General features: G+C 37.7%; 4 protein-coding genes and 1 long non-coding RNA gene across 11 annotated transcripts; 3 read left to right on the plus strand and 2 right to left on the minus strand.

Annotated features, from left to right (window-relative positions):
- Window positions 1-1,942: 1,942 nt before the first annotated feature.
- Window positions 1,943-2,870, minus strand: LOC102227806 (C-C motif chemokine 20-like). The gene is made up of 4 exons (XM_005808794.3): window positions 2,743-2,870; window positions 2,541-2,655; window positions 2,348-2,458; window positions 1,943-2,258 (listed from the first exon to the last, which is right to left on the minus strand). The coding sequence occupies exons 1-3, from the start codon at window positions 2,801-2,803 to the stop codon at window positions 2,353-2,355; spliced, it is 282 nt and encodes a 93-aa protein (XP_005808851.1). The 5' UTR covers window positions 2,804-2,870; the 3' UTR covers window positions 1,943-2,258; window positions 2,348-2,352.
- Window positions 2,871-15,994: 13,124 nt separating this feature from the next.
- On the plus strand, window positions 15,995-128,658 carry wdfy3 (WD repeat and FYVE domain containing 3). 5 transcript variants are annotated; one of them, XM_023344144.1, is made up of 67 exons: window positions 15,995-16,218; window positions 43,052-43,262; window positions 44,380-44,503; window positions 45,978-46,087; window positions 48,626-48,847; window positions 49,958-50,150; window positions 51,349-51,535; window positions 51,949-52,115; window positions 53,759-54,238; window positions 54,757-54,867; window positions 57,208-57,401; window positions 59,824-60,095; window positions 60,823-61,020; window positions 61,944-62,027; window positions 63,570-63,759; window positions 63,833-64,047; window positions 66,197-66,309; window positions 67,950-68,187; window positions 72,859-72,959; window positions 75,562-75,780; window positions 78,521-78,705; window positions 80,968-81,199; window positions 81,306-81,466; window positions 82,137-82,248; window positions 82,341-82,531; window positions 83,916-84,068; window positions 84,780-84,853; window positions 84,968-85,129; window positions 85,611-85,705; window positions 85,813-85,933; window positions 86,835-87,052; window positions 88,260-88,456; window positions 89,102-89,236; window positions 90,297-90,476; window positions 91,309-91,542; window positions 91,630-91,729; window positions 93,427-93,587; window positions 94,999-95,228; window positions 95,622-95,731; window positions 95,868-96,050; window positions 96,850-97,007; window positions 97,083-97,160; window positions 97,488-97,718; window positions 100,281-100,449; window positions 101,168-101,331; window positions 106,862-107,010; window positions 108,212-108,332; window positions 108,981-109,066; window positions 109,474-109,554; window positions 109,773-109,827; window positions 109,917-110,036; window positions 110,119-110,236; window positions 110,947-111,053; window positions 111,816-111,969; window positions 112,056-112,147; window positions 115,348-115,560; window positions 115,643-115,784; window positions 117,805-117,959; window positions 118,567-118,725; window positions 119,655-119,834; window positions 121,187-121,369; window positions 121,457-121,550; window positions 122,142-122,273; window positions 122,870-123,103; window positions 123,186-123,297; window positions 124,399-124,596; window positions 125,390-128,658. In XM_023344144.1, the coding sequence occupies exons 2-67, from the start codon at window positions 43,083-43,085 to the stop codon at window positions 125,511-125,513; spliced, it is 10,641 nt and encodes a 3,546-aa protein (XP_023199912.1). In that variant the 5' UTR covers window positions 15,995-16,218; window positions 43,052-43,082; the 3' UTR covers window positions 125,514-128,658. The 5 variants fall into 5 exon arrangements, with proteins under 5 accessions (XP_023199912.1, XP_023199909.1, XP_023199911.1 ...); XM_023344141.1 differs by lacking the exon at window positions 15,995-16,218 and adding an exon at window positions 25,747-26,047; XM_023344143.1 differs by lacking the exon at window positions 15,995-16,218 and adding an exon at window positions 25,747-26,047 and having other exon boundaries at window positions 88,260-88,450.
- A 2,319-nt stretch (window positions 128,659-130,977) lies between these two features.
- On the plus strand, window positions 130,978-155,217 carry LOC102230574 (phosphatidate cytidylyltransferase 1-like). Of its 3 annotated transcripts, none has more exons than XM_023343453.1 (14): window positions 130,978-131,332; window positions 138,308-138,465; window positions 141,241-141,337; window positions 141,553-141,650; window positions 144,306-144,445; window positions 144,913-144,971; window positions 146,928-147,010; window positions 147,226-147,313; window positions 148,970-149,038; window positions 150,329-150,481; window positions 150,568-150,687; window positions 152,586-152,689; window positions 153,402-153,576; window positions 153,678-155,217. In XM_023343453.1, exons 1-13 carry the CDS (start codon window positions 131,264-131,266, stop codon window positions 153,535-153,537), a joined length of 1,374 nt encoding a protein of 457 aa, XP_023199221.1. In that variant the 5' UTR covers window positions 130,978-131,263; the 3' UTR covers window positions 153,538-153,576; window positions 153,678-155,217. The 3 variants fall into 3 exon arrangements, with proteins under 3 accessions (XP_023199221.1, XP_023199222.1, XP_005808862.1); XM_023343454.1 differs by having other exon boundaries at window positions 153,801-155,217; XM_005808805.2 differs by having other exon boundaries at window positions 153,402-155,217.
- Window positions 155,218-159,354: 4,137 nt separating this feature from the next.
- tmem175 (transmembrane protein 175) lies at window positions 159,355-165,954 on the minus strand. The gene is made up of 10 exons (XM_005808792.3): window positions 165,668-165,954; window positions 164,014-164,052; window positions 163,805-163,902; window positions 163,679-163,730; window positions 163,551-163,586; window positions 163,397-163,480; window positions 162,973-163,137; window positions 161,682-161,760; window positions 161,475-161,610; window positions 159,355-160,399 (listed from the first exon to the last, which is right to left on the minus strand). The coding sequence occupies exons 1-10, from the start codon at window positions 165,866-165,868 to the stop codon at window positions 159,727-159,729; spliced, it is 1,563 nt and encodes a 520-aa protein (XP_005808849.3). The 5' UTR covers window positions 165,869-165,954; the 3' UTR covers window positions 159,355-159,726.
- Window positions 165,955-199,606: 33,652 nt separating this feature from the next.
- Window positions 199,607-199,938, plus strand: LOC111610305. The gene is made up of 3 exons (XR_002753579.1): window positions 199,607-199,645; window positions 199,733-199,789; window positions 199,871-199,938. It is a non-coding gene; the product is annotated as an uncharacterized LOC111610305 (long non-coding RNA).
- Window positions 199,939-231,968: the final 32,030 nt, after the last annotated feature.

A 231,968-nucleotide genomic window follows, 5' to 3' on the forward strand; every position in this document is an offset into this window, starting at 1 on the left:
ATGCTATAAATTGTAAAAATATGAAATGCTGTTAATATAAAAAGCAACTTAAGAGCAGTCCTTGCAAAGATTTAAAAAAATGCAGATATGTATATGTAAATATATGTACAGCAAGTGTGCCACAGTGCAGTTGTGCAAAATCGGACTGATTAGTGCAGAACAATGATTTAGCTTTTATTGTAAAGTGAGATGGCATGTGGCAGGAAGGATTTTCTGTATGTAATTAGTTGGTCTCTCTAAATTCTCGCTAGGTGTGAGTGTGTGTGTGTGTGTGTGCATGGTTGTTTGTCCTGTATGTCTCTGTGTTGCCCTGTGACAGACTGACGACCTGTCCAGGGTGAACCCCGCCTCTCGCCCGGAACGTAGCTGGCGATGGGCACCAGCGACCCTCCCGACCCCAATAGGGACAAAGGGTGAACAGAAAATGGATGGATGGATGGATGGATGGATTTGTTGGTTTAAGAGCAACTTTGCAAGCTGCAATACAAAAAAACAAAATCTTTCCAATAAATTTTTGGTCTAGCTTCGCGTGAAAATATCTTATTACACTTATAATGAGACAAAACTCACAAGTAACTTTTCATCAAGATATCAGAGCTTGTTTGAAGTAAATAATTCCTTAATATCAATGAAAAAGTTCCACTGGCAGATTATTTTACTTGTAACATGGGAAATATGTCACCATCTCATATTTATTCAAAATTAAATATTCAGAAAATGACCAAGTACAGAGTTTACTGAAGTGGCAGCATGATAGATTTATTGTTTGTTTGGATTATTTCTCATAATTCTATCAGATTTAAGTCAGAAATTAATCTCTGAACTGAGTGTTTATCTTTTGGGTCAAAGTCTTCCTGCAGAATCTGGTTTTGAATCTGCACAGATTGAAACTTTGATATTTGCTTTAAGACAGTGGTCCCCAACCACTGGGCCGCGGACCAATTGGTACCGGGCCGTGCAAGAAATAATAAACTACTTCCAGGTGTTTTATTTTGAAAATCCTAAACCGGAGTTTACCGGTTACGTCTTGCGCGTCAAAATTGAGCCAACTTTCTCCGCAGCAAAATTGCGCAGGGCTGACCGGTCCTTGGGGACTGCTGATCATTTCAGTTCTTTAATTAACTAATTCAAACTCAGACAAAAAGTACAGCTTGATATAAAATATTGTGAAATCTGTTTATAAATCAAACAAAGTGTTTGTTTTGTAATCAGCTGCTCTCTTTTATTTTGATATTTTTGAAACGAGTTACTTTAGTTCGGCTGTTTCCTGTTTTATTTCTTTTTTGTCAGCGATTTATTGATTTATTTGCCTCAGTTGCTGGAACTTTATTGTGTTTGTCATTTATTTTAGTAAAAATATATCTTTTTATGTCTTTATTTTGGAAGTACCTGGTTTAACTTTATGTATTCATTTGTTCATGTACAAGTTGTTAAATTCAGCCTTTTTATTGTTGTTGTTTGTAGAGGATATCTAATGTTTTTAGATTAAAGTGCCTTTGTTCTATTTTATTTTATTTGGTACTCTTTTTCTTTTAATTTTATTCATGTATCATTTAAAAGTTTTGATATTGTTTTAAAAGGAAATTATAAAAAGACATTTTTAAATATTTTTAATTATTTCTTTAATTGACTGTTTCCAGTTTTATTCCTTTTCTTTTATATCACTAATTTTATTATGTATTTATTTTAGTGCAATATTTATTCAGGCTGTGTTTTATAATGTTCTTTGCTAAAATTGTAATTTTTAATTTTTTTAAGTTTGAGTTTTGTCTTTTAAATCAATCATTATTCATTTCCATTGTATTGTACTGTTGTTTAAGAATTTCATTTGCTTTGTTTTTTTATTTATTCATTTATTTACTTTCTCATTTCATTTGTATTAAAGAATCACGAGTTGTGTAGAGGAAGTCAAGACTTGTAAAAAACATCACAGCAACCAAAATGTACAAAATTATATAAAACAGTTTATTTAAACTCTGTACAATAAAATAATCACATTTTGTCACAACAAACCGTCCTGCAGCATACAGTACAGTGATAAACGTTTCTGCTTCCGTCGTTACAGTTCAGGCAAGTTCAGGCAGTTTTTCTGTTTCTGTACAACATGTCAGAAATTCAACAGAAAGAAAACAAACAAAAAAGAGGAAACAAAAGTCTGTCACCATAAATTAGAACTAACATGTGCAGAACCAAAACAACTTGTGAGTAACTTCACGAGTTTGATGTTTTCAGGAGTTTTTCCGTCTTTTCTCCATGTTCTGTAACCAAAGGAGAGCAGAAAGTAAGAAAATGCATTTCAAATAACTTCAATAAATCAAAAGAAAACGAGAGAGATAAGTCGTTTTACCTGTTCTAGTGTTGAGAGTGTCTCCTGTCCACAGTCTTGATGAGGTTTTTCACCCACTGGTTTCCTTCAGGGGGGACGACACACAGCTTCATGCCTTTCTTATTCATAAACCTGCAAAAACCAGATGGATAAATGTCATTAAAATCCAGCAGAACTTTAATAAAATAACAGGTAAATCTGAGCAGACACTCACACAGTGGCGCTGATGTCACAACCCGACCCGGCAACCTGAAGCTTGTAGCTCACAATGTTTTTAGGAATCAGACGTTTTTCACTGACGCTCAAGCAGCAATCCATCACAATCTGGGCTGCAGGAATACAAAAATAACAACAAATTAATGCTTTTCAATGAGAAAATGCAGGCAGATTTAAGAAAATTGTAATTTTTCTCTTACCTGTTGCAACCTGGAAGCAGATGATACCCAGGAAGAGCAGAGCTGAAACTTTGGAGGCCATTTCTCTGGAGCGTTTTCTCTTTTTCGGAGAGTTTCTTCAGGAGAAAGCTGCTGCTGCTGCTGTGACAAGACAAGTGAGCTGCAGGTGAATTTATACAGGTGCAAGAGAAAGTGAAAGTTTAAACAGTCCTCATTGACTGAAAGTGTGGACTTTTGGCAACAGATTTGGACAAGCTCAGACACGTTTAAAAAAAAATCCCCTAAAATAGGTTTTTACATGCAGCTCAGATAACATGCAACAATCTGCTCAACCGTGCAGTAGCTGCTGATTTGGATGAAGACATGAGAAACAATTAAATTAAACAAACTCGTAAATAATGTGCATTTAACTGAGATCGATGAAGCAAATTCATGAAGGAATCCTGCATGTAGAATAAATAGAAGCAGAAATCAGTTTCCAAAAATATTTTTAAAAATGCATATAAATCATTCATTTTTGCTAAAAAGCATGCATTTTCTGTTTATATGATGTGAAAACAGAATAAAATATTCCTCTTTCATATTTTCTGTATTTATTGGTTTGTTCTCCTGTACAGTTTCCAAACTGTGGCTCCAGCCATCTACTGCCCTTAAAAGTCATTTTCTGCAACCCTTAACCACAAAAAAGTAAAATTGCACAAACTTGGTTTTCCAGCTCAATGTTTGAGTTTTAAAACATTTATAAAATAAAATTATCTTATAAGGAAACCTTTACTGCCTTTCAAGAATTATGCTAATCTTCTAAAATGCTCATCTTATATCAACCATGTTTTGCATATCAGTTCAATTTTATAGTCAATAGCAACCCAAATATTCAGTGATTTTTACTCAAGTGCAGATTTTGATGCACCCATTTTGTAAACTTAGTTAAATAAAGATGTTTTTTGAAGAATGAACGTTCACATTATTGGGGGTCTTTGAGGATAAATCAGCTAGAAAATATAACAGGTTTTTGTATTCCTATAGGCAAAAAAGGAGGAGTAAATATCTGCCAAAAAAACTCAAATATTTTGTGATTAAACTCAGAAATCTTCCACAAAAAATGTCGATATTTCTGAGCTCCAAAAGTAAAAAAAAAAAAGTAAGAAAAAACGGAGAAATTTCGAGATTAAGATCAGATATTCTATAGAAAAAAAACATAAAAATTTTCTATGCAACTAAAATTTTAACTTTGCAAATATAAAAACTCATTTTTTTTTAATCTCAGGAATTTTCAAGAAAAATAACTGGCCTTTTTCTGAACTTGTAAAGTAAAAAATGTTCATTTGCGAAATTTTCGACTTAGCTCAGAATGTCCACGTTTTTTTCTGGAATATCGCTGAGATTAATCTCAAAATTTGGCGGAAATTTGCTTCTCCTCTTTTTCTATTTACAATGACCCTAATGCGCCTTAGTAAACCATTACGTCGCACACCTTCCACTTGTTGTGGCGGCGATGAACTGAAATTAATCAGAAGAAGAAGAAGAAGAGTTCTGCGACTTGGGTTGATGCTACCGCTAACTAGCTGCTGATACCCTAGCTAGCTGGGTAGCTAGCTAAGTAGCTTTGTTGCGTCTGTTATGGGTAAGAACAAATTTGTCATCAATTGGTTGGACGAATTTCGTACATTTCTGTGGAAATATGAATAAAGGTCTTAAATTACATTTATAATGATCCTAAAAAAATGTTACGTTTTAAATTTCAGTTGTTGAAACCCCAGTCAAGTTTACTTCCGGAAAATTTGCGCATGCGCACAACGCAAAAAGAGGATTCCTCTCATTTCCTTCGGAGGAAATGAAATCTGGATTATGTCCTGGCTGTGATTGATAGGGAACGCATACTGAGTTCATTGTATGCTTGGAGCTATTGGGAAAGCGGCAGTTATCAGAGCATTTCTCAGGAAGGGTTGCAAAAGATCGATCTCGTTCTCACCATTATCTTAGCAGAAAATTTCCCCACATTCTTCTTATTGAAACCTCCTTTGTTGACGGCGAGGTCGGGGATTTCTCCTGTTGGGTAAACAACTGGCACCTCTCCAGTTTTTTGTGACAGTGGCTTGTTTTAAGCGTTTTTACACAAGGTTGGGCGTGCATCCGTGCAGATTATCATCTGGGAGTGGGGAGACAGTTGATCGACGGGAGAGGCACTTTCCCGACACGACCAGATATTCTGCCAGCAGTGATGCAACTTTTCAAAAGGCTGTGAGCTGGAATGCAGACATGAAATTATCTGCCTCTTATTTAGTTGTCTTAGTTCATTAAATGCTAAAACTGCTTCAACTGACAAAGATAATTAAAAGGAAAAAGAAAAAACCTAAATTTTGTTTTATCTAATATGAGAAATCGCCCAAATGCAAAACAAAACAGTTTATTCAGTTGATATGTCACTTAAAATAGCAATAAAACTTCTATTTTTGTAGATTTTTCATATAATAAGCCATGAATCGTTTTGGGTTTTTTCCCTCAAATTTATATGTTTGCATGTTCTGCCTTGTAAAAGAAACGCGAATGGAAAAACACTGGACTGTTTTATTATGTGGGTCAACTCTTAGTCAAGCATCATTCTCAACATCCACCAGCAAATTACTCTGCAAAACCACAAACTAGACCAATTATTTTTGGTCTAGTGCAAATATCTTTGCACACTTGAAATAAGAGAAAACTAACTTACAAATAACTTTCAGCATAATATTATTGCCTATTTTAAGCAAATTATTTCATAATTTTGACTTTAAAAAGTACTGTTTAACTGGCACTGGCAAATGAAAATAATTCATTTTCCTCGTCTCATATTTAATAATCTGCCAGTTGAAACAGGACATTTTCATCAATATTAAGGAATTATTGACTTAAACAAGCTCCTGTGTCTTGGTGGAAAGTTACTTGTAAGTTAGATTTATCTGATTTCCAGTGTACTAAGATATTTACACTAGAAAATAGACTAAAATACTTGGTAACGGTGTGTTTTTGAAGTGTTTTGTGGGTTTAAATCCTGGCTTGAGCTTGTCAGTGTGTATTTTCTGCCTGATTTTTCTGCAGATGCTCCAGTTTCCTCCTACGCTCTGCAAAGAATGCAAGCTGCTTCACTGATCCTGCAGGGATTAGGGAGTCTAAAGAATGAATGGATGAGTTGAAACACGTGCATTATTACTCATAGTCTGTTTCTCTTTAAAATAACATAAGCTGTATAAATCCTGCTGTTCTTCTTGTCACTTTTAGACATGGAACAAGTAATTTAACCTCCTTATTCACCACAAGATATGAAGTCCTGCCAAGACAGGAAATATTCTACAAAATAAACAGCAAAAGTCACAACAACCTTTTTTCTTAATGTACTATAAACTCAAAATCTGAGGGAAAAAAAATCCTCTGTTTTAATATTGGTTTCACTGCAAAAACACAAAATCTTACCAAGTAATTTTCTCTAGTTCTTAATGCAAATATCTTATTTCACTTGAAATAAGATAAAACTAACTTACAGTTAACTTTTCAGCAAGAAATAAGGAGAACAACAAGGAGCTTGTTTTATGCCAATATTCATGAAAACTTGCAACTTCCATTTTGAGATTATTTCACTTATAACAAGATACTTTTCCCGTATTAAAAGTGAAATAATTTGCCAGTAGTACTTGTACTTTTTCACAGATATTAAGCAATTATTGCCTAAAACAAGCTCCTACAGTTTGCAGAAAAGTTACTTATATGTTAGTTTTGTCTTATTTCAAGTATAATAAGACATTTGCGTTAGGAACTAGAGAAAAATACTTGCATTTTGCAGCCCTGTGAAGGATTTTGTGCAGCCTCTGATCTCAATTCACACGTAGGTGGTTGATAGAGATGGACACTTTTTCATCTTGTAAAGCTTTTTTTTTTTTTTTACAGATAAATCACATCTTTTTAAAAAACTACAGATTCCCATTTATTAACAAAGTTTCTGTAGTTTTTAGATTTGGAGTAACTAGAACCACAAGCATCGACCTGCTTTTACTCAAACCCCAAATAAAGAAAACAACCAACTCCAAAAAGGTAGAAACTGTGCCTGTCTGATGATAACATAATTGTGCAAAACACATTTACATTTTTTTTTCCCATCACATGAGTCACACAATCAACAACCGGATGTTTCTACTGGCGGAAACGAGAGGAAGTGTTAGGAAGATGATGGCAATGCATGTTTTTTAATGATTTATTGTGCGAGAAAACTTATTCATGTGTTTAATCATGATTATTATTTAATGGAAACAAAAGCAATTGCAAAATTGTGTTTTTTCAACATTAGTGGAATATTAATAAAGTTTTGCACTCATTTGTAATGGAAATGCAGCGACTTGCCTGCAGTTTTTGTTAGTTTATATTAAACATTTTCATTTTCTTCCTTAAACTAGGAACATTTCCATATAACTTTATATTTTGATCCGTCTTATGCAAATATTAAATTATTGATGTTTTGATCAGTTAGTACTTGAGTTTCTTTTTACCAAATACTTTTTTTTCTCTTACTTCAGTAATTTCTTGTAATAATTGTACAATTATGACTTTTTTTCCTCAGATTTCTGACTTTAATCTCAAAATTCAGACTTTTTTTCTTAAAATTCTGATTTTACTCTCAAAATTATGACTTTAATTTTAAAATTATGACTTTTTTTCTCAGAATTTTGTCTTTAATCTCTAATTACTTTCACTTGAATGACGTCGTTGCAGCAGATCCGCTCTATTAGACAAGTTAAACCTGCAACTTCACATTACTCGGCAGTTTCTTCTTCTTCGTGTTAACGTTTATGAATATTGAGATATTCTGTATATGTAGGACAGAGTGGTACCTTGGAATCGCTTCAACATTCCTTCAGAAATGTTAATTTATACGTTTCCACAGAGAAGCGTTGTACTGACATCAGATCCAGGTCTTAACCTGCCTGTAACATATTATTAACTCTGATTACGTTCAGCACCATTGTGATGATTTGCAAGATGAAGAGGTGGGAGGGCAGGCGGATGGGATTTATGCCAACGTTAGGGGTTACATTTAAATTCATATCACTTATTTTATATCTCATATACCACAGTTTATGATGTCACATTTCTGACATCATGCAGTCTTTTTTTGAAATCTGAATCCAGCTCTTAACATTGTGTAGATTTCTGCTTAATGGGGCGTATCGATGTGAAGCTGCATGTCTTGAAGCAAATCTAACCGTGTGATGGGTCGGAGCAGGTTCTGAAACTTAAAGCTCTGCCAGAGTTCCTGTCCTTGGCTCAACTCCCAGCAAAACTGTTTGGAAAGCGCAAGTTGTGATTCAATTTCCCCCAAAGTACATTCAGACAGAAGTTTATCTAAGTACAGATCTCATCGGTTTGACAGCTTTAAGAAAAACGTAATACGACGACATTTACCGCTGTTGCATGACTGTAAACATGGATTGTCACGAAATTTTTCTGGATGACAAATTGACCCAGAAGTTATTGCGATAAACGATAATATTGTAGTTTTGAGACAATTTTTTGGTGTCAAAGTACAAAAAAAAAACATTCATAAAGATCAATAGATGTTAAATTCTGGTGAACATTTAACAGCAACATTTGAAATATTCTAAATAAATAAACAGAAAAAACTAAAAAAGTTTATTATAGAGTCTCTTTAAACTAAATTATCCTTCAAAAACAGGCTAGTTGAGACCAAAGAACCAAACTGAAGACTTTTATCATCCAGTTTTTGGTAGAAAGAGAGAAAAACAATAAATCATGCAAATTGAAATCATTGAACTGGCTCTAATTGATGATGCGACTTATTGATTTATTGTGCTTACTACTTCATGCAAAAAACTGTTAGTTTTGTTTTATTTCAAGTAAGCCATTTGCATTTGAAGATAGAAGCCTAATGTATGTAAATAATTAATTTAAAAAGCACAATTTCACTTATAACAAGGCATTTAATAATTGAAATAATTAAGTATAATATTATTTGCATCAATACTAAACAATTGTTGATCTAATATCTGGTGGAAAGTTACTTGTAAGTTAGTTTTGTCTTATTTGAAGTGTACTAAGATAACTGCATTAGAAACTAGTCCACAAATACTTGGTGAAATTGTTTTTGCAGTGTAATTTGCTGGTTGAATGGTAACTGTCCAGAGGTGATTAAACCTGGTGTTGCACCAAGAGTTGACCCACTTAGCAAAACGATGCAGAAATCATGATAATCCTCTGTGCATCCTGTTTGACATGAGCTGCCATTTGGTTTGATAAATCAGTTCAGCTTAAGCTAGCAGAACAATAGACACCTTTGTGTCAACTTAGAGTAAAAAAAAAGATGCACAATCATCTATTTTCCTTTAATTTCCCGCTTACACCCTGAAGAAAACCTCCTCCTCCTCTGGCACCGTCCACCCACAGTTTGTGGAGTTCCCACGTGATTTTCAGAAAACAGAGACTTTAAGGTTAAGGTTTCCGCTAAAATAAAACTAATTTTCCTGCCAGAAAACGTGGTGGATGTAATAAATATTAGCTTTGAGAATTCACAGTTCAGGAAAACCGAGACCAGAGGAATGCAGACAGTTTTGATTTTGCGGCTAGGGGGCGACGGGAAACGGAAAACGACTCCCATCGATGTGTTCACCGCTGAAGCTTTAATGGACTGCTGGTTGCTGAACAGTGAAAAGTCATTTATTTTACTACCGGACATGTTTGGATTGGGTCAAACACGGTCCATCTGGGGCCTCTTCATGCTTTCCCTTTCTGTTTTTAGTCAGAATAACACTGCAAAAAATTTTTTTAAATCTTACCACTTAAGAAATAAAACAAATAAATAAGACAAAACTAACTCATAAGTGACTTTTTAGCGATATTTAGCAGCCTGTTTTAGGTCAATAATTCTTTAATATTGATGAATATTAAACTGGTTCCATTTGCAGATTAGTTCACTTATAACAAAATGTTTTCCCCATATTGCAGGTGAAATAATCTACCAGTGAAACTTGTTTTATTCCCCATCAATTTAAAGGAACTATTTACTAAAAACAAGCTTCTATGTCTTGCTGGAAAATAACTTCTAAGTTATTTTTGTCTTATTTCAGGGGGATTAATATATTTTCACTGCAAAGTAGGGAAAAAATAAACACTAAGAAGAGTTTTATCTCAACAATACAGCAAAAAAGAGAAGTAAACTGCACCCAGAAACCATAAACTAATATCAGTTAGATTGCATGAGTTTAAGTTTTAAAATGTATCATTGCACTTACCAAGTATCTTTTAATCTAGTTTATAGCCCAAATATTTTAGTAAGCTTGAAATAAGACAGGAAGTTATTTACAAGTAACTTTTCAGCAAGATAGGAGCTTTGTAAAGTAAATAATTCCTTAATATTGACGGAAAAGTACAAGCTAAAGGTGAAATAATCTGGCAGTGGATTCATCTTTAATGGATATTCTCCCTCCTGATTGGTGGATCTTTGCAGCTCCTCCAGAGTCATTCATAAACTATTAGCTCTGCACTACGTATAATGTCCACGTCTTCAGCAAACTGGTCAGACATGAACTCCCAAATTAACTTTTTCTTATCTAATTTTTTTGGCGAGAACAAGCAAGTTCTCTTACGTTATCAGTGTTTTTGAGTTGCAGAGTGAGCTCTGAGCCGCAGCGATGAAATCCAAACAGAAGCCTCTTTTCATCTTGCAGACAGGATCTTTTTCACATTTCAGATTTCCTAACATCTGGCTCAGAGTGAAAGTAGATTACATCTTGTGCTACCCATCAGCGAAGCAGTTATGAAAACATACAAGAAGAAGTTGAACTGTGATGGACAAACTGACATTCATTCAGTTGAACTCTAAACGTTCAACTTTTCTGCAGCTGCAGAAACAAAATTATTACTTTTTTTCCTCAGACTTTTCTGAATTTTCCTTCTCAGAATTTTGACATTTTTCTCAAAATTCTGACTTTTAACTTAAAGTGATCTAAAAGTAACTTTTCAGTCAGATAAAAAGTTTGTTTTAAGTCAATAATTTCTTAATTAAAAGCTACTAGTTCCACTGGCAGATTTTTTTTCACTTAAAACAGGAAAAATGCCTAGTTATACGTTAAATAATCTGCCATCGGAACTAGTAGGTTTTCATCAATTAGAGAATTTCTTACTAAAAACAAGGTTATATGTCTTGATAAAAAGTAACTTATAAGTTAGTTTTGTCTTATTTCTTCCAGTGTAGTAAGATATTTGCACAAGAAATGAGACCAAAAATCCTTGGTCAGATTTTGTGTTTTTGCAGTTTTCTGGTATATTTGTACTGAAACATAAGGGAGTGTTTCACCTACATGACTGTTTTCTGCAAACACAAACCGTTTTTGTTAGCATCATTTTATGATTTACCAGTAAATGAAAGTTAGAGGATTAACCCTTTAAATTAATCACAGCATCATTTTATTATTTACCAGTAAATGAAAGTTAGAGGATTAACCCTTTAAATTAATCACAGCATCATTTTATTATTTACCAGTAAATGAAAGTTAGAGGATTAACCCTTTAAATTAATCACAGCATCATTTTATTATTTACCAGTAAATGAAAGTTAGAGGAACGCTGCAGAAAGATAAAACGGGAGCCAAAGTTTCGTTTCTGTCTTTGCTTTTCATAGTTGCACCAGCGTGTTTACGCTTCTTGTTCAAACTTGCTTAGAGGAGGTTTGAAATGCTGCCAGAGATATTTGATGTCGTTTACTGGAGCATTATTGTTCTTTTTGTTTAGATAATCGCAGACTCTGTGGGAATTTTCCACCAACCACCAGCTGAATAGTTGGCGGTTGGTTGAAGCCGGCCACCCATCCTGCAGGCTGCGGTTGGTTTGGTATCGGTGCTGGGAATACGCCGCCTCAGGGATGCTGGTTCTGGCACGTGTGGCGCTGCTCTCACTTCCAGCCTGTTTTATTTCCTCAGTGTTTGGCTTTAAGGCTCAAAGAGGATGAAGAGATCTACACAATGTGACAGGTGCTTTACAGCCGATCTGGTTTGAGCAGGGTCAGTGCAGGAGGGAGATTATGGGAAAGGATGTGGGCCACAGAATGAAAAAAATGTACTTCAATCTCAGAATTTTAACTTTAATATCAGAATTCAAACTTTAATCTCATTATATTTTTCTTCTACTATTGGCAATAATTTTCCTCCGTACAGACAGCTCTGCATCCATTTTCTTTCTCATACAAAGAGACTTGTTGTAAATCTACTCGGTTCTAATAAACTCTGAATCTAAACGACCAAACCGTCTGATTGTTCATGAGACCAGAGGAAAATAATAATTACTTTATCTGAGCTCTGAAAGAGACAGAATGTCAAATCAGTTCCCCTGACATCATGACTTCACAAATTAGACAAAGCTTTCTAGATTCAGATGTCAACTCTAAAAATGTTTGGATGGTTAAATAGACTTTAATCAATTAAATGATTGATGACATGCGCAGGAAGGCATTGAGCCGTTCGAATGATTTAAAACATGCAGGCCTTGGAGGGGCTTCATTGTGTGTTTTCCAGGCACATGATTTAATTTCAGAGCAAAATCAAAATGCTGTCATGTACACCAAATATAACTTACTATTTTTTTTTAACTCCTTGAAATCGGGTTCCTGTTTTAACTTTTTAACAACGTTTTTTCCAGTGTTTCACTGACAAGTAGCTCCTATAAAGAGATCAGCTGTGTTTGCTAATTGCTGCTGGCTAGTCTGAAGGAGCTGTGTGGCAGAAGCTTAGAAGCTTAGAAACTGCAGTTCCAAGGAGGAGCTGTGTCCTTGTAGGCGGAGCTAGGTCCAACCAGGAGTTTTGCTCAGCTGAATGGTTGCCATGGAGATTAAAGGATTTCTCAAACATTCATGAAAGAATCAAAGCAACACGCCAGGTTTGTTTGTGATGAGGGGAATAACTTTAGCTAAAATGTCAATGTAACATGATCCTGCCCCTTTAATACTGAAACTTTGGAGCAAGTTAATCCAGAACATTGAGTTAAGGTGTAAAAACAATAAATAGAAGTGTGATAAAACACACAGACATATTTAAAGGATTAACAGAAACCAGGCTGAACATTGAGCCCTGAGGAGCTGCTGACAGCTGAACAACAGGTGAGTGACAGCTGGGAACCAAACCCAGGTGTGAACATCAGGTAACATAAAAGGTTAAAGAGTCAATTAAACAATAAACATGTTGCTATTGGATTCTACTGGAACAAGCAGCATTGATTTGGATCTTATGTAAATGGATAAAAATTGGACTCGCTTGCCCTTTTTGAGAAAACATGATGTTTGACGTGAACCGACGCTACATAAACACTGAATGTCCTCAGGTGAATGGAGATAAAGCTGTTGTCAAATAATATAAAACAGGAATGCTCCAGAAAAAAAACACACAAAAAAAACAGGACAAACGAGGAAAACCAAATGCACCTGGAATACCAACCGGAATTAAGAAGCAGCAGAAGAAAATGAAACCTGACATGTGGTTAGTGGCCAAACTATTTACTGCTCATCACGTTTTTATTATTTCACAGAAAAAAAATGTTAAATTTGAGTTTGAAATGTTAAGCATTTGTTAGGAAAAACTCAGAAATTTTTAAGTTAATCTAAAAAATTTTCTAAAAAAAAAAAGCATTTTCTGAGTTTCAAATGTTAAAAGATTTTCACTTCTGAAACTAGGAATTTTTTATTTTAAATCTCAAAATTTCTGAGTTTTTTTAGAACATTTTTGACTTCTCAAACTCATAAATGTCCAAGTTTCTTTCTAGAAAATTTCTTAGATTAAGCTAAAAAATTCAGAGGTTTTTTTTTAAGCTAACTTTTATAGAGCTCAGAACTTATTTTGTTTATTTCAGGAACATTTCTGAGTTTTTTAGGGTGGAAATTTACTTCTTTTTTTTTTTTTATCCCACAGTGACCTTAACACGCCTTTGCACATTTGCTTTTGTAATGCCAAATTAAGTATTTCTTTAAATGTAGGGTAGTGGCTAACAAAATGTTTGAGCTTGTTAAAGCCGTAGAGTATTACATTATTTTAACACCAACTGCTTTGATCACGTTGAAATTCAGGTAAGATATGAACTGCCATTTTTTTTTATTGCCTAATAACAACAGGATTTCACACCCAGGGATTTTTTTTTCTTTATTCATTTGCCAAGCCTTAAAACCACAGAAAGATTTAAACTTTGATTATAGGGCCCAGTGGAAAGATATGAACAAAAGATTTAACTGAAACGACTCAGCATTTCCACTAGGATGGGCAGTAAATCTACACAAAAATAAGATGAAAAATAGTCAAACTATTGACAAATATTGCATTTTTATCACTTACACATCCTTAACTATTCTAATAAGAATAAAAAAAAATACCGTCGGTAACAGTAACTTAAGAAATCACCTCAGGCATGACATCAACGCATTAAATCACAACCTGGGTTAATGTGGTATGTGGTTTCCACTACTGAGGAAACAACAACCCGCACAGCAGCGGAGATTTCTATTATCAAGGGAGAAATGGCGACACCTGGCGGTCATTTACTGTAATGTCAGAATATTCTCATGTTAAATGGCTCCTGGAATAAAGAGCTGGACCACAGCACCACCTGGCGGCCAAAGTATGTTTCACAAAAATAACTTACTTCAAATATGAAATTAAAGCTAAGTAGTCTAAGTCAATATACACTTTGTTAGCTTTTATTGTTCATATAAACACAAGAAGACGTGAAGTATACTGCTAGCTCCTTTAAATTTAGATTAACTGTAAATGTGCCGTTTTACCAGTTAATATTTGTCCTCAACCACTGTTTTGCTGAATTTAATTTCCAATGTATTTGAATGTACCATGTACATTATTTTTTCTGTAAAATACTTAGATTTTTTGAATACTTCCTTGATTTACATAATTCATTAGTAGTAAATAAATAGAAAAACTTCTAAGTATAGCTAAAAAAAAATATTGTGACAATGCTCAGACAATTATATGGATTCATTACACATCACGTAAAATATTTCAAGTCCTTATTTCTTGTACGTCATTAGTATTTTACCTAGTTTTAGCTTTGTAGCTAACATTAGCTTTAATATGGGTTTTTATTATGACTCAGATAACTAAAACCCAGAATTCAGCATCTCAAATATTAGAATATTGTGGAAAAGTGAGTTATTGCAAACTCATGGTGTCACTCCCTACTCAGCTAATTAACTCTAAACACTTGAAAAGGTTTTCTGAGCCTCTCAGTGGTCTTCACTCTGGGTCAGCAGGATTTAATCAAGGAGAGGAAGCCACATAATTAAAGAAGCTGGTTGTTCACAGAGTGCTGCATCCAAGCATATTCATAGAAGATTCAGTGGAAGGAAAAAGTGTAAAGTTTACATTTTACTTCGATATCAAGGTCAGTCAGTCTGGAGGAAGAGTGAAGAGGACCAGCATCCATGTTGCTTGAAGTTCATTGTGAAGTTTCCACAAGCTGCTTTTCCACTAATGTGCAAATTGAAACAAAATTAATTTGCTTAATGGAAACACACCATTGTCAAAATTTGTGTTGCTAATAGTAGCTAACACTGCAAAAATTATAAAAGCCTGTTGTTTTTGTTTTAAAACCAGTAATATGGAGTGCTTTACTCAGGTGTGATGACAAGAGTCTGGTAGTAACTAGTTACATTTACTCATTTGCATTTACTTTAGTAACTTTTTAGGAAAAAAATTACATGTAGAGTATTTTACTACTCCCTACTTTTACTTGAGTAACTTTATTATGAAGTATCTCTACTATTACTTGAGTAAAATTTCTGGATTTTCTACTCACTGAATGAAAAACAAACATGTCTTGATCAAAACTTCAACAGACTCAGACACACCTGCAGTTTTTATTAAAGTTTCAGAAGATTCTTATTGAAAGAAACTGATTTGGAAAAAAAGTTATTTTCCCTGATTTTATTTTTTGTTACTTAAATTAATTATTGTCATTTTGGTCCTTAACATGCCAGAATTTCTTTACGTTTTCAGTCTACAATGATTTAAAGTTTGATTATTACTGAGCGGATTACCTTTTTTTTTTTTTTAAATTGCAAAAAACATTCAAAATGTGGACACCACTGCACTGGTGTAGGCCCTAAGAAAAGGAGTAAGAATATATTTTTTAGATCTGTGCCCTTTAATGCAAGTCATTGAGTGCTTTTCCTAGGAGAATCCAACAGATGTCAGCTTTGTGTTGCAGATGTGGCTCCCCTCTCCACGCTGGCGGTGTCAGGAGGAGGATGCTGTTTGGAGGAAACTCGGCGCTGGGACCTAATCGCAACCGGGACGAGCTCCGCTTTATTTGGATGTTGAGGAAAAAATGGCCACCGGTAGAAGGAAGGAGAGGAAGCGCTCAGCGCTGTTAGGTTTGCGCATCGTCTGAGACATATGGATGCACACATTGGAGGTTATCGTCAACGTTCCCACCGAAGTACTTCGCCTCAGAGGCCGCTCACTGGTGAGTAGGACGGCGGATACGCTCAGGTCTCTGGAGCGGCTAGTTAGCATCGCCAGCTAGCCGCTTAGCACAGTTAGCATATACAGGAATGTTCATCACGTCAGTTAACGGCACCAGCAACGGTGCAGCCGCTGTTAGCGTCACAATAACACCATCAAAAACGAGATTAAGAACTCAATTGTCGCACTATAAAGTATAGTTTTAATATATATCTTTATAATTTGTTATTTTCAAAGCAATTCATTTGAAGACGTCACGGTTTAGTTTGACAGTTGTCGCTCAGATGCTGCGATGCTAGTGCGATCAGCTGGTTAGCTTCTTTGAGCTAACATGTTTCAACTGGAGGCGTTTCGGTGATCAACTGCAGGTCTGCAGCTGGGTTTTAACCCCGAGCTGCTGGGGCTGGCTGAAGGAAAATGGGCTGCTTTGGAAAAAAAAACCCCACAAGGACACCGACAAGATAACCTTGACAGACCACGAGAATGATTCAGTGTTAACACATTTTTATTCGTCAACATTAGTAAATCATGGTTGGGGAACAAAATCCTTAACCATCGATGGCTTTTGACTGTATATTCTAGATATTTTGCATATTCTGGGTGGTTATATCGGCCAGATTTGTTGTATTCTTGTACGCCAAAGGTGCAGATTTAGAATAACCTGTGGTTGCTTCTGGTCAGCGTTTTGTTTGTGGGTTTAGGGCCGACCTGGATGTCTGCACACCAGTTAATTAACCTACATCTTTATCTCTGCCTTGTATAAGGTATGTCAAAGCAAACGATTTAACTCATATTGGCATTAAAACAACAAAATTATATAAATATTGTGGGTATATTTTAACAGAATATCTACATCTGAAATTTTGCTGCAATTTATTTAGAAATGGTGACCCAAATGCACGATCTGTTTAGAGTACATGTCAGTCGAATGTCTTGTGTAGGTTTGAATCCATATTTCTTACTTTTAAACAAAGCAACAGAGAATATTCTGTCTTTAGGCAAAATTATTTCTGCTAGTTTTATTTTTAACACTAAGTATTTTAGTTGCATTTTAAAGTTTCCCAATTTTTAAAGGAATCCAGATCTTGATAAGTTGTCTTCTCATGCGTCCTGTCAGTTGATTTTTGGTGTACAGGTAGTTGGAAAGTTTAACATTAGCGGCTACTCCATTACAAATGTGCATAATATTTGTCTTTTTTCCGCTAATGTTGAAAGAAACACAATTTCGCAAATGCGGTGTTTCCTTTGAACGAGAAGTGCAATTAAAACACACGTGAATAAGTTTGTTCACACAATAAATGATTATAAAACATGCTGATCCATGACCCACCAACTACTTTCTGCTGTCGTCTTCTTTGTTGCTAGTGGCAACACGTGGTGACTCATGTGATACGTAAAATGTTTTCATTGCAGTTTTGTGAAATAAACTAATTTTAATCAATTGTAAAAAAAACAAAAAAAAACCCACCTCATCCTAGCGGCGAAAGGTTTTATTGAAAAAGTTGGGGGGGTTTTCAAAATTTGACAGTCTCCATTAAGCAGATTTATTCTCGAAATGTAAACTTGTACAGTCATGTGGTCAATGGAAATGTGGCTAGAGTTATATAGTTGTCTCCAGGCATATGTTGCAAGTAGAAATTAAGAAAATTGTTGTGGTTGTGTTTACATTTTTGTTGGTAATTCTCAAATCTGCAACCCATCCATCTGTCTGTCCATTGTCTGTACCCACTTATCCGTGCATGGCTGGATGTGCTTATCTCCAGTGGTCATTGGGCGAGACGCAGGGTACTTCTGAGCAGATTTCCAGTCCAACACAGGGCAACACAGCCAGTCATACCTTACAACAATTTAGAGAGACCAATCAACCTCACAGACTGTGTTCCCATTACAAATATGGGCAAATCTTTGTCAATATTCTGCTAATGTGAAAAAAAACACAATTTTGCAATTGAGTTGTTTCCATGAAATTAAAATCAAATGTGTACAAGATTGTTCACTAAATCATTAAAAATGATGTAAGCGGGGGATGTAAACAGTTTCAGCCATGGCTCTAGCTCTCATCTGTCCGCCATCAGAGGAGACGTCGGCGTCTTATTTAGCTTATGGAGCAACAAACCCCTCATACTTTAAAGCGGCTATGTAAGCAGCATTTTGGGGAGATTGTAGTCGGTCATTTTATAGAAGAGTGAGGGATTCAACACGTTTGAATGAGACACAACTTTTTATGAACTGTGTGATTCTGTAAGAGCTCTGGTGAAGCCAGAAACAAAAACAAGCCATCATCCTCCTACCACTTTCTGTTGTTTTCTTTGTCGTTTTCGCCAGTTCGGCTGTTGATCATATGACTCCGGTGATTCGAAGAAAGTGTTTCTATTCTAGTTTTGCAACATATATCTTTCAATATTTCTGAAAACCCTTTTTTATAAAAGACATTAGTTTTTTCAAAATTGGCATTTTTTCATTAAGCAAATTTATTTTCGTAATTTCAGTTTACATAATTCTACGGTTAATGGAAATGCAGTCATGTTTATGGAGTACCTGGAAAGAAATGTGCAACCCTCAATCACAAATAAAAAGCTTCAAAATTGTAGCTGCAGCCAGTGATTGTAATTAACAATCAATTGATTGGTGGTAGTAATATCTTCTGTGCTTTTACAATCTTCTTAATGCTCTTTGCAGTTATTTGTACCTTCATGGTATAAATGAATAACTTTAAGGCTTCTGCATAGCAGGAAAGAATGAAAATTATTTGGATTTCCCAGATCCCTACTTGAGTCTAACCTCAGGTGCATAAGATCAGAATGCCAGCCTTCGCAATGTTAGAACGTGTTCAACAAAGTTGACCGCAAAGTAGAGAAGCTGCCTAGCTTGTAGATCCACTTTTATTTAACTGCTTTGACTTGACCCAGTTTTCCCAGGATTCAGCTGTCTCTCAGACCCCCCATGTTTAACCTAGAATGCTTTTACAGAAATCAGACTCCATCTACAAATTGTCCTCACTTAGTGGATGAAAAACAACCCTAATCATCACACCTTCACCATCATGCTGGACAGATTTTACCAGATGTTTGCACTTATTTCTTCTAAACATACTTCTGTGCAGTAGAAACAAAAATCATGCCTCTTGCTCATTACGATTCAGCTGTGGAAACCTAAGTCATGTTATTTTTATAAAAAGGAAGTCTTCTCCTTATTCTCAATTTATAAAGCAAGCCACACTTGTTCAGTCCTTTTCTTATTGTACTGTGATGACCTTTAGCATGGGGCATTTAACATGCTAAATGAAACCTTTAATATCTGAAATGGAGCTCTTGGGATTTTCTTTCATTTCTCTAAGCATTGAACTGTCTGACTTTGAGGTGGATTTTCTGGAAATTCACTCCTTGGAAGATCAGTAACAGCTTAAATTGAAGAAACTCAATGTTTTAGCTGTTTTGCAGTTTTCTTGAACTTTGTTTCAGTTTTGTGATGCATAGAAACTTACCACTCAGAAAAAATCTGTCATTCAAATGATGTTAAAACCAAATATGGAAAGGTTGTAAATACTTTTGGGCTTAATTGTAAATATATTTTTGCTGCTGGTGCATTACTTTCGCCCTGAAACAACATATTGATAACCATGACAAATTTAGATTTTTAAAATTATAGATTTAACTGATGATAAAAATCATGTGTTTGTTTCTCTTAGGTTTAGAATAGGATTTGTCATTTCTAAAACTTTTTAATATAACCCTTTACCCAAAAATCTTGTGTAGAAAATACCTCACACCTTGTTAATTTTCAGTCTGTTGCTCACACAGAAATAACGGTTTTTGTATGACATAAATTAGGTTTAAAGGCCTTATCAGTGTCATTTTCCTCCAGCTGCAAGCCTTAATAGCAATAGGCATAAAATATGCACACAAGCTGATCCTGTTTCACTAAAGTTTCTTCAGGATAAAGTCTGCAGATGTGGCTAAAAGAAGAATCTCTGTAGCCACCAGAAAAATGCAATGAAGCAGCACTTTTCCACCTTTCTTGGCCACAGATAATCATTAGAGTCAAATCTAATATAAAAACCAAATTATCTGAAGTGGCGGTTAATGTTGAGCATTTAGATGGATTTGCACGTTGCTCTCGATGCTAAACAGTGTTTCTGTCTGGTTGTAACTTTATCTTGAAATTGAGTTTATTTCTGCACAGAGAGCTGTGTGTGAAAGGACAGCAGAGTCACTGTGTGCTGGTACTGGAAGCAAGAGGCTCTGATTTCATGAACTTTGTTTTTCCTGTTTTAGTACTTTTATAGCTCCATCCTTGAAAGTGAGTGATGAAGTGAACTAACCCCTATTGACTCTGAAGTATCATATGAGGATTTCTGATGTGGTACAGATGCACAGATCTGAATGTTTTGGTTTATTTACTGTTTTTGAAGGCTTTGAAATACCAATACTAATTTCATCTAACACATGTCTTTAAAAATTGTATTGTTATATAAAGGACAGCATCTAAATTATTCCTCGCCCCCCACTCCCTCGATTCTTGACTTATACCTACCACAAGATTTGCTGTCTTCCTATTAGATTAGCTCTATCCAAAGTAAAGGCACTGCTTCCATTGTTTACATCCTTCAGGGTTTCCTCATGAAAACTTGCTAAGCCCAGTGATTGGGATGGTAAGGCAGTTATCCAGCAGCCCATCGTGTTTTTAAGCTAAGAAATGTTTAAAGTTGACAAGAAATTTGAAAACATGAGTAGGTAATTATTTGCTATTGGAAGACATGATTAACAATGCCTAAACAACTATAAAGTCTTAAAAAGCAAACGCAAAAAAATAGATAATTCTTTTGACATGACTACTTTATTCACTAAAGTAGTTGGCATACAGACTAGTAACAACAGGCTGTGGTGAATAAAAAAGGACACCTAACCTTAGTATCCCTATGTGTTCAAATACTGACTTTACGTTTCACCAAAGAGACTCTGGTGTCACTGTTACTGGTGCTTGATGGGGGTGCAAGTACAGGCTGGTCACCCGCCAGGCTTAAAATACAGTCATGAGTTTTACTTCTGAAACAGGAAAAGCTTGGTGACCAGTCAGGCTTATAATCCACCTAAGCCTGGTGGAGGTGCAAGAAAAGCCTGGTAGCCCGCCAGGCTTTTACTACACTTATTGCACCCCAATAACAACCTTGTGGCTTGCTAGGCTTTTACTACACTTATAAGCTTTAGACCCCAAGTGAAGCTTGGTGGCCCGCCAGGCTTATAATACACTGGGGGGACCCTTAACTGAATTTACCACTTCTGGCTTCTTCTGGTGCAGAATTATGATGCATGTCACATGTTAATGAGATAAAATGTGACATGACTTCATATGTTTGAAGACTATTGGATATGTATCTGATTTAATACTGCAAATGGAAGTGGCAGCAATTAGATTTTTGGATGAAAAGACTGGATTTTTGCTATCCGGACTTCCCTAAAATAAGTCAGACATAGGTTGCATTTGCAGTGGGTAACAGTTTAATAGGATAAAACAAGAAGAACTGTCCTGTACTGCGTGCAGAGCTGCAGACATGTCTCAGCATGTCGTAGAAAATACCACTTCATTTTAATGAGCACACTGAAGGTTGTTGGTAGCCTTCATTGCTCAGAATCGGTTGTATGTTGTAGTTTTTGATTGATAGGTCGCATGTCAAGACTGATCCAGCAGTTTAATTTCCTTTCATTGTGTCTGACAGACTGTTTTTAATAGGAAAAGCTCAAGACCTTCACAAATTGAATGTGAGCATACGGTAGCTTTAGCCTTGACTTCTTCCATTCTTCTGCTTTTCTCCCACTCGGCTTTCATTGCTAGCAGGCTTTGTAACTTGAAACTCCTGTCAGTAGTTGAGTCTGCTTTCCTCTGCAGGGCTAAAACAAGGGTTGCCTTGACATAAATGCATATCATTCATCTGAATTTGATGTTTTGGTTCATTTTATCACATAAACTGTGTCTTATTTTAGGTAGATTTAGCAGTTAATTTAATAGGTGTTGACTGTTAATGAGCTGTGTTGCGGTTTTCTAATAGCTTGTCAGTTTGATTGTAGCCCAAATTTAGGCAAATATTACTCTGTAGTGCCCTTTAAAACTGTTTGTATATTCTTATGAGTATTAAAATATATTCTGATAATTTACCATGTGTTTATTGTATGTCTTCCCCAGCTTTGATGTTTGGTAGCTGTGGATTTTATCAGAATATTTGCATTTCACTGGCCTGGAACTAACAGTTGCTTTGTTGTCTGATCCCGATGCTGAAACAGGTTCAACAGAAACAGGGTTACTTTCTGGGTTAACTAATCCCAACAAAGAAGATCTTATTTACATGTGGTGATAATCTGGTTTATCATCTTGGTAAGTCATGTAAAAAAGGTTGGGGTGGAATGAAGTGGACAAACTAGAGTGAAACATCTGAAAGGAAACTTGTGATAACTTGAGATAACGGCCATATATCCGTCATTTTCCACTGCAAATATCATTTATTATCAATGTTATTAAGACATGATGGAGACTTTTAGAAATAATCATAACTCTATGTATCAAAAAGCTCTAAAGAGAAAAGGGAGAAATCGGGAAATTAGACTCCATATGTTGTCTCTTACTATAAATTGCATTTCATTCAGTTTTACTTGAATGTAAATAGAAACATTTTAGTAACTGCACCTATATGAAAGAATGAAAGCAAATCTTCTGACCTGATATTACATCTTATCCCTGTGATTTCCTCTTTGTGCTGCAGCTCTTTGGATTTTGTGCTTTGTTAGCCTGTTATTGATTCGGTGAAACTATGAAGCTACATGTAAATCTTGCGGATAATGCAGGACAAGACTGGCGCTAATTCACCTCTCAGAGAACAAAGAGCACTTCCTTTTGGACCAAGTGAAATGCTTTACAAAGAGGATGACGAAGTGAAAAACAATAAACAATAATATTGTTGCTTTGAGACCATTTTCAAGTAGTAAGATGGTAATGGCATAATAATGCAAGAAACATTCTCAAATATTAATAAACTATAAATTCTAATGAACATTTAACACAGGAACTGGACGACATTTTAGATATGCAAAATAAATAAACAAAATAACACGAAACATCTAATAAATTCAGTTAAGTCTCTGTAAACAAAATTGTTGATAAATCATACAAACAGATATTATTGAGCTGTTTTTAATTTATCTTGTGATTAATTGATTTATTGTTAATTGCGACAGGCCTAAACGTATCTTTATCAGTCCAAGAAGTAAAACTGGGCCTATGTTATTAACTGATGTTTATTTCCATCTTGTTGCTCTGTGTGTACTTCTTGAGGGAACACACGTGATGTTTGTGTGGTATATGGTATACATATACATCATTTCCCAGAGCGAAAACCCCAAAAGGGTTAATAAGGTCTGTCTGTCTCATCTAGTCTCATCTCTCATCTTATGTGCTTTTAAACTTATTTTGCAGAATTATTTTAGGAACCACAGGACGTTTGTTTATAATTAAACTGAATAATTTCAGGTTTTTTTCATTCTCAGAAGGAACCAAAAGTGCTGAGGATAACAGGAAGTCAGTTTACTGCTAAACAGACGTTGCCAAGTACACAGTTATGTCTTATTTAGCTATTGTGCGCCATTTATTGTGCTGTTTAAATTCAAGGATAATTTATCCATTTTAAAGCATTCGGGAATTTCAATACAAATTATTGTTTTTTTTTATAAATAATGGGTTTATGGTTCTGCGTTTTATTGGGCGGTGTTTTGAGGCTGGATGTCGGCTTTGGGGTTATTCTATAGACTCTAGTGAAAGCAGGGTAATGGTTTGCTGTTTTATTGGACAGATGGAAAATGAAATATTCCAGCTTTGTTTATTGCTGTAATTTATTTTGATGTGTTTTTCATAAACTCTAACGCATAGCCACATTGAGTCATAATATAAAATGCCCTGCATGCTCATATAAACATTTATAATGCAGTTCCAGTTCACACAATGAGCCCAGTTTTAGGCAGATATTGCGACAAATAACATTCTGGTTGCTAAGGATCCCTTAAGGCTGTATAAGGCAACAGCTTTTTCTCTCGCTGCAGTTAAAGCCTCTGAGACTGGTTGGTGTTTTATTTTATTGTTTACTTTTTAAATCTTCAGCTGTATATTCAAGTTTGTGTGTTTTGTTATGAGAATGTGTTGCAGGCTTCATTCGGCGCGGCGCAGGATGTTTTTTCCCTGCTAGACTGATTTTATACACCTCAGTGTGCATCTGGAAACCATATTCCTGAGTCTCCTTCCTCATAAATATGTGAGCAAATTTCAACCTTCAGTAAAAAATAAATCCAGGAGCTCTGGGTGGCTCAGTTAGCAGAGCACATTCACCATGTGAAGAGGTTATAGTCCTCGATACCGTTGTCCTGGGTTTGATTCCCACTTTCTGCATGATCTCCATCTATTTACTGTTCATCAAAGGCCACTGGTGCCAAAAGATAAAAATAAAAACTCAAATAGCAGAGTTTTAAAAGGGATCATTCTCGTTAGGCCTGTCGCAAAATGCAATGAATCAATTAATATCATAATAAATTAAGATTAGGTAGTGGGATTTCTCTTTTGTGACCAAAGCAAACTCCTGCGTTTGTTTTGGTTGTATTTACCCAGAATGCCTTGTATTTACCCAGTGTGCTTCCTGTTGGGGTCTGTGTAGCATTCACATATCCATTCAAACAGTGCCAGAGTTCACTTCAACCAAACAGACCAGTGTTCACTTTTTGATCTGAATTAGAGTTTGATGCGGTTTGTTTTCTTCCATAGTTCTTGTTGCAGCGCCACCACAGGCAAGGAGGGGAATGGGTTTTTTTTCAATTAGTTTGGATTTTCTTACAAACGGCAATGTTAAAGCAAACCAACAAACCTACTAGAGTTTGAGTAAAGCAGACTAAACAGGTCTGATTTTTTTTTAATCCAACTTTACAAATTTTCCAAACAAACAAAAAAACGCAAGAATCTATCTCTAACAGGAGAAATAGCAAAAAAGAGAAATTCTACAATCTACAATTACATTTGTGAAGACGGACGTTGCGCTCAGTGTCTTCTTCAGAGGTTTTTGGATGTTTCCTTACATAGTTCTTGGTGCAGCGCCACAACAGGCGAGGAGGGGAACAGGTTTTTCAATTGGTTTGTATCGTTTGACAAAGTGCAGTGTTAAAGTGAACTGACAAACAAACAAACTGTAGTTCTGTTTAAGCAGATTAAACAAGACTGGTGTAAATACACCCTAAAGTGTTTTTTTTATATACAACTTTACACATTTACTTGAACTTTTGACAATTTTTTTACAAGTTAACTTTAATTCCTTGAACCATAATGTCAGTGGTTTTAATTTTTTAATTTTGCTCATTTCTGGGAGTCGTGCGTCTCCTCCTCCTGACGAAATGGTTCATTCCTCTCTGTTATGGCTGTAGTGTTCGCCACACTCCACCCTCCTCTCTCTCTCTCTCTGAAGCTCTGTACACTCCACCCGGTGTCAGGGGGGGATCAGCTGTGCCAGTCCCGGCAGACCACACACACACACACGCACACACACAGTACGCTTAGTGGAAAACAAAGCCTCTAGCACTGCCAGTTGAAGACGATCCCTGCCTCCGCGCTCTGTGCATCCGTACGTAGCATGTGCTGTTCTGATGCTGCCAAGACGGAAAGGCATGACTCCGCCATCGCCTGGGCTTTTCGGAAAGGGACGTTTTCACAGGGGCACGAGCGGCTGATTTCTGCCTTTTGATGGGATATTTTTGTTTCTTCTGATGGTGAAGAGTTGAAATGCTGGCAGAGCGCAGAGAGAACAGCAGGTAGGAGAAATCAGAGCCGGGTGCTAAGCTTGTCTCCGTGACGACTCTTAGTTTGTTTACTCACTTCACCGATATAGAAACACACCAGTTTACAGGTTATTGATCATCACAGCCCTTATTTTCTGTTGTTTTAATCTCTGAGGATTAGGTCTGTCGCAATAAGCAATAAATAAATCAATTAATGGTACGATAAATTAAAATGAGCTTAATAATTTCCAGTTGCACAAATTTTTTTCTCTTTTCTCTCTTTCTACGAGAAACAGGATGAGAAAAATCCTCAGTCTGCTGCTTTGGTCTCAACTTGTAATTATTTTGTTTTCATAGGCTTCATAATCCAATTTATGAGTTGTTTCTGTTGTTTTGATTATTTATTTTGGATGTATAAAATGTCTTCCAGTTCCTGTGTTAAATGTTTATTTGAATTTAAAGTTTATTAATATTTGAGAATGTATTCTTGCATTATTGTGCCATTACCATTATATTACCTAAAATGGTCTCAAAACAACAAGATTATAGTTTAATGTAATAACTTCTGGGACAATTTATTGTCCAGCAAAATGTGTTATCATGACAAAAGTATTGAGGAGTCTCTGGAATATATGTTTGGCAAACTGCACAGATGTCTCTGTTGCCACCATTTGCTAAATAGATGCAGATAAATCCCTCATTAGATCCAAATAACAAATGTAATGTAAAAAGACAGAAGAATATTACATAATATTTATCTCAGTTAATACTTAAAGCATCAGGGCTCATAAAACGGTCGTAGACAGCAAAAATATTCTAAAAATATCGCAAAAAACTAAAAGCTCCTTCATATTTAGAAGTTATAATAATAAATACTTTACAATGTGACTGGAAATTCAAAAATAAACGAATATTTAAGGCACATAGTGACATTTTCAATATGCTGAGGGAATTATTGACTAACTTTTGATAAAGGCAGCTCATTCTTTTGCTAGATTAACATCCAGACAATAGCCAATGCCTCACAATGGTTGCTATGGGAACCTATTGTTAAACCATCAATGTTTTGTCATTTTAGTTAATGCACATGGAACAAAACACAATGCGTGTAGTATTTTTGGTATTTGTTAGACTGGAAGTAGTATTAACATCTTAACGCATGAGCAGATCAGGCTTCTTAAAGATAAGTAATTGATAGAAATCGGTACACCGGTATGAGAAAAGTTAAATTCCTGGAAGGTTAATCAATATTTTTATTTTGCCCATTGGAAAGAGTACAAACAATCTTCTCCATGCTTTTTTTTTCTTGCATTTTAGAACTTTTTTTTCCCCAAATTGTTTATTTTACGTTGTTTTATGGATTTTTTAGATACCTGTCTCTGTTTTTGTTGATTTAAATCAGCATCTGCCAAGAGTATTCACTGTTTTGGGCTTAACTGTAAAATTAAAGCAAAATCAAAACTAAATCTGTTGTTGTTCTTAGTAAAGAAAAGAATAATTGAGAACTTTATTCCAGTCAAAGCGTCACCGATGCTTCTGTAAATAAGTATACTTCACTTTATCCATGAATCTAGCAAATATTACTATAAAGGAAAGCAATAGCTGCATGTTAATAGTAAAATGAATGGCAGATATAACTCAAGTCTTCTAGGACGTCCTCACACCTCTGTGCTTCCTCTAACCTAACGTTAAACACTTTGCAGAGGTGGCAGATACACTCACTTAGGAAAAACTTTCACACTGAGGCTATTATTATAGCAAATGAACCGATTTGCCATGGTGTGTTCACAGACTAGAGGAAAAAACATTATTTGCATCTTCACAGTGGAGCTACTTTAACATCGGCCAACTGGTCACCTACCAAATGATCAGAATATTTCTTACACAAATTAATCAAATCCTGCAGTGGATTTTTCTAATGTTTCCAGCACAGACAGTTTCTCTCTTTGAAACCAAACATACCAGCATTTGTGTGGGGGGTTGGCGTGAAATCAGCACTCTGCCAGCATGGTCTTTTAGTTTCTCTGAATTAGCATTTTGTTGGGAAAGTTTGTGTTTTATCTCGCTCCTGTCAAATCCCCCCCATTCCTTTTCTCTTTCTCCTCCACCTTCCCCTGCAAACTGTCAGACAAGAGGCTGACATTACGTCACTTTCTCCAGAGGAACAACCACACAGGCTTTTGAAGAGCTGGGCCTTTCCAGGGCATTGGCTGCCTTCATCTCCCAGGAGTTACTGTTAACTCTTCAAGACGTTCATTGAAGCTGGCGTTCGCTTAAAGAGAGTGCTTTAAAAAAATAAAAAAAAGACGGGAAGACCCAGGAAACAGGCACAGATTCCCACTGCAAGGGAGTTGACATTCCATTGATGCCACCAACTCGTTTTCTTTGCTCCAGCCAAGACAAAAACATTTTCTGATGCAGTTTTTTCTGTTAGGAGCCCTGGATGTGCCTGTAACATACAATTAGTTGTGACAAATGCACTTACTTTTTGCACTATGATGGTGATTCTTTGAACAATGAAGGTAACATCATTAAAGATGCTGTCTTTATCGTCCTTGTCATTTCAGCTTTCCTTGAGATTCATCAATATTCAGTGTGCCGTCTGCCTCTGTAGGTCAGGTCCTAGACATTGATTAAAATTTCTTTTCTATTACATCTAATAGATGCACAATAACACATTTTGCTGGACGATAAATGGTCACAGAAGTTATTGCGATAAACGATAATATTGTTGTTTTAAGACCATTTTCAAGTAATATAATTGTTATGAAATAATAATGCAAGAAGACATTATTAAAGATCAATAAACTTTAAATTCTAATGAACACTAAGCACTGGAACTGGAAGACATTTTAAATATCCAAAATAAACAAACAAGACATCAGAAACAGCAAATAAAATGAATTATGGAATCTCTGTAAACAAATAAAGGAGCTAGCTGAGACCAAAACACCAGACTGAAGACTGAAGACTCTCTCTAGAAAGAGAGAAAATAGAATAAAAATAAATCATGCTATTGGAAATTGAGTGTGTTTTATTTATCATGCAATTAATTGATTTATTGCTTATGGCAACAGGCCTAGTCGTTTGACCTAACTTGGAGTTTTCGATCGGTTGCACACATACTGTAAGAGTCTGTGTGTTCAGTTCACCAAACAGGAAGATTGGTGACATAGAGCCTGAAGTCTGGGCCACTTATACATATAACTAAAAACACAGAGGAAGAAATATCAGTAAATGTAAAAACGTCAAAATTACACTTATGAGACCAATTTTTGTATTTGTAAATGTATTATGAATGTACTTCCTCTTTAAACTTCTGCTTTTTTAATACAGTCAGATTGTCACGATAAATTTTACTGGATGATAAATATTCACAGAAATAGTTGTGATAAATGATAATATTGTTTTTGAGACCATTTTAAAGTAATAGATTGATAATAGCATCATAATGCAAATTCGCCCTAGCAAAGATGAATAAAATTTGATTTTGTACAAAACACAACAATAAATACAACGGAAATAAAAACCACACATAACCCAAACCATAAACAAAATAAATTATAAAGTCTCAGTAAACAAAATCTTAAAATTAAAATAATTTAAAGCATTATTCAGATGCTTTAAGTTTAGCATCTGAATAATTGCTTAATTGTACCTGCAGCGCCATCCACTGTTTAACATAAGAACTATAATGGTTGTAAAGCTAAAATATGGAGAATTTTAATGAAAACTTGTTTGCAACTGGTAATTTGCTACTCTAGTGGATTAAAAGAAATTGCAGAAAGTGGAACAAGAAATATCGGTAAATGTAAAAACGTCAAAATTATGCTTATGAGACCAATTTTTGTATTTGAAATGTATTATGAATGTACTTCCTCTTTAAACTCTTCTGCTTTTTTAAGTCAAAAATACAGATGTTCTGCTACTAGCTGCAACTCCTGTAACTGAGAGAAAGTTGGGCATTTGCCAAGTAGAGAGGTATAGTAGTAAAGAGGTGTTCTTTGGGTACAATGTTAGAGAACTTTAGGGTTTTTTTTTTTTTTAACCTTTTATTAACTTGTGGAACTCTATATTAAAACTCTGCTGACTCTCTGGCCATCCCATGTATGAAAATCTAGCTCCACAGCTGCCAGTGTTGGGTGGAGAAATTGGTATCCTGTAAGGAATTTAAATTGCTTGTGCTTGCAGTTTATTCTCTGCAGCCATTTTGCACCAGGAGATAAGAGAGACTCGCATCTCTGTGAAGAAATTAGCTGTGCTCAGTTGCCAAAGGTGTGGGTAGGTTGCTTTATACTAAAATGGAAAACAGGCTGATTATGTGATGGGAAAACTAGATTTGATAATGAAGATATTTTAGGAGGCTGGAAAAATTAACTTAGCAAGGAGCAAATTTAGCATCTTGTTGTGTGGCTGCAAAGCGTTTTCATTTATGTTACTCTTAACAACTCTTATGAAGCCCAAGTGGCATCATGTGACTGCAGACACTAATTTAATTATTTTTTATTGTACTTTGCTAATTTGTATCAGCTTTGTTCAAAAAGAAGTACAATGACGGATTCCTCATTTTTTTCCATCTGGAGTTTAAATTTGGTCTCAATATTTTGTAGCATTTATTGCAATAATGATAAAAAGTGATAAAATATCTTTTGGTATCAGACTGTATGGCTTTGACCTCACAGCACTTCAGTCAAAGCAGCACAAACACAAATGCTTCTCTTCATGAAATGCACATTTTCAGCAACAAGGCAATTCAAAGTGCCTTTCATAAATAAATGGAAAATAAAATGACAAACAAGCAGAACTTTATATTGCAGTGACAAAGTAAGAGAAAACTTACTTTGGGTTTGAGATTTTAGCCTTGAGTTTACGGAACTCTGTGTTTCAGCAGTTTTGGTTTGTTTCAGATTAGTGGAGCATAAAAACCGAATGCTGCTTCTCCCTATTTGGTTCTGATTCTGTGGATTTAAAGTAGACTTTAACCAGAACACCAGCGTAATCTGAAAGGTTGACACAACAACAAGAGATCTAAATTATTCAGTGATTTATAAAGTAAGGAAAGTGTTTCAGAGCCTTTTATCTGAGACTACAGGGGGCCAGTGAAATTTCCTCTGATCCTTCGGTGTTTGGTTCCCATGTGGACTGTCATATTGTGTCAGCTGCTTTTATTTAATCATTTGTGTGTTTGGCTGGTAACTTTGTGGTCTGGTTACTGTGTAGCATCAGATCATTAATCAGCGAGGTTTGCGTTTGACTTGATTTTGCTCCAGTTTTTTTTTTAGAAGGCGCAGCCAAGCGGTGGCATTGTTCTGAACTTAAACAGATTCAAAATCAATTTTTCTGTGGAGCAATTGCTGCTTTTGTCCCACTGTTAGAAAAACTGCAATGCCAATAATATTTGTAAATATTGCAATTCTCAAAGATCAATAAACTTCAAATTCAAATGAACATTGAACACTGGAACTGGAAAACATTTTAAATATCCAAATTAAATAAACAACAGAAACAATAAATACATTTAGTTTTATTGTCTCTTTAAGCAAAATTATCCTTACAAAAACAAAGCTAGCTGAGACCAAAGGAGCAGATTGAAGACTTTTTCATCCATTTTTTGGTAGAAAGGGAGAATAAAAAATAAATCTTGAAAATGGAAATTATTGAGCCTGTTTTAATTTAACATGAAACTGATTAATTATTTATTGCGAAAGGCCTAAACTATTATTCGAAACCTTAATTTATCACATTATAACCTGTTCTATAAGTCTTCTAAACCCACCACCATCTTTCTGGTAAAATGTCTATTTCTGTTCTACCAGAACCAGAGAAGGAAGTCTGCAGGACTCGGGTTGCTGTAGGTGGAGTGAGCGCTAATCCTTCATATGTCACTGCCTTCCCTTTTGTTGGTTTTTCCAGCTCAGCCTTATGCTGAAGTCGTATGACATGTGTTTGGCCCAGTTTGCGGTCCGGTTCCTCGCTGTGCTCCGGCTCCGCCGTTCTCTCTGCACTCGTATCTGCTTCACTGGCTCTCCGTTACATGGGCTCCTCGCAGCAAAGCCAACAGTCAGCATTGTTCAGGAATAAATGCTGGCTTTGATGTGCTTCAGGGATACATTACAGGACAGAAATAGATGAGCTGTTTCAGCATAAACATGTAACAATAAGGGGAAACTCATGTAATGTTTTTGTAATATAATTGACCTCAACCCATTTGTGGTTATTTGCTCTAAATAAATAACAATAGTCATCAATTAATCGATTGTTTGACGATTATTCGGTTAATTGGATAAGAAACTTGGCACATTCTGCAGATTTGTCATGTAATCCTTTTTATACAACATTAGAAACACATTAAAAGATGCAAATAAACAAACATTTTTTTTCCTTTTAAATGAAAAAATAAATACTTTATTGCCTGAAATGCAATAACAGTATTCCTTCAGTGAACACTTGTAGCAAAAGATGCATCTGTTGATTATTTTTGGATCAACCAATTAATATTTAGATAGCAAATGGTGATGAATAGATTTTATTTTTACAGCATTTAAACCAGGTGAAGCTAAAACTATGCTACTCGAGGAGTTCTAGTTAGAAAATATCTACAAATAATGTCTTTTTTTACCCTTAAATGCAAAATATTTGTAGTTTTTATAATTTTTTTTCTTACTGATCTGAATATGTTGTGTAAATACTCCAGTTAACATATTAAATTATTTAAATAATTGTCAACGATTACAATTCATTCTACTAATCCAATTAATCATATTAGCCCTATTTACATGTCCGATGTTTAATTTTTAAAACTTTGTAACAAATTTGCCATTGACTTGGTGCCTCATTTTTACTTCCTTTTCCTTTTGTCCTCAGTAAACCTCAATTATATTCTGGTTACAGCTGTTCTGATAACCATTTCTTATTTAATTTTTGAGGTTTATTATTTTACAAAATTGCCATGAATGCTGAGAAATATTCAGATCATTGGAGCAACACTTTGGCTAATCTTTACACCAATTTGACAATTCTAGAATAGTTTCTTATTGCAGTTTGACCTGATCCAAGCTGATCCGACTGACGGTTTCATAACGTTTCCTACATCATAGAGTGATGACTTGGGGCTCGTCGGGCCGGATATATTTAAACCACTTCTGCTTTTGGTTCCTTCATTTCTGATGTCCTGCGAGTTTTTCTTCTTGCCTGGAAGCTGTTCAACAGGACACGACCCGAGTTTCTATCTGAGCTGGCGGCTAAAGTCTGGACTTTAGTGCTGATGCTACTAAAGCCACTTCTTGATCACTTTGCTGGCTCAGACAAACGCACTGTACACCAGCAGCTTTTCCCCACAAGCCCCACAGACTTTCTGCTATCTGACTAGTTGAAGTTGAAAATGCCAAAAATCCAGTAGAGAGCTAATGTGGATTTGTGATTAGAACTAGCATGTTATTAGGAGTAAAATAGAAATAAACAGTGATTTGTGTCATAGTAGGAAGAGGAAGGACAGTCGCTGTAGAGGAACTGATTGGTGCGGCCCACAACCTGAGAGAAAATCTGCAGAGATCACCGTGTTCTTCCTTGTTTACGCTGCTAAAACATAAAGTTTTACCAAGTAGTTTTGGTCTAGCTTCTAGTGAAAATAACTCGATACACTTGAAATAAGACAAAACTAACTTAAAAGTAACTTTTCAGTTACAAGATATAGGAGCTTGTTTGATATCAATAATTTCTTTAAATTTACGAAAAAGTACTAATTCCATTGGCAGATTATATCACTTTTAAATAAATAAAACAAAATGCCAATTATATTCTGGTTACAGCAGTTCTCAATGTCATTTCAATCTGGAGAGACTCACACAGAGAAGAAAATAGCAGTTAAAAAGATTTAATGGTACAATTTCTTTGGCGCTCGGACCCGGCAGAAGACCGTGAGCCGAGGATCGCCGTGAGCAGGCGGTCTGCTCGGCGAGCTCGGGATAGTCTTCCCCCCGGGACCGAAACTGGTGGTGGAGCGGAGCTTGGAGAGGAAGAGCACAAGGGATCCTGGAGGACGACCCTCATGGTGAAGGTGGAGAAGGGGAGGAGGTGGGTCGAAGCACGGCTGACGAGCAGGAAGACCCCAGGGTAGCTTGGACTTTTGAAGGTGTCTTTGGACGACGATTGGCTGGAGCGGCGTGAAGCTCCGGTCCGGATTGGCTGCGGTCGGGCGTAGTGATTAGATGATGTGGTGAAGCTGGTCGAGTCTCCCAGTTTGAATTTTCGCCAAGGCTCCATTTCAATCTGGAGAGACTCACACAGAGAAGAAAATAGCAGTTAAAAAGATTTAATGGTACAATTTCTTTGGCGCTCGGACCCGGCAGAAGACCGTGAGCCGAGGATCGCCGTGAGCAGGCGGTCTGCTCGGCGAGCTCGGGATAGTCTTCCCCCCAAAAGAGGGAGCCGGGCCGAGGCCTGGCTGGCCTGCAGTCGGATGACTGATAGGCGCACCACGTTGGTTGGGGCCTGCAGTCTGACGAGACTGATAGGCGTCGGTTGGGCCTGCAGTCTGACGAGACTGATAGGCGTCGGTTGGGCCTGCAGTCTGACGAGACTGATAGGCGTCGGTTGGGCCTGCAGTCTGACGAGACTGATAGGCGTCGGTTGGGCCTGCAGTCTGACGAGACTGATAGGCGTCGGTTGGGCCTGCAGTCTGACGAGACTGATAGGCGTCGGTTGGGCCTGCAGTCTGACGAGACTGATAGGCGTCGGTTGGGCCTGCAGTCTGACAAGACTGATAGGCGTCGGTCGGGGCCTGCAGTCGACGAGACTGATAGGCGACGGTAGGGCCTGCAGTCGACGAGACTGATAGGCGACGGTAGGGCCTGCAGCTTGGCGAGACTGATAGGCGTCGGTCGGGCCTGCAATCTGACGGGACTGATAGGCGTCGGTAGGGCCTGCAGTCTGACGGGACTGATAGGCGTCGGTAGGGCCTGCAGTCTGACGGGACTGATAGGCGTCGGTAGGGCCTGCAGTCTGACGGGACTGATAGGCGTCGGTAGGGCCTGCAGTCTGACGAGACTGATAGGCGTCGGTAGTGCCTGCAGTCTGCCGAAACTGATAGGCGTCAGTCGGGCCTGCAGCCTGACGAGACTGATAGGCGTGGGTCGGTCGGGGCCTGCAGTCTGCCGAACTGATAGGCGTCAGTCAGGGCCTGCAGTCTGACGAGACTGATAGGCGATAGGGCCTGCACGCTGGCGGGACTGATGGCGAAGCAGCGTGAGGCCAAGCCGGCAGGGCTGAGGGCCTGTTGGGCCCTGCTAGCCTCCCTAGGTGTGAAATAAATGTTAGAGGTGACTGTAGCGGCCTCTCGGAATGGACAGCCAGATGCAGGGAGTTCCGAACGGGTGCAGCTTAATCTTGACCTTTCTTGTCAGGCACCGTGAAAACTGTAGCATAAATAAAGGATACATAATGTATAAATAAACATAAATGTTCACAAAACACAATTGCACACATTCCTACCTCATTCTGCTTTCCAAGAGCGCTATTTTACAAATTTTCTTTTTCTTCAGGCTCTAACGCTGACTCTGCGTGGTTAGCGAAACAGGAAGTGCCTAACACAAAATACGCAAAGAAGAAATCTACCGCTCTTCAAAATAAAGCACAAATCAACCACTAAGTGTCACTGTGGGACCAATGAACAAAAAGAAGAATTTCACCATTTAGTAGCTATTTACGGTGACTAGGGCTCCACCACCAGTTATTTGGAGAGATGCTCACCTGCAGACATTGCATGTGGAGCTTCGAGCACAGCTGAAAGATTTGGTAGGATATAGGATGAGAAGGCCGGGGATGACCAGCGGCCGAGCTGAAGGAGAGAAGCTGAAGGGACGCCTGACGATGGCGATGAGGCAACGCCTATTCTAAAAGAATGGCCCGAGAAGTGGCAAGGGGGAGGATCTCAGCTGAGATCAGTCTGAGGTGGCAGATGAAACGGGCAGCGGTTGTAGTGGTCAGGGAAGAATTTAGTATCGAGTTAGATAGTCTCTAACTGATTGAATACTTTAGATGCAGTGTGAACTCACTCCGTAACTGAAATCCATAGAAGGCTAGGAGGAAAGCGCATGAGTGGAGCTCTGATGTAGGGGACGAAGGCGCCGGATTGGTGTGCAGTGATGAGATTCCCAAGTGATGGGAATGAGATGGGTTTCCAGCTATCAGGATTAGAGGAGCTATGCTTAGAAATCCCTTGAGAAGAAATTCACAGCGGGGTTCGACTAGACTAGACGACCAGACTAGACTAGATGATGTGGTAGGTTGCTAAAGCTTAGCGTGAAAGTTGCTTCCAGCGAGCAGACTGCGGATGTAGGAAAGAACTGAAGAAGGGAAGCTGTAGGAATGCTTTGCACGGAGGCAGATGTGGGAGTTACAACTGGACCTGGAGGGGCAGACTGGCTGCCTGTGATCTGCTGTAATATGATTAAGTTGTACGGATATACGAATCCTGCTTAACTAATTGATTAATTAATGCAACTACGGATGAATGCATGGATGTAATTCTCGAAATCCTGGACTGTTTTTATCTTATGCTGGGGGCAATGAGACGAAGTTGGATCGCTAAATAATAATAGGGGCCTGTAAATCCCCCAAAAGCTCTTTAGAGAACGCAAGGAAAAGGGTAGAACAAGTCAGGATTCCTACTGCGCGGTAGACTAGAGCACGTACACGAGACCGAGAGTCAACGTCGGGCCGGAGTTTAGTTTCCTGCCAATGAGGATCGCCATACGTCCTGCTCCAACGGCTGGTAGCGACCGACAGAAAGGGATTACCGAGACGCTTTTAGGTAATCGGCCACATAACGGGGAAGTTAGATCTTCGTAAGCCGTATTGCCAGCGACGGTCCGGCTTGGTGGTAAGCAGTCGGATTATCGGGGAACGGGAGGCTTGTTTTAAACGAGCGAGCTTTGTGGTCGGCTACGACTAGCTCCAGCGGTAATTACTGACCATTCATTTACCAGAAGAACGTTGGCTGGTTTTATCCCGTCGCGTGAATCGAACTGACGGCTGTACAGATGACGCTGACCACCTAGCGCGCATGGCTGCGTACCAACTGTGTGTGTGCCTCCTTGATATGGGTCGGAACCAATGGATGACGAGGAAAGAAAGCTGTCAGAGCGAGCGGCGTTGTGAACTATGAATCACTTGAGAGAGGACTTGTGAAGTTTGTATCGCTGTGCAGGTGAAGCTAACTGTTCGAGGGTGGAGGTTAAGATTGACGACTGGAAAGTACGCAGATGAGATCCGGTCTGGCTGCGATGAAGCTGCAAAATTAGAGAGCCTACGAGCGGCTTCTGATGATCAGACTACTCGGGGTGCGACATTGGCCCGACTGGGGGGGAAGGAGAACCATCCTCCCCGCATTGTGCACCAGGAGCGGCCCCGTGATTGATGGTGCTGCTAAGGTGTGTGTGCGTGACTGTTTCTCCCCGTGTATGTCGGCTGCCTGGGTGGCTTGTGTTCCTGATTGCTCGACTGAGATCGTCAAGCCATCTACGGTCAATGGCTGGGATTGCGGTTGTTGTGGATGCTGGACCTACTAATGAAGCCATTCGTGTGTTCCTGCAGCATTGTTACGTTTCCACCTGGTTCACCAGATGATAAGCGCGGATCTAGGTAGGCTGCGTCTCTGCTCTCGGGTAATCTACCTGCTGGGTCCATAGTTAAGGTATTTTCTCTTTCAGACACCTGATGACTGCACCATTTTGGAGCTGCAGCGCTCGGACGCTCTGCCATCTGTGTGGATGGGCTGCTTGCATGGATCTGGAGTAGAATGGGGCAGCACGGCTTTTTTTTTTTTTTTTTTACAGAAAGAGAAATTGTAAATAAAAGATTGCCCATAACTCCGTTTGTTTTCAGGTGCGTTTTATATGGAACTTTAGGCGGATCCCCTCTACTAGTCATGAAAAGCTTTAAGAAAATGGTGCTGCGATTAGGAGACCAGCGGCAGCTGGGGCGGAGGCCAGAATGAGCTGAAATGCAAACCGGAACTACTGACAGAATTTGGAGCGATCTTAGCAACAGAGGGAAGAGAGGGCTACGGCGGCCTGAGCGGGGAACTAACGGAACCAGCTAGTCGCGACCCTGGAAATGCCAAGACTGACCGGCGATAGGAGGCGTGGTAAACATGAGTTAAAGGCACTGGTACGCTGACAGAGACTAAAGCGAAGGGAGAATGAACGAGTCAGGAGCAGGTACGTCTTACCTAGACGACGCCCAATGGGCGCAGATGAAGCTGCGGGTTGATGAGGCTGACAAGCCAGCTGCGAGCCGAGATAGGTGGAGGTGGGCGTAGCGGTCTAATGCGACGTCCTCTCGGAGGTGAACTGGGAGAGACGATCGGGCAACGGATCGAGTCCATGGTGGGACGAGCAGGAAGAGCCGACGTGCGTCGGTGCAGCGATGGCGGATCGTGGAGACAACCAGCGCTTGCTGCGGGGGACAGCGCCAATGAGCCGCAGCAGCCTATGGTGAGCCGGAGCGGGGAACCGGGCAGATAGCGGAGGACTGCGACGTCAACGAGGGGAGGACGGAAAATTCCGCTCGTCGTCGCAGATGGAGGCCGAAGGAAGGCGTGATGAGGGCGGTTCGATTGGTGAGGAGTAGCGGGGAGTCGACAGGAGCGCAGCCGGTCGGTGAGGGATACTCCCTGGATCTGGGCGGACGGAAGGCAGCTGAAACTTGTTGACTGAATGTCGGAGAGGTAGGAGAAGTGTTCACGTAGGTTCGAAGCACGGCTGACGAGCAGGAAGACCCCAGGGTAGCTTGGACTTTTGAAGGTGTCTTTGGACGACGATTGGCTGGAGCGGCGTGAAGCTCCGGTCCGGATTGGCTGCGGTCGGGCGTAGTGATTAGATGATGTGGTGAAGCTGGTCGAGTCTCCCAGTTTGAATTTTCGCCAAGGCTCCATTTCTAATTTAATTTTTATGGTTTATTATTTTACAAGATGGCCATAAATGCTGAGAAAATATTCAGATCTTTGGAGCAACACTTTGGCTAATCTTTACACCAATTTGACAATTCCAGAATAGTTTCTTATTGCAGTTTGACCTTATCTCTCCAAACCAGGGGTCTCAAACTCCAGTCCTCGAGGGCCGCGGTCCTGCAGCTTTTAGATGTGCCTCTGCTGCACCACCTGACTAGAATAATTAGGTCATTAGCAAGGCTGGGAGAACTGATCTACACAAGGAGGAGGTAATTAAGCCGTTTCATTCCAGTGTTTTGTACCTGTGGCACGTCTAAAAACTGTAGGTCTGCGGCCCTCAAGGACTGGAGTTTGAGACCCCTGCTCCAAATTGATCCAAAAGATGGTTTCATAGCGATTCCTACATTCTTGAGTGATGGGGCTTATGTTATTGATTAATAATCTAAGCAAATATATTCCTTAATATTTGCCAATATTAAGCAATTATTAACTCTAAACATTTCTTGCTGAAAAGTTACTGGTAAGTTAGTTTTGTCTTTTTTCAAGACATCTAAGTTATTTGTACTAGAAACTAGAGGAGAATACATAAGACTTCGTGTTTTTGCAGTTTACAAATAAATAGACAAAATAAATTAAAAATAATAACACAGATTATTCATGATACATTTCCATCTCTATTCTGGAAATGAAAGCATGCACAATAATGGCTACCTGTTTCTTCAGCAGCACAGCTTCTATTATCAGGAGTGGAAATTCGATTCTTTTCCCTGGTGATTAATTTGTGAATCAGTTCACACCCACCGTAGTTTCACGTAGGAGCTCACAAGAGATTTTTCTTTTCCCAAGAAAAGTCTCTACAGACCAGTGTTGTTAAGAATTTCATAAAATACCAAAGAAGATACTTGGAATTTTTGTCTAATGATCAGAAGAAAATAATAAAAGTGTGGCAATATTTTTGTTGTCTTAACTTGTGCAAAGCGGTAAGCAGGTGAAAATGTTTTCTAAAAACATTTTTAAGATTGTTGAGGCGATGCTTTTCTGAAACCTAAATGAAAAAAATAATTTCCCTCTTTAGCGCTAACTGCAACTAAACCCTGCAGAAGCATCTGCAATAATTAAATCAATACAGCATTTTCATTACAGAACAGTACATTCTCACAGTTATTATTAAACATTTTAAATGAAATTTGATCAAAAATCTGTTTTATACTCTTCAACGTATAGCAAAGCTATCATGCCATACAGTTTAGAAGAGCTGCCTCTCCAGGCCTGATACTGATAACATGACTTTAATCTCCATCTGCTCCAGGCAGGGTTATAACCTTACTTTGAAAGCCTACACTTTTATTGCTGGACTTGTTTTAGTTCCTTATCTCAGACAGGCAGAGCTGCGGGTTAGTAAGGGCCGAACGCTGTGCTACGCTGCTTCCAGACACCCGCTGTATTGTAAATGTCAAATCCTTCGCCTTTCAGGTCTTCTCTGCTTTGATTTTTTCCCCCCATCATGTGTGTAAAATGTGTCTGAGACCAACACAGCATCCAGCCCTGTCTCTGGTTATTTTCTGATGAAATCTTTGGCCAAGCTACAGATAAAAGCCACAAAGCTGTGATGTGACTCAACGGAGTGACTCACAACACGATTACAGCAGTATTTGTTGTTCCTTTCATTTCTGGCTTTTTGGTCTTACGTTGAGTAAACACAGTTAAGAGATGTTTAAATGTTAATTTGTTTCCAGATCCCGCAGTTCTGACGTGATTGTTGAGAGCTTGCTTTGTAAAAAAAAAAAAAAAATTGTTCTCCATTTGGAATAAAACGGCAGCAAATGGCGACTGTTGCATTGTGTAGCGGTTGGTTGGAGTTCATGCAGAGGGCAGCACTGAGGTTTTGCTAAAATGACTTTCTGAAGTCCTTAGTCTGGAGTAATGTTGTTACCGTCACAGATGCTAGATTTGTGCCAGCCAGCTGTCGGATGACTTCATGATGTCGCTCTCTGTGTTCCTGCATGACGGCATTTAGAGCAGGCATGTCCCAAGAGTTCAGCTTAAATATGAGAATAGAGTCTGAAACCACTAAGAGTTGATGAAAATGGAAATTTGTGAAAGCATAAAAGAAAGATTTTTACAGATTAATGAAAAACAATATATATATATTTTAGGTACAACAGTAAGTATTTTTCTTTAAATAACTTGTCTCTGCTTTCATTAAATGCAAAACACAGAAGCCAAACAGTTAAAGATATAAAAATGATTAAATAAAATCCTCTGGTAACCTGAGTGGAGATAATTATAAGGGCTGCTCATCAATTTAAAGCTTCATTTTCCAGCTTTCATTACCTTGCTTATGTTGACAGTAAAAGCATTTTCTCCTACAAAATAACTTGATGAAAGAGTGGGCATATGAAGAGGAAAATATTATATTTTTCAAGGTTAGACTCTTCCTTCATTTCCTTACATTATTATTCTGCTGTTTCTGGTTTTATTATTGGATGTTTATGTACTCTATTTAGGCTCAACGAGTGTCTCCTAGCAACCAGCTCAAATAGTCTTGAGAGATGCTGGCAAGTGGAACAAATGGCTAAATGTACTGATTCTCAACTGTTCTCTGGGGAACAAGAGCTCAAAATTAATAACAGCGATGTTTGTTTACTTGTTCCTATTGTGTCAGAAAAAACAGACCATAAACTGACAGTATGATCATCATGCATAATAATAACATGTTTATTTTGGGGTAATAAGTTATTGTTTTGACATATTTGTTGCTGTCGTAAACCACAAAAAGTGTTATTAAACTATTTTTGTTTTGTTTTTAATAAACTAACAGAATTTTGTATAATCAAAATAAGCGCAGACATACGGACGACATTCTTCTTTTATGTAGTGATATATTTATTGCAGACATGTCACCCCCTATAGGCCAGGAATGGTTATTACAACTGTTTATACATTTTTCCAATATGAAATGGATTAACACTGGAGTGAATTTAAGTAGTAGTTTTGTTAGTTGATCCCTTATGACAGGGGAGACCAAAATGTGGCCCGGTGGCCATTTATGACCCTCGGAATGATTTTGCATGGTCACTGATTGGAATTCATGAATGGTTTTAATTTCACTGGCAATTTAAGAGATTGAGCAAACATTTTTGAATAAAGAGTTGTTCATGTTTTTTGTTGTTGCTGAGAATACTGTATGACAATTGATGCTACATTTCAGAAATGATTTGCCTTTCGTGTACTGCGGCAGATATAACATGTATTATAGATCTGTTGTCTACAAAAGTCATCATCAATAGCAATAGATAACACATCAGAAAGACTATTCAATATATAGAATATTCACTAGATTGGAAGCAGGACTATAGCACATCCTGGGGGATGTAGGCATCAACTCACTCACTCACTCTTTGGTTACCTAGCAACAACTTGTTGTGTAACTTGCGCAGCAGCAATTTAAGGTTTTGCTACCATGACTCAAAACTGCTTAAAAAAAAAACAACAACATCGTGGAGTAAAAACTGTGGATAAAACTGTAAATGTCATGCCACCAGTTTAGTAATATTTCAGATACTTAAAACAAAAGTTGAATCAATAATTATTGATATTGACTGATATGAAACATTTATCTCGTCCAGCCCTACATTATAATCTACAAAATACGAAACATTTGTTTCCTATTACAGACAAATGTTTGTAATACGAAACATTTGTTTCATATTTTGTACTTTCCTCAGACTTTTTAGATTCTTAAATATCCTTGCATAAGAAAGGACATAGTTTAATGTAGACATGCAGATGTATCTTTATTAACGTTGGTATTGGTCGACGTTAGTCGTTTTTTTAACATTACCAGTATTGGGCCGATATTGAAAATTATTATTTTCATCTTGTTGCAGTATTTGTCATCTAAAGAACAAAATCGGGGTTAATTGTGTTTCTACTTTGATCGCTAGCTGTGGCATTTGCTGTTTTGGAATGAAAACCAGTTTTTCTTATTTTGACTTACAAAAGTTTGATGTTTTCATGATAGATTTGTCACATTAACCCGAGTATAAGTCACTGCCTCAGAGTTAAATCCGTTTTCTTCTCCGCAGGGCTGCCTTTGCCCTGACAAAGCCGCTCAAGATGAACATGGTGAAAAGGATCATGGGGCGGCCGCGGCAGGAGGAGTGCAGCCCGCAGGACAACGCGCTCGGCCTGATGCACCTGCGGCGCCTCTTCTCCGAGCTGTGCCACCCTCCTCGTCACATGACCCAGAAGGAGCAGGAGGAGAAGCTCTATATGATGCTTCCTGTGTTTAACAGGGTAAGTCGCTCCAAACCAAGGCGGCTCAATACAGATCGTCTCCGTTACATTTGTTCTTCGGAAAGAGAGTAGTCAGAACACCTACCAAATTAAAAAAATAAATTACATTATTCTCACCTTTTCCCATTTCTGACAGTATCAGCAGAGCTATAAATTAGAGGTCCACTTAAAGAGAATTTCAGAACATAGCACCTCTTTTTATTATGATTTACAAAGAATAAATTAACTTTCTTAAGCTGTGAGTGTTGGACATTTGACACATTTGCAAGAGTTAAAAAAATTTTTTGTCTTTTTTTTACAAGAGAAAAACAATAAATCATGCAAATGGAAATTACTGATCTGATTTTAATTTATCATGTGATTAATTGATTTATTGTTTATTGTGACATGCCTATGTATAAACTGAATTTAATTAACTAAAATGTTCTAATTTGTATTTTTTTAAATATCACTTGTATCTGTTGAGTCTTGTATGTCAAACTACATGTCACAATTCATAAATAAGAATAGAAAAACATGGCAGCGGTCTTGAATTTAAATAATACAGAAAGCTGGGCTAGAACTACAGAACAACACCTGGTGCTTGGCATTAGCATTATGTTCATCTTTTTTTGCCCGTTGTACCACAGTGAGCCAGAAGAGGTTTAAATTTGTGTTTTTTTCCATATAAAAACTGAGAACATAATGATGGCTGCTTTTCAAACTCTCCTGCCTGCTGTAGTTATAAAACAATCCTCCATTTTTGTTCTGCATGCAGCCTGGTTGAGTGTCCTCGACAGACTGAAGAGCAACACTAAGACTTGTCAGCTAATTATCCAGCATTGGCAGCGATTCAAGCACTGGTGGTGTAATTTAATGTCAGATTTCAGAAGCACTCCCTGTGTAGCAGGCCCACTTTCCTGTCAGATTTACTGGAGAAATAAACACGAGGAGGAGGCTTTGTTAACAGTAGTGCAGTTTTATCTTCAGAACAAAGGGAAAATATACACCTTTATGTTTTCTAACACACATTTGTCATGTTCCTTAAGCTGTAAATGTGAGGAATCTGTTAATAAATGATCATATCTGTTTCCTTACTTTAAGCAGCTAAACAAAATCTGCTCTGTTTTCTCTGGAGGTTTTTGGGAATGCTCCGCCCAGCAGCATGATGGAGAAGTTCTCCGACCTGCTGCAGTTCACCACCCAGGTGTCCCGACTCATGGTGACCGAGATCAGACGCAGAGCCTCCAACAAATCCACAGGTGAGCTGGGCATTTATTGTCTCTTTCTTTAAGAATTTTGATTATCATTGTTACAATAAACTGCAATTAAACCGTCCTAAACTGTTGGAATTTTAATTTTACTGTTAATGCAGTTACTTTATGCAGATTAGTGATACAAATCCACTTCTTTTTATGACTGAAGAAGCATTTTGACAGGGTTAAGGTTGTTGAGTTTTTCATTATAGCTTGGTTTTATTTCGTTGGGTTTTAATTCATTAGTTATAATTACTTTTTAGAGCGTGTTTGCTAGTTTTTCTTATTAAAATATTGCTTAGTTTCAGGTTAGTTGGGTGAAGAATACTCAACAGGAGATACCATTTTCAAAAAATATATTCAATTATTGTTGAACAACCAACTGACTGTAGTTTTATCCCAACATTTGCTGCCACCATTTTGCAGACTCGAACCCAATATTTGGTTATTTTGGTCTTAAACATTATTTAAGGTGGTGTTAGAACGGTCTAAATTTGACTTTGTGACACACAGAAGCACAAAGTATTCTGAAAGGAAAACAACCGGACTTCGCTGTCCCATCGGGAAGCTTCTGGAGTCCTCCAGGGCACAAAGCTTGGTCCTGTGACTTTGGGTTTAATATGACCAGTTTCACTGCAAAAACACAAAATCTTGCCAAGTAATTTTGGTCTAGTTTCTAGTGCAAATAACTTATTACACTTGAAACAAGACAAAGCTAACTTATGAGTAACTTTTCAGCAAGAAATAGGAGCTTGTTTTAAGTCAATACTTCCTTAATACTGATGAAAAATTAATAGTTACGTTGGCAGATTATTTCACTTATAACATGGGGAAAATGTCATATTATAAGTGAAGTAATCAGCCAGTGGAACTAGTACTTTTTGTCATTATTAAGGAATTATTTACTTTAAACAAGCTCCTATATCTTGCTGAAAACATAATTGTGAGTTAGTTTTGTCTCATTTCAGGTGTACTAAGATATTTGCACTAGAAACTACATCAGAATACTTGGTAAGATTTTGTGTTTATGTAGTGTACGATTGGTTTGCGTTTCAGGAAGCGGTGATCCAAACTGCAGTTTTCCTGCAAAGTTAGTTACATACTCCTTGCAGGCCTTTTCTCTGCCAGCAGGGAACATTTATAATTTCCCCAGCTGGTCTTTGTAGCTTGAGTCACGAGTTGAGTCGTAATGTCACATGAGTCAGCAGCTCTCGGTCTTCATCTGATGGGTTTTTCTGGCCTAGGAATGAGCAGCTTAAGTTTGGCTACTGGATTTTAGCCTGAATGTCTAAAGAGAGTTCACTGGTAACAGTTTTGGTTTGACAAACCAAGGAGCCTCATGTGTGCTCTTTCCCACGTCACATCCTCCATTATGATTTATCCACTCTGTCTGCTCATTGTTCCGGCGGCCATCTGCCTGCAACAGTGTGCCGTCACCATCCATCTGTTTGACCTCACGGCCGTGTGTTTCCTCCTGCAGAAGCCGCCAGTCGAGCCATAGTCCAGTTCCTGGAGGTGAACCAGAGCGAGGAAGCGAGTCGTGGCTGGATGCTGCTGACCACCATCAACCTGCTGGCCTCCTCTGGACAGGTCAGTAAAGAGACTGCTGAGCCAAATCCATCAGAACATCTGCAGACTGTTCTTTTATTGCAGGAAGGTTTTATGTGCCACTGCCTACCAAAGTATTAACACATTTTCGAAATTTTCATGTGTTGAGCCGCAAATTTCTCCATGTGTTTTTTTATCAGGATCTGACATTAATTCAGACTAAACTATTACTGTTTTTTGTCAGTAACTTGTATTTGTTAAACACCGGAATAATGACAGAGAATATGTTTGACATTTTTTATTTAATATTTTCTTATAAGACTGGTATGATTATTTGTATTAATCGTGATTAATTGAATATTGAAATATTACATTTATCACTTCATGTTATAGAAAGACAGTTAACCGTCTTGATACACTATCAATCCAATTCAATCAATCAAGTTTATTTAATTGAGCCTTGAATTCATAAAATACAAAATTACTAAGTTATAAAGAAAACACCATACAGTCAACAATTGAACAGACATATTTTGATTAGTGCATCACCAAATTCATCCACATCAAATATGTTGGTCAGTATTTCATTTATTATGATTGGTTCAAACGCAGTTCAAAACGAGTGGGATTTTAGCCTTGATTTAAAGGAACTCAGTGTTTTGGTTGTTTTGCATTTTTCTAGAAGTTCTAAGCTTTTTAAAGGGGACATAGCAGCAAATCAACGTTTTGAACTTTACATCATGTTATGATGTTATCCTTCCCCTCCCCCGTTGGCTCCTTCAGACTAGCCAGCAGCAATTAGCAAACACCTTATCAGCTGAGCTCATTAGGGGAGCTACTTGTCAATGAAACATTAATAACAACATTTTTAAAGGGTTAATAGAGGAGTCATGTTGTGAAGACTTCCTGGAGGTGGAGTTTCAGGAAGAGCAGGAGTTTTTAAAGAGACAGAGGCCTAATTTAACGGCGTTAAATTACAAAGTCAAATTTATTTTAAGTCATATTTGATATATGTAGTAGTTCCATAACCTGTGACGATAAAATAGTTACTTAAATGTTGTTTAAAATGTCACTACGTGCCTGGAAAATGAATCGTTAACTTGCATGCCTGGTGTTTTAGACAGTCTTTGTCTTTGTGTCTCAGACAGAACACCAAGGCTCTCCCAGCCTCTGTAAACCTGAAGTCACCTTGCTTACTTTTACAAGCCCCCGCTGTATTTTTCGCTTTGCTTGGTTTAATAGGATGCCATTCAGACAGAGCTCAGCCTCTTTGTGTCTCTTCCTCTTGACAAGCCTCGACTCTTCCACCATATTTCCTTCACAGCCTCCTTGTGTCACTTTTACTCACACTTTCAATAACGTCTGCGTGGTGTTCACCGTGACTCTTCGGGCTGCGGCAGCCGTCAATCCTTCCGTTTTGGCCTGTAAACACTCACACACACTTCACCTGTTACAGCTGAGGATCCATTCCTCGTGTTATCCTGACTCTCCTTCACCAATCGTTGTTTTATTCCTCCATTTTTCTTCTCCCTCCTGCTGTCCTTCATTGATCAGAAACGGTGCGTTTCAGAGCGGTGGAGAAAATACTGCGGTCATTTCTCTCCGCCTTTATTTGTCTCTGTATGTGTGATAATTATCATAAATTAGAAAGTGTGTGATTTAGTCACTGTGAGCTTTATTTTCAGTAAGTGTGTGGGAGGCTGTTTCATTATCTGAATCATTCGCCGGAGTGAGCACAGTTCTCTGGTTCGCCATCATAACACCAACTGTAAAGTGCACACATTGAAACACACACTTTCAGGCCATCATGGCTGCTCTCGCTTTTGTTTTCGTCACAGCAACTCGGCCAAGAATCCACAACAGAATAACAATTTATCAGCGTCATGCTAAAAATAAAAATGTTTTAGTCTTTATTTTTAGCAACCTCCTGCTTTAGTGTGGAAGCTCAGTACTGGTCAGTTTTAAATAATTTTCTTCTCATAATTTGCTGTGATAAACCTTTATTTTGTTCCAATAAACAGCATCAACCAGCAGGATGTTGCATGGCAGGAAGTAATAGAATTGAAATTCTTTTTTTATAAAGTGCCTTGAGAAAAAATGTTTTGTGATAATAAACAGAATAAATAAATTGTATAAATGAACTGAATTATATCTGATTATATGTTTATTTTTGTAAATATTAAGTTATTTTGTATATGTTTTACTTTTTTTATAGTAAAAAAATTAAATGCTAATGTTGAAGTTTAAAGTAGGACTGATATGATTAATCAGATTAATCGTGATGAATCGATTACTGAAATAATCGTCAACTAATTGATTGTTAACTGGCGTATATAAAGGCCATTTGGTGAAATTAACAATATATTCAGAGCAATAATTAAGTCAAAGTTGTACAAAAAATATAAAAGAAACCATCTTTGTCTGTAAATATGTTTTTGCCAAAACTCCTCCAATGACCTAGGATTGGCTTCCCCAGCTAAGCTATGGTGTCCACATTAACCACTCAGCTCTGATTTAGGAGCCGCTTTCCTTTTTTAATTAACATTCACTAAATCTCTGTCCTTCGTCTGCCCCCAACAGAAAACAGTGGACTGCATGACAACCATGTCCGTACCCTCCACCCTGGTCAAATGCCTCTACCTGTTCTTTGACCTGCCCCATATGGCCGAAGCCCCAGTGGGCCCCACCCCGCAGCCGCCACAACCCCCACCCAACCAGGAGAAGACTCCGAGCCAGGCCCACACTCAGCCGGAGCTGCCGCTGGCCGACCGTCGAGCGCTGCTCCAGAAAGTCTTTGTCCAGGTAGAAAAAATAAATGGTTCTTTCAGCTTTACACTCTGTTCATTGTGCTGTAGGACAGCAGTCACACCAGTCACATTTAGTCCGCTTTAGTCCAACTCCAGACTGTTTATCTTGAAAGTCCGGTTTGTTTGGGGAGATGTGAATGTGCAGTCAAACTGATGAGGACCAAACCTACACCTACAAACTTCTCTCAGTTCGACTGAAGTGAACTCTGGTGCCGGTGCCGATGAAATGTAAATGGATAAATAGCTCATGAACTAAAGACAAAAGAGAAATACTACAACTGCTGAAATCTGACACTAGTCCAGTCTTGTTTACAGTTCAAGAAGAAGGAAGTTGCGCTCAGTGTTTTCTTCAGCGAGTTTTGTGTCGTTTCCTTCAGTGGTCCCCATAAGTTAGTTTATAGTCCAGTAGACTTGGTTTAATTGGGGACCAAAGTGGCAACATTTGTTACATTTTCAGCTGCTGCGTTTCTCTTTCACAGTGCAGTGCTTAAAACGAACAAAACCCTTAAAAAAACTGTTGTCTTCCTTACCTGTGGGGGCGCTGCACCAAGGAGCATTGAAAGAAACAACCAAAAAGCTATGAAGAAGACACTGAACGCAACTCCCTTCTTCTTGACATGGAAATAAAAATGAAGTGGTGTCAGATTTTAGTGGTTGTAGAACTTCTCTACACAAGCCATTTTTCACGCTAGTGCAAGAGTCTCGTGTTTGTTTTGGTTGTGTTTACCCAGAATGCCCTGCACTGTAGTCCACTTCCTGCTTTTAGAGCGGTCTCTGGTTTGCTTGGTGTTCACAAATGCACCAAAGTTCACTTCAACCGAACTGAGACCAAGGTTTGTATGAGGACCAGAGTTCACTCTTTTGTTCCACATCAAAGTTCGATTAGCATTCACACGTCCGCAAACAAACCAGATTAAACAGCTGGTGTGAACACATCCTAAACATGGCAAATCATTTTGATTGTAGAAAAATAACATGGGGTATATCAACACTGGTGTAGACTTTTAACCCAATCAGTGATCCCAGCTGCAGGAAGAAAGTGCTTCGACACTTTTTTCATGATGCAAGACGCTCATTTTCATTTTGCTCCATTTTACAATCACAGATCCTGGTGAAGCTGTGCACCTTTGTGTCTCCGGCGGAGGAGCTGGCCCAGAAGGATGACCTGCAGCTGCTGTTCAGTGCCATCACCTCTTGGTGTCCTCCTCACAACCTGCCCTGGAGGAGGAGCGCAGGCGAGGTGCTCACCACCATCTCCCGACATGGACTCAGCGTCAACGTGGTCAAATACATCCACGGTACGACATTCATGTTTGATCCAATGGAGCGTGTGTGTTGTAGGACCATTATCAGTTCACACAATGTCAGCACTGTTACAGTAAAACTTTATTAAATGTGTTCAAAACAAAATCCTTTGCAAAAAAAAGTGCACAAAAATGTAAATATTAACCAAATAAATCAGCATCAAAATAATAGAACAATGTGAATAGAATATACAGAAAAGCATAACTTAAAGCTCAAAATATTTATTGTATATCTGACAAGAATTATAGGAAACCTATAAAGAAAAATTCACATTTTGCACATTTTTATGCTTTTCTACTGCTTCTAAAAACAGCCCATTGTTTAAATAAACACCCAACTGCTTTTGGCAATACGTTTATGTCTTTTGATGTCTGGAAAATGAGCTCAGACCCTTTACCTAGCAACCCCAGCAAAGCCCAGCCCAGTTATCTAGCAACCCAAGCTGAGCTTCAGCACGTTTGGTCAACTTGTACAGTGGCTGCTGGAAAACACAAGTATTTTTTTTTTTAATTACCATCCAGAAGCTACTTGCTGCATTCTTTTTTGTTGTGCAGGAGGCTCCACTTCTTCTTTTCAAAGATGTACGGTTGTATAATTGCTCATCTGTTTGCAGCCATTTTCATATTTGAGTGTAAATGTTGAGTTGGGGGGCCTAGCCAGCAGCAGCTTTTTGGGATTTAAAGTGACAAGAGGCCCTCAAACATTTTCCGTCTGAACTCGCTAGACTAAAATCTCATTATCTATGAATAATTTTGTGCAAAAATATACTGAACATGTTTTGAATATCCCATAGTCCTATCCTAATCTGTTCAAGGAAGTTTAATGGGACACATTTAATGATTAAAGCTGAGCTAGAAGCCAAACTGAATAGTTTGGTTTAGTTTAATAAAGTTTTTCTCTGCTCCAAAAGTGACAGTCATAATAAAACAGTCAGTTTTAGCGACTTCGTGGGACGAAAGGCCTGCAGGATAAAAGCGAATCCCTTGAAAAGGTCGACAGGGCTGAACTTTTCACATTCGGACGTCTCCAGCTTTTTTTTGTCCTTCATGAAAAGTTTAACCTTTTCCCACACGAAGGCAGGTGGGAACCAGCAGAGAGTTCCTGTCCTGCAAGTAAACCCACGATGAAAGTGAGCAGGACATGGTTTTAATAACTTCCATGTTTTCTCCTCCATCTCTTTCCTCTTTCCAGAGAAGGAATGTCTGTCCACATGTGTCCAGAACATGCAGCAGTCGGACGACCTCTCCCCGCTGGAGATCGTGGAGATGTTCGCCGGCCTCTCCTGCTTCCTCAAAGACTCCAGCGACGTTTCGCAGACGCTGCTGGACGACTTCAGGATGTGCCAGGGTTACGCCTTCCTCTGCGACCTCATGCTCAGGTGCAACCGAGAGCGCCATGCTTTATTTTTTTTATTCATCTGGTTGTCAACAGAACAACCAGAAATATCTAAAAATAAATGCCAACTAGGGCTGGACAATACAGTTGAAAAACGTAACACAGTGTAAGTGTTTCATCAATAATTATCTTTATTGATAATTGTCAATTAGTTTTTTGTTTCAAATATCTGAAGTACTGCCAAATTGGTAGCGTGATCCATCCTGTTTTATCCACAGTTTTCTCTTCACGCCGTTGTTTATTTTTAAGTAGCGGATCGGAGTCCAGTAGATATTTTTTATATTGAATACTGAATATTCTGAGATGTAATACCTAATAATATTGATCATGTGTCTATCACCGTATATATTACTGATTTATTCTCCGGCCCTAATACAAACTATTTCCTGTTTCCAGACTGGAACAGGCTAAGGAGGATGAGTCTAAAGACGCGCTGAAGGACCTGGTCAACCTGGTCACCTGTCTGTGCACATACGGGGTGACGGAGCTGAAACCTGCTGGTCTCACCACCGGCGCCCCCTTCCTGCTGCCAGGGTTCGTTCTCCCACAACCATCTGGGAAAGGTACGGTGCTGGAACTAGCAAAGCTTTCAAAATATTCTTAATATTCTGCCCTTTCAATAGACAAATTTGGGTTTTTGGTTATAACCTCAATAATGAACAACTTTGTAATTACCGCCTTCAAATTGGGCCTCTGTCTCTTTCAGGACGTCATCACAACATGGCTCCTCTATTAACCCTTTAACAACGTTTTTACCAGCGTTTCACTGACAAGTAGCTCTTATGAGTTCAGCTGTTCCACCAGATGTTTGCTAATTGCTGCTGGCTAGTTTGAAGGAGCTGGATGGAAAAGCTGCAGGGGAGAGCTGCTCTGTAATTACAGAAGCTCGACATCATGGAAACTGCTCCTTCATCTTTTCCATTTGTTTAAATGGAGAGATGTTCTTGCAGTCGGGTGTTAGACTTGCCAACTGTTTAGTTAGCTTAAAGCTCCAAACTTGAAAAAGTTTTTTGTTTTTCCCTCCTGCTCTTATCTCGCAGCCTGATCTTAATCTGGGAGATGACTTTGATGCTTGGCTGATCCCAGGAAGCTCAACCTGTTTGACAGACGCTGTGCTGCTCGTCTCGCGGCTGGAGACGCGCCCCTCCAAACATCCTGAATACAAATGAGAACCTCTGAACTGCTTCCCCATGACCTTTAGTTGCTGAGCGTTTTTGGTCCGTTTTACAGAAAAGGCTTCAGGTTCTGCAAAGCTTTTAATGAGGGATAAAACTTTCATTCCCAACAGTTGATCAGTTTTATATGTTTGCTTTAACATTCACTAAAAACCCCAGAGTGGAGCATGAAAGCCTGTTTTAGCTCTACAGCATGAAATCACGCACACACGATCTCCCCCCAATCTCCCTGCTGGAGGACAAAAAGCTGCTCGCTGATCATGGCTAGCATTGGTTCTAGCTGATAAGTTATCAATAACCCGCTAAATTTAAATTTCTATGTGTGATATATAAAAGAAAAGACCCAGTGATTTGCTACTGATTGCCAACACAATGACAACTAGATAACAAGTTCAAGAAAAAGTTTTATTCAAGAAAAAAATAACAAGGGAGAGAGATGTAGTTCAGTCATGCTAGCTTGACTTTGACAAAAGGAACATGTAGATGTGCTGTGGATTCGGTCTGTTTCCACCGCTGTGGTAGATTAGCTTCTATCTTTTTTGTTGATTCTTTTTCATTCTTTGTTTTCTTCTTTTTTTGCTTTTATTTTTTGTTTTGTTCTTTCTTCCTTTGCTGCTTTCCTCCCTTCTTTCTGTTTTTTTTCTTTCTTTTAGTTGTTTCTTTTGTTTGCTTAATTCATTTTTTGTTTCTGTTTTGTTCGTTCTTTGTTTGTTTTTAATCTTTGCTTTTTTCTTATGTTTTGTTAGTTTGTTTTTTTGCTGATTGGTTTGTTCTCTTTTTTCCTTTCTTTCTTTCCTTGCTTCTTTTTTTTACTCTCTCTCTCTTAGTCTCTCTTCTCAACCTTCATGTCTTTCTGTGTAACATCTCAAAGAGTCTCCATCATCACTCATGTGTTTCTCTTAGTGAGGCGTGTGCTTTATTTCAGCGTTTGCTCGTTGTTGCTTCCAGTTAATATTTTTACCCCAAACAGATAAAAAAATTTTTCTTCAGCTCTTATCTCTATTTATATGTTGTTCTTGTCCCTCCTTCAGGTCACACAGTTCGGAACATCCAGGCCTTTTCGGTGCTGCAGAACGCCTTCCTGAGGGCCAAAACCAGCCGCCTGGCCTGCATGCTGCTGGACGCCATCGGGAACATCTACGCCGCTGAGCCGGCCAACTACTTCATCCTGGAGTCGCAGCACACGTTGTCGCAGTTCGCCGAGCGCGTGGCTAAGCTGCCTGAGGTTCAGACCAAGTACTTTGAGTTGCTGGAGTTTGTGGTGTTCAGTCTGAACTACGTGCCGTGTAAGGAGCTGTTCAGCGTGTGCATGCTGCTGAAGTCCAGCACGTCGCTCTCCTGCAGCATCACCGCCGTCAGAACGCTGCTGAAGCTGGCCAGGCACGACCCCGTGTTCAGCGACGTGCTGCGGGAGGTCGGCCTGCTGGAAGTCATGGTCAACCTGCTGCACAAGTACGCCGCCTTGCTCAAAGACCCGACGTCACAACAGCAGCCGCAAAACAACGACCAAGGTGAGAAAAATTCACTGCAAAAACACAAAACCTTAACAAGGAATTTTGGTCTAGTTCTTGTGCAAATATCTTACTTCACTTAAAATAAGACAAATTTATCTAATAAGTAACGTTTTAGTCAATATCTTCTTAATATCGATGAAAAACTGTTAGTTACATTGGCAGATTATTCTACTTATGGGAAAAAGTGTAATAAAAGAAATATTTTACCTTTTGCATTAATATTAAGAAATTTTTGACTTAAAACAAGCTCCTATATCTTTCTGAAAAGTTACTTGTAAGTTAGTTTTGTATATATTTGCAGTAGAAACTAGAGCAAAAATACTTGGTAATATTTTGTGTTTTTGCAGTGCAGCTGCCTCCCGTAACAAAGAGTGAATTTTAATAGTATTTTGTGACGTAAACAGTAATAATGAATTATCAATGTTAACATGAATAATTACCTTTCCAGATGATGCTTTGACTGTGTAGATAATTTAATGGTCTTTGTTGTCTTGTTGCTTTCTTTCTGCACTCAGCTGACTGTAAGAACAACCCGATAGCAGAGGAGCAGAAGCTGCTGGCCTGGCTGGTGATGGAGACTCTGACGGTGCTGCTGCAGGGCTCCAACACCACCAGCACCAACGCAGGTAAACACACTCACACACTGCAGGCTGCACATGCAGGGTGATTTCACAGAGAGAGGGTGAAATCTCCACTAACAGTCAGACACAAAGAGAACAAAGCTGCAGGTTGGAGGGTTTAAATCAGGCCAGCAGGACGTGTGACCCAAAGCAGGTCGGCTACAGATTCAGGGAAAAGTTCACAGAATCAGACTCGGATCAGGAGAACCGGGATTCCTCTGTAGGTGGTCAGCGTCCGTCCGTCCGTCCACTCTTCCATTAGCATGTCCATCCTTCCATCAACCATTCCTTTCTCTAGTTAGTTTTCCTTTTTTTCTCTCTTTTGTTAATTTCTTTCTTTCTTTGTCTCATTTGTTTTTTTTCATTCTCTCTGTTTGTTCATTTGTTCCTTTCTCTCTCTGTTCATTTCTTTCTTTCTTTTTCTTCTTTTGTTCATTTCTCTTTTTGTTCATTCATTTATTTCTCTAATTATTTGTTCATTTCTTTTTCTGTTCCTTTCTTTTCATTAATTTATTTCTCTTCAATTGTTCGTTTCTTTCCTTCTTTGTTCATTTGTTTGTTTCGTACTCTTCATTCACTTCATTTATTTCTCTTTCCTTTTTTCTTTCTTTCTTTCTTTTTTCTCTCTTTCTATTAACATGAGTAATTAGCAGGAGCTCTGCTCTCTCATAATTACATTCTAGGTTATCATGGTTTGTTTGTGTTTGCATCTTTGGCTCAGTCTGATAAACTCTCTAACTGTTGTGTTTAATTAACCCTGCAAATAATCTCCCATTTGTTTATTTTCCCTCATCCACCACAGAACAGTTCTGTTCAGCTTGTCGTTAATTTTCTATCAGACCACGAATGTCTCAGCTTTAACCTCCCAACAAACCCTGATAACTGAGATCAGAAAAGATTTTTCTACAATCTGTTAAATCTGAAGAGCTGGTTTCACTCACACCTCCTGTTTGCATAGGGGTGTGTGTGTGTGTGTTTGTGTGTTTGTGACTCAGTCTGCTGGAGCAACTGGGTGAGTCACCAGAATAACCATCCTGCAGCTCTGCTCTCTGTGACCTGGATGGTGACTGTTTGTCGTCGTTAGAGGAACTCATGACGTGGGAGAGCTCTTCACTCTGATTACACTGCATTACGCACCTGGAGCGGTTAGCTGCCACTCTGACGTGACGGAGAATTGAAACAAGTGTTTGATACTTGAATAGACGAAAGAAAAATCAAGGAGCTCGCCGTAGGATAGTCAGAAAAAGAAGAGGTGTTGAGTTTGGGTTAAAAAAATCATAATAATCTGATTTATGCTCATTGAATTTGAGGTGACGTTAACCTCTTTGTTTATTGTAAATATATGAATTAAACCGTATATAATTTTACATTATTTAAAATTAAACTGTCATAAAAATTGATTGAAAATTTGCAATATATATAGATATAGACTTGCTTATTTATTTTAATAAACATCACTGAAGTAAAGCATTGTTGGCATACTAGAAGTGTTACCATTTTTTAGCTAATTTGACATATTCTTTTACAAATTTAGTTTGAACATAAACTAATTCAGAAGCAGCAGCATTGAGCCACCAATGCTGATTTTTAAAGCTGTGTACATTTCAATTTAAACAAATTCAAATTGAGCTAAAAATATTAGCCGTGCTCTGGTTAAGCTAATAACGAGCGGAGGTGTGGACAATATTAATAACAATATACGTATATCGCAATAAATACGTCATCAATATCAATACATAGTAAGTCTGATAGAATATTCAATATATAGATATTCACTGAACTCGATCCAGAACCGCAGAGCATTCTGGGAAATGTAGGCAGAGGAAAAAGCTTTAGCTGCTCAACCTCTAACAGCTAACGAAGCTATGATGGTGGCATCAACTAATTCTCTCACTCTTTGGTTACCTAGCAACAACATGTTGAGCAACTTACTAACTCTTGTGCTTTGGTTACCTAGCAACAACATGTTGAGCAACTTACTAACTCTTGTGCTTTGGTTACCTAGCAACAGTCTTTAGAGTAATTTGTGCAGCAACAGTTTCAGGTTTTGCCTCATAACTGCTTAAAAATTAATAACAACGTTATGAAGTGAAAACTGTGGATAAAACAGGAAATGTCATGCCACCGCCTTGGTATTATTTCAGATATTTAAAACAAAAAGCTAGAGAACAATTATCGATATCAACTGATATGAAACACCAATATTGTAATAAGTGAGCCTCAAAAATAACTTTGTTTTGATCATGTGATGACATCACAGCTGCTAACACTATAGAAAGCAGGTGGATTATACATTTTATTTGCAAGGACTCAGATTTTCAAAAAGAATTTTCCCCTCGTTCTCAGCTCTGTTCAGAGAGTTCGGCGGCGCTCGCTGCGTCCACAACATCGTGAAGTACCGCCAGTGTCGGGAACACGCCCTGCTAATCATCCAGCAGCTCGTGTTGTCGCCCAGCGGCGACGACGACATGGGAACGTTGTTGGGCCTCATGCACTCGGCACCGTCCAGCGAGCTGCAGCTGAAGACCGACATTCTGCGGGTAATAAACACAAACGCTCAACTGTCACCAGAGTTCGGTAGTAACTAGTTACATTTACTCAATTACATTTACTTCAGTAACCTTTTTGAAAAAATGTACTTTTAGGAGGATTTTTATGACGTACTTTTTACTCTTACCTGAGTAATTTTATTATGAAGTATTTTTACTCTTTCTTAAGTAAAACATGTTTTAACCAAAACATTCACCAGAACCAGACACACACCTGGAGTTTCTGTTAAAGTTTCAAGTTTTTTATTGACAGAAATTGATTTGGAGACATTTTCTCTTGCCTGACTTTGTTTGTTACTTATGCAAATTATTGTCATTTTGGTCCTGAAATCTGTATTTTGCTCAATCTAATGATGTAATTTTTAAATATTAAATGATTGATAATTTGATCAGTTACTCAGTACTTGAGTACACTTTTTACCAAATACTTTTTTACTCTTACTTGATTAAAAATAAGTTGAAGTAGAGCTACTTTTACTTGAGCATAATTTTGGGGTACTTTGCTCATCTCTGTCCATCACAAAGCCCTGATTTCAATCTCATAGAAAATATGTTAGTAATTCTTAAACTGATTATTGTAAACAAGACAAAATACAAATCTGACTCAATTACACCAATTCTTTTGGGAGAAATGGGCCAAAATTCAAGCAAAAGTTTGTGAGAAGTTTGTGAAGGAATATCAAAAATGTTTGACCCAAGTCATACACTGCAAAAACACAAAAATCTTACCAACTAATTTTGGTTTAGTTTTTAGTTCTATATCTTAGACTTGAAATGAGACAAAAGTAACTTCAAAGTAACTTTTCAGCAAGATATAGGAGCTTGTTTTAAGTAATTAAATCCTAATAGCGATGAAAAATACTAGTTCTGTTGGCACATTATTTGACTTTAAATATGGGAAAAATATCTTTTCATAAGTTAAATAATTTACTAATGGAACTGGAACTTTTACACCAATATTAAACTTTTATATCTTGCTGGAAAGTTTCTTACAAATTCGTTTTGTCTTATTTCATGTTTACTAAGAAATTTGCACTAGAAACTAAACCAAAATTTATTCTAAAGCAGCGTCTGGTTTCAACTGTTTATCTTCATTCCAGCTTTGATTTTTATGCTGTTTCTTTAATTTAATTACTATACAGCCAGCCAAAAATAAAACCTGCACCTCCAAAAGCTTGTCAGTAAATCCCGGTAAGAACGTTCAGACACGAAAGGGAGTGATCTTAAAAATCAATATGCATTTGTAGCGCTGTACACGGTAATTGCTTTAAAGCAGGATCTCTGAGAGTTAGGCGCACATAAAAGCTGGAACCGTACACACACTTTCACACACTGACAGGATGAGAGGCCGACTCATTTTCTCAGGCATAATTGCATTTTTAAACTCCTTCCCACTGCAGATGAAGTAAATCTCATGCCTTCCCAGGGCTTCGCCTGGATTAACTTGTCAGCATTTTACTTCAATTTCACTAATCATGGATTTTAATTATCACCATAAAAAGAAACTGCACGGAGCTTTAAATATGCCTTTTATTTGTGCACCGTAACTGAGAGAATTCGTATAAATCTTCGGCTCAACCCTGTGAAAGCCCTCATTTCATGTTTTACAGGGGAGAAGAATCTATCAGGGGTTTGTTGCATTAATCTTCCACATTGCATGTGAAATTAATGCCCCACACTCAGACTTTTAATGCACAGCTGCAGCCTGGTGGTGATTTCCCAGTGTGAAGTTAGAGGAAGACGTCTTCAACATCCTGTGATTGGTTTAATAAAACTTTGTGCTGACACTAGCAGGACTTTGTTAATGCAGCAGGAAACAGCTGGCTGGTTTTACTTCTTCTTTGTTACTGGTGATTGCTATTCCTCTCTCTCTGTAGCTTTAGTCAGACATTCAATTCATGGTTGCCATAGGTGACAGTAAACAGAACGAGTTTCACATTTGATTTTTGCACAATTCCTGACTGTATAAACTCTTTGACTGAAATGATTACCGGTAATCGGTGAAATCATGACTAATCGGTTATTTAAATAATTGTCAAATAATTTAATGTTTCATTAATCGTTGGAGTGGTTCTGGAGTGTACATACTCCAAAAAGCCCCCCACAGTTTTCTAAAAAAAACATATTCAAAACAAAAATGCATACATTTTGCATTTAAGATGAAAACCAAACGCTTCAAGTGGCATAGATTTAGCTTCACCTGGTTCAGATTTACTAAAGGAATGCTATGTATGGCATTTTAGGCAATAAACTGTTTGGTTTGCTTGAGTTGCTGTTAACTTTGCAGCGATCCTTCATACTGAGCATGCATGTGGCGACAATGGAGAGGAGAAACTCTCCTTTAACAGGAGGAAACCGTCAGCAGAACCAGAACGCAGTTCAGTATGAGCAGCTGTTTGCTTTGCGTCTTCAGGCTTTGTTGGCCGTGCTGCGTGAGAGTCACCGCACCCGCACGGTGTTCCGCAAAGTGGGCGGCTTCGTGTACATCACCTCCCTCCTGGTGGCCATGGAGCGCTCGCTGTGCCAGCCGCCGCGGCACGGCTGGGAGCGGGTCAACCAGAACCAGGTCTTCGAGCTCCTGCACACCGTGTTCTGCACGCTCACTGCCGCCATGCGCTACGAGCCGGCCAACTCACACTTCTTCCGCACCGAAATCCAGTACGAGAAGTTGGCCGATGCCGTGAGGTAACAAACAACAAACAGCCGGAATATATTTTTACTTTTACAGGACAAAAACACAAAATTTTATCAAGTGGTCTAGTTCCAGGTGTAGGTCTTGTTACAAGTACACTTGAAATAAAACAAAACTAACTTCTCTGCAAGATATAGGAGCTTGTTTTAGTTAATAAGTCCTTAATATTGGTGAAAAAGTACTAGATCTACATAGAGCTAATAGTTCTAATGTTTCAACAGCAACTCTAAGCAGGTGGGGTTTTTGTCTACATTCTCAGTGTTTTGGCTGTTTTGCAGTCTTCTGTAAGTTTGTTCCAGATTTGTGGAAAATAAGAACTAAAAGCTGCTTCTCATGTTTGGTTCTGTTGATACAACAGCAGATCTTTAATGTGTTGTGAATGCCAAGCCATTCAATAATTTATAAACTAACAACAGTATTTTAAAGTCTGTTCTCTGAGCTACAGAGAGCCAGTGGAAGGATTTAAAACTGGGGTTATGTGCTCCATCTTCCTAGTTTTAGTCAGAACGCCAGCAACAGCATTCTGGATTGTCTGTTTTAAGCGAACAATTAAGGCATTATTGACTTAAAACAATCTCATATTTCTTCCTGAAAAGTTACTTCAAGTGTTATAGGATATTTGCGTTAGAAACTAGACCAAAATTACTTGGTAATATTTTGTGTTTTTGCAGTGTGAATCTTATGACTTGATAGTGAGCTTCTCCCTGTTCCCTCCTGCAGGTTGCTGGGTTGTTTCTCTGAAACGAAGAAGCTGGGCCCAACCGGAGTGTTCCCGTCCAACGCTCAGCCCTTCCAGAGGCTGCTGGAGGACGAGGCGTCCTCCGCAGGCTGCGCTGGAGACAGCGTCTGTCCCACGCTCAAGCACTGCAGCAAGCTCTTCATTTACCTCTACAAGATGGCCACCGACTCTTTCGACAGGTGGGCGAACTATGGAAACCCATAAACTACTCAAATAATACAATACCAACACAAACATAGCTAAAGTATCCCTTCTATCATTGGTTTCAAATAAGCAATGAATCAATTAATCTTATGAAAAAATTAAAACAAGCTCAATAATTTCCATTTGCATGATTTGTCGTTTTTCTCTTTTCTCTCTACCAAAAACTGGATGATAAAACTCTTCTGTCTGGTGCTTTGATCTTAACCAGCTCCTTTTTTGAACGACAATTTTATTTTGAGAGTCATTCTAATTCACTATATTTGTTATTTTTGTTGTTTTGTTTATTTATTTTGAATATTAAAATGTCTCCCAGTTCCAGTCCTAAATGTTCACTAAAATTTTAAGTTTATTGATCTTTGTGCTCTTGCATTGTTTTGCCATTAAATGGTTTCAAAACATTGTCGTTTATAAAACAAAAAATATATCATTTGAACTGTTCAGGCTTTGCAGAGGTAAAAAGGATATTTAGTTTCTGATTTAAGTTCACGTCAGCGTGAAGCCGGTCCAGTTTTTCTGTTCTGCTCAGTCGTTCTGCTCTTCTGTTTATTCACCTACCAGAAGCTCATTTGCTGCTGCAATAAGTTGGCAAACTTATCAAGAAACCCAAAGCAGAGCTGAAGCTTTTAAGAAGTCTAATTTTCTGTCCTTTAATCTTCCTCTCTGTCATTTCTACACTCACCTGAAACTCTGTGTTCAGATCTGAGTCCACATTCTCCAAACTGGAGCTTTTCTCAACTAACAACTTCTTTCCTTCTTTTCTCTCTTTCTCCTTTCTTCCTCTAACATTGGTGCTGACTGGCTCATCATCCTCGGTCTGGGCTGCCTGCACGGCTGCACATAAATGTGTGTGTGAATGCGTGCTCCTCTCTGTGTGTGTGTGTCACCTGTTGTCATGCAGTCGTGCAGAGCAGGTGCCTCCATGCCTGACTCATGAAACCTCGCTGCCCTCACCGTGGGGTACGCCTGCACTCGCCAGAAAGAGGTAGCTACAGCTTTCTGCCTTCTTCCTCACCCCTTCCTCTTCATTTCCTGTTTGTTGATGCTAAGAGCAATTTCAGCTGTGCTGCCGGGTTTAAGCCTTTTTCTCCAGTAGTAGGACAGAACTACAGTAAAAGAAACAAAATGTCTATTACATTATACACCGCAAAAACACAAAATCTTACCAAGTGATTTTGGTTTAATTTCTAGTTAAAATATCTTAATAGACTTGAAATAAGACAAAACTAACTTAGAAGTAACTTTTCAGCAAGATATAGGACAGGGGTGTTCAAAGTGCGGCTCGTGGGCCATTTGCTCCCCTCTGAAAGATTTTGTGTGCCCCTGACACTTTTTCATTTTGACAAAACTTCTAACTGTTTTAGGTAAGTTAGAATTACCAAAATTCTGTTTATTCAAAACATAGACATTTTGTTTAAAAAATAAATAGTAAAGTTGGGTGTTTTTATTGTGGTAGCAGATAATAACTGACACACGGTAAAAACTTCCTGTCTCACACTCTCTGCTGACTCTGGCTGCGTCTCCTCAGGCAGGAATTTGCTGCTCTGTAATTTTGTTTTCTTTTTTTCCTAACTGTTTGACGTCACAGCCCTGCAGATTTCCTCCTCTCCACCCCGTTACTCTGGATGAGGTGGTGTGAGAACTGCTGACTCATGTTATACACAGTTTCATCGTTACAAACAGAATTTTAGGCTTTTTAAAATTGTGCTTGGAGTAACTGTTATTTTAAAAGTTTGATGCCTAAATGGAGGATGGATAAAGAAAAATAAATTACAATGCCTTGATGAATTGGTGCAACTTTTGTTACAACCACCATTTTTATTCTATTTTGTTGGGATTTTAGGTGGTTAGCCATACCTTGGTGGGATTAGAGAATAGATACTGAGCCTAAATTACGAGTTTACTATACTTTACAAATTAAAGGGTTTGGTTACACCTTTTTAAGAGACATCTGAGTGTACAAACACACTCCAAAGGATTCTGATTTTTATTTGTAAAACATTTTATTCATGCTAATTCCACTTTGGATTTATACACTACTTTGTGGTGGTGTGTCGTATCTTAAAATTGAAATAAAAATAGAAAGTTTCTATTTCTAATGTGGAAATGTTTTAGTGGGAATGAACAGAATCACATTTGTATATAAAGAAAACACTTGCAGCCTATTTAATGTGGCTCCTGCTCTATTTTGAACTCAAAATAAGTTCACAATAGATATGTTGCTAATTATTCTGGCTTCATTCTTGTTGAATTGAGTTTGACAGAGTAGTCAGACTAAAATATATTTTTTTCATTCTATATTTTCATAATTGTTTTTCCTGCTTTCTTTTCCAAAAAAGAAATTATAAATGAATCAATTCAAATGAAGCTTTTATTAAAGAACCAGTATCCTGTTTCATAGCAGATAAAAAAAATTGAAAAAAAGAAGAAAATTAAATGGCAATTTTGATATTAGTAATAAAAATGTGGAATTAGAGGTGAAGTTTCCTTTAAAGCTTTTAATATCTCGTTTTGTTTCGGCCTCCAGGCACGGTTACTACGGCACGTCGGGTTCTTCCGCCCCGGTCAAAGCCCTGACGGACCTCAAACTCCACCTGGTGAACCCGTCCCACCCTGCCTCCTTCCCATCCTCATCCGACATGGTGGTCATCCACCCTGGGGCCGTTCTGGCCATGTTGGACCTGCTGCCCTCCGTCTCCTCCGAGAGCCAACCCGAGGTGAGAAAACTGACCATACGCACCTGGAGGTTTCCTTCTGCTCCCGACGTTTGACCCCGACCTTCTCCTCCAGCATGCCCTGGACCTCCAGCTCGCCGTTGCCAACATCCTGCAGCTCCTGGTGAACAGCGAGCGGAACCAGCAGGTGTTGTGTGAGGCCTGCCTCCACCAGCGGCTGCTGCAGCGCTGCAGCCAGGCGCTCGGCGATGAAGACCACCCGCTGCACCCGCCGCTGCAGCGGATGTTTGAGAGGCTGGCCTCACAGGCGCTGCAGCCCGTCGCACTCAGGTACCGCCACTGACAACAACTGAATGAAACATTCTGAATCCTGATTTATGGAGTCAAGGTTGTATGCACAGCACATTTCAGGAACGAGTACTTTACGTTGTAAAAACGTCATAAAGTCACCACTTATAAAACAAGCAATGAACCTTACATTTAAAATTACATCAGAAAAATAATTTAGCAAATACACATCAAATATATTAAAGGGACAGTATCTGCCTTCAAAGATGAACCTCCTCCCCTCCTTCAGACTAGCAAGCAGCAATTAGCAAACACCTGGTAGAACTGTGCAGCAGCTGAGCTCATTATAGGAGCTGCTTCTCAGTGTGACTCTGGTAAAAACACTGTTGAAGGACAACTAACAGTAACGTAGTAACTGTGCTATCAAATGTCTCTATGTGGCTGTAAAATATGTAATACTGCCCCTTTAATCAATGTTCCATTGATAATGTTTAAAAAGAAACTCTGGAAGTCTATAAGTTTGTTCCAGATTTGTGAAGCTAAATGCTGCTTCTCCACGTTTGGTTCTGGTTCTGGGGAGGCAGAGCAGAACCAGAACCAGTAGACCTGAGAGGTCTGGAAGGTTGCTATGACAACAGCAGATATTTAAGCCGTGAAGTGATTTATAAACTAACAACATTATTTTAACGTCTATTCTGTGAGCTACAGGGAGCCAGTGGAAGGACGTTAGAACTGGGTGATGTGCTCTATCTTCCTGGTTTTAGTCAGAACACCAGCAGCAGCGTTCTGGATGTGATTGAGTTTTTAGTCAGACCTTTGAAGACACTGTTGCAGTAATCAATGCGACTAAGGACTAAACACATGAGATTCTCTAGATCTTGCTGAGACATTAGTCCTCTAATCCTGGAAATGTTCTTCAGGAACTTTGTAACTGTCTTTATGTGGCTCTGAAGGTTCAGGTCCTTCACAACACCCAGATTTCAGGCCTGATCACTTGTTTCTAGCTCTAATAACTGAAGTTTTGTTCTGACTTTTTTCACAGAGATAAAGAAATGCAATATTGGATCTAATTGAATTTACTATTCTTCATGAATAAATTCATTGCTGTATTTTTATGAAAATATTGTAAGAAGATGTCTGCTGGAATCAGAAGGCATGACAGGTTATGTCTGCGCTGCCAGATTTGATGATGATGAGGGTTAGATATGACTCTCATTTCCTGCTTGACTGGTTAAATAAAATGGGCGGTCATGGCTCAGGGATGATGGGAAGTTATTTCATGAGCACGAGGTCGGTTGTTTTTATATGTAAATATGGCCGTTCTGCTCGGTCTCTCCAGCTTTAATTATGCTGAGTGGGAATAAACATATCTGCTACCCTCTTTTCTCTCACTGTCTCTGTTTTTCTTTCTTTAACTTGTTTCTGTTGCCAGTCTGTCTCCCTGTCTGATATCTTCTGGTCGAGTTCGTTTGTGTCACGAACTCGACGCTGTGACAGTCGAGTGGATGTCAGCAGGCATCCAAGTGTCAAGTGTCAGTTTTGTCTTAAACTGCCGTTACACAAAGATGTTGCTGTAGTAGTTGGAAGATTATCTTCTGATTTGACTCTATTGCTTCAGGGCTTAATTGTAATAAATAGGACCTGCTTGTTATAGTAATTAAAACCACAAAACCTGGGTGCCATTGACTTGCTTAGATGTTAAGAGTGTTGTGTTTGCTTTACTGGTGCAGAATTATCAAATATATTTGTAATTCAGTCCATTTATTGATTGTGTTGACGTTGAAGTCTATCCTGCTCAGTTTTTCTGGGTTTCAGCCATTACTAAGGCTTAGATTTCTGTATTGGATGTGAAAAAAGGGGATTGCTGCATTCTTTATGATAATAGGTAACACCTGGCTTTGATCAACTCTAAAAAGATAATTTGCTGAAAGAATATAAGTTAGTTTGTCTTTTATATATATATATTTTTAAAAACTCAACGGCAGTTCTTGACCAGGTGTAATACATTTTATATACAGACCTCTGTATTGTATCTAATATATATATATATATAATAGAGGTTACTTAAAAGAAGAAATGCAGTAACAATAAAAAAACATGTCAAAAATAGAAAGAATTAGCAGAGTTCTTGTATTTCTCGTTGTTTTCTGGTTGTTGTTTGTTCTGACGTTCTGGTAAATTTCTCCCGCAGGGAATTTTTACGTCTGGGAAACCCTCTGAACTGCGGCGCCTGGGACAAGAAGCTCCTGAAGCAGTACCGGGTCCACAAGCCCAGCTCCCTCGGCTACGACGCAGACATGAGAAGTACTTTTTTTTTCTTCTTCTCTGATATTAATAATCACATTAATTCCGCAAACTGCAATAGACCAGAAGGTTATGCAAACTTTAGAGTCACACACTGAATGCGTTTTGAAAAATGCTTATTTTCCGAGCTTATAGTTGACTATCAAATTACTTTGCATTAAAAGTTGTAATTAATGACACTTAATGCAACTTTACATTTAAAGTGTCAACAAATTTTGCATTAAAACGCACACTATTAATGCAACTTTGCATTAAAAGTTGTAAATAATGCCACTTTTAATGTGTAGCTGCATTAAAAGTGTCATTATTTACCGAATGACACTTCATGACAGGTTGTTATGTCAGTGTTATGCACACCCCTTCAAATAAATAATCGTAAATGCTTAAAATTGACAGGAAATTTGAAGTAAAGCCTGATGGCCCGCCAGGCTGAAAATACACTGAAAGAAAACCTGAAATTAGTTCCAATATTGACACTATTTAGAATTTGGTCGAGTAATAATTTTAATTTTGCATTTTTGTGTCTTGCCACATTCAAATTAAATGAGTATATTAAATATTTTATGTTTTTTTGCGGCCAGCCTGGTAGAAATCCTTCTTGCGCTGCTCATTAAGCCGGTGAATAATCTCTCCGTTTAAATAAAGAGCTGCATGACTCTGATGCGACGGCTTCGGGTTGTTTCCTGCCAACAGCTGGTAGTGTTTGTAATTTTCTGGGCTCCTCAGCAGGTCCTAATTGCTTATTGTGTCTCCTCCCAGCTGATAATGGATATTAAGTCCCTACTAATTACTGCTGCATGCAAACAGCCTCTGGTTGAGCACGCCTTGTTGTCTGGTTTATTAGCTCCTATAAGTCTTCTCTAGTTTTATTCTGTCCTTGTCACAACTGCTGATGCTTAATAAATAATGGATTTTGTTGCCAGTATAAGGTGAAATATTAAACCTTTGTGCAGGAGCCTGTTCTGGCCCCTTTGGGACAGTAAACATCCACGGATGATTTAGGGCTGCTAGTTTACAGCTCCCTGTGGAGCCATTCAGAGCTGACATTAACATGCGTCCTGCCTGATTTAGTCACAGGTGGACAGCTTTTAAGTAGTTATATTCACACCTGGCGTTAGAATCTGTCGTCTGTTGTTGGGTTTTGAAAAATAAGCAGAGTTCAGTGTTTTCGGAATGTTTTATACCCTGAAATCTCCACTGCTTTCAGCTGTATTTCTTCACTCAGCCTCTTGATTAAAGTTTATGAATGAGCAACATGTGCTTATACGTCATGACTGACTTCTCCATTAACAACTTTTCCTCCAATAATTTTCAACTCATAGCTATAATATGATGTCACACTTTGTAACTGACAGTTTTTAAAGAGACAGAGGCCCAATTTCAATTTCAAAATATCTTTTAAGGCATATTTGATATATAGCATTTTTTGATTCTGCAATGAAATGGCACATGATGCTAGTGTTAACTGTTTTCAATGTCAGAAAGATCGCCCAGACATTAACATGTTTCAGAGCTACTGTTCCATTGTTAGGCGATGTTGAAGTGTAATCCCGATAATCTCCTAACCGTGTTGTTGGATCGTCACCTCGGCTCTGCTGGTTGTTTCACCTGAATTGGACATTTACTTTGTGCCGTTCCAGACAGCATGACCATGTCCATGGAGGGCTTCGGCCCCGACAGCGTCTTCACCACGCCGGCTGAGGACAACGGCCAGTACCGCATCAGCCGCAGCCTGGTGCGCTCCGCCGAGGACAGCACCGTGCCCCTCACCCGAGTCAAGTGCCTGGTCTCCATGACGACGCCCCACGACATCCGCCTGCACGGGTCGGCCGTCACGCCGGCGTTCGTGGAGTTTGACACGTCGCTGGAGGGATTTGGGTTAGTCTGCAGGATTTTTACCTGGTTCTCTTCTTTCTTAATGAAGTAATAATAGTAATATATCAGGTTTTTTGCAGGTTTTTGGAGCTGCAGAAAACAGCAAAACTTTAATGTTATCTTCGCCTTATTTTTTCTAAACTTGAAGTTTTCACAAGTTTTAATATTTTATGTTTTAGACCAACACAAATCGGTGCTTAACTTTAAAAATCTGGCCTTTTGAAAGAGTGGCGAGTAGAAAAAAGTCCTCAGAAATAGAGCTGAATCCATTAATCATGATTAAGAGATTATTGAAATAATCGTTATCAGAGTAGTAATTAAGCCAAAACTGAACTGAATATACAGTATATGTGTGTATGTATATATATATATATATATATATATATATATATATATATATATATATATATATATATATATATATATATATATATATATATATGCATTTATGTTAAAAACAGCTCTGCCTAAATATATCTTAGACAAAACTACGCAAGTGATATTTTTCATTTTAGCTTCAGCTGGTTCAAATTTATTAAGTGACAAAATGTGAAAATAATTATGAGTTATTGCTAAAATGTTTTTTTTGCCTCATGACTTTGTAGAATAAATACCAATATTGTCTATAACTAGACCTGTCACAATAATACTTATATACTAGACGATAAATTTTCCCAGAAGTCATCACGATAAACTGTATTATTGTTGTTTTGAGACCATTTTCATATGATATAATGGTAATGGTTTAATAATGCACTTTAAATTCTAATGAATATAAATAAACAATTATGTAGTCTCTGTAAACAAAATTGTCTTTGAATAAAACTAAAACGTTGTATGACTGTATTTTCTCCAGTTTCAGGATAAATTTTAAAGAAATAAAACAGAAAGTAGATTTATTTTGGCTTTGCTTCTTCTATATCAGTGCTTTCTATGCAATATAAACAACTCAAACTAAATTTCCCAAAGTAATTTTAACGTATCACCAAAGTAGGTTTCATTCTCTGTTAATCAGATTTTATTTGGAAATATCTGCGGTTCTCCTCAGAACCCAGGATGTGTGTGTTTTTTTTTTTTAAGGTGCACCAGATGTTGTCCGTTCTTGTTGTGAATCTCTTTATGGATCAGTTTTCCTCACCGGTGACACGCGCCTCGGGGCGCCGCGTTTTTTCTCCCCCTGGTGAAACATGTCGGTGTTTTTTCCCTTCCTCTTCGCAGCACCTGCAGATGTCTCAGCAGGAGGCTGCTATCCGCCTGCAGTTGTGGCGCTCCGCATACAAATAGGCTTATTTTCCGCCTTTTATGTCGTGCCGGCTACCTTTTGCTGCTCCGCGCTGCTGACAGAACGCACCTTCATACCCCCACAAACTCCCCGCGGTGATTGTTAGCGGAAAACATGTTCTTTGGAAAATGACCTTGGCAATTTGCTTCCACATTTGTGCAGACATAGCTGACAAATCCACACACAATATTGAATCCATAAAGGGGTGGCAGAGATTTGAGAACCATTTTTTGATTTCATATAAGTCAGATTGTTTTATTTTACTGAATCAATTTACAATTTAAATCAGTCAACTTACTTTTTAAAATCAATTAGCCTTTTATTTAACTTTTGATTTAAAAGATTAGTTAATTTCAATATTTTTTTTATTGAAATTAGGCAAAAGTCAATACATTTCTACTGAAATTGGGTAAACTTCAGTAAATTGTTACTCAAATTAGGGCATTTAAAAAACACTTACTTTTTGTAAGTGTTCGCGAAAGCTTTTTTACTGTGTTCAATCTATTTGTGTTACTTTTAGCCCTAATTTCAGTATATTTTTAAAAACATTTTTATTATGCTAATTTCATTGTGTTTACTGAAATTAGGTACATTTCTGTAAAGTTTTACTGAATTTAGGGCTAAAAAACTATTTTTTTATTTTATATAGATCAGTTTTTTAATCAATTACATTTTAGCTGTAATTTCTACTAATTTTTTAAATGTACTAATTTAGTTACATGTTTAAATTATGTAAAATTCAGTACTTTTTTGCTTAAATTAGGGCATTTTAAAAAGATATTTTTTGACTTTATAGAGATCTGCTTTTTTACTTTATTCAGCCAATTTACAGTAAGTATTAACCATAATTTCAGTACATTTCCACTAATTCTTTAAACGTTTCAATAAATTTCTACTCATATTATGTAAAATTATTATGATTTAACATCAACCTGCCATTGGGACTAGAGATGAAAATTATCCACCTGACTATAATATCATGTATTTACCTGTCAGTGTTGACAAATACATATTGTCCCATTATTAAAAATAAACTATAACTTATAAAAATTTAATTGTTTTATGAGAATGTCCAGCCACTTCATAAACAAAAATAAAATGCCCTAATTTCAGTAGAAATGGGTAATTTCAGGTTGCAGCACTGATTGGACTGACAAACAAAATGCAGTTGGTGAAGCCAACACAAGCTGCAGCAGATTAAAACTCGTTCATATAAAAATCACTTTACATTCCTGGAACCGTTTGTAAAGTTTGGCTGAACAACATGAAACAGACTTGATGAAAAGGCCGTGTCATGTTCACACCGTTAATTAGCTTTTTCTTCTTCTTTTTTTTATTTGGTGTCAGCGCTCCTGCAGATAATCCAGATCAAACTGCAGCTTAGATTTCCGGAAACCCTGCAGCGATCGCACACCGCCGCAATTCGCCTTTCCTCACTGTCTTTCCTTTTTTACTCGCGGAAACAAAATGGAAATAGAACATGGAGTTTCTTCTGAAAACGCAGCGGTGAGGCGGCGGCGAGGCGGTGGCCCACTTTCAGCGAAAACTCAGGAGGAAACCCACTCACAGCCCCTCCTCCCCCTTCCATCTGTCAACATGAAATATTGATGCTGCTGCCGCTGTTAGGAATCACACACACACACACACACACACACACACACACAAGAATACACACTCATCCAGCCAGGCGAGGAAGATGGTATCGCTGTGGAGGGAGGAAGACTTTTCTTTTTGAAGATTTTTATTTATTTATGTCTTCTTTTTTATTTTTTGCATAATGTCGGTGAGGAAGTCTGCTGGAACGCTCGTTAGCTTGACATGCGAGCAGGCGCTACACACGACCTTGGAAAAGGTCCTGAAAAAAAGTCATAACAAGGAATTGTTAAAACTAAAAATTGGCAGCGGTGTGGATGTGGTCAGGTAGCCAGCCGCGACCTTTGACCCTCCTATCCAGGAGGAAAAACAAGTGAAAGAGAGAGACAGTAATGGGCTCAGAGAGGGTCTCATTAGAGATACAATGGTACCAGTACAAAATCTAAACTGGGAGTTCTGGATCATTCTAAAAACCAGAAAAACAATTTAATAAATAGAACAGAGAGGGAAAAAGACGGAGCTTTCTTACTTCCTACCTTGCTACCTTCCTTCCTTCCTTCCTTTTTATTTAGTAATGCTGAATTGACAAGTTTTCTTGAAACGAGACACTATGGCTTATTTTTTTCGTTTTCATGTCTGTTCTGATTTATTTTTCCAATTTGCATAAAATGCTTCCCAGATGTTTGACTCTTCTCCTCACTGAGGAGAGCCAAACATTTAAACATTTGATGTTTAAATGTTTAAAGTTCCAACTTTGATTTATTCCTCCTTTTTGCACACATGTGGTCTGTTGTCACGTTGTGTTTTTTTTCTGTAGTTATGCAGAAAACAAATGTAACTGAGATGTTTTACTGTCAGTAGCTGCCATCATGGCTGCTTGTTTTGTTCCTGGTTAAATTAAATTAAGTTGCTTCAAACCCATTTAAGAAAAATATAAATCCCACATGAAGTGTGTTCAGTTCTGGAGAAAATGTTACATCCACAATTTACTATGCTATTGGGAAGAAGGTGTAGCATAGCAGGGAGCAATTGGTAGCGCATATAAGAACACGATTGACAGCGCTAAGACCCGCCTCCTCACTCTGGTTAGTTGTTTCTAGTTAGCACTGGGAAAAAGCAGAAAAACAAAATTTCTTTACATTTTTTTCCCCACTGATCATTTGTCTTGACAGAGACAGATGATGCATTTCTTCACACAGTGGGGAAAAAAGAAAAATACTTTAATAAATAAGTAAAAAAAAAAATATATTTTTATGAAAGTTACACACTGCTGCTTTAAACACTCTTTTTTTTCTTTCAGATTTTTATGTTAAATTTTTATTTTCTTGGACCAGTCAGGTGAATAAAGTGAGAGATGTTTCAAAACATAAAATGTTACAATTTTGCTTCCCTCATCCCTTCTGTAATAAAAACTGTAGTAAATTAGGTTATAATATTGAGTTTATTTGTATTGTCTCTATCTCCAAAGTTTGAAAACTTACCTTGAAAATCCTTAAGAAGTGCTTGAATTTCACTGTGGGGAAACCCTATGAACCTTCACCTCCACAGTAAGCACATTCGTCAGAGTAAATACTTTTTGGTTGTTTGAGTTTCTATATGATACTTCAAAGCTTTTCTGTTGGAAAGCACATAAATTATCCTCTTGTTTTTAAGTTTTACGCAGTTTTTCTTGCAGCAGCATCTGTAAGCACGCTGTAAATCTCCTCTGCAGCTCCTCCGTGTTTAAGCTGATAGCGTGTGTTTAGCATGTGCTACAGCTGCATCCTGAGACAGACGGCTCATCAATCTTTCCTCTGCAGGTGTCTGTTTCTGCCCAGCCTGGCGCCCCACAACGCCCCCACCAGCAACGCCACCGCGTCCGGGGTCAACGATGGAGCCGTTCTCAGCGGCATGGGGACGGGTAAGATGGCCGCTTCATACTCGCTCGTCTTTGTAAAAATTGCTGACAATGCTGAGAATGAAATTCAGTCGTCTGGGGCTGGACAGTAAATCAATAACAGAACATATCACGATAGACTCATGATCAATATCAATAGATAATAAAAACAAGATTCATTTGATCAACTCTGTTAGAACTTGTCTTCGGTTTGTTGTTGTCATTAAGCTGCCATTCAAATAATACATAAAGCGAAAGTTGTCCTATCAAAATAAAGGCATCAAACCTAAAACAGGAAGTTTTCTTTTTTTTTTTACCCCTCCAAGGGGTCTTTTGTGGGCTCTAGTGTCCCTTATATAAAAGTAGTCTGACAGGAAAGCGGGAAAGAGAGGGGGGAAGACATGCGGGAAATATCGTCGGGTCCGGGAGTCGAACCCGCGACGGCCACGTCGAGGACTCAAGGCCTCCAAACATGGGTCGCACTGTCCCCTACGCCACCATGGCACGCCCAAACAGGAAGTTAATCGTAGACACAACAGATAAAGCAAAGTAAGGGTGATACATGTTAGAGAGGGACACAAATAAAGAACTCAATTTGGGGTTATTTGCAATATATCTGATAAAATATTCAATGTATAGAATATTCAACGAACTCCGATTCAGAAATGCACAGCATTCTGGGAGATGTAGGCAGAGGAAAGGCACTGACTGCTCATCCTCTCAGCGAGCTAAGTTAGGTAGGTGAAATCAACTGACTCACTCACTCTTTGGTTACCTAGCAACAACCTGCTGGATAGCAAGTAGTTTGAAGTCCCCCCTCCCCGCCCACACCCTCATACTTCAGTTGCCTAGCAACGATCTGCTGAGTAACTGGCGCAGCAACAGTTTCAGGTTTCACCACTTTGCTTCATAACTGCTTAAAAATAAGAAATAACGACGTGAAGTGAAAAATGTGGATAAGAGGAAAGGTCATGATACCAGTTCAGCAGTATTTCAGATATTTTTTATAAAAAAACAAATCAATAATCTTCAATATCAGCTGATATAAAACGCTTATATCTTGATAGGTTTGATATTGTCCAGTTTCCTGATTCAGGTGTGTTGGAGCAGAGATGGATCCAAAGTAGCAGGACTGGAGTTGCAGACAAACCAATGAATATGTGACAGAGTGCTAGGCAATAAAATGATTTTTTGATTTAATCAATTAATTGAATTTTTAGTTTTTAAAGACTAGATTTTTGTGAAACCAGGATTTATTTTCCACCATTGCATTCTTTGGGCTTCCATAGATCAGTGACATCAAATACTGTAGCTACCAGTGACTCAGCATTTTCTGGGTCCATCTTTTCCACTAAGCAGCAGATTCTTCTTTCTTGCATTGATGCGTGAGCAAGTTGCAAAAAAGGAAATGTGGGTTTTCAGGTTTTTAAGTTTTTTTTTTGTTTTAATGTAAAATAATGTTAATTCCTCGTGTTTAAAAATTGTGCCTTGAGGCAGCAGATTTAATTAGTTGTCAGTGCAGTTTCTCTTAATAATAAATCTTTGAGGTGAGTAATATACCATATAAAACAGAAAAGGAATAGTTGGTGCTCATTTTGATGGATATAATCTGTGACGTTATGGATGGATTTCTATTAGATGTCCTTCTTTAATATTTATGAAACACAGAGACTCTTCGTCCTCTCTTACATTACGTTTTCCCTCTCCACTAGTTTCATCTTTCCACCCAGCGTCCTGCTCTATTTATAGACTTTGCTCTTTTCCTCCCTCGTGTTTCTCTGTCGCTCAAATTCTTCTCTCTTCATGTCTTTTTCATTTCTTATCCCGATGTCCAGTCTCTCTCTCTTTTTTATTCCCTACTTTTAGCTTCCCCAAATCCATCTCTTCTCTGTCAGTGACCGACCCCTTCCCAGACCTGTGAATGATGTCATCTAGAAATGGATTCAGAAATAAATCCTGCTCCTCTTAACATCCACGTTTTACCAACTTCCAAAATGTATATGCATAAAATAAATACACTTTTTTCAAGCAAGCAAACGTAGCTTCAAAATGTTATTTGTGGCATCAATACGTATGTGAAGATAAAATATTGTACTACAAGTAGATAAAAATTATTAATAATAATTTGGGGTAATATTGACTAAATGTTTAATCAATGTTTATTTTGCTTAGTTCTTGCTGAAAAGTTCAAATGATTTTTGTGACTTAGACACAGTTGGATTGTTTGGTGAATTAAATAAAATTGTGAGATTGTGACATTTAATACTAAATATTTTCTAATGAATCCATATTTACCGATACTTTCATTGAACAAATGTGAGAAAATAGTAAATAAGGGCAGTTTTTAAAAAAAAATCATTAATTAGAATTTATAGTAATAACAATGAATTGGAATTCTTATACTAAGAAATGTATCACGATAAACGATAAACGACAAACGATATCATAAACGCCCACCTCATACTCTGTAGGCATAAAAGAAGAGCTCAGTTTTACCAAACTTTACAACCGCCACTGCGCTTATTTAAAAAGAAATCTGGAAGAAGTTCATAGCTGTGCCTGTTACCATGACAACATAGTCGTTTTTGTTTATTTTTCCTCACGCGGTTCTTTCCTCCTCCTCCAGGTGAGCGCCTGTTTCCCCCGCCGTCCGGCCTCAGCTACTCCACCTGGTTTTGCGTGGAGCGGTTCAGCGCGGTCCCCCAGGCCCACCAGGTACGGCTGCTGACGGTGGTGCGGCGGGCCACCTCCTCGGAGCAGCACTTCGTCTGCCTGGCCGTGGTTCTGTCCGCCAAGGACCGCTCGCTCACCGTCTCCACCAAGGAAGAGCTGCTGCAGACATACTGTGAGAGCAGCAGGAACCCTGCATTGTGTCTTACATATCACCCAAACACAAACGGATGTTATGGATGGATGTTTGAAATGCTCCGGTTAAAAACAACCAATCAGAACCAGGACTCTCAATCAACCTCATGTACTCACCTCAACTTATTGTTAAAGAAAAACAGTTTATCTGCTGTCATTGGTATCTATGCTAACTAGCCTTAGCATTCACAACAGGCTGGAAGCTGTAGCATAGCAGAAAGCAATAGGTGGCATATAAACAAGCATGATTGACAACGCTAAGACCCACCTCTTGACTCTGATTGGTTGTTACATGTTACCACTGGGAGGAAGCAGAGGAGCATAAAATGTTATGTTTTAATTGACCTTGTCCCTGTAAATGATTGGCCTGTTGCAATATGCAATAAATCAATTAATCACATGATCAATTAAAATTAGTTCAATATTTTCCATTCGCACAATTTATTGGGGCCTGCCATGCAAAGCAATGGCAGGAACCTATTGCTATTCTCCCAATTCTTTATTTTTCATCCGTAACCGTTAATGCGGCTCATACCGCTGGGTGCACACCTACAAATGAGGTATCAAAACGTGCAGAAAATTCACGCCATTGGAGCTATTACTTTTGGTGGGATTTGGGCTTAACGTGGCGACATAATTCGCAAAAAACTACGAAAAAAACCCCATTATAAGTCAATGGGAAAAATCCTAGAAATACCCTATTTTTGAGGATTTTCTGTGTCGTCACAAATTCACCTAGAAATGCCATTCAAATTTCATTTTGTAGATACGTCTGTGATCTCTTCGAAAGTGAAGACGGCTCGTCGATACCAGTTACGGTTTGTCCACAATTTGTCTCTAAGCGACCCAAAGTTTCTCATTTTTCCAAAAATTAGAGTGAGAGCCAGGGCCTTTAGATCTCGGCTAGAGTGAGAAATGGAGAGATTTTTTGAGCCCAAAATAATTTTGAAATCGCCATCACGCCCACAAATATCGCACGATTGGTATCAAAATCGGTCCTGACATTGATACGCCTGTCTGCTCCGGTAAAATGTTTTCGAAATTTATCTAGATCGTACGGTTTTCTGTCACGGTGCTTCAGAGCAAAGTCATGCGACAGGATTTTCTAGGCTGTCTCAGGCTCTTTCACTAACAGTTCACACCTTGGTGAGAAACTTATTTCCCATAGCAACGGAACTCAAGAGGCTATTGGCTGCTGATTAGGACTACAAATACGCATCACTGTAGTTCTAACTATAGTGGAACGCTCAGTTGAAACAGATCAGGACTGAACTGGCCTTTAGAACTACTTGCTGCTATGGGCTGTATATAACTGATTTAACTCAGTAACTGTTACACATGGGATTAGTTTGGAACTTTAAAATTAAGCATAATAATAATTTCAAAATAAAAGCCTTGAATATTTTTTAATCAGATATTTGCTCTGTTGGGCAATATATAACTGATTTAACCCAATGACTGTTATACATGGGATTAGTTTGGCCCTTTGAAATGAAGTTTAACAAAAATTCCAAAATAAAAGCCTTGAATATTTTTACATGACGTAATTGCTCTTTTTGCCTTTATTTGACTTTTTCATCCAAAGCAGTGTTACACATGGTATTAGTTCGGAACTTTAAAATGAAGCATACTGAAAATTTCAAAATAAAAGCCTTGAATATTTTTATATGACGTAATTGCTCTTTTAATCTTTATTTGACTTTTTCATCCAAAGCACTGTTACACATGGTATTAGTTTGGCCTTTTGAAATGAAGCTTAACAAAAATTTCAAAATAAAAGCCTTGAATATTTTTACATCATGTAATTGCTCTTTTTGGCTTTATTTGACTTTTTCGTCCAAAGCACTGATAAACATAGGATTAGTTTGGCGCTTTGAAATGAAGCTTAACAAACATTTCAAAATAAAAGCCTTTAATATTTTTACATCAGCTACTTGTGTTTTGAGCATTATATAACTATTTTAACCCAAGGACTATTACGCATGGGATTAGTTTGGCCCTTTGAAATGAAGTTTAACAAAACTTCCAAAATAAAAGCCTTGACAACATTTTAAATCATACTGAATGGTGCACGTCCACCTTACTTAACGTTCTTGTGATTCTCAGCATGCTATTGATTACGTTGCAGCGTTCTTTAGCATCGATGCCAATTTGTAGCATGACAACGCCGGGCCCAAACCGACGGGCACGCCTTGGCAGGCCCCGGCTAAATTTCTTCCGAAATTTTCTAGTTGTTTTTCTTGTTTTTCTCTTTCTTCCAAAAACTGGATGACAAAAGTCTTCAACCTGATGCTTTGGTCTCAACAAGCCTGTTTTTGAAGGACAGTTGTGTTTACAGAGAATTTATAATTCTTTTTATTTGTTGTTTTATTTATTTTTGTTTACAATATTATCGTTTATCGCAATAAACGATAATATTGTTGACAATATTAATAAGTCATTAATATTGATGTTATTTCACTTATAACAAGACATTTTTGCCAAGTTGTAAGTGAAATAATCTGCCAATGGAGCTAGAACTTTTTCATCCATATTAAAGGATTATTTTGCTTAGTTCTTGCTGAAAAGTTAGTTATAAGTTAGTTTTGCCTTATTTCAAGTAAAAGATGTTTGCACTAGAATACTTAAGATTTTGTGTTTTTGCACTGCAGTCTTGCTGTTTCTTTCTACCTGAGCTTTGTGACTCATTCATGCTGCTTCTCTCTATTTCTCTCTCCAAGCAGCGGACGAGACGAGTGAAGAGGCCTCTTTCTACGAGATCCTGCCGTGCTGCGCCCGTTTCCGCTGTGGAGAGCTGATCGCCGAGGGCCAGTGGCACCACCTGGTGCTCGTCATGAGCAAAGGCATGCTGAAAAACAGCACGGCCACGCTGTACCTGGACGGCCAGCTCATCAGCACCGTCAAGGTAACGGTTACAGACACACTGCCATGCTAAAGATGGAGATTATACGGTTTATTGATCTATGCAGAGAAAATTATTTCTCTGCATAGATCTAAGACTAAGCCTTTCACAATAACAAATTTTGCTAGACGATAAATTATCCCAGAAGTTATTGTGATAAGCGATAATACTGTTGATTTGAGACCATTTTCATAATGCAATAATGCAAAAACATGTTCTAAAAGATAAATAAACTCTAAATTCTAATAAACATTTAACACAAGAACTGGACATTTTAAAATAAAAGAAATAAAAACAAACAAAATTAATTATAAAAGAAAAGACAAAATGATAAATCATGCCAATGGAACTTATTGAGATTGTTTTTAATTTATCATGCGAATAACTGATTTATTGCATATTGTGCCTAGAAGAAACCAGGGTTCTAATAATTTTAAATGGTTTCATTTTAGTTTTATTGTAGTTTTATTTTGTTGTGACATTTTATCTGACTCAGTTGGTTCTATTTAATTTGTGTTTGCTAGTTTCTAATAGTTATTGTTAGTTAAATATTGTTTACTTTCAGTCTAGATTTTATTAGTCGTATGAGTAGGTTTAGCTTTTTCATGATTTGGTTAAGTTTTAGTTTAGGTGCAGAATTATTATAAAGTATTGTGGATATAATACTCTACAGAAGATAACATTTAAAAAAAAATAGATTCAATTATTGTTGAACAACCAACTGACTCGGGTTTTCTTTCATCTTCTGCTCTTCCTGAAACTTTTGTATGTAAAAAGAAAAAAAAGTGATTAATTTCATTTGAATTTTTAATGTATTAAAATCCCTGCACTAAAATATAGTTAATGCAGAAGGATGATTCCCTTCACTTCTGCCCTAATTTATGGAAATAAAGTCGGCTTGAGGGATTTTAGACTTTTTCATTGATTATTCTCTGCAGATGATGTTACTTTATTGCAATTAAGATAGCTGAACAGTAAAAAGTTTAAGAATGAGAGGTTCTTTGTAATAAATCAGGATTTATTTGATCTTTCTCTGGACAGAACACAAAGTTTCTGTCACTAAACAAAAATCCTTTCAGCTAACATTGTAAAACCCCAGTTTTAGCCGATACCGACGTCTTTCTGTTTGGACGCCTTTCTGCTGGCCGTTTTGTGCAGCAGTCAGCAGACTGTGATGTGGTCTGCGGTCAGGGGTGACTTTAGATTTCCCCCCTGAGATTAAACACCACACCACAAGTCACAGCTTCCTGTCTGCAACACCGATAACAGCGGTTTCATTTCCTGCTGAGGTCAACATGCAGGAAACGACAATCCGCTGCTACGTGGCTCAGATTGGTTAAACTCATGTTCTGCATTTCCATTAAAAAGTTGGTTGGGTAAAAAGATTTTTTTACCTTGTCAAAAGAACAGATTGTATGTAAAAATAATGGTTGATTTCCACTATTTTGGTTTAAATATTTAACGAGTTACAGGAAAGATTAGTTTTTTCATTATATATGCAGATATGGACAACAATTTTTACTGTTATAATTTATTTTTGAACTATAAGAGGATGTAAAAAACCCCAGCATTTTTCCTAGTTTTTCCGCCATGAGCCGTTGATTATTTATATTATATATTATACATTATTGTCACATGTAAAAACTGGATTGAACTTTTTTAAACCTTTAACCATCACACCTTAAATCTTCCTATGCCTTTGGCAGATTATTTCACTTATAACATGAGCTAAATGTCCTCTTGTAAGTTAAATAATCTGCCAGGGGAACTGATACCTTTTCATCAAAATTAACAAATTATTGACTCAAAACAAGCTCCTATATCTTGCTGAAAAGTTATTTATAAGTCAGTTTTGTGTTATTTCAAGTGTAGTAAGATATTAGTTTTAGAAACTAGAGCAAAGATACTTGGTAAGATTTTGTGTTTTTGCAGTGGAGGACATCGCTCAAAGCATAGAATTAGACTGAATAGATCTGCGCTCATGAATCGGGCGCATTGTCATAATACCTGATCTAAAAATTTTTTAAGTATTGGATTGGATCAGTGCATTTCTAATTTTCTGACTGCAAAAAGTTAGAATTTTTCTGTTTCCTGCTGGTTTGTCTGAAAATCAAACAGCTGATTTCTCAGAGCATTTCTATAAATAAAACATCTGCCTGTGTGGCAAAAAAGCCTTTGCTCTCTTTCTGTGTAAACTGAACTCATAATTCCTCCTCTTTAAAGTCTCTTATTTTTTTTTTTACCACCGTTTCTTCTACGGTTCAGATTCACTACATCCACAGCACTCCGGGCGGCTCGGGCTCCACCAACCCCCCTGTGGTGAGCACCGTTTACGGGTACATCGGCACGCCGCCCGCGCAGCGCCAGCTGTCCAGCCTGGTGTGGCGTCTGGGTCCTAGTCACTTCCTGGAGGAGGTTTTACCAGCCACCAGTGTGGCCGCCATCTTTGAACTGGGACCAAACTATGTGGGCAGCTTTCAGGCCGTCTACTTGCCCTGTGAGCGAACCCTCAGTGACATCGCCCTTTATTCTAACTCTGCCATCTTTCCTCCCATACAGGTGGTTTTTCTCTTTGCTTTTCACCAACTTTTATTCTTTTATAGGCAGAGACACAAAGACGGAGGTTGTGCCTGCCACTCCGGTGGCTCTGATACCGGAGGAGAAAGTGTCTTTCAGCCTCTATGGACTCTCCGTCTCGACGCTAACTGTGGCTAAAATCAGGAAAGTTTACAACAAACTGGACAGCAAAGCCATTGCCAAGCAGGTGAGAAATACTGAGCTAATATCTCATCTGAATCAAATATGGAGAGCAGAATAAACTAGAAATATTGTTAACTGCAAACGTGCAAACATGACCTGGTCCATCAAACCTCTCTCACTGCAGAGCAGAAGAGGACAGTGGCTGATTTTAAGACCTTTGTTGTGATACATAAGATCAGGGGATAAGATCGACTTCACATAAACATATCGGCCAAACACCAATCCCCCAAAGTGAAGGAAATCTGTGCAACCCCACTCTTGCCATCCTAGCAACTTTCTTGCTATATGTAGCGACATTTGAGACAAAAATATTGGTATTGACTAAAATTGGAATCAGCAGATCAGGCTTTTTAAAGATTGGTAATCGGGGATCAGCCAGAAAACTACAGTCGGTGCACCAAAATGAATAAAAATGTTTGCACTTCAGTTTAACATCATAGTTAAAGTGTGCAACATTTTTTGATCCTTTCTCTGTAACCTGTCGCTTTATGCTGAAGTTGTCACCAAAACCTGAATTGGTGAATAAAACAAAAACGTGACTGTTTATACTGTTTTATTAAAAAGACTGTAATAAACAAACAATGGTTACCCTGGTTGGGGAGCAAGTAAAGCCTGGTGGCCCGCCAGGCTTATCATACACTGAGCAAAACTGAACTGCCTCCTTCCTTCTTCAGCTCGCTGTGTCCTCCCATGAAAACGCCACTCCTGTCAAGCTGATTCATAACGCTGCAGGCCACCTCAACGGGCCCGCTCGTACCGTTGGCGCCATCGTCATCGGATATTTAGGTAAACCAGTTCCTTAAACCAGTTTTCAAAGCTGCTTTCTGTAGCGCTGAATGAGTAAAATTACTTGTCCTCCACTTTTCCTACCCTTTCAGGTGTCCGTACGTTTGTTCCCAAACCTGTCGCCACCAACCTGCAGTACGTTGGCGGCGCCGCGGCCATCCTGGGCCTGGTTGCCATGGCGTCGGATGTGGAGGGGCTCTATGCGGCTGTCAAAGCGTTGGTGTGTGTTGTGAAGAGCAACCCTCTGGCCAGTAAGGAGATGGAGCGCATCAATGGCTACCAGGTGGGTCACCTGACGCCTCAACCAACGATTATCAGTCACAGTAACAGAATTACGGACAAGGTCAAAAGTTTTACAAATGAAGATTTATCCTACGTTTGCATCTACAGTCTTCACGCAAAGTTTATGGTGTGATTTTTTTTTAATTCTGTTTTTTCGTTTTATTGAATTCTTGATTTGCTTCCTATTTTGGAATTGCAAAAAAAAATTCTAATTTGGATTCCTGACACACACAAACTTTTGGCTGGCAGAGGTGTTGTCAGTCACTTGCCACGGCAACGGCTGTTCGCCAGAGTAGAGTTAGCAGAGAGGGCAAAAAATAAATAATTGGAGTGATTTAGTGACTTTTTTACCTCTGCTGTGGCAAAATGTAGCCGCTGTAATTTCCTAAAGTTCAATAAATGACAAAAACTGGACTAATTCATGACAAGCATAAAATAGGATAAAATATTTCATGAAGTATTAAAAAAATTGTCTCCTAGAGTGGGATTTATGCAAAAGAGAAATGTGGTTAGTCCTCTTTTGCGTTACAGAACTGACAAAAATCATATTTTACCTATGAAGCTTTAATTTAAGTCCTATTTTATGTAATTCAGGTAAGAAATAATTGCACTCTGACCGTTTTTGCGACTTTGCTTGTCCAGCATCGGAACAGTCTGATTTCATTGACACAATTCAATGCACAGTAATGGTAACCAAAATTTGTTGTCTGTCACGATAGCAAATTTTTCTGGATGATAAATTGTCCGAGAAGTTATTGTGATAACCGATGATAGTATTGCTTTAATTTCTAGCAAACATTTAACACTGCAACTGGAAGACATTTTAGATATTAAAAGTAAATAAACAAAACAACCAAACTAACAAATAAAATAGTTCCCAGGGTCTCTGTAAACAAAAATGTCCTTCAAAAAAGCGTCTAGTTGAGACTCAAGATTTTATCACCCAATATTTGGTAGGAAGAGAGAAAAACCATAAATCCTGCAAATGGAAATTATCAAGCTTATTTTAATTTATCATTTGATTCATTGGTTTATTGGTTAATGCAACAGGCTCCCTTTGGGTGCACATCACTAGCTATAGTGACTAATCGATTACTAACTCGAGCTACTCTGCTAGACGGGTTACAAAAGTTACCTAAAGTGTTAGTAATGTTGCTTAACGTTAGCTTGAGTAGAGATCTTAGAATAATCTTAGCCATGCCTTGCTTTAGCCAGGCTCATTCTCTTCTTTTGAATTTTTGTTGTGAAATATGTCGCCCCCAGCTGGTATGTCATTGCTATTGCAGCATTTTTGATTGGAATCCATCAGACGGTGAAGACACAAACTTCTTTCAACTTAAAGAACAAATTTAAAGAGTGGATTCATTTTGTTTTCACCTTTTTAGTTGCTAGCTATGCTGCTAAAGAAGAAGCGCTCGCTGCTCAACAGCCACATCCTCCACCTCACCTTCTCTCTGGTGGGAACGGTGGACAGCGGCCATGAAACCTCCATCATTCCCAACTCCACTGCTTTTCAGGACTTACTGTGTGACTTTGAGGTGAGAAGATTTGCTTTAATGAGCTTTTAATTCTTAATTCTTACACTGAAATGTTTTACTCTGCTGATTGTAGGGTGGCAAACGTTTATGGTAACAGACATGGCAAAAATTGTAATATTGTATTTCATTTTTCTTAAAAACGAGTGAATATAATATGACTTTGGTCAAAGTTTGGTCACTATTAAATTAAGTCCAGTGACTTTTTTGGGGGGGGGGTTAGTAAATTACAATGTTGACTTTAGTTGAATAAATTAAATGGATTTATTATAATTTTTTACGTAGCTATAATAAGCACTTGATTTAAATAAATGGAGGGTCTTTGCGGTAAAAATGTCAAAATAATTTACTTGGTTAATTCAAACTCATGTGCCACCTGCATTAGCAACTAACTAAACCATGTTTAATACAAAAAAGCAGATTTTTTTTTTGTATAAATAGATTATGCAACATTTTCTTTGTATAAAAAATATACAAAAATTGTCTCATACAAGATTTTTTTAATAGAAAACATTGTATAAAAAAGCTTTTAATACAAAATGCTTATTTTTTTAGTATAAAAAATAACTAGGTAATTACAACATACTCAGATTCATTAAGTTAACTTAATTTACGCTCACTAAAAACTAAATAGAGCTCACATCTATTTTTTTAAGTAAGGAGTAAGTAAGGACAAGTAACTAGGTTTTACAGTGTTGTCTTTCTGCCCCTCAGGTTTGGCTTCACGCCCCCTACGAACTCCACCTGTCTCTCTTTGAGCATTTTAATGAGCTTCTGACAGAGTCCAGGCAAGAATCAAACATTTAAAAAAATCTCTTCAAATAAAATTCTGCTTTTAACTTTTTTTTTGTTTGTTTACTTTCTTGTGTGAAAATGAAAGAAACTTTGTTTTGCTCAAACAGTGAAGCAGCAAAAAACGCTAAACTGCTGCGGGAGTTTCAGCTGATCCCCAGGTTGCTGCTGACGCTGCGCGACACGTCGCTGTCGCAGCCAACGGTGGCGGCCATCAGCAACGTCCTCAGCCTGCTGCTGCAAGGCTTCCCCAACCCATACGACCTGCTCAGGTGAACACACACACACACACCCTCACACACACACACACTGTTCCTGATTGGCTGTAAGCTAGATGTTAGCTTCTGCAGTAGTGCTTATATGGTTTCCACAGTGCGTATTAATGGATAGTAAAGTATATTTGGTCTTTGAACTATTGAAATCAGTTATAAGTGTTTTTGAAAGGATCTGAAGCAAAAATATGAGTTTCAGGCTTTATGTTTTCTACGTATATAACCAGGTAGCTTCATCAGTTCCCCTGCAGCAGATTTGCTTTGTTACCGTTGAGTTTATCTGAAAATACATCACAATCACGCTGGAAAACAAATTCAAATGATTTTTCATGATCTCATTTTTTACCCCACAAAATTGTGTGTAGATTTGTTCACATTAGATCAGCTTCCTTAATTTATATAGCAGTTCTTTTAAAATATGTAGAATGTGAAGTTACTAGAAAAGAATGAGAAACAGAAAGTTTGTTTTTCTGCCTCCCAGGTTTGGCCAGTTCATCTCCTCGACTCTCCCCACTTTCGCTGTGTGTGAGAAGTTTGTTGTCATGGAAATAAACAACGAGGAGAAGATTGATGGAGGTGATTATTATTGAATTTCTTCCCCTGCAGCATTTCTGTAACGAATGATCTGGAAATAAATGAAGAACCTTTGGATGTGACTTCTGGAAACGTTGTTCTGTTTGCAGGTAACGACGACGATTTTGGCGGCCTCCTGTCAGCCAGTCTGATCTTGCTGAGGAATCGACTTTTGGACAATTTGCTTAAGCTGCTTTTCACTACGAAGGAGAAGTGCACAGTTAACGTCCAGTAAGACACCCTTTTCCTCCTGAATCTGCATGAAGGGAAAGAACATAAATTGCAACAAATAAATTATGGCTGTAACAATTAATGAATCAATTATAGTCGTATAATCATAAGCTAGAGTATACAGATTCACAAAAAGGCAATGTGCTGAAACAATATAACATTCCAAAACATTAATTAAGCCAAAACTATCCTAAAAATTTATACATTGTCTATTTTAGATAAAAAGAGATCTTTGTCTGTTAATATTGTCTACCTAGAACTCCAAGTGGCATCGTTTTAGCTTCGCCTGATTCAAATTTTGCGCAAAATGATCTTCTATTAAGCACCTTTTGTTATGCAATTATTAAACAATTAATTGGGAAAAAATCAACCCTATGCTGTAATGATGTTAACCAGAAAAGGCTGTATTTTCTGGTTAAAGTATTTTTCATCCTTTGCTATAAATGATCAATCGGACACAATCTGCCAATGTAACCAGTACTTTTTAAATCAATATTAATTAATTGTTGACTTAAAACAAGCTCCTTTATCTTGCTGGAAAGTTACATGTAAGTTAGTTTTGTCTAATTTCAGCTGGACTAAGATATTTCCACTAGAAAGTAGACAAAAATTACTAGGCAAGCTTTTGTTTGTCTAGAGTTGTTTTTGAGCCATAAAACATGAAATATGGACCAACATATTAGATGTTTTGATGATGGCATCATGTAATCTTTACCGGTTTTCTCTATTGCTGACTGATGTTTTTTTATTACTTTGTAGTTTTCTGTTTTTTCATGTAAAACACTTTGAACTGCCTTGAAATATGCTACACAAATAAACACTACTGGTTGATTGAACAACTTGTCCAAGAAACACAGAGGTTTGTTCTTTATGGTTTATTTAACTCTCTTTGCTTCTGCAGGGCGTGCGAGGAGTTTGTGCGAACGCTGGGCTTCGATTGGCTGCTGATGTTTATGGAGGAGCATCTGCACTCGACCACGGTGACAGTGGCGCTGCGGATCCTGGTGGTGCTGCTGTCCAACCAGCCCATCCTGAACCGGTTCAGGGAGGGCTTGAGTGGAGGCGGCTGGCTGGACCACACCGACTCCGTCCTGACCAATAAGATCGGCACGGTCCTGGGTGAGCGCAAAGCGCCGTTTCACCGCATGAATCAAACTTCCGACGCAGATCCAAACCTCAGTTTAGTTAAAGTTAGGTGGTTTTGTTGCATGAACATGAACAGGCAGAGGTTTGATGTCTAGCGTAAAACCCTGTATGTTGTAACATGGCTCAGCAGACGACTCTCCGCACTCTGCCAACGCTTTCCGTCGGAGCTGGCCTTCGTTCAGTAAACAGAAAGCTGCTCAGTTTGTGCGCCGCACAGCCAAGGGTTCGTTCTCTTGTTATTCGCCTTCCTGTTCCCCCCCGCTGCAGAAATCATAATTCCTCCTGAGCTCAGTGGTTTTCAACCTACCCTAGTTTCAGAAACCCTCCCAAAATACTTTAAAGGGGCAGTGTTACGTGATTTCCATGCACAGAGTGCCGCTTAACAACACAGTCAATTAACTATGTTACTTTCAGTTGTTATAAAAATGCTATATATATCAAATATTACTTAAAATAAATTTGACATTTTAATTTAACATCTTTAAATTGGGCCTCTGTCTCTTTAAGAAGCTTATGCTCTTTCTGAAGCTCTGCCTTCAGGAAGTAATCTTCTTCTCTTAGCCCTTTAACAACGTTTTTACCAGGGTTACTCTAAGAAACAGTTAAGTAGATGCGCAGTTCCATCAGGTGTTTGCTAATTGCTCATGGCTAGTCTGCAGGAGCCAAGTGGGGGAGTTGCTCTGTGAGTTGCAAGCTCATAAGATTGAAAGCTGCTGCTCGAAGGAGGAGCTTCGTCCTCGAAGGCGGGGCTTGGTCCACCCAGGCGTTTAGCAGCTGAATGGTTGCCATAGAGATTAAATGATTTCTCAGTCATGCAGGAAAGAATCAAAGCAACATTCCATGCTTGTTTTTATTAGGAAATAACATAACATGATGTAAAGCTCAAAAAAGTCGCTTTTACATGATACTGCCCCTTTAAATACCTGAGAATACAAACTAAATCAACTGAGTGATTCACAGGTTGAGAACCATTGGTTCTGCTTTCAGAACTTCCCACTTATACCGAATGTGTGCTGAAAGGAACCCCTTAGTTTCGTTCTGATTTGGAGTTCTAGCCGAAATATTTTAGCTCCTCTGAACCCCAAACCAGGTGCAGAAGTCCAGTTTAGATCTCCCTGCAGGTGCATCAGCCTCCCAGCTTTATTCACTCCTCGTTCTGCTCCCCCACCTTCATCTCTAGGCTTCAACGTCGGCCGCAGTGCCGGTGGACGGTCCACAGTGCGAGAGATCAACAAGGACGCCTGCCATTTCCCAGGTTTCCCTGTTCTGCAGACGCTGCTGCCCAAACACACGAATGTTCCTGAGCTCTACTTCCTGCTTATGGCTCTCTTCCTGCAGCAGCCTGTCACTGAGCTGCCAGACAGCCTGCAGGTACATGTTAGTATGCCCATTTTCTATTACTTTACTCTGATGAGTACTATTAAAAATATTCAAATGAACTAGCCTTTCTAGGGAAAGATAATCCTCCGTTAGCATTCCTAGCTTGACTAGTTTTCTTCTTATATAAAAACGTTTTTCTGTAAAAAAAAAAAAAGCTGCTATTTTGTCAAAGTTATTGCCATAGAAGACATACGAGGAATCAAAATTATGTTTCTTGCTAAAAACCAGAAGCATCACATGACATTGCAATCAAGAAGAACAAATAGTAATAAATAGTAATAAAAAAATACACAACAATAATTTTTAAAAAATCCCTTGTGTTATTTTTGATATTTTGTAATTGAGAACTGGGTTTTTTTGAGCACTTTTTTGCTGTTTTTGTACCAACAATGTTAGCTAAAACTAAAATAATTGTTATAATTAGGAATGCACTAACAGCAATCTTTTCTGTTTTTAAAAAACCTGACCTCCAAATTCAGATTTTTGGCCTGAAAATTCTCTAAATATTGCGACAAATTTCACCTAAATTAATGAAATCAGGGTCAATTTGTCCCTATGTAGGATATACCCTTAATGCTTTTTTTAAATTAAGTGTGTCAGTTTGAGTCTAATTTAAGCCGGTTTGTGTGTTTTCACTCTCAGTTTGACCTGGATTCCATCTGGACGTTCATCTTTGGGATGCCGGCCTCCAGTGGGGCGGTGGTCGGCTCCATCCACAGCGTTTGCAACGAAGCCGCCTTCCTGCTGCTGGCCATGCTGCGCAGCATGCTCAATCTGGTCAGAAATCACATTTTTAATCAGTTTTAAGGAAAGAAGGAAATCGACACAAGTTAAACATCAATCATATTATTACTAAGTAAATGTCATAATGTATAATTTGTCCTGGCCAGATGTCAGGTCTAAATACCTATTAAACAAAACACAGGAAAGACAAGAGAGTTAGATTCTTTGTTTCTCGCGAGGAGAGCAGACAGAGATGTGCTTTCAGTTACAAATCTCCAACCGCTCTGAAAAACACATCTCCCGCTCCTCTATTTTATTGATTTTAGGAATCCTGCCACACGGGGCGCTGCAACTCTATGGGGTGGGGTCAAAGCATTCATCATATGGTTGCAGCGCTAAACAACATTCACTATTCTAGACACATGTTATCTATACTCTAAATCTTTCTTGCTCCAGGCACGGTGTGGAATAAGACACGTTGCATAGCTTCAAAGCAACGGCTTTGTATCACAAAGCAGCACAGAGCAGAGTTTATTGTCAGGCTTGTAAAACTCTGCTGGGAGCAATTAACACCTCTGTCTTGTAGGAAGTCCTGCAGGGCAACAGCTGCTGAGAGTAGCTGTCACCCCTATTTCCCAGGGAAGTCTCAGGATAGAATCAAAGTTATTTAACACACAGAAACATTATCTAAATTTAACTACAAGGCTACATGATACAACAAATATTTGATAATTACTAATAATACAATTTACCTAACACCAGAAAACTTGAATTTACCAAAAAAGGCAAAAACATTTTCAATCAATGTTGTTTGTTCTTGAAATTATGACACTTTTGGGATTAATGTTCCCAATTCAGTTTATAGTTGAGGGCAATTTGTACTTTTCCCAACTCATCCTGGTAAACATGTAAATTTCTTCGTTCTGTCCTCTTTAAAAAACATTTAAAAGCTTTAAATCTGCCTGAATTCTCTTAAGGTTCTTAATAAAACGGCAGAAATTACTCTGCCATCTTTATTTCTTCCCTTGTTTTTCTGAATGGACAGATTTAAGATTTGAAGTGACAACTGCTGAGGCTTGAGTGGATATTTAATATTTGACGCGTTTCCCTGCAGCCCTGGCAGTCTGAGGAAGAAGGCTCCTGGCTCCGGGAGTACCCGGTTACCCTCATGCAGTTCTTCAGGTACCTTTACCACAACGTGGCCGACCTCGCCCCGATGTGGCACAGCCCGGAGTTCCTCTGCGCCCTGGCGGCCACGGTCTTCCCCTTTAACATCAGGCCATACTCCGAGATGGTGAGTGTGTGAAACTCTGCACAGAGAGACACACAGTGAGAGAGACATGACTTGACTGAATTAGGAGTTTCTCTTTTACTGAAGGTTTGAAATCATGTTCTTTAAGTAATCAGATGATCCATCTGGGAGATTAAAAGATTTGAGTCTCTCTTTGAGCTGCAGCTTCAAGATTTCTCAGTGATTCTTAAAGTTTCCCACTAAAAACATATTTAAGTATTGAAATCTTCTTTAATCTGTGGGGTTCCACAGGGTAATACTTGGCTCACTGTTATTTTGGTCTTATGCACTCCCCTAAACTGTTTTTGTTATTTTTTTAAAATTATTTTTCCACTTGAAGTTTTCAATGTAGGTTATTTGTTGTTTCTTTTTACTAGTAGTTTTTCTTTTGCTGATGGCTTTAAATTGTGTTCTTAAGACAATCAGATGATCCGTCTTGGAAATTCAAAGATTCAGTTCTCTCATTGAGGCGTTTTTAAACCAGCAGTTTCGAGATATTTTGATGTTTCTTTAAGTGTCAGAAAAAAAGGGTTAAGAAAAGGTAATATATTAAAGGCTTCTTGAAACTGTGGGGTTCCCCAAGGCATAACAGTTGGTCCACTGTTATTTTGATGTTAAGCTGGTTTTGTTTGTTCTTTTAATGAATTATTATTTTTTTTTCATTTTTGTATCAACAGTATTCAATTTTAAGTTATTTGTCTATGTTTGTTTTGAAAAAGTTGCATCTTAAAATGTAAAAAAACAGGTGAAATTGAGAACTGGTTGAATGAGAGTTGTATTTTTTATCGCAATACAGCTGAATAGACCAATTGTGTCCCTTTTTTTCCACCTTCAGGTGAGCGATTTGGACGACGAAGCCGGTTCTCCCGCCGAAGAGTTCAAGGCCTTCGCCGGGGACACCGGTATGAACCGCAGCCAGTCTGAATACTGCAACGTGGGCTCCAAAACCTCCCTGACGAACCACCCCGCCAAAAAATATGTCTTCGACTTCATGAGGGTCCTGATCATGGACAACATGTGCATGACCCCCGCCAGCAAGCAGACGCCCATCATAGACATGCTGCTGGAGGTACCGGGAGCTGTCTACACATCCGATAATGACCTCCGGTTATAAGTTTGGATTGTCTTCTGATCCTGTTTGTGTTTTAAACTGCAGGCCTCCCCGGATCGCTCCACCAGAACCCAGCAGAAGGAGTTTCAGTCCAGCATCCTGGACGGCGTCATGGAGCATCTTCTGGCTGCAGACGTCCTTCTAGGTCAGAGCAAAGTCTGGAATACTTCCCACACTGCAACAACACAAAATCTCACCAATTAATTTTGGTCTAATTTCAAGTGCATTTTAAAGAAGATAAAACTTAACTTGCAAGTAACATTTCTGCAATAAATAGGAGCTTGTTTTAAGTAAATAATTCCTTAATATTGGTTAAAAAAAACTACTAGAGTCAGTGGCTGATAAATTCACTTATAACATGGGGGAAATAAATTATAAGTGAATTTATCTGCCAATGGAAATAGTACTTTTTAAAATAAAGTTACTTGTAAGTTATCTTTGTCTTATTTCAAGTGTAATTATGTATTTGCACTAGAAGCTACACCAAAAATACTTGGTAAGATTTTGTGTTTTTGCAGTGCAAAGTCCAGTTGTCAGCAGATTTTAACCAGTCAACATTTAGAGTGAGGAAAAGAAGGCATTCTGTTAATTTATCTCCCAATCACAGCTTTATACTCTCAGCTCAGGGATTTAATTATAGGAAATCAACACAATTCAATTAGCAAGAGGCTCCAGAGGGACGTAAGGCGGCGCTGAGCATTCCTCAGCTCTTTATGAGGCTTTATAGATGGACCACAAGCAGCAAATTACACTTTCTAGAAACACACAGCGGCTTCTGCTCCAGTGAATCCTTCATTCACAAAATTGTACCAGGTATTTTTGGTCTAATTTCTGGTGCAAATCTGACTAAACTAACTTACAAGTAACTTTTCAGCTTTTCAGATATAAGAGCTTGTCTTAAGTTAATAATGCCAGGAAGTGTATTAGGTTATAGTCCCAGATTTGGTAAAACATGATAAGTCTGAAAATACAGAAAAGGCACAGCAGCAATGAGCACAATGTGTAGCATTTGTCATCCAGTTTGCATCTCTTTATTTTAAACTTATTTTATACAATTATTTCCCTGAGATCCAATTCCTATATTTCAGTGTCCAGTAACTGAAACATGTCCTTTAAAATGTTCATACATTCAAATAAACCTTTTCATAACATCCAAATCTGTAATATCTTGTACCACATTTTCTCCAATAGAGCTTTAATATCAATGAAACATTGATTATATAAAAAATCTGATTATTATGATGGCATAGTGTGAATTACAGCAGACTCAGCTTGTTCTCAATGTTAACAATTTGCTAAATTGTAATGTTTAAGGACTTCAGAACTTAAATCTTGGTTTTACTTTTAGAAACAAAATAATCTGCAAACCTTAACTTAAATAATTAACCTAAGAAAAATGAACATGCTTTGCAAAAATACTTTTTCTTAACACACTGAACAAAACACATAACATAAGTTTAGAAACATCTGCTAGTATGGGGGAAACCAATCTGTTCCTCAGAAGGACATTCAGAACAACTCAATGAGACACTCAGGCAGGCTGAAGTGTCTCACAGGGCCGATATCGGGTGATATGCCCAATATCACCCGATCAGTATTTGACCGACCACCACTTCTCGATAACGGCCTCCCAGTCTACTGCCGTGGCAGTTCTCACAAACCTAGTGACCCAATGTAGTTTGGAGAGGCACAGAAATTCTTATTTAAAATGTTTATACAACGGAAATTTATGGGAAAATACTAATACGGGAGGACGGCGGGGAAAAAGGGGTAAAAGAAATATAGTTTTCCGGCCAAAACGGGAGACTTGACAGGTATGCTCTTCTGTGCGTCTCCGTCCAGGTGAAGACGCCTCGCTGCCGCTCAGCACCGGCGGCAGTTATCAGATCCTGGTCAACAACGTCTTCTACTTCACCCAGAGAGTCGTGGACAAGCTGTGGCAGGGAATGTTCAACAAGGACTCCAAGCTGGTGGTGGACTTCATCGTGCAGCTGATTGGACAGGTACAGCCAAAACCCGCTCCGTTTTAAATAAATTATTACTTCTATAATGTTACAACGTTTTATACGGACCCGGGCTTGTGAGCTGCCTGAGCTGAATAATTGAATCTTTTTTCCAGTTAAAGGAGCCAGTCCATCTGCAGAATGTGATTAGAGGAGCAGCATGCATGGAGATGGGAACCATATCTGCCAATTTTACCTTGAAATGAGCAAAATTACATTAATGCTGAAGCATTTAGGGGCACTTTGTCAGGCGGTTGGGGATTTTAGTTTCTATATTTATAGATGTAAAGCTCCCTATATATATAGATATATAGTTTACATCTAGTTAGGACTGAAAAATTTGTTGGATTTAATAATATTGTCAATTAATTCAGAAATTCACTACAAAAAAATAAATGCAGATTTAACATTCAGTAAGACACATTTTTCCTCCTGAAACTGCTTGAAGTGAAAGAACATAAACTGCAACAAATAAATTTGAGCTGAAACGATTAATCTGATTAATGATGATGAATTGATTATTGAAATAATCATTAATCGTTAGCTGGAGTGAATAGACTCAAAAATGCTATTTGCTGAGAGAATAACATATTCAAGCAGATATTATTCTGAAAAATATAAACATTTTGCGTTTAAGATAAAATGTATCTGTAAATATGTTCAAACCAGAAATGAATTGGTGTATTTTAAGCTTCACCCAATTTCAAATTGTGTATAAAATCTCTTAAGGACCTTTTGCTATCAAGTTATTGGTTATTAATTGGTTAATTGGTACACTGTACTCATGTTAAGGACTGAGCTTTTCACACGTTGGTGTTAGAATTAGTGTTTAGCTGCAGATGTAACCTTTGCCACAAATGTATTTTTGTGGCAGAGGATACATTGGCACAATAAAGGCAATAAAATATTTATTTTCTTATTTTAAAAGTTAATTTAATTATTTGTTTATTTGCATCTTTTAACGTATTTTTATTATTATACAAAAAAAACTTAATTATTAAATAAAAAATCTGCAGAATGTGCTCATTTTTAATCTGAATGCCTGTTAGAATAATCAATCAAATAAACAATTACTAAAATAATCGTTAGTAGCACACCTATGGACATGGAAAAAAGTTTTAAGTTGAGAAAAAGATAAAAATAGAGCATAACCTTCTGATTGCTGTGCAGTGGATAAGATTAGGAGATGATTTAGAGAAACTGACCCAAGAAGCCATAAAGCGCATCTGAATTTTATAAATTTAACATGGTAGCAGTCAAAAAAATATTTTAGTATTCATATAACAAGAATGTGTTCACAGTTAAACTCTAACCGGGTTGTTGTGTAATCAAAGTACAAACCAATCTTCTTTCTGCAGCTTTATTCCCATTCTGACCGCAGGGTTATAACACGTTTTCCCTCTGGTTCCAGTCCAAGAGGCGGTCCCAGGGTCTCTCTCTCGACACCATCTACCACTGCCTGAACCGGACCGTGCTTTACCAGCTCTGTCGACCCCACAAGACGGTGGCCCAGCAGGTGGCGCTGCTGGACGCCTTGCGTGTCCTGACCGTCAACCGCAATCTGGTGCTGGGGCCCGGAAACCACGACCAGGACTTTGTGGCCTGTCTGGCTCACTGCTTCATCTGCCTGCACAGCGGGAGGTACGGAAACCCACACCTGCAAAAAATACCAGGAGGTTTTTTATTTTTTATTTATTGGTTGTTGTTTTGGGGAAAAAATTAACATAGGACGTTCTCTGATGTGTTTAAGTCTGTATGTGGAGCAAAGATTGTTGAACATATGCAGATTTATGTGAATAATGCTAATGCAGCACCTTTCAAATATTTAAAGATGCAACACATTGGCATGACTAAATTTGATCTGAAACACGTTTTTCTGTTCAAAAAGTTAATTTTAAATTCAGAAATTTGACCTTTTTTCTCAGAATTCTGGCTTTAATATCAGAACTATGACTTTGTAGAATGTATTTAGAATATAAATTTATTTACAGAGAAGTTCTACATTAAACTTTCCCTCCCTGTTTGTGTCTGCAGCAGCGTGGAGGGCTTCGGTCTGGAGGCGGAGGCCAGGATGACCACCTGGCACGTCATGATGCCGGCGGAGAACGAAACCGACTCGACGCACAGCCATGACGTCAGCGAGGGTGAGATACAGAACTCCAATGGAGAGATTTCTCCTTTTAAAAAGATCTAATGAAGACGCACAAAAGTTTTTTAATTGATCTGAAGTTTCTTTCATGGTTTGTCGCATTAGAAATAAAAATTGTTCCTCCTGTGCAGGACGACAGCTGCTGCTGAAGGCCGTGAACCGCGTCTGGACGGAGCTGATGCACAGCAAGCGGCAGATGCTGGAGGACATCTTCAAAGTGTCTCTGCCCTGCAACGACAGAGGACACGTGGACATCAGCACGGCCCGGCCCGCTCTGGAGGAACCGGCCCTGAAGAGCTGGCAGAACCACCTGGGTGAGAGAAAGCACTGCAAAAACACGGCAGACAGAAACACACACTGCAAAAAACACAAAATCCTAACCAGTGTTTTGGCTTAGTTTCTAGAGCAAATGTCCTAGTACACTTGAAATAAGATAAAACTAACTTATAAGTAACTTTAATGAAAAAGAACTAATCCCATTGGTGGATACATTTTCTTATAATACTTTATAAGAGAAATAATCTACCAATGGAAATGGTAGTTTTTTAAAAACAGGAAAGACAGAAGGGAAAAAAGAAGAGAGCAGAAGAAAAGACAAAAGTGAAGGGAGGAAAGAAGAATTAACAGAAGAAGGAAGGAAAGACAGAAAGAATGGAAAAGAGGAAAGAATTAAGGAAGAATAAAAGAAAAAGGAAGGTAAAATGGACAGAGGAATGAAAGATGGAAAAAAATAAAGGACAAAGAAAAGGAGGGGAAAAAAGAATGGACAGAGGAATAAAATAATTAAGAAAGGGAGCAAGGAAAGGAGGAAAGAAAGAAGAACAAATGAAGAAAATAAGGACAAAAGAAGGAATGGAAAGATGGATGTTGGACTCTGGTCTATTAGACCATTAACCCTCGCCCCCAAAAAGCCAATGTAAGAACCGAACGTGGGTGATCCGCTGCTTGAACGTCTGTAGATTTTTAGGATGTATAAAGATTATAATGACAGGAACATAATTTGTGATTTCAGGCTAAATTGTTTCATGTTGACTGTCAGCAGCTTTTTCAAGCTGCTTTTGAAACACTGTAAATCATCACGGATTGTTTTTCATTATTATTTTTCCTTCTCAGCCCACGAGAAAAAGTGCATCAGTCGCGGCGAAGCCGCAGCGCCTGCAGCCCAGTCCAAGCTGTCGCGGGTCAGCAGTGGCTTCGGCCTGTCGAAGCTGACCGGAGTGCGGCGCAACAAGAAGGAGAACAGCCTGAACAAAAACAGTCCGTCTGCACAGGTAGCTTTAAAAAATTAAAAAATAAACATGAAAAGATTTTCCTGAGCTGAAAATGGCTGCTGTTCTGACCAACAGGAAACGTTCCAGTGGATGTTCACCCACATCGCCGTCGTTAGGGACCTCGTCGCTATGCAGTACAAAGAGCATCAAGAGGTACCAAACGCTGCAGAGAAAATGTCCCTCTGGGCTTCCGTAGATCCATGTTTCAGTTACATTCACAGCAACCTTTTTAAAGTGCAGTGTGAATCTGTGACAATACTTGAATTTCATTTAGCTTTGTTTATTTTTGTTTTATTTTTGAGGTCCACATCAAGAAAAAAGCATTTATTGTAAAAACAAATGTATACACTTAACATAATATTACAAAAACATAGCATATAATGAAACAATTGCCACACTGCAAAAACTCTAAATCTTACCAAGTGAAAACTTACCTGGATTATGTTTGAAAAGTTTCCGTCCATCTCTTGTGTCCGGCAGCGACAGCAGAACGCCCTGAAGTACGTGACGGAGGAGTGGGCGGCCATCGAGTACGAGCTGCTGCGCGAGCGCGGCCTCTGGGGGCCGCCCATCGGCTCCCACCTGGACAAGTTCACGCTGGAGATGACAGAAGGGCCGTGCCGCATGAGGAAGAAGATGGTCCGCAACGACATGTTCTACATCCACTACCCATACATCCCTGAGACCGAGACCAACACCAACTCTGCTCAGGTATTCAACTCCACGTCAAGAACAAACACTGGCAAGATCAGTACTGGTTACCAAGATGTCTGTCTTCTTTTTTTTAGCTTTGTTTTCTTTATTTACAATTTCAGCATCATTTCCAGAACAAGATACTGAGCAGATACAATAACAACAAATAGAAAACCCCCACAAATATTCACAGGATGTCCATATATAAATACTACGTAATTTTTTAAAGTCGTAAATTATGAGAGTAAAGTCATAATATTAGCTGAAAAAATGCTAAAATGACAAGAAAAGAGTCTTTTTGATGAGAATAATCAGACTTGTATCTTTGTGTAATCACTTCAAAGTCCTGCTAGTGATAATAGTTTGATGCTGACTTATTAAAAGATTAAGCATTTTTTTATTTGTAAAACTGCTCAGCGTTCTGAAGAAGATGCTCAACGTTCCTCATATTAATTTGTTTTTTAAAATATATTCTTTATTTTGAAACAGTAGCTGCATTTCTGCTATGCTAAGAAAAGAAAAAAAAACATTTGAAGAATAAAGTTATAATATTTCGAGATTAGTCAGATTAGTCGTAGAGTCACAATATTATGAGAATAAAGTCGAAACATCAGAATAAAGTCATTATAATCAGTATTATGAGTTCCCCCACTTTTTCCCATTGCTAACTAGAAACGACCAATCAAAGGCAGGAGGCGGGACTTAGTGCTGTCAATCACAATTCGAAAATGTCCCAAATGCTAAAGCTAGTTAGCATGGCCTCCGATAACTGTGCATAAACAGTTTTCCTGTAAAAGCAAGTTATTTTTCTGTCCTTAACACATTTAGCAATGATTGAGCATGATTGACAGCGCTAAGACCCGCCTCCTGGCTCTGATTGGTTATTTTTGGTACTTTCGGCCAAAAACAGCCCATCATAAACTATCATGACATGGTGACAGTTTTAAAAAATATATTAAACGTATTCTTTATAAAAGTTACATTCTGCAGGTGTAAGGAACAAGAAGAGTTAAAATTTTTGTCTTCAAAAATGCTAAAAAGCATTTTCTAAAAAAGTGTGTTGCATACATATGGTGGATTATTTTTTTGTTTTTTTACATATAGACAGAAATAAAAAGTGTTGCATCACTCATAGCTTTATTACGACAGTCTCAACCTCGTTTCTGTGACCTTTCCAGCCTTTCTGCCCACCTCTGGTGCCCCTCTTCCCCTCAGCTCAGGTACCGTCCTGCCCTCCCTGTCCAGACTAATTACCCACATATCAGTTTTTTTGCCACATGTTTTAAATCTGCAGCTGAAAATAAAAGCAGCATGGCTTTAGCTGGGCTGTGAATTCACTGATTCTGCCAGAATCTTCAAGTATTTACGCACCACGGCTCTCTCTTTCTGCACATTCTTGCATTATTAAAATGTATAAAGTCTTAGTTTATGACATTGACGATTAATGCAATGAGGAATATTGCTGCTTATTTCACTTATATCATGGGAAAAATGTCTTGTTATAAGCAAAATAATCTGCCAATGGAACAAGTATTTTTTTCAATCAATATTAAGGAATTATTGACTTGAAATAAGTTCCTATTTTTTGCTGAAAAGTTACTTGGTAGTTAGTTTTGTCTTAAGATATTTGCACTAGAAATTAGACCAAGAATACTTGGTAAGATTTTGTGTTTCTGCAGTGGAAGAAGTAAATAGTCAACTTTTTGTTGTTTCAATTTAACAATTTGAATGACAAAAAGTACAAATATATTTTATTTCACTTATAACAAGACACTTTCCCATAAGTGAAATAATCTACCAGTGGCTCTAGTAAATAAAGCTCCTATTTCTTGCTGAAAAGTTACTTATAAGTTAGTTTTCTCTTATTTCAAGTGCACTAGGATGTTTACACTAGAAACTAGACAAAAATACTTGGTAAGATTTTGTGTTTTTGCAGTGAAACTGTAAAGTTGACCAGAATTACTCCATGAACACTTTAGATTGGTAAAACCAAGAATTTTTGGTCTAGTTTCTAGTGCAAATATCGTGGTATGATTAAAATAAGACAAAATTAACTGAAAATGAACTTTTCATCGAGATATTAGAGCTTCTTTTAAGTCAATAATTCCTTTAAATTGATTAAAACAGACTGGCAGATTATTTCACTTATAACACCGGAGAAATGTCTTGTTGTAAGTAAAATAATCTGCCAGGGGATCTTGTATTTTTTCAGTCAATATTGAGGAATTGTTAAAACAAGCTCTAATATCTTGCTGAAATGTTAGTTTTGTTTTATTTTAACTGTACTGAGATGTTTGCACTAAAAAACAGACCAAAATACCTGGGAATTTTTTGTTTTTTGGAGTGAATATGTGGATCAGAATTACTTCATAAAAACTTCAGAGAGGGATAAATTAGTACAGGAAGAGCTTTGATTTGTTCCTGATCTAACCCTAAGTCTTTCCAGAACTGCAGGTTCCTCTAACCTGATGCAACGTACATCTGCCGTGGATTAAATCATCACTAACTCCTGCATGTATCTAATGTTTCCACCTTTAAATATGAACGGCTCTCTCAGGTTTGATTTTCGTTCGCCTCCAGAAGCCGCTCCGGTACCGCCGGGCCATCAGCTACGACAGCAAGGAGTACTACATGCGGCTCCTGTCTGGAAACCCGGGGATGTACCAGCACTCCGTGGAGCACAGCACGGAGGGAGAGACGGCGCAGCACGAGCCGGAGCACGGAGAGGACACCATCGCTAGGGTCAAAGGTAACAACCAAGATTTAATACAAGTATGTCATGTTTGACTCGTGATGTGCGGTGAGGCACAGACCTATATAGAAACTATATTTTAGCTTTGATTTTACCTAATTACCTAATTAAAGCTTATAATAATACAGTAGCAAGAAAGATAAAATCTTTAGTAATGTCACATTTTTTTTTATTGAAATGTTTTCTGATTAAAATTGTGTATTATCTTACCCAGTGTTGGGTAGTAACTAGTTACATTCATTCAGTTACAATTACATGAGTAACTTTTTTTTAATAAAACATACTTTTAGGAGTATTTTTTACTACACTTTACTTTTTGCTTTTACTTGAGTAATTTTATTATGAAGAATTTCTACTCTTGAGTAAAATTTCTGGATTCTCTACCCACCGAATGAAAAACAAACATGTTTTAACCAAAATTTCAACAGTTTTTGGTTTTTTTTGACAGAAACTGAATTGAAAAATTATATTTTTCCTGATTTAATTATTTTTTGTTTCTTATATGAGTTATTGTCATTTTGTTCCTTAAAATACCAACATTTCCATTTAACCTTATATTTTGGTCCATCTGATTGTGTAATTTTTAAATATTAAATGTTTGACAATAGATTTTATTTAGTTAGCATCTGTTTTAGCTTCTCATGTGCTTTTTACTTATCCGTATTACTGCCTGTCAGTATGTTAGACTTTATTTTTTGCTCTTTCTGCCCTCCAGGTCTGGTGAAGGCTCCTCTGAAGAGATCTCGCTCCACAGCCGACGGCGCAGACGAGGACAGCCAGGAGCAGCTTCAGGACCAGCTGCTGGAGTCTGGAGGTCCAGAAGAAGAGCAGAGGACTGACAACACATCCCTGCTGCGCCTCCTGGAGGAGGGAGAGAAGGTGGGGGATAATATTTATGATCAATATCTGCTCTGCTATTCTGGTTGCAGAATTTAAGCACTTCCTGTTTTTCTTCTTATTGGATTGTGGAATAAAAGCGCATATTATTGGGGCCTGCCATGCAAAGCAATGGCAGGAACCTATTGCTATTGTCGGAGAAAGTGTTTCTTTATTCTTTATTTTTCTTCCGTAACCGTTAATGCGGCTCATACCGCTGGGTGCACACCTACAAATGAGGTATCAAAACGTGCAGAAAATTCACGCCATTCCAGCTATTACTTCTGGTGGGATTTGGGCTTAACGTGGCGACATAATTCGCAAAAAACTACGAAAAAAACCCCATTATAAGTCAATGGGAAAAATCCTAGAAATACCCTATTTTTGAGGATTTTCTGTGTCGTCACAAATTCACCTAGAAATGCCATTCAAATTTCATTTTGTAGATACGTCTGTGATCTCTTCGAAAGTGAAGACGGCTCGTCGATACCAGTTACGGTTTGTCCACAATTTGCCTCTAAGCGACCCAAAGTTTCTCATTTTTCCTAAAGTTAGAGTGCGTCTCTGGCTGCTTAGAGTGAGAGATGAAGACAACTTTTTCAGCCCAAATCATTTTTGAAATCGCCATCACGCCCACAAATATCGCACGATTAGTATCACAATCGGTCCTGACATTGATACGCCTGTCTGCTCCGGTAAAATGTTTTCGAAATTTATCTAGACCGTACGGTTTTCTGTCACGGTGCTTCAGAGCAAAGTCATGCGACAGGATTTTCTGAGGCTGTCTGAGGCTCTCTCCCATGTATTTGAATAGAATTTCAGATCTGGGCACAACATTTCTTTCTCTCATCACTGTAAATGCTCTGAGTGAGGTACAGATATGAATCTCGGGACTATCGCAGAAGACACATTGAACTGTCATACGCTACAAACGCTTTTCGAATATGTATTACGGTTCCCGAACAGGAAGGATTTGTTTCCAATGCTTCTTTTCAGTAAAACGTGTTTGCTCAAACACACAATTGTGTGTTTGACAGCTCAGAGCTCAGAGCTCACACCCTGCTGAGACCATTATTTGCCATAGCAACGGAACTCAAGAGGCTGTTGGCTGCTGATTTGTACTACAAATACGCATCATTGTAGTTCTATCTATCCTCAGTTGAAACAGATCAGGACTGAGAACTGGCCTTTAGAACTACCTGCTGCTATGGGCTGTATATAACTGATTTAACTCAGTAACTGTTACACATGGGATTAGTTTGGAACTTTAAAATTAAGCATACTGAAAATTTCAAAATAAAAGCCTTGAATATTTTTACATGACGTAATTGCTCTTTTTGGCCGTATATGACTTTTTCATCCAAAGCAATGTTACACATGGGATTAGTTCGGAACTTTGAAAATGGAGCATAATAATAATTTCAAAATAAAAGCCTTGAATATTTTTACATCATGTAATTGCTCTTTTTGGCTTTATTTGACTTTTTCATCCAAAGCACTGTTACACATGGTATTAGTTCAGAACTTTAAAATGAAGCGTAATGAAAATTTCAAAATAAAAGCCTTGAATATTTTTAAATCATGTAATTGCTGTTTTTGGCTTTGTATGACTTTTTCATCCAAAGCACTGTTACACATGGGATTAGTTTGGCCCTCTGAAATGAAGCATACTGAAAATTTCAAAATAAAAGCCTTGAATATTTTTACATGACGTAATTGCTCTTTTTGGCTTTATTTGACTTTTTCATCCAAAGCACTGTTACACGTGGTATTAGTTCAGAACTTTAAAATGAAGCATACTGAAAATTTCAAAATAAAAGCCTTGAATATTTTTACATCATGTAATTGCTCTTTTTGGCTTTATTTGACTTTTTCATCCAAAGCACTGTTACACATGGTATTAGTTTGGCCCTTTGAAATGAAGCATACTGAAAATTTCAAAATAAAAGCCTTGAATATTTTTACATGACGTAATTGCTCTTTTTGGCTTTATTTGACTTTTTCATCCAAAGCACTGTTACACATGGTATTAGTTTGGCCCTTTGAAATGAAGCATACTGAAAATTTCAAAATAAAAGCCTTGAATATTTTTACATGACGTAATTGCTCTTTTTGGCTTTATTTGACTTTTTCATCCAAAGCACTGTTACACGTGGTATTAGTTCGGAACTTTAAAATGAAGCATACTGAACATTTCAAAATAAAAGCCTTGAATATTTTTACATCAGCCACTTGTGTTTTGAGCATTATATAACTATTTTAACCCAAGGACTATTACGCATGGGATTAGTTTGGCCCTTTGAAATGAAGTTTAACAAAACTTCCAAAATAAAAGCCTTGACAACATTTTAAATCGTACCGAATGGTGCACGTCCGCCTCGCTCAACGTTCTTGCGGTTCTCCGCGTGCCACTGATTACGTAGCAGCGTTCTTTGGCGTCGACGCCGATTTGTGGCGTGACGACGCCGGGCCCGAACCCCACGGCCGCGCCTTGGCAGGCCCCGGCTAAATTTCTTCCGAAATTTTCTAGTCTTCTTTATTTTTCTTCCGTGACCGTTAATGCGGCTCATACCGCTGGGTGCACACCTACAAATGAGGTATCAAAACGTGCAGAAAATTCACGCCATTGGAGCTATTACTTTTGGTGGGATTTGGGGTTAACGTGGCGACATAATTCGCAAAAAACTACAAAAAAAACCCCATTATAAGTCAATGGGAAAAATCCTGGAAATACCCTATTTTTGAGGATTTTCTGTGTCGTCACAAATTCACCTAGAAATGCCATTCAAATTTCATTTTGTAGATACGTCTGTGATCTCTTCGAAAGTGAAGACGGCTCGTCGATACCAGTTACGGTTTGTCCACAATTTGCCTCTAAGCGACCCAAACTTTCTCATTTTTCCTAAAATTAGAGTGAGAGCCCATCTCGGCTAGAGTGAGAAATGAAGAGGTTTTTTGAGCCCAAAATAATTTTGAAATCGCCATCACGCCCACAAATATCGCACGATTGGTATCAAAATCGATCCTGACATTGATATGCATGTCTGCTCCGGTAAAATGTTTTCGAAATTTATCTAGACCGTACGGTTTTCTGTCACGGTGCTTCAGAGCAAAGTCATGCGACAGGATTTTCTGAGGCTCTCAGGCTCTTTCACTAACAGTTCACACCTTGGTGTGAAACTTATTTACCATAGCAACGGAACTCAAGAGGCTATTGGCTGCTGATTAGGACTACAAATACGCATCGCTGTAGTTCTATCTATAGTGAAACCCTCAGTTGAAACAGATCAGGACTGAACTGGCCTTTAGAACTACTTGCTGCTATGGGCTGTATATAACTGATTTAACTCAGTAACTGTTACACATGGGATTAGTTTGGAACTTTAAAATTAAGCATATTGAAAATTTCAAAATAAAAGCCTTGAATATTTTTACATCAGGTAATTGCTGTTTTTGGCTTTATATGACTTTTTCATCCAAAGCACTGTTACACATGGGATTAGTTTGGAACTTTAAAATTAAGCATACTGAAAATTTCAAAATAAAAGCCTTGAATATTTTTACATCAGGTAATTGCTGTTTTTGGCTTTATATGACTTTTTCATCCAAAGCACTGTTACAGATGGGATTCGTTCGGAACTTTAAAATGGAGCATAACAAAAATTCCAAAATAAAAGCCTTGAATATTTTTACATCAACTACTTGTGTTTTGAGCATTATATAACAGATTTTATCCAATGACTGTTATTCATGGGATTAGGTTGGCCCTTTGAAATGAAGTTTAACAAAAATTTCAAAATAAAAGCCTTGAATATTTTTACATCATGTAATTGCTCTTTTTGGCTTTATTTGACTTTTTCATCCAAAGCACTGTTACACATGGTATTAGTTCAGAACTTTAAAATGAAGCATACTGAAAATTTCAAAATAAAAGCCTTGAATATTTTTACATGACGTAATTGCTCTTTTTGGCTTTATTTGACTTTTTCATCCAAAGCACTGTTACACATGGGATTAGTTTGGCCCTTTGAAATGAAGCATCCTGCAAATTTCAAAATAAAAGCCTTGAATATTTTTACATGACGTAATTGCTCTTTTTGGCTTTATTTGACTTTTTCATCCAAAGCACTGATAAACATAGGATTAGTTTGGCGCTTTGAAATGAAGCTTAACAAATATTTCAAAATAAAAGCCTTTAATATTTTTACATCAACTACTTGTGTTTTGAGCATTATATAACTATTTTAACCCAAGGACTATTACGCATGGGATTAGTTTGGCCCTTTGAAATGAAGTTTAACAAAACTTCCAAAATAAAAGCCTTGACAACATTTTAAATCATACTGAATGGTGCACGTCCACCTTACTTAACGTTCTTGTGATTCTCAGCATGCTATTGATTACGTTGCAGCGTTCTTTAGCATCGATGCCAATTTGTAGCCTGACAACGCCGGGCCCAAACCGACGGGCACGCCTTGGCAGGCCCCGGCTAAATTTCTTCCGAAATTTTCTAGTGTTGTTGTTGCAGCTTTGTTTATTTAAGGATCCCCATTAGTCTCTGCCACAAATATTAACTCAAGACAAGTTTATTTGTTTTATTTGTTCAAGGTGCTTTAAGTAATTAAAACACAAAGTGATAAAGTTATAAAGAAAACACCGTACAGTCAACAATTGAACAAACATTACATTTTGATGAGTGTCATCACCAAAATCATGACACATCCAGTCTGTTGGTCAGTGTTTCATTGATTGTATTTCAAAAGTAACTCTAAACAGGCGGGTTTTTAGTCTAGATTTAAAGACACTCAGTGTTTCGACTGTTTTGCAGTTTTCTGGAAGTTTGTTCCAGATTTGTGGTGCCTAGAAGCTGAATTACAATAGAATCCTATTCTATTTATTACAATAAATATTGTATATAATAAATATTATTATTTCTTCTATAAGTAATAAATAATTAAAATGCCTTATTTTAAATTATTATGTTGTTTATTAGAATAAAATCACAATTTAACAAACATAAGAAAATCATAATGATTAAATCAAATACCTTAAAGCTAATGTATGAAACGTTTATAAATTAATTTTTTACATGTTGGTTTAATCTGTTTATGAGACATATAATCTAAAAAAATCATCGGCCTATTCCCAGCGCTAACTAGAAACAACCAATCAGAGCCAGTAGGCGGATCTTAGCGCTGTCAATCACTATTCAGTGTGGCACAGCAGATCCTGTTGTGAATGCTAGGCTAGCTTCCTTCTTTATTTTCTTCCATTCTCCTTTCTTTCAATTCTTCCATCCTTTCTTTTCTTCCTTCCTGTTTTTTCCTTCCTGTTTTTTCCTTATTTATTTTTTTTCTGCAGTGTTTTTCTCTGAACTATTTCTTGTTCTCACCAGCACTTCTCAGATCAAACAGTTTCTTTCCTGAACCTTCCACCCTTCTTTCACTGATCCAATTTTTCCCCCTGAACAGTTTTTCTGAGCTCACAGTTTTTATTGATGTGATCTGTTTTCTTCCTGTCCCTTTTCCTCCAGATCCAGCACATGTACCGCTGTGCCAGAGTGCAGGGCCTGGACACCAGCGAGGGTCTGCTGCTGTTCGGGAAGGAGCATTTCTACGTCATCGACGGCTACACCATGACCGTCTCCAGGGAGATCAGGGACATCGACACCCTGCCGCCCAAGTGAGCCGCCATCTCCTCTCTGACCTCTGACCCAGACTTTACTTCCTGACAGAGTGACACGGCAACGCTTTTTATAAATGTATCTTTTCGGGAAGCTAGCTCTTCCTTTCCCTAGTGAGAAACAATTGGAAAAGGAAAAAAGGACATTTGTTTAAGACACTTTATGTTTTTTTTCCTCACATTTAAGAGAATAATAGTAAAAAAAAAACACGTTATTAATATATTGCAAAAACACAAAATCTTACCAAGTATTTTTGGTCCAAAAGCAAGACTAAACTAACTTACAAGTACCTTTTTAAGAGGAAATGTGAGCTTATTATAAATAAATAATTTCTTAATATTGATGAAAAAGTTCTATTTGCATTAGCAGATAATTTTACTTATAACGAGACATTTTTCCCATGTTATAAGTGAAATAAACTTCCAGTGGAACTTGTTATTATTATCAATATTGAGGAATTGTTGACTTAAAATAAGCTTTTATATCTCGCTCAAAAGTTACTTTTAAGTCGGTTTTGTCTCATTTCAAGTGGACTAAGACATTTGCATTATAACCTAGACCAAAAATGCTTGGTTGTTTTCAAACATTTTCCAGCTCTAATGTGACATAAATTCTGCGCATTTTAGGTTAACATGAACAAATTTTTTGTAAGAAAAATATTAAAGGGGATCTATTATAAAAATTCACATCTTGTATGTTTTTCTGCTTCCATTTGGGTCAAAACTGCTTCTAAAATCAGCCACAGCGCTCAAATTGGTGATTTTATGATGTTTTGGTTTTTGTTTTTGTGTAAAAGCAAGAGCTCTCACTTCAACATAAACTGCAGGTTTCTGTCTGGGTCTCATACATTTTTGGTTAAAGCAATTCATCGAAATTACTCACGGTGGGTAAAGTATTCAGAAGTTTTACTCAATTAATACTAACAATAATCCGCAAAAGTATAATAGTAGTAGTAAAAAGTACGATGTAGTAAAACGACTCCAAAAAAATGTAATTTTTAGGACATGTTAGAATAAAATTATAGACATTTACAAACTTTTAACCTGACTTTCAATTATGAATTTATGGAAAATATTTCTTTATTAGTGTTTTACATTTTTATTCTCCCTTTATATTTTTGTGCTGTTTTTGTTGTGTAATTTCATCTAGCTCCTTATGCACCATTTTCTTGATGTAAACTTCATGGTGTTTTGTGTCCAGTTTGCACGAGGCCATTATTCCCAGAGGGGCGCGGCAGGGCCAGAGCCAGCTGAAGAGAACCTGCAGCATCTTTGCTTACGAAGACATCAAGGAGGTTCACAAGCGGCGCTACCTGCTGCAGGTCAGGCCCGCCTTCACAGCACCAACCAAAACCCTCCACACTGCAGTGTTAGCTCATCCTGAGACATTCAGTGTTAGAGGTCTAAGTAAATTGGTTGGCATGTTTTGATTAATATATTTTTGTTTTTGTACTTTAATACCGCTTCTATATTTTTATTAACCACCTAATAAAAGTGATGTTATTGGATCATAAACTGGGCTAAAAGGCTCAAATTTAGAGGAGTTTTCAACAGTTTGGACTACAAGTATGTAACTTCTTAGTTGCCAATTTTTATTATTAGTGATGGTTAGTTTGTTTTTTAAAAAATGTACAAAAATATTTAGAGCAGGAAGCATAAAATCAAAACTAAATATTCATGGGACTGAATATTAATAGATATTATAAACGTATCAATATTCCCACTCCTTATCCACCTACAAAATCTTATATTTATTACACGTATAGACCACACATATAACACATAAATTTGTATTTAATCTGTCAGTCAAGTTTATTTGTATAGAACATTTCAGCAACTACACCTCAATAACACAAAATCCTAAACCAAGTATTTTTGGTCTAGTTAAGGTTTTTGTTAAATATGCTCAAATGTTGGAGGTAGGAGTTTTAGTGTAAAACCTTGTTTTGTTTTGGTTTCTTTCTCTTCAGCCGATGGCGGTGGAAGTTTTCTCAGCCGATGGAAGAAACTACTTGTTGGCTTTCCAGAAGGGCGTTCGCAACAAAGTTTATCAAAGGTACGCAGTTAAAGTGTAAAGGAATAATTAACACTTAAAAAGATGTCAACTAGACTTAAAGGTACTTTAAGAGAGCATGCTGGGTCAGGACTATTGCAATAAGATCAGTTAATCACATGATAAATTAAAATGAGCTCAATAATTTCCATCTGCATTATTTCTTGTTTTTCTCTTTCTATCTTTCTATGAAAAACTAGATGATAAAAGTTTTCAGTCTGCTGCTTTAGTCTCAACAAGCCCTTTCTTTAAGGACAATTTTGTTTACAGAAACTTTATAATTAATTTTATTGGTTGTTTCTGTTTATTTATTTTGGTAATTTAAAACATCTTTCAGTCCCAGTGTAAAATGTTTATTAGAATTTAAAGTTTATTGACATTTGAGAATGTGTTCTTACATTATTTTGCAGGTTCTTGGCGGTTGTGCCGTCGCTGGCTGACAGCTCAGAGTCGGTTTCAGGTCAGAGGCCCAACACCAGCGTCGAACAAGGGTAATTATCTCATAATAATTCATTTGATTTTTTTTACATAAATCACAATCACCTACTCGGGTCTCATGAGCAACATTTCCTCTTGTATCTGTTTCTCTGCACCGATAATAATAATAATAACAACAACAATCATTATTAATAATAGTAATAATAAGAATAATAAAGAATATCAGCCCTTTATTTCAGAGCCACTGAGTTTTTCTCCTCGTCTCCTTCAGGTCTGGACTTCTCAGCACGCTGGTTGGTGAGAAATCAGTCACTCAAAGATGGGAGGTAAGAATCTTTAATTTGGGATTTATAGTCTCCATGCCTGTATGGAAGCCTCCTGAGTGTGTGTTGGTGTGTGTGTGTGTGTGTTCCAGCGAGGCGAGATCAGTAACTTCCAGTACCTGATGCATCTGAACACGCTGGCGGGACGCTCGTACAACGACCTGATGCAGTACCCGGTTTTCCCCTGGATCCTGGCCGACTTCGATGCAGAGGTGAGCGAAGCGTTTCACCTTTAAAAGGAGGTTTGTAGGTTTGGGTCCGGCTTCAGTTTTTGTTGTTTATTTTAATTTGCAGGAGTTGGACCTGAACAACCCAAAGACGTTCCGAAACCTGGCCAAGCCGATGGGCGCCCAGACCGACGACCGGCTCACGCAGTACAAGAAGAGATACAAAGACTGGGAGGATCCCAACGGTGAGACCGCCGAATGACTTCACGCTCAATTCACATTTTTTTCCTGATGTTATTCAAACTGCCCAGTATATCGCCGGGGCACCGCTCCCTGCCATCAAGGACATCTACAGGAAGCGGTGTTTGAAAAGGGCCGGGAAAATCACAAAGGACTCCACTCACCCAGCACACACACTCTTTTCCCTCCTGCCCTCTGGGAGGCGCTACAGAAGCCTACGGACCAGAACCACCAGGCACCGGAACAGCTTCTTCCCCACAGCTGTCACGCTTTTGAACGCCTCCTGACATAAAACATAAACTATAAGGACTGTCCTCCCCTATCCTCTCATACAACAATAACATATGGACTATCCTCACACACACACACATCACGGACTGTTTTCTTCACACACACATACAACCTGTAAATTTTATCTGCCATTATTTATCTATAATCCATTCCCTAACATTCTTGTATATTCTTTATAATCTGTATAATCTGTGCATATAGCTCCCATATTTATATTTATACACAATATCTATATCTCTTGCTACAACCCCTTATAGTCCATACATACATAGTCTGGTACATCTGTAAATAAATATTTATATCTCGTAGAGCACTTCTGGATAGATGCAAACTACATCTTGTTGCTTGTACTTGTGACAGTGCAGTGACAATAAAGTTGAATTCTATTCTATTCTATCTTGTCTTCACTGACTTCTCTGTCCAGGTGAAACCCCAGCGTACCACTACGGGACCCACTACTCCTCCGCCATGATCGTTGCCTCGTATTTGGTCCGGATGGAGCCATTCACGCAGATTTTCCTCAGACTTCAGGTTCGATCCTCAGTTCCAGAACTTTTATTGATTATTACAGCAAACAATACAAAGCTCTGCTTGCCAAAAGGCATAACTAAATAGCTCTGAAGATTAGCGTCATTTCCATAATTTCCCTGTTTGTGTCAGAAATTACACCTCTGCTGAGGCTTTAACTGTCTTATTTAAAAGGTGAGGCAGTGTTTATTAATAAAAAACATATTTAGATGTTTTTTATATCACGAGTTACACAATGTAGATGTATACTTTATATTAACTACTGGAACAGTCACAATTATTTTAAAATATATTGGAAAAAAGTAAACAAAATGTTAATAAAGGAGGGCAGAAGAAATATAAGTAGTAAATTTTACTTTTATTGAATTCTTATTTTACTGTTAGTATTAAACTGATTTCTTTAAAATTAATCATATAAAAATGATTTTCTAAGATAAAACAGCGACTGGCCGATAAATTGTCCCACTAATTATTGTGATAAACTATAAAATTGTTGTTTTGAGACCAGTTTCTAGTAATGTATTGGTAGTAGCATAGTAATGCCAGTTCACTCTCTCACAGGGCAGTTGACTCTAATTTTGTTCAAAACTCTTGCAACTGGTAGACATTTTAAATGTTCGAAATAAAATTTGACAACCAAAAACAATAAAGAAAAGGGAAAGAAAAACAACACACTTGTTTAGGTACTTCTAGGGAAGCGCTAAAAATCCCTTTAAATGTTGAAAAGGTGACCAGGATTTAACCGTGTGTCTCTGTGACCTTCAGGGAGGTCACTTTGACCTTGCAGACAGGATGTTCCACAGCGTCCGGGAGGCGTGGCTCTCCGCCTCCAAACACAACATGGCCGACGTCAAGGAGCTGATCCCAGAGTTCTTCTACCTGCCCGAGTTCCTGCTGAACTCTAATAACTTTGATCTGGGTTGGTGACCAGAGACGATCTGCACCATCGGCTGCTTTCAGATCAGCTGGAAGAGATTTCACTTATTCTGACATTTGTTGCTTCAGGTGCCAAGCAGAACGGCACCAAGCTGGGTGACGTCATCCTCCCACCGTGGGCCAAAGGTGACCCTCGGGAGTTCATCAGAGTCCACAGAGAGGTAGGAGAATTAAAGGGGCAGTAACAAGTAAAATCCGCTTTCTTGAGCTTAACATCATGTTGTTATCACCTGATCAAAAACATACCTGGAGTGTTGCTTTGACTCTTTCATGCCTTTAATCTTGTTGTTGCGCAACACCCCCACCCCTCCCTTTTTTCTCTATTCTCTCACTCTCTACTTCCTCTTCTGAGAGAGGAGATGTGCTACCAGCACTCCGTCTATCGGGTTACTTGAGTTTCCTAAATCTGCTGGGATTTATCCTGTCCAGAACTGAAGTAAACTCTGTTTAAGCTGGCATCGAGAAAAGATGCCAGCTTAAAAGATGTAGTTCGCCTGGTTCCTGACGAACTACATCCAGGTGTCCCAACCTTCTTCCCCCTGTGAATTAGCCAGACTGAGCAGCCTGCAGCCAACTAGTTTCACAGAGCTCACCTGAACCCAGCTGATGAGAGAAGTGCGATTTGAATCCACGTGTTGCGGGGCTGATTGGTCCCCATGCACAGGACAGTCTTTGGCTCTGTGGCCCCGGCTCTTCTTCAGCTGCAGAGTTCTTTGTCCGTCTCGATCTTGGCTCGAAGCTGCCTGGAGGATCCAACCAAAGATTCCTCTTTTGCACCCACCTTTTATAGGGTTTATCCACTCTTTTGGTGCGTTTGCATTGGCTAGCACTGATGCTGTGCTTGTTTAATTGGCTGTCTGCTTAGACAGATGATCTCATATCCATCACTGTTTTACAGACATTATGTCTTGATGTCTGTGCTAATGTCTCAGGGTTGCTCAACCTCCTATGTCCGTTGCCTGCACAACTGTTGCTGAAACGTTTACGTTGTTCAACAACCTGTTTCCAAATAAGGCGCTGATCATCTTTGCTCTCCTGTTAGTTCCCCTTTTTCCCTTAACCTTTCACCTTTCACCTACCATCTACCTCCAACATATCAGTGATGTTTAATTGCAGTTACACCTTTTTATACCATTTCAAGCTCAATGTCAAAATCACATTTATATCACATTTATCACATTTATTTATTTTCTTTAGCTTCTCTGATTTAGCTTTCATTTATAATTTTATAACCATAACTTATTAATTATTCTTATTATAATCTTAATGTGAGTTATTACAGATGTTTTCTGAAAAGAAACCAAGAATAATCTATTATTCTAATTATTTGATACCAAAGTTACAGTTACTTGTTTTACTGTAAGTGTTCCCACAAATGTAAGTGTAAGTATTATTATAAGTAAACCAATATTAATATAAGTATTTTACTTTGAATCTTATCCAATTACTCAAAATGTTTAGACTTTCATTCTTTAAAACGTTCATGCTTTAAAATAAGGAATAGTCTCAGCTATTTTTATAAATCTGCAGGCTGGTAACTTACTTCCTCTTTTTCCAGGAAACCTGCTCTTCCTGTTTCATGTCTCTCTCTGACTGACTATGATTTCTTATGATTAGATAGAAAAAAGGAATAGAATTAAAGCAAAGTTTGCAGGAGACAAAAACAACACACCAGATTTATTTTATTGAAGTTTAAGTCTACTGTTGTCACTTGATGTCACTTAGTGATTCATTTTAAAGATAACTTTATTTATTATTACTGTTAAACTTAAATCTCCAGCATGGGGAAGTGGGATGAGCTCGGGTTTTCTTGACACCCCCTCCACGAGGTCAGACCTTTCACATGCTGGGAGTCCATCCCCCTCCTGCAGTTCGCCGTCCTCATCCCCTGGAAAGAGAAGATGTTCGTCATTGATGTGAAGATGCAGATTCTTCATCCTCAGTTGTCACAAAGGGCTCAGTATAGTCATCAAAACTCCACTTCTCTTGACAATCTCCATGACAACTATTCCACTGTACAAAACACCTGGTTGGACCTAGTTCCTCCTCCGAGCTGCTGTTTCCAACCTTCCGCCTCTCAGATCAGCCCTCCCCGCTCAGTTCCTTCAGACTAGCCAGCAGCAATTAGCAAACACCTGGTGTCACTGCACAGTGAAACGCTGGTAAAAACGTTGTTGAAGGGTTAATGGAGGAGCCCTGTTGTAATAGCTTTCTGAAGCCGGAGGTTTTAAAGAGACAGTGGCCCAATTTGAAGGCGTTAAATCAGGAAGTAAAATTTCTTGTAACTCATATATGTAGGACAGTGGGCCTTGAGGACCAGGGTTGGGAAACACTGATTTACCAGATACCAAAAAGTATCAACTTACTGCTAAAAAAATCATCTAGGTTTTTTTTAAGTGTTGTGGCTGTTTGTAGAAGTAATAGAAACACAAACGTACATATAGGGCCATTTTACAGCATAGTCAAGTAACTATGTTATTTGCAGTTGTTACAAAACTGCTATATATAGCATGTTTTAGGGGTTTCCCTGCTTTAATGTGCCTGATTCAACTGATTGCAGTTCAACAAACGCCTGTTAATCAGTCATCAATTGAAATCAGCTGGACTGAAGCAAGGAAATACCTAAAACATGCAGGGCAGTGAGTCTGGAGGACCAGGGTTGGGAAACATTGTGGTAAATGACCCTTTTAAAGAGCCTCCTGATTGTTGAGTCATGCTGCACCGTTACCTAGCAACCCAAGCAGAGCTCCAACACATATGGTTTGATGGTCTTACTGTCCAGTGGCTGCTGGAAAAGACAAGTGTTGGGGCGTGCTGTGGTGGCGCAGGGGGTTAGCACGCCCCACGTTTGGAGGCCTTAGGCCTCGTCGCGGGTTCGACTCCCGGTCCCAACGACCTTTGCCGCATGTCTTCCCCCTCTCCTCACCCTCCTTCCTGTCTGCCTACTGTCGAAAAAATACGAGCCACTAGCGCCGCAAAAACTCTTCGGAGAAAAGACAAGTGTTTAGTTGTTTACTTACCATTCAGAAACCACTTGCTGCTTTCTTGTTGGTTGCCCAGGAGGCTCCACTTCTGCTTTTCAAAGATGTCCGGTTATACAATTGCACATCTGTTTGCAGACATTTATACGCAAACGTTGAGTTGGGGGGCGTGGCCAGCAGCAGCCTATTTGGATTTGAAATGACAGAGACCCTATAGCAGCTCATTCTAGGCCAAACTAACCAGACTGAAAATCTCATTATCAAAAGATGTTGGGCTGACCAGAACCAACATGTTTTGGTCAGCCCACAGACCGATCCTAAACTGCTCAGGGAAGCCTAATTAATACTTGCTGACGTTTGAGATTTATTTTTTTTCCCAGGCGCTGGAGTGCGACTACGTCTCCGCTCACCTCCATGAGTGGATCGACTTGATCTTCGGCTACAAGCAGCAGGGGCCGCCGGCCGTGGAGGCCGTCAACGTCTTCCACCACCTGTTCTACGAGGGTCAGGTGGACATCTACAACATCAACGACCCGCTGAAGGAGACGGCCACCATCGGCTTCATCAACAACTTCGGACAAATCCCCAAGCAGGTCAGTAACTCGGAAATCTGACTCTGCTTTTTTTTGGGGGAAGCAGAAATCTCATTCTGACTGATTTTTCTTTTTCTTTCAGCTGTTTAAGAAACCTCATCCTCCCAAACGCGTTCGCAGTAAAACCAACGGCGACCTAGCAGCCGTTCCGTCGAACTCCAACAACGACAAAATCTTTTTCCATCATCTGGACAACCTCAGACCTTCTCTTGCTCCTGTCAAAGGTTATCATAACCCCCCCCCACACACACACACACACGTAAAATCTGCTTTAATATTTCCACAAACTTTAAATTCTAGTCAGCATTATTGATCTTGTTTTAATTTATCATGCGATTAATTGATTTATTGTTTATTGCGACAGGCCTAGTTCCATCCTGAACACATCTAAAAACACAGAAATAAACAGAATGAATTTATAAATCAAAATGTTGCCTTTTCTTTCAATTTTTTAGTAATTACTTCTAACTGTGTGTCTTACTTTTGTTGGTTTTTCTAAGAAGCTGATTTTTGTTTAGATTCCTTTATTTATTTAGATTCCCTCATTGTCTGGGTATAAACACTTTTACAGTTGTGTTCGAAATAATAGCAGTGCCTCAACAGCAGCAAGAAAATCACTGGTTTTATTAACATTTCAAACTCTATACCCCAGATAAGTTTCTGGGGGGTAAAATAAAGGTATAGAAAACCAACAAACCCAACAGGACAGCCATGCATACTGTGGATTCTGTGAAATTGAATGATTAACTGAAAAGGGTGTGTTCAAAAAAATAGCAGTGGTGAGTCCAATTAGAGAGGGCATCAATTAGGGAGGGTATTCTGGGAAAAAAGGGTGTTAACAGGTGATCCGTATTTAAGGATCAAGACAACTGGCATGCTGGCTGTGCATTTCTCCTGAAAAAACAATGAAAATGGGTCGTTCCAGACACTGTTCTGAAGATGAGCGTTTCCTAATAAAAAAATTGATTAAAGAAGGGAAAACATACAAAGAGGTGCAGAAAATCATTGGCTGTTCAGCTAAAATGATCTCAAATGCCCTGAAATGGGAGCAAAAAACTGAAAAACGAGGAAGAAAAAGAAAGACAACCCCTCGAATGGACAGAAGAATAGCCAAACTGGCGAAGACTCAGCCAATGATGGGATCCAAGAGGATCAAGCAAGACCTTCAGTTGACAGTGAGTACTGTGACAATCAGAAGACGTCTTACTGAGGTTAACCTTCCAGCAAGAAGCCCCCGCAAAGTCCCACTGCTGAGAAAAAGACATGTGCAGAAGCGTTTACAATTTGCCAAAGAGCACATTGACTGGCCTGAAAAGAAATGGCATAATATCTTGTGGACAGATGAAAGCAAGATTGTTCTTTTTGGGTCTAAGGGTCACAGGCAGTATGTCAGACGCCCTGCAAACACAGAATTCAAGCCACAGTACTCACTGAAGACCATTAAGCATGGTGGTGCAAGCATCATGATATGGGGATGTTTTTCATACTATGGTGTTGGTCCGATTCACCGCATACAAGGGATCATGGATCAGTTCCAGTACATCAGGATCCTGGAAGAGGTCATGCTGCCATATGCTGAGGAGGAAATGCCTTTGAGGTGGACCTTTCAACAGGATAATGACCCCAAACACACCAGCAAGCGAGCAAAAGCATGGTTCCAGATTAACAAGATTCAACTGATGGAGTGGCCAGCACAATCCCCGGACCTTAATCCCATCGAAAACTTGTGGGCTGACATAAAAAGTGCAGTGCATGAGGCAAAACCAAGAAACGCTGAGGAATTGTGGAATACAGTGCAATTATCCTGGGCTGCAATACCTGTGGAACGATGCCAGAAGTTGGTTGACTCCATGCACCACAGATGTGTAGCAGTCATCGGAAACCGTGGTTTTGCAACAAAATATTAGTTTAGGATACTCAGCTAGGTTCACTTATCAAGAATTTCTTTGTTTGTACAGTACATTTTTGAGTTTCCAAGGAAAGATGGCAACACTGCTATTCTTTTGAACATGCCATTTCTTACTTTATTTGAAATATTATTATTATCATTTAAGTTTTGATGACTTTGCGCAATTGTTTTGCTTTGGAATAGAATGTACTGTGTCCCCAATGTATCTGTGTTCATTAAAGTACAATTTCTTTGAAGAATTTTGACATTTACTCATTTTTCTAAAGGCACTGCTATTATTTCGAACACAACTGTATTTGTGGTAAATAAACAGAATTCATGTTTCTCTGGTTCAGAGTTGAAGGAGCCTGTGGGACAGATCGTTTGCACTGATAAAGGCATCCTGGCTGTGGAGCAAAACAAAGTTCTGGTTCCACCCACCTGGAGCAAAACGTTCGCCTGGGGCTACGCCGACCTCAGCTGTCGCTTGGCCAACTACGAGTCCGACAAGGTCAGAGGCTTCTTATACCCTCACAAATTTACAGAGTTTGTTTTAGTATTTAATTATTATCCTTTAATAAGTTATTATCTTTGGACCTGCAAAGGGTCAATGTATAGCTTCAGATCCTCTACTGACGCTGCTAGAAACCACCTGAAATCTGGATCTAGTGATGGATCTGATGCAAAATATTACCAAAATGTTTGTCTAGTTTCTTGTTCAAATATCTTAGTGCCAGAAAGATATAGAAGCTTGTTTTTACTAAATAATTCCTTTATATTTTTGAAAATAATGCTAGTTCCACTCTCAGATTATTTCACTTAGAACAAGACATTTTTCCAGGTGAAGTTGTATTATTTTTTTTTTTTTACAAAATTAAGGAATTATTGATTTAAAACTAGCTTTAAAACAGCTTTTGCTGAAATGTTACTTGTTAGTTAGTTTTGTCTCATTTCAAGTATACTAATATATTTGCACTAGAAACTAGACCAGAATTATTTGGTAATATTTTGTGTTTTTGCAGTGTGTGTACTTCAAGGTGGTAGGACGTTAAGAAACCTTTTTGTGTACAGCCAGTTGCTGTGTTGAGGAGAAATTTCAATGTTCTGACTCGTTTCAGGCCCTGGTAGTGTACGAGTGTCTGTCAGAGTGGGGTCAGATCCTCGGCGCCATCTGCCCCAACCCGAAACTCGTCATCACCGGGGGGACGAGCACCGCCATCTGCGTGTGGGAGACAGGAAGCTCCAAGGAGAAGGCCAAGTCTCTGACGCTCAAACAGGTGAGGCTACGCACACTCACACTCAAGTGACCCAAATACTTTTATGTGAAATGTGATTGTTGTGTTGTTGTTGTTGTCGTTCACACTTCCAAAAATATTCAACTTGTATGTAACTAGTTACATTTACTCAGTTACATTAACTTGAGTAACTTTTTAGGAAAAGTTTACTTTTAGGAGTATTTTTATTATGTTGTACTTTTTACTTTTACTTGAGTCATTTATTATGAAGTATTTCTACTCTTACTTGAGTAAAATTTCTGGATTTTCTACCCACTGAATGAAAAACAAACATGTTTTAACCAAAACTTCACCAGACTCAGACGCACACCTGCAATTTTTATTTAAGTTTTAATGGAAAATTTTTATGGATGTATGTATGTATGTATGGATGGATGGATGGATGTATGTATGTATGGATGGATGTATGTATGTATGTATGTATGGATGGATGGATGTATGTATGTATGGATGGATGGATGGATGTATGGATGGATGGATGGATGGATGGATGGATGGATGGATGGATGTATGGATGGATGGATGTATGTATGTATGTATGGATGGATGGATGGATGTATGGATGGATGGATGGATGGATGGATGGATGGATGGATGGATGGATGGATGGATGGACTGTACATTTTCCTTTCAAATATAGTGACACTTAAATTGATTTTTTCTTGTTTTTATAAATTCAGCTACATAACGATTCCTTATTGTTGTTTATTTTAAGTTAAAAATAATAAAAAGGGACATGCCACGTGACATAAGACGGCTGGTATAGGAATGAGTGCAATTATGGCAAAAAATAAATTAAATAAATCGTATTTGGGTCACGTCAGGCGTAGCCGTCTTCTCTGAATCATCGAGTTGCCGCGGTCAGTAAGGTGAGGTTTGCTCAGAATGAACCTTTTCTCTTTATGTTTCAGGCGTTACTCGGCCACACGGACGCCGTGACCTGTCTGACCGCGTCGTCGGCGTACCGCATCGTCGTCAGCGGCTCCCGGGATCGGACCTGCATCATCTGGGACTTAAACAAGCTCTCCTTCGTCACGCAGCTGCGTGGACACCGCGCGCCCGTCTCCGCACTGTGCATCAACGAGCTAACAGTCAGTCACTTTCTCACTGGATAACCTTTGAATTTCATTTAGGTCAAGGGTGTCCAAAGTGCGGCGCGCAGGCCATATATGGCCCTTGGACAGTTTTTTTGTGGCTTCAGCTGCAGTTCAAGAATAATACAAATTTGTTTCATAATAATTAGAACAAAGTTTATCCAGAGACTCTTACTGAAAAACAGACTCTGCTCTCAGCTTTTATTTGATTTGTTAAACTTGGCTAAATGAAGCAATCATTTTGAAAGAAAGTGACCCGAATCCTGTTCTTATAACTGGAATAAATTTAGATAGAGTCCAGAACAATTTGAAAACTATCATAAATGCTCTTTTAATAAAGCAAACACAAAATCGTTTTTGCTAAAAATTAACAGTAATTACAAAAATAAAATTATATGTTTATTTGCTTGATTCTTGTTGTTTTATTTTTTTGATCTGTGAATACTTCTGACAGGATGATTTTAGCCCACGTGATAAAAAGTTTGGACACCCCTGACTTACTGTAGGTGTTTTCAAGGTTTGGAAAGTGCTTGACATTCAAACTGCTCCATTTCGTAATAAAGTTCTTCCTAACGTTTGCCTCAATTTTGAAAATGTTATTTACAATTGAAACCAAATATTTTTATACGCCTAAAAAAAAAGAGAAATTTTTTTCTCGCTGTCTGAATTTAAATCTGACTAAATTTATCTTATTTTTGGTCAGTTAGAATTACTAAAATTATTCCTATCATGTAGACGCCAGAAAACATTTCTCAGAATTTTCTTGGTAACCTTTTTTGCTTGTTTAAGCATTTAATTTGAGCAGGAAGCTCATTTAGATACCTTAGCAAGATTTGTTTGGATTGTTTCAATGTAATCAATATTTATTAGCCCAAATAATTCCAATGACTTATTGACCTGTGTTAATAAAGTAAAGGTCGGCTTTTCTATTTATATTTAAAGTTATTGAAATTGGGGGATTTGTTTTTGTAAATTGTTTAGCTTACAGACCAGTCAGGTGTATTGAATTTGTGTGAAAAAGACATAAAATTGTGTTGTATTTTAGTTTACTTTGTCCCTGCTATAGATGGAAGGATAGATAGGTAGGTAGATAAGTAGATAGATAAATATCTAGCTAAATAGATAGATGGGAATCTAGTTAATTAGCTGATTAGATATAGCTAGCTAGATAAATAGACAGCTGGCTAATGAGATAGCTGTCTATTTATCTATCTAAATATCTAGACAGCCAGCTTTATTAATCCCTTAGGGAAATTGTTCTTCCCGTCTCCCACTCACAGCACTCTTAGATGTACTTAAAACTGTAAAACTGATAAAGTCGGTGCTAATAAACCGTCCGGTCTCTGCAGGGCGACATCGTCTCCTGCGCGGGAACCTACATCCATGTGTGGAGCATCAACGGCAGCCCCATCGCCAGCGCCAATACCTTCACCGGCCGCAGCCAGCAGATCCTCTGCTGCTGCGTGTCCGAGATGAACGAGTGGGACACGCAGAACGTCATCGTCACCGGACACTCCGACGGAGTCGTCAGGGTAACCAGATCACATCTTTCTGAACGCAGGTTTGTCATCTTTTCAGGAGCTTTACCTTTAACCTTCCGGGTGAAAAATGTCTTGTAGTTTTGGAGAATGGAGTTCCTACAAGTCCCAGAAACCCCTGCGCCAGAGCCAGTGGAGCCCGATGTGTCCGACTGCTGCACAGATGAGAAGATTGGTGAGTTTTGTTTTACATTTTTCAGACTTAAAGTTATTTTAATGGTATTTTTATTTTTTTCCATGTTATAAGTGAAATAGTCAGCCAATGAAACAATTACTTTTTATGAATTTTAAGGAATTATTTACGTAAAACAAGCTCTTATATCTTTTTAAAAGTTATGTATAAGTTAGTTTTGTTTAATTGAAGTGTAATAAGCTATTTGCACCAGGAACTAGTCTAAAATTACTTAAGATTTTGTTTTTGCATTGTGAAGAAGGAAGTTGTGCTCCATGTCTTCTTCTGAGGTTTTTTTGTGTTTTCTTCATTGGTTCTTGGTGCAGCGCCCCCACAGGCGAGGAGGGGAACACGTTTTTCAATGAGTTTGGTTTGTTTGACACAATGCAGCAGCTGGAAATGTAACAAATGTTTCACCTTTAGGCCCCAATCGAACCGAGTCCACTGGACTATCAGGTGTGAAAACACCCGAAAAAACTTTCAGCTGCAACAGAAAGCGATTCTACAAGGCCGTGGCTAAGGCTGAATAAATGTGTTGTGAGGGAGTTATGAACACTTCTGCACTGATGAACCTAAACGTTGTTGTTCTCCCAGAGGGCGCCGAGAGTAACAATGGTGACGATGACAGCAGTGAGTCAGAAGGAGAGGAACCGGCGGCGCTGCGCAACCCTTCGACCGGCGGAGGCAGTGGCAGCCAGCCGGGCAGCGCCGTCCACCGACCCAGAGGTACGCAGCCCGGATCTCTGCTGAACAGCACGACTGAAACAAATCATCAAATTAATCACAGTCGATTGTGACTGGAAAGTTTTACCCAACTCCAAAGTTGTTTTAGTAATATGTCATAATCAACAGTGTCAAAAGCCCCACTTAGGTCCAACAGAACCAGTACTTGGTTGATTTTTTTAGGCAGACCTGTGAACTTATCCAATCATTTTTACCACTCAAAATGCTTTACACTGGAGTCACATTCACAAACACACACACACACACACACACATTTATACACCGATATGCAGATCGGTAGGGGGTTAAGTGCTTTCCCCAACGGCACATTGGCATGTGAGAGGAAGAAGCTGAAATCGAACCTGCATCACAAGAGCCACAGAGAAGACACTGTTGCAGAAATCAATGTGACTAAACATGAACACATGGATGAGTTTCTGAGAATTAGTCCTCTAATCCTGGAAATGTTCTTCAGGTGATGGAAGGCTGACTTTGCAGCTGTCTTTATGTGGCTCTGACGGATAATTTCTGATCTAAAATACTTGTTAGTTATCTCTGTATTTTATGTAACTCCGTCTCTGTTTTGATTCTCCATTCAGGTCCGTCATCTAGAGCTGGAGCGTCTTGGTCGATGGACAGCGGCTCTGACGACTCTCACCGCTGGTCGGACACACTCAGCATCGACGAGAAGGACGGCTTCGTGTTCGTCAACTACTCCGAGGGCCAAACCAAAGGCCCCCTGCCTTTGTCGACTCACCCAGCCCAGACGTCCCTCCCTCAGCCTGTCCATCCGCCGGCCCCCGAGCCGCGGACCTACAACCAGCTCAAAGCAGGTGGGCGACATTTTCCTGGCTCTTTGAGCGTTTTCCAGCATAAAGGCGATTCGGTGAGCATGTTTTGTGTGTGTGGCTGCAGGATACAGATGGGAGCGTCAGCTGGTCTTCCGGAGCAAACTCACCATGCACACAGCGTTCGATCGCAAGGACAACGCCCATCCGGCTGAGATCACCTCCCTCTCCATCTCCAAGTAACAGAGAACATTTTATTTTTGTAAATAAAGACATAAAAAAGTCTTCTTTCAAGAATAAACCATTTAATAACATCTAAAACTTAAATACTAAGCAAACTACTAAAAGTGCTGCTGTTTAACTCTCTCAACGTTTCACTGGTTTAATTAATTTAGACCTTTAATTAATGCAGGTGCTTGAAATCCTGAAAAATCCTTGAATTTTACTAGATGTTTTCAAGGTTTGGAAGTGCTTGATATTAAAGCTGTGCAGTTTTGTAATAAAGTGTAAATATAACATTTGATTAAAAGCCTGAATTTGGAAAACATTGATAGATATTTTTTGCTCCTAATAAAAAGAATGTTTTTATTCTCAGTGTATGAAATTAAATGAAAATAAACTTTTATTGTTTTAGGTCAGTTAGAATTACCAAAATGTTTTATCTTTGCTAAATGACAAAGAACTTGGCAAGAACATTTTTTAAAATTTTTATTGTAAAATTCTTTGTACTATTTTAATTTGAGCAGGAGAGACATTTCAAAACAAACTTTTACTATATTTTATTCCTCCTTATCACTGCTGTAGAATATAGAATATTATCACAAGTCATTATTAATAACAGTAATAAATTGACATAATATAGTGAATTGAAACAGTTTTTTTAGTTAAGTTGTATTGTTTTTATTTCCAAAGTGTGCTGCCTGAAAAGTTTGCTTGAATTATTATTATTTTTTTGCTAAAATATTTTGGTAAAACACACAATCATGTATCAGCCTGAGCAAGCTTCTTTTGTAGTTACTACATGACAGTAATTATTCTCTCTCAAGTCAGAGAAACAAACAAATAAATAAATAAAAAGTTAAATTCACCAACATAGAAACAAAAACACAGCTTTAATATTTTTTTTAATTGTAAGTAGTTTAAATAGTTAGAATAATGTATTCTTGCCTGCGTTCTGAAGGCAACTGCTGACCCAATGTGCCTGATAACTGATAACTGGCTTATATCTATAAAACTACATTCTGTTTTACTAAAGTTATAGTTTGCTTGGATTTTACTGTTTGAAACTGAATGAACCCTGGTGAGAGCGTTTTCCCTCTGCTCCTGCTTCGTCTCTGCAGGGATCACAGTAAGATCCTGGTTGGAGACGGGCGCGGCCGAGTCTTCAGCTGGTCAGTGAGCGACCAGCCCGGCCGCTCGGCGGCTGACCACTGGGTGAAGGACGAGGTGGTGGACAGCTGCTCCGGCTGCACCGTCCGCTTCTCCCTGACGGAGCGACGCCACCACTGCAGGAACTGCGGGCAGCTCTTCTGTCAGCGGTAAGAACCTGAAACCGATCAGCAGTTCCTCTATAATCAATCGATCGTTCACAAAAACACCCTGATCGCTAACATGCACTAGCTATATGATGGTTATATGTATATATATATATATATATAAATTTAACTGATTTATTATTGTAAATAATGTAAATAACATATTTATGTTTGTTGGAGCTGACTGACAAATATTTTGGGACCAAGTGGATTTTGATTTGTTGTCATCTTTTCTGAGTTGCTTTTAAAAATATCTAAAAGCATTAAAAAATAAATAAATATAAAGCAACTCGGAAAATTTAAACTACTTACAATTAAAAAAAATATTAAAGCTGTGTTTTTGTTTCTACGTTGTCATGTGAGACTTCATAATTCATTTTATTTGCCGTTTCTGTTGTTTTGTTTATTTATTTTGAATATTTAAAATGTCTTCTAGATCCAATGTTAAATGCTCAGTAGAATTTTAAGTTTATTGAACTTTGAAAATGTCTTGCATTATTTTGCCATTACTGTTATATGACTTAAAAATATTATAACTTATCACAATAACTTCAGAGACAATTTATCGCCCAGCAAAATCTGTAATTGTGACAGGCCTAAACATTAACCTGCATCTACTCTAGTACCTCTGGTGTACCTCAGGGCTCTATACTTAGTCCTTTGTTATTTTCTCTTTACATGTTCACATACGTGATGAATTACTGTTTGTTTATAAATCATCTGGTTTGTAGAAATTACTAGTAGAACTTTTAGTCAGAAATCTCATTTATTAACATATTATCGGCTTGTTTTGCAGGTGTAGTCGCTTCCAGTCGGAAATTAAAAGGCTGAAGATTTCATCTCCAGTGCGAGTTTGTCAGAACTGCTACTACAACCTTCAGCACGAGCGAAGCGTCGATGACGGCGGCGCCAAAAACTGATAGGTTAACAAACCGCCTGGATCCCTCCATCTGCCCTCCGTGTGACCTGAAACCTCCCAGAATCCCTATCCTCTCAAGCGCCAGAATGTTTGATTTGCACGGAGATCGGAACCGGATCGAAATGAAAATGTGGGAAAGAAACTCAGCCATCACTTTAACTACATGCACTCATCATCCGGAGGGGGAAACATAACCAAGCAGCTAATCTGAATCAATCCCCCACCATTTCCGAAGATACTCCTCCTCCTCCTTCTGTTACCATTAAAAAAAAAAAAAAAGACTTGTTCATAGTGTAAATACGTAACCACGGCCTTTTTAACTCTGCAAACACAAAAATGAAGGTCATCTAGAAAAACAACAGCTTGCTTGTAACTTAGCGATGTGACTAACCACTCCTTGCTTTAAAACAAAACTACAGATTGTGTGTAACCTGCGTCACAAGCCACAGTGAGTACAGAAGACGTACGGAGGGATATGAATGTCAAAACTTTGTTTGTGGGTGGAGTTATGCAAAAATCACCTTTTTTTATATATATAAATATATAAAAATAATTTCCAGATCACGTTGTTGTTTACAAAATGTGAGATCGAACATAAAATCACAATTTTTTTGCCAAATAGTTTTGTTTTTTCACCCTATCATCTGCTCTGTCCTTCGTCGTTTTCAATTTGGAGGTTGCTGTATTTTTTTATCATGGTTGCTGCTGCGCTCTGAAGACTGGATCAGTTCAGATTTTTAAACATATCAGTTTTATTCTTTTTGTTTATACGAGTTCATCCAAAAAGGCGGAGATTTGTTTTAAAATGTGAATTTATTCTCCGACATCCACATTGCAGTCAAAGCAGCTTTTTAGAGGGACACAGAAAAGGGACATCTTTATTTTTACATCTCTCTACACAATCTGTTTCTAATTCTTCTAGCTGCAGCCTAATTTAAGAGAAGACCTTGATTATCCCTCAACAATATCCGTTATATTTACAAAGTTGGGCAAAAACAGCTGAACTGGATTAAAAATGCATTTTTAAATGCCAATTTATGATTTTATGTTTGATTTCGGTGGTGAAATGTTGCCCAGCAGAGATGGTGTGGAAGACTTTAAAGGGACAATAAATGCAGCTAGTGTTTTCTATACAGCCAAAGCTTTTATTTCAGCTCAAATGTCACCAAAAACATGGAAAGTTGCAGCATTTTGACACATTTCCGTAACAAAGGCGCCATTTTTATTCCTCTGATGGTCCGGTTTTTAATCTCCTCAAACTTAAACGACAAAATTTTCGAATTCACGGCTTAGATAAAGTTTTTTTTTATATATATCCCCTATATGTAATTCCTATATAATTTGTACACCCCATATACACATATGTATAGGAAGTACAAATATCTTGGGATCCCTCAGAATTGGCTTAAGAGTTTTGCTCATCCTGCCCACAATGACAATATTGAAAAGCAAAAGTAGTAAGGAATATCTAAGAGAGCCTTTCTGACTGAAGACTGAATGGTGTTTTTAAATAGAAAGGTCATAAAAAAGCTTCATGATGGTTTTTCTGTACAATTTCATCCAATGTCTGCATTGGATTAACAGAATTAAACTAATGTTGCTCTCAGTTACTGTCAACTAAGTGCTTTCCCCCCACATTTTATATTTACTATAGAATTGTTTCATTTAAAATTTTAACAAATTCACCTTGTAGAAATTTATTTATAAAAATATCTCCTTTTTTGTTTGTTTTTCAAAGGGTCTTGAAAAATCTTTTTGTTGTTGGCCAGTGGTGTCCAAACTTTAGACCTGTGGCTGAAACTGATGAACTGCCCACAGATTTCATTGAATTGTAAATGGGAAAAAAAAAAAAAAGTTGAGATTTTTTTTTTTTTATAAACTTTTTTTTTTATTATTCTGTAAAACTATTAAAGATCAAAAAAATGAATTTAGGATTATTACCTTATTAAAAGAAAAACAAAAATGTTTTAATTGATGATGGTTAAAACATTAATTGCTTTTACCATTTTTGATTTGTAGTCAGGGGCCAAACAAAATCATTTCAAGGCCCACAAATGGCCCATGGACCGTGCTTTGGACCCCCCTTGACAAAAGGCAGTTTTTTGGAGCATAAAGATAAATCTAAATCTAAAATAATCTTATCCTGTTTTTAATTTCTTCAGCGATTCTATTAATTTAAATGAAGTTGTTTAATTGCAAAGTTTTAAGTCAAGAACTATCTTCAATTATCCTATCAATTTATTTTTTACTCCTTTTCTTTCCTCTTTTCTCCCATTTATTCCAGCGCTGCTTCATTTGAAGAACTTTCATCCGTTTGGTTTCCATCAACCCTCGTTTTGGTCCTAAAAACACACATACACGCGCCCACAAACACACACACACACACACACACACACACACACACACACACACACACACACACACACTCCTGCTAGCTTTCATCGTTACCGTACTGTAACTTAGTGCAATCATCATCACCGTCTCGCAGAAGAGGCCCAACTTCTTTGCACTTTGTAGAAAAAAAAAGCAAAGAGGAATCATGAGTTTTCACTGATGCAGGTTTACGTTGTCATTTCAGCAGAGGTGCATTTCACTGCAGATTAATGAACTGTACAGAGTATTTATGCAATTATAACTGGTTTTAGATTTTTTTTAATGATTTCAGCAAGTTTTGTTACTTGTTGCATGTTTTATTAACACAGCTGACTTTCTGTGTCAGTGTATTATTGTACATGTTAGGTTTTTTTTTTCTGCTGGATTTCTGCTTTTGTTTTTATCTCTGAGGCATTGCCTGATGAGCGGCCGACTGGTCCCGTTCCCGGCGTCGGGTGGACTTTTGTACTCTTTACGGAAAAAAACTACGGACTAATTACGAAACGAGGAAGGAAAAAAAAAAACTGAAAAAAATCCTGGATTATTTTGGTGGTCTTGTATTAGACTGCGTTACTACAGTATCTGGTGTGCAATCTGTGATAGCTGAATGTTCCTTGTGTCTTTGTGTTCACTACATCCTACGAGAGAAAAATAAAGAAATAGTAGAATAACACCCACGTCAATGTCGACAGAGCAAAATGGTTCAATAATGCAATAGAGCTGGTACTTATTCCTTTTCATTTCAGTTCAATAAATAATTGCTGTTTACCACCGAAGGCTGTCGTCTCTGATTTGGGGAATATTTTCAGGTCTGTTTTGAAATCTGAAATTGATACAAACATACAGAGAGACATTAATCACTGCTGGATCTGGTTTTATTGTTTGCTGCTCATCCAAATGTTAAAAAAATATGTAAAACAACTCTTTAACTTCTCTACTTCTAAGGTTTTTGGGAGTAAAATAGCTTTTAGATTTAGTTGTTACACTTAAACTTTTCAGAAAATTAAGTTTAAGTAAATGCTAAATGAAATGTTTAATTTCTAAAGGGAAATCTAATAATTGGTTGTGTATTGCATGTAAAACTTACATTTTATGCGTTTGCATATTAAATTAATGTATTTCTAAAGGACTTTTTTTTTAAAAGCTTCCTATTTTGTTATTTCAGGTAATTTCTTTTGCAGATTATTTGCTAATTTACCAGTTAGAATAAAATTTTGCTTTCCTGCTATTTCTGCAAAAGTTCTCAAGTTTAAAAACGTTTATATCTTCAGCTTTTAACACAAATTTCAGCAGATGTTCCCCTTAACTTAGTAGCTCCTTTAACAATTTTTGGAACCATTTTCAGCTCAAACTCAGGTTTATTTTGCAAAAATGTTTGAATCTTTTTTTTAATCTTGACAGTTTTGCTAATTTAGCTGATCAACTTGCATGTCTGGTTATACTTTTCTGAGCTTTCTTCTGATTTATTAGGATTAAACAACTGTTTTAAAATTAAAACTGGTGTCAAACGTTTGGCAAAAAATTCCATTGCATCAAACAAATTTGGTAAAACTCTACTGTGCCACATTTTGTCGCTTTGTACTGCTTTTATTTTGAAAAGATGCATGAAAGTTTAAAGGTCAAAAGGTTAACCAGACCCCTCGTCCACCCAATGATTATTTTTAACACTTTTCTTTATGTGTAGTGATGTTTTGCTCACAAACATCATTATCATGACATTGTGAGGTATTTAAATTGATTTGAATTAAACTGATTTGTTGGTTTTGAAGGTGCCGGTCCTGAGAGGAGCAGGTTGGATTTTGGGTCTGTGAGTTTTCAGGTTGTAATCGATGCAAAGTGTGTGTTTGTGTGTTTAATTCGGCCCTCACTGGTTGTTACTGCAGAGAGAAGCAGAGCAGGTTAACCCAGTATGAGCTGAATGGAGGGTGACGCCGCAGCAGAGCAGAATAAAGTTAAAACAATAAATGCAGACTCACACCGGAAGTGAGGTTTGCCGCACTTCAAAATAAAACCAAATGTGAGCCCATTTACGCATTTATGAATTACATCTGAAGACAAAGAAGTAAATGATGCGTGAAAGTATACATACCACATGTAACAATTACTTTTTGCTAATGGTGGAAACGTTTAATGTTCGGTATTTTAAGCTTTCTTTACTGTAAAAAATTATTTAGCTGCAAATCATAATTTAAGAAGTTCCAACTTTAACAAGAGAAAAATCAATTTATGGTGGATAAATTAGAAATGGGGTTATCAAAAGAAATATGTCATCCAAATGTGCTACTAGGTGCACTGAAATAATACCATTCATTCAATGACAAACAAATGTGGCTATTTTATTCATTTATATCTACAACAATGTAAAGTAGATTAAGGGGGAAAAACTGCCAAAAAACTCAGAAATTTTGAGACTAATCTGACATTTTCTATAAAAATCTTTTCAAAAGTCTGACTCTTTGTGAAACTCAGAAATGTCTTTGTTTTTTTGTTGTTTTTTTTTTTTTTTTTAGAAAATTTCTTACATTCCCAAAATGCTAGTCTTTTTCACAAATTTTTAACTTTTTGAGATCAAGATTCCTTGCTTTTTCTTAAAAATTTCAGGAATTTCTTTTAAAAAACTTTTAGAGATAAAACTCAAAGTCTCCAAAAACTTTTTGAGTTTTTATTCTTGCAAATTTTAAACTTTTGGAGCTCAAAAGTTTCCTTATTTTTTCTGATATTTATCAAAAAAATCTTTAAATTTTTTAACTTTTGGAGCTCAGAAATTTCCTAGTAATTTAAAAATGATTATTTTTCCAAATTTCTGAGTTTTGCCTTGCAAATTTTCAACTTCTGGAGCTCAGATTTTTTCTTCTTTGTTCTTGAGAATTTCTGAGTTTTTTTGGTAAAAATTTACTCCCATTTTATCTACAATTGTACTAACACGCCATATAATATATAAATTAATATGTAAGTAAATAAACAAAGTAAAAAAAAAACAACTGAGCTATTCCTTTAGACTTTTGAGGGAAAAATGAAAGAAAACCACGCGTCTGAGAAAAGCTTTTATTTTTGAAAGCCTTCGCCGGAAGTGGTGTCCATGATTTCTCGGACTTCGCAGCAGTAAAAAAGGCAAAGCAGGGACTGCGGTGGTAAACAAACAGGTAGAGCAGCCGTACCTCGTCCCACGGAGCTGCGCTGTCGGCACCGGTTGACTTTCAGGAAACTTGACCTTCTTCTCGGACCGTCTCTGAGGTCGAACTGGCTCTAAAAATCCCGGACTCCGGCTGTTAAAACTCCAAGGCTCGTCCCCGGTCCTCTTCCTCTCTCCCCGCCCTCCCTGCCCTCGGAGTCGGCTTATGTGACACATTAACGTCCCGGGGGCGAGACGAGCGAAACATGACGGAGCTGAGGAAGCGAGGCGCCGGCGGAGGAGACCCCGACACCGCCGAGAACATCAGCGACAAGGTAAGGCGCACCTTTCGGGCATAAGGAGACACCGGTATCACCGTGGATCCTCGCCCTGGAAACCAGTCCGGCTGGTTGTTGCTGGACAGCGGGGTTAGCCAGGCTGGTTAGCTGGTTAATCCAGCTTCAGCCGCAGCTCGGTCACGGATACGGTTCCGATTGGGAGCAGTTCGGGTGGAGGTGATACCTTCACCTATGAGTCTTTATGAGCCGGACTCTTCAATGTCAGGCTGCTGCTGACCAATGTGAAATGTGTCATCCTGAAGTTTATGTCTGGATTAAACACTAAAGGATTCAAAGCACTTCTAAACATTGACTTTGTTGTCTCTAAGTGACTTTGTAACTAATTTTAGCAGACCCTGTTAAGTATTTTATACAGAAATACAGAAAATGCCAACTAGAAATAATTATTCCACCATCATTTTGGCGCCCCTTTTAGCATGGCGCCCACATCCCTCAATATAGTACATACCCACTTTTGTCCTTAGAGTCATCATCCATTTGGAAGATCTGTTTGAGGTCACAAACACCTGTCCAATACAGAAAATGCCAATTAGAAATAATTATTCTGGCATCATTTTGGCACCCCTTCTAGCATGGCGCCCCTATACTTCATATATATATCAGTTTTTTTCTCTCGCCACTAGCAGTGTGCTTAGGGGCATCATCCATTTGGAAGACCTGTTTGAGTGCACAAATACAGAAAATATGCTAATTAGAAATAATTATTATGCCATCATTTTGGCTCCCCTTCTAGCATGAGACCCCCATGCTTCACATATATCCAACTTTTGCCCCATTGGCAGTGTGCTTAGGGGCATCGTCCTTTTAAGAGACCTGTTTGAGGTCACAAACACCTGTCCAATGCAGAAAATGCCAACTAGAAGTAATTATTCCACCATCTTTTTCAGCAACAAGTACAGGCTATGACTCACTGTTGATTTATTTTGCCAAGTGTATTAAATGACCACGTCTGCATTTTAGGAAAAATAATTGGATGTTTGTTGTCCTTTTCACTATTAAAATAAACTAAATTCAAAGCAGAATCCTGGATGAATACTTTGTGTTGCAGTTTACATTTCCCGTTGTAAGATGTTAAATTGTCTGTGTCTTTGTTTTTAAAGGCTGGCATCAGTGAGAATGGCATCCTAACATTGTTCTTTTAAAATGTCTTTCTGTTGTCAACTGCCTGGCAAAACACACTGAAGCCATTCTTGAATCATTCCGAGAGCCATAAATGGCCCCCGGGCCACACTTTAGACACCCCTGGTTTATAAGAGTCATTCTCAGTAGCTGTGTTGCCATTAGAAATATTCACAAAACTTCGTCAATATTCCGCTAATGTCAGAAGAACACAAGTTTCCATCAGACTAGCGGCAAAACTTTCTATCAAAAAACTATTTTTTTTAAAGTACTGTGTTTCCATTTAACAAATATATTTTTGATATCCCAAATTGCACAATTATTAGTGACTGAAGGTAGATGTGAACTAAAACCTTTTGCACAGCAGCAAAATCACCTGCTTTAATAATGGGCCTCTCATGATAACAAATTTTGCTGGATGATAAATTGTCCCAGAAATGATTGCAATAAACAATATGGCCATTTTGAGACAAATTTCAACTTTTATTATAATAATAATAATGACATATTAATGCAAGTACACATTCTCAAATAAAAAAAACTTTAATTTCTGAGAAAAATGATAAATCATGCAAGTGAAAATTATTTAGCCTGTTTTGGTTTGTCATGCTACTAATAATTTATTTTTTATTGCGACTGACCTACTCAATAGGTTTTGTGACTCCTCCTCCTTTAATTACAGTAGAACTCGTATTTCAACTTCTGCAGCGTCAGACTGCTTAGATGTGATGCATGCAGTGGTGTCAGGACTTGCTCTGTTTAGGCTTTGTGGTGCAGCTCATGGTGTTTAAGTTATTACCCTTTCTTGTGAAAGAGCTGCTGAGTAGAGGAAAGAAATGGTGCGATTGGGAGAAAATGAACACGATGGTTTTAATGTGTCTGGAGCTGTTTCTAACTGCTATGAGTCAGCTGGACTCGGCTTGTTTTTGGGGCGTTAAACGATCGCTTTGCTTTAATTCACACCCTGTAGATAAATCCCAGACAGAGCTGGAGAAACGTCTGGGACATCTGCTGCAGACTTTACATGACAGCTGACCTTGGTTGGGTTTCTGCAGACCGGCTGGTTGGTGGCGATTTTCAACATTTTTTAATATCTCTGCAGTCTTCACAAGCTCTGCTTCAGAAACCTTTGTTTTTGTTTTTGACTGAAGTTGGGAGTGTTTATTTTTCCAGGATGGAAATATTAGAGACCAAAAAACTAAAGTGATTTGTAAAATGTGGATTTGTGTGCATAAATGTACATTTCTTTTGGAAACGATGCACATGGTTCACTGACTTTCTGTAGCCATTAACGAGCTTCTGGCAGGATCAGAGCTGGATGTCTGAGTTCAAACCTTTTTTGGCTCTCAGTCAAGTGTAAGACAAAGTCATTTATAGAAGTTAAAAACAGAAAAACAGACATTTAACCACTAGAGACGCACAACAATCAAGTTAATCAAGTAAAGGAACTGATGAAGCAAATAATTATTAAAATGACTAGGAATTAAAAATGACAGAAATCAACAGAGTTTGGTAGTAACTAGTTGCATTCACTCAGTTACATTAATTTGAGTAACGTTTTTGAAAAATTGACTTTTAGGAGTATTTTTACTACTTTTTACTTCTTGCTTTTACTTGAGTAATTTTATTATAAAGTATTTCTGTTCTTATTTGAGTAAAATTTCTGGATTTTCTACCCACTGAATGAAAAACAAACACGTTTTAACCAAAAATTCCCCAGACACACACCTGGAGTTTCTGTTAGAGTTTCAGAAGTTTTTTTATTGAAAGAAACTGATTAAAAAAAAATATTTTGCTGATTTTGTTATTTTCTTTTAATATTCGTGAAAAAGTTCTACTTACACTGGCAGATTATTTCACTTATAACATGGGAAAAATGCCTTGTTATAAGTGAAATAATCTGCCAATAGAATAAGTATATTTTATAATGAATATTAAGAGATTATTGACTTAAAACAAGCTGCTATGTCCTATGCTCCTTAACTTACTCTTAAGTTAGTTTAGTCTTTTTTTAAGTGTGATAAGATATTTGTACTAGAATCTGGACAAAAATACTTGGTAATATTTTGTTTTTGCAGTATAAGTTAGTTACACTGCAAAATATTTCAATATTTGATTAATCACAATTAATCCGATTAATCGTTTCAGGCTTAATAAAACCTTAAAATGCACTGCATCACTGTCACATGACCAGAAATAGATGGCAACAAGATGTAAATAAATATTGTCTGTATGTTTATTATTGGCTTTCTGATTCTATAAGTGTATTTGTTCTAAAACGCTGTTTATTTTTGACTTGATTTACAATGTTTTCATAAATAAAATTAAGCTTGAAAGACGATCCACCCAGGCTGTTGTGATTCTGCTGAACTCGGCTTGAAGTTGAGTCTAAATCAGGCAGACGATGCACAGGGTAAAGCCGTGAATTAAAGAGACAATTGGTGCTTGAACGGCAGCCCACCGTTTCTATTGATCCATCTGTATCAATGAGCATTAAATTCCCACCTGGCTTTGTTCTGCTGCTGAAAGTTTCTTATTGCTTCAGGCTGCAGTTTGTCAGAGGGGGGAAAAAAAAGCAGCGTTGTTGAAAACGGAGATGCTTCTCTGAGGAAGTCGCACTTTCATTCAGGTGTTTGCTTGATTGTTCTTCTTCCCTCCAGGATTAGGAAACTTGTGTAGGCTGTGATTTGATCAGATCGGTCCTTTAAAATCCCAACCGTTGCAGGACAAACAGCATCATGAAGACCACAGCAGACAGATCAGAGAGGAGGTTTAAAACATATTGAGGTTCTAAAATATTATTTTAAAGGGGACCTATTGCGCAAAATTTATATATTTTCCCTAATTTTTGTTCTTCCATTTGTGTTTCTACTGCTTCTAAAACAGCCCAAGTGCTTAAAACAAACAAACAAACAAAAAAAATAGAAGAAAAGCAAAACACCCGACCGGTTTTTGGCAAAAAGTTAAAAAAAAAAGTTTGGTGTCTGCAAAATGAGCAGGTTCAAAAATCTCTGGAATGTAAATCAGCAGGCATTGTGCCATTACCTAGCAAACCCAACAGAGTTCCGCCCGTTACTTAGTAACCGGAGCAGAGCTCCAGCAAGTTTGGTCAGCTGGTTTTACTGCTATACAATGCTGTACAATGACTGCTGGAAAAGACAAGTGTTTTGTTGTCGACTTACCATCCAGAAACCATTTGCCGAATTCTTGTTGGTTTTGCAGGAGGCTCCACTGCTGCTTTTCAAAGATGCACAGTTTTATCTGTTTGCAGCCATTTTCACCTGCGAGTGTTAACATTGAGTCTGTGGGTGTGGCCAACAGCAGCTTATTTGGATTTAAAATGACAAGACTCCCTAAAACTGGGGTGCCCAAAGTCGGTCCTGGAGGGCCGGCATCCTGCATGTTCTAGTTCTCTCCCTGGTAGTACCAACAACCTTTTCAGCATGTCAGTGTTATTTTTAGACCTTCTAACAAGTCATCATTTGATCCAGGTGCGTTAAACCAGGGAGAGAACTAAAACATGCAGGATGCCGGCCCTCGAGGACCGACTTTGGGCACCCCAGCCCTAAAACATCGCATTCTGAAAGGAACAGACTAAAATCTAATTTTCTAAGAATGATTTGTACAAGAAATGTCCGACATTTCTTGTACAACAAGACCCATAGATCTATCCTAACTTGTTTAAGGAAGCATAAAGGTCGCCTCATCTCAGAGCTGGGATCAGTCCATTTCCATATAGAGTGACTAATCTTAGGCTGGTTTGAGAAACAAAAATTCATGTAATCTCTAGATATGCAAAGCTGGCAGGAATGTGGCCAGAGATAGCTAATTACAGATGCATGCCACACCTTTCAGATTTCTGTTTGTATGTAATTATAGAAACGATGCATCATTTTCCTCCCAAACTTTGTGTACAATTTCACGTTAATGAAATGACCTGAAACCATATTTAATATTCTCACTCTTAATTAGAACAATCTCATCTTTTTTATTCATTATTTAAAATATCCTGAAGCGATTTGTTTGCTATTGTCAAAGCTCTAAGCGAGGTTAAAGGTCAATATATCCTCTGCTAGAACAGAGACATTTGTTCTCTTGTCCCAGAGCTGCAGGGACAAAATGACATCATTCAGTTCCTGCAGCTCTGAGAGACATGAAGAGCTGCAGAAAGACGGACGGATGAAGCCTTCCTATGAGTTCTGTCAAAATAATCAATATGCCAATAAAATCAGTACTACAAAAAAATATTATTTAGAGACATTATGCAGTAGATTTGTTTGTTTCAGCAGCTTAGGACACATGCGCATTTTTCTAGTTATTCTAGAAATTATTCTTGCCTATTATGGGATTTTAATTACTCATACCTGCTTGTTTATGTTGCAAAACATCAAAGAATTTTAAATACTTTTAAAGGTTTTATTTGCTTAGCAACTAAAATAACGTCCTCTGTTTGATTTATAATTCAGTTTTGCATGAAAACAAGTCGTTTTTGGAAATCAACCACACTCCACATCTGTCACAATAACAAATTTTGCTGGATGATAAATTATTCCGATAAATGAGATTTTTATTTTGAGACAATTTTTAAGTAATAATAACATAATAATGCAAGAACACATTATCAGTTCTAATGACCATTTAACACTGGAATATGTAATAAAATTCATTATTTTGAATATTACTGAATACCATGACTGGTTCTGGTTAGACTTTGGTTCATCATTGATTGTTTTTCTAAAAACCAAAGCAATCTTTAGTGTTTCTCTGTCAAATTTAGCAAAAATATAGAGTTTTAGAGCAGAACAATCCTCAAAAGATGAAAAGATATACTTCCTATTCCTTTTATTCTGAATTTAAATCCAGTTTCACCTCGTCTGTCTCTATTTTCACACCAACTAGAGTAACCCACACTGCAACCCGACTGCTTTCCCATTTTGTGAGCTAATTACGTCTGTGGACTTAAAGCTCTGTAATTTAACCTTGATGACCCCGTTTAACCACACTTGGCAGCGTTCGAGTGAAAGAGCCCATGAAAGGTAAAAACAAGGATGAGGAGGAACAGCAGAGACTCTCTAGTTAAGAAAGGAAACGCAGGAAGTGCAGCTGGTTCCTTTAGGGGGAAAATCTCCGGCCCACCTCGTTAAGATCAATTAATGGTGTTGCCTCAAGAGCACAATTAACCCTCTTAATCACACATATTAACGCAAATGTGTGTTTAAGTTAATGCAAAAACTTTCAAAATTCAATCAATTTTGAATGTTTTTGCAACGTTTAATATTTTATGAGTGAACGTTGCAAAAAAATGTTTTACAAAATACTAAACGTAAAAAAAAAATCATTGTATAATATGCAACTCTTATTCATATTTTGCATGGTCGGACATCTTGTTTGTGATAAATATCCTTGGAGGCTCCTGTAACTTGGTGCTGCAAACTGAAACTTAAAATAAAAAGTATATTTTTTATTCTTTACTGGTGCAAATCTGGTAATATTTTCATAAGATCTACTTCTCAGTCATACGCTCCTGAGAATATTTGTAAATGGGATAATAGAAGAACATTATGATGAGCTGAAGGTGCAGTGTCTCTGTGGAAAAACTTCTTAAAGAGACAGAGGCTCAATTTCAAGGTGTCAAATTTCTAAGTCATGTGAGGTCTGAGGTTAAAGAGTCAAAAATTGGCAAGAAAAATCTCAGAAATTTTTAGATTAATCTCAGAAACATTTTGGAAGAAACAAGAAAATTTCTGAGCCCCAAAAGTTGAACATTTTCAAGGACAAATTCAGAAGTATTGAGATTAAACTAGGAAATTTTGTTTGTTTTTTTTCTGGCAGGAAGCCGATGGCGACGACAGGCTGGGCCTGTCAGGCGACACTGAGGGAGAATGTGACGTCGACTCCAAAACGGACACTCCAGATGTTCCCGCCTCCACAGCGGACACGGACAACACTCCAGAATGCCTGAACAAAGCTCTGGAGGGGCTTCCACCCAAGTACGTACTCCTCAAACGCAGATATGCATCGAGTTCTGTAACACTGAAGGTTTTCTCGTATGGCTGGACAATAAATCAATAACCATGTATATTTTGATTGAAAAGAGATCAATATCAATAGATAATCAGAGGTAGAGGAAAGACTTTAACTGCTCAACCTCTCACTGCTAGGTAAGCTAGGTTGGTGGAATCAACTAACTCACCCACTTTTTGGTTACCTAGCAACAACCTACTGGGTAACAAGCAGTTTCAAGTTCTGGTTGCTAGGTTACTTGGTAACCTAGCAACCATCTACTGCTAAGCAAGACTTTGCCTCGTATCTGATTAAAGACAATGATGTGGAGTGAAAACTGTGGATAAAACAGAAAAGGTTATGCGACCATTTTGGTAGTATTTTAGATGTTTAAAACAAAAAACAAATCCATAATTGTTGACATTGACTGATATGAAACGCGAATGTTTTCAGCCATATCGTCCAGCCCTATTTTCTTGTGTTTGATGCTTCCTGTTGTCACCATTCTGGGAAGTCACACACAAAGATGGCTGATAACTGGCATTTTTCTTAACCAAACCTCTGCCTCCTTCAGTGCGTGTTCTTTGTCTTTCCTGGAACGTTTTCAAACTGCTGCAGTTGGTTATTTCATATGAAAAGTGGTGGCAGCATTTATCAGAGGGAACTCTGATTAACCAGGCCTGACAGCAGCTAAAGTTAAATTTGCATGAATGTGTTATCTTTAGAGACAACACCAAGTCTCACAGCAAGCAGAAAGAGATCTCAGTTTGCAAGCTGGTCAATAGTCACAGTTGTTTTTGTTTTCACAAAAAAAAGGCCATTTACTGAAAAAACCCAGCATATTCAGAGTAACAAGCCCAAAGTGAAAATATATAAATGTATAAATATTTTACTTTTCAGATAAAAAAAACCCATCTTTGTCTGTAAATGTGTTTTAGCCAACATTCAGATATACTAAAGGAATGCTATGTTATTGCATTGTAGGCAATAAAATATATATTTCCTTAATTAAAAGAGAATTTAATTACTTGTTTATTTATCTTTTAATGTACATCTAATATTGTATAAAAAGGCTTAAGTGGTTAAGTAAAACTTCTGTAGATTCCAGCTTCATATTTTTAAATGCCATTTTAAAAATCCGATCAATCGCCAGAATAACTTATTAATCGAGTACTGAGTAACTGATCAAATTATCAATCATTTAATATTTAAAAATGACATCATCAGATGAACCAAAATATAAATTTAAGTGGAAATTTTGGTATTTTAAGGACAGAAATGACAATAATTCATATAGATAACAAAAAACAGAATCGGGCAAATCAGTTTCTTTCAATTAAAAACGGATGAAACTTTAACAGAAACTGCAGCTCTGTGTCTGGTGAAGATTTGGTTAAAACATGTTTGTTTTTCATTCAGTGGGTAGAAAATCCTGACATTTTACTCAACTTACAGTAGAAATACTTCAAAATAAAATTACTCAGTAAAAGTAAAAAATACAGCGTGGTAAAAATACTCCTAAAAGTACATTTAATTTTGCAAAAGTTACTTAAGTACATGTAATTGATGTACTTAATTACATCAATTAATTAATGTAATTAATTGTAAATTACAATCATTTGTAATTGTAATTACATCAAATTAAAATTTGATGTAATTGATGTACAATTAACTCTGGTTGAATCCAACTAATCTTTTCTTCTTCTTGGTCAGTTACAATCACCAAAATTACTGATATTTGCTAAATGGCAGAAAACTCAACCAAAAAATTTTTTAGAGACTTTTTGTGGCATTTTTGCACATTGTACGCCTTAACACAATTTGTTTGGATTGTTTAATTTTATTAGATATTTATTGTTCCTAATGGCCTGACAATTATGATCATTCAGACGCTTCAGGAGAAGCAGAAATGTCAGTTTGTCCCAGACAAGGAGTTTGTTTAGATTCGCTGGTGCCTGACGGAGATAAACATACGAAGAAAGATACGAGTCTGGCAAGATAAAAGCATAAGGCAGCAGAGATATCGACGCTATCGAGTGGAAAAGTCCTCGACAATGGGCTGTTTTGTTGTACACTGAAGGAGTGGAGGGTGTGACTGCTGGATGACCAGCAGGTCACGGTGCGTAAAGGTTCATCCAGCCAAAGGGCGCCACTGCAGAGAGAGAGAGAGAAGAGCACGAAGGTGGAGTTAGATCAGATTTCAGTGATCGGGACGTCAATGCATTGACATGAAAGATGAATGACGCAGCAGAGGGATGAATGGATTTGGAGGTGAAGACTGCAGGAGAGAGAGAGTTTATGAGAATAGTGAGCACTCAGCAGTGAGAGCGTTTCTCATGATGCAGCAGTTTCTCTTCTCCATTCACGCAGCAGACGGCCGCCTCAGTTTGGCTCCTGTGAGGTCACTTCCTGTGTTTTGATTTGCAGTGAAAGGTGTCGCCTCAGAGCTACAAACATTGCACAGTGTTGTGGAAATATGAAGCTTTTCCCCAGCAAGCACACATTGGAAATGCATTACATTACACAGGGATGTGGAAAAGACAGTTATATATATTATATAACGGTTGGTTTTAACGTCTTATATTTCTTTATCTCGGATGACATTAGTATTTTCTCCACTTCTATTCAAATATTCTGCTAATCACGATCCTCTGTTGAAATGAGAATTTGATGGTTCTTCTGTTGGTCATTGATTTATAATCTTGTGATAAATCTGATATAATTGCCATGAATTTTCTCTAAAGGCTTTTAATTCTTCACAGATGGAGGAACTACTGGATACGAGGACTTCTGTCCATTTGCATGATTTCGGGGTTTTTCCTTATGATCTATTTGGGACCCATCATGCTTATCTTTGTGGTAAGTTGCAGTGAATCACACAGGAGGCATAAAACTTTAATTTAAAAAACCCTCTTGCGGTTGCTGTGTGTATAAGTTGAAAGTTTGGAGTTTGAAGTTAGTAAAAGCTGTTGGAAGGATTTAACATAAACTTTGCCTCTTGAAAAAATAAGAGTTTCAACTTCAATAAACTTTAATTTTCTGTTTTTCGACTCTCCTTTGTGCTTGTTCTCCAGGTCATGAGTGTGCAAATCAAGTGTTTCCAGGAGATAATCACCATCGGCTACAGAGTTTATCATTCCTATGAGCTGCCTTGGTTCAGGACTCTGAGTTGGTGAGGAAAATCGATTAATACGCTAAACAGCAGCTACATCTTATGAACACAAAGTTATGCTGCAGTTTTTCAGTGTGTCTCATGAAATTTCACTTTGTTCTAAATTATTCTTAGAGTAATATTCTCTTAAAAAGGACAAGTTTTCTGCAGTTTATTTTTATATTTGACCAAGGTAGTCAACATATTGTTTTTGTCAGTTACTTTATTATTTATTTTACATTGGCTGTTCTACACCTAATTGCACTGACTGAACAAATTAAAGCTGTTTTTATACATTTGACCAAGCTGGTGAAGCTATTGGTGTATTTAAGTGTGCTGTACTGGTGCAGAGTTATCAAAAATAATTGTAATTCTGTACATTTATGTTTGTCTTTTTAAAAAAAAATCAACATTTTAAGTCACTTCAGCACTGTTTCAGCTGATACTAAACCTCAGGTGTTGGTATTGGAAGTGAAAAAGTGGAACAGTAAATCCCTAGCAACTTTATTCTTGTAATTAAACAAAAACTCTCATAGTCTGTCCCTAATATTTTGTCATACAACTCACAGAAGGAAGGATTTAAATAAAAGCCACTTTTTACACTGCAAAAATAGAAAATCTTACCGAAGTATTTTCAGTCTAGTTTGCAGTGTACATATCCTAGTACATTTAAAATAAGACAAAACTAACTTACAAGTAATGTTTTAGCAAGATAGAGGAGATTATTTTAATTAAATAAGTCTTAAAATACAAATTTCAAGAATTAGAAATAATTCTTAAATTATTTTAAGAATTAAACACTACAAAAACACTAAATCCTACCAAGTACTTTTGTATACATATACTTGAAATGAAACATAACTTACAAGTAACTTCAGGAAGATAAAGGAGCTTTAGAGTCAATATTTCCTTAATATTGATAAATATTTCACTTATAACGAAACTTTTTCTGTTATAAGTGAAATAATCTGATTAAATAATCTTAATTAATTCTTAAGATTAATTGAGTAATTGGATAAAAAAAAATATTGGTAAATCCGGCATATCACCTGTGTTACTATCGAATATCAATATCAGTCAAATTTTTCATTTTTGAGCATCTCTAACAGTTACTTTTCTGTAGTTTAGAAAACTAACCGGTAACAATAATAACTCACTTTCTAAGTTAACCTGAAGAAAAGTTATTAAAAGATCTGAAATTATATTAAATTTAATAATAAAGAGGCAGGCTCACAAATACACTTAGAACAATGTCTATGCTCCAGCTTTTAGTTTATATATTCATCTTCAATCAGTTTATGAGATGAACTCTGACCTCGACGAACAAACCCAAAGGGAGCCAGGGGGAGATACGACCGGTAGACCAGGGGACGAACTAAGAACGGGGGGGAGCAGTACGGGATATTTACGGCGTCGTCCGTCACACTCAGAAACTCATCTACCAGGCATGTACCGCCATGATGATTTCCGCCACCAGTTTGTTGAGACCGGGATGATATAAAATGTGTTGTGCGGTTCGTCCGTAAAGCTACACTTACACTGTAACCATCAACTACTCAGCCGCCCGCCGGGTTCAGTCTATCCGCTCACCTGTATAAATACTCCTGCAGCCTCTTCCCGCCGTTTACTCTGAACCAGCAGCTCCCGAGGAGAAAGGCTGCCGTACCCCAGGCATCGCGTCAGTCATTTAAGGATGTCTATTGGTCCTCCAAAACGATGAAAACGCGGCCGTTATCATCAATCAATAAAATCCCCACGGGCCGAACTTGAAAATTGTACGTTATGCTGCTAACGCTTATCTTTCGTCAACAACTCGGAGGCGGAAGTCAGAGCTCCGCGCAACGCAAATAATGTTCCGGCCGGAACACAGTGCGCTAAATAATAAAACATAAATTAACGAAGCTTCGACGCAGGTAAATTTTTCTTGAGGAATTTTAATAATCGAGGTACTTGAATCATTCCAGGAATCGTTTCAGCCCTAAACAGAAGTGAGAAAAATCTGATCTGGTATGAAAAAAAAATATATTTTGAAGCCACATCATTAAAAATACTCTTAAAATCTCAAATTTGATGTGGGATCAATGCGTTTAACCTTTTCCTGGAGCTGTAATAGTGGAAAATAATTTTCAACTAAAATCTTTCCCCAGTCAGAAATAACTTCAACTACGAGATAAAAATCTCCAACGCAAACATGCTCTAAATTTGACTCTTCTGTCAAATTTAGAGCATGAAATTTTGTTTCCTTTTATAAATCACACAGACGTACTAAACAGGAAATAAATAATGATTCCCAGTCTATTGTTTACTATCTAAGCTAATACAGTATCAATTACAGTTTGTGAGATTTGCATATTTTAGTGTGTGTGTGCAGCATCCCCACCCTGCTGCTGTTGTTGACACTTTGCATACACACCCACACAATGCAAAGATCAGAGCAAAGATCACTGCCATGCTGGAAGTAAATGAACACTTTTTTTTTTTTTACCAAGGCCCCTAGCCACCACACACACACACACACACACACACACACACACACACACACACACACACACACACACACACACACACACACACACACACACACACACTCTCTGTAGCTCAACGTGCAGCAGGTCAAGACAGAAAACCAGTGACCCAAACAACAGCTTAGCGCCAGAACTGTGCTTTCTGCCTCAGGTACTTCCTGATTTGTGTCAACTACTTCTTCTATGGTGAAACGCTCGCGGATTACTTTGGGGCTTTGGTGCGGAGGGAGGAGCCTCTGCAGTTCCTGGCTCGCTATCACCGCTTCATTTCTTTCACTTTGTACCTTGCAGGTGAGTCGCCTTCAGTATCTTGGAATAACAACACATGACCTTTGACCCCTTAGAATCAGATTCCACCCACAAACAGCGTTGGTTTTGTGGATAAAAAAAAAAATCATGTGAGCTCATTCATATCCTCCTTCTACTTTTTTGTTTGGGACTGATTGACCTTTGACCTTTCATCAATATCTTGAAAGCAAAAGCAGCACAAATGAACATTTTTGCTGCACAAATGTAGCAGAGTTTGACACCAATTTTGTCTGATTTGAAGGACAGTTGTTTCAGTTGATAGTGGGTGCGCTGCAGGTTTAAATGAGGCATTGTGTAGTTATTGTAACTTTTATTACGTCAGTGAACATATGAAGTTGTTTAATCCAATGCATGGTTCACACTGCTCCCTACAGCACAGAGCAGACTATTGTTTAATCTACTGTACACTGCTGAGTAAAACTGACAGCATGTTGTTTACTCTTTCACAGGTTTCTGCATGTTTGTGCTGAGTTTAGTGAAGAAACATTACCGCCTGCAGTTTTACATGGTGTGTATCAACAATGTAACCATCTCCTCTGCTTCACTGCGTTGAACCTGATGTCCATCCTCTTTGTTTGTTCTTTGCTTTTCATGACATCAAACTGAGAAGACTTTAATTTGGACTGATTTTACTTATGCACTAGTGAAGTTATTTTGGCCTGTAAGGCATTTAAAGCAGAATACACTACAACAATAATGCAACCTAAACACTGAATTTCTGCAATTAACAGTGGACTGGCATAAAACTAGCTGAATACTTGGCTCTTCTAATGCTATTCTTGGCAGAATTGGTCTTCATTTAATTGGTTTTCTGGCACCACCTGGCTTTTAAACAAAGTCTGCTAATTTTCCGCAGGGTTTAGGTCGGGGTTTTGAAAAGGCCTTTCCTGAAGCTTAATTTTATGAGGAAATATTTATGTTGCAACGTGCAGGATCCTGCTTGCTGACGATGACTACCATTAGCTTTGGCTGTCAAGTTGTCAACATAACGCACTAAATCTTAAATTTACACTTCATACATAGAAGAAAAAGGGATGCAGTTGTCAACAATTAATTGTCAACATAACTAATTAGATGACAAAATTCCAGAGTCAAGAAAAAGTCAAGAAAAAGTTTTAATTAAAAACAAAAGTTAGCGAGAGAGAATGAATTAGGTCATTTATGCTAGCTTGACTATGACGACCTTAGCATGTAGACGTGCTGTAGAATTCGGTGTGTTTCAGTTCAGCTAAAATAATAATAATAATTATAAAAAAGCAACCCACACACAACTCCCTGACAGATTAACAGTGGAGCAGGTGGTTAAATTAGCTCATCAACCACCACTGTGTTATTGTCTGAACGCATCGTGCGTTCAGACAATCACTGCACAAGGCCATAAAATAACAATATAAATGGTACTAAATGCCAAACCTCTGCTTTGTAATCACTAATGCCAAGATTAGTTATTTTTCAATGCGAACCCTGCTGGTTCTGACGTTAGAAAAGTCCTTCAGATCAGTGGAAAGTTTAAGACTATCTGGGAGTTTGACTGTGCATTGAAACCAGCTAATGAACTGTATCAATTCTGCCAAAAAATAGGGATCTAAAATCCAGAATTATGCTATACACTGCAAAAACACAATCTTAAATTATAGCATACACTGCAAAAACACAAAATATTAACAAGTATTTTTGGTCTAGTTTCTAGTGCAAATAAATATACTCGAAATAAGACAAAGCTGACTTATAACTATTGTCTCAGCAAGATATAGGACCTTGTTTTGAGTCAATTATTCCTTAATATCGGTGAAAAAGTTCTAGTTCTATTGGTGAATTATTTCACTTATAACATGGGAAAATGTCTTGTTAGTAAAATAATCTGCCTATACAACTAGTAGTTTTTCATCAATATTAAAGAATTATTAACTTTAAACAAGCTGAAAAGTTGCTTGTAATTTAGTTTGATCTTATTTCAAGTGTACAAGACCAAAAATACTTGGTAAGATTGTGTGTTTTTGCAGTGCATGTTTTAAGTAAATTCAAGCTTGTGTGCTCAGTTTCTCTTTTTTTTCTGAATGTTGCATAATCGTCCCATTCCAAAAATAGAGGGGCTGACATCACTCATTTGAAAACCCCCAAATTAAGAACTCCTTCATGCTGATCATGTGCCTGGAGTCGATTATTTTCAAAATATGACTAATTCTTGCTCCTGTATTGTACTGCGTTCATCATGCTGCGGTATTACAGTTTGATTTTGTTCTTTTTCGCATGCATCCTCCTAAATTTCCAGTGTGAACTCTGTTGTCCATCTGTTGCCTGTGTGTCTCGCTTCCTTTTGATGTTCCTGATCGTCTCCCTCCGTCGGCGTCATTCACCTGTGTGGACTCCATTTATTTCCGACACGAGCTCACTTCTGAACGGGCACAACAACATTCCAGTGCAGTGAAACTGTGGTGTTTGTGTTTTGTGTTTGCCATTCCAGTTTGCTTGGACCCATGTGACCCTGTTGATTGTGGTAACTCAGTCCCACCTTGTCATTCAGAACCTGTTTGAAGGAATGATCTGGTAAGCAGGACACAGACAGTCGTGATGTGCCTTCACTAGTGTTGTGGTGCTCTTTTTTTGTGTGTCCTGTGGCAGCAATAACCAAATAGAAACTGATTTTAATTAATCAAATAATTTAAATAGAATAAATGTTAACTCATTATGATTCAGAACTGTCTTGTTTTTGGTTGTGACTTCAACTACCGCTCACCATAGCTGAAATTCCTGCTTTCTAGGTACATTGTTCCTATTTCCATTGTGATCTGCAACGACATCATGGCGTATCTGTTTGGATTCTTCTTTGGGAGAACTCCTCTTATCAAGGTAAAGGAAGCTTTTTTTCTTTTAAATGCAAGTTGTAGCTGATTTCTGCGTGAAATCTCTTTTATACTCAATGCAAAGTCTTATTGATTTTTGGCAAAATATCTTGGTACACTTGAAATAAGACAAAAGTAAGTTTTCAGCAAGAAATATGAGCTTGTCTTATGTCAACAATTCCATGATTTTTTCAGTCTTGTTTTAGATCTTCTGCTGTGTGTGAAATCTCTGTTCTGTTATTGACCTCGTTTGGGCCCAGTTGCCAACAGGTGGCCTGGTATTTCACTAATTTAGCGCGAGCCACAACAACATGACTTTTGTCTGTAGATTCGCCATGAAACCAGCGTAAGACTTCAGTAGGCTTACTAAGCTCGGCTTGTGACTGGCAGCTGCAGGTGGTAAATGGTTGGTTTTAACGTCTGACTTGTCAAAGCAAGTGGTGCTTAAGTCTAAACTTTTTATTTCAGACAGAGGTTTATCACCATGTAGCATAGTGGCATTTTTCTTATTTCTTTGTTTCTTGTTGGATTCAGTTGGTCTATTTTTCTTGTGATGTGACTTTTACTGTAAAGTGCTTTGGTCACCTTGGTTGATTGGTATTAAGGCTTTAAGGTTAGGGTGTCTGAAGACTAAAAACCGATTACCTTCAGTTCTTGACTGATCATGAATCTAAGCTGCTTATCTTGTCCTTCCTTAAACTTGGTGTTAATGGAAGTTCATGGCGATCAAAGACTTCAAGGTTTTCAAATCTTGTGTCAAATTATTATGGCTTCCATTTGATATATGTTTATGTTGATATGCTGCGTTTGGTGTCCTCCAGCTGTGCATCATGACCAAACGTCTACACTCTGGTTTTATCTGCCCAAAGAGCATTTTTCCTTAAGTTTTGTGATTCACTCAGGGTGAATTCAGTAAGTATGCTTTAATCAAACTCTAGATCGTTTACCTAGAAAGATACAAAAAAATCCTGCAAGGGCTAAAATCTGACGCCACACCATTTTGTTCACATTTTTTTTATTTTAAGAAGGAAGTTGTGTCTTCTTCAGAGGTTTTTAAATGCAGAAGCAACAATAAACATCAAGACAGCAACAGTAATGTTAGTAATATTAATAATAAGATAGTGCAAAGTAGCCTACATCTTCTTTGATGGTGGCAGTAAGGGACCTGGATAATGGATCAGGTGGCTCTGGCCCAAAAAGGTTAATCAAACCAAGTCTGCCGGACTATCAAGTGTGCAACTTTGAAAAACTAAGTCATGCTACTCTATTTTTTTTTTTTTAGAGAAAAGACACTCTCTGAAAAGGCAAGCTCTGCTTTTAGGTTAGGTTAGATCCCGTCTCTCCTTTTAAATTTCTTTCAAACCAAATCTGGTTTCATGAATACATGCTAGAAAGTCTTCATGAAAATCTTGGTTTTTTGTCCTCAGCTTCTTTAAAAAGATTTTAAATAGTTAAAATGAAACAGAAGTCAGTTTTTGTGCGTTGGTGGGATTTTATCTGCTTGTTGACACTGAGTCAGATCAAAGTACCGTGTGAAAAAACAATTGCTCTCGAATCACAAGCAGTTTATTAATGGTGGCACCGAGTGGATAAAAGCGTTGTCAACTTTGTTGATGCTGGAAACAACTTTTTACTTCCTCTTCTCTCTTCGTTCCCCCTGCAGCTCTCGCCGAAGAAGACGTGGGAGGGCTTCATTGGGGGATTCTTCTCCACTGTGGTTTTTGGCTTCATTGTGAGTAATTAAGTTTTCACAGCTTCATCACACGCTCAGCATTTCCCCCTAAATGGTTTCCAAGAACCCATAGAAGGGTGAAGAAGATCCGGGTTTTACAGAAAGCAAATAAATGCTACATCGCTACTTCTGGAAGACATTAAATCAGCGATTGGCTTTGGAATCTAGAAGCAACCCATGATGCTCGTAACACAGTTTGAGAACCACGGGAATACAAAATAAAGTGATCTGTCCATTGCTTCTACCATGCAGCATCGCACTTAAATCAAATTAAGACTTAAATATGTAAAAAAGAACCAAAGTGTTCTGTTTTTATCTCTGCTGACTGCGTAGATAAAAATCATCTTTATTCTTGTATCTATTGACAGAAGGGTTTTTCACACTGAGGATGTCCACACATCCTTAAAAAGTCTTAAATTCATGTATCTAAAAGAATTAAGGCCTTAAATTGTCTTAAAGTCTTTTGAAAAAGGTAAGATGGCCTTAAATAAGTTTGTCACAAGTCTTAAAATTGTCAAATTGTAAATAAAGTGCAAATTTATTGCCAGTTAGCTAGACAAGGTTCATTTTTGCAACCCTAAAAATCCCCTATATGTAGTGTTTTTATCCCTGAATTTCATTCAAGGTGGCTTTAAAAGGTCTTTATAAATTCTTAAATTTGACTTGTTTATACCTGCAGATAACCTGCATACATTAATATTTGGTTTAGGACTGAGATTAAACCTCAGAAAAGCAACTTTTCCAAAAGTTATTAGTGCAACATCTTTCTGTTTCCTCATATCACTGACTAGGCCTGCCCCAATAAGCAATAAATCAATTAATTGCACGATAAATTATTTTTTTTTTTCCCCATTTTTTTCTCCGAAGAGTTTTTTTGCGGAGCTGGTGGCTCATATTTTTTGTGACGGTAGGCAGACAGGACGGAGGGCGAGGAGAGGGGGGAAGACATGCGGCAAAGGTCGCGACGTCCGCGTCGAGGACTAAGGCCTTAAAACATGGGGCGTGCTAACCCCCTGTGCCGCCACAGCACGCCCCATAATAAATTAAAACAAACTCAGTGATTTGAATTTGGATGATTTATTGTTTCTCTCTTTTCTGCCTACCAAAAACTAGATGATAAAAGTCTTCAGTCTGGTGCTTTGGGCTCTACTAGTCTTTTTTTGAAGGACAATTCTATTTGTATTACCTGAAAATATGATAGTTTATTGCTATAAATTCTGGGACAATTTATCAGCAGCAAACTTTATCATGACAGGCCCATCACTCACGTGTTTCTTTCTCCCCCCTCAGCTGGCCTACCTCCTGTCGCAGTTCCAGTACTTTGTGTGTCCGGTGGAGTTCAACAGTGAGACCAACAGGTTCACGGTGGAATGTGAACCCCCTGATCTGTTTGTCATGCAGGAGTACACACTCCCTGCGGCGCTGCAGAACACACTCAGTTGGGTGAGACTCGCTCTTTATCCACGATATTATTCAAGAATATCCTGAATGAAATCATAAAATCATGTTTTTTTTTGTTTCCATTCCAGAAAACAGTGAATCTTTACCCCTTCCAGATCCACAGCATCTTCCTGTCGTCCTTCGCCTCCCTCATCGGGCCGTTCGGCGGCTTCTTTGCCAGCGGCTTCAAGCGAGCGTTCAAAATCAAAGTAAGGAGCATGTCATTTCCTGAAGGGTTTCCTCGGTTCTTCTGAGAATCCGTCTTTGAGATTTACTATCAATGTGTAGACAGACTAATCAAGTTTATTTGTGTAGCATATTTCAGCTTTACACCACGAAAACACAAAATTACAAAGTGATGAAGAAAACACCTCACAGTCAACAATTTAACAAGCATTACATTTGAAGAGTGAAAACGGTTTCATTTATTATGTTTCAAAATCAACTCTAAACAGGAGGGTTTTTAATCTGGATTTAAAGGAACTCAGGGTTTCGGCTGTTTTGCAGTTTTCTGGAAGCTTATTCTGGATTTGTGGTGCATAGAAGCTGAATGCTGCTTCTCCATGTTTGGGTCTGGTTCTGGGGATGCAGAGCAGAACCAGAACTGAGAGGTCTGGAGGGTTGAAACAACAGCAGCAGATCTCTAAGCCGTTCAGTTAACAGCAGTATTTTAACGTCTATTCTCTGAGCTACAGGAAGAACTGCAGGAATGTTCTATGTCTGGTCTGGATCAGCTGCAGCTGGAGGATTTTTTTTTAAGGCAGACCTGATTTTACTGACTGATTCTTATATTTACATGTTGAATGTCGTTGTTAAACTTTCTGGTGTCTTTCTGTGAATCCTTCCTGACTTGAAGTGAGCCGTTGCAGGAATCGGTTGGGCTGCTTCAGCTGAGGTTTTATTTAAAGACTCTGTTTGCTCAGCAGGTTTTGATGGATCACTCAAACAGCAGCACAGATTCTCTAGGTTTTGTCGAGATAAAACTGCGCCACCTGCTGTCAGGCCTGGGTCATCGCCTCGTCTAATTATACAGGAAAAAGCTCTCAGGGTTTGATTAATCACTCAAATTGCTGTCGGTCTTTGCAGAACATCTCCATCTTTGGTAAATGAGGCAATAAAACATGGTAATTTTCCTAAATTACTATTTATAGTCTTGTGTAAAAAGTATTTTCCCCCTCATCGATTGTTTTACCTAGATGAAGACGGTTGAAAGGTCTCAATAACAAGGCTCATATGGGTGCTTGAAATCCTTGAAAAAGCTTAAATTTTAATCAGATGTTTGCAAAGTGCTTGATATTCAAACTGCAGAGTTGTTTTTTTTTAAATTAAGTACAATATAACGTTTGATTAATTGACTAGATTTGGAAAGCGTTATTTAAAATTGAAACCAGATATTTTTATACACCTAATTTTTTGTCTCATTGTCTGAAGTTAAATAAAACTAAACTTTTCTTGTTTTAGATAAGTTAGAATTACCTAAATTATTTTGTTTTGTTTGTCCTGCTGTAGAATGACATCATAGAATAGTGAACCACACTTGGTCACACTCGGCCATTATCCATTAAAAATTCTCCCTGTTGTTGCTAGAAGTGAAGTAAAATTATTTTATAGACCACCAAAATAGAAAACAGTTGACCCAATAAGTTAAATCGCTGTAAACATTAAGTCAAAAGTCTGTTTATATTGAAATATTGTTTAATTTATTATTGTGGTGCAGGAAAATGATAAAGAATTCACAATAATATTATTTTTGTGTTTTTAATTGGGGAGAAAAGACCAATTTTGGCCCCTGAGGACTTTCAGCTCAGGGTTTTGGTCCTCAGTGCAAAAGGTTCGGACACCACTGGGACTTCAATGAACCGTAGTGAGAACCTAGTTAAAATCTAACCTAGACCTTGATTTCCAGAGTGCCTGAATTAAAACAGTTCTCCAAAGAAGAGTATTTCCTCCCTCTCCACCTGAAGTATAGGAAACGTTTACAACTTTGTGGAGTTAGTCTTTCAGTCATACACTTTTCTCTCTGAACCTGTTGTGCGAGGGTCATGGAAAATTATATTGAAGGTCATGGAGAAGCATGGAAAAGTCATGGAATGTTCTGTTCTCTCAGGATTTTGCCAACACCATTCCGGGCCACGGCGGCATCATGGACCGCTTCGACTGTCAGTACCTGATGGCAACTTTCACTCACGTCTACATTGCCAGCTTCGTCAGGTAGGCAACAAGGAAGCATTCAGCAAACTCTGATCGTTGATCAGTTGGATTTAAATGTCTTTAAGTAGGATATAAACATGAATGAGTAAATAAAATGTGCCTCTACTTGCTGAGTGACAGATTGAAATGGACGGGTTGCTGCTGGGTTTCTTTACTTCCTCCCTTGAATCCTTTGTTCTTTCTTCTTTTGTGGTTTCCTTCTTCCTTTCTTTGTGTCCTGATTTATTCTTTCCTACCTGTTTCCTTCCTTCGTTTAATCCTTTCTTCTTCTTCCTTATTTTCCTCCTCACTTGTCTGTCATACTTCCTTTCTTCCTCTCTCCTTCTTTCCTTCCTTTTGTTCTTTCCTCCCTTTAATTTTTGTCGTAACCGAGTATCCTACTTTCATTCCCTCCTTGTTATTTTTTTCTTCCTTCCTCTTTCCTTCCTTCCTCTCTTCCTTTCATTGAGTGTTTTCTTCCTTCCTTCCTCCCTCACCTTCACACCTATATCGTTCCCTGGTTTTTCTTCTTTTTCTTTTTTGTGACGTTTATGTATATATTTTAATTTTATTTAATTTTATTTTTGAATTTGAGTTTTCCATTGAGTTGCTACATCTGCAGTAGAAGAGACACTTATTTGAAGGCTTTTTGCCCGTCTTTACCAGCGTTATCGCTACGTTTGCTGCGCTCTCTCTACACTGTGTTACTTTGACTGGGCCGTTTGTGTTGCAGAGGTCCGAACCCCAGTAAAGTGCTGCAGCAGCTGCTGATGCTGCAGCCGGAGCAGCAGCTCAGCATCTTTCACATCCTGCGCTCCCAGCTGAAGGAGAGGGGCCTGCTGCCGCCGCTGGCCGTCCGGGCCGAGTGAAACCCGCTCAGGAAGTGTGTGAGGCGGTTCCCATAGCTAGTACGAGCACACACAGACACATGCCGACACACCCCCACGCGCACACACACACACACACACACACACGTGCACCTTTCGACTGTACTGTGTGTTACTCCCAGACCCATCATCAGCCTTCTAGATTTGAGGCGACTCTGGAGGTGGAAGAAAAGAAAATTTGCCAAACCAAACCTGGAAGTCGCCGCCGCTGGTTTGCTTTTGACCGCCTTCTCTCGCTTTTCCAGCGTCGGTGAAGGAGGACGAGGAAGAGTTTGGATTGTTTGAGAACGGCAAACTTTGCACTGACTTTTCTGATGTGAACTGTTAAGAGAAGCTTCCACCAGCAGAACGAACTGGTTCAGACTCCGCTCTGCACATCCACACATGTAGCATGCATGCAGCAGCAGCGGCGGCGCATGCAGCAGCAGCAGCGGCGCATGCAGCAGCAGCAGCAGCAGCGGCGCTGCCTCCATCTCCTTCCACTGGTAGCTTTTAGGTTTCTGACCAAACGTTGGTGGAAACGGATCGACTGCAGGCATGCATCGTAGATCATCATCTGCACAATTGACACTTGAAGAAATATATTGTACAGAAATATACGTAAATATTTAGCTGAACAAATACCTAATATATATATTTACTTAGAGATTTGCTGTGGGACAAGAAAAAAAACCATTTTAAGCTGTGAGAAATGATATGCAACTAAAGAGATCATTTCCTTTAGCATGAACAAAGTTGATCTTTAACAGGCAGCCATGTAGATTTCAGCCGAGGTTATTTAGAGACGGTGATGTTTGTAAAGCTTTACTTCAAGAAAAGGATTGAAAAGATTAGGAGTTGCAGTGGGATTAGGAGATCAACGCTGCAAGCTTTAATCTAAACCTGAGTAGCTTGTCTGAACAGAAACAAACACAAAATAGATTAACTGTTTTAAAATAAAGTTTTAAAAGCTTCCTAGCAACACCTGTAAAGCTCACACATTGATAAAGTTTACATTTTCTCCCAAATTCACTGATAAATCACTTTTTATTTTATGGTAAAATATTGTTTTAAGCATTAAAACTGTAATACTGCATTATAAAACTGTTAATGAACATTAAGGAGGCTGAACTGATGCTGTAATTACACTATTACTGTGACTTTTGTAGACCGAACTCTTTATTTACAAACCACCGTTACATACAGATGAAAAAACAGGATTGCATTTAATAAAAAGTTAAGTATTTCTAAATCAAACCAGTAATTTGAATAATTGCCATTTAATTTAAAAAAATATTCCGTTTCTGCTGGGCATTTAAATTTATTTACTAGTTGTATTAAAAATGTATAGTAGAGCAAATATGTGAAAGGTTTACTTGGTTAAAATAAATAATATTTATATATATATTTAAAAATGAAACGGGTACTTGAAATGATTTGATGTAAAATTTAGTCATTATATGTTAAATTCATATAAAATTATTTATTCTATTGTTTAATGATTCCTGTGCTGAAGTGCAACATGAAATATTTGTGGCTCATCAGGTTAAAAAAATTAAAAAGGGGTATTATGGTGAAAAAAATTAAAGTAAACCCATACATGTGATACTGAGAACATTTTATCTTGTGCTAGTAAAAATGCAGTGGAACAATTCCTTTAAAAAAAAAAAAAAAGATTTTTAATATAAATATTTTATTTGACTAATTGAAATAATTAGATTTGATTAAATTATCTGTTTTCTCAGTTTAACAAATTGATTTTAAGGAAACGTGTTGAATGAGAAATATGTGCAGTTTAAATCCTCACCAGCAGGTGGCAGCACTCGGCTCAGTTCTCAGAAATTCACCGTTTTTTCCCCCCCAGCTTATCAATTTGGAAACTGGAAGCTGACAGCGGTTGTCCCTGCTCTAATTATTTATCTGAAAAATAAAATTTTAGCCTTTTATTCTGCCGTTGGCACATTTTTAATGGGAAGTAAAGACATTTCTCCCTCTTGGATTAAAACGTTTATAGAGAGTTCAGCATGTGTTGTTCCAGAGCGGTACTTCCGTCTGTTGCCACTGAATATGTAGAAGGTTTAATAAAAAGACAAAAGTAACAGATTTCTAAACTAAATAATTAGCTAATAGACAAGCTAAAATTACTTTATTTTCCCCATATTAGAAGAAAATCACAGGATAGCTTTTATTTTCACTTGATCACTTACTGAAAACTCACGTTCAGATTTCTAAAGTTTAGGAATTTCATATTCAGAGATTTATCTTTAGTTTCAGTCTAAAATCTAAATTAAGCAAAAATATCTCTTAAAACGTATTTTATGGTTTTACAGTTTACTTTTTTTTCCCACCAAAACATGCTTTTGTGTGAGCTACACAGGAATTTATCTTCTGCTCCATCTTTAAACATGAAATGTTCCTTTAATGAAAGCTTAGCGCCTCCTTCGTCTGTGGTTGAACTGTAAGGTGGAGGCGGGTTGCGCTGCGGGACGGTTAAATCAAATTGATTTGAGAAGGGAGGGTTACATCAAGTCAATGTTTATAACAGTAAATTATGAATGTAAGATGGTGTGAAGCATCGGTACGGTTTGTTTTCTCTGTACAGTAAACGCATCAACATTAATCTGTAAACACTAGAAGGTTTTATTAGAATTGCTGTTTCCATGTCTACCATTCGGGTCGAGTCAAACGATGCGTTACAGAGCATGTTGCCACGCTCCCGCATCCAAACCAGAGAAATGTTTACCAAAGGTTGATCAACGCTCACTTCCTTCCGGGGACCTCCGGGGGGCGCCAGTGAGTCGGATCTCTATCTAAAACAACAACCCAAAGCAGAGAGCTAATTCACATGTCAGTTTTTGTTCTTGAAGGTTCTAATTTATTAGTTTAAGCGGTTCTGAGTGTTTTCCTCTGAGATTATCGGGACCAGGTGTTAATGTTCTGTAACTGCTGCTGTTTCCAGACACTGAAGCGAAATCTGCAACACTATTATTTACATTTTTACACAGTTTTAAGCTCATTTTTACAGAATCTGCAGAGAGCCTCTGGGATACTTAAAGGGATAGGTCAGGATTTTTTTTTTTTTATTGCAGAAGTTTGGTAAGAATGTCTAAAAATATATATTTTCTATTTTGTTTTTTAATAGTAAAAATGTGATTCTGAATGTAACAGTGGTTTTCCTTTTTATTTGGCAAAATACAAAATATTATTCCTATTTTGCAGGTGGAAACATACAGAAAACATTACAGTCCTTCACTTTAAGCAGCTTAACATTTTTAAGTAACTTTTTAGCAAGATATAAGAGCTTGTTTTCAGTCAGTAATTCCTTAATATTGATGAAGAAAGTAGTTAAATTTGCAGAATATTTCACTTATAAAAATATTTTTTTCCCATGTTATAAGTAAAATAATTTGCAGGTGGAACTAGAACTTTTTCATCAATATTAAGGAATTATTGACTCAAAACAAGCTCTTATCTTATTAAAAAGTTGCTTACAAGTTGGTTTTGTCTCATTCCAAGTGTAATGAGATATTTGCACTAGAAACTAGACCAAAATTACTTGCCAAGATTTTGAGTTTTTGCAGTGCATGTGAAAATTCAGAGGCCAAATTGTCAAAAAAACTACCTAAATTGACAGTAACAGATTCTAACAGCCACAAGACAAAATCAAGTTAAAAAAATTATCTAATTCCAGCGGCTCTCTCAAGGTTTCATTTAATTTTTTTTAACCTAATTTATGGATCTAACGGTCATGCAGACATAAATGTAAAGACCAGAAAGCACAAACCTGTTGCAACCCAAACGTTTAGGTTCTGAACTTTATGCTGCTGGTTTAATTTGTGTGTTTTGGTCGGTCGGTTGCAGAAATGACAGCATTTAGCCTTTTGGATCAAATCTTTATCTTCTACTGAAGGAACCGAGCAATACAAACGTGTAACGCGAACACTGATCTTTTAGAGAGGACATGAAGCAGTTTACTGTAACAAAATGAATAAATGTGTTTCTTTAAAGCAAATGTCTATTTTATTGTGACCTTAAAGGTGACAAATCACAAAAATAAAGCTTGACAGTTCATTTTTTATTGATCTGCACGATGTGCCACAAACATTCATGTTGACGTCGTTTTGCAACCAAACATTTAATGGCTTTTCAGTCCTTCACTGAAATAAAGAAAAGGTCCGTTCTCAACATGATCTGGATCTGAATGGAAAACAGTGCAGGTTGCAAACAAAGAAATACAAAATAAAGTCAAAATACAAAGAAAAAAAACATGAACATGATTTTATAGGTTTTAATTAAAGTGCACGTAGGTTTTAAATCCACTTTGAGTCTAAAACGTTTTTTATGACAATATCAGTATTTAAGCATTATTTATTCAAAATAACAGTGACCCCTGCTGGACAAATGTACAGGATCCCTTGTTACGTTGTTTTGATGTCAAATCCACAACCATCATTGATTTGAAAAATAATAAACAAAAGAAAATAAAAAACCAGAAAGTGAACTAGAGGAAAAAGGAGGGAACCGTTTCCGGTTCCAGTGTTGATGCAACACAGTAAAAACTCTCCGTATGTTTCATGGTTTTTGTCTCTGAAACATTTGATGTTTAGTTTTTGATTAAATGTTAATTTGAAGTGATTTATAAGTTGTTGAATTTGTATGAAATCAATATAAAACAGTGCAGTGATGAGTTTTATGGCTCTACTTTCTCAGTACGAGTTTTAAAGTGCGTCAAGCTTCCAGTTTGGTTCTGTGGAGAGTTTATGAGAAGTTAGTACCTTCCTTAAATCTTCATTTAAACCAAAATAATAGATTTTCCCTAGAGGTGTCCAAGGTGTGGCGCGGGGGGCTTTTGCGGCCTCCGAAGGATTTTGTGCAGCCCCTGATTTCATTGCAACCATAGGAGATTAATGGAGATGGAGACTTTTTCATCTTGTAGAGATACATGTTTTACAGGTAACTAAAATCTTATTAAAGAAAAAAGGGTGCAAAAAACAAATCGTCCATTTATAATGACGTTTCTGCAAACGCAAAAAAAGAAAATAATCAACTGTGTGCCTGTCTTATAATGTAATTGTGCAAAACTGCTTTTATGTTTCTACAATGATTTAAATTTAAATTATCTGGACAAACTTTTTTAAAAAGTCACAAAACGTACATTTTGTGGCCCAAAAGTCCTTCCAACTTAATGATTTTGGCCCTCAGAAGCTAATAGCTCCCAACAATGGGGGCAAAAATATGAAAACCAAACATCTCATGACTCTAAATGAGGGTCAGAACATTCATGAACCAGACATTTCCAAAGTTTCTCTTTGGTTCATCCTCTTTCGCCACTACAGACTCCGACGCCTCCGTTGATGTTGACGTAACCAAGATTGACCTTCCAACTTCCTGGTCAAAGTGCCACTAATTTCCTAAGGACATTCCTCCATTTGCTTCAGGCCTTGAAAAAATCTCCAATCTGAAAAATGTCAGAGTTCTGCAGCCGCAATGACCAAATTCAGTGTGTTTCTCTGGAGCAGAACAAAGAAAAAACATTAACCAGAAAAGGTAACCAGCTTCACCGAGCCTACGCAAAAACCAAATGGATCAGTAAGGAAACAGAGTCTGTGCTATGCAAAATAATAATAATAACTCAAGGCCATCAAAACTTCAGATCCTGATTGAGATAAAACACAAAAATATAAACATGCTGAGAGAATCCTATTTGGATGCCTGGATGGTGATACAAAACTAAAACCAGAGATGGGTAGTAACTGGTTACATTTACTTGAGTACTTTTACTATGCTGTACTTTTTACCGTTATTTGAGTAATTTCTTGGACGGCTATTTTTTTACTTTTATTTCAGTAAAAATATGTTACAGTAGTGCTACTCTTAGTTGAGTACAATTTTTGGGTACACTTCCTACCTCTGGTTAAAACGGCCGCTAATCACACAGGTGGAAACTGAAAAGAAAAATGTATAATTGAATGACCCTTGGCTAACTGCTATAGTGCCGTTTCTATCAGTTTCTCTAGGATCCAGATTTCGCCTTCAGCGTTTAATCCCATCTGTGCTCCAGATATGAACAAACAACTAATAGAAAAGGAGGACGGTTCTGTCCACTTTGTTCTGGATATAAACCCGCCAGGGGTTTCTTTCAGTGGCCAAACCTTTTAGCAGCAATACTCCACAGACCCAATCGGGAAACTTCTAGGTAACTACAGCATTAAACGGCACTCGCGTTTCGTCCGCTTCGTCGTCCACAACGGTGGTCAGATCAGACCGGTTGGGACAGAAAATGAAGCGAAGCAGCGCCAACCCGATGCGCACCAAGAGCCTCAGCACAAGAAAGGCGAAAGGCACCGTGATCTCCATCAGGTGGAAGATGGAGGTGCTGAATTTACTCAAGATGCAGGACAGGAAAAACGTCCCCAAAGCGACACAGGGATACAGAGCTAGCTTAGCTAGCATGAACACGTGCTCCCGTCCGCCGTACCAGACGTAAGGGTGCAAGGTTTCCTGTTCGTTGTAGAGCGCCACCACCCAGATGGAGAGCTGGAATATCCCGGCGAAGAAAACGATCACACAGCTGATCTGAATGGCTTCGAGCTCGTTCTGGGAGTTGCGCGGGAACTCGTGCGTTAGCTGGTAGGCTAACGGCAAACCGCCGACAAACGCCAGAGAGAAGGTGTTCAGCAGGCCCATGAAGCGCGTCGTCTTGGTGACGTGGAGGAAGAGGGAATGGTGGACGAACCAGAGGAGGCCGACGGTGGCGAAGGAGCCGAAGTAGGCGAGGTACTCCGGGCCGTAGGCCTGCAGGGCGGCAACCAGGCTGCCGCCAAACTGCTTCTGAACCACCGCCGGGTCCGGAACGTTGTCCTCACTGAAACCACGGAGCCCAATACACGTTACTTTGTTTTACTACTAAACACAACACCATTAAAGTCACAAATTCCTTAGTAAAGATGAAGTACGTGACTTTTTTATTTTATTTTTTACATATTTGTTAAAACTGTCACAGATAATCAGAATTTTTTTTTTAAATCGATCTCCTCCACTGTCTTAAGAAATTAACAAAAACCAACCAATCAGAGCGAGGAGGTGGGTCTTAGTGCTGTCAATCAACCTCATGAACACACATTAGCACGTTGCTAAATGTGCTAATGACGGAGAAACAACTTACAATTTCTGAAAAACTGCTTATCCAGCGTCAACGGTGGCTATGCTAACTAGCCTTAGCATTCACAACAATCTCTGCTAGCTCTGGGGTTTCCTTAGATAGAAATTTTTTAATCTACTTTGAATATTTAATTGTACATAGTGTACTGTACTGTTTGACAACTAGGATTAATTGGAAAGCATTCAATGGAAACGAGATATTTGTAATGAATTTTCTCTACATAAATAAACTGAATTGTATTGGATACATGGGGATGATCGACAGCACTAAGACCCGCCTCCTCATTGCAAAATCACAAAATCTTAAAGTCATTTTTAGTGCAAATATCCAAGTACACTTGAGATACGACGAAACCAACTTACAAATAACTTTTCAGCAAGATATAACAACTTGTTTTAAGTCAATAATTCCTTAATGTTGATATTTAAAAAGCTTACTAGTTCCACTGGCAGATTATTTCACTTAGAACATTTTTCACATGTAAGTGAAAACTCGTATTTTCACAAATTTTAAGAAATTATTGACCATTTCTTGCTAAAACGTTACTTGTAAGTTAGTGCACTTGAAATGAGACAATAGTAAGAAACTAGATCAAAAATTACTTTGTAGATTTTGAGTTTTTGCAGTGTATGTAGAGTTCAGAGTCCAGACTCTGAAAAGCCAGGAGAGCTCAATTATTATTATTTTTTTTTTTACAGATTGTTTGTCTCATACATTTGACAAAATAGTGACCATTTCAACAAATATGTAAAACATACTGTTTATCTTCAGAGCATACCATATGTCTAGGATGAGAAGCGTTGCTACGATGGCGTAAACGCCGTCGCTGAAAGCCTCGACTCGCTCCTTGCTGAGCGGCTCGTTGGGAAGGTATGTGTAAAACAACATGGAGTCCGGCGTTTCCTCCACCTGACCTGAAGCAGAAGAGACTCATAAGGGGGAGGAAGGAAGCGCCATCAGAGCGCCGGTGGGTCTGCGTTCCTACCGATTGCTTTGCTGCGGCACCACTTCAGGCTCTGGGAGATGTAAGGCAGGAAGATGATGATGGCTAGGAGAACGTAAGACTGGAAGACATCAGGACAGAGTTATTAAACGCAGCATAAATTATAACAACCTCAACAACTTATTGAAAGGTGGTGAAACATTGGAGGCTACGGAAACCCATTCCTGCCATGAGTAAAGAAAATAAAAGCCACACAGGAATAATTACGAGTTTAAAAGTCAGAATTTTGAGAAACAAAGCCGTAACTTTAACTTTCAAAGTCATAACTGTGAAATTAAAAGTCAGGATTATCAGGTAGAAAGTTCTAATTTTGGCTTTCAGAGTCATTTTGAGAATGAAGCAAACTTCCTTAGAGTTGTTATTTTGTATTTCATAATTATGACCTTGAAAGGCAACACTAACTTTAAAACTCAAAATTATAACTTTCACTCTCAAAATTATTTGTTTTATTATCATAATTATGACTAAAACTCATTTATTCTTCAAATTGACTTTAAAACACTCATTTATGACTTTAAGGTCAAAATTGAGTTTTATCCGTAATAATGACTTTTATTGTCAAAATTATTTTTAACCTTAAAATTATGACTTCTTCTCGAAATTGACTTTAAAACTCATTATTATTCTTGATATTATGACTACAGAACTCAAAATAAAGACTTTAAAAGTCAAACTTGTGACTTTAACTCTAAAATTACGATTTTAAATCTTAAAACTGACTCATTTTTCAAATTGTGATTTTAAAACTTGAGATTATGACTTTTATTCTTCACATTATGACTAAAACGAAATAAAAACTTTAAAATTCAAAATTATGACCTATTCTCAAAATTGACGTTTATTCTCGTAACTAAAACTCGTAATTGTGACATTTATTCTTGATATTATGACAAAGACTTGAAATCATTACTGTAATTCCTGAAAGTATGACGATAAAACTGAAAATTCTGAATTTAATTATTTTAAATGTGGAAGCTGCTGTCTGTAACTTTGTTAGAAAGGCTAAAGAAAACCGCCGATCGAATCCAGTCAAGAATGTTTTAAAATATTTTTTTCTACCAGATTTCATGGGACTCAGATTAAGAACCTTCAGATGAGACGAACGTCTGATTATTTATGATCAGGAGAAACACAGCGGCGTTTTACACCTACGCTTATCCAGGGCAAGTTGGCAAATGTGTTTAAAAACAGCAAAACTTATTAACTAACCACCATCTTTGTTTACTTGCATGTGAAAACTAAACAGTTTAAGTGGGACAGATTTGGTGCTGACCAGCTGGAAGAAGATGAAGGAGAAGATGCTGGCGAAGAAGCACATGATGGGAACCCTCATGATGACCTGGAGGATGTGATGTTTATAGTAGGTCAGGTTCTCTGAGATCTGGATCTGTTCGTTCAGCAGGAAGGGCCGACTGAAGGCGTACAGCACAATCACCGACTGGAAAACGCAGAAATGTGGTAAGAGTTATTGAACACACGCTGGAGATATTTGGATGTTTAAATGTGTTGAAAACGGAACAAAATTCATTGTATCCACACATGTCCAGTAGAATGAAACCAAAACTATTTCAATACTTCACATTTGAAAACTGACTTTTTTTTGCGAACATTGCCATATATCCAAGATTAGGATTATGAGAATTGGGACCGGGCCGATATCTGACGTAAAGGACGAGTAAACGCTTCAACTTCCTCACCTGAATCACCCCGATCACCATCACACAACCACAGAAGAGTAAAATCCCGAGGACGTTCTCAGGGAAGGTCGCCATTAAGGAAAACTGCAAAGCAGAAGGAAAATTAATCTGTTTATTCAAATGTAAACGCATTCAGAACCAGTCTGGTACTCACAGTGTACGGCAGGAAGGTTATCAGCATCATGCAGGCCTGAATTAGAACAGAAAGCAGAACAAAACTTAGAGAAAGTCTTTTAGAAAAACAAAAAATAAAGACATCAACAAACCTGTGGCTGTACTCACAAGGTTAAGCAGAGCGAGACAATCGTCAATGTGAGCAATGACCTGGAATAACCTGTGAAAATTAAAGACCGAATAAGGGAAAAAATCTAAGTGATGAAAAGTAATCTGAACAGAGAAAGTAAGTACCTGATATGAGCGGCCCAGGCAACCGTCACGATCAAGAAGGTCATCAGGTAAACGGCGATCTTCGTCGTTAGCAGCAGCTGAACGCTCTCCCTCAACTCCTGCACAAACCAATCAATCAATATTATTTATGGAGAACTTTTCAGACAGAAACGTGTAACAAACATGATTTAAATGTATAATAAAGATCAATCAAGATAATTAAACTTTACCTCGTTATCTTCCACTTTGGTGTGGGCAACCGGCAATATCTGTAAATAAGAGTCAGGATTAGAAGATACATCCTTGAGATATAATATGTGATAACAATTAAACTAACTAAAATGATCGGTAACCGTTTTTGCCAAGAGGACAACGCTTCAGTTTCTCCAATAACATTTTCACAAAACGAAGGACCTTTTTGCCTCATTTGCCTATTTTAGGGGAACCAACTCCAGTCCTGGAGGGAATTTTCTTTTTTAAAATGACAAAAATAAAGTCACAATATTACCAGAATAAATATTAAGGCAATAAAGTAGTAATTTTATGAGAAAGCAGTCTTCTTATTGTGCTAAAATGAGGAATATTTATCAGCTAGTGAAGTTATATTTTGGTGTCAGTTTTACAAATAAGTAAATATTTAATCATTGAACACATCAGCATCAGATTATTATCTGCAGCAGAACTGAAACAATTGTTCAAACTTTCTGTTTGTAATAAAGAACCACAGTGACTTTCCCAGCTGATCACAATCAAATCAAATTACAATCAAATCAAATTACAATCAAAGCTTAGAGCAACTTTTTCTGGTAACATTAGCAAATTATTTCATAATATGCTGAACAATAAAAAAATATTTTATTTTTTTTCCTTGTATTAATTTTTTTTTTATTTGTATTGAATGAAATGAATAAAAATAAAAAAAAAATATGCTGAACTATAAAAAAATTAAAATGAACATTATTTTCTATCATTGCTGAATTAAATACTGACTGAATAAATTGTTTCTGACCGTTTCTCTTTCCTGTTATGGTATGGTCCCGCCATCTTTGTTTCTGTATCAACAGCTCCATTCAGCGCCCTCTGCAGGTTGGAGGTCAAACTACAGCACTAAAAATACGTCTAAATTGTTGTCACCTATTTAGACGTTTAAATGTATAAATGTTTGGTTTTTGAAGAGTCCCTCGGAGAGATTGGGCATCTGTGTCGCACATATTTACACCAAAATGTAGATTATTGATTATCAGTTAAAATAAATTTTGATTATTTTAAAATATATTAAAAAATACTTCTTTTTTAAATTAACAATCAATAAATGGGGCTTAATTAAGTTTAGTTAATCCAAAAAATTAAAACTTTTTGCCATGACTGTTAAACCGTTAAGTTGGATGCACTTTTGGGACACAACAAGAATTTTAAAACAAATGGTTTATGACTTTAAAAAAAAGTTTATCTGCATAACAATAATAATCCAAATTTACATTTAATCATTGTAGACAGAAACGTAAAACGGTTTTGCACAGTTACGTTATCATAAGACAGGCACAAAGTTTCAAACTTTTTGGGGGGGTTGATTATTTTTCTTTTATTGTGTTTGAGTAAAAGTAGGTCGATGCTTGTGGTTCCAGTTACTCCAAAGCCAAGATGACTGCAAAAACGTCGTTAAGAAACGGGAATCTGATTTTTTGTACCTCGTCTTTTTCTAAGAATATGTTATCTGTAATAAATGTTGCTCGACAGAATGAAAAAGTGTCCATCAGCATCAACCACCTAATGCTTGCATTGAGGTCAGGGGCCGCACACCATCCTTCAGAGGGTCGCAAATAGCCCTCGGGCCGCACTGTTGGACACTGTGAATTAAGGTGAATCTGTTGCGGGATTTCTCACCATGACTGTGGCAATGATGGAGATGAGGGCATCGCTGTAGGCCAGCAGTCTGTGGGAGGACTGGGTGCTGCTGTGGCCCTCTCTCTCGGACGGACTGAGGCTGTCCAGCCGCGGGGAGGACAGGCCGCGGACCCCGGCTTTCTTCTCCATCTCCTCCTCGACGTGGTGCTCGATAATGTCGCTGTCGTCGTTCTCCCCCATCCTGGACGGAGCTGCGGGACCACGGAGGACGGGCAGATGTTTGCAAACACCCGAAGAACAGCTGACTGTGGGCGGACCGGGGAAGCAGGAAGTAGAGGAGCGGATGTTTCCGGTTCCCTTCGGAGATCGTTCATTCAACAAGAGGAGTCACTCTGCTGGGGAAATTGTTAATTTTGCTGTTTCAGTTCTCCCGTGTTTTTAAATTTTAAACACACACACACACACACACACACACACACACACACACACACACACACACACACACACACACACACACACACACACACACACACACACACACACATATATATATATATATATGGGTTTCTCTGGTTGATTCAAATTGAATTAAATGGTATATTTTAATCAGATCTTTCAATTAAGTGGCCATAAAAGTGAAACTTCTTAAAGAGGATGTAACACTTTACAAATATTTGTTATTCTATTAGAAAGATATTTTTATTATTATTTATTTATTTGTTTACTTATTTTTATAGAACGATTGGACATGAAACTATTTCGCCTGAAGGGGGCGACATCATACCATTGTGTCACCATTTTGGTGTATAAGCGCACAAGACTCAGTTATTCATTAAAAAGAAACAATAATAATAAAAATACATCATTATTACTACTACCACCATCACCACCACCACTTCTTACAGCACAGGTGTCAAACTCACGGCCCGCACAGCAAAAACACTAAATCAAAAGTTTTTTTGTCTAATTTCTTGTGCAAATAACTAACTTACAAGTAACTTTTGAGCAAACTCTAGTAATTTCTTTTTAGTCAATAATTCTTGTCCCACTGGTAGATTATTTCACTTGGAACCAGACATCTTTTCCATGTTGTGCTTAAGTTTTATGTTTATTGGTCAAATCATATCAGTTGTCATTTGAATAGAGCCAAATTTTATCAATTTGATGGCTAAATGTTACTTAATTTTAAGCCATACTCATCTAATCCAGATGAAACTACGATATTTTCATAGTTTAGGGTAATTTTATTAATTCATTCTGCCTCAGCCGGTCCTGTGAGGACATTCATGATCTTCATGTGGCCTGAAATGAAAATGAGTTGGACACTCCAACCTTACAGGAATAGCAGTTCATAAAAATCAGATATTATGATAAACTGTAACAGAAAGTGTTTATTGCTAAATCTATTATGTTTCTTGTGATTGTTGTTTTTAAAATTGTTCTTGTGGATGTGTTTTCCTGCTTCCCCACATTCTGTTTTAGTAAACTTATACTCACAGAAACAGAGCTGAAGCCTCTAGGCACATGCCTAATAAAATAATAAAAATAATAAAATTGTTATTATTTTTTATTAAATTTCTCTCAAACTAGGTTTGGCTCTTTTGCCGTCAGATCCTAAAGCAATGCCTTGGGCTGCCAGTCTTCCTCCCTGAAGCTTGATCAAGCAAATTTGTGCCAGTTTTTCATGCTAATATAACACAATCCGTTCATCCATCAATGCAAAAATGCAACCTTTTTTTAATTAATATTCTTTATCAAGTTTTCTCATCACAAGCAGTATGAAGATATAAAACTGGGTTCACTGAACTGTGAGTTGTCAGATGGAACTGATGTTATCCTAAAAAACATCTAGACTCCCAAACAAGAAAAGAAAAATAATTCTGCTCTGCATGAAACACAACTTACTAATTAAAAACTGTTTCATAGCAAATCCTTGTCTTACATTTTTCTCAGAGGAGTTGTTTTTAACCAGCTACAATGAAATAAGAAGCAAGAAGAAACATGTCAACAATGATTTTTCCGTTTGACTGAACAGCACAGCAGCCAGTGGGAGTGGGACGTGTCACAGCAAAGACCCCTGGGTAATAAGGTTTGAACGTTTTGGCTCATTAGTTTCTCTACTTCCTTTTGAATGTCTGGATAAACAAAACTGGATCTTCTGGTTAATTTCCAAGATCTGATGGGCTAGAAAAACTGCAGCTTCACTTGTAAAGCCTGATTTTAACATCCTGGTCATTTAAATCACTACTGAGGTCAAAAATCTGCGTCTCAAAAATGTACAATAATGTTAAAATGTAAAGATTTTGGTGCTGCAGGTAAGAAAAATAAAAATGTAACATCTAATTAATCTAATTAACTAAAATAAATCAAAGGTTTCCTCCTGATCCTCCACTCCGGCTCTTCAGCAAACATGTAACTGAGCAACTTTAAAAAAGAAAAGGTAATTTTTTATGCTAGCTTTAGCCCTTTTTTATACTGTTTTTTGCTATATGCAGAAAAATTTCCACAAAGAATAAAACAATTAGTGTAAAACATATACTTTTGAAAAATGAAATCAACATGCAGCTCAGTCCCTACTTTTTGATGTCATTTTCCATAAAAATCAAATGAAAATGTATTGAATTTAAAAGAAAGAAATAAGTTGAGGTCAATTCTGTTTCATAGAGACATGTTGATACTTTACCCTTTAAACAAATTTTGTCAAATTTTGTTTTTTCTAGAAAAATTCTGAGATTGATCTAAAAATTTCAGATTTTTTTTCTAGGTAATTTTTGATTTTTGAAACTCAGAAATTTCAACAATATTTCTAGAAAATGTCAGAAAATAATCTTGAAAATTACAAGTTTTAGCAAAATTTTGAAACTTATACATTTTAAAGACAGAAATCTTGGAAATTTCTGAATTTCCTCATGCAAATGTTTAATTTCTGAAACTCAGAAATATTATTATTTTTTCTACAAACTTTCTGACTTTTTTCTCACAAACTTTCAACTTTTGGAGCTCAGAAATTTCCTGGATTATCTAGAAATCTTCTGAGATTAATCTGAGTGTTTGGTGGAAATTTACTCTTTTTTCTATATACAATGTCCCCGATACACTGTCATATTTTCATCAATATTATGGCATTAGTATATTCCTTTATTTAACCAGGTAAACCCCGTTGAGATCTAGATCTCATTTTCAAGAGGGACCTGGGCAAAAAAAATTTGCAATACATAGCAACCTGGTTACAAGATAGAAACAATTAATACATATGCACAAGTATAAAACAATAAAAACAATTTAAAAACAATGACACTGTTTCATAGAATCTTGTTGCCTATCTTTAAGAACTGCTCGAAATAAGTCCAGTGAAATCATTTCCGACATCTTAAGTTCAGACTGCAACTGATTCCACGCTGTGGGGGCAAAACACAGTGAATGCCTGCTTCCCTTTTTCAGCTCGAAAGCGTTTCAGTTCTAGTTACTAGAAACAAGCTCCTATATCTTGCGGAAAACTCACTTGTAAGGTAGTTCTGTATTATTTCAAGTGTACTAAGATGTTTGCACTGAAACTAGACCAAAATTACTGGTAAGACTTTATGTTTTTGCAGTGCAGCTGGAAAGACGATTGTGGTGGTAATGGTGAATGTAGCGGGCTGATGTTCCTCTGGACGCCGGTCAAAGTGATGAACTCGGAGCGAGTCTGATCAAAGGAGAGCAAGGCCTTCTCATCTCAGCTCAGCGCAATCATGCTTGTCCTCTTCCTCTCCCCTCCTCATCCTCCTCCACCCTCAGCTCAGACTGAGGCATGTTGACGCAGAACACACCAGGTGTAATGGGATTGACCTCCGTCGCCTGCGCTGCCAGATTGCAGACAGACGCATCAATAACATCTGGGCTGCTGTAGCGCAAACTGTAAACTCAGCCGACTGAAAATGAAGGTGGGTGGAGCCTCATCTGGCGCCACCATGTCTTTTTCTCAGTTAGGTGGAAAAACTGTAAATCAGTGGTGTCCATGTTTTTTTTAAGCTACTGGCAGGTCACAAAATTCATTAATAAGACAAAACTAACTTTCAAGTAACTTCTCAACAAGATAGAAGCTGGTTTTAAATAAATAATTCATTAATACTGATGAAAAAAGTGATATTTCCACTAGCAGATTATTTCACTTTTAACATGGGAAAAAATGCCTTATTATAAATTAAATAATCTACTAGTGATAATAAATTGGGAGCTTATTATCAATTTTAAGGGATTATTGATCAGCCCCTGTGTCATACTAAACAGTTCTCAGTTAGTTTTGTTTTATTCCAAGTGTAGTAGGATATTTGCTTTAGAAACTAGATAAAAATAGTACATGGTAAGATATTGTGTTTTTGCAGTGTATGGACCACGAATGGCCCCCGGACCACACTTTGGACACCCCGTGCTGCAGACAGGGGTGGACTCATTTAAGGATTTCAGGATTGGACTCATGTATTTTCATTGTCTTCCTGCACATGCTGCACCCAGATGGATTTATTGATGGTATATCAATTTTCTGAACTCCTGTCTGAACTGTTCTTAAGCGAGTCAGTGAAGCCTTCTTCAGGTAAATGAAGTGAGGGGCTTCAGTGGCGTCTGACAGGAGTTGTTACCCCGCGGTGATGAGTTGCAAATCCAGACAGGAAGGCTGTGAAGGCCGACTCTTCTGCTGTCACGTCTGATTAAGGCAGCAGCTCTCATGTCTGCAGGACAGAGATAGGTTGTCTGAGGACAACAATATCACAGGATCAGGAGTGACACCATTATGGGGTGAAGAGCAATCTCTGAGGGGGTCAGAGGTCAGGAGGATCCAGACATGCAACCGCAGCGAGTGATGAGATGATACTGGGGTTCGCCAACAGATGGATCCCCAAGAAAAACTGTTTTACAGGGGACTCAAAGAGTTTCTGCATTTAAAGTGACGTAAATGAAAACAGATTAACAAAAAAAAGCAACAACTAAATTCATGGTATTTTTATAATCAGATCTACAATAATGTATTAAGATGTTAAAATGGTCTGTTGTGTTTACAAGACTATCAACGAGATGCAAATGGTGAAACAGCTAAATGAAATGCAGAGGGATTTCTCACGGTTCTGATGTGTGGCAGCAGGACGATGTTGCTAAAATAAACCTGATTTAATCTGCTGTCTGCAGTTCAGATTTAAACCGTCAAATCCACAATCTACTGCATCAGCGTTACGCAACGGCCTGCCCACTAATGCAGCCTCGTTCTGCCTCTTGAGCTGAAGAGAAATATGTCATTTAAAAGAAAAAATTACAAATAGGAAGCTTTTGGACACCACGCTTCAAGTTTATGTTGTATAGAATCAACCGATGTGTTTAATTTAACAAACTATTTTGTGCTTTATTTAGTTCTACAAAATAGGATAAAGGAATGCTTGTTTGATGTAAACATGAAAATCTGAAATATGTCCTTTAGTTTTACAAAACTATTTATGTTCACTTAAGCTATTTTCACACATAAAAACCATAAATAATTATGGGGAGGTTGGATTTTTATCTAAATAACTGATGTTAAAACAGATACTTCACAGCAGCAACTGTTCAGTAGAAAAATCCAAAGAAATCTGCTACCATCTGATTACTGAGAAACGCTGAAAAAGTGATGTTATCCAAAGATAATTCTGTATTTTTATCAGAAAAATGGGTGAAAATTAAAGGAGGAACTTTGGAGAAAGAATTACTATCAGATGTGAAGAAGGGTTGATCCTGATGAATGAAAAATTCAAGATTGGGATTTACCTGCAGGAAAATAACATTTTCCCTGCAGGTTTTGGTCATTTTTGCTTTCTGTAAATGTTTACTAACCATTTTATACAGAACTGATAAGATAAAAGATAACATTTCCTCTCTTTCTACATCATTCTCCAAACAGTAATCATTAAAGCTGCAGTATGTAACTTTTAGAAAAAATGTTTTTTAAAATATTTGTTGAAACTATCACTTTGTCGTGACAGTATAATATGAGACAATGTGTGGAAAAAACTGATGTCTTCTGCCTTCTTCCAGCGCTAACTAGAAACAACCAATCAGAGCCAGGAGGCAGGTTTCACCGCTGTCAATCACTCTTTCTCGCTGCTAAGCTGCAGCTCATCATTCATGAGCCTGTCATGAATGCTAAGGCTAGTTAGCATATGACGGCAGATAAACAGTTTTCCTGTAACGTTAAGTTGTTTCTCCGCCACTAGCACATTTATCAGCGAGTACCTGAGATTGATTGACAGCGCTAAGACCCGCCTCCTGACTCTGATTTGTCGTTTTTGGTCAAGAGAGATGCATTTCTTCAGTTGGCAGTAGTAGCTCAGAGAGGAGGAAGAGGAGGTTGATCTTTTCATGGATTATCTATCTTATAACAAACTATCACAACACAGTTTTAATAAAATTTTATTCAGTTTGTTGACATAGCAACACCATTTCACTGCAAATGGAATTGTAAAAAATACTTTTAAACACTAAAAACATAGTTTTAGTCATATTTTGCACACAAAAAAAATCCAGTTTGTGTGTTTGTGTGTTGAATAAGACAGGCATCAAGCAGAAGGTTGAAAACAACAGTGACTCATGACTCTGCTCTTTAAGGAGACAACATGACCCAATTTTTAACCCTCCCCGCCCCTCAAGATACCAGTTTTAAAGGTCTTGAGGATTTTCTTCCTGAATATCCCCATGACTGTGTCTTATCCCAGATATCAAGGTTTTTCGCTCCTAGATTTTGCATTTTACACCGCCTGACAGGAAAATCCTGCCTAATACCCTCTGCTGATAACATCCTGAGTGCTTATCGTTGTCCTTTCTGCGGCCCGTTCACCAGATGGCCCTTGCCATCCAGCTGATCACATCTTATCTATCCCGGATACTGGAGGGGTGCAGCTTACCTTCAGTTAATGAGGCCTGTAGCTCAGACCCATCATACTGAACCGGCCAGTCCAGTTAAGATTACAGAGCAATTACATGCTTCTCCACAGGTTATAGATTGGAACGGGAGGCAACGTCAACTTGACCTACTTTATTCAGTTAGAGGTGCTCTGGATCAAAAGGTAAGTTAATGTAATAATTGAAGCTAAAAAGCATGGCTTTAATTGTGTATGTATGTATATATATATATATATATATAAATGTTCTACATATTTGTTAATTAAGCAATAAATACATTCCTACTGATCCAAGTTATGAAGCAGTGCTTTAAGATAAGTTCATTATTAAAATTAGATTAATTTGACTTGCAGCATTCACTCCTCCTCGATGAGAACGTAGCAGAAAAACTCCAAGAACTACAAAAACAAACATTTTTTACACATATTATATTTTGTTTCCAGTGCAAATATCTTATCACACTTCAAATGAGACAAAACTAACTTACAAGTAACTTTTAAGATATAAGAGCTTGTTTTACGTGAATAATTGCTTAATACTAAGTAAATAAATAAATTCAAGTTTCACTGGCTGATAATTTAATTTATAACAGGACATTTTTTCCATGTGATAAGTGAAATAATCTGACAGTGGGAAATGGTATTTTTCCATCAATATTAAGGAATTATTTACAAAAATAAGCTCCTATATCTTTCTGGAAAATTACTCCTTTGTTAGTTTTGTCTTATTTCAATTGAAGTGAGATATTCGCACTAAGACCTAGACACAAAAAAAAAACTTGGTAAAGATTTTGTGTTTTTGCAGTGTAATCTCACATCTGTGAACCAAATCCTTCCAGAATCCACGAGCAAAGCTGCCATGTGATTTATTATCAAGAGGAGTGATAGCAGTGAAAATGACCTGAATCCTTTATGTGCTGCTCCAGAGTTAATTGGCTGGATGCGGAGTCGACAGAATGGACCTCAGAGAGATAAAAGTGATGAAAGACCGAGCCGACCGCAGAGCATCAATTTGAAACATAACAGTTATGATCACATTCTTACATGAGCAAATGTGAGACGTGATGTTTGCTGAAAATTCTCGCAAGGAAGCATTTCCCCCAAATATCTTTCATTTATTTACAGATTTCAGAGTGTATAGGTGTTATTGGTTGTAAGTGAGAAGGAAACATTTCCACAAGTGAAAGAATAAAAAAACAGGAAGGAAGACTTGTTATTTTCTAGGAGAATAATATGATTCTTCTTTTGAAGTTCGTGTTTTTAATTTAATTTATTAGGGTAGGGCACAATAATCAACATTAATTATCAACATAACTAACAGATAAAAATTGGATAAAAGTTCTTTTCTCTTCTAGGTTGCAAGCAAAACTAAAGAGTCTCCCAGTCCAGGACTAACACAAGTCTTTAGAGTTAAATGACCTGCCATTAGCAAGTACTTTTAAAAATCATTATTAAGAAATGATTGACTTAAAATAAGTTCCTGTATCTTTCTGAAAAGTCACTCATTTCAAGGGTGCTAAGATATTTGCACTAGAAACTAGACAAAAAATAAATATCATTAAAGCAGGAGTATTACGTGCTTTCCAGGCACATGGTGCTATTTTATAGCACAATCAACTACCTGTGTTAACTTCAGTTATAAGAATGTAATATATATATATATCAAATATGGCCTAATATAAATTTGACTTCATAATTTAACATCTTTAATTTGGGCCTCTGTCTCTTTAAGAAGCTCCTGCTCTTTCTGAAACTCCACCTTCAGAAAGTCATTACAACATGGCTCCTCTATTAACCCTTTAACCTTTTAAGGTCGACGCCCGCCCTGTGGCGGGCATGACGTCATGTTTCTGTGTGTGTTTTTTGCTCCAATGTGATAATAAATTTTGTCAAAATGAAACAAACACTGTAAAATCACAAAGTTTAGGATGTTCTGAAAATAATGATACCAAACAAGGTAAGGTAAATAGTTTTTATGGTGAAAATATAAGGGTAAATTCAAAATTAGACCAAAACGGCCATTTAGACCCAAGACTCCAAAGGGTTAACAACATTTTTACCAGTGTTTCAATGAGAAGTAGCTCCTACAATGAGATCAGCTGATCAGTTGTTTGCTAATTGCTGCTGGCTAGTCTGTAGGAGCTGAGCGGGGGAGTCATGGTGGAGGCAGAAGCTCAGAAATTTGAAAGCTGCAGCTCTGAGGAGGAGCTGCTTCTCGAAGCTAAATCCACCCACGTGTTTTGCACAGCTGAGTGGTTGCCATGGAGATTAACGGCTTTCTCAAACATTTATTAAAGAATTAAAGCAACACTCCAGGTTTGTTTATGATGAGGAAATAACACCATAACAAGATGTAAAGCTCAAAAAAGTCGATTTTACATAATAATCACCTTTAAATATTATTAAAAAAAACAATTTTTTGGGAAGATTCAAGAATGAACCTGACTGTAGGATGATAATTCTGGGTTTGACATTTCTTCTTTGATACGGTCCGACTGTGAGGAGAGGCCACAGGAGGGTCTGCCTTTCAAATGGAAATCCTGCGCTGATGCATTCGCAGCACAAAGGAGTCTTATCTCTGGAGGAAAGTGGGATCTTCTCTGTGAAGCCAGCTTCAGAGAGACAGAGACGGAGCATCTGACACTTGGCTTCAGCTCCACACGGCTGCAGGAAATATGTTTTCTGCTGCCTGGGTGAGTTAGGACTCATTTACTAATGGTGAGACTCAGCTTTCCCCTGAGCCAACTGACGGATAAATCACCCACAGTGCCTTGCTGCAGTGCAGAGAGAGCGCAGCCGCTATCTCCTTTTTTATTTCATCTCCTTTATTCCCCCCCCCCCCCCCTCTCTCTCTGTGTCTCCAGCTCTGCGGAGTCGTGAAGCCGTTTATGGGATGGATGATGGAGTGGAGGCTCGGCTCGTGGTGAAGTTCCATCAGAGCCGCGGAGTATAATAAAGAGGAAAAACACTCTCCATCAGAGACAGGGCTTTGATGCAACATTAGGCAGCTGCTGCAGCAAACACAGGGAGCTTTATGTAGGAATGTGTGTGTGTGTGTGTGTGTGTGTGTGTGTGTGTGTGTGTGTGTGTGTGTGTGTGTGTGTGTGTGTGTGTGTGTGCGTATGTATGTGTGTTGACCTAAATTACCTCCTATTATCAGATCTGCAGCTTCAACTTTTTGTTTTATCATCACATTTTCTTCCTCATTAAAGACCAGTTTTAATTCAGTTTTTTCAAAAATCTGAACACACTGTGAACTCAAATGTAGCTTCTACATTTAGTGGTGGAAAATGTTTGATAACAAATCAAATATAGAATTGTGTATTTATCTTTATTTTTATTTTTATGAGTTGTTACACTGAAAAAACACAAAATCTTACCAAGTATTTTTGGTCTAGCTTCTAGAGCAAATTTCTTAGCACACTTGAAATAAGACAAAACTAATTTACAAGTAACTTCTGAGAAAGATGTATGAGCTCGTTTTAAGTAAATAATTCCTTAATATTGATGAAAAAGTACTAGTTCTAATTTTCCCTTACATAAAATGCCTTGTTTTAAGTGAAATAATTTGCCGATTAAACTAGCACTTTTTCAATAATATTAAGAAATTACTGACTTAAAACAAACTATTAGAAGCAATAGAAAAAATAACATCCAAAACCTTTAAATGAGATGCAAATAAGTAGTAAATTTAATGCAAAGGAAACAAAGTGATCCTACATAGATGGACAATAATCTCAAATGCTCAGAAATAGGAAACAATCGTTGAAAAACATCCAATTTTGACACTAAACACAAACCAATATGAAGCAAAATCACGAAATTGTAATGCACATTGCATCGATTTTAACCTCAGACTTCTTTTTCTTTTAACAAAGCCCAAAACAAGCATCAGCGTCCATTTTTCCAGAGGAAGTAAGAGACAGAAATGTAACAATGCTGAGGGATTGAGGAGGAAAACTGAAACATGCTGACAGAATAAGGACACAGCTGAAGAGCATTTGCATATTAAGAACAGAGTCCTCTTGCTTCTGCAGCTTGAAACTCTGCAGTTTTGCAGCCTTTGCAATAGTTTTGTTTGGAGTTCAGAAACCTGGCCCTCCACCACAGGGACCTGCGGGAAATGTTGTCATTTTTAGGACAAAACTTTCTCAGGTTTTCACTGAGAAAGATTTGTTTTCTTAAATGGAAACTGTTAGAACAGAAACTAAATCTTATTTCTGCTATTTTACTGTCTTTTTAAGTTTCACAGTAAGTAAGGCACAAACATCCATTGACTTTTTACTCAAAAACAGCGCTGGGCACGCCATTTCATTAAACTTGCCTAAATAGCAAAAGGTTTTTGGAGAGATTTCTCATTGCTGTTGCTGGGAAAACTGGTAGAAATAAAAAACATTCATCCCCAAAAGTTAGAAATCTGCACGACTGATACCAATAAATGTCAAGAAAAATAACGTTTTTGACTAAACAAAATGAATTTGTATAAATTTTGACAAACACATCTATGATATTGGTAAAATAAAGCCCTGTTACACTAGTAGTAAAAACTTTTTTTTATTAAAAACGGGTTATTGAAATTGTTGCGTTCGAAAACTGTTTCTATTAAGCAAATTTCTTTTTGTAATCTGTTCGTGCAATTTCCTGGTTATTGGAAATGCAGCTGCTGCCTAAAGTCTCATTCATCAATCACTCAATAGCAACATCCATTGTTTATTTCTCTTTAGGATCAATAAAGTATTTTTTAACTTGATGACGTGATTCTTGGTGAATATGGGTTGGTATTTGTTATTGCTATGTTAGATAGTTAAGGTGTTTTAAAATCTTGTTCAGAGTGCCCATTTTTTACTTTGAGCCCCGGCCCCTCCCAACGTCTCTGGCCGGCCCTGTCCGTCATCACATCTGCTAAAACAAACACCTGTCGCTGAAAACCACCTGCAGCTCGTTGTCCCGCCCACACCTCCCTCTGTCGCCGCCCACACCTCCCTCTGTCGCCGCCCACACCTCCCTCTGTCGCCGCCCACACCTCCCTCTGTCGCCGCCCACACCTCCCTCTGTCGCCGCCTTCTGACTCATTTTCGACACTAAGCCTCAGATTATTTTGGCGGTGGGAGTAAAGATTGTAAACCTCCACATCCAGCGGGGGTTCTGCCGATGTTTAAGCCGGAATTTCGCTCCTATTATCGGGCGAAACTTCCCCGTTTCGCTCGGGAAGCCGGTGACGAAGACAGAAAGGTGATGCCTTTAGGAAAATAGGAGCTTTTAAATTGATAAAGCTTCACTACTTCAGGGAAATTTCACTTCTCACCGCTATATGGCGAAGTTTCTGGCTGAGTTACTGGGATGCACACTTCCCAACAAGGGGACTCCTCCTCTGTTTGAGGTAAGGATGCACCAGGTTTGTTTTTTAAAATCCCGCAGCCTTCATGCATTATTAATCCGGTGCTGTCAGATGTGAGCTGAACAGATTGCCCCTCCATTATAATAATAATAATTTAAATCACTGTTGGTTATTTCTGGGAATCAGCAGAGGGTTTAGGGTTTGTTCATATGTTGTGTTGCGTGTCAACTTCATGCTACTTGCAGGTGGATTAAACGCGCAATTAGCTGAGCTCAGAAATTCTTCCTTTTATTGCACAATGTTTGAGTGTCACAGCTTAAACATGGTGACTGTGATGTTGCGTTGCCAGAAAGTGGCATCAATTAAGAAACGGCCAAGAGTCAAACTCTTCTTCTGTATTTGGGTCAGTGTGCCACAGACATGCTGCTGCTGTTGAAGAAGCTAGTCCAGATTAATCTGCACTGGTTGCAGAATATTGAAAAACAAGTTTGTGATTTGTGAAAGCCATGCAACAGCTCGATGAATCGATTATTTAAAATAATGGTCAAGCAATTTTGTAATCGAATAATCATTAACTCGAGTATACAGACTGATCAAATTAAATTTACTGAAAGTGCAACTCACTAAAAGCACTAATTAACACGAAACTGAAAAATGGGTTTTATAATTTTTTTTATTTATGATGAGAAAAACCCTTTGACATTTTTATTTACCTAAAACTCCTCAAGCAGCCTATTTTAACTTCACCCAGTTAAAATAATCACCTTTAGCTATCTAACTACTAAGTTGGTTAATAAAAAAATATTGGCAGATTAGCTTTACACTGTATTGATGTCAAAAGAAAGAAAGCTGGACTTTTAGAAGTATTTTTTTTTTAGCTACAAATGTCTTTGCTGCAAAGGTACACAAAAGGAATGCTGTTATTGCATTTTAGGCATTAAAATGTTTTCTTATTTCAAAAGATAAACTGAATTATTTAATTTCCATCCTTTTATGCATTTCTAATGTTGTATGAGATGTGCTTAAGTGGTTCAATGAGGAATATACAGAATGTGCCAAATAGGTATTTCCGATTAATCGATAGAATAATCGATAACTAAAATAATAATTAGTTGCAGTCATATGTAGAATGTTAATATGATTTGTTCCATATTAGTTCTTTTATTTTTGCCAAAAGGCGGCAGTGTTGTTAAATTTTTGTTTTTGTGAAGGATTACAGATTAATTTTTATTTCACTTTTCTGCTGCCTGAACGGATCCAATGAGAAGCCGCCATCTTGGTTGACAAGTTGGGGACAGGCTGTAAAATCTCTTGGATGTTGGTGTCAGAGTGATGCAGAGATTGATGCCTACTGGCGTTTAAATTGTCAGAAGGCATCAGATCATACCTGACTTTGTATTAGTGAGAGGACTTTCGCTTTATTTCCAGTCTTGCTGCCGTCAGCTTTTTATGCCTTTTTCACGCCAGTAGCAATGCTGGATGGATTTCTAGGATATAACTTTTACAGAAATGTTTTCAATGTGAACTGTTTATCAAAAACAAAAGTTTTGCGCACATTTTAACTCTGAAAACAAAGATAATCACACAGCTTGAGAATTACTTCGGTATATAAATGTGTTTTCTAATTCCACTATGTAGTGGTGATTATTTGTCAAACCAAAAATTATATTAAAAGTTTAATGAATGAGCCACTGCTGCACTGTGGTGATGTTTCAAATCCAAAGAAGTCCAGTGTCCAAAAAAACCTCAAGGTTGCTTTTCACGGTTTATTTTTCCAGTTTGGCAAGCAAATGACAAAAATCTAACTTTCCATCATTACCAACGCTTGTTTAAAAAAAAAGTTCTTACTGTCTAACCTTGAAAAGTAAATAACAGAAACAAAAAATAAACAATAACCTAACCCTACAAATAAACTTTGTAAATAATCCAAAGTAAGAATTTTTTAAAGCAAAATTCAGAGTTATAAAAATAAAGAATAGATACTACCAACTCCCTCTGTACATTGAGTCCATTTCAAAAGTATTCATACTCACTCAGGTTTTATTTTACAACACAAATAGTTTGTAATTGTGAAAACTGATATAATAAAAATCTAAAAAGTTTGTTTTGCATCTGTTTCCACCACCCTCCACTGAATTTGTCGATTTGTTTATTTTGGATATTTACAGTGGTTTCCAGTAATCAGACTGAATAGATTTGCTCTTATGGATCAGGAATTGTCACTGATACCAATCTAGATTTTTATTCAATATCTGATTTCTAGATATATTGAGGCATAAAGACTTATGAAAAACCCTGTAAGCCTTTAAGCAGTTGTGTTGTCTGGAAAACTGGGGTTGATTGCGTAACTCCAGATGACGGACACATTCAGATTTATTCTTATGGGTTATAATCCTCAGATGGCGAGTGACTGCCAATCCATCAGGCTTCATCCCAATCTGCTCTTCACGCATTGCATAAACCCAAGATATTAAAACCTTCGCATGTGTCCAAGAATATCGACACTGGCAGTTCTTTGAAAAGGCAGCACTAACTTCTGGGATATTAAAAGACAACCTGCACTAGATTAGATGCACAGACAGTTATATAAGGTGGTATTTTTCTAATTCCACCTTAAACTATGAACTTATGTAAGATCAGGCATCTGAAGATTTTGATTTCAGACATAATGATTTGTTTAAATGATTTAAATAAAACAAACTACTCAATGGTAACATTTTTGTCTTAAATAATTCAGAAATTAACAAAATAAAATTCATTTTATGCTATTTATGATCTTTTCAGTTATAGATGGAGATTAATTAGGCTCTCATTAGTCGTGCTGTTTGGGAAAACGGCCAGGCGGACGGTCCCTCTGCTGTCAGTCAAACCTGAAAGCTAATCCAGAAGGTATTTTTCTCATTGCAGAAGGTTGATCACATTCAATAAAGATGATTACGAGAACCCTCATTCCCCTCATGATCGGCAGCTGTGTCTCATCCAAACATGCCAAACCCCGCAGTGACCAGCTTTCACGTCTTTCCCAGCTATTTGTGACGTTCAGTGATACTGAAGCCCATCTGGGCAGCTAATGGCTGCCGGTTACCAGATCATAGAAGCTCTGGAGGAAAGTTTCAATGAGCCTCGTTGGATTTTACTAAAAATTTGCAACATTGTCGCTTCATTAAATTTCCTTTAAATTCTTCATTAATACTTCATAGATGTGTTTATTTTTTCAATCTTATTGTATTCCTAAATATATGATCAACTGATGAAGGATCGTTTTCTTGGATTATATATATATATATTTTCTATACTATTTTGGTAGGGTTCCCCAATAAATCAATAATAACATAGAGATAGACATGTGATCAATATCACTTCTATCTCTCAAGGTCCAACTTTTTCAAGATGCACCTGACAGAATATTCAATATTTACTGAACTCCAAGGTTCTAAGTAAGAAATATTGGTGGAATTAACTAACTCACTTGCTTACCTGGCAACTCACTCACAGTTTGGTTACCTAGCAACAACTTGTTGAGTAACAGTTTCAGGTTTTGCCTCATCACTTCTTAAAAATAAAAAAAACAATGGCTTGGAGAGAAAACTGTGGATAAAAGGAAAAGTCATACCACCAGTTTGGCAGTATTTCAAATATTTAAAGCAAAATCTAATCAATAATAATTATTGATATTGACTGATATGAAACGTTTACAGTATAGTGTAATTTGTCCAGCCCTACTATTTGGGCTTTATCCTCTTCCTGCACTGTTATTATTGTCTTTTAATATGTTTGATCTGTAGTTTAATTGTGAAAACTTGACTAATTATTGTACTAAAATTGGGACTTTAAAAGACCAGAAGTTTCAACAGAAAACATGTTGTGTTTTTATTTCCAAGGTAAAATAGAAATTATCTGGTATCTATTTGATTGTAACATTATTTAACAATCTATTTATATATTAAAAACAAACCGCGATCCAACAACATGTGGTACCAGCAGCAACACCTTGTTATTTTCTCCAAGTCTCTCACTTTTTTTACACGCTTTCTTTCCAACGTAATTGCAGCTCGTTGAGATGTTTCTTCACAGCCTTTTAAAAGTCCAATCAGGTTGAGCGCTGGGCTTTGACTAGGCCACCCCAACACTTTTTTCTTCCATTCTGTAGTAGATTTGCTGCTATGTTGTAGGATGTTGGAGCAGCTCTGTTACGTCCTGATTTGGTTTTATAGACTTTAGTCTAATTATTTTGGTTACAGGATTGGCTGTTTGGTTTTGGTTGCTGTGCAGAGATTTATGATGCATGTCTGAGGCATTATTTTTTACAACGGGATTGATTAGTTAGAATTAGATGATGTGGCCACTAGGAGGTGATGTTGAACATAAAACAAAGTGAACGGCAGGAGAAAGTGGTGATCTGGGATTTCACAAACAGCAAAACAATTTGTTTTTTTGGAATAAAGAGTAAAACAGCAGATCTTAGTATGAATGATTTCAAACAGTTTCTAGTAGATTTGGGTGAAAAGTGCCGGATCAGCAGCTTTCACAATATCAATGCTCTTTTTTAAGCTGGTGATTTCCAATTAATGTTTTTTTTTTTTGGCGTTTAAGAAATGTATACTACTTTAAAGAATTAGATTCAGTTATTTATGAACTTGAAGAAAAAAACTGATTCAGATTCAAATGGTTATTGATCAAATGAACGTATGCTGGGTAGCAACACGGAGTATTGTCTCAAAAAAAAAATCCTGTTGTAGCAATGAATCATGCGTAGGTTTTCTCCCGTTTGCATTCTTTGCTTTGCTGAAAGAAAACTGAAAAATAACATGGATTGTTTGGATTACAATCACCTCAAATTCTGCCCAACAGACAATCTTGATGACTTAATTTAAAATCAACCAAAGATGTTTCTTCACAAATGAGGTTCTGCAGCTAAACTTTAAAAGACAAAAGTAAAGTTTAAGCAATTATAACATTTCAAGCTAAACTTGCGATTCAATGACGGCAGAGGAGCTGCCTCCATTTTCTAATAAATGCACTGGAAACATTAAGCATCATGATGGTGTGAGTCGCATTTCATTTTGAACTCTAGTAGATTTTGTAGGTTGCATTTTAACTCTGCGTTAACATGCTTTCGGCTGCTGTTTGATTCCAGGAGGTTAATTTGCATGCAAATCATATTCTGGCTGCACCTGGTATGCAGTAGGAGTGCCTCCTACGCCCCCTACTGTTCACATGCAGCCAGTGCTGTTTCCTTCATAGTGATTCTCTGTGAGGCTAAAGCTTCGAACCTGCAGCTTCCTGGAGGAGCTTCGTCCTTGTAGGCGGGGCTTGGTACATTCAGGCGTTTTGCACAGCTGTATGGTTGCCGTGGAGATTAAAGGATTTATCAAACATGCATGACAGAACCAATTTAACATTCCAGGTATGTTTTTGACGAGGGAACAATATTATAATATGATGTAATTTCCCCCTGAAAAGATATCAATGCTTTAAATTATAATGTTGGAGTTGTAGGGAGTGACTTATGGAAAACTGTCCACTTTATTGACCACTGGGTGTGAAAATAAAAATGCATTATTATTTAGAATGGAATCTGTTTAGCTATTAACTTATCAGCTGATAGTTGTTTAGTTATTATGGGTCTCACATGTTCTCAGCTGTTTTACAGTTTATCTTGAATTCACACGTTTCGAAGCATCAGATGATGCAGCTGGTTAAACATAAACCAGGTTCATCCTGGAGGTTTTCTGCCTGTTCTGGATTAAATCGTAACTCTAGGCGTAGAGGTTTGTTGCAGGTCACAGCCGACAGTAAATTCCACCTTGTAAATCATCTTTGTCGCTCTGTAAGTCGTGTGTGTGTGTGTGTGTGTTGTCGGTGTTTAGAGTGAGGGTGTTCATGTCTGTGTGTTTTCTGCAGCTCATTAGCTGACTGATGTGGTTTTTCTTGGTAAAATACTCCTTTGGGAGCTTCTTGTTCTGCCTTTTAAACACTCATTAGGATTCGTTGCTCCAACATTACTTCTAATAAAATGTCTAACACGTTTAAATGTCTGTTTATTTGTAATTTGGATTTGCTGCATGTAGCTCTTAGCCAGCAGGGAATCCAACAGCTTATACAGTTGTTTAAACGGAAAGTCTCTTTCTTCATCATGCTTGGGATTTTTTCTTGTCATTGTTTAAGTTTGTGAGTGTCAGCTTTCAGTCAAACTGCCGATTTAAAAAATGACAACTGCTTGAGAAAACACCAGTTTTTGGTCTTGTACAGTAAGAATATAGAAATTAACCAAGTTTTTGTTGTTTGCAAAAGTTTTAACTTTAAATTCTGTTTTCATTTTGCGAAAGAATAAACGGTTGTATTGATTAAATTAGACTGTGTTCTGATGAAGCTCAGAAGTTTAACTACAAACAAGAAATGTGACATTAGTTCGCTTTACTCTCACTGAAGACATTTTAAATGGAAATGTATAAAAAAATGGTTGGGAAATAATTTTTTTTGTAGTTTAGTGAGACAGCCAGGAGGAAGAAAGTGTCTCTGCAGTGTTTACCGTCCTGTAGGTAAAAGTCTGCACAGTTTGTGTCCAGGATGTGTGGAGATGTTAGCTGTGCTTTTCCTAACCATAGACCTGTAATCAGTCCTGTTGATTCTCCCTCCAGACTTAACTGTTTTCAGTCACTTTTAATATTTCTAATATAAAATTATGCAGAGTTGGAGCTAGATCTCATGGATTTAATAAGAAATATTTATTTCAATCACAAGAGACTTGGTCAAGTTTATTTTTATGGCACATTTCAACAATGAGGCAGTTCAAAGTGCTTTACATCTCAAAAACAAAAGTAAAAAAATACCATACAGTCAAAAATTGAAAAACAAGCATTACGTTTTGATGAGTGTCATCATCAAAATCATCAATACACCGAATATGTTGGTCAGTTTTCCAGTTATTATGGTTCAAAAACAACTCTGAACAGGTGGGATTTTAATCTAGATTAAAACTTGTCTTGGATTGTTCCTTATAAACTTAAGACTTGCAAAAAATGACTTGTGGTATTATTTTTTTTATATTGGACCCACTTTAAGTGTTGTTGCTGTACTTTAGTGTCAACTGAACAAAAATGGCATTTTCAGTTTTAACTCACTTCCAATGTTTTTTGTGATGTTGGGCAGTTACCATGGCGATGGAGACCTAGTGACTCAGAGATGCCACTTTTGGCTGCAGTTGCCTCACTGCGTGGTTTGAAGAGGCTTTTCTTGTAGATTTTTCCTGACTTATGAAAACTAACACCCATTTACTATACTTGAATTGCATGTTTTTTAGTCTTTCCCATGTTGAGGAATGTCTGCAGCCTGAAGTGACCCAAATCAAATTTTTTTTTCTTTTTTTTGTGTGAAATCGGATTTTTTATTATTTTTTTTGGACCTGGTAATTCACACTTCCAAACATGAGACTTGTATATTTGCAAACACAGGACTTGTTTGCAGTCCTGTGTGAACTACAACCAACCTCAAAATGTCCCGCATGTACAGTAGAGGGCGCAATAACGAAACAGATGGAGAGCGTGCTCAGTGTTTTGCCAAACGCCATGAAGAAGAAGAAGAAGTGCTCGGTGTTTGCGGAAGTAAACGTGGATGCTAATGGTGGAGCTTATTTTACGATTATGAAGTTATCCGACTACAGCCGGCACACTAACAACTTAATCCTCGTTATGGCCCGCCATTATTGTCCGCCATTTTTCTTCCTGTTTGCTCGTGTCAGGACGCAGAGTAGTGACGTTTGTCGAGTATCGATGACGTTCAGGTCAGCTGACAGCAACCCAACCGTACAGACTCGCGTCATGTTTGAAACGATCAGATATCCAAGCGGCCTGGGTCGCTTTTGAAAATAAAATAAAAATCTGAATTGTGTCACTTCAGGCTGCAGTGTGAACGTAGCCTAAATTCAACAGTATAAATTCAAAATGCTTCTTTTATGTTGTAGAAATGTAATGACTATTTTAGTTTTTAGTTTAAAAGGATTCAGTTTCCTCCAATATTTCAACCTTATGTACAAAGACTGCATTTTAACTTTCATCTCGCTCCTCCATGCAGTGTCGCAGTCCGCCGCATCTTGGACTCGGTCTTTCCTCCAGACAGCGGGTCAGTAAACACTTTTCATGTTTGTGTTCACTTGTGTTCTTCACGCTTTAAAGAACAACATGTTCACACGCGGCCGCCTGCACCAATCACAGCACAGAACGGCTTATAACGACTGAAAACATCACATGGTCTCCATCATTTCACAGTTTCTGGCTGCAACATCAGAGGGGAGTTTATCTGCAGATAATTTTACGTTTCGACATGTGAAATGTTTTAAAATTTTCTGGCTTCTCTTGAGTTTACGGTCGGCTGCTTCTGTTGGTCATATGAAACCACTGAGCTGGACCGAAATACTGCAGAAAAAACAAGTGTTGACTCAAAATCACCTGTTTAGATCAGTCACAAGACAGGAAAAGTCAACCTGGGTGATTCTGATTATATAAAAAAAGTTTACACTAATCTTATACAGACTTGAGTAAACAAACAAGTTCACAGTCCAGCAGAGATAATTGTTTTCTCACAGAACATTTTACAGATGAACTGCAAAAACACAAAATCTTACCAAGTGTTTTTGTCTAGATTATAGTGCAAATATCTTAGTATACTTGAAATAACACAAAGCTAAATTACAAGAAACTTTTCAGCAGATATAGACGCTTGTTTTAAAAAGTACTGGTTCCACTAGCAGATTATTTCACTTTTCATCAATATTAAGGGATCATTGATATTTCACTGATTTAGTTGCTCCACTGGGGGGGGGGGGGGGGGGGGGGACTTTACCCTGTGACTTTTTTGCCACACCTTTTGTAGCTTTCTGCCTCACAAATTTTGAAAAGCCCACTGAGCTGAAGACCTTTACCACAATCTGTTCTTTCTTTTCAATTAGTCTCTGCTCCAGCTCATAAATGATTCATAGATCTCAGCCTGAGCCCGCTTTAATAACTAATACGGATGAACAATTTCAGAAAACAATTAGCTCACTGGCATGGCTCAGGGTGAAGTGAAATGTGATTTTTACTGGTCACACGGAGACAAAATGGCAGATTTAAAAATATATCTGTAAATATTTACCTTGTGATTTTAGAGATGATTTGTATCAGAAGGGTTTGTTGCAATAAAAGGTGAAGGACTGCACTGTAAATACAAGTTTCTCTCTCGACCCTTTGACCTCATGATGCTAACCGGTCGCAGCTTCCAGGATTTAATCCGTTTTCTCACTAATATACTCCAAGAGGATTTCCTCTGTACATTTTAATGCTTGTGGACAATTCATTTTCCCGAGAGAAGGGCTCGACTCGTCCAAGTTCGTCCTGCAGAAATGCATAAAAAACCCAGCAGATTTATGCACAATGAAACACAGATAATTAATGCTGTATCTTGTGCATCAAAATGGCCTTTTCCCATTGATTTCCTGTTTCTGTGTGGGTAATAGGCTCTGGTTATGCAGCAGCATGTAACTGCAGAGTTGCGCTCATAAATCCCCAGCAGGGCTCAATTTGTGGTGATTAAAGTAGAGTGAATGCCCACCCAGACAGTGTCACGTGGGACATAGGAATAAAAAAAAGATTCTGATTTAGTTAAATCTGAATCTGTCATTCTAAGTGGTATAAATGTGTAATTAATGTCTTCATCTCTAGCAGCAGTTTGTTTCCTTGGATTGTATGTGAAACTCAACAGTTTGCATCTAAACCCGACAGGTTTGTGTTGTCTCTCCTTTGCAAACAGAAATAAAAATGTTTGCTTTGTTTTAAAGCGATCTGTCTGCTTCTGGTCTGACTCGACCTCGATTAGCCTGAACACTCACATCCAGGTCTGCATTAGACACCTGGCCTGGTTTAATATATTTAGATTTTTATTAGCGTCATTCCTCTGTAGGTGTGCAGCAGCTCCTCACAGCTCAGCAGGTTGCTGCACAGCTGCTGCGTCGCTCCAGGCATTTATTTGTTTTACCTTGCATTCTGCTTGTGCCTGTCAAACATGGCTGGAGCTGCTGGAAATGCTTGTTCAGGGGCTACAACGTTTGCTAGAATTTTTGTAATTTATTCTCATTATGAGCTGAGCTAGTAAAACGGTCCACCACGGGTGTCCAACGTGCGGCCCGGGGGCCATTTGTGGCCCTTGAACTGATTTTGTGCGGCCCCCAAATGCAGTACAAAAATGACACAAATTTGGCCTTCAGATGCAGATTAGTTTTAATTTGTAATCAGAGTAAAAATTGCTGCCAACGACTTCCTGTGTAGTTTCCTACACAGAAAAATGTAAAGTACAGCACAAAGTATTTATCTTTTTATAACCAAGTTTTAACAAAAGGTGAAACCAAATTTATTCAGACTTTTACTGAACTTTTACTCTTTTTTTTTTATTTTTAAACTTGGCTAAATAGAGCAAGACTTTTGAATCAACAGGGCCCAAATCTTGTTCTCATTATTAAATAAATTTATTTAATTTATTATTGAATCATTTTATTCAATTGTGCTCAAAAGAAACCAAAAACCAGACGTCTTTCTTTTAACACAAACAAAAAAGTAATACATTTCGCATTTTGCAGCTTTAATGCATAGAATTTAGTTTCTAATGACCTCAGATCTGGGTTGTTTTTGTGCTTCAGGATGATAAATTTGCTTCATGCAGTGACATTTCCTCCTCCTTCCTGCAGCCAACCTTTCATTGTTCGCTGACTGATGAGAGGCTTCTGCTCGACAGCAGATTGGTAAGTCCTCTCAATATGGAGCTTTTTTTTATTGCTTTCGGGACCAGATGATTGCACCTTAAATTGGCTGAGCATTTAACTCTCGAACATGATGATGGTTTTAATTAAAAAGCTTCAAAATTAACAAGCAAAATCAGCAGAAGCAGACATCAGGGTTGAATTGAAAGTTTGTAACTGATTTGCTGTGTATTGTTTAGATTCTTTTGAACTAATAAAACAATTCAGATTAACTCTCAAGCAGCAGATGGCATAAAAATCTTCTCTTTTTGTTGATGATGCCATGTTTTCTACTGAATTCAAACCTTTCTTTGATCACTCTGTTGTTGTGTAATGCAAATGGTAACACTCCACGGAAAGCCAATTAAGCACCAACAAAGGGCATTACGTTCCTGCTTGGTCTTTGCATGGCTTAATCTAGTAAAAGAAGAGAGTGGCGACTCTATGCCAGCTGGCACATGACTTTGTTAATTACTTAGAACAGCAGCACAAACAGATTTATGGGTTTGTCAATTTCCAATTTATCAGAAACGAATGAAAGCATCCTTTTATGGTCCGTCTCTAAGACCCCCCCTGTGACCACCAACCGGGATCCTCCTGCTTTGCTTTTTGCAGAGCTGTAAGCATCAGATGGCAGCAGGTGCATGGGCGGTGCGGTATGGATCCGCAGGTACATTACCGCAGAGCCTCATCATGAAAAGCTTAGACTTTCTAAGAACAACGAGCCAAACCTGATCTAAAGCCAGAGGGGATTATAGCGGTCTGCTGCTGTTTGCTTTCATGCAACGTCGAGGCTATTCCAAGTTTTGCTATTCTTTACTGATAGTTTCTGTGAATAAAATGACATAAAACATTTTAAGCAAAGGCGAAAATTGCTGGATGAGTCAGAAACATCCAGTCAGAACTAATATTCTTCATCCGAGCCGAGTGTGGTATTCTGAAATACCTCTGGGTCGATTAACAATCACATTCAACTTTATTTCTCTGTAGTTACATTTTTATATCAATTAAATTTAATAAATAGTCCTAAATATACTCAATTTACATATAATTTCAACATAGTTTAGTTCAATATAATTTGTACAGGTGGTTCTATTCACCATTTGGGCCAGCTCACTCTTCAAAATACAACAAATTAGAAGCAGTTTTCAAACTTTAACAACAATTTCCAGGTTTTTGTCAGTTATTTGACCACAATCGTTGCAATAAATGAGAACTTATGATATTGAGAGGTAATCAAAAAATATGCAGCTCTTCCACAAAGCAAGACATTTTTACACCCCAGACACGCAGCCCAAACGGAGAGCAATGAATCATAGATTCATGCTTTTACTTCCAAATTGACTTTTATTTGCATTTCCTTAATTTGTTTTTTATTACTTCGATTACTCAGCACTGTTGCATGTGTTTGAGAGTGAACAACCCATCTTGACAGACTTTTTGAGATCAGTAACTTAATTTTTTACATATTTGTCATCAAAAATTCATTCAAATGATTATGAGAGGCAGGGAAAATCTCCCTGAAAAAACACAATCTTACTAATTATTTTTGGTCTAGTTTCTCATGCAAATATCTCAGTGCACTTGAAATACGACAGAACTAACTTACAAGCATCTTTTCAGCAAGATATGAGCTTTTTTAAGTCAATAATGATGAAAAAGTATTTGTTCTATTTCTCTTACAACATGGAAAAATGTCTTGTTATAGGTGAGATCATCATTTTTTTCTGAATTAATGCTACATTTGTGATGTTCTGCATTTATTCTCTTGCACTGCTGTCATACTTGAGGTCTGTGGACTAAATCTTTTGAGAATTACCGTATTAAAAGTTAAGGACGTTGCATGTATTTCTTTCTCTTCGTCTCAGATCATCACCTCTGTATTTTTCACTTTTTATTTTGCTACACTTAGCTTCTCTCCCCCTCCTCGACTTAAGCCTCCTGCAGATTGCATGTTGACCTCCCTGGAAGGCCCAGGTGGAACGGTGCCTGAGGATTATGCAAACATTATGCATGCCAAACAACAGCACTCTCAGTGGGACGCTGAGCCAGAAAAGGTTACCTCTATGATATCGGCGCAGGCAGCTTAATTCTCACACATGCAGCAGCTTTGGGGGATTAATCTAATAAGAAAGCAGGAATTGTTCCCAAATCCTAATTGATTTTATTTTTACCTCATTTCGTTCAACACTGTAGCAGGTAAATCTGACACGCAACGTTTCCTCTAATCATGAAACCGTAACAAAAACCTCTATTCTTTATTGAAAATAAAGTTTTAAAAACATTTGAATTTCTGCTAATTTGTCAGGATTTCCTCAGATGTTTCTTCTGCGTTCAGGTTCAAGACGCATTCACACAATTAAAACTGCGTTATGGAGCCTACTACTATTAAGTCTTCCCATTACGTTGATGACTGCAGTCAATTTGCCACAGTCGGATGCTAACCGTGACGTTTTTTGATTTTAATTAATGAAAGCTCAATTGATGAATAACATTAAGCTAAATGGCTTATTATGAATCGCATGTCTTTAGCTGTTTGGAGGCTTTCGTTTCCAAAGACAACCAGATCAGAAAGCAAAGTGGTTTTTATGGTGACGATTAGGTTTTGGGAGAGATTTTAGATGTTTTCAGTATCTTCTGTCACACGTTAAATTATTTTGAAAGTTTGTGGACTGAGAGCGGCTCCCACTAAGTCCAATAAACACTGTTGGGTTACATTGACTCTTTAAATTGTTCTTGTTGACATATATAGTGAGCAAATTACATGAAGCTAAAGCTAAATGTGTTTTAAAATCCTTTTTTCCCCTTTTATTGTTGACCAAGAGGTGGTCTCATCAACTCATATGTTTGAACAGATGGAAACCTCCAAATGTTGGCAAAATATGTAGAATAATCAGGAAATGCTGTTTGCAGCATGTTTTTATGATTAAATCTAGGCTGTGAGCTGGCAGGAAGTGTGTATGAAAATGTTTGACACACAGAGTTTAATCAAATTAAACTTGTAATCCTTTTATAACTCAGATGTGGAGGGAAAGGCAGATTATTTCCCTGCTTCTACAGTACCAGGAACGCTGACCTTTTTCCGAACGGATGGTCCCAGAGAGAATTAAACTCCTGACCTCGCATGTGTCAGCGTTGGGGCTCCATGTGGCCCTTAAGTGCCCTCCCATGAATTAATAATATTAATGGCAGATGTTCGTAAAGCTGGGGTCATCTGGGAGTTACAGCATGTTGGTGACAGTATGGAATTGCATCCATTTAATCTCTCTTGGTTGTAGATCCGTTGCAAGCTATTGTTTACATCCGGTGATTTTGCGCATGCACACAACTCTGGAGGGCGAACAGACGATTCTTTTCTTTGTCATCCATAGCCGTGCTGCTGCTGTAGAACAATTTCTTTAACTAGAAAAACAAAATTTCGGAAGAAATTTAGCCGGGGCCTGCCGAGGCGCGCCCGTGGGGTTCGGGCCCGGCGTCGTCGCGCCACAAATTGGTGTCGACGCTAAAAGAACGCCGCAACGTAATCAGTGGCACGCGGAGAACTGCAAGAACGTTAAGCGAGGCGGACGTGCACCATTCGGTACGATTTAAAATGTTGTCAAGGCTTTTATTTTGGAAGTTTTGTTAAACTTCATTTCAAAGGGCCAAACTAATCCCATGCGTAATAGTCCTTGGGTTAAAATAGTTATATAATGCTCAAAACACAAGTAGCTGATGTAAAAATATTCAAGGCTTTTATTTTGAAATTTTCAGTATGCTTCATTTTAAAGTTCTGAACTAATACCACGTGTAAGAGTGCTTTGGATGAAAAAGTCAAATAAAGCCAAAAAGAGCAATTACGTCATGTAAAAATATTCAAGGCTTTTATTTTGAAATTTTCAGTATGCTTCATTTCAAAGGGCCAAACTAATACCATGTGTAACAGTGCTTTGGATGAAAAAGTCAAATAAAGCCAAAAAGAGCAATAACATGATGTAAAAATATTCAAGGCTTTTATTTTGAAATTTTCAGTATGCTTCATTTCAAAGTTCCGAACTAATACCACCTGTAACAGTGCTTTGGATGAAAAAGTCAAATAAAGCCAAAAAGAGCAATAACATGATGTAAAAATAATCAAGGCTTTTATTTTGAAATTATTATTATGCTCCATTTTAAAGTTCCGAACTAATCACATGTGTAACAGTGCTTTGGATGAAAAAGTCAAATAAAGCCAAAAAAGAGCAATTACGTCATGTAAAAATATTCAGGGCTTTTATTGTGAAATTTTCAATATGCTTAATTTTAAAGTTCAAAACTAATCCCATGTGTAACAGTTACTGAGTTAAATCAGTTATATACAGCCCATAGCAGCAATTAGTTCTAAAGGCCAGTTCAGTCAACCTCTGTTTCAACTGAGTATTCCACTATAGATAGAACTACAGCGATGCGTATTTGTAGTCCTGACCACCAGCCAATAGCCTCTTGAGTTCCGTTGCTATGGTAAATAATGGTCTCAGCAGGTGTGAGCTGTGAGTCATACATGCTCAAACACACAATTGTGTGTTTGAGCCAACACGTTTTACTGAAAAAAAGCATTGGAAACAAATCCTTCCTGTGCAGGAACCGTAATACATATTCGAAAAGCGTTTAAAGCGTATGAGAGGCCTATGTGTCTTCTGCGATAGTCCCGAGATTCATATCTGTACCTCACTCAGAGCATTTACAGCGATGAGAGAAAGAAATGTTGTGCCCAGATCTGAAATTCTATTCAAATACATGGGAGAGAGCCTCAGACAGCCTCAGAAAATCCTGTCGCATGACTTTGCTCTGAAGCACCGTGACAGAAAACCGTACGGTCTAGATAAATTTCGAAAACATTTTACCGGAGCAGACAGGCGTATCAATGTCAGGACCGATTTTGATACTAATCGTGCGATATTTGTGGGCGTGATGGCGATTTCAAAAATGATTTGGGCTGAAAAAGTTGTCTTCATCTCTCACTCTAAGCAGCCAGAGACGCACTCTAACTTTAGGAAAAATGAGAAACTTTGGGTTGCTTAGAGGCAAATTGTGGACAAACCGTAACTGGTATCGACGAGCCGTCTTCACTTTCGAAGAGATCACAGACGTATCTACAAAATGAAATTTGAATGGCATTTCTACGTGAATTCGTGACGACACAGAAAATCCTCAAAAATAGGGTATTTCTAGGATTTTTCCCATTGACTTATAATGGGGTTTTTTTCGTAGTTTTTTGCGAATTATGTCGCCACGTTAAGCCCAAATCCCGCCAAAAGTAATAGCTGGAATGGCGTGAATTTTCTGCACGTTTTGATACCTCATTTGTAGGTGTGCACCCAGCGGTATGAGCCGCATTAACGGTTACGGAAGAAAAATAAAGAAGACTAGAAAATTTTGGAAGAAATTTAGCCGGGGCCTGCCAAGGCGCGCCCGTGGGGTTCGGGCCCGGCGTCGTCGCGCCACAAATCGGCGTCGACGCCAAAGAACGCCGCGACGTGACCAGTGGCACGCGGAGAACCGCAAGAACGTTAAGCGAGGCGGACGTGCACCATTCGGTACGATTTAAAATGTTGTCAAGGCTTTTATTTTGGAAGTTTCAGTATGCTTCATTTCAAAGGGCCAAACTAATCCCATGCGTAATAGTCCTTGGGTTAAAATAGTTGTATAATGCTCAAAACACAAGTAGCTGATGTAAAAATATTCAAGGCTTTTATTTTGGAATTTTCAGTATGCTTCATTTCAAAAGTGCCAAACTAATACCATGTGTAACAGTGCTTTGGATGAAAAAGTCAAATAAAGCCAAAAAGAGCAATTACGTCATGTAAAAATATTCAAGGCTTTTATTTTGAAACTTTTGTTAAGCTTCATTTCAAAGGGCCAAACTAATACCATGTGTAACAGTGCTTTGGATGAAAAAGTCAAATAAAGCCAAAAAGAGCAATTACATGATGTCAAAATATTCAAGGCTTTTATTTTGAAATTTTTGTTAATCTTCATTTCAAAGGGCCAAACTAATACCATGTGTAACAGTGCTTTGGATGAAAAAGTCATACAAAGCCAAAAACAGCAATTGCATGATGTAAAAATATTCAAGGCTTTTATTTTGAAATTATTATTATGCTCCATTTTAAAGTTCCAAACTAATCCCATGTGTAACAGTGCTGTGGATGAAAAAGTCATATATGGCCAAAAAAAGCAATTACATGATGTAAAAATATTCAAGGCTTTTATTTTGAAATTTTCAGTATGCTTCATTTCAGAGGGCCAAACTAATACCACGTGTAACAGTGCTTTGGATGAAAAAGTCACATAAAGCCAAAAACAGCAATTACCTGATGTAAAAATATTCAAGGCTTTTATTTTGAAATTATTATTATGCTCCATTTTAAAGTTCCGAACTAATCCCATGTGTAACATGGCTTTGGATGAAAAAGTCATATACGGCCAAAAAGAGCAATTACTTCATGTAAAATATTCAAGGCTTTTATTTTGAAATTTTCAGTATGCTTCATTTTAAAGTTCTGAACTAATACCACGTGTAAGAGTGCTTTGGATGAAAAAGTCAAATAAAGCCAAAAAGAGCAATTACGTCATGTAAAAATATTCAAGGCTTTTATTTTGAAATTTTTGTTAAGCTTCATTTTAAAGGGCCAAACTAATACCATGTGTAACAGTGCTTTGGATGAAAAAGTCAAATAAAGCCAAAAAAGAGCAATTACGTCATGTAAAAATATTCAGGGCTTTTATTGTGAAATTTTCAATATGCTTAATTTTAAAGTTCAAAACTAATCCCATGTGTAACAGTTACTGAGTTAAATCAGTTATATACAGCCCATAGCAGCAATTAGTTCTAAAGGCCAGTTCAGTCAACCTCTGTTTCAACTGAGTATTCCACTATATATAGAACTACAGCGATGCGTATTCGTAGTCCTAACCAGCAGCCAATAGCCTCTTGAGTTCCGTTGCTATGGCAAATAATGGTCTCAGCAGGTGTGAGCTCTGAGCTCTGAGCTCTCAAACACACAATTGTGTGTTTGAGCAAACACGTTTTACTGAAAAAAAGCATTGGAAACAAATCCTTCTTGTTCGGGAACCGTAATACATATTCGAAAAGCGTTTGCAGCGTATGACAGTTCAATGTGTCTTCTGCGATAGTCCCGAGATTCATATCTGTACCTCACTCAGAGCATTTACAGTGATGAGAGAAAGAAATGTTGTGCCCATATCTGAACCTACATCGGCTGTCACTCTAATTTGAGCAAAAATGAGAAAGTTTGGGTCGCTTAGAGGCAAATTGTGGACAAACCGTAACTGGTATCGACGAGCCGTCTTCACTTTCGAAGAGATCACAGACGTATCTACAAAATGAAATTTGAATGGCATTTCTAGATGAATTTGTGACGACACAGCAAATCCTCAAAAATAGGGTATTTCTAGGATTTTTCCCATTGAGTTATAATGGGGTTTTTTTCGTAGTTTTTTGCGAATTATGTCGCCACGTTAAGCCCAAATCCCACCAGAAGTAATAGCTCCAATGGCGTGAATTTTCTGCACGTTTTGATACCTCATTTGTAGGTGTGCACCCAGCGGTACGAGCCGCATTAACGGTTACGGAAGAAAAATAAAGATTAAAGAGACGCTTCTCTCCGACAATAGTAATAGGTTCCTGCCATTGCTTTGCATGGCAGGCCCCAATTAAAGAAACACTTTCTCCGACAATAGTAATAGGTTCCTGCCATTGCTTTGCATGGCAGGCCCCAACTAAATGAAACCTGGAGATGTAGGTTTTATTAATATACACAGCAAAGACAAAAATAACTCAGAAAAAAAGTTGAAAAACTGAAAACCATTTTTTTTCTTGCTTTCTGTCTGTCAGCTATGCTATGACAACAGACTTGTTGCCATAGCAACTGACATCAACGCCTGTATGTTTCAGGATTCAGCACCAAAAAACACAAACATTTCCCACACAAATAACCGTACATTCAGTCCATTACAGTTTTATGTTTTTAGGCTTCATGTTTATTTTGCGATTAACAACTGATCGCCGTGGTAGATTAGCTACAGCTGCTATTAGCTAATCGAACACAACGGTAGTTGATTAGCTAATTTAAACAGCTGCTCTACTGATCTATCAGTTAGTGTATGTTGCCATTTTTTTTGTTACTGAACCAAAACACAGAATTGCACAGTTAAGGTTGTAAAAGTCAAGCTAGCATAACTGACCTACATCTTCTCCCTCACTATTTGTTTTCTTTTTAAACATTATCCTGACCTTGTTATCTAGTTGTGGTAGTATTGACAATTGGTAGTAAAGCACTTTGTCCCTTTTTCTTCTATATATCATTTGTACGTTTAAGGTTTAGCATGATATGTTGACAACTTGACAGCTCAAAACAATGGTAGTCATTGCCGGTGAGCATCTTTTTGCCCTGCAGCAGGGAGCTGCAGGACAGGATTTTGTGTGTGTGATGTCACGCTACATGTCTATAGATCTCATCACCTTAAACAGAAATGGTATTAAAACAAATGACCAGGATTGCATCGTGAGCGACCCACTTCCAATCTGTTCCATTTCCGTATGTGGTTCTATTTCGGGTAGATGCTTGAATTACCTACTTTAAAGCGTCCGCAGTCTGAATGGTCATTCATATGTTATTCAACTTTTGTGTCATTGATGTGAGACATTTGTCATAATTCTGCACCAGAAAAAGCTAGATGAAGAAATTTGGACATATATAATGGCTGAAAATTATGATTTTTAAATTTTAAAAGAAGCCTGTCACTGAAGCACATCACATCCCAATTCCACCATTCTTGGCTTTGACTTTACATCCAAACAGACTTCTCTACAAATGCTCCACAAAACGCCGCTGCTGTTAGCTTCCTTCATGTTCTTATGATCTTGTGACGACACTGTTGACTCTCATTGCTGACACTGAAGTCTGATTGCAGTCATATTTGATTAGTAAAGATTTCAGATTTCAACAAAAAATTTGAATTGAGCATCAAGACCTGTAGTGTGAAGGTAGCCTAATGGATCATGTTAAACACACACACACACACACACACACACACACACACACACACACACACACACACGCACACACACACACACACCTTATGTTATGTAACCTTGTCAAAGCAGAGGTGGGGTCTACTCTCACGGACCTCTACAGGGATAAACACAGAGCTGCAGGGATGAATTTAGCTGTCTGGTTCAGGGTGGGAATGCCTTTGGATGTGTTTGTTTTGCACACTTGGCTACATGGAAGCACATCTCAATGCTGTCTGGTCTTGTGATTATTAGTCACGGCCTGGACATTGGCCTCAAGCCCAGCTTGTACTCATTTCTCTGAGCGTGTGTGTGTTTATGTTCCTGCTGTGTTCACTTAATACCTGGTTTTCAATGGCACACTGTATAATCCTTGGCATGACCACTCTTTTAACTGAGGGAAGGAAGTGTCTGACCTACATTTTATACTCACAAAATGTTTCCTCCGTGATTGAAGGTCTGAATGCTCAAATGCCAAAGGATAAAATCCTGGATCACATTGGTTATCTAGGCCACACAAAATTAATTCAAGAAATGGAAAGGCAAACCTGGATTGGAAAAAATTTACATAGATTTATTGTTTGGCTGGCCAAATGTCTTTCCCTCATTTCTTTAAAAGTTTTCTTCCAGGTAGCCGGGTTTTGTCTGATTTTAAAAAATAAAAAAATGTATTAAGGGAACTCTGGTCTGCACTTCTCGTAGTAGAGAAGTGCTTGTTGCTAGGTAACAGGCTAGGCTTTGCTGGGGTTGCTAGGTAACGGGCAGTGCCTGCTGATAAGTGACGTTGCATTCCGAAGGGTTTTGAATCTGCTCATTTTCTATATTACAAATAACTTGAACTTATTGCTAAAGATCGGCTGGTGGGTGTTCACTGAAAAAGCTTGCCAAGTATTTTTGCCTAGTTTCTAGTGTAAACATCTTAGTTTACTTAAAATAAGACAAAACTAACCTACAAGTGTCTTTTCTGCAAGATATAGGAGCTTTTTTAAAGTTAACAATTCCTTAATATGGATGGAAAAAGTACTAGTGCCAGTGGAAAATTATTTCACTTGCATCAGGGGAAGAAGGTCTTGTTATAAGTGAAATAATCTGTCAATGGATTTAGTACTTTTTAATAATAAGGAATTATTTACTTAAATCAAGCTCCTATATTTTGCTGAAAAGTTACTTGTTTTTTTTTGTCTTCAAATATACTAAAATATTTGCACTAGAAACTAAAGAAAATAATTGGTAAGATTTAGTTTTTTTTTATAGTGTTTTTAGAAGCAGGGGAGACCCAAATAGAAGTACAACAATACTGGGTATGTTACATTATTAAACCAACTCAGTAAAGCAGGGTACTTGGATTGTTGGAAATTGCTTGAATTTGGAGAAAGCCCAGTGATATCACTTAAGGGTTCCTGCGTCTTATTCAATGGCATACAAGAAAATTTTCCCCAGTAATCCTCCTGGTTTTAAAAAATTCAAGATAAGATTATTTACTTATATCTTTGCACTTATTTTATTAAAAACAAATTTAATTAATTAGAATAAGAGAAAAAATGTTTGACTTGTTCCTCAAATTTGGGTAGAATCTAGTAAAAACTGACCCTGATTTTGCCTTGAAGAAGTCATAACAGCTCAGTTATGTTTTCTAAATGAATCGGTGTTGCGAGGAAAATAAACGCCATATGTGCCAAACAAGATCAATGTAAGTGTCAATAAAATAGTTTATTTCTTGAAAAAATGTATGTTTATTTCTGAAAGATAGAATAATGTATTTTAAGTTGTTTGGTTCACGTTTTAAGATTTGTGTTAAATGATTGTATTTTATTTCGTGTCAAATAATTTTTTGTCGAAAGGTATCGCGAGATTTGTGTACATGTGTGAGGCTGCGAGACTTAAGTAAGCATAGAAGAAGCAGAAGCTGGTGCTAGAGCTATGTGTAGCAGCCTCGTGTCCTGTCGTTGTCAAGGTATTTTGTATTTATGTTTGTAATGTTTTGTGAATTTATTGGTTATGGTGTTTTATGGTGTTTTAATTACTTAATATTTTGGTTTAGAGTGTACAACGACGAATCATTCTGTTAAAGACCTCCGAAGTGGCAGGCGGCCACGAGGTAACTTTTTTGTCAAAGCACGTGTCACCTGTCTGTCTGTAAATGTATCTATGTCTAAAGCTTTGTCTTTTATTTCTGTAGTTTTCACGGCAAAAATTAAAGAGCCCGTCTTAAGAAAGCCGTGCCAGAGTTGTCACTTTGGAGCTACAATCAAGCTTGACCAATAGCTCATCATCCACCCCTCATTCTCTGAGTCCAGTAATCCAAGAGGAAATAAAATAGGCTTAGCGACTTTCCGGTCTGTCAGGGGAGGGAGCGCGGCACTGCAGTGAAGTTTAAGCTGATTAACCCCAATAAGGAGAGTTATCATATGAAAGCTTGACTTTAAGTGGCCATGTGGGTTGGATATATGAGTAATAACGAATGCAATGAGTCAATCAGGAAACATTAGTGCAAAATCCATAAAGGTAGGTAGTCTAAAACTCTAACATGTATTTTCTGGAAACATCTGACAGGATCTTAAAACACTCATATGTATTATGTGCTTTGTGCCATGTTTTAATCACTCTTCAATAAAATATAGTTTAAAGTTTTCAGGTTGAACTTTTGCGATCTCAAAGCAGCTTTAAACGGGTCCAGCCAAATTTTTTCTGACCATGTTGAGAAATTCTGTTGCTTCAGCATTTCAACCCTCAGATCCGATTTGTGTCATTGCTACTCAAATGTCAAAGCAATGATCAAATGTTACATTTTAGATCATACTACATCCAGCTAGTGCTCCATCTGCAGTGATGAAGATTTAGTTATCTTAGGATGCTGAGTTGTTGGAGCCGCTTCATACGACATGATGAACCTGCTCATCATATCTAAGGAAGACATGATGAGCAGGTAACTTGCCTTTTTCTGATATGCATTTCTAAATATCTATTCTATCTGTGTGTGAGTTTATTTGCTGTTATTGACTGTGACTTTGCTGCTGTTGCACAAAAATTTCCCCATTATAAAAGCACATTTCCATACTAAACACTGCAAAAACACAAAATCTTACAGTAATTTTTGTCTAGTTTATAGTGCAAATATATCTGTACACTTTAAATAAGACAATAATAACTTACAAGTAACTTTTCAGCAAGATATGGGAGCTTGTTTTAAATTATTATTAATGTTGATGATGGTTGTAGACCCTCTGGCAGATGGTTTCACTCATAACATAGGAAAAATGTTCTTTTGTGTCCACAATGAGCTTCATTGAGTGATGCATAATCAAACGACTGGCTTAAGGACCCAACACACCAATTTGTTTTCATAGTAGTGTAGTTTATCAATTTCACATGACTGGGTCCTGGAGTTACCAACTGTGCAAATATAATTTGCTTACAGGAAACCTATTTGTCAATCGGTCTTCCATGTGTCTGCACATCCAAGTAGCATCTGCTTTCAGCAGAACTAAGCTGTGAAAACGTAAGTACCCAGAGGTAATTTACATAGTTTAACAAGTAAGAGTGACTAATATGGATTGCTGAAGCTTCATTTGCAAAAGCGCCACCTGAAGGTTGTGATGGATGGTTGTAATTTGTTAGTTTTTAATAGAGACACAGCAGCACAAGCATTTTATACAGTAAAAACAATTTAAATTTAGAAGATAACTTCTTCTCCTGTCCCAATATTTTAGATTTTTAAAAACATTTTACCTCCACATTGTTCCCTAATATTAAGTAATATGTAATTCAGTGTCTTGTTATTTTAGTTCATTTTCTTTTTGCACCGAATAAATCAAGACATAATTAATAGAACTGCAGGGGATTTATTCTAAATTTAACAGGTATTTTCTGTAAATTCTTTTGTTTTGCAATAACTTTGTGAGATTAAACTTATGTAAAGAGCGTCTCTCAATGCTGCATTGTTTGTACGACATTTGAAATTGTTTCCAGAGATTAAACTTGACTTGTTTTTAACGGTTGCTAAGGGCCAAAACTTTGTTGCTTTGATTGTAAAATATGCATCAGCAAAGCCCTGAAGATGCCATTACTGAGATGATATAATGATGACATTTAATGTTAATGTTAAAAGAACCACTCGCGTTCTTTTTTCAACTAGTAAAAAGAGGAAAACGTATAAGGGAAGAGAAGCCATTAACATAAACCGACATTAACACGGCTGCTACTAGGCTGATATGAAAAAATAACAAAGGGATAAGAACAATACACCAGCAAGCGATTGAAAGTATTAATTTGTACACTGTACGGCTCTATACTGTGGTAATCGCTGAAATTAAGGGCACTGAGAAAGGCCTCTAATTGTGAGCATCACGGCGCTGTGGTGGAAACGGGGCGGGTAATGAGTTTAGGCAGCGATCCGTGGTCTCATTTTATTAACCAACTATCATTACCGGAGAAAGCTCCAAGCATCGCCTCCTGTTTTGACACTTGAGTGGGGAAACCATTAAAATATGTCTTTTATTTTCCTGTCAGAATTATAAATGTACATGTGAGCTCTTATTATGCATAATAATCCAGAACAAAAGATTTCTCTGTTGTTGAGCAACCTCTTGGTTCATGTTGATTTAAACCAGCGTCTTCAAGGTTTTAACAGGTTTGAACCTTGGTAACCACAAACCCCATCCACCTGAACATCCCAACTAATTTATCTTTATGTGAAGGTGACAGCCTCCACCTGAATCCTGCTGAAAATTTGTGGACCATTCCTAAAAGTCAGGATTTTGACAGGAAACCGACCAATTTAACGGAACCTCATCGGTTTTTCCAAGAGTGGTCAGATAAATAAACAGAATTATAGAGATGTTGTATGTTGTCGTTCACATCTGGATATATTGTGCATGCGCACAGCGCTGGAGGGCAAAAAGACGATTCTTTTACTTTCTATCGATAGCCTCGGTCCATAATAGAATGATTCTGTTAACAAAATGAAAACTGGAGATATAGTCCGGTGAGCCGCAGAAAATGACGCAGAGAAACACTGAAGAGCGACTCTAAACCACTCGTATTCTTATCTTTTTTGTTGCTTTTAGTGTCGGTTATGCTACACACAAACCCGTTGCCATAGCAACTATTCAACAACAGCTCTATTAGCTAACAGAGTAGAGATTAAAATGTATCGGCTTTCAACAGGAGCTGTAACGAACATTCAGTCCATTACAGTTTTATGCTTTCAGGTTAGATTATTTTACGATTAATAAATGATTGTCTGGACACAGTGGTGCAGATCAGCTAATGTAAACGCCTCCTCTGATGATGATCTTTCAGAGAGGTGGTGTGTGGGTCGCTTTTTTTTTACCCACCAAATTCTGCAGCACATCTACATGTTAAGGTTGTCAAAGTCAAGCAAGCATAGCTGACCTTCTTTCCTCTCCCACACTAACTTTATTTTTTTATTTTAAGTTTTTTTTTACAAAGTTGTGAAATGTTATAACGTTGGACCTTCTAGTATCTAGTAGCCGTGTTTTCCACAGAAATGCATATACATTTTTTCAAGTTTTCCACCTTCAAAGTCATCGTTTGTTTCTTTGTGTAGAAAGTCTTCATTTCAGTTAAAGGAACTAAAACATTTTGTCCAAAGCCTTGGAGAAAAATAGCTTCTCTTATCAAACCCAAACATTAAGCCTCACAAAAAAAAACACGTCTTAAATTTATGCGCTGAAGATGCCTTAGGCTGCTCTATGCATATATTAGCTATTAAACACTGAGATCTAGATCAAATAATAAGCAGTATGTCTTTGTTTGCCACTGTAGTGTAAGAAGACACATGGGAGGAGGGGACTTTTGTGTCCTTATATGCCGGGAGATGGGGGTTGTTTCATGTTTTATTCATGATGAATCCTGCCCTGTGGCAAGCAAAGGCTTTTTATTCAGTTAAGTGACATTTGTTAAGTCATTTGTTAAATTGTAGAACAGGACGAGGCTGAGTAAATCTGCCACGACTTGCTGTTTATCACTGGTTGGAGGAACAGAACAAACCATCTGATGCTGTTTAGAGCCTCAGGAAATGCTGCAGGTAGAGCTCTAAAATCAATAAAAATATAACAATTTTTCTATGGTGACATTTTTTATAAGCTCAGTTGCACAATAGCGTGAATATTAACAATTCCTCGACACCAAACTACCCTGTTTAAGAGCTGAAACGAGAATTTTAAGCTAAAACATAAACCGAAAACTTCACAACCGTTTGTTTTTCCTGCATTTGTCGATTATAATTTTTTACTTTTCTTTTAATAAAGCAGTTTTTTGTAAAATGGGGAAACTAAAACTGATCTCAACTCTGTGATGTTTTGTAGTAAATGGCTGATTTAAACTAAAAGATCTCAAACATGGTGGTGGCAGCATTATGATGTGGGACTGTTTTGCCCTTTAAGAGCTAGACAACCTGCTGGAACTGATGGAACCATAAACTTTGCTCTCTAGCTGAAAATCTAGGAGGAGAAAATTTGTTTCTATTACAATTGTGTGCAAATCTTTGTTGATATTCTGCTGATGTTTAAAGAAAAACAATTTAGCATTTGTGGTGTTTCCATTAAATAAGAAATTAAATAAAGATCACATGTGATCACATATTGTTCATGCAATAAGTCGTTAAAAATCATGGCAGCAATGGATGTAGACAGTTAAGATGTACTCACATTTCAGCCATTGCGAACAGAAGAGCTTTGGATTCAACACTTTTGATTGATAAACTCAACTTTTTATGAACTATGTGATGCTCTGAAAGCAGAACTGTTTTTTCTGACAACAAATGATCATCCTCCTACTACTTCCTGTTATCTTTTTGGTCGTCTCCAACAGTGGAAACATCCGATTGCTAATCATTTGACTCGTGATGTGACAAGTGTTTCCATTGCAGTTTTGCAAAGTACATCAATATTGATGCGACTGAAAAAATCATGGCATCTGAGTGCAAAACCTTATTGAAAACTGAGTTTTTTTTTTTGTTTTGTTTTTTATTGCCGCGTTTCCTTTAAGCGGATTTGTGATAATTTGTACCATTTTATGGTTAATGGAAATTTGACCTTCTTCATTGTGGCTGAATTAGAACAATTTTGGAAAGAAGAGTTGCAGTGTGAGAACGGAGAATGTTAAATAAAAACCGTACATAGTTTAGCCAAGATCAAATTGGAGAAATTTAAATTAACATCTGCCTTCTTTTCACAACTTTTTAAAAACCAGAAAACTGACCAACAATCTATCAAATGAGGATTTGAATGTTCAGTGATTAATTTATGACCTTGCAAAGCTCAGCAATCAACCAGTGAATGCAGATGTGGCCTGTTGTGAGAAACAAATATCGGCTTGAAGCAGGTTTCAGGCTGTCCTTGCTGTAATTGTGCCATTGTTGGCCTCGTTTAATTAGCTGATGAATGATAATTTGTACTTTCGTGCTTTTTAGTGATGGACTTCACACACAAATGAATAAATTAGCATTAATAGTTTCCACAAATTCTCATTAGCTTAGGACGGGTTTGCAACCTGCGGCTCTGGAGCCCCGAGTGGCTCTTTGGATCTTGGACAATGGGCAATTAATAACTTTGACTAAAACAAACGTTGTCTCCAAACAGCCGCCGTGATTCCTGATTTCACACATGTGTAGATGAGTCACAAGCTGCAGATTTCTTTCAGAAACACAAACGCACCCAAACAGGAAGGTTCTGATCCACAACTACAGAATTTTAATCGGGTTTGTTTGAAAAGAAACAGTGTTGCTTCACTAATCAGATAGTTCAGGATAGTTTGTGGTTGGTATTGACCATGTGTGGCAGTAAGGTTAAGGCTTTGTTTTTATACTAAATGCAAATCACAGAGTTTCTGCTGAGTTCAAACACTTTAGTCCGGCATGGGGTTCACATGTTCTCCCTGTGAATACATTGGACTGTCCAAAAACACGACCAGGAGGTTAACTGGTAGATTTTAAAATTCAGTTCGTATTTTTTCCCGATAATAAATGTTAAATGCCTAAATACATAAATGAAACTTTGCTCACTGTTCACATATTTAACTTAAATGACTTTCTGTAAGAAGCAGGAGGAAAGAATCACATTTATAACAAAAAGGATTCATTAGGCAACATGATGGCTTTGTTTGGTGATAAAACTGAAAAAACCTACAAAATAAGATCATAAAAAAATGTAAATGACCTTAAGATCTGTTGAAAATTAACATTAATACATTCACTTTGAAAAAAATGAAAGATGATCTTTCTCTTGCTGCTGAAGATAAAAAATGTTCAACTATTTTATGTTGAATTTAATTCAATGGACACCTCAGGTGGTAATCTCTGCATTTTCTTTTCTTTGCGTTTCTTTTATTTCAGCAATTTGTGTTTCTTCTTAAGTTTAGGATTTGAATATTAAAATGTAACTCAGTTGCTGACTAACTCATCATAGAAATTATACTGCAGAAAAAAAACAAAACACGCAGAGTTCACCCCACAATATCCTGAAAGGAAAACATTGCACATACCTAGATGCCGTAGGTCTTATCTTAATATGGTCAGTGTTGGCTTAAGTGTGGAGGCATCATTTACAAAAATGTGAAAATGCTTAATCTAACCTCCAAACTTTACAAAATTCCTAAAAAAATATTGCGTTCATCCAAATGAGCTCAAATTTTCAGGTTGCTTTTTTAAAAATTGTTTTCAACATTTCATAATACTCTACCTATGGCCATATTTTCATATACCTCACTCAGTTTTTTTCACAAGTTTGCGTTTAACACAAATATCTGTATCTTTCACAATTCTTTGACAATCTTGACTAAATTGCTCATACTAGTGAAGCAAATCAGCCTTATACATCCTGCAAAATTTAGTAAGAATCTGAGCTTCTTTGTTTGAATAACAGCAAATCAAACTTTGACACGGAGTGCTCCCAATGTTTAATATTGTTTTACGCACTTATACTCAAACAGTATGAATGTTGAAGTATAATTTTGAATTAAGTGTGAACAACCCCCCCCCCGTTTTGACAGCTTTGCAAAATGCCAACCAGACTGCTTCTATTGAATCCAAAAGGTCAAGTGTGCAGTTGTTTGCAGAAGCATAATGAGAGTAATTAGTTTTTATTTTTGTGATTCTATAGTTCTTATTGTAAAGCTGACAGAAAATGATATGCTCAGTAATTAACATCTTTATTATTTGTGCTCTTCTGTGAATTTCACTGTAGGTTCACAGATGCCTCCTCACTGCGTTTTGATTGACGGCGCTTTTTGCAAGGGGGCATTTCAGATGATAGGTGTGTGTTGGGGAGCCTAATTTGCAAACCAAATCCCCAAACCTTTGTGATCATAATGTGGCGGATGAGTGGCAGAGTTATTTTCGGGTTTGTGGCGGTGTGAAGTGCGTTCTGTAACCTAGAAAAGTGTCTATAAAAATGCCAAAAAAGTGGAAGAAATTTAAAATTTGGCAGCCTGTGTAATTATAGACTAGTTCCTCTCGGATGTCAGTGAAATATGCAGCTAACGGCAATAAAGTTAGCTGATGCCAAACCAGGTTCAGGATGTTTTCAGCACCACTGATTTGCTTCAGTCGTTGCTAATTTCACCTTTCTTTTCCTCGCATGTAAATATTCAATAAAGTAAATATTTAGTGTGGCAACTAAATATTTAGTTTAGAGTTAAATATTTAGTTAGGACACCCTAATGCACAGGTGTCAAACTCCAGTCCTCAAGGGCCGGTGTCCTGCAACTTTTAGTTGTGCCTTTGCTGCACCACCTGAATGGAATAATTAGGTCATTAGCAAGGCTTGGAGAACTGATCTACACAAGGAGGAGGTAATTAAGCCATTTCATTCCAGTGTTTTGTACCTGTGGCACTTATAAAAACTGCAGGACACCGGCCCTTGAGGACTGGAGTTTGACACCCCTGCCCTAATGTGTCAGATATTTAGGTTAACTGTATACTTATTTTGCTAACTACTTAGTTTGGTGCTAAAAAAATAAACATTTTTGCAAGCCAAACACAAAACCCTTGATGCCTGTTTATAAAAACCACAAACCAATTCTTCTTTTTGGTTTCCATAAATCATATAGTGATGCAGATACCCCTGCACCACTCTGGCTTGATGCTTTTTAAAATTAATGTGTATATTATATACAGAAATGTCATAATACCTGTAACAAAACATAAATGGATATTCAAACTTGATCACACTGTATTTTTTTTGCATATTGTTTCCAGTTTTTTAGACTGTTGTGATTTTGGTGTTCTTGCTGCTCAGTTTCATTAATATTCAAACAACCTCTTGCTGAACTCGACTATTTAAACATTGAGGTGCATGTGAACGGATTTATTTGCAACTTTGAAGAAAAAATATTATTCTTCTGCAGGTAGTAACAAAAAATAGAAAAACGGGTTTCTGTCAGACAGACGTACTGCATTTCGCTTCATTGCTCAAAGACTTGTAACAATGTTGGCTGAGAGAAGAGCTTAAAACTATATAGGTAATGCAAAGTAGCGACACACTAAAGATGAACTTATGAACCTTCACATGAATCTATTTTAATATAAAAAAAATGAATAAAAAGAAAACATTTTCCAATTTTTTTTTATCAATATAAAACTTATGAAACTCTAACAAAAACTGCAGATATGTGTCTGGTGAAGATTGTTCTTCATTCAGTGAATTTCCTGACAGCAGGTTAGATGATTCTTCATAATAAAATTACTCAACTAAAAGTAAAAAGTGCAGCTTAGTAAAGATGCTCCTAGTTACTACCCACCTCTGTAAATGTGTGAGGCACAATTGCAGGGGGAAATGGATTAAAAGCAGGAAAGGATTACAGCTTTTCTTAATAATAAATCCCAGAGGAGGGAAAGTGCAGCTTCTGCCTCCACAGACAGCAGAATGAATAATGGAGGGGCTCCGTTGTGCACAGGGGCATGTCTGCAACTAACGACAGAGCAGCTGTAAACGACCAATTAAATGACAGAAAAGGTGCGTCAACACCTGGGGTTCGTTCAGAAAGGTGAAGCACTACAGACTAATCAAAGAAAAAACGAGACAAGCACTCGATCAAAGATTGTTTTTTTTTTTTTTTTTGTCGGGTCATAAATATTGTCATCCCCAGTTCCACTGTCATAAATTTTCAGCAACATTATTGAAACCTGCTGAGAAAAACCTGAAACTTTGAGGTTTTGGAGTTAATTTTACTGAACAAAGCTGAACTGAAAAATTTACCAGAAACAGCTGTAACATCAGAACCTCCTTTTGTTAATGAACGTGTGAGCACAGATATATTTGAATTGCATTTTCTTTATATAACTGGAACCAAATTACCAACTTATCAAGTCATAAAAAAAAGAAAACATGCTAACATTAGCTTAGTATTTCAAGCAAAACCGTTGCTTTGTGGGTTGTGATAAAGCTTTAGAAAGAAATCTTTAAGCATTTCTTTTTAATGCTTTAGTTAAATAGGTTTTTTTTCCACATTTAATTGGAACAAAATTACCAACTTATTAACACGTCTTACGAAAACAGAGGAAACATAACATTAGCTTAGCACTAAAGCAAAAATGTTGCTTTGTAGGTTGTGATAAAGCTTTAGAAAGAAATCTTTAAGCATTTCTTTTTAATGCTTTAGTTAAATGGTTTTTTTTTTCACATTTAATTGGAACAAAATTACCAATTTATCATCAAGTCCTATGAAAACGGAGAGGAAACATAACATTAGCTTAGCACTAAAGCAAAAATGTTGCTTTTCTGGTTGTAAGAAAGCTTTGGAAAGAAATGATAAAGCTTTCTGGCATTTAGACAATAGTAACTATGCTAAACTAGTTAACCAATTATGTCAAGAATAAATAATTGGAAAAGACTCCAGGATCAGCATTGGTGAGTGAAATGTAATATTCATTATTATATTATAGTGTTGTTGTTTTTTTTTACTGCACTTTAAAGCAGTCGGGTAAAAAATCAAAGACATGACAATGACTTTACAAGAATTATTGGACTAGGCCTTAGTATCGGTATTTATACTGAAACATCTCTGGAAAATAACCTCCACATGGATAAATTAAAAGGATTTCAGGAAATTTATTTCCATGTTCAGTAATCTTTACATCGCTTGGAGAAGTGACAAAATAGTAAAATGAAATAAAATCAAAATACCTTGTCCTGAGCTGTCTGGCCATCTTTAAAAACATTTGAGATGAACTGCCCCTCTCTGGTTTCAGCTGCTCAGGAATTTAAGGAGGAATTCCTTCCAGCCATCAGTCCTGACTGACAGCCTTGAAGCCGCCTTGACACATCCATTGTCAGAGGGAGCTTTGATCCGACCAGACCCAAGAACACATTCTGTCATGATGTGGTGGTTAAAAAAAGACCAGAACGCAAGCAAACTGCAGAAGCAGAACTCCGAGATGCTGTGTACGGTTTCACAAAAATCCCTTCAGATGCTGGAAGAACCATGGAAATACAGAAAGTAACAAAAAACACAAAGGAAACAAATAAATGTCTAACTCAAAAGTGCTGAGGGATGAAAACCTGCTGATGAACAATGAAAAACCCAGACTGCATTTACTCAGATAAGATGTAATTAGACATGGAGTTTATTTTGAGTCAATTTTGCCTCAGCTTAACTCAAAATTGGAATTCAGATCAGAACTGAATCATTTCTCCTAGTGTAAAAACATTGTAAACACTGTTTGAACACCACAAATATTTAGAGATATTTAGAGCACCACTGCATAATTAGTTATGATGAAATATTATTAGATGCTTCCAGGAGCTACAAAGCAGTTAAAGTTTGACCTGTTTGGCTTTCTGCACTCTTATTTCATAACTGTAGATCACTGGAAGCCAAAACCTTTTCAAACTGATGACAAAAAACAGGCAAAAAGTTTTTTCCCAGTACCTTGGTGTACCAACCATTCTTACATTAGTTTGATGTGGAGTGCTTCAGCACCATCATCTCTGAATTTTCTGTCACTCGGGAATGAAGTTCTAAATTTGCCATGATGTCTCCAGAACTGCTTCTAAAAACAACCCAAGCAATTTAAAAAGAAAAAAACAACTTCCAGTCGTTTTTTGGTAATAAGTTAATGTCTTTGGTGTCTGGGGAAGGAGCTGTTTCAAAAACCTGCAAACTAGGCAAGCCCAGCCTGTTGCCTAGCAACCCCCAGTACGTTTAGTTTTACTGCTGTATGCGCTGCACAATGGCTGCTGGAAAAGACAAGTGTTTTGTTGTCAACTTACCATCCAGAAACCACTTACTGCATACTTGTTGTTTGTGCAGGAGGCTCTACTTCTGCTTTTCGTTGTGCATCTGTTTGCAAACATTTTCACTTTTGAGTGTAAACGCCGAGTTGGGGGTTGTGGCCAGCAACAGCTTATTTGGCCTTAAAACATATCATTCTGAACTGAGCTGACTGAATTCTCATTATGTAAGAATGATTTTGTGCAAAACATGAACATGTTTTGTGTAACCCACAGAGGCATCCTAACCTGTTTAAGGAAACATAACAGGTCAGCTTTAAGGTTGGGTCTGATGTCGGCTGAGTAACAGGAGATGCAGCTGTTGGGTGTGCCAATTCCCGGTGTCATAATCTGGCGCTGAGATTACAGAGGGGATGTTATATTATGCAACTAGATAATACAGGATGACCCAATTTTTGCATGCTAAATTTTATACTTTGTCTAAGCTTTTGGAATGATATAAAGCCAAGTGTGTACATGATGCAGGAGTTTGTATGCGATACCTTTTTTGGACAACTAAGGCACACTGACTTGAATTTCTCTAAAACCATCGTTATTCCTGTAAATAGATTAAAAAAGACAAATTTAGAGATAAATAATTGCGGTAAAGCCAAACAAACTGTCATATCTGTGCCAAACCTTCGTCATGACCAAATCCAAACATGACACGTAGCTGTGAGGACCGAACTTTTGCCCCGAAGAAAAACAAATATTATATAAACTGATCTGGATCAAGTTCAAGACATCGGTTATGTAATAAATGACCCTTTAATGGGAGGCACATCAACGTTCTCTTGATCCTCGTCCTTACATCTTGAGGATTGAAGCGAGATGTGAGGATGTCAGAGGTCCTGACTGATAAGACGAGTTTCATAAGACACGGGACTGACGGAGGTCAGAGCGGCAGGAGGAAAGGCCGCTGTTTGTGACAGAGTGGGACGTGTAAATCAAATCCGCTGTCAGAACACTGCGAACAAATGGCTGCAACTCGAGGCACGTCGACCACCAGCTGTCAGAGCTTTTAAATCTCACTTCGTACCCACGTGGTATTAATAGTATTCTGCATTGTTTCACACACACTGGGTGGAATTATGGACCATTTGCAGGCGGAGGAACTTGTTCTCTAAAGTGGCAGTATTATGTGACTTTCAGGCACACAGTGCCATTTTATTTATAGTTATGTAATGATGTGACCTTCAAATGCTATGTATGTCAAATATAACTTAAAAGAAGTTTGACTTTCCCTGAAATCAAGCTTCTGTCTCATTAAAAAAATCTGACTCTTTCTGAAACTCCAGAGTCATCACAACATGGCTCCTCTATTAACCCTTTAACGGCGTATTTACTGGCATTGCACTGAGAAGTAGATCCCATAATGACCTCAGCTGCTGCGCAATTCTACCAAGTGTTTGCTAATTGCTGCTAGCTAGTCTGAAGGAGCAGAGTGGGGAAAAGCTGCTGTGTAATGCAGAAGCTTGGAAACTGCATCTCAGAGGAGGAGCTGCGTCTCGAAGGCGGAGTTAGGTCCAACTAGACGCTTTGCACAGCTGAATGGTTGCCATGGAGATTAAAAGATTTCTTAAACATGTATGAAAGAATCAACTCAACACTCTGGGTATGCTTTTGATGATGGAATGACATTATTACATGATGTAAAACTCCAAAAAGTCGATTTAACATAATCTTGCCCCTTTAAGCATTTCTGTTGTCTGTTGTAGTACAGCTATTAAGGCTGGAATAAACCAGCAGAGGATTTTCACACTCAAACCAACTACAGCGTTTATAAATAAGCAAACCATTTTTTTCATTATGTGGGTTAAACCAGCCTGATCTTCTAACTTCAGGCTACCACTGCCCTCTTGCTTTATTTTTGCCACATTCAGACCAGACTATGTTCCCTTTGGAGACACATGGCTACATATCCTCGCCGCGCTGGGTCAGTTTAAAATGCCAGGGAATGGCGTGCGCGACGGCCAGAGGCAGCGGTGGATGTTTGATCTGCAAAGGCCACATTAAACCTCCTGCTGTCGGGTTTAAATGCAATCATTTCTGCTTTTGAAGAGCTGGCCACAGATCACTCTCCGCAGCATGGGACGCTTAGCATGCATAGCATTTAGTCAAGTTCAAGGATGAAGGTGGGAATACTACATTAATAATCCTGAAAATTTATTTAATATTCAATCAAGTCAAAAAAGGAGTTAGTAAAATAGTACTTATTGTTTTTTGACATTAAATGCTGTTAGGAACCTAGCATTAAGATTAAAATCACAGCAGAATATATATATATCAAAAAGAACTGGATTGATACTTGTGCTCTGTCCAAATATCCCCCTCAGCATCATTAGATCCCCATCTAAATGATGCTGCATTTATCAGTTTGAGACCAAATCCTTTTTGTTTTTTACATTAGAGAAATATTGACAAAGTTTTGTGCACATTTGCAAAGGAAACAGTTTATGGTAGCTTCGGCAGTGATCCTGAAGTAGTTTCTTTATTTAACCAACAGACATGGGAACCCTGAAGGTTCAGATTCAGATTCAGATTTATTTGTATCCCAAATGGGCAATTGATGTTACAGCAAGTACAAAAAACTTGCTGTTTACTGCAAATATTATTCTCAAAACAGTGTTACCTTAAAAAGAATTATGATTCCTGTTGATTTTGTATTGGTACTATAATAGCAGTATTTTTCTATGGTTAGTTTTTCCAGGGAATTCTTCTGCATTTGACCGTGATAAATACCCGTTATAAATTCAAATTCCATAAAGTTATCAAGATTTTTTTTTTCATGACGTTCTCCACTGAAACTTCTTTAAAACAAACAAAAAAATAAAAAATACAGTCACTTCAGTTTGCTTAAACCTTCTGGAGACTTTAGTAGAAATTACTGCAAAATCTTACCAAGTGTTTTTGGACTAGTTTCTAGTGCAAATATCTTAGTACACAGTAAAACTAACTTACAAGCACTTTTTCAGCAAGATATAGGACTTGGGATATAGGATTTGGAATTATTATTCCATATTATTTCACTTAAAACATGGAAAGGAATGTCTTATTATAAGTGAAATAATCTGCCAGTGGAACTAGAACCTTTTCATCAATATTAAGGAATTATTGACTTAAAACAAGCTGCTATGTCTTGCTGAAAAGCTACTTGTAAATTAGCTTAGTTTCAAGTGGACTAAGATATTCAAGAGCAAAAGTAATTGGTACAATTTAGTGCTTTTTGCAGTGTAGAGTTGTTGAATTTCTTTGAGGTTGACATTGAAGAGACAAAGAAAGTGGAACTCTTGCTCTTTTCCAGAGCAAGAGCTGAACTTTTCACTGTGCAGGCAAGTTGTGGATAAGCTTTCCTAGCAGAGGAGCTGAATCACTGAGAGGAGAGCTCATTTACAAACAGTGCCACAGGCAGGATGGTGGGCTGTGTGAAGGAGACGGTGAACAGGAGGAAGATGAGGCTAATTATGCTTCCTGCAGAGACACACAGGCGTCCCCTGGCTTACTAAAAGGAGGCTTGTCAAAATGTAACTCCCTGATGGGAGAAGGAGAAATGCAGCAAAGTCGAGGAAGAGGAGAAAGACAAACACAGGAGTGTATATTCTCAACAAAAAGTCTCTCTGTAAATTTAAAACATATTATCCTCCATGATCTGGTATCATGATAAAGATAAAATAATGGTTTCTTAATAATTATTTTATGTGGAATTTAAGTTGTAAGTCCAGTTTCAGGTACAAAAAGATCTTGAGCCGGTCAGAACAAATTCACAGAGCCATATTTACATGATATATAATCATTGTATAAAAACTGTTATATATTGATGTTCTAAGGATTCCCAGTCAACCTGCAGTCAGCAGATAGAGTGAAGTGAGAAGATTTTCTATAAATAACTATTACAGATGGCTAAGAACCCAAGAAGCAGGAGGAAATCAGACACGGTAAGTTAAACTGGGTAGGTAGGTTTTATTTTGATCCTCTGTATAATTAAGTTTGATACCTGTAATTGAAAAATAACTAAATTATACTTAAAAGTTTAAAATAATAATGAATTAGAGAGCCTTCATAGTAGTTATAGAATAACCAGTTGGATCAAAACACACAGTTAAAATTAGAAAGTTTTTCACAAAGCTGCAGCCTGTGGCTCCTAATCTTAATGAAACAAGCTTAAAAAAAACTGAGCAATTTTTAAAAGTGTAAAGACAACAAAAACCTGCTAGCTTTAGCAATTTTTCCAAGACTTTTTTTATTCAACGCAAGCACAACATTTCCACAAAAAATAACACTAACAAACTAAAAAAAATTGTTTTTTATGAAGTATTTATTTTTTGGCTGTTACTTGCAAACTGCATGCTTTTTTGACCTAATTTTTCATAAAAATGTACTGTTCAATTGAAGAAAAATATATTTTTAAAGTTGTGTGTGTGTACATAATCTCTTTAAAAACATTTCTACAGAAGAGTGTCATCCATCCATCCATCCATCCATCCATCCATCCATCCATCCATCCATCCATTGTTAGTGTCACTGACATGTTTTTTGACTTTTTTTTTAAATTCTGATTTTAATTTCATAACAGTCAAAATTCTGAGATTAAAGTCTGATTTTTTTTTTCCACTGGCCTAAATTTTCTTCTGTATATTTCCTTTAGCAGAGAAAGAAAAAATAAGCAAATTTGTTCCATGTAGCTTTTGTGGCTCCAAAACAAACTTTATTCAGGTGGACCAAAGGTAAAAATAGCTCTCTGGGTTGTAAAGGTCGCTGACCTCTGCACTGAACTAATGTGATGAACTGTGTCTCTCTTCTCAAAGAAATCCAGATAAGAGGAGAACCAATATTTTCATTTCCATGCTGTTAAAATCAGGAATTCATACAGATAAGCATCAGATTCTTAAGTTACACTTCCCTGTTGAGATTAAGGCTCAAAGTTCACCACATTAACTTCCTCTTGGTGTCGTATAAAGCGTCTCTTTCCAAAAACAAGAACTTTGCTCGATTTCTTAACAGGGAAAGTATTTTCTCAGCGTTCTGCTCTGAGTGGAGCATCTATTCCCTGAATGCTGTCTTAAAAATGAAAACAATCAATCACTCACATCCTTTGGGCAATTTAGCATCAGGCGTGAGAGGGGCTTGCTTTCATTTTCTCAAAAGAGCAATGTTCCTTCTCCTCCTCCTCCCACGCTCGGAAAACACTGCAGAGGTCTCAGATTTTATCTGGAAGCGGCTATTAGAGGTTTGATCTGGGTCAGAAAGAGCGACAGCAAGTGGCACTTTGGGATCATTTACGAGAAGAAAACATTCATCTTTTCCTGCTCATTTCTCACATGCGATGTAGACCTACTTTAAGAAAATAGGTGTTTCGGGGCGTGCTGTGGTGGCGCAGGGGGTTAGCACGCCCCACGTTTGGAGGCCTTAGTCCTCGATGCGGACGTCGCGGGTTCGACTCCCGGTCCCGACGACCTTTGCCGCATGTCTTCCCCCCTCTCCTCACCCTCCTTCCTGTCTGTCGAAAAAATACGAGCCACTAGCGCCGCAAAAAACTCTTTGGAGAAAAAAAAAAAGAAAAAAGGTGTTTCATGGTGTATTCTCACTGACACTCTGTTACTCTGACTGTTTTTGTAATATTTTTAATAAAACTTCTCCCCAGAATATCCAACCCAGAGTGGAGTTAAACAACAAAAGGAAGAATACATCTTACAGTATACAAATATTTTCTTTAACTGCTGAATTTCAATGGTTGAAGATAAATTGTTTTAATTTAGATGCATAAAATATGGTAAACATGATGTCAAATAAGTAAAACGGTATAAAAAGCTAAATGTTACTTATATATGGTGCTGAAGAATTGCAGGTCTAACTTAGGCGGATGTCAACAGTGCATTATTTTTGGAGAAAGAATATTTGTTTTTCTTTTTAAATCATATATTAATCGATTAACTAGGACTGCACAAGAAATCAATAACAATATACACCATGATTAGAAATGTGATCAGACTTTAATCACTTAACCTTTCACATCTAAGTTAAGCTAGCCGGTGGCATCCACTAACTCACTCTCTCTTTTGTTGCCTAGCAACTCACTCAGTCTTTGGTTACCTAGCAGCAACCTGTTGAGTAACTTGCTCAGCAGCAGTTTAAAGATTTCACCACCTTGCCTCATAGCTGCTTAAAAATAAAAAACTAACAACTTTGGGTAAAAGATTAAAGGTCACACAACCAGTTTGGGAGTATTTGTATTTAAAGCAAAAATCTAATCAATATTTATCAATGACAACTGATATGAAATGCCATATCGTCCAAACTTATGATAAACCTAATTGACCCCTGGTCAGAGTTTGTGCTAGACTTCTTAGTCATTTTATCTAACGTGGTTAAATAACAATTTTTATCCATCAATTTTTAAAAAGTAATGTATTTATTTTGATTCGTTTTCATTCATACTTGATCGGAACAAGCTTAAACTGTAATTACAAGCACCACTTCAGCCAAAGTTTTGAAATCAGTGACCATTTTTCCGACTGAAGTGATCAGAAGTCGGCAAATGTGTATGAATTTTATTCAGTAACATTGAAAAAGGTGAAAGTAAACCTCAAAGCCCGAGTCCATCTGGACCTGTTGTGGCGCTCCACTTGGTACCTTGAACGCTGGCCAGCCATGTTTAGCCATCTGCACCACTTTCCATCTGAGAGGAAACAATATGAGGCTTCTGCAGTCACACACACGCCATCCACCCATCCATGCTGTAAAAGCCACCAGTGACGCATTCACTTTAGATAAAGGAAAAAAGACATTTTCCAACCCGCTGACTTGGCCTTGTTGCATAAAAGCTCAGAGTTATGTAATCTTGGACGTCTTGTCCAGTTTTGTGTTTTCAGTTTGTGGGTGGTTCTGTTTCTAAGGCTGCGTAGTGGAATGAAAAGAGTGGGCAGATTAGTGGGCAGTGCAGTTTCTGAGCAGTTCCAGCTTACGATGCCAAATTTAAGTCGTGTTGTGATGCTTTGCTGAATCGCTCCTGCATTTTGAACCTACATTGATCAGTGAATGAGCAACAGTGATGATGAAGAGAAAGGGATGAGTGTTTTTAGTTTGGTTGAATCTTCAGCTTCCTGACACTGAAGTTGAAGTTTCTGATTCTAATTTCTGTAGCTTCGGTGTACTACTACCTTTCAAAGTATTCATACTTCTTAAGGTTCATTCACACCAGCTCTGTTAGTCCGCTTTAATCAGACTCTGGTTTGCTTGGCTAGAAAATCCAGTTCGTTTGGGGAGATATGAACGCACAATTAAACTGATGTGGACCAAAAAAAGCAAACTCTGGTCCGCCTGACTAGATCTCTGTTGTGAATGCCAAGTGGACTAGAGGCTGCTCCAAAAGCAGAAAATGGACTCCAGCACAAGGGATTGTGGGTAAATGCAACCAAAAGAAGCAAGCTAGTTTAGCACTAGCGAGAGAGATGACTGTGGCCTTTTACCAAAGCCAAAAGATTAATCCTACAACTGCTAATCTGATAAAACTCCATTTTTGTTTACATTTCATAAAGAAGGAAGTTGCTCTCTGAATTCTTCAGAGGTGTTTCACTTCTCCTTATAGTTTTAATACCTAAACCAGGAGTATAAAAATGAATTTTCCATCTTCAGAGTCTCCAGAATTGGTTTTATTGCAGTGCAGATGCATGTGGGTGTTCCTCATCGATCCAGGGCAGGGCATCCTCTCACCCCGCTGCTCTCAGACTGGGAGGAGTACAGAAAGGAGAGGGGAGCTGGGTGGAGTCGGTTTGTTTTGGCTCATTGTTTCCCTTGAGTCACTCTTAGAAATACAAAAAATGGTACAGTTTGATTATTTATTCACACTGTTACTCATCCTGCCTTGGTTTTTATTTTTGCTTGCTGCTCTAGAGGAGGTTTTGAAAATTTGTTAAATGGAAGAAATCTGAGCAAAACAAACACAATTTTTGTGATAAGTTATCTTAACTGAATCATTTGTGCCCAAATGAAAAAACAAACATGTTTTCTTAAAATTGTAACTTTTATAAAAAAAAGTTTGAGTTAGATAATCTGTGAAAAAACTGAGCTCCTCTGCCTTAGAGACTCTGCCTTGTTAACGAGAAACAACCAATTAGAGTGAGAAGGCGGGTCTTAACGCTGCCAATCATGCCTGTGTGTGCCACTCACCTTTTTCTCCCTTACTCTCTGCTACGATAAACCTTCTACCCTTCTGTTGTGAAAGGTAAGGCTAGTTAGCATAGCCACCAGTGATGGTGGATAAATGTGTTTTCCTCCACATGGAGGACATTTAGCAGCATGTTTACCACGTTGATTGACAGCGATAAAACTCTCCTCCTGCCCTCTGATTGGTTGTATTCGGTCGGGGGCTGTGCTTTTCTTCAGATAGCAGTATAAGCTCAGGGAGGAGGTGGAGATCGATCATTTCACAGATTATCTGTTAGTTTTAACAATACACTGTGTTCTGGATTTAAATGTCATACAGATTAGATTTTTTGTTGTGCTATTAAATTTATAGTTGGTATTGTGTGCCAGGGCTCTTTGAATCACTATAATTTCAGAAACTTTCCACAAACTCACAAGTTCAATGGATGCAAGAATTGTGCTGTGATATCAAGAAGGGCTCCTATGTTAACATGTAACTCGGTCTGTTAAGATGTTTTTGATTGAAATAGCTTTTGATTTTAGTACGTGTGACCACATAATGCTGCACATTCAAAGAATGACCGTCTGCAGTTCTTTATAATCCATAAAATGTTTAGAAAATCTGCTGTGCATAATAATTTGGAACAGTGCATTTTGAATTTTTTATTTTTAAAGAAAATACTGTTCTCATTGGGAGCTTTGTTCAGTAAAATTTGATTTATACTGTAATAGTTCATGACTTGAAAATTATGCTGACCATCATTTGCATTGACCATTTAAGAAAATCTGGGAAAATATCACTTGCATAAGAATTTGAAACGGTGTATGTAAAAATCTAATTTTTCTTAAATATAAAAGTTAAATACTTTGGCTTTAAATCACAATAGCAAAATGGTTCTTCAGCCAATTACAAAAACAATTCTCAGAAAGAAGAAAATTCACGTGAAGTCAGTAAATCCTTCAGTGTTGTAAATTAAACTCTTATGAGTTGAGATGACAAAGAGACAGAAAACACACATCGGACTCCCAGCTGCTCCACCTAATTACAGACACTTCCTGGACTAGAACCTGCTAGCTCTGCTGTGCAGCTCCTCTGTGTTTTCAGACCATTAACGATATTATTATTTAGAGACGTTGCTGGCTCCCAGCAGCTCCTCTTAATGCTCCTGCACCTGCTTCCTGTAGCACAGCTGAGGCCAGGTGAGACGACAAAACAGACATAAATAACCATCAACAACTGAATTCCCACTCAGCCTGCAGACTGGAAACCAATTCAGTTCCCTTTAGAGGAAGCACATCTTTAATTTAAAATTGAGTTTATTCATTGTTGTATAGAAATGTTGAATTTTTATACATCTTTAAGGAAGTTTTGACATTTTTTTCTTCCTAAAAGAGAAAAGTCAGTTTCTTTTTGAGGAAGTCTTAAAAAAAAGTTTAAACTTAAACTTTAGTTTTGATTAAAAGGTTTAGTCAAATTTAAGTAGAAATACTTACACATTTTTGACCTCAAGTACATTTGAATCAAATTCACAGTTTCTAAATTATGATGAAGTTTTCATCTCATTTTTTAAGATTCTACTTCAGCGATAAAACATTTCTACTTCACTGTTTGTGGACTTTATCTTTTCTAGTGAAAAATCTAAAATAGACCGATCAAACCTGAACTGATTTATCCCTCAAAGAAAGTAGATTAAGAAATATTTGTTTGATTCTGTTCGTTAAAGCATTATTAGGACCCTGCTTGCATTGCAAAAACTAAATAAAACTTTAAAAAGGCAAAAATTTCCTAGCAATTTCAGTGCTCTAACTGGCACTTAAGGTGTTCCATACTATAAAATATATATTTTTACTGCAAGCTAAAAAAATTAAGTTGCCTTTTACAAAAGAAAAAGCTACTAAATTGAGTAAAAACCAAGGTGAAATATATTTTCATCTCAAACAAAAATAAGTAACTTGAACATAATTCACAAAATAAGCAAAGGTTTTGGCTGCTGTTAGTATCTTGTGTCCTGACATGGATCCTCCTCGATTTTATATTTGATCTTTGTTGGAGAAAGTGAGAACAGAGTGATTGAGGTTCATTTGGACTCGAGTTTTAACAACAAAAAACATATTTAATATTCTGCTTCCTTATTTCTGGTAACTCTTCGTTAAAACTCATCTAAAACCCACAAGAAGTTACATTAGCTCATTTAAATTTTGTGTTATTTGCACTTTATTGGCAACATTTTTTATCAGACTTTCTTGAAATTCATCTTGTAGCTTATTGAATTTCACTTAATGCTTTGCCATTGGCTAAATTTGCACAATTTTCTTGTACTTTAAACAATACAGTATTCTTTCCATTTTTAAAGCTGTAACAATATAAATTCCACAGCCATGGGGTTGAGTCAGGAATCCACGTCTAAATGAACTCATTCCTGGTTCAGTAAGAGAGTCGTTTCCATCGGTGAGTGCTGGTGGAAACGGCACGGTGGGGGCTAGCTGCAGAGGAAGGCCTCCTCCTGTGTGGTCAGGGTCACTTTACGCTCGTCCGTTGTGAGAAAACAGGCCGGGGACAGACATGCTCTGCATTTCTGAGCCACTGGAACAGGGGGAGTCGCCTTGGTGACTCAAATGGGACAAATTTCTGGGAGTCGCTGGGATACAAACGTGTGTGACGGTGGTGATGGGGGATGATTGTTGATTGAGTAAATATGCTGATTTAAAGGGGCAGTATTATGTAAAGTCAACTTTTTTGAGCTTTACATCATGTTACAATGTTATTTCCTAATCAAAAACATACATGGAGTGTTGCTTTGACTTTTTAATGCATGATTGAGAAATCCTTTAATCTCCATGGCAACCATTCATCTGTTAAAAACACCTACGTGGACCTCGCTCCGCCTTCGAGGCGCAGCTCCTCCTCAGAGCTGCAGTATCCATGCTTCCAAGCGTCTCCGTTCAGCTCCTTCAGACTAGCGGCAGCAACTAGCAAACACCTGGTGGAACTGCTCATCAGCTGAGCTCATCACAGGAGCTACGTCTCATTGCAATGCTGGTAAAAATGCTGTTAAAGGGTTAATAGAGGAGCCATGTTGTGATGACTTCCTAAAGGTGGAGTTTCAGAAAGGGCAGGAGTTTTTAAAGAGACAGCGGCCCAATTTCAAGTCTATTTTCTTTTATGTAGCATTTTTATTAACAGCTGAAGCTAACATAGTTTCTTTCTTGACTGGAAAATACATAATACGGCCCTTTTACAGCTGTAGATGGTTGTAGCTTGAGCATTAATATTAAATGAGATGTTATGATCAGTTACTAAGTACTTCAATAGCCTTTAAATTAGACACTTTTTTTACTTTTGAGAAATTTCTTGGACAGGTTTTTCTTGAGTAAAAATATGCTGAAGTATTCATACTCTTTACTACTTTTTAGCTACTCTACCTGCCTCTTTTAACTGAACAGCATTTGAGCAGGAATACTTATTAAAATTTCTGGCGAATATATAATATTATGTTCCAACACCATTCGGTTCTGGAATGCTGAAAATGCATTTTCTTTAGCTGTGGATCTCCTCTGCAGGTCAGCAGTTCGTTGAAACAACAGAATACTTCGTTCAGCTGTTTACTGGACAGTTCCTCCAGCCGATGCATGATGATCCAGTGTCACGCTGACTGACCCCGTAATATAACCTGTGAGCTCTAAGTGTCACGTTGTCTGACAGACAGCTTCTCATAACAGTGACCCGACATCTACCATTTAAAGCAAACAAGCATCCTTACAGAGGAATGTGCAACCTAATTTGGGAATAAATGGCACCCAAAGGAAAATGTGAGTGAAGGATGTATTTTTAACTCTTTGTTCTACGTCAGGCTTCCTGTTTAAATATGTTTGAAACAAAAGAAGAAGGAATTTGAGGTGGAAATCCCTGCAGCTTCACAGAAATATGTACAGAGGAAGTGCCCTTTTTAAGAGCTGATAAAAATACGAGCTATTCCTTTAAGGTTCCCAGATAGGGTCCTTAACCTCTTTCTGAACGGATCTGTTTTGAATTTACTGAAGTTTTTCCTCTTTGGTGCTTGTAAGGAGCCTCGGGAGATACAGATGCGCTGCCGTGTTTTCAGCGCTGGTCAGTGTGGCCTCTGGAAATTGGTGGCTGCTGTGAAAATGCAGGCAAATTAGAGACTGTCCAGGCAGCCGACCGCAAGATCTGCCACTCATTTTAGAGAGTGCACCGCTGCTTTGAGAATCCGGAGCCAAACTCCACATCACAACATTCTCCGAAGCCCGTTTCACTGCTAATAAATGCCCTGCTGAAGTTCTTCCATATGGGCCTGTAGGCTGTGTGGTGCAGCATCACAGCCTGATGCAGAGGCATGTGCTCTGCAGCTGCAAATCAAAGAGGAACATTTTCTGCATGGGTGGCTGTAAATTCAGGTAAAAATGAGTTTAGGATTACAGCAGAAAGAAAAACGCTCAAAGTGGTTGAGTAGCTTTGATGTAAAGAAGTTGAGCACCAGCCTTGTTGCTCAACTGATTTCTGATAATACATGGCTGTGGTTAAAGCCAATAATTCAGTCTGATTTAATATTTTTGGTTATCTTTGTCAATGTCAGATGATCTGCTGTTGTCAGTAAAGGGGATCCATCATGTAAAATTTGTATTTTGCACGTTTTTGTGTTTCTTTTTGGGTTTCAACTAAAAACATTTTAAAAAACCAGCCATTTTTTGGCAATAAGTTAATGCTTTTTGGTGTCTGGAAAACAAGCCGTTCCAAAACCCGTCCGATTATTGAATCACACGTCACTGTTACCTAGAAACCCCAGTGATGCCCGGCCCGTCATTTAGCAACCCGAGCTGAGTTCAAAGGCGTTTTGTCAGTTGGTCTTACTGATGTACAATGGCTGCTGTACATCAGTACATTCAGCTGCATTTTGTTGGTTGTGCAGGAGGCTCTACTTCTGCTTTTCAAAGACGTACGGTTGTATAATTGCACATTTGTTTGCTGCCATTTTTACGTGCGAGTGTAAGATCAACCACCATTCATCACAAGGACATGAGATTTATATGCTTATCCCCCCTGAACCCTCTATAATATTTATGGCTTATTTTTTTCATATGTCTTAGCTTTGAGATAAAAATATGTTTCTGCTTTCGTAACATTTATCATTAAGATGCAGAGCTGGTTGCTCCAACAAAAGGCTTCAGCTGAACTCACTGGAGTGTCTTGAACTTAGTGGAAAAAAATAAATTCTTCAGATAGCTGTAATGCTCCCATGTTGAGTATTTGTGTCTGGTGTGAAAGCTGTTAAGAGCCTGATGTAAACAACACGGCGGCGGCTGCAGCAGGCTGTCAGGAGACATGAAAGGGAGGGAGAGTATTGAACTGTGCCGAAGAGCAGCGAGCGGCCAGGAATCCTGAGGCTCCACAGCGGGATTCCTCCGTCCTGCTTCAGCCGCTGCTGACGTAACCGTCTCCTCTTCATCTTACCTCGCTGTGCGCCTGCTGACCTATTTTTCTGCACTACTAATCACACAGAGAGCAGACCGTAAGCCCGTCTCTCCTCATCACAGGTTAAGGAGAAAATCCAGGAATGGAGAGGAGACGGCGCGCGCTCTGACATTATTCACCAGTCAGCTTCACTGGTTTTTATCTCCAGTTTACAAACTGGTTTTAGTTGCCAGAGGATGAAAGTGGGAGAATATGAAAATATGGATTTGTCTATTTATTATTCCCATTAAACTACAAAATTATTCCTCATGGGGAGAACATGAAAACTTAATGCTGAATGACGTCAAGCTGGGATATGAACCCAGGACCTTACAGCTGCAAGACGACAGTAGCTGCGTTTTCATTGCAAATGTCAGCAAAACTTTGTCAATTATCTGCCAATGTTGAAAAAAAAAATGCAATTTTCCAATCATGGTGTTTCCATTAAATAAGAAACGCAATTAAAATCACATGTGAATAAGTTTGTTCATTAAATAATTCATTAAAATATGTGATTTGTGTCAATGGCAACATTCACTTGGTGGCCAGAATAAACACCTCAGTTGACTGTAAAATACACGTTTTGATTATTTGAAGATAAATTTGCCTAATGGAAACACAGTAATTTCGAAAAAACTATTTTTTGGTTAAAGGTTTTGAAGCTAGAATGAGGAAGACTTACATGAACAATTTGGTTTCTTACTGGAAACACCACGATTGTGACATTAGCGGTATAATGCGCTATTTTAGTTTCAAAACTTATCAAAAAACACATTTCTTTTAAGTGGTTTTTTTAAATTAAGGTAAATTATTTTAAAAATGTTAACGTGCACAGTTACAGTATATGGTCAATGTAAACACAGCTACTGCTGCCAACTGCACCACTTTGGAGCCAGTTGTGTTCAAAATAAACTAATTCAGCCCTTTTGTATTAGTTGATTGGTCCAGTTTTGTTTATTTTATTGCAAATGACTGAAAAAAATTAATAAACTGAAAAAAGAGAAATGAAAAATGCTTGATCATAACATATTTTGTGACATCAACAAGTTAAAAGTCAAGCCACCAGCCCAGCAGTTTTCAAACCACATAACTACTATTAAGGAAGATTAGCTTAACTATATTAAACCATCAAAAATAGCCATGATTCCTTAACACTACCTCATGGTAAATCTAGAGATTTTTGCCACATTAAAAATTAGTTCTTTGTTTTCAGAAAAGTAAAAATGGGAAATAAAGCCATGTTGAGGACAATGAAATTTCCTGCAGTTTTGTTTCTGGAAGGTGAAGAAATCCAACATCAGCTGAAAAAACTCTGGGAAGCAAATTTTTTATTATCTACGATCAAAACTGATGATCAATAAAGTGTAAAAGCTATGTTGGTGGCCTGACCTTTCTGCTGTGAAACCCCCGTATCTATTAAAACTGTGGGACTTTTTCATGTGCTTTTTTTTTCTCTTTCTAAAAAAAATGTTCCAGAGTCACGCATTTCTATTATTTCCTGTTTCCTCCCTGTGAGGTTATTGTGAGAAGTGTAAAGGTGGCAGTGAAAAGGTTTCTGTTTTAGTTCCTCATGACAACTTGAGTTTTTTTTCTATCAGCTGACCCAGCAGATGAAATGAAATCGTTTGACACACATTTCTTTTCTAATCAAAAAGCTGAAAAAGTCCAGCACAAACATAATTGTGGCATTAAAAAACAAATATTTGAAATTAACTGTGTATGATAAGCAGTTTTCTTCTTCATTGTTTGAGACTTTGAGGGTTAAAATCAGCATTTACTTAATAATAACTGAATAGAATTAAGTTCTAAAATAAAGTAATTCATTATTTGTTTCATGTCCCTCTTGAAAATGAGATCTAGATCTCAGCAGGGTTTACCTGATTAAATAAAAAAAATAAAAAAATTTGACTGATAAACATGCTAGCAGCTCGACACAGAGCGGCCTGAATACACATCAGGGCCGCGCTACGTCACATTTAAGTTGTTGTGTTTGCAGGTGAAAGCCTGATGTGTCGCAGTAGAAATCTCAGGAAACCAGTAACACCTCCTCTCCTCCTTCAGCAGCTTTTTCCTCCTGTTGTTTCAAACAAAAACGATCAGCTGCAGTCGTTAGCATATACATGCCAACGTGCGTCATTTCAAAGTCGTGTGGATCCATCAACGTTAACTCTGTGTTTTGTCCCTTTGCGTATTTTCTACACATTTGTGATTAGCTAAAACGTAAAAACCCCGTCGTCCTTCCCTCTTCCCCACTATACACACACGCACGCACACACCCCAACACACACACACTTTACCTGCTTTTGTTTCATGCTAATGAATGTAGTAGCTACTGCAGTTATTCCTGCTGTGCTTTTGTCTTTTTGTGAATTCCTGTGAAGTTTTACATTCCTTCGAACATTGCCTTGACGACAAACCACAAACAAGAGCTTGCAAACCCAAACAAACCTTCTGGAGAGATAAACTAAACCCCTGAGGACTGCAGCGCTGTCGCTGGTGGTGCTGCATCTTTTTGATTGATCATTTTTCATTATCTGAGTTTTAACCCGGAAAATAAACATTTGTTCCTCCACTTATTTATACTTACTAAACTACAGCACCGGTCTCTGTCTCAGGAATACTGTTACTCTTTTAAATCGACAGATATTTTCACTTGCATAATCAGTACAGGTACAAATTCAGACCTTAAGGAGTCAGTTTAGACGACTTTATCATTACTGAACGTGTCTTCAGCACGTCTTCCTATGGTGGAGGTTTGGTCGTTTTCCGGGTTCGCTACAGAAAATGTCCCTCGGAATCTTCCCAGATGAGCTTTTTTTGTGGTAGCAGAAGTAGCTCAATTTAATCTTTCGTTCCCGAGTCTCAGATCTGCATTGTGAAATTGCAGATACAGAGATCAGAAAGAGTTGAAATGAGCCTCCAGCAGCTGAAAACCAAACTGTATTTATTTTTTATGAGCAGGAATCCACTTTGAATCCAATCCTGAGTAAACACTGGAACTATGTTTGTTGCAAAAAAACTCTTTAGAAAATGATTACAGAATGATGGAGGTCAGGCTGCTACACAGTTGTAGCAGAAATTGGGGGGAAAAAAGAAATCTTGTTGAGAGTCTGTGTCAGTTTTTCTTTATTCTCCTGCAGGAACGTTTCACATCCAGCCCATCAGTCTGAACGTCACAATCTCCCCTTCCCTGTCAGAGCGACCGTCTACTTTTAGCATCACAATGACGGCTCTGATTTGCTGCTGAAGCTTTAACACGTTGTGCCAGGAGGTGAGTTTGATGAGTGATGCTTCAGGTTGTTACCTGAACAGACAAGCTGTGAATCCTTCATTGAGCCCTCTAACCTCGGCTGCCCTGAGGGCGTGAAACGTGGAAACGCTCTGTGGGTTTGTAAGCAGCGATGGTTTGAATGCTGTTCAGTTAAAATGAAAACCCAAAGAGTCTGGAGAAATGCACCTTTTTTTTAAAAAACATATTACAATGTTTTTTTTACATATTTGTTGAAACAGTCATTATGTTGTTACTGTGAAAAAAACTGAGCTCCTCTGTCTTCTTCCAGTGCTAACTCTCCTTCTCCCCTTGCTTTTTGCTGTGCTGCATTTAGCATAACCTGTTGTGAATGCTAAGGCTAGTCAGCATAGCCATCAATGATGGCAGATAAAATAAATGGTTTTCCTGCCATGGTGAGTTGTTTCTCTGCCTTTAACACATTTAGCAGTGTGTACATGAAGTTGATTGGCAGCGCTAAGACCCGCCTCCTGTCGGGAGGCGGTGCATTTCTTCAACAGTGGCTCAGGCAGGAGGTGGAGATCAATCTATTCGTAGATCATCTGTCTCACAACATTCTATCACATGGTCAGTGACGTCGGTTTTTACAGTTTTAAGATTTTTTAAAATAAAAGTTACATACTGCAGCTTTAGTATGAAACAGCTTCACCCGGATGCCCATTATTTTAATATCAATATGTGGATTTAAACTCTCCTCACAGCCTAACTTTCATCGTTTGTCCATTTTCTTGGTGGAGTCCAGAACCCGTCTGTTTATGCTGATGGTAGAATCAATAATAATAACAATACATTTCATTTATTTAACATTTTATCTAAAACCTTTACAGGAATCAAACAAAATTACAGACAGAGCACTCAAGTGCATCAGACAAAATATAAAACAGGACAGTAATCTGGCATTAAGGCTGTTCTGAAAATGTTTCTTTTGAGATGAGATTTGAAATGTCATTTGAAAGCAGTTGATCAAGTAACTTCAGGAATAGGAGCTTATTTTAAGTCAATAATTCCTTAATATTGATGAAAAGGTACTACTGGCAGATTATTTCAATAATAACTAGCATTTTTTGATCAATATTGATAAATCATTTATTTAAAACAAGCTCCTATATTTTTCTGAAACTGTACTTTTGAGTTAGTTTTGTCTTATTTCAAGTGTACTAACATATTTACATTAAAAACTAGACAGAAATACCTGGTAAGATTTTGTTTTTTTAGTGTAGAAAACTGATGTGGTTTTTCTACATCCTAAAGCTGTTGCTTGTTGAGACGAAGCGCAGAAGTCTCTCGTTTGCCAAGCTACCCAGTATGATGACAAACTGATTTTCCTGCAGTCATTTTAAGCCAGATTATTGGGCATACATTAATCTTTGCTTAAACAACTCTGGATGCTGATCAGATTTGCTGTTAATTTAGCGAGGCTTATTACTCTGCTGGGAAACACAGAGAGAGTCAGCCAACAGCAAATGTTCCCAACAGATTTCAGATTTATTTCACGTTTCTCCTGAGCTTTAAATTACCTGCAGCAGTTTTTATCTGGGGAAAAAAGGAGTCTAGTTAATGTGCTCGCTAATGCTGAATACAAATAGAACCTCAGATGTAGGAAGAGAAAATAGAACCTTTGCACATTTTCCAGTTTCTCTTTGCTCCTAGTTTTGCCTCATTTCTGAAACCAGCCACACAGAAGACTGACCTGCGAACACAGCAGCAGAGGATTTATACAGCTGCCTTTTAAACATAATTACAGTTTACATGTTTATTGCTTTCTACGATTTCATTGTGTGAGTCTCATTCTAGGCTTTCATTCACTGTGAGCCAAGGTCTTTCATTACTCTACAAAAAGCAGCTTCCTTTTATGTGTCGCCGCTTAGAGACGCCTGTCATCTTCTATTATGTAGCCAAACGAACGTAAGCAAGGAAACACTTTTACTGTGCTATTATATTATATTATATTATATTATATTATATTATATTATATTATATTATATTATAAGCACAGCTTGTAAAGCTTAGTTTTCAAGGTTTTATGGTATTTTTTTCTTAGAAAGTGAAGCTTCACTGTGAAAACACAAAATCTTACCAAGTGTTTTTTGTCTAGTGCTAATGTATTCGTACACTTGATATATGACAAAACGGACTTACAAGCAACTTTTAAGCAAGACACATCAGTTTGCTTTAAGTAAATAATTCCCTAATATTGATAAAAAATAAGTACTAGTTTGCCTTGCAGATTATTTCACTTATAATGTGAGAAAATATCTTGTTATAAGTGAAATAATCTTCCACTGGAACTAGAACTTTTTCATCAATATTGAAAAATTATTGACTTTAAACAAACTGATTTATCTTGCTAAAAGGTTAGTTTGTATCATTCCAAGTGAACTAAGATACTGGCAATAGAAACAAGACTAAAAACACTTGGTAAGATTTTGTGTTTTTGCAGATTGTAGAGTGGAATATTTTAAGCCTTTATTTATTGTGTCTTCAATGATTATGGCTTACAGAGAATGAAAGCCCAATTTTCCATGTCTCAGAAACTTAGAATATTGTGAAAAAGTTAAACACATAGAAAGTTGAGTGGAAGGAAAAGGTGTAGCAGGAGCAGGGATAAACGTAGCAGGTATTGTTCTGAAACATGGGATACAAACTGTCCTTTCAGATAAAAGTTTAGTTTGCATTTCATTGGGAAATTAAGGTTTCAGAGTCTGCAGAAACATGACAACAAATAAAATTAGGCAAAATGTTGCAACTGTACCCTAAAAAAACAGAGAAGAAATCGAGGGATCGGGCCTGGAGGTGTGCGTGGTCGGACTGTGACATCATCATTCTCAGAAGGTCACACAATGGAGATATTTAAGACTGAAACCAGGTTCTGAAACTGTTGTTTCAGATCTCCAGAAACTGTTTCTGTGTAAAAAAAAGTTTTCCAATGACATTCAGGAAGAAATACCCCAGCAAAACTCCAAGAAGAACTACAAAAAGAACCAAATCAAATATATATATACTGTATAAATACAGTATATATATATATATTTTTTTTTTAAATATAATTGTCGATGTTAAACCCTGATTTTACTGTAATTGAACCCATTTTTGGTTCAGTATCATTAGACACTCCCATTCCTGAGGAATCATGGAATCACTTAACAGAACCTGTCTAACAGCGTGAAGTAGGATAAACCAACTCAAAACACACTCTAAAGAAATCAACAAAGTAAATGGCCTCTTGTCAACGTCAAGGGGTTTAAATAAAATAGTTTCTAAGGCTTTGTGTCTCCAGAGAGCCATTAATGAATGGAGAAACTTCTCAGGTGTGACTGACCCACTAAAAATTACTCCATGAGTGATTCATCCAGGAAGTCAGAGTTAAGGTCAGAGTTCATGACTGGATGGACTAAGAGAAAGTCCATCATAAAGAACACAAAGGTTTGTCTCATATTTCGCCCCCAGAAGAACATCTTGAAGACTTTTGGGAAAATATTCTGAGTTGACAAGACAAAAGTGGGACTTTCTGAAAAGTGTGCATCTCATTTAATCTGCTGTAAACTGATGGTGGTGGTGGAATGATGGGACTGATTTACTAAAGTTATCAATTCACAACCCTGAGGTCACAAACGTTTGGGCTGTCCAGCAGAAAAAATATTCAAAGCACTCCACCACATCAAAAACCCAAAACAAAATGAAAGTTTTGAAGTGGCCTAGTCAAATTTAAAGATTACATCTGACTGAGAGCTGACCACAAACAGGTCATTGATTCTCACAAATACTGCACTGCAAAACTGCAAAACAAACAAATACATAAATTAAAAAAAAGTATTTTAGTCAATCTCTAGTGTAAATATCTTATTACACTTGAAATAAGACAAAACTAACTTACAAGAATCTTTTCAACAAGATATAGGTTCTTGTTAAGTTAAGAATTCCTTAATATTGATTAAAAAGAACTATTTCCACTGGCAGATTATTTCATTTATACAATGGGAGAAATGCATTTTGTAAATTAAATAATCTGCTAGTGGAACTAGTACTTAGTAATTATTAACTTAAAACAAGCTCCTATCTTGTTGAAATGTTATTTTCAACAAGATATAAGTTATAAATAGGTTATTTTTCAAGTGTACTAAGATAAAGCACTTGGTAAGATTTT

Source organism: Xiphophorus maculatus, chromosome 12 (assembly GCF_002775205.1).
Source record: "Xiphophorus maculatus strain JP 163 A chromosome 12, X_maculatus-5.0-male, whole genome shotgun sequence".
Classification (NCBI taxonomy): Eukaryota; Metazoa; Chordata; class Actinopteri; order Cyprinodontiformes; family Poeciliidae; genus Xiphophorus; species Xiphophorus maculatus.

What these genes read in the sequence shown, in the direction of transcription:
- LOC102227806 (XM_005808794.3), bottom strand. Translation starts at nt 2,803, where the DNA reads ATGGCCTCCAAAGTTTCAGCTCTGCTCTTCCTGGGTATCATCTGCTTC. An exon ending in CTGCTTCCAGGTTGCAACAG is followed by an intron (nt 2,656 to 2,742) that starts GTAAGAGAAAAA and finishes GTATTCCTGCAG; the next exon opens with CCCAGATTGTGATGGATTGC. An exon ending in TGTGACATCAGCGCCACTGT is followed by an intron (nt 2,459 to 2,540) that starts GTGAGTGTCTGC and finishes TGGTTTTTGCAG; the next exon opens with GTTTATGAATAAGAAAGGCA.
- LOC102230574 (XM_005808805.2), top strand. Translation starts at nt 131,264, where the DNA reads ATGACGGAGCTGAGGAAGCGAGGCGCCGGCGGAGGAGACCCCGACACC. An exon ending in GGAGAACTCCTCTTATCAAG is followed by an intron (nt 147,314 to 148,969) that starts GTAAAGGAAGCT and finishes TTCCCCCTGCAG; the next exon opens with CTCTCGCCGAAGAAGACGTG. An exon ending in CTGTGGTTTTTGGCTTCATT is followed by an intron (nt 149,039 to 150,328) that starts GTGAGTAATTAA and finishes CTCCCCCCTCAG; the next exon opens with CTGGCCTACCTCCTGTCGCA.
- tmem175 (XM_005808792.3), bottom strand. Translation starts at nt 165,868, where the DNA reads ATGGGGGAGAACGACGACAGCGACATTATCGAGCACCACGTCGAGGAG. An exon ending in TAACCTTCCTGCCGTACACT is followed by an intron (nt 163,481 to 163,550) that starts GTGAGTACCAGA and finishes TCTGCTTTGCAG; the next exon opens with TTTTCCTTAATGGCGACCTT. An exon ending in GTGCCGCAGCAAAGCAATCG is followed by an intron (nt 161,611 to 161,681) that starts GTAGGAACGCAG and finishes CTTCTGCTTCAG; the next exon opens with GTCAGGTGGAGGAAACGCCG.
- wdfy3 (XM_023344141.1), top strand. Translation starts at nt 26,019, where the DNA reads ATGCTGGCAGAGCGCAGAGAGAACAGCAG. An exon ending in GCCGCAAAACAACGACCAAG is followed by an intron (nt 54,239 to 54,756) that starts GTGAGAAAAATT and finishes TTCTGCACTCAG; the next exon opens with CTGACTGTAAGAACAACCCG. An exon ending in AACACCAGCGTCGAACAAGG is followed by an intron (nt 109,555 to 109,772) that starts GTAATTATCTCA and finishes CGTCTCCTTCAG; the next exon opens with GTCTGGACTTCTCAGCACGC.